This window comes from Panthera onca, chromosome D2, assembly GCF_046562875.1.
Source record: "Panthera onca isolate mPanOnc1 chromosome D2, mPanOnc1 haplotype 2, whole genome shotgun sequence".
In the NCBI taxonomy this organism is placed as follows: domain Eukaryota; kingdom Metazoa; phylum Chordata; class Mammalia; order Carnivora; family Felidae; genus Panthera; species Panthera onca.
Window position 1 is genome coordinate 64,818,830 of NC_138349.1, and position 243,793 is coordinate 65,062,622.

At 39.4% G+C, this 243,793-nt stretch overlaps 1 protein-coding gene, 1 long non-coding RNA gene and 1 pseudogene across 12 annotated transcripts; 2 read left to right on the forward strand and 1 right to left on the reverse strand.

Moving 5' to 3' along the window:
• Positions 1-40,832: 40,832 nt before the first annotated feature.
• Positions 40,833-42,023, forward strand: LOC132684605 (dnaJ homolog subfamily A member 1 pseudogene; annotated as a pseudogene).
• A 49,038-nt stretch (positions 42,024-91,061) lies between these two features.
• LOC132685408 (uncharacterized) lies at positions 91,062-120,172 on the reverse strand. Of its 2 annotated transcripts, XR_013550464.1 has the most exons (4): positions 119,827-120,172; positions 116,387-116,577; positions 97,036-97,111; positions 91,062-93,199 (listed from the first exon to the last, which is right to left on the reverse strand). It is a non-coding gene; the product is annotated as an uncharacterized LOC132685408 (long non-coding RNA). The 2 variants fall into 2 exon arrangements; XR_009613084.2 differs by lacking the exon at positions 97,036-97,111.
• On the forward strand, positions 119,081-241,718 carry RHOBTB1 (Rho related BTB domain containing 1). Of its 10 annotated transcripts, XM_060642680.3 has the most exons (13): positions 119,498-119,640; positions 120,182-120,311; positions 134,336-134,435; positions 177,777-177,827; positions 202,738-202,939; positions 203,319-203,422; positions 220,995-221,180; positions 224,401-225,380; positions 227,187-227,305; positions 233,126-233,276; positions 236,087-236,175; positions 238,909-239,014; positions 239,536-241,718. In XM_060642680.3, exons 5-13 carry the CDS (start codon positions 202,748-202,750, stop codon positions 239,703-239,705), a joined length of 2,097 nt encoding a protein of 698 aa, XP_060498663.1. In that variant the 5' UTR covers positions 119,498-119,640; positions 120,182-120,311; positions 134,336-134,435; positions 177,777-177,827; positions 202,738-202,747; the 3' UTR covers positions 239,706-241,718. The 10 variants fall into 10 exon arrangements, with proteins under 10 accessions (XP_060498664.1, XP_060498663.1, XP_060498661.1 ...); XM_060642681.3 differs by lacking the exons at positions 119,498-119,640; positions 120,182-120,311 and adding an exon at positions 119,081-119,233; XM_060642678.3 differs by lacking the exon at positions 120,182-120,311.
• The last annotated feature ends 2,075 nt before the right edge of the window (positions 241,719-243,793 follow it).

Consider the following 243,793-nt stretch of genomic DNA (forward strand, 5'->3'; position numbering starts at 1 on the left):
ATTCAACAATAATAGAGTTAATAAAGTAGTAAAATATGCTCTAATATTTTGTAATAAAATAAAAGGGGGGGCACCTGGGTGGCTTGGTAGGTTAAGTGTCTGTCTTCGGCTTAGGTCATGATCTCACGGTTCATGAGTTTGAGCCCCATGTCGGGCTCTGTGCTCACAGCTCAGAGCCTAGAACCTGCTTCGGATTCTGTGACTCCCTCTCTCTGCCCTGCTCATGCTCTGTCTCTCTCTGTCTCTCAAAATTTAAATAAACATTTACAAAATTTAAAATATATATATAAACAGGTAAGCATAGTATTATTCCATTTCTCTAGAAGATTTTTGTAGGATACACATCACCTTTTGTAGTACAGCACAAATTTTTAAAATACTGTATTGGACTCAATTTATATGCCTCTCCAGATTTACTCAACACCACTGACCTCCCAGGCTGGACTGAAGACTCTTAGCTGCACAGCAATATAACCAACCTAAGTGAGTTCAGTGGTGAAGGTTTTGGGTGAAACAAGCAGAGGACATATTGAGAACAAGAAGGCTCTTTGATGACTCTCAAATCAGATCCCATTTACATACTTGGGAAGCCTCAAAATGTGAAGGTTGGGTGTGGAGAGAGGAAAGAAGAGCCCAGTAGGTCCTTGTTTTACATTCTTACATTTCCTTCCCATCAGTGACTTTGGTGGGAAAAAAAATAGCACTCCAATTTGGGATGGTTAAGAGATCAGCCTGCAATTCAGTATCATTGCCAATTCATGCAAAGAATCCTTGAGAAGGGTTTCAAATCATTGTGTTTATGCCCTAAACAGATTGACTCTACAGCTACACACAGTTATTACCTGAGATGCTCTCATCAGTGTTCCTTGAAAGCAAATCCTTTTGATTCTTTCCCTTCTTAAATACAATCTTCCTCCACCTCACCCCAGGTCTTGGTGGTCTTCTATTCTTATGAGAGTAATAATAAATGAGACTCGGACAACAAAGGACAAGATTCAAGATTCCTTAATCAGATATCTCAGAACACAGACAAATTTAAACAAATTCTGTCCATGCAGGTGTTAATTTCAGTGTCCTTTCAGGAAAATTCAGTTAAAACTGTATCAACATTCTGGTGCAGATGATCAAAGACAAACACTATTATCTTTTATGGTAAGTTTCTGTTGCCATGACACAGGTTCCCTTTTTGTGATCTCAAAATGAAGATAAAAAAGAAAAAAAAACAAAAACCTCAAATATAGATTTTTACAAAGGGTGGCTGAAATTAGCAATACAATATTACTAAACTTGGAAACTTGTTTAGAATCTTAAAGTTGGTGAGACTCCTAAAATACATGAGGCACGTGTTTGTATACTGTCCAAGATTCAAGACTTTTCAATCATAAGAGAAATCATGTATGTTAAATAAAGGTAAATAAAAATCTGCCTTGCAGGATTCCAATAATATTAAAAATAAGCTTTTAAAAACCTATTAGTCTTATCTCCGCATTAGATAATGGATTAGACAATAGATACATCTGCTCATTAGTACATTTCCTCAACAGTCTAGAATTGCATCATAATGGTGATTGTTTTAATCAACAACCGTGCACTAAAATGTTCTTAGCTGCTAAATTTGCACCTAGGATTCCCTTCTAATAAATTCTCCCATGATGCATTTGAGTAATCCAGAACCTGCGTGCTAGTGACTTCACGCCCTCAAGGTGTAGGCACAGAACTCAAATAACCCAGTAAATCCCTTTCCTGGAATGTGAGGACTTGGAAGAAAACAGTTTATAGGTAGTGCCTGCCTTGGTGGCTGACAGTTTAGGATGGGAACCAAGGAGATGTTAGCAGCCATGGAAAAAAAGAAAAAAGCAGTGCCCAATAGGAGTATGTAGCAATATTCAGAGAAAAGCAGAAATAGGGCAGCAGGAAGAACGTATGGACACTGTAGGCCCCTGCCATTCTTACAATTACATCTCATCAATAACATCCCCCTTTGGTTCGAGCTACTTCAAGTTAAATTTTTATCACTTGCACCTGAAATACTTCTGACAAATTCACCATTTTTCCCTATAAATCCTCACATTCATTCCTTTTCTGGTCTTAATTATTGCCAATTCAAGTTGTGTCTCCCATGAGATAGTCAATTAACATTTTTTTAAAAAGCAAACAAAATACTGATCAGATGTCATAATTATGAACCTCAAGTTTATGTTCAGAGTAAACATTTTGTATTGTTGGGTATCTCTCAAAACAAAAGGCCTTCAGTTGAGATTTAAAGATGTCATACAGCATATAACACTACAATAGCAATCTTTTAAAACATGCTCTAAACTGAGTTAATTGCATTTCTTATAAAATTCACTACCTAATTTTCAATAAGTACATTTTTATTTTCTTTCCAATAACAAACACTAATATTTTTCTAGTACTTAAGATTTTACAATGCCTTTCACATATAATCATATTTGAGACTCTCAATAACCATGTGGAAGGTAGAGTGGATAGTTTGCATTTTTGTACTATTTATGGTAGGCTAATTGCTACAATTCACAACCCCAAAAGCTCAGTGACTCAAAACAATCAAAGTTTATTTTTTGTTAATGTTGAGTCTAATGCAGACGAAGCAGCCTTCAGAGATGCCCTTGTGACGTCATTATCACCAACACCAAGCCTGCAAGAGGGCAGAGCAAGGGAAAGTATGCCAGATACTCCACCTCTTCAGAAGTGACACCCATCAATCCACTCACATTCCATTGGCCAGAACTAGTCACATGACTTTGGCTAAAAAGCCAAGACAGAGGGAAAGGTAGTCCTTGGTTGGATAGCAGCTTCCCAGAGGCAAATCCATACTATGGAAGAAAGCATGGTTTGGGAGTATTCAGGTAGCCATCCCTGCTATAGTTTTAGAGGTAAAGCCACTGAAAATCACATAGAGCAGGAACTGAACAGAACAGTTACTCCAACCCAGGTGTTCTGACTTCTAAGTGGTGCTTTCTCCTCAGCACAAATGCGAAAGGTAGTCACAATGACATGCATTTAAAGTTATCCATACATTTCTCCTCCTTCTCAACCCACTCATTCAGATTTTTTTAGAGACTCTTAAAAAACTCAGTTATTTTAGTATTTGTTTTATTCTGACCTCCTTCCTTTCCCACTGTTGTCTTGCCCCACCACATTAACCATGCTCCCTCTATTTTTGCATTTATTACTATTCATGTATATTGGAATGTATTTTACCAAGGTCTATATCCACTGGCAGAACATGAGCATCTTGAAAACAATGTTACTCCTTTATTTAAGTGATTAATACATTTAATCACTTTGTGTCTGGTACACAAAATGATTAATATATGCTTGGTGACTGAGGAACGACTTTCTCCCTATCTGCGTTTATTCAACACCTTGACCTCTCTTACAGATTAAACCTCATTTTCCTCTATTAACAGGGAAGACCAAAAACAGAAGCCAGAGCACATGCTACAGAAACAAAAATGTGAGCCTGGTAATGTTCTATATTTAACACATTTTATTATGACTCCTCTTCAGTAGCGTCAGCAATCCCCCTTTTTATAATGTTTGTTTAATTCTACCGTTCAGCAGCCTCAAGAGTCAGGGCGCCTACATTAGCTCTGAGTTGATGCTTGGATGAGCCTTAAATCTTCATGTTTTTTGACACCGTGCTGAGACAAACTCTTTGATTCAGGAAAACTGCATACTCTATGGAATAAGGCTGAAGCAATTAATCAAATATTTAATTATATCATAACAGAACACACAGTTATCAAGCTTTTAACTAACAATGGTAAAGAGTCCCCAGTGACCCAGGCAACAGAAGACACTAAGACACAAAAGGCTGCTTAAACCTCCATTCTTCCTGCCTCAGTGGAAATGTGTGGAGTCTGGAATGGATCAGCACCAAAAGGCGAAGAATCTGGTAGCCAGGCCTTTAAAAGCAGTCCCTTCCCTCAGAGACTGCCTGTTCCAGACATTCCCAATCACTAGTCCAGACTGACCTGCCAACTTTCAGCACCTTGCATACTCTGAAACAGAACTCCTCAGTCCCTTACCCTTTGCCTCCTTTCTTACTCCTGGAGAACCACAGTCTAAAATCTAGATAGTACAATCCTGACATTTTGAAGCATGATTATCTTGAAGGGCGTGCAACACCAAAGAAATCATCCTACCCTTGGCTGACCATAAACAAATTCAGAATCCATAGAATGGTGCAAAACATTTATTTTCTAATTATGTCCATGTCACATGGATATCCAGAAGTCTCTTCTCCTTGGTCTCTTTCCCTTCTTTTCAACCTCTCAGCTTTAACCCCAAATTCCTGGTTCATTCTGTGGCTATCCTTATGCCCAAGGCCAGAGAGATATGTTCCTGTCCCACTCCTCCTGGTGAGACTGGGCATGTACATTCTTTAGATTGGGTAACATATCCCAATTCCTCTCTCACTGATATGGAGAGCATGTCATGGCATAAACTTGATGGATTGTTATGCTTAAACAACCCTTCATACCAGTGTGAGAATGGTAAGAAACCAAGGTAATAATGGGACAGAGAATCATCCTGCTACAAAAGTTTGCCTACCCACTGTATTCTCAGACAGGAGACCATTTACCTCTACAACATAGCCCTCTATGTCACATACAGCTTACACCCACTTTTTCAGACCAATAAGGTTATTGATGCTTCCCAATAAATGTGTCAAGAGTTGTCTACCAGTTACAGAGTTAAGATTTAAGGTTAAGGCTTAATTCTGAAAAGGTCTGAAAACTGCAAAGTATGACAAAGTAGATCGATTGTTCCAATTTTTCACTCTTTCCTTATAAAAAGATTACCTATCCATAGCCTTCACCATGGATTATGCAGTGCCACCAAGTAGAATATGCAAAATACACACAACTCTAGGGGCACCTGGGTGGTTCAGCCGGTTAAGCATATAACTCTTGGTTGGCTCGGTTCATGATCTCACAGTTCATGAAATCAAGCCCTGCATCAGGTTCTGCACTCTCAGCGCAGAGCCTGCTTAGGATTCTCTCTCCCTCTTCCTCTGCCCCTCCCCCTCCTCTTTCTCTCAAAAAAAAATTTTAAGTATACACAACTGTACTTTCAACTTGGTTATGTGACTTGCTTTGGCCAATGGAATGTGGGTAAAAGATACAGTGTGCCAGTTCTAACCAGAGAGTTTAAGAGGTATTGTTTGCACTTTTAACCTTAAGCCCCTACCATGAGAACAGCATATCCCATATAGTGGTTCTTCCTTTGGCTTGGGCCCAGGAATGAGAAACACATGGACGTGAGCCAAACTGAAACACCTCAAACTAAACCAAACCCAGCCGATCTCAGCCAAGCCCAGCAAAGCCACAAGCAAACTGTGGCTCTCATGTAACATGAGCAGTAAGTAAAATATCTCTTATAGTAAGCCATTGCAATTTGGGGCTTGTTTGTTGCTTGATACTCAATAGGTTCTGATTAAATTTTTGTAGACTGAAATTTTAAATAAATGAATGAATGAATGAATGAATAGTAAAATACACAATTCAACAGGATAAGAGCTATCATAAAGCAATTTTAAAATAATTATCAGATTAATAGACACACATTTTCAAAATTGTACCATGTAAAACATTAGTTTTGCTCAAGATATTAAAATGTATTTCTTGAGAAAACTGCTTTACAGTTAAATTAGTTTAGAAAATCTTGCATGAAAATACCTCCCTTTGGAGATTCATAATGCACATTAACAATTAAGGGCTCTGAGAAGTCATGTGATAAAGAACCCTATTTAACTTAATTTAGTACCTCCTAAAATTAATTGACCATCCATTCTTCCCCCTACTGGAATACCTATTAATATTCAATGTTTTTCAGAACATGGTTTGTGTCTTGGCTTGGGCTGCCATAACAAAATAGCATAGACCGGGTGGCTTAACCAACAGGAGTTTATTTTTCCTAGTTCTGGAAGCTAGAAGACTGATATCAGGGTGCCAGCCTGGTGAGTTTCCAGTAAGGACTCTCCTCCTGGCTTGCAGATGGCTGTCTTCTCACAGTGTCCTCACATAGCAGAAAGTGAGAGAGAGAGAGAGAGAGAGAGAGAGAGAAGGGGAGGGCCTCTTCATCTTGTTATGAGGCCACCAATCCTATCAGATTGGAGCACCACATCTATGACTTCATTTAACATTCATTACCTCTAAAAGCTCTATCTCAAAATGCAGCCATATTGGCATATGAATTTTGGGGAGGACACGATCCAGTGTATATAACAGTTTGGGAAGTACTGGTAAAATAAGGGGTGTAACAGGAGGGCAGCAAGGTGAATTCAGTCTGTTGGTATAAACAGGCAACACTTTACTTAGGAGGTAGGACTTAAATTAGTCTGGGACCCAGGGTGAATTTAGCAAGTTATTTGAGGGATCTATAAAATGGTCCATTTTAAGTTGACAATCCTGTTAAATTTCAGGAGTCTGAGCAATTTGTTGGTCCAGAAAAATATACTACTCTAGGTATTTTACTACCCACTCCTTCCCTCACCCCCGAGAGGAAGGAAGATTTTTCTCCTCCCCTGGCAACAGCCCAGTTAATGAGAATCTGTCACAACTCAACCAATGAAAAGCCACTATCCTTTGAACTCCAATGGACTTTCAATTTATAACATCCTTCCCAACCTCCCTCTTTCCTCCATAAAATAGCTCTCCTCTCCTTTGTTCTCTGGACTTGCCTGTGGTTTTGCTGTAGCTACTTGTCCCAAGTTGCAATTATCTGCTCTTCCCAAATAAGTCCATTTTTGCTGATAAACTAAGAGTTTCATTTTTCAGGTTAACTGTATGTTTATTTGTTTGTTTTAAGGTTCAGGAGAGTATCTAGTACAACTATTTGGTAAGTTAATATGGTATAAATATATAGAGGTTTGAAAATGCAAAAGCTCACAGGAATCAGCATGTCAAATGCAAATGGGTAAAACTAGCCAAGTGCAAATGATAGGGGTGCTGGGAATTGTCACAAACTGGAGAACACAGGCTCCGCTTTCTAGAATTCTAGCTAGTATTACCTTGTAGAGGTGGAAACTGTTCACACATTTCCTCCTTTTTCAAGCAAAACTGGAAATCTGAATTTTAATGTAAAATCTCCTAACTTTAAATGTTGGTGACTAACTGAACATTTTTAAACCCTCTCTCTATATATGGAGATAAATATGTTCCTCCATCTACACACACACACACACACACACACACACACACACACACTTGCAGGTCAAGTGCAGTCCAGGGGTCACCAGTTTTTAACCTGTGACATATACAATAAACACTTATTATTGAATGAAGACATCAAAACTATTTCTTTCCCTCCAGCTGAGTGACAGATACCATAGGAAGTCCTGATATTGGAGAGCAGCAGCTGGGATTGTCAGAATGGGATAGCATTAATTTTTATCTTTGCTCTATAAAGAGAAGCGCTCTTTAGACCACTAAGATTTATGGAAATGTCTGAGAGAAGTTGCCATCAAATATTTCTTCTCTGTTACACAAATACTTCTAAAGGACCCTAGTCCAGATGTCGTTATACATGGACTGGACTTCAGATGGTGTGGACTTTCACTGCCTCATTCAATGTCAAATTGAAAATATTACTATTCTTTTCATACTCTTTATGAATATTATTTTAAGATGATGACATTAAGTCATGCATAAGAAGTTATACACACAATATTGAGTCATTAAGACTTACCTGCAGGATGCATTACATATAAATCCATATGTCTTCCACCTAACCATGATTTCTGTTTGTTTGTTTTTGTTTTTTACCAGAATGGTTTAATCTTAGGAGAGGATGCCTTAAGTGGGGGGGAAGAAAGCTGCTCCCAAATTTTGGAGGACACATTAAATTTAGTTTTTCTCTGCAAAGCTCTGCTTCCTGTACTCCTTGTCCCACTGCTGTACGTCACACCTCTTCCACCCAGAGAGAAAGCAAGATGTGAGGCACTGACAATGTGCTTTCTGTTCATTTCTTGAAGAATTAACTTTTGGAAAGTCTTCCCAGGCCCTTTCCATGAGGAAGCTAGGACTTGCCTCTTGTCCAACTGGATGCCTGACCCTCTTCCACATCCTCCAACCCTTTATCCTTACACATCCCTGTGTGGCAGCAGGACTTGCCCCAAGCTAAACTGATCTGACTGTGTACCCCTGTAATTGGGAGTAGGATGTAAGAAACGGTCTGAGTTCTCTTGAATAGAGGAGACATAAGGGCACCTAAGGAGGGACTGTCAGATGGCACAGCCTGAGCACTAGAAGGGTGATACAGAGGGATAAAGCAAAGCCTGGAAGCAGAGAGAAAGTTCCAGGGACCACAGTGCTTGTTTCTAATTGCATCCTGAGGCCTGTCAGCTCTTCAGTCTTTGGGCTCCTTGAGACATATCTGTACCGTCATAATAAACACTCCTACACTTCCTTTTTAAAAAAATGTTTATTTATTTTAAGAGAGAGAGAAAGGGAACAAGTGGGGGAGGGTCAGAGAGAGAGAGAGAGAGAGAGAGAGAGAGAATCTCAAGAAAGCTCCACACTGTTAGCACAGAGCCCAATGTGGGGCTCGAACTCACTAACTGTGAGATCATGACCTGAGCAAAAATCAAAAGTCAGATACTTAACCGACTGAGCCACCCCAGTGCTCCCCCTCTGCTTCCTTTTATAAGCCCATTCTTACCTGTTTGTAGGACCTGATGAGGTCAACAGTAGTTCTATTTTGTAAACATTACCAAGTTCGATCCAGGATGTTATACCATTTAAAAAGTGGGGCAACTGGGTCACTCAGTTGGTCAAATGACCAACTTCAGCTCAGGTCATGATCTCATGGTTCATGAGTTCAAACCCCACACCAGAACCTCTGTCCCCCTCTCTCTCTGCCCCTTCCCCACTGGCTTGTGCACTCTCTCTCTCTCCCCCACTCTCTCTCAAAAATATATAAACATAAAAAAATTTTTTTAACTAAACAAATAACCCCTTTTCAGTTCAAAGGTGGCTGATTAGAAAATCAAATTCATGGTATATCTTAAGAAACCTCATCCTCGGGCACCTGGGTGGCTCAGTCGGTTGAGTGTCCAGTTTTGGCTCAGGTAATGATCTCATAGTTCCTGGTGGTTTCAAGCCCCATGCCAGACACTGTGCTGACAGCTCAGAGCCTGGAGTCTGCTTCAGATTCTGTGTCTCCCTTTCTCTCTTCCCTTCCCCTGCTCTGTCTCTGTCTCTTTCTCTTTCAAAAATAAATAAACATCAAAAAAAATTTTTAAGAGGCCTCATTCCAAATATAATCAAATTTTTATAGAGAAAGTAAGCAAAAATACAACATGCTGAATATTTATTTGAAACAGCAGCTTCCTTATTTCAAGCCCTTGTACTTAGAACACTGTACATACAGATGTGGAGCTGCTGTATCCCCTGGTTTTCCCAGAGACATAAGAGGCTACGGCAACAGGGCAGCTAGAAGGTGTGGCCCACCTTCAAGTAAGTCAGATGAGGTGTGAAACAAGGGCGTCAGCTAGGACCCATTCAATTTGAAGTCATCATTGCTACTGTATCAAAATGCCATACCAAACCTTGTTGTGATTTACTCCATAGAAAAGGGTCCCTGCCTTGGTTTCCTTTTGTTAGGCCTCAACCCCACCCCCTACCCCAACCATAGCTTTAGATTTTTACTTTTAATTTCACCCAACTTTACTCTTAGCTTTATAATGACTTTAACTGTTCAATATTTAATGAACCAATTAATTAAATAACATTTACTATGCTGCAGGACAGTGGTTCTCATATTTTAGTATGCATCAGAATTGCCAAGGGAGCTTGTTAAAAACTCCAGGCGCCCACCAACCCAGAGTTTCTGATTCAGGAAGTCTCAAGTGGGGGCAGGAGTTTCATTTTTAAAAGTTCTGCTGCATCTGGTCTTGGTGATCGGCGGACTACATTTGGGGACGAACCAGTCTAGGGAAACAGGATTACAACACAGTATGCTTTGCAGGTGGTAAAGAAAACAGGCAATAGAGTTCAAATCCCTGGTCCATTCCTTACTAGCTGTGTGATTTGGGACAAGTTATGAAATGTTCTGTGACTCAGTTTCCTCATCTGTAAAATGAGAACAGTAATAATACTGGAGCCACAGGGTTGTTGTGGACATTGAGTGAGGGGACACAAGTGAAGTCCAAATCTCCTGGTACCCTGCCTGGCACTTTTGCTGAGTCCAAATGCCTCCTCCTCCTTCCAGAGCAACTGAGCAAGAGGGCCAGACTCTGCCTAAAGAATCATGGAAAATTCTGGGAAAGCAAATATGCCCCCCCAGCCCCCATCCATCCGTTTCCGGGAGAAGAAAAGGGCAGTTGTCTGAGGTAAAACAGGTGTGATGTGAAATGCCCCCTCCACCTGAGTCAACTCAGGGGTGAAAGCCTGTATGATGTGAACAGAAACAAGAATGGTCACTACTACCGAAGTAACCAAAAAAAACCCAAAAACCCTTTGGGACAAATGGCACTTTCCCTCCTAAATGATCCCATATATAGGACCATTTACAACGTGTATACACAGATTTCACTGTCCTATTTATAGAAAAAAATGGGTCGCTGCTGGCCACTGACCTTCGCCAGCCCAGGGTGACCACCTTAAATCAAGAGCTTGCTGTAACACAGCTGAGCTTAGCAATTTTAATGAGAAATCTGGTCCTGCTGGATTACTGTTCCTGGACCACATCTTGTCAGCAATTCCTCAGGAAATTATTCAACCATCCCCAATTGCAAAGAAACAGATGGCGTACTGGAAAAAAAAATATTCTGAAGTGTATGAGCTGGTAAAAAGCAAATTTAAGGACACAAAGGCCAAAGATGACACAAATACTAAAAGTACTTTTTCCTCAGAAAAATGGACTTGTGGACATTTTTGTTTTTTCCTGTCCTTTTAAACCATGAACTACACCAGTCACCAGCGTGCATGCTCAGTGGAGAGATTTGCTTGACTTTTTAGAGCCGTTTAACAGAGACAGCTTGTTTTAATAATACAGAATAATACTGATCAAACGCTCTCATGGAAGATCAAGTTTTAAAATTTGTATTAATGCCCTGCTTTCATTTCCCTAATATCCTATAACCAAAACTCTAGGATCACACTCTATTATGCCAACTGCCCACAAAGAAATGTGGAATTATTATTAAAAATTATCATGGCACCTGAGAAAATAGCAGTGTAACCCTCATGAATATTAAATCTTTTCATAATGATCAGTGTTATTACCATGAATACTAAAATGTTACGAATTCATTGCAAATCATGCTCAGTGTGAAAAGTTGGCCTGTAACCAGAAAGTCTGAATTATACTTGGCAAATGCTTGAATCGATTTAAGTTATAAAAAGCAGGAAAAGGAAAATGGATAAAACGTTCGACCTTCAGCCTCAGAGGCCAAAGGGTGTTAGAAATCTTTCAAAAGAAAAGCAAGCTGCAATTTTCAAATATTTCATGGGAATGTTCGAATCTTTTTCAGAGTCCCCACACATGCCGAATTATAACCCAGCGACGAAGAACTAGAGAAATGTTAGGCAGGAGAGACTAGTACATTTAATTATTAGTCTGTGGTTGTACTTAGATGGCACTAACTTGTACAGGTTGGTCCTACAGCGTGTCATGGGAGTGATTCTGACCTTGGAAGAAATTTGTGAAAAATAATCATTTTATGACAGCGCCTGCAGTTTTAAACACAAAGCAGCTTGTAGTGGTCACATTTCCCACTGAAGTGAGCGCCAGTATGTTCTGCCTCAATAACGGAAAGCCACATCTATAGGAAAACAAATGTAAGGAGTGCTTTTCATGGTTAACTGATCACAAGCCTTCAGCCATGTGTTTTTATATTTGTATGACATTCAAGCAAATAAAACAGAATGATTGATTCTCAAGACATTCCAAAAGCAGAGTAACAGACGGAGTTTCAGGCAAAGAGATCCTAATGAAAATCTGATGGGAAAGTGGATCTCTCTCGGGGGGATTCCGACTGAAAAATCTGGGGGCAATTTATAATGAACTGAAGCCTACATTTCATGAGTATTCCCTTAATAGCGTCACTTACAACTCTATTTACTGAGTAGGTCTCCCCATTCTTGTTGCGTGATCAGAAATCATAGGAACCACGCTTTAGAGTTCACATCAAAGCAAAGAGGTTCAACTCAAAATTCTCTCCTTGGAAAACATGTTTGTAAATCCACAGATTATTTAGCATCGTTCAAAATTAGGAGCATGTTCAACATAGATTTTAAGTAGTGTAATTTTACCCCAAAACTAGTTTAAGGTCCATCTGAAATTTCAAGTATCCAAAAATATCCTTAAGATTTAGAGAAAGTTCTGATTGGTGGACAGATTTAAGCAGCTCACAAGTTCCTAAAACATTCTCTCACTGTCTTCGACAATAATTCTTTAAGGTGATGGAGAATACAGGACAGATGCTAATTTTGCTTCTGGGAATTTCTATGAAGTTATAGGATGGCACTGAAACTGCAAAACAGCAGGATTTAACTAAACAGAACATCAATCAGTAAAGAACAGTATGGCATGCCTGGAATCTATTCAGAATGTCCTCGGGGCAGATTCCAAGATATTTTTCCCCCTCTAAATTTTAAGTGTCATAAGCAATGTCTTACATTCTTCCAGTAATTTCTTAAATTATATAATCACAGCCAACCAAGTGGCTCCTGAGAGTTACTCGGCTAATGATCCACCAGTAAAAATGATTGGGCTCTTCAGAAGAATTACTTTGCATTCTTCTTGAATTCACCCAGATTCCTCCAGCACCCTCTGAACCTCGTTGGTTTCAACAACACTTTCTCAACAGGGTCTGACGTCTTCAGAGTCTGAGGGACCCAGGTTAGAAGTACAGATAAAAATTCTTCATATGTTCCCAGAGAATCATGAATAATATTCCTAAGTTCAAAAATAGCTCCTACTTACTTAACAAGGCAAGCAAATTGAGTAAAATTTTAAAGCAATACCATGAAGAAAGAAAATTTTCAATACTCCAGTTTAAATGAAGTCAGATGAAAGAGCATGGTAAAATGAAAGAAAAAAAAGAATGTGGTTTTGATTCCTGGATCTTTCATGTAAAGGGAGTGATTGCTTTTCTAGGTCTCTGTGTCTTCATCTGTAAATTGGGAATAACTATGTATCTTGCAGGGTTACTGTTAGGATTAAATGAAAGAGTAGCACTGTGACCGACACCAAAATATGGCTTAATAAACACTTATTTTCCCTAGGATTAGAATGTCTCTTCACAAATGTGATTCCTCTGTGTGTCTGCAGAGGCCTGGGGCAGAACTAGCCATTTTCAGGACATCTTCTGTTTATAAAGCCCATTCATTAAATGGTAGCATTTCTTCCTCATCGGAAATTGCAAAATACAAGCAACAGATGCTCACTCAAAACAGCTCACATAAAGGAGGACAATTGGAAGGATGTGGGGAAAGTTTCAAAGGTGTCAGTGACCACGGCAGCTACTTAGCTTCTCTCTCTCTCTCTCTCTCTGTCTCTCTCTCTCTCTCAAGCCTACTGGTGTCTTCCCTACTTCCCTCTGCTTGCTGCCTTCCCTCACCTGCTTCTCTTTGAAGACCAGTTCTCTCTGCCTGTTGAGGCACATGGCTGAAAATGCACCCCATGCCAGACCCGCTGCTACATGGTGTCTGCATTCAAGCATGCACCACCCTATGAAGACACACTGTCTTTGACAACAGACTCGCACAACAGAAAATCTGGTCTGTCTCTGGCAAATCAGGTTTATCTCTGGTACAAGAGGGTGGGGCAAGAGTGGGAAACAGCAGAGGCAGTTGCACCATGAGGACCATGGCCCATCCTTTCTGCAAACACTGTAACTGGGGACAGTTCTAAAAAAGGAAGAATGTACTAGGCATGCACCCAGAGCAGACCTACTCCACTTCTCAACAAGATGTTACCTGCTTCTTATTTATCAAGAGCCTGGAGGCATCAGTGAAACTGTGGCACTGTGCCGGGGGCCAGTGGGCATCCATGGCTGTCGTGGTTCTCAAAAACTAGGATCATGAGCAACATAGAAATTCAGGCCCTGAGCAATCATGGGAATTATCAACCACTTCCAGATTTAGAAAATGGTGCCAAGCTTATTGTCTTTCCTATTTCTTCTCCCACGCATTATACATACCTCTGGTCAACTCCCACACACAGGCCACACACAATCACCTCACTACACAGGTCTGCCAAAAACTCATTGTCCATAACCAGTCTGCCCTTACTGCCTTACCTGTCCTTCTCACAGGTATTCTCTTCTTTCTCTCTTCTTTTTTTCCCACCTACTTTCCCTTGTAATATCCTCTCTCCTTCTTTCATTTCCTGGCCTGTTAGCCCTCAATTCCAGAACTAAGTTTGAGTTTATAAATAAAGCATATACTGGGTATATGGGTATATTATATTATATCATATAAGGGGTGTCAATATGTTTGACACTGAAATGTCTCTTACTTTATTTGTTCTAAATTGAGTTCACTCTGGTACTAAGCCCCTCACTCAGAGTTTTCATAAACTGAATCTCAGACATATTTAGGGAGGCCCTCCCCCTCTCTAGAGGATTATTTAATAGTCCCAAAGAGTGTATACAGTCCTTAACATTGGAGAAAGAGGCCTCTTGTCTTCAGACCATCATGACTATCTTTGAGATGTTCATTATCACACACACACACACACACACACACACACACACACACAGGCCATCTAAAGGCAAGTGTTTCCCCACCTCTTGCCAAGCTCAGGCACAGCATCTTTTGCTATGGCTGGAACCTAGTGTATAGACTTTTCAGGCATTTATGCTGTCCTTCCCATCTGAGGCACAGCCATCTCAGGATGGCAGTGAGGAAATCCATCTCTCTCCCTCCAAGGTCAAAATACATATCCTTCCTCCAGTCCTTGGAGGCCACCTCCTTTTCAAATAATCCATTCACTTAGTGAGTCTAGATTTTCAAAGCACAAAGAATTGGCGACCTCCCCCTGAGGGCAATAAATGTCCAGTTTCTGGGACTCTAAGCTCACTTGCTGTCTGGAAGGTAGAAAAGAGAAAAACACCTCTCATTTATTCTTTGACTCTCCTGTAACTGTGAGAACAAGACAGATATTAATACCACTTGCTTTAGCAACTCCCTATAAGTGAAACTTTTTAAATGAGTGTGCTTGAGGCCTCTTCCCAAGCTGTTGATTCCAAGGTCATTCTCCGAGAAACTGCAGGTGAGCATTTTGACCATCTATATAAGGGGTCATGGAAAGGAGATACTTCAGACTCTGGTGTTCTCAAGCAGCTAGAATGTAGAGGTGACCACACAAACTTCCTAGTCTGGCCTTCCATTTCTTTATCCGTTAAGTAGTAATAATACTTGTTATTATTAGCTGTTGTGAGGGTTAAATGGGGTGACATTTGAAAGGGTCATGCTAGAGGTACTGAAAGGTGTTATATGGAAAGTTTCTTTTTCTGTACAATGAGGGAGCCACCTTCAGAGTGGACTCCAACCAATCAATAAGTCTTCCTTCAAAACAGAGTTTAAAACGCCCCCTCTTGAAGAGCAACAGCCTGCAAAGAATGCTAATCAGAGCGGAAAAAAAATAGCAAGCTGAAGACAAAAGACAAAGACCACTCAAGTAATCTCCACAGTTCAACAATAAAGCCCAGCAGCCAGCATTTGGGGAATTATATTACCCACCTGCCCCCTACCGTCTTCCCCACCTCTCATCAGAGCCAGCAAGGGCTCCAGAGGTGTGCTCCCAGGCCAGAATCTGGGAGCCAATGTCAAGCATGGAAGTATGTGAAGGGCTCTGATGTCATTCCTGGGGCAAAAGGAAACTCTTTTGTGTAAAGGTAGGTTTAGGAAGCAGGGAAAAATCCAGAAAGTAGAGTCCCTGGAGTTTCCAGAAAAGAACTGAAGGCAAAGAGATGTGTCTACAACATGAAATATGCACAGCCAGGCTAGGCCAAGAACGTGGAGCTAGGAAATACTCCTGTGCCAACCTGAGTAAGGCCAGGTACACTCACTAGGAGAGTCCAGAGGTAAGGATGGAGGAGACAGAACAGGGAGAGAAGTACTATGCAGGCTCCACAGATAAACACAAACCTTTGGGCAATAACAGCAATTCAGGAAGTACTGATAAAATATAGCTAACATTTTTGTGTGCTGGGCAATATTTAAAGCATTTATTTGGCACGCCTGGGTGGCTCAGTTGGTTAAGTGTCCGACTTCAGCTCAGGTCATGATCTTGCAGTCCGTGAGTTCGAGCCCTGCGATGGGCTCTGTGCTGACAGCTCAGAGACTGGCACCTGTTTCAGATTCTGTATCTCCCTCTCGATCTCTGACCCTCCCCCACTCATGCTCTGTCTCTCTCTGTCTCAAAAATAAATAAACGTTAAAGCATTTATTTAATCTCACAACACCCTGTGAAGCAGTTCTATTGTTGTCTCCATTTTATGGCTGCAGAAACTGAGGCATCAGAACCTGCCAAGAGTACATAGCTGAGAAGTGGCAGAGCTGGGAGTGTCTTCAGGGTCAAAGCACTCCCATGGTTCTTATGAGATGCCAGGCACTCCTTGAGGTATCTTACATACTTACCTTGAGGTAACTTAAGACTTACAGCACCCTGTCCCATAGGCACTATTATGAATCAAGTATAAGTCTATATATATTGGTGCAAAAATACACTGATCTGATATGATACTTATTAAAGGTTATCACCAAGAACTCTGTGAGGAGGAATCTGAGGCTCAAACCAGCCCCACTGCAGAGCACTTGTTCAATAGTTATTATATATAAGATAAATTCAGTAGATACATACAACATATACATATATATACACCCACATATCTAAGGTAAACAGTAAATCCTTACAAAATTCTGAGTTCTGAACATGTTTTTAAAAACTAACTACATAAAAAGTAAAAAAAAAAAAAAAAAAAAAAACTACCCTATGATCCAGCAATCACACTACTAGGCATTTACCCAAAGGATACAAAAATACTGATTCAAAGGGAAATATGCACTCCTATATTTATTCCAGCATTAATTACAATTGAAAAATTACGGAAATAGTCAAAGTGTCCATCAATTGATGAATGGACAAAGAAGATATGGTTTATACACATACACACACACACACACACACACACACACACGCTGGAATATTACTCAGCCATTAAAAAGAGTGAAATCTTGCCGTTTGCAACGACATGGATGCAGCTAGAGTGTATTATGCTAAGAGAAATAAGTCAGTCAGAGAAAGACAAATACCAAGTGATTCCACTCATATGCGCAACTTAAGAAATAAAACAAAGAAACAAAAGGAAAAAAGAGAAAAAGAGGCAAGCCAAGAACAGACTCTTAACTCTAGAGAACAAACGGATGATTAGTAGAGAAGAGATGGGTGGGGGGATGGGTGAAATAGGTGATGAGGATTAAGGATGCACCTGTGATGAGCATGGGGTAGTGTATGGAAGTGCTGAGTCACAAGACTGTACACCTGAAACTAATATTACACTGTATGTTAACTATACTGGAATTTAAATTAAAACCAAAACACCACCACCACCACAACAACGACAATAACAACACACACACACACACACACACACACAGCACAGTATCTGAATCTGGCAGGAAAAAAGCAAACTAATAACTCTGGGGGGCTTAATTCTGTGTCAAGAGCAACTTTAGACCTTTCCCCCCGATTTAAATTGTTCATTACACAAAAGCATTATTTATTTAATCCAAATCTAAGAAATTTTCTTTCAAGACGAAGAACTAACCTTCCAAGGGACAAAAATTTAATGAAAAGAGGAATACTAATGAAATTAAGGTATTTGAAGAAAAATAGTTCTATGTTAAGGTATAGCTTAAAAGCAGTGGAGGAGAGGGGCGCCTGGGTGGCGCAGTCGGTTAAGCGTCCGACTTCAGCCAGGTCACGGACTCACGATCTCGCGGTCCGTGAGTTCGAGCCCCGCGTCAGGCTCTGGGCTGATGGCTCGGAGCCTGGAGCCTGTTTCCGATTCTGTGTCTCCCTCTCTCTCTGCCCCTCCCCCGTCCCGTTCATGCTCTGTCTCTCTCTGTCCCAAAAATAAATAAAAATTAAAAAAAAAAAGCAGTGGAGGAGAGAGACCGATGTGCCTTCATGGGAGTCTGCATCTGGCATCCCAGCACAAGGAACATCTCGCAAGTCATACCATGGCCAGAAGGAACATCTCGCAAGTCATACCATGGCCAGAGAGACAGAGGACCACACAGGCAATGGTCCAGAGCAGGAGAGCCATTAGTAAATGTCAGTAGGGGAGCCGAGCATTGCTGACACAGATCTGGGGTACCCGCCTGGACTGGCATGCATAGACCTGACTGGCATGCATAGACCTTCACATGTCACATTGTCAAGCATGTGCAGAAGAAAAAAAAACAGATCAGAGATACAGAGTGATGTTCAGAAAAATGGAAATGGAAGGACATTTCTGCAGCGGAACAATCATGTGCCCTGAGAGCTCAAACTTTGCGTTTTCAGACTCAAATTTCAAAAAGGATATGGCCATCTTTTCAGCTGAGCTGATGGTGAGTAATTATATCCTGTCTACATTTCTTCTCAAATTAGATGAATTTTAAAATATTATGCTGACAGGCAAGTTTCATAGCCATCCTAATTCAATATTTTGATAAAGAATTTCTTTTGTACATCATTAGTGCTTCACTGGCTCCTCTTTCTTATGTGGTATGGACTCTGAGGGAAGGGAAGTTAATGTTGAAGCCCATCATTTGACCTCCCAAGTAGCCATGTAAAGAATACCTTTGCTAGGTCAACTGTAAAAATAATATATTTTTTCCTTGCCTTTCTGTTGTTAAATAAAGTGAGGGGCCTCGCAAGGAGGCAAATGGCTTCAGACAGCCTCTTGCGTGTAGAATCCAGGCAGGTTAGCAAAAAAAGCCAGTTGCACATCTGGGTTTGAAGCCATCATTGAACCAGCATTGATGTGGATCCTGGTCCCATCGCTGAACTAGAATTGATGTCCTTGGGGAACTGCCTGCCTTCTGTAAGTTTCTCTTTCCCCCGCTGCAAAACAAGTAAAGCTACATCTACCTTGTTGTGGCTTGGCAAGCTTCTAAACCTAAAGATAGGTAAGTGCAATTTTCACTGTTGCCAGAAGGTTTAGTTGGGGATCATATGACCAAACTTGTCAATAAACACACATTTCATGAAAACTGTGTCTATTAATTCTAATGCCAGCAACCAAAAGATGAAAAGGAGGGGTTGCTAGGGTTCCTCAGTGGCCCAGTCAGTTAAGTATTTGGCTCTTGATTTTGGCTCAGATCATGATCTCACAGTTCTGGGGCTCAAGCCCCATGTCGGGCCCTGTGCTGACAGTGCAGAGCCTGTTTGGGATTCTCTTTCTCTCCCTCCCCCTCTCTTGCCCTCCTGGCTCTCTTTCTGTCTCAAAAAAATAAACTTAAAAAAAAAATAGAAACAGGGGCACCCAGGTGGCTTAGTTGGTTAAGTGTCCAACTTTGGCTCAAGTCATGATCTCAGGGTTGGTGATTTTAGGTCCCGCATCAGGCCCTGTGCTGACAGCTCTGAGCTTGGAGCCTGCTTTGGATTCTGTGTCTCCCTCTCTCTCTGCCCCTCCCCCATTCATGCTCTGTCTTTCTCTCTCTCTCTAAAATAAAATTTAAAAATGTTTTAAAAAAGAAAAAAAGGAGGGGCTGCTTTAAGAATAATGTTTTTCTTGGCATTTATTTATTACTTAATCTGTAAAATCTAATATTCTAATTCTTACAACTGTAATGGTAAAATATTATCCCCTATTTTTAAAAATGATAAAGTACATAAAGGTCTGTGTAAAAATTCTGTGCACATCTGAGGACTCACAGGAATAGACATTTGACAAAATCTGCTTGTACCTAACAAACCTTCATTTCATGCAGACAACTAGATATGCTCTCTTAAGAGTTTGATTTTTGGATTTAGGTGGTGCATCTGAAAGAATGAGGCTGTTAATTGGATTTACAATGAATTCTATGAATAAATAAGTATACAGCATTAATATTTTATTAATAATTATTAAAATATGTTGGAAAGGCACATATTATACTAGATATTTAGTAATATATGTAAAGTATCTAGTACAGCATTGTCATAAAGCAAACACTCAGAAAATGATAGCTGGTCTTAGCAAATATCCTGTAGAAAATAAGAATATAGTTAGAATAAACTGGAGAAGTTCCGGTGTGTTCTTTTGGAACATACCTTGCCAAAACCAAGCCAACATTGTCTGCCTTTTACAAACTATAGCATCCTACATTCTAGAAGAAATCACTTTATTTCAATATGGGGATATTTAACTTTTAAATAGTTATTAGTTGACTTATGTCAACTGTGGTTATTTTTAAGTCCCTAATTTTCTATTCAGGCACCATGATTTTTTTAAATATTTCAATCAGTATATACTAGTGTATTTTCATTGGCTTCACCAATCTATTAAAAACATCTGAATCTATTATCCTGTTACTAAAAACATCACTCCACCTATGACAATCTATTTTTGTTATACAGCATACACCGCCTTATCCATTCTTGCTTTTCTGAATGCATCAACTGGATAGAATTCATGGCTGCAAATTTCTAAATCACAGTCCTCCACTTTTCACATTCAATAAATCTCTTGTTTCGCTTAATCAAAAATTATATCCTCCTCTTCTAGGGCAATACATGGAGGCTTAAAGCCATATGAAATCTATGTATCTGTTAAATCTTGTTTTGCATTCATCTTGCTCGAATATTTATGGCCTTCTGAACTTAGAGCTCAGAAGGATAGTGGTGGCTTACACTTCCATATGGAATCTGCATTTATTCCCTCTGCCTTTTGAGACCCATCATACTGATTCTGGAAAAACAAAAACAGATAAACCCAAAAGCACAAAGGGAATGGCAGTGTAATTCACCAGTAAGCAAGGGATCTCAAAATTTCTGTAAGACAAAAAAACAGATGGATGAGTCTGAAGACTAATGGAGAAAGATGGAGAAAACCATAACTAAGAATACTAATGAAGTAGACTGCACTCAATAAGAGAAAACAGGTCTGCCCTAGAACACTCAGAATCACCAGGTATGGCAGAGGACAGATTTAAAGAATAGGCTTGAAATGAGGATTCACTGAAAGTCTACAGATGGAACAGTCAACACTCTCCCTCTCACCTACTCCCATGCAGAACACTCTAAAGTGAGATATTTATCTTCCAGGGGAAAAAAAGGCATCCTCTGGATATGGTGAATAAATTATCTGTGAAGAAGTAGGGCAGTCAGTATAGCAACTAGCACCCCTGAGCAAATTGCTCATCATGCTGGCATTAAGGAATCTCAATGCATCATCTTTGCTTTTCTAACCCCTTAACATAACCGACTCCTTCCTCTTCACCAAGTTCCACCCACATGCACAAGGCTCGCAGTCCATTTTTTAATCCCACCAATGATGGCATTGAAGATAGCTGAAACCAGCAATATGAAGACATTAGGCAAAAATGACTGAAGATGAACCAGAATAATTCAGGGAGAGAGGAAAAGAGAGAGAAAGAGAAAGAACAAAACTACTTCTAGTTAGTGTTCCCACAGAGGACGACAGAGAAGATATGGCAACCATAAACCAAGAAGAGGAGGCTATGAAAACAGTACAAAGGCCAAAAAAAAAAACAACTCTTAGAAATCCCAAAATTGTCAAATTTAAAAAAATGACACATTATAATATTAAATCAAGCAAATTTCTCAGAGTGTAGGACAAAGAGATTGAGATAGAAGACATTGTTATCCCTTGACAAAATAATATACATTTTTATTTATTTTCAATTTTTAGAATCAACTTGCACACAAACTGGGGAATACTTTGCTATGACTACTGATCAGAATGTACGTATTCTCAACCCTGCCAGTTTAAGAGGAAAGCTGTAACTGACCAAGGATAGAATGAGATGAAAGGCAGTAGAGGAAAGCATGAGAACATTGATGTCATTATCCTCACAGTGGGTAGTGAGTAAATACTGTCCATTACGATGCAAGAGGAAGTGGTGGCTAATTACCACTGGGAGTTGAAAAACTGACCAGTGAAGAAACTAGGAGTGGATAGAAATGGGGAGAAAGACGTAGAGACCAGTATTACTAAGCTAACTCTTTGTACATCATAATAGAACACTGATAAGTCAAGAAAGATAAATTAAGAAACAGCAATGTGAGCAATTTTATATGAAGAAATGGAGAAAAATACATGAATAGACAAAAGCAAAGACAATGATAAGTAGTTGACTCTTACAAGTGAGACTGGAGTGAGGAAATTACCAGAAGCCAAGAATTATTGCTTTTCATTCTAAGTGTTTCTATACTATTTGACCCTTTAAACCATGAGCATTAAATAAAATTAACTTTAATGCATTGTTAGAAAAACAAAACAGCTTCTATCTACCTCAATCCCAAACCAGTTGAGAGGCTGTCTGTGCCTTTTGTATTTCTTTGGTGGATGCTCAACATTGATGCATTTCAGAATCAGGGGGTTCATTTTCCAGCTATTGCAAACTTCCTTAAAGCCCATATTTACCCGTTTGATACTGCAATCTATCTTCAAACTAAAGACAAAGAGGTAGAGAGAAATGAGCAGAAATAGTCTCATCTGACCTGCAGAGTCTGATACACTCAGGAAGGATTTCAGCATTTAGCCTTTGAAAATATGCTAAGTTCATCACAAATGAAGTAACCTCTTGATTACTTTGAATCCTTATCCAGAAATGCTGTGGGTCCCACTACCATTGTGACTCTCGCTTTGCCTCATTTTACCACACAAGGAGAGAAGAAACACACATGTACACAGCTCACTCTGTTTCTGATCTAGTGGAAAAATTTAGTTTCCAAGCATGCCCAGTATAGATTCACATCAATTCCCCTGGACTTACTGAAGTTCAGAAAGGTAACAGTGTAGAACTATGAGGTATTTTTTTTCTGCTTCTTTGTATCTTTTGATATTTTCTTGATTTTGCAAAAGGGAGACATATTACTTTCAGTAGATGAAAAGAGAATAAAAGCTCTCAGGGAGTAGGGGGAGATCAGGAATAAGAACTTGAAAGACCTCAATTATCAAATAAAGGGAGATACATTTCAATTCCACCTGATGCACTAATGGGGTGAGGAAGGTGCATACATTTTGATTTTTACTTGCATGGTGGGACAGCTTCCTAAAAGAAACTCTGGTCAAAGAGCCCTATGTCAACTTTCCTCTTCACTGACTGTAGAAACTGCTAAAATATCTCGTGCCATGATTTTCCTCCTTGTTTTCACACAGTTCTATGTGAGTAAATTCATTTTTTTTATTCACTGTGTATATTGGGTTTATTTGTTTACACATTATAAAGCTAATACATGCTCCATACAGAAATAGTAGAAAATACTGAAATGCACATTTAATTTTGCAATCTGCTTAGCAACTTATTGTGAACATTTTTACTTCAGTAAATATATTTCTCCCAAAATTGTTTATTGATCACAAAATATTCCATCTGGTGCCTGTTTTACACTTTTCTTAATCTTTTATCGTTGGGCATTTCAAGTGTTTCTAGTTTCTGACCATGATCAATAATGCATTGGTGAATATCTTTATACATACATCTTTGTACACATCTCTGAGAATTACTTCAGAGAAGATCGCTAAATATGAAGCTAGTAGATCAAAGGCAATATTTTTAAGTCTTCCATCAAATTTATTACTTAAAATCTATTTAACTCATTAAAATTAATTTTAATCCACATCTTTCATTTTAATCCACATCATCTCATCCTTTTAGGATCTGCTCTTATTAAATACAGCATTTTGAGATCTATAAAAAAAAGCCTTGAAATGAATATACCAAAATGTCTGTATTTGATTTGACTCTGGGTAATGAGATTATGGATAATTTTACTATTTGTCTTTTACAGAATTTCTCAAATTTTTTCTATGATCACATATTACTTCTTTTAATTTAAATTTGTTAACTTTTATTTTTTGTTATTTTTTTAAAAACTTTTTAAAAGTTTATTTATTTTGAGAGAGAGAGAAAAAGAGAGAGAGAGAGAGAAGGTACAAGTGAGAGACGGGCAGAGTGAGAGGAGAAAGCTAGAACACCAAGAAGGCTCTGGACTGTTGGCACGGAGCAAGACTCGAACTCACAAGCCATGATCATGACCTGAGCTTCAGCTTAAGTCAGATGCTTAACCAACTGAACCACCAAGGCAGCCAATTTGTCAACTTTTAAAATCTAAAATGCCAGGATTAATATGTATAGTTTATACACACCTGCTTCCATGCCAACTTCCCCTTTGGTCTTCATCTAAGGTGCCCATGGACCTTGGAGAAGATGACATTCAATCCTCTGAAGTTGAAGAAGTGAAAGCTCCTCATCCAATGGGAACAAATCCATAGGCCTGGCTCTGTCAGATTTTCTAACTCAGACATAGAGACTGTCACTACTAACTGGTAGGCTCTGGGGCTATAAAGTCATCTAGAGAAGGCATCATGCTAAGCGAAATAAGTCAAACAGAGAAAATCAAATACTGTATGATCTAACTTATATGTGGAGTGTATTGTTTTAAAAACCTCATATTTTGAGAACAGACTGGTAGTTGCCAGAAGCAGGGATGGGCAACCAAATGTGTGAAAAGGGTAAAAAAGTACAAGCTTCCACCTATAAATAAGTCCTATATCGCATATTTGAAAGTTGTTAAGGAAGAAAATCTTAAAAGTTATTATAATAATAAGAAAACAATTCTACAACTATGTATAGTGACAGATGTTGGCTGGACTTATTGTGGTGACCATTTCACAATATCTACAAATATCGAATCATTATGTTGCACACCTGAAACTAATGTTATGTCAATTATTGCTCAATTTAAAAAAAAAAAAAGTCATACAGCTCAAGAGCCAGAGTCCACTACTCAGCTGACTAAAGCCTTGCACATGCCTCAGATGTGGGACAGCGACACCCAGAAGTAACAGAGGGAGCCAACCTGCAGGGAGAAATGGAGGTACATGCCTGGAAAGGCAGAAACATGACTGTGTGTCCTCAGAAAGATACAGAGAAAGATACCATGGTTCCTGATTTCTAGATCTCACTCTTGTCTCTGTGAATCCTGGGTCAATTTCTTTTCCATCATGTATGATAGCCAGTTGTAGTCTTAACAACAAAAAGCATATATATATATATATATATATATATATATATACACACACACACATACCTACATTCATATATATCTACATGAGTTTGTGTTCTTTGGGATTACTGCCTACTTGAGCAACATATGACAACTAACTTCATATTGTTTGGTGTGAGAACATTGACATTCTAAACCTGAAAGTGCAAAAAGAGAGCCCATGCACATCATTCCAGCCTCAACGTAGACAAACGTTTATATATGGGGAGGTTTCACATAAAATCTGAATCTTTATCTTCTTTTGAAAATATTGCATAGATTGAGGATCACTGTGTCCCAGTTTTCTGGGAAGTCTAAACTGGCTGGAAATGAGCAGCTGCTGACCCTGTAGTCACCTGCAGCTCACATTCACCTGCTCAGGCACCTTTCCTGGCCGGCTATGTTTCTTTCCTGTACCGTTTAGCCCCCCCTATAGGAGTGAAAGTTCCCCACCCCCTATTCTAAAAGATCTACTCTGAATGTCTCCCTCTCCTTTGCCTGCTTCTGAAGGTCTGATTCCTGGGTTCTTTATAAGAGATTACATGCAATCCTCGCTCCATCTCCTGGATTCTCACCATAGCCTCACTTTTAACTAAAGTTAATGGCTTGTCATTAAAGGGTGGTGTTGGTGACTGAGGAATCAGGCATTTCATCTGCCTCAGCAGTACATCTGTGGCAAAGGATAAAAGCCAGAAAAATCAAAACTTCCTCATTTCTCCAGAAAACCTTCCCTTTTCTAAATTAGAAATATCCATTTTGGAAAAAATATATATATCTGCAGATTCTTTGACACCACATCATTATCCCAAACCCAAACACAAGCCATGAGGCTGAAGGATCTGATGAAGGATCTGATCTGAACATTAAAATTATTCAGCTCCAATTATGAGATTGCCTGGTTTACAGAAGTGATTAGACGGTGTTCATTTGGGGGTCCTGAAAAACTGTTGTGAAGAAGCAAACAAGGCATCATGGTATTTCACACTTTGGATGGGAACAATGCATGCCAGCTTTGAGCACGTGCTGACGCCCAATTCTTCTTCACCTTTTAGTGAGCCTTGGAATAACTCAAGGGCAATAAAGATAACTAAGTGGGGCCACAAAGGAGATCTTAATCTCCAAAGTCTTGAAAATCTGAGGTCCTGGGCATTTGCTAAACCTGACGGGAAATGTTTTTGATAAGAGTACGTGCTTTCGGAAAACTATTTGTAAAGAAGCAGAATGTTTTCTTTTACCCTTAATTTTTTTAAAGCTTTTGACATGAATCATTAACATTTTTCAAAATGAGCCCAATCCCAGGTGAACTAACATATATAAATAAAGTCTTTGCTCATGAGATCTGAATGATTTTTTTCTTTTTTTCTTTTTTTTAATGTTTTTTATTTATTTTTGAGACAGAAACAGAGCATGAGCAGGGGAGGGGCAGAGAGAGAGGGAAACCAGAATCTGAAGCAGGCTGCAGGCTCTGAGCTGTGAGCACAGAGCCCAACACGGGGCTCAAACTCACGCACCATGATATCATGACATGAGCTGAAGTCAGAGGCTTAACCAACTGAGCCACCCAGGCACCCCTGAATGAATTTTTTCAACTTACCACTTCAGGGCAGGAGATCAAACTAAGAATTGAACAAATTTCAGGCTAATGAAGAATGTCCCACCTTTTCTCTAGAAGACCAGACTTGTAGGAGACAGAAGGGAAAGGCATCAACTATAACACTGCTTTCCATTTGTCAAGATAACATATTTCTCTGCAGAAATATTCCAAATTGTGCATTTCAAACACTAAGTCAAATTAGGGGATCAGCCAAGCTCTGACCACAGTCAATATTAGCCAACCATTGACCAAGTTATTTTAATTTTTAATAATAAAAAAATAGAATAGAACAATAAGTAGAACCAAATATATAATTATAAAACAGAATAGATACATTTATCCAATTCACCATTCTTCAAGTTTCAAATGGACACAAGGAAACACTGATGAGCTGATTCAGCAATGAACTGTCATTCTCCAACAAGAATATTGAATGTTAACATACTTGACTTGAGACTGCAATTAAATGTACATCTAAAAGGCACTGCATGAGAATCTGGAGGGAATCCAACCCTTTCATTCTACTGTAATGTCAGACAGTCTACAGCCACCTTAACATTACACGCTGAATATGAAATGTCTGCTTGTATTCATCACTACAGAGATTTGCAGAGAGCTTTAAATTATAACCCCTTGTGAATAACCACAGGCTTGTTGCTATGTATTTGTTTCATTTTTAGCAAACTGAGAAATAAGGGACTCCAGCAGACAAGGAATAATAGTCAGGAGCCCCCTGGGATATGGCCCTGTGATCTCTGCCAGGTTCCGACTTTAGATTATCCAAGAAAATTTCAGGCTTCAGTTCAGGTCTCCATTGAGGTCTGAACCCCCGTACCCCCAGCCTCATTCCACAAAGAAAGATATTGCTATCCTCAGGAGGAAACACTTGTGACAAAATGTCAGGTATATTTTATTAATAGTAATGACCCTGGTCATGAGAAGGTGATTAAACCAGTTCCTGATTTGCTGGTTTGCTAGGAAATAATCTTAACTGACAAAACAAAGTGGTATTTTTTAGAAATATATATACCACTGTTTCTTCCCAAGCCATACTCCTCACATATGAAATATCAGATCTCAGAGGGAAATTAAATCATAAAATGCTGTAATGTCTCATTTAACAGATACAGTCAGAGAGCACTAAGTTACAGGTGAATGAATTTTCCAAATAACTTGAAATTTACCCCATTAAGCATCAACATCTTAAAAGCTTACCAGGTAGATAAATAAAGTATATGTGATACAAATGTATATAAGTTATAATTTTACAGTGTACCATATAAATTATAATGTTTTATATATTAAATATATGAGCCTTTTTTTTGCCTTTTAAAACAAACAGCATTGAACACGTATGCTTCTTAATAACACAGATCCTTAATCAAGAAAATGTGTGCATATGGTAATCTAAGATTATTAGTATTAACTAAGATTATTAGTATCCTAATATTGCTATATATTTTGATTTGGCTTTTTATAATTTTTCAGTCTCCTTTTCAATTTCAGCTGTTTGATATCATTTCAGGTTAATTCTATAGTCTTTCTCAGCTACCCAAAATCCCTCTTACTCTAATTCTTTATTTCTAATTTGCTCTGGACAAATGGACTAGATTTTTAGAAGTGTGTGTGTGTGTGTGTGTGTGTGTGAGAGAGAGAGAGAGAGAGAGAGCGATGACTGTAGCCAGCCTTTAAAGACTCCCACAAGAGTACAGTGCAGGATCTTAAGTTACTGGAAACTACAGTAGTTGATGTGGCTGGTTAGGTGACATCCTGATAAATGAGGTATTAATGAAGCATGATATTATATAAATTCTTTTCAACTGAAGGCTTAAGGAAACAATTCAAGTTTCAAGACTAACTTATTTCCACCCCCAAATTATGCAACCTTGGTGTGCAATGTAAATAAAATATTATTGAGTATAAAACATAATTTAATGCTTAAAGAGCAAAGTAGTAATTCGGGATCACAAATGTTTGGGGAGAGAAATAAAAGGCAGCAAATTAACGAACATTCTTCTGATGAATCTTCAAAGAATTATACCAGTCACGCACTTCAAAGTCCCAGGTTTAACTTGTTCACTTGTTCAAGCATGCCTGGGGCCCTGGCTGGAGATTCTTCTTCTGAAAGTCAAAAGAAGGGCAATACCTCGTTGTGTTTTGAAAGTCTCCTGGAGGGCTGAAAACCACAGGGACTAACCCCTCTGGATTATTACCGCCCCCCTCCCAGGTACTGCTTTCCTATTTTAATATAAATATTCACCCTCAACTCTCCTGTTCTCTTCTTCCTCTATTTCTCTTTTCTCTTTTGTCCTGCCCCGCCCAATAGACTTGGCAAAGGTTCCAGTGCTCTTTTCAAGAGTGTGAGATCTTCTGGTTTTTCTAAGGCACTAATACATGCTCTAAACTTACTTTGCTCAAAATGAACATCTGCCAACATTCTGTGCTTTCCCATCCATGTTGCTCTTTATTTATTTATTTCCTCCTGCCTCATATTATAGCTAACTGTTTTTTACTTGCCTATATTCCCACTAAATTCTAAGCTTCTTGAGGATGAAGATTATTCACTATTCACCTTGATATCTAATGCCTAGTCAACAGGGGGCAGTAGCTCTGTAGACATATACATATAATGTATATTTAATTAAATTGATGTTATTTATACCCAATAAGGAGAAGGAAGATATACTACATTTATATGTGTTGTTTTCAAAGCACTTCTACATTCATGGTCTTAATTTAAACATATAGCAAGCCAATGGTTTAAATGAATCCAAAATACTCATTTATTATTTTGCCTGCCCAGCATTCATTTACTTTTCTTATGATACTAGCACTCTGATTTTCCCTCATGAAGGATTCCTACACTTACTCTATTCCAAGTGATACAGGTGGCACTAACTCCAGTCCTGGCTCTACACATGGTCATGTGATAGATGCCGGGCCTATCAGGGCACAACATCCCCCAGACTCTGGTGATTGATTCAAGAATAAGCACTTGCCAAAAAAGAGAGAGAGACAGAGACAGAAGAAAGAAAGAAAGAAAGAAAGAAAGAAAGAAAGAAAGAAAGAAAGAAAGAAAAAGAAAGAAAGGGGGAGGGAAAGGAAGGAAGAGAGAGAGGAAGAAAGTAAGGATTAAAGAAAGGGAGAGAGGGGGGAAAGAGAGGGGAAGGAGGGAGGAACAGGAAGGAAAGTAGAAAGAAAGAAGGAAAGGGAGAGAGAAAGAAAGAGGGAGGAAGGAAGAAAGGAAGGAAGGGAAAAAACTGAATTCTGGGGCTTCTGTGAAATTGTTAGGAAACCAAAATAACTTATTTTTGAAGAAGTTTCTGTGACATTAGGACATAAATTAATTTGATATTACAAGGGAAGGACATTACGAAGACACCAGAACTGAGAAAAAGAGAAAAAATATTGACTCTTAATGACATCTTTTGAACCCCTGGATCCAGCCAACACCTAAAGCCTACATAGAAGAGTTTTGGTAAGTGAACCAATAAGAAAAGGTTATGTACAGCAAAACAATCAACAAAAGGTAATTACAGATTGAGAGAAAATATTTGCAAACTATATATCTGATAAGGGGTTAATAACCAAAATATACAAAGAATTCCTACAACACAACAGCAATCAATAAATGAAATAACCTAATTAAAAAATGAGCTAAATACCTGAATAGGCATTTTTCTAAAAAAGACATATGAATGGCTGACAGGTACATGGAAAGGTGCTCAATATCAATAATCAACAGGGAAATGCAAATCAAAATCACAATGAGATATCACTTCACACCTGTTAAAATGGCAATTGTCAAAAAGACAAAAGATGGCAAGTATTGGCAAGAGTGTGGATAAAAAGGAAATCCTTGTACAGTATCCGTGGGAATGTAAATTGGTACAATCATTATGGAAAATAGTATGGACGCTCCTCCACAAGTTAAAAATAGAACTGCGGGGGGCGCCTGGGTGGCTCGGTTGGTTAAGCTTCCGACTTCGGCTCAGGTCATGATCTCACGGTCCGTGGGTTCAAGCCCCGCGTCGGGCTCTGTGCTGACAGCTCAGAGCCTGGAGCCTGCTTCAGATCCTGTGTCTCCCTCTCTCTGTGACCCTCCCCCGTTCATGCTCTGTCCCTCTCTGTCTCAAAAATAAATAAACGTTAAAAAAAAAATTAAAAAAAAAAAAAATAGAACTGCCATATTACCAAACAGTCCCACTTCTGGGTATATATCCAAAGGAAATGAAAACAGGATATCAAAGAGATATCTGCACTCTCATGTTTACTGCATCATTATTCACAATAGCTAATATATGGGAGCAAAGTATCCATCTATGAATGAATGAATAAAAAGATGTGATATATGTACCATATACATATAAGAATATTTTTCAGCCATAAAAAAGGGAGATCCTGCCATTTGTGACAACATGGATGAACCTGGAATTCATTATGCTAAATTAAATAAGCCAGACACAGAAAGACAAATACTGTGTAATCTCACTTACAGGCAAAATCTAAAAAAGTTGAAATCATACAACTCATAGCAGAATGGTGGTTGACAGGGATGAGGGGGTGGGGGAAATTGGGAGAGATGTTGGTCAAAGGATACAAACTTTCAGTTAGAGTAAGTTCTGGGGAATCTAATGTACAACATGGTAACTATAGTTAACAATACTGTATTTGAAATTTACTAAGAGTAGATCTCAAATGGAGAGCACTTGTTATGATGAGCACTGGGTGTTATATGTAAGTGATGAATCATTAAATTCTACTCCTGAAACTAATGTTAACTAGAATTTAAATAAAATTTGAAAGAAAAAAAAAGTAGATCTTAAGTGTTCTCACCACACACACACACAAATGATAGCTATGTAAGGTAATGGATATGTTAATTAGCATGACTATGGTATGAATATGTATATTAAATCATCACATTTTACTGTTAACACATCACACAACCTAAATATATATAATTTTTATTTGTCAATAATACTTCAATAAAGCTGGAGGTGAAAAAAGCCATTTGAATACATTTTTTTTCCATTTTAAATAAGAAAAAGTCCTGACTAGCCCAAAGATTAATATCACTGAGGGTTAAGGTTGTTATATGACCTACCTCTGACTCATGGAAGTTAAGCTGAAGAAGGTTTTGGGGACCATGATAGTTCTCCCTCTGCTACCATGCTCCCCATACCATTATTCCTCCTCAATGCAGTGTCATAAAATACCAACATCCCAATGACAACACTTAGGGAGAGTCAGGAAACTACTTCAAAATAAATTAGTCAATGTTTTTTTTAAAAAGTACATTGTTGCTACAAATTTATTTTATACAGTTCAGATAAATTTACCAAATATTAACAGCTTTCACAATTTTACTCATCCACAGTATGAGTGAATATAATCACCAATATTCCCCACACTGTTTTCCCCCTCTTGGTACCAAATGGATTTGCTATTTCCTTCCAGATTCAGGCAAGTCCCTATGCCATGTGACAAGAATAGAAATTACTCAAGCAGAATACATTTTTTAAATGTCATGAACTAGGACAAAGAAATGAAACAGATCAAAACTTGTCTGACTAAATAATTCAACAGCAGATGGGTTCTGGAAATTCGGACAGCTCTCAGTAGTTAGAGTTTAAGATCTCAGCCCCAGGCAGAAGGAGGTTTGCTTCAGCTGTTTCAATAATGCCTACCCATTTTCAGCCCACGATATTGGTCACTGTGTGCTCACCTGGCTACTTCCATAAAACAGAACTTAACAAAACAAGGGGAAAGGAAAATAAACCTGGAGCTCATGTGAAGTATTGGCTGGTAACTGCTGCTGATAGGAAGGAATAGGATCTGTCCCTCTACTGGGTAAAATGTCAAGGTCAGGCTGGTCAATTCTCACACACATATGAAGATGGAAAGGTCATCAAGCTTTGGGGATTAATTTTGTTTTGTTTTCCATTTGTCCATATACACACACATTCAACCCTCATTATTTGCAGATTCTGTATTTGCAAATTTGCCTACCTGCAAAAAATTGTTATCCCAAAATCAATACCAATGATGTTTTGTGAACATGTGCAGACATGAACGGAGTCTACAAAAAATGTAAGCCACACATGTTCCCTGCACATGTTCCCACACATGTTCCCACACATCACAAGGTGATGCCCTGCCTTATTTCAGCTGCCTATTATAAAAAAAGTATCCTTTTCACAGTCTATGTAGGGCCATGTTTTCCACATTTTTGTGTTTTTTGCTGATGATTTCACTGGTTAAAAACGGCCCCCAAGCATAATGCTGAAGTGCCATACCCTGTTCCAAAGCACAAAACAGTGTGATGTGCCTTATGGAGAATGGACATGTGTTAGGCAAGCTTTGTTCAGGTAAGAGTTATCGTGTTATTGGCTATGAATTCAATGTCAATGGACCAAGAATATATATTAAATAAATTGTCACTTAAAACAAGGTTATGTATTGATCAGTTAATGATGATGTTGTGACCAGAACCTCATAGGAGTCTAACCCTATATTTTCCCCAGAAACAATGGTTCAGTGACTTTGCAAAACATAACTAGTGTGAATAATGAGACTTGACCATTAAAATGCCGTTAATTGACATTGTGTACAGACAGACCTTCATTTATACGGCCATTTTTTAGGGGAAGGGCTACATGACCCTTCCTGTATTCAAACTGAAGGTCCAGAGATAGAGTCGTGGTGAGAATATTCGGGGCCTGCTCCACCCAGTCCCAGCAGGCAGGAAGGTTATAAATCCCCTGTGTGGGACAACCTTACAGTGGACATGGAAGATGAAAGAGCTGACTTTGAGCCAATTAGTCACTGCTTCTCTCATGAATCCCAGTAATGATATTCATGGAAGAACCATGGAAACTGCTTACCTGAGAAACAGCAAAACAAGGTACAACTACTAACTAATGCTATGATCCCTTTCTCCAAACATGGACATAACTTTAGAATCTGCCTCACCACAAGTGGCAATTATGGTGGCAATCTTTGTGTTTGCTCCCTACATCCCAAGTTTAAGCAAGGCATTGATTTTTCTATCAAAGTCTAACAGGTTGTAGCCATAGTGACCAGTTCTAATGTCAGCATCATTGGCCACAAACACACATGGTATACCTGCCAGGTAAAACGTGATGCAAGACAGTTTGAGAAAAATACAAAAAAGTTCAAGGTAAGGTTGTTACCTTTGAAAATCTAATGATAAAAGGAAAAAAAAGCTTTAACATTCCAATTTAAAGCTTTTGAGGACCTTAATTAATTTGACATTTCTATGAACTAATTCAGAATTCCTTTCAAAATCATGCAATGAGCAGTGGTAGGTCCAATGTCATGGCTCAGGCTTAAAGTATTAGCATATGAGCCTTTTGGAATAGGACATACTATTTTACTTTTTGTTTGTTTGTTTACTCCTCTTTCAGTGACAATTTTATGCCATGCACATAATTGGAGCTCAATAAATATCTCCTGAATTAAATAGAAGGTACCTGGCTGGTTATTTGCTGACATCTTCCTAACCTAAAGCCCTGCCCTTAGACAAGGACAGTTATGGATCTTACTCTTTTTTAGAGTGTTTTCCATAATGGTTATTTCCAAATTGTTCAGGATGCTAAAGGAAAACAGATCTACCGAGCAAATGTCCCCTGAATGTGGCATGAATATGGCAGAAGGGATGTACGAGGAAGGAGAGAGAGATAGGGTGCTGGTAAGGAGAGAAAGGTTGAGAGACAAGCACCAAAGCTTTATTAGGTCCTAGAAACATGGCACCTAGTATAAGAGTGCAGGAACCAGGACTTCTAGTTAAATATCGTGCACTGAACGTACACATTTAGTTTCATTCCCTCTCAAAACCTATTAATACAATAACAAATTATAAACACACAAGCCCAGCAGTTCATGAATTTCACTCATGCTCACAAACTTTAAAACCAGATTTAGTTCCTTCGTCCTCACTAAGGAGAGGAAAACCAAGTTTACCAAAAATATAAAGAAATTCTCCACAATGAAAGAAAATGGAGAAACACATTAAAAATGTCAGAGATGAGGGGCGCCTAGGTGGCTCAGTCAGTTAAGCATTGGCCTGCAGTGCAGGTCATGATCTCATAGTTCGTGAGTTCAAGTTTTGCATCAGGCTCTGTGCTAAAAGCTGCTTTAGATCCTCTGTCCCTCTCTCTCTGCCCCTCCTCCACTCTCTCTTTCTCAAAAAAATAAACATTATAAGAAAACGACAAAAAGGAAAAGTTACAAAAATATTATCAGAAGATAACTTACAAAACTATTATGACAGCATCAGCAATAATACTGAATATTGCATACATCAAAATACAGGTGTCACAAAAAGAAGTAATATTTAGAGAAATAGAAGAACTCTTAGAAGTGAAAATTACAAGAGCAGGAATTGAAAGAATTCAACTAAAGGGTCAGGAGAGAAACTTAAGGAAATTTCCTTAGAAAATAGACACAAAGACAAAAATATGGAAAAAGAAGAGAAAGGATCAGAAAATTAGAGAAATAGTCTAGAAGCTCCCAAAAGAAACTGCACAAAAGATAGAATAGGAGAATCCAATTAGTAATGGATGCCACATTCATAAAACTGAAACATAAAAGTTTCCAAACTTAATGGGCTAACCTACACCTAACTACACCTGACAATGAATAAGACAAATCAAAGACCCATCACCAGTAAATCAGCAATAAAACCTAACGGAATGAAAAAAATTGTCATATGGAAGAAATCAGGAGTCAGATTGGCATCAGATGACGCAAAACCAACACCAGAAGCTAAAACTCAAAGAAATAACAATGTCTTCAAGATTCAATGAGAAGTGGGGCATCTGGGTGGCTCAGTTGGTTGAGCGCCCAACTTCAGCTCAAGTCATGATCTTGCAGTTTGTGAGTTTGAGCCCTGCATCCAGCTCTGTGCTGATGGCTCGGAGCCTGGACCCTGCTTCAGATTCTGTGTCTCTTTCTCTCTCTGCCCCTCCCCCACTTGTGCTCTGTCTTTGTCTATCAAAAATAAATAAAATATTTTTAAAATTTTTAAAAAAAGATTCAGCGGGAAGACTGATCTCCAAAATTCTACACTTATCCAAATTATCAAATAAATGTGATCATAAGGACTTTTTAGGTATACAAGTCCTCAAGAAATTTACCTGCTGTGGCCCCCTACTCTAGAAAGTACAGGATAAACAATGCTCTCCACCAAAATGAAGGTATAAACCAGGAAACAAAAAGACATGGAAATAAGGAAACTCGGGACCCAACGAAAAAACGAGGCAAAATGTGTCCTGGAATGGTAAAGAAGGGAAGTGTAGAGTGACTGTTGTGTCCAGGCCCAGAAAGCACTAATCCAGACTAGAGCAGAAGCAAAGAGAGTTCCCCAGAAGTTCCCTCTCTAAAAAACCTAATTAAAACTAAACATATTACTTAATGTGTTTCAATCTATTGAGTTATTTATGGGGGAACCTAGGCTGCTCAGTCAGTCAAGCATCTGAGTCTTGATCTCAGATCAGGTCTAATCGCAGGGTCTTAAGTTCAAGCCCCCACTGAGCTCCGCACTGGGCATGAAGACTACTTAAAAAAAAAAAAAAGAGTTATTTAGAATAGGTAATAATCCCATAGTACATACTTGGAAGTTGCTTAGAGAGTAAATCTTAAATGTTCTCACCACAAAAAAGAAATGATAATTATGTGACATGATGAAGGTTTTAGCTAATGCTATGATAGTAATCATTTTGCAATTTATAAGTGTATCAAATCAAAACGTGTATACTTTAAACTTATATAATATTATGTCAATTGTATTTCAATAAAGCTTGAAACTTAAAAAAATTAAAGTCAAGAAAAAAGAGATTTAGATATGACAGAGTTTGGGAATAATTTTTTCATCCATAAAATTGACTAGACTAGAAGATCTCCAAATCCTTTCCAGCTGAAACAACCTATGATCTCTAACCTATGATCCCAAATTCTTTAAAGATGAAAATCTATATTTTAGAGCCAAGGTCAAAGATGTATGATTCATGCACTTACCCGGGAAATGAGCTAAACAATAATATTTAGAAAAACATTTTATTTATATCAGGATTTTAAAACTTGGCTAGTTAGCCTAATAAGCTGTGCTTCCTCTAGTCAAACCACACACAACCCACCTCCTCACCCTCTTCCAGGCACGGACTTCTTACTGTGGTTCCCAGAGAAGGAGCTGTAAACAGGTGACAAGAAATGACTTTGCTAATATTGGTATCTGTCACAGACAGGCCACCAGTCTACAAAGAGAATCTAAGGATAAGGAAGCCACTTAAGCATAAAATTCACATTAGCAAACTTATCCTTGCATTTGCTGATGACCCAAACCAAAGCCTCAAATACATGTGAAGTGTTCTACACAACTGGGAATAAATGTGTATTTCATGTGAAATCTCTTTTTTTCTCTTCAACCTCCATGTAATCCCAGAGATCCTGCTGGTCATATATTTCTTGTTCAGTAGAAATGAATTTCCAACCTAAGCAATGAATATGAAAACAAGAGACCAAGAAACTTTTCATACTTTTCCCCCTGGTTTCTAGCTTCACTTCCCCTCTAGCCATTACCCTTAGTTGTATCTTGCCATGACCCCCCTGGCCTGATCCTATCTGCCATATTTTCTCCAACCTCCCTGTCATTGTCAGTGGGTCTCTGTCCTCAGATACCTTCTCCTAGCCAGATGAGTTACAACCCTACTGTTCCTTATGCTAAACTGCTGGGGAAGAACCATGAAGAAGTTTGAGGGCAAGGCCAAGGAAACCTGCTGAAACCCACTCAGCTGTTTCAGGAAATCAGGACAAAAGCTGAGAGTCAATTCTGGGCTTCCCTTGTACTTTATTCAATACTATTTCCATGACATCCCATGAAACCTGAGAAATTAGATAATCCAGGACTAGAGCAGTCAAAAGGTAAATAAATGACCACATGTGACTTGGCTTTGAGGAGACATTCATCTGAAGGTTTGCAAGATTTTCATTCACATTAAAGCTGCATATTTTGGGGGCAACTGGGTGGCTCAGTCTGTTAAGTGTCTGACTTCAACTCAGGTCATGATCTCACAGTTCATGAGTTCAAGACCTGTGTCAGGCTCTGTGCTGACATCTCAGAGCCTGAAGCCTCCTTTGGATTCTGTGTCTCCGTCTCTTTCTCTGTCTTTCCCCTGTTTGTGCTTGCTCATGCTCTCTCTCAAAAATAAATATATAAACATTAAAAATATATAAATATTAAAACTGTATATTTTTAAATCTGGCTAAACTGGGATCCTTAATGTTTGGGGGGAGGCACCTTCCACTCTGAGTGTTTATAGCAGATTAGGGGACAGCTCAACAGCCTCATGCAGACAGCAGGGGGTACAATTTATTACATTGGATGAACCTAATTCTTCTAGATCAATATATCTCTGTACACAAAGCTTACATGAAGAAATAGTTAAAGTCCCTGACAGGGATTGCAAACTCACCTGCCTGGAGGAGTCAGGAGGTAACATCAATGACTGGCCACAGGCAGCCACAGGCAAGAGGGAGACCACAGGGAATTGAAGAGAGCAAGCCCCATCTGAGGGGCGACAGCTACTTCGCTCCTGCCTGTTGCTATCATGCAACAGCATATGCCTGTTGTCTCCCTATGCTTCATTCTTGAACCATAAAATCTCCCAACTTTTCAAACACTAGAAAGAAAAAAGAAAAATCTGTAAATTTAAACCAACTGAATCTATCACATTATAGTCATGCAAATTTTTATCTTTGCCAGCCAAATGGCTCTTCAAGAAGACAGTAGTATCAGGAAGGTTTAGAGAACCCTCTGGGAGACTGTTCCAAATTTCAAATACCTCAAACGTGACCTCTGGCTCTTTGCATGCACCACTCTCATCAACATCAGCAGGAGTTAAGAATTTATCAGATCAATTATATCAAGATTTTCAAATGGACGCCTTCTTTTTATCTCTTCTGTATCAAACACTTATTTCATAATCCTTTGAAATATGGATGCTAGTCTAAACAAAGAGTACTGAATTTTCCTATTTAAGAAAATACTTGTACTAATAAGAGACCAAAAGAGACTTTATGTAAATTGACAAAAGGTCCATTTTCCGTGGCTTGCATTAAAACTTTCAACATCAAATTAGGTAAAAGTGTCAGGAGGTATTCTTAAAAGCTTGACTGCTCAGGAAGGATCCAGGGATATGAGTGCAGCTGAGCGTCAGGACGTTATGGGTGGTTTTTCCTCAGCAAGCATTTGGCAGACGCTGTTTCCACAGGATAGGATTGTTCATCTATCTCGCATTTTAAAATTAAACTAGTATTTTTATTGGGGCACGTGGATTAGAGGAGATCATGAAAAAAGAAATGGGTTGGCAAGAGAGAAAATTCAAATACCACCCAACGTCCTAAATTGAATTGCCTTGAAATAACCTAACAAGGTCATAAAAGTTTAAAACACTTCAAGGGTCAAAAGCTCAGAATCTCACAGCATTTCTAATTAGCAAAGTTCAGTTCATAGAAGGAAGCTAAGCGCTCAAGATTAAACCCAGCTGATGATCCTGACCACTTCCACTTAACCAGTCCACTTGACTAAGCCATGGGTTCCTTTTCTCTGTAAAATATCTGACTGATTTTACATTGGACAATTACCACTAGTAGGTTATTTTCTAGAATCCACACACATATGTTTAATGTTCACTTTGAGTTCTCTATGTTTCTCTCAAGTCAGTTTATGCCAGTTTTCTTGCTATTGCAATTACATAACTTAATTAAATGTACACAAACTGATGCAATAGCAGTGTGGGAGTTTGGGGATTCTGTGAAAACCTGGCCGAATACTTCAGAAAGAGTTGACAAAGGCAAGAAAATTATTGTGGTAAGATATTTGTGAAAGAGTGTGAGGTATATGTAACAATCCAGGCAGCTTCTGCTCTCAGGCTACCTCACAACCCCTTAACTTCTAGCTCTGCTTTTAGTAAATTAAAGCTAGGAGACACAGGAGACAGTGTCTTGTGGGTATGCAGGATGCAAGGAAGATGACCGAGCTCTCCTCAGAACACTGAAAAGAGGGGCCTTGACTCTTCATCAAATATTAGTGAACAACATGAATATTTAAAACATGTATATATTGGGGCACCTGGGTGGCTCAGTCGGTTAAGCATCTGACTCTTGATCTCGACCCAGGTCATGATCTCATGGTTCATGTGTTAGAGCCCCTCATCAGGCTCTGCACTGATGGCACAGAGGCTGCTTTGCATTCTGTCTCCCACTCTCTCTCTCTCTCTGCCCCTCACCTGCTTGCGCTCTTGCTCTCTCACTCTTTCTCAAAATAAATAAATCAACTTTAAAAATTAATTAATTAACTAATTTCAAAAAACAAAACATGTATATATTGTTTTCATGAGTCCTTTCTTTTATGTTTCTATGTGAGTATAGTTGACATACATTGTTACATTAGTTTCAGGTGTACAGCATAGTGATTGGACAATTCTATACATCATGCTATGCTCACCACAAGCGTAGCTACCATTTGTCACCATACAACATTGTTATAATGTCACTCATGACATTCTCTATGCTTTGCCTTTTATCCCCATGACTTATTCATTCCATAACTGGAAGCCTATATCTCCCTCCCTTTCACCCATCTTGTCCACCCTCTAGCAGCCATCAGTTTGTTCTCTGTATTCATTGATCTGATTCTGCTTTTTGTTTCTTTGTTCATTCGTTTTTTTTTTTAGATTTCACATATGACTGAAATCATATGGTATTTGTCTTTCTTAGTCTGACTTATTTCACTTAGCATTACACATTCTTTGTCCATCTATGTTGTCTCAAATGGTACAATCTTGAGCAGAACTTTCCAGAATGCTTGGTCAGAAGTGGAGGAGCCACGGCTGCCCAAACTACACCCAGGAATGAGCTCCTTCCCACTCCCTCACACCAACCTTGGCCTGCTCACCTGCTGTAGAAAATGGTGAAAGAAACTACTTACTGTGATGTTTGGGGGTCAAACCCAGTGCTACCCAGGAAGAATTGAAAAAGGTTTACAGGAAACTGGCTTTGAAGTACCACCCTTACAAGAATCCAAATGAAGGAGAGAAGTTTAAACAGATTTCTCAAGCTTATGAAGTGTGCTCTGATGCAAAGAAAAGGGAATTATATGACAAAGGAGGAGAACAGGCAATTAAAGAAGGTGGACCAGGCAGTGGTTTGGACTCTCCCATGGACACCTTTGATACGTTTTTTGGAGGAGGAGGAAGGATGCAGAGAGAAGGGAGAGGTGAAAATGTTGTACATCAGCTCTCTGTAACCTTAGGAGATTTATGTAACAGTGCAATAAGAAAACCAGTTCTGTAGAAGAATGTGATTTGCAACAAATGTGAAGGCCAAGGTGGTAAGAAAGGAGTGGTAGAATGTTGTCCCAATAGCTGAGGTACTAGAGTGCAAATAAGAATTCATCAGACAGGATCTGGAATGGTTCAGCAAATTCAATCTGTGTGCATTGAGTGCCAGGACCCTAGGGAATGGATCAGTCCTAAAGATAGATGTAAAAGCTGCAATAGAAGGAAGAGAATTCGAGAAAGGAAGATTCTAGAAGTTCATATTGACAAGGGCATGAAAGATGGCCAGAAAATAACATTCCATGGTGAAGGAGACTAAGAACCAGGACTGGAAACACGAGCTATTATCATTATTTTAGATCAGAAGGGCCATGCTGTTTTTACTTGGTGAGGAGAGGATCTTCTCTTGTATATGGACATACAGCTGGTTGAAGCACTGTATGGCTTTCAAAAGTCAATATCTACTCGTGACAACAGAATCATTGTCATCACCTCTCATCCAGGTCAGACTGTCAAGCAGGGAGATATCAAGTGTGCTAAATGAAGGCATGCCAATTTATTGTAGGGTGAATATGAAAAGGGTCACCTAATCATCGAAATTAAGGTAAACTTTCCTGAGAGCGGCTTTCTCTCTCCTGATAAACTCTTTGCTAGAAAAACTCCTATCTGAGAAGAAGGAAGTAGAAGAGACTGATGAAATGGACCAGGTAGAACTGGTGCACTTTGGTCCAAATCAGGAAAGATGGCACCATCACAATGGAGAAGCATATGAGAATGATGAACATCTTCCTGGGGATGGTGTTCAGTGTCAGACCTCTTAATGGGGCCTGTGAATAACCTGCTGGCATCTTGTATGCAGTAGTGAATGAGAGAAAGACTGTAATCATAGCTCATTGTTTCTGTTTTAATATTCAACTATTGTAATGTTTTAAAAGTTAAATGAAGAATAAACTGCTGGGGGTTCCGGAAGATGGCGGCGTAGGAGGACGCGGGGCTCACAGCGCGTCCTGCCGATCACTTAGATTCCACCTACACCTGCCTAAAGAACCCAGAAAACCGCCAGAGGATTAGCAGAAGGGAGTCTCCGGAGTCAAGCGCAGACGAGAGGCCCACGGAAGAGGGTAGGAAGGGCGGCGAGGCGGTGCGCGCTCCACGGACTGGCGGGAGGGAGCCGGGGCGGAGGGGCGGCTCGCCGGCCAAGCAGAGCCCCCGAGTCTGGCTGGCAAAAGCGGAGGGGCCGGACAGACTGTGTTCTGACAGCAAGAGCGACTTAGCGTCTGGGAGGTCATAAGTTAACAGCTCTGCTCGGAAAGCGGGAAGGCTGGAGGACAAAGGGAGGGAGAGCTGCTGAGCCCCCGGACGGCAGAGCTCAGCTTGACGGGGAACAAAGGCGCCAGCGCCATCTCCCCCGCCCATCCCCCAGCCAAAATCCCAAAGGGAACCAGTTCCTGCCAGGGAACTTGCTCGCTCCGCGCAAACACCCAACTCGGTGCTTCTGCGGAGCCAAACCTCCGGCAGCGGATCTGACTCCCTCCCGCTGCCACAGGGCTCCTCCTGAAGTGGATCACCTAAGGAGAAGCGAGCTAAGCCTGCCCCTCCAGCCCCCGTGCACCTTGCCTACCCACCCCAGCTAATACGCCAGATCCCCAGCAACACAAGCCTGGCAGTGTGCAAGTAGCCCAGACGGGACACGCCACCCCACAGTGAATCCCGCCCCTAGGAGAGGGGAAGAGAAGGCACACACCAGTCTGACTGTGGCCCCAGCAGTGGGCTGGGGGCAGACATCGGGTCGGACTGCGGCCCCGCCCACTAACTCCAGTTATACACCACAGCACAGGGGAAGTGCACTGCAGGTCCTCACCACGCCAGGGACTCTCCAAAATGACCAAACGGAAGAATTCCCCTCAGAAGAATCTCCAGGAAATAACAACAGCTAATGAACTGATCAAAAAGGATTTAAATAATATAACAGAAAGTGAATTTAGAATAATAGTCATAAAATTAATCGCTGGGCTTGAAAACAGTATACAGGACAGCAGAGAATCTCTTGCCACAAAGATCGAGGGACTAAGGAACAGTCACGAGGAGTTGAAAAACGCTTTAAACGAAATGCAAAACAAAATGGAATCCACGATGGCTCGGCTTGAAGAGGCAGAAGAGAGAATAGGTGAACTAGAAGATAAAGTTATGGAGAAAGAGGAAGCTGAAAGAAAGAGAGATAAAAAAATCCAGGAGTATGAGGGGAAAATTAGAGAACTAAGTGATACACTAAAAAGAAATAATATACGCATAATTGGTATCCCAGAGGAGGAAGAGAGAGGGAAAGGTGCTGAAGGGGTACTTGAACAAATTATAGCTGAGAACTTCCCTGAACTGGGGAAGGAAAAAGGCATTGAAATCCAAGAGGCACAGAGAACTCCCTTCAGACGTAACTTGAATCGATCTTCTGCACGACATATCATAGTGAAACTGGCAAAATACAAGGATAAAGAGAAAATTCTGAAAGCAGCAAGGGATAAACGTGCCCTCACATATAAAGGGAGACCTATAAGACTCGTGACTGATCTCTCCTTTGAAACTTGGCAGGCCAGAAAGGCTTGGCACGATATCTACAGTGTGCTAAACAGAAAAAATATGCAGCCGAGAATCCTTTATCCAGCAAGTCTGTCATTTAGAATAGAAGGAGAGATAAAGGTCTTCCCAAACAAACAAAAACTGAAGGAATTTGTCAACACGAAACCAGCCCTACAAGAGATCCTAAGGGGGATCCTGTGAGACAAAGTACCAGAGACATCACTACAAGCATAAAACATACAGACATCACAATGACTCTAAACCCATATCTTTCTATAATAACACTGAATGTAAATGGATTAAATGCGCCAACTAAAAGACATAGGGTATCAGAATGGATAAAAAAACAAGACCCATCTATTTGCTGTCTACAAGAGACTCATTTTAGATCTGAGGACACCTTTAGATTGAGAGTGAGGGGATGGAGAACTATTTATCATGCTCCTGGAAGCCAAAAGAAAGCTGGAGTAGCCATACTTATATCAGACAAACTAGACTTTAAATTAAAGGCTGTAACAAGAGATGAAGAAGGGCATTATATAATAATCACCCAAGAAGAGCTAACTATTATAAATGTCTATGCGCCAAATACCCGAGCCCCCAGATATATAAAACAATTACTCATAAACATAAGCAACCTTATTGATAAGAATGTGGTCATTGCAGGGGACTTTAACACCCCACTTACAGAAATGGATAGATCATCTAGACACACAGTCAATAAAGAAACAAGGGCCCTGAATGATACATTGGATCAGATGGACTTGACAGATATATTTAGAACTCTGCATCCCAAAGCAACAGAATATACTTTCTTCTCGAGTGCACATGGAACATTCTCCAAGATAGATCATATACTGGGTCACAAAACAGCCCTTCATAAGTTTACAAGAATTGAAATTATACCATGCATACTTTCAGACCACAATGCTATGAAGCTTGAAATCAACCACAGGAAAAAGTCTGGAAAACCTCCAAAAGCATGGAGGTTAAAGAACACCCTACTAACGAATGAGTGGGTCAACCAGGCAATTAGAGAAGAAATTAAAACATATATGGAAACAAACGAAAATGAAAATACAACAATCCAAACGCTCTGGGATGCAGCGAAGGCAGTCCTGAGAGGAAAATACATTGCAATCCAGGCCTATCTCAAGAAACAAGAAAAATCCCAAATACAAAATCTAACAGCACACCTAAAGGAAATAGAAGCAGAACAGCAAAGGCAGCCTAAACCCAGCAGAAGAAGAGAAATCATAAAGATCAGAGCAGAAATAAACAATATAGAATCTAAAAAAACTGTAGAGCAGATCAACGAAACCAAGAGTTGGTTTTTTGAAAAAATACACAAAATTGACAAACCTCTAGCCAGGCTTCTCAAAAAGAAAAGGGAGATGACCCAAATAGATAAAATCATGAATGAAAATGGAATGATTACAACCAATCCCTCAGAGATACAAACAATTATCAGGGAATACTATGAAAAATTACATGCCAGCAAATTGGACAACCTGGAAGAAATGGACAAATTTCTAAACACCCACACTCTTCCAAAACTCAATCAGGAGGAAATAGAAAGCTTGAACAGACCCATAACCAGCGAAGAAATTGAATCGGTTATCAAAAATCTCCCAACAAATAAGAGTCCAGGACCAGATGGCTTCCCAGGGGAGTTCTACCAGACATTTAAAGCAGAGATAATACCTATCCTTCTCAAGCTATTCCAAGAAATAGAAAGGGAAGGAAAACTTCCAGACTCATTCTATGAAGCCAGTATTACTTTGATTCCTAAACCAGACAGAGACCCAGTAAAAAAAGAGAACTACAGGCCAATATCCCTGATGAATATGGATGCAAAAATTCTTAATAAGATACTAGCAAATCGAATTCAACAGCATATAAAAAGAATTATTCACCATGATCAAGTGGGATTCATTCCTGGGATGCAGGGCTGGTTCAACATTCGCAAATCGATCAACGTGATACATCACATTAACAAAAAAAAAGAGAAGAACCATATGATCCTGTCAATCGATGCAGAAAAGGCCTTTGACAAAATCCAGCACCCTTTCTTAATAAAAACCCTTGAGAAAGTCGGGATAGAAGGAACATACTTAAAGATCATAAAGGCCATTTATGAAAAGCCCACAGCTAACATCATCCTCAACGGGGAAAAACTGAGAGCTTTTTACCTGAGATCAGGAACACGACAGGGATGCCCACTGTCACCGCTGTTGTTTAATATAGTGCTGGAAGTTCTAGCATCAGCAATCAGACAACAAAAGGAAATCAAAGGCATCAAAATTGGCAAAGATGAAGTCAAGCTTTCGCTTTTTGCAGATGACATGATATTATACATGGAAAATCCGATAGACTCCACCAAAAGTCTGCTAGAACTGATACATGAATTCAGCAAAGTTGCAGGATACAAAATCAATGTGCAGAAATCAGTTGCATTCTTATACACTAACAATGAAGCAACAGAAAGACAAATGAAGAAACTGATCCCATTCACAATTGCACCAAGAAGCATAAAATACCTAGGAATAAATCTAACCAAAGATGTAAAAGATCTGTATGCTGAAAACTATAGAAAGCTAATGCAGGTAATTGAAGAAGATATAAAGAAATGGAAAGACATTCCCTGCTCATGGATTGGAAGAATAAATATTGTCAAAATGTCAATACTACCCAAAGCTATCTACACATTCAATGCAATCCCAATCAAAATTGCACCAGCATTCTTCTCAAAACTAGAACAAGCAATCCTAAAATTCATATGGAACCACAAAAGGCCCCGAATAGCCAAAGTAATTTTGAAGAAGAAGACCAAAGCAGGAGGCATCACAATCCCAGACTTTAGCCTCTACTACAAAGCTGTCATCATCAAGACAGCATGGTATTGGCATAAAAACAGACACATAGACCAATGGAATAGAATAGAAACCCCAGAACTAGACCCACAAACGTATGGCCAACTCATCTTTGACAAAGCAGGAAAGAACATCCAATGGAAAAAAGACAGTCTCTTTAACAAATGGTGCTGGGAGAACTGGACAGCAACATGCAGAAGGTTGAAACTAGACCACTTTCTCACACCATTCACAAAAATAAACTCAAAATGGATAAAGGACCTGAATGTGAGACAGGAAACCATCAAAACCTTAGAGGAGAAAGCAGGAAAAGACCTCTCTGACCTCAGCCGTAGCAATCTCTTACTCGGCACATCCCCAAAGGCAAGGGAATTAAAAGCAAAAGTGAATTACTGGGACCTTATGAAGATAAAAAGCTTCTGCACAGCAAAGGAAACAACCAACAAAACTAAAAGGCAACCAACGGAATGGGAAAAGATATTTGCAAATGACACATCGGACAAAGGGCTAGTATCCAAAATCTATAAAGAGCTCATCAAACTCCACACCCGAAAAACAAATAACCCAGTGAAGAAATGGGCAGAAAACATGAATAGACACTTCTCTAAAGAAGACATCCGGATGACCAACAGGCACATGAAAAGATGTTCAACGTCGCTCCTTATCAGGGAAATACAAATCAAAACCACACTCAGATACCACCTCACGCCAGTCAGAGTGGCCAAAATGAAGAAATCAGGAGACTATAGATGCTGGAGAGGATGTGGAGAAACAGGAACCCTCTTGCACTGTTGGTGGGAATGCAAATTGGTGCAGCCGCTCTGGAAAGCAGTGTGGAGGTTCCTCAGAAAATTAAAAATAGACCTACCCTATGACCCAGCAATAGCACTGCTAGGAATTTATCCAAGGGATACAGGAGTACTGATGCATAGGGGCACCTGTACCCCAATGTTTATAGCGGCACTCTCAACAATAGCCAAATTATGGAAAGAGCCTAAATGTCCATCAACTGATGAATGGATAAAGAAATTGTGGTTTATATACACAATGGAATACTACGTGGCAATGAGAAAAAATGAAATATGGCCTTTTGTAGCAACATGGATGGAACTGGAGAGTGTGATGCTAAGTGAAATAAGCCATACAGAGAAAGACAGATACCATATGGTTTCACTCTTATGTGGATCCTGAGAAACATAACAGAAACCCATGGGGGAGGGGAAGGAAAAAAAAAAAAAAAAAAGAGGTTAGAGTGGGAGAGAGCCAAAGCATAAGAGACTGTTAAAAACTGAGAACAAACTGAGGGTTGATGGGGGGTGGGAGGGAGGGCAGGGTGGGAGGGAGGGCAGGGTGGGTGATGGGTATTGAGGAGGGCACCTTTTGGGATGAGCACTGGGTGTTGTATGGAAACCAATTTGACAGTAAATTTCATATATTAAAAAAAAAAAAAAAAGAATAAACTCAAATATTAAAACTCTGCCTTTGCCCCATATGTATGATGACTTCAGTGTGCAAGATGAGTTTAACACTCGTAAAAACTACTTTAAAAAAAAAATCTCCCCTAGCATTTGTTAGGCCATACCTTGTAACTGATTTCAGCTCTAGGTACCTGAAACAGTTTAGACTGAAATGCTAGGTGTATGTATTGATTTCAGTGTATGACCCTTAATTGGCAAACTATGAAGTTAAAAGTTGTGTTTAATTGGCAGTCAGAAGAAGAACTTAACTTGTAGGGAAGTGTTGGTCTGTAGTTCTATTCAATGGGATTGATTGTGATGCTTCTGTAATTATTCTATTGCCTCAACTGTTATTTGAAGATGGCATGCTGTGTGATTAATTGGGCCTGTGGTATCAGTGGTGGAAAGGTACCTTGCTAAAGAAGCATTTATCATAATCTGCCATTTGAGGGCTTGCTCTTATAGAACTGCATTCCCTTCTGCTGTGCCATCTTATATATATTATATAAAATTTTATATCTTATGTATATTTTTCATATTTATTTACATTTTATATACATATAAAATCAGTCCTGGTTACACTTTTTTTCCTTCTCTTTGTACCATGATAAGCTTCAGAGTAATGACTTTGGGAGCAGGGTAACTTAGAGTGAAGAGACATTTGCATGGAGAAGTGAATTTGCATGTATGAGCTAGGAAGGTGTTTCTTAGGTATGTTACAGGCTTACTTTAAACCATTTAACTTACACCCCATAATTTAAATGTTGGTAGTATAGTAAATTATGATGCATAGCTTTAATTGTATGTTTATAAGTTATGTTCACAAGCTTGAATCTGGATATCAGAATTAAACAATTCTTGAACTATATGAATGTCTCCTTAATATACTGATTACAAAGCAAAAAAGAAATGGTACAATCTCATCCTTTTTAATGCTTTGTAGTATTCCAGTATGTGTGTGTGTGTGTGTGTGTGTGTGTGTGTACCACATCCTCCGTATCCAATCATTTATCCATAAATACTTAAGATGCTTGTATATCTTGGCTACTGTAAATAATGGTGAAATAAACATAGTGATGCATATATCATTTTGAATTACTGTTTTTGTTTTCTTTGGGTAAATACCCAGTAGCAGAATTACAAGATCAAATAGTATTTCTATTTTTAATTTTTTGAGGAACTTCCATATTGTTTTTCACAGTGGCTGTACCAATTTCACAGTCACTGTCCCACCAACAGTGAATGAGGGTTCCTTTTTCTCCACATCCTCCCCAACACTTATGTCTCTTTTATTCTAATTATTCTGACAGGTGTAAGGTGATGTCTCACTGAGGTTTTGATTTGCATTTCCCTGGTAATTAGTAATGTTGACTAATCATTAATCATGAATCCCCTTTCAATTTACTGACAAATTTTTTGACCAGTGCTAATCACATTGGATAATAGGGCTTCTACTATGTATGGTCATTCCAAGTAAACCCTATTTTCAATATGAACAAGGTAGCACTTTTACCAAAATTTATATTTGTAGCCTTTAGGTACTAAACCATTGTCAAGATAAATATTATCTTCTCGGTCTAACATCCTAGCATAATGATCAGTTGCAAGGTTAACATTTCAGTGGACCAAAATCAAGGTAATACCTATGGAAACACTCCACTATGAAGTTGTCTTTTTCTTCTTGGTCTCATAAAAATGTTCATGTGAAATATTCCTAATTAGGTCAAAATTTTGAGAATCAATAATCATTAGTAATTTTATGTACCAGACCCTACTAATAAACATAGGCACACTATCTATATTTATACAGTTATTTTTCACAGCACTGAGAAAATTAAGTGCCGAGATAATAAGTTGCCCACAGTCACCGTAATGTGAAAGGCAATAGCCATGACTTGGCCTCTGGTCTCTTGGACTCCAAAGCTTGTACTCATTGATATAATGCTATCAAGAGCCCCCAGAATATGTCATTTTAATGCTACTCAACTAAAGGCTCCAAGTCTTTAGAATATCCAGATTTTATTTTTTTAAATGGTTTCATCGGGCGTTTGGTGTGACTCCATCAATTAAGCATCTGAATCATTTTTTAAATATAATTTATTGTCAAATTGGCTTCCATACAAAACCCAGTGCTCATCCCAACAGTGTCCTCCTCAATGCTTATCACCCACTTTCCCCACTGCCACATCCCCCATCAATCCTCAGTTTGTTCTCTGTATTTAAGAGTCTCTTATGGTTTGCCTCCCTCCCTCTCTGTAACTGTATTTTCCCCTTCCCTTCCCCCATGGTCTTCTGTTAAGTTTCTCAAGATCCACACATGAGTGAAAACATGATACCTGTCTTTCTCTGACTGACTTATTTCACTTAGCATGATACCCTCCAGTTCCATCCACGTTGCTGCAAATGGCCAGATTTCATTCTTTCTTATTGCCAAGTAGTAATCCATTGTATATATAAACCACATCTTCTTTATCCATTCATCCATCAATGGACATTTGTGCTCTTTCCATACTTTGGCTATTGTCGATAGTGCTGCTACAAACTTTAGGATGCATGTGTCCCTTTGAAACAGCACTCCTGCATCCCTTGGGTAAATTCCTAACAGTGCTATTGTTGGGTCATAGGGTAGTTCTATTTTTAATTTTGTGAGGAAGCTCCACACTGTTTTCCAGAGTGGCTGTACCAATTTGCATTCCCACCAACAGTACAAGAGGGTTCCCATTTCTCCACATCCTCACCAGCATCTATAGTTTCCTGATTTGTTCATTTTAGCCACTCTGACCAGTGTGAGATGGCATCTCAGTGTGGCTTTGATTTTTATTTCCCTGAAAGCATCTGAATCTTGAATCGGCTCAGGTCACAATCCCAGGGTTGTGGCATTGAGCCCCACATCAGGCTCTGCACTGAGCGTGGAACCTGCTTAAGTTTCTCTCTCTCTCTCTCTCTCTCTCTCTCTCTCTCTCTCTCTCTCCTTCCCTCCCTCCCCTGAGCTCTCTTTTTCTCTCTAAAATTAAAAAAACTATTAAAAATGGTTTCACATAATTTTTTAAGTCAGTGGTTATAACATGCAATTATATAATTTAAAAATACTAAATGCTCCTGCGCAAAATTTCTTTGGAACAGAAAGTATAAATACATATTACTAATAAGAAAGTACTTCAAAGGAAGGATATAAAAGGAGTAATCCTTGGACTTTTAACTCATTCATACAAATACTCTAGGCTTGTACTCAGCACTGAGAAACACCAAGATGTCTAAGATAATATTATTGTCCTCAAGGAGCCTGTGGTCTGTGTGAGATAATTAAGCAGCTGTAACATGATATCCTAGCAGTTCTTTTTTTTTTTTTAGATACAATTTATTGTCTAAAGGTTTGTGATAGTTTTGTCATTGAAAAAGTGTATCTATATAACTTATTGTCAAGTTGGCTAACATACGGTGTATACAGTGTGCTCTTGGTTTTGGGGGTAGATTCCTGTGATTCATCGCTTACATACAATACCCAGTGCTCATCCCAACAAGCGCCTTCTTCAATGCCCATCACCCATTTTCCCCTCTTCCCTGCCCTCCCACCAACAGTTCTAATAGAGATCTACCCTAAACACTGCAGAAGCAAGAGGTGATGAAAACTTAACAAACTGGTTATAGAAGGAACATATCTCAACACAATGAAAGCCATATATGACAAGCCAACAACTAACATCATACCAACAGTGAAACGTTGAGAGCCTTTCTTCTAAGACCAAGACCAAGAAAAGGGTGCCGACTCTCATCACTCCTATTCAACAGAGTACTGGAAGTCCGTACTAAAACGATCAAGCATGAAAAAGAAATAAAAGTCATCCAGCACAAAAACAGACACATAGATCAATAGAACAGAACAGAGAGCCCAGAAATAAACCCACAATTAATGACAAGAAATATGCAATGGGGAAAAGACAGTCTGGTCAAGAATGGTGTTGGGAAAACTGGAAAGAAACATGCAAAAGAATGAAACTGGACCACCTTTTTACCACAAACACAAAAATCAAAAGACTTTAAACACTTTAAATCAAAAGTCCCTAAAATGTGAGACCTAAAACCGTAAAACTTCTAGAAGAAAACATAGGCAGTAATTTCTTTGACATTCATTGGCTGTAGAAACATTTTTCTAGCTATGTCTCCTCAAGCAAAGGAAACAAAAGCAAAAATAAACTTGAGACTATACCAGAATAAAAAGCTTTTTGCACAATGAAGGAAGCCACCAACAAAATGACAAGGCAACCTACTGAATGGGAAAAGATATTTTCAAATGATACATCCAATAAGGGGTTAGCATCCAAAATATATAAAGAACTTATACAATTCAACACCTAATAATAATAATAATAATCTGATTAAAATGGGCAGTGGACCTGAATAGACGTTTTTCCAAGGAAGACACACAGATGGCCAACAAACACATGAAAAGATGCTCAACATCATTCATCATCAGGGAAATGCAAACCAAAACCACAATGAAATATCACATTATGCCTATCAGAATAACTAGAATCAAAAAGACAAGAAACAACAAGTATTGGTGAGGGTGTGGAAAAAAGACACTCTCATGCACTGTTGGTGGGAATGCAACCTGGGAGAATATGGATATTCTCCAAAATATTAAAAATAGAAATACCATATGATGCAATAATTCCACTACTAGTTTCCCAAAGAAAACAAAAAAGATATATGTACTCCTATGTTCATTTCAGCATAATTTATAATAGTCAAGATATGGAAGCAACACAAGTGTCCACTGACTGATGAATGGATAAAGAAGATGTGTGTGTGTGTGTGTGTGTGTGTGTGTAATAGAATATTACTCAGCCATAAAAAAGAATGAGATACTGCCATTTACAACATTATACCCTAGAGGGTATAATGTGAGGTGAAATAAGTCAGACAGAGAAAGACAATACTATATGATTTCATTCATATGTGGAATTTAAGAAACAAAACAAATGAACAAAAAAATGAGACAAACAAATAGAAACCAGAGTATTTTTTTTCTTTTCCTTTTTTCTTTTTGAGAGAGAGAGAGCATGTCAGTGGGGGGAGAGGAGCAGAGGGAAAAAGAGAATCTTAAGCAGGCTCCATACTAGGCACAGAGTCCAGTGCGGAACTTGACCCCACAACCAAGGGATCATGACTTGAGCTGAAATCAAGAGTCAGATGCTCAACCAACTGAGCCAACTGAGCCAACTAAGCACCCCAAAAACAGACTCTTAATATAGAGACCAAACTGGTGGTTGCCAGAAGAAAGGTAAGTAGGGGGATGGGTGAAATAGAAAAAGGAGTTTAAGCATGATGGACACTATGTATAGAATTGTTGAATTATTATATTGTACATCTGAAACTAATACACCACTGTATGTTAATTATACTTCAATTTAAAAAGAAATAAAATTGGGGCACCTGGGTGGCTCAGTTAAGCGTTTGACTTCAGCTCAGGTCATAATCTCACAGTTCATGGGCTCAAGCCCCACATTGGTCTCTGTGCTGACAGCTTGGAGCCTGGAGCCTGCTTCAGGTTCTGTGTCTCCCTCTGTCTCTGTTCCTCCACCACTCATACTCTGACCCTCTCTCTCAAAAATAAATTTAAAAAATGAAAAAAAAAATTTTAAGAAATAAAATGCATCCAGGGACACCTGAGTGGCTCAGTATATATGGAAAAGCCTAAAGACTCCACTCAAAAACTGTAAGAACTAATCAATGAATTTAGTAAAGTTGCAGGATATAAAATCAACATACTGAAATTGGTTGTGTTTCTATACACTAACAATGAAATATCTGAAAAAGAAAACAACCCCATTAACAATAGCATCAAAAATAATAAATAATTATAAATAAATTTAAAGAGGTGAAAGATCTGTATACTAAAAACTACACACTTTGACGAAAAACTGAATAAGATACAGACAAATAGAAATATATTCTGTGTTCATGGGTCAGAAGAGTGAATATTGTTAAAATGTCCATACTACCCAAAGCAATCTATAGATAGAATGCAATCCCTATCAAGATTCTAGTGACATTTTTCTCAGAAATAGAGGAAACAAACCTAAAATCCTAAAATTTGTATATAGCCAAAGCAATTCTAAATAAGAACAAAGGTGGAAGCACTATACCTCCTGATTTCAAACTATACTACAAATCTATAATGATCAAAATACTATTTGGAGGGCACCTGGCTGGCTTAAGCATCCGACTTCAGCAAAGGTCGTGATCTCACGGTCTGTGAGTTTGAACTTCACATCAGGCTCTGTTTTCCCAGCACACTAACCTTTTTCTATTGTGTATTCTTAGCGTCCTCGTAGAATATTCGTTCAACAAATTGTGCTGGGAAAACTGAATAACCACATGCAGAAGAATGAAATTGGATCCCTATTTTATACCACTCACAAAAATTAACTTAAAATGAATGGAAGACTTAAACATATGACCTGAAGTTATATGTCTCCTGAATAGGGGAAAGCTCCTTGACATTGGTCTTGGTGATGATTTTTTAGACATGACACCAAAAACACAAGCAACAAGGCAAAAACAAATAAGCAATTCTACACAAAACTAAAAAGCTTCTGCACAGCAAAAGAAATAACAGTATGAAAAAACAACCTATGGAATGGGAGAAAACATTTGCAGATCACAAATGTTTGTGATGCAGGTCTATTAAGAGGTTAATATCCAACATATATAAAGAACTCACATAATTCAGTAACCAAAAAAAAGCAACCCAATTTAAAAATGGGCAGAGGGACTAAACAGACAGTTTTCCAAAGTAGACATAAAAATAGCCAACAGGCACATAAAAAGATGCCCAACAATACTAACCCTCAGGGAGATGCAAATCAAAGATACAATGAGATATCATCTCACCCGTGTTAGAATGGCTATCATCAAAAAGACAAAAGCTAACAAATGATGGCAAGGAAATGGAGAAAAGAATTCTTGCACACTGTTGGTGGGGATGTAAATTGGTACAGCTACGGAAAAAGCATGAAGGTTCCTCAAAAAATTAAAAATAGAACTACCATAGGATCCAGTAGTCCCACTTCTGGGTATATATCTAGAGGAAGTGAAAACAGGATACAGAGAGATATCTTCACTCCATGTTCATTTTAGCATCATTCACAATAGCCGAGATACAGAAACAAACTAACTGTCCACCAAAGGTTAAAGGAAATGTGTTATATATACATATATACAATGAAATGTTATTTGTCCATTAGAATAAAATCCTACCATTTGCAACAAAATAGGTAGATCTTGAGGGCATTATGCTAAGTGAAATAAGTCAGAGAGAGAAAGACAATTACTGTATGAGATTACTTAAATATGAAATTGAAGAAGTGCAAGTCATAGGTACAGAGTAGAATGGTGGTTACCAGAGTCTTGAAGGGGGTTAGGTGGGCAGTTGGGAAGATGTGGGTCAAAGAGTACAAACTTCCAGTTATAGGATAAATGCATCCTGGGGATATAATGCACAGCATTATGATTATGAATAACAATAATGTACTAGATACTTGATGTTGCTGAGAGTAGATCTTAAATGTTCTCACCACAAAAAAAGAAATGGAAATTATGTAATGTGAAAGAGATGTTAGCTAACACTAAGGTTATAATCATATTGTAATATATATGTATCAAATCAACATGATATATACCTTAAACTCGCACGGTATTATAATGAGATACATAATGCTTATTGAATTATCAATCATATCTCAATAAAGCTGGAAAAAACAAAACAGGTGATAAATTTGCCAGGGAGTATGCTACAGAATGGAGTCTTGTCACTAACACTACAATTGCTGGCACATGGAACTAATAAAAGCAGACAACTTTTAGTCAGTTTTGTTTTGTGTTAAACAGTCTACAACCAATGCACTGGCTTCTGACCACACCCAGGTGAACTGTCCCCACCATCACCACCACCACCCCTGGCATGCCACTGTGAATTTGATCTAGATCTGGCTAAACAGAGAAGACATGGAAGGTCCTTTCAGAGAGAGACAGCCCCATATTTGAACAAGCATGGTGGTATGAAGAAAAAAGTAGGGGAAGAAGTTTGGTGTAGCTAAGCACAGGGTACAAAGAACCAAGCTGATATAAAGACAATCTAAAGTCAAGCCAGAATCTGAGCTGACTGCCTCAGGAAACCTGAGTAATCTGACACTCTCTAGTTCAAATTCTGGCTCAACCATTTAGCTTCTACATGATCTCAAAGCATAAACCTATCAAATTAACGTAATCACAAAATGCCTACTCTGTACAGTTGTTGTGTGGATTGAAGGTGATGATGGATGTTTAATGCCCTGTATGGTATGAGTAGACAGTACAAAAGAGCCCACTGAAGGAGTTTAAACAGAAGAATGACATGTTTAGATGTGTGGTTTAGAATGATTTCTCTGACAACAGTGTGGAGTCAGGGAGATGAATAAGGAATTTGTGTGAAAGTACAGGTAAAGGAAGGAGAAGATATATATTCCAGCTAGCAGTTGTAGTATTTGAAGCAGGAAATAGGTTCTAGAGATATTTAGAGGAGGGGAGTGAACTAAATGTTAGCAGGAGTATGTGGATGCATCCAGCATTTTATTAGCCCACCAACAACCAAAGTGATGATTCACATTACTCTGAACACTTATTTATATCTACCTCTTAATAAAAAATAATAAATTTTGATTAAAAGATGTCAGGGTAAGGAGTCAAGTACACCAAGTTCAGTTCTGACTCAGCCCTAGCTGGCTCTGTGACCTATGTCTCAATTTCCTCATTCATAAATATGAAGAAAATATTCATTCCACCTAGTCATAGGATTTTGAAAAGAATGAAGAATATTATTATCAACAAAATTTCAAGGTTTATCATAGGCATTGAATTAATAAGAATGGAATTCTCCATGGTTATATACAATGTTATTGTGGGAAAAACTATGCTATTTTTGTAGCTTTCCTGTAAGTCTGAAATGATTCCAAAATAAAAGTTAAAACAGTTTTAAGGATGTGAATGCGCTTGCAACCCACGTGTGAGTCTAAAAAGCTGTTCTCAGAGATGCGGTCCGCAGAGAAGTGGGGACTATTCAAGCTGAGTTTCAGTGATGTTGCTCCGGCAGATTGAATGACTTCCCAGTGACACACTGACTCTTGGAAGCTCCCTTGTGGCAAAATTCTGAAATCTCTTCTTGCCAAACCTTTCTTTTCATGTAAGAATCACAGTAAACAGCCAAATCAAACAGGAAATCTTTGGCTTGTTTTAAAGAAGACTTTGGAAAACCAGGTCGAGTAGCCATTTGTCATTGCCACCCAAGTCCTGGAGCTTCAGGGAGAGGAAACACCAGCCCATCTCCAAGAACTTTTCTCACATGGTCTTTCATACAAGATCAGAAAGTCCCTGTGGACCTCTTCTTGGAACCCAAATCTCTAGTACAAGAAAAATAGATGAACATTTTTTTAACCAAAAATCATATGCCAGACACTATTAGCAGCTTCCATATCCTTTTGAATGGAAGAGTTTTTTAAAAGGTTTTCATCAGTAGGAAAAATTAATGGGAAAATAAGATTGTGTGTGTGTGTGTGTGTGTCCAACATACTAAGGCCATTGGTATGAGAACAGAAGACATAAAAATAGCCACTGCATTGCCTAATTTCCTTCTAACCAAAAAAGCGCTTTACTGATGAAGAAGCAGAAGTTTAGGGAAGTGACGTGTCTTGCCTAAGAGTCTTTCCTCTTAAACTTAGAAGAGTTTTTCTAACTTCAGAACACTCATTCCTATCTGACACAATATATAGCAAATAGTCGTGGGTAGATCCCGGGAGAACTACAAACAAGAAATAAATTATGCACGAACGGCCATCATTGAAACAGGCTTTCACTGCCATGAAACTACTCTGCAGAGCCTGACCTAAAATCACCCACCCCCATTCAACCATAGGAAAAAGAAAGCCCCAACACAAGCACAGCCCCCTCCAAGCACACATAATCACTGGATTACAATTCTCTTCACATGCGTACATGTAAAGAAAGGTCTTTCGAATGGAGCAAATAATCCATTAAATACTCAATTAAAGCCATTTCCAGAATGTACAAGAATGTGATTTAGGTCACATACGTGATGTCAGAACTACAGGTTGAATCTCATCGATCAATGAAGCAGAAGAAAATAAGATTGAAACCAGTTGTTTGGCTTCATGTAGCTAAAATAACTGCACGATTAACTAAATTTTTCTCTTTCTAACTGGTTGTCATGGTATTGTGCAGATAGAATCTTAGACTGAGACTGCAGACAACAACAAATTTGTGACATTCTGCCTTGACCCTTATATTGCAATTATATTAGGGCTGTCATTCTCAGATGACACAAAATCACAATACACTCTCGTAAAAATCTCAGAAATTTGGGGATGGGAAAGCCAAGGAGTCAAGGGAAAGCCATGTTTTTAATCATTTTAAAAGATGGTTTTATTATTTTCAAATACTATATACATTCAAAACTCAAATATATATGAGTATGAAAAATAAATTCAATTAAGACAATGAAAAAATGGTAAAGACCTGCATTGCATAGGAATATATCAAAAATACACATTTCTTACAGTTTACAAATATCAGTTGCTTTACACTGGGATAAAGCCACTTTGACTCAGTGAGAACTGCAATCATGATGATAGTCATTAACGTTTATTGGACATTCAGAACATACCAGAAGTTTTACATGTATTTTCTCATTAAACCAAAACCATTTTAAGATGGTGTCTAAGATGATCTCAATTTTACAAATGAAGAAACTGAGTTCAAGGAGCTAAGTACTTTGCCCACGATCACAGAGCTGGCAAGGGGTTGGACTCCTATCCATAAGACTCCACAGCCTGAAGCCTCAACTCCATCCTGACTAGCCTCTGAATACACACACTCCAAACTGCCAGATATCCAAAGCTTATTCCTTCAGTTACATTTCTTATCCATCCCCTATTTCCAATCTCACTGAGACCAGAGGGCACCTTTCAAATGAAGAATCAATGTTCATTGCAGCATTATTTACAATAACCAAGATGTGAAAGCAACCCAACTGTCCATGAATAGATTAATGGGTAAAGAGGTGGAATACATATGCAATGCAATATTACCCAGCTATAAAAAAAGAATGAAATCTTTCCACTTGTGATCTAAAGAGTATTATGCTAAGTGAAATAAGTCAGAGAAAGAAAAATACCATATGACTTCACTTACATTTGGAATCTAAAACAAAACAAAACAAATGAACAAACAAAACAAAAAAGAAACAGATGCATATATACAGAAAATAAGCTGTTGGTTAGTACAGAGGGGAGGAGTTGGGAGCAGGGGAAATCAGTGAAAGGCATTAAGAGGTACAAGTTTCCAGTTATAAAATAAATAAGTCATGGAGAAGCAATGTACAGCATAGGGAATAGACGCAATAATATTGTGATAACTTTGTATGTTACAGATGCTAACTAGGCTTATCATGGGATCACTTCACAATGTATAAAAATATCAAATCACTATGATATACACCTGAAACTAATAGAATAATGTACATCAATCATACATCAATAAAAAAAGAATCAATGAATGATGAGTAGTTATCAATTTTGAAAGGTAAAAACAAACCTTGGAATCTAAAACAACTAACTGAAACACCCAACTCAAAATAAAGACATTTTTATTTCAGCAATAACATTCAGGATTTTAATCCACTTCCACCATTCTTTTTAATTTTTTTAATTTTTATTTTTTTACTTGAGAGAGAGAGCATGTGCGCAAGTCGGGGAGAGGGGTAGAAGGAGACAGAGAGAGAATCACAAGCAGGCTCCACACCCAGCATGGAGCCCAACAGGGAACTCAATCCCTGGGATCGTGACCTGAGCCAAAATCAAGAGTTGGATGCTCAACTGACTGAGCCACCCAGGTGTCCTCACTTCCACCATTTTTAAGAGATATATTTCTTCCTGGTTTGCTGGAGGTATTAAAATGAAGACTTTAAAACAAAGAAAAATAATTCTTCTCTAAGCCAAAGAAATTAGTGCTCCTAGAATCCACATTCAATCTGAACTTTCTATAACATATTCTGGTTAGTGCCTGGAGATGTGCACAGCGGTTATGGAAGTCTCTCTTCAGTCTCATTTCCCAGACACTGCACAGGGAAGATGTCAGGGAAGCCATGTTTGCTAGTGTTCTAGAGATGCAAATAGATACTAAAAGAGAATTAAATCAGCAAGAATATCGCAGCACGGGGACTCTGTATTATTTGCCCCTAGAGGTTCAAAAGTGGAAGATAGACAAAATAGACACTGTATCTCAGTGGGCAGAAGAAACAATTCATTATCTTAGAACACAATCCCTAATGTACGTGACTTAAAAATAAAAGGAAACGGCAATAAATTTTCATCTATAGTGGGTTTGATAGATCACAACTCTGATTTCCCCTCCCCACAGAATTATTAAGGAGAAAGTCAATATGAATATGCAACAGAGTTGTGTCCTGCTTTCTCTTTTTGGCAAACTGGTCTTGGCTCCTAATTCCCAGCAGCATCAATTAACAATGCGTAATTTTAATAGAATGCTTGAAAATACAGAACTGCTGCTGTAAAAATTAATTGTCTTGAGCTGATTTCCTATAGACACCGTTAATCAATATTTTGCCATCCCACAAGCAGCTGCTAGCCTTCTTCCCGTCATTTGAGAGAGAAAGGAATATGAATAAGGTGACCACGTACTCTACAGGTGTGTGGGAGACATTTGAATTTTTAACATCTTGGAATGTAAAATCCGGGAAAGAAAATGAATAGTTTTGTATCTTAAGATAAAGCTGAAGTTCTTGAGAAGATTTCAGAGTGATTTAGATTAAATGATTTAATTAAATAAGGTCTGAATGAAGATTTCCTGTTACAGTGGTACCTAAAATGTGATCAATTGTTTGATGCCAAACTCTGGAAATTATACCCATTTACGTCAAAGAGTATTGCTTATGATCATTTGGTGTGTTCAGAAATAAAATGATGCAGTTTATATCACAGAAAATGTTTTCAAATCTCTAGATCAGCATGAATATTTGAAAAGAGCACTCACTTGAGAAGAACAGGAGTCCGGGCCCAGCTCTGCCACCTCTTATAACCTTGAGTAGGACAATGCAGAAAACTAACATTTCCCCTCTTGTAGTCAAAGTTTTCTCATCTCTAATGGGAGGAAGGAATCTCTAAAGGTCTAGTTCTAAAGTTCCTTGATTTAAAAGCAAAAGGCTTGGAGCATTCACACAAAGATGGAAAACCACACATATTCTTTAACAAATGTTGGATATCTAGGCGTGTTAGTTCTCCAGGCCAGTGGGTACTGTCCAATTCTGCAGCCGTGAGGCCCACATTACTATCAAACACTTGAGATGTGCTGTGCTAAATACACATCAGATTACAAAGACTTAATATGCAAAAAAAACCCAATGATTTTATATTGATTATATATGGATATGATATTTTGGATATGCTGGGTTAAATAAGTAAAATACATTATCAAGATTAATTTTACTCCTCTCTTGTTCCTGTTTTCAATGTGGCTACAATAATGTGTTAGGTTGCTTACATGGCTTGCATTCTGTTAGTGGACCGCACTGGTCTAGGTCTTGGCAGCTTAGCAGTAAGTGAAACAGACAAGTCCCCACCCTTCAGGAACTTGCACTCTAATAGAGGCAAGAAATAATGAACAAGAATAATTAATTTTAAATAACAGTGCTATGAAGATAATAAAAGAGAAAGTTGTGCCTAAATATTTTTCTTTAGATACGGTGGTCAGGAAAGATCTTTTAGCCAAGGGGACATGTAATCTAAGAACTAAATGGTAAGACATGGGAACTTGACACAGATCTGTGAGAAGAATGGTCCAGGAAGAGGGCACAGCAAGCCCCAAAATCCTGAAGTGGAAGCAAACTTGGGATGTTTGTTTTTACTGCACACTGAAACACATTTATAATACAACATTTACCAGAAGTACTATTCAGGCTCCATAATGGATTTCCCTGGCACCAAGCAGTGCTTTAAGAGCTATCACATACATCACCCCATTTTGTCTTCTCAATGACTCTCTCTCTATGAATCTGCAGCACAGTGTCCATGGCACAGATGAAGAAACTAAAGCTCAGACAGTGTGAGGGGCCTGCCCAAGGACATCTGATGTGGAAGAGAGAGTGGGGACCAGAAGTTCCCCTCTTCACACCTCAAATCCAAGGCTCTTTGCAGTGTCCTCTGTCATCTTCACCCAAAGTACACAGCATATGCAAAAATGATTTCCTACCAGAAGTGTGATGTCTCTGCCACTCTTTTCTAGCTGTTCTTTATTGCTCAGTGGCTCACAGAAGGAGGAGTCAGTTTGGAGAAATGCAATGACCACCATCAAGTATTTTACAAACATCAAGTTTGCTCTCAGGCAGCACAGTTACTAAACAACATTGTTCATTTTTAGAAAGGAAGGAAGAAATGCTTAATCCCTTTCCTCTTCCCCTCTCTTCCTCTTAATTACTAAACATTCATCTTACTCATTACATTTGTTAATGGCTTAACAAGTATTTTTGTTTGTGGTTCAGATGACCTCAGAGAGACAGCTGTGTAGTGCGGATCCAGGAGCCTGAGAGACCTGGGTCAATCCACCTCACCACTGAAAGGCTGTATGGTCTTGAACTGTACAATCTTGACACGAAGTCTCAGTTTCTTCATATGAAAAAAAATGGCATAAAAGTACCCACTGAGAGGGTTATGAATGTTAAATTAGAGGATCTTGAGCAAGTACTCATCCCAGAAGCTAATGGCGGCCCCTCAATGAATGCTGTACAATTATAGGTGTGACCACACTTTAAAGGGGCTTCACTGCACTCTCCTGGCAAGCTAAGGCATGGGGAGTTTGGGCCTATTAAAATCCTTGAACATCCATGGGTTAAATTAAGATGACCATTTTTCCTTTATTCTGCAATATAACTGATATGTTTCTATAAATTAGAATCTCCTCACACTGGGTCCCAATCAAATCTATTCTCCATCAATTATCATTGGGGCAATGGCAAAATTAGAAACTATTCTTTAGTCACTGAACCCTTTTCTTGTGACTAAAGAATAATTTGGAGTTCCTAAATATTTTTAGGAACTAAAACTTCCCCAAGTATAATCATGAACTAAAGCAGCTTCTGAAAGATTTCTTTGAGATTCCAAAGGGAATGCCCCAATACCTTCAAATAGCAGTAGCTTCAGCTTTTGGACTGCAGTTCTTTCTCCAAAAACAGAGCACATAGCTTTAAGGTCTCCAGTGATGTCCCCTTCAAGCTATGACACAAACGGCTAAGCCTGGCCCCTGGGAAAGTGCTCCCTGCTTCACAAAGATCTCAACCTGAGCAATTAGAGGAGAGGTCTGTGAACCATGAAGTTATTGGGAGTGGGGGTGGGCAGGAAAGGGCATGGAGATATAACCTCAAACATTTTTATACCTGTATACTGATGAAACACAAACAGTATTCCCTGTTTGATACTGACTGTGTTTCTGGGAACTTGTACTGGTTATAGAAATAACCAACAAAATCCAATGGTTTCATGGTGAGAGGATGTTTTCTCTCTTGTCTAATTGTGTGAGTTGTCCCAATGAGCAGATGTTTCTCTGTGAGGGAAGTGTATGAACTTGTTCAGTCCTAAAGACACCCACTCCATCTAAAATGCCTGACACAATCATCTGTCCATCTACCAAACCACTTTTGTTATTTCTTTTCGATTCTAAATCACAGTGTGTCAATTACTCACATATGGCTTCCCATAACCATTCCAAACTTTTCTATAAGCACTGAGCTGGGGATAGGGTTTCAGAGGGATTAAAAGGTATTTTATTTATTTGCAGTGAAATGGTGTGGGGAAGTCCTTTAACATCAAGAGCAATCATAGGAGATGCTGTGGAAAGGGACATTAGCTTCTCACCACTCATGACTTTGTCTCATCGTCACTGGGGTTGAACTGTGTAAACTGTATATGAGCTTCAAGAAAACCTTTGTGTCTCCTTCCCTTATTACTGCTCTGCCCCCTTTTGTAGATGCCCCAGAATGGAAGTAAGAGGACAGCTGGCCCAATTCCTTCTTTCTGGAGCTCTGCAAACTCACATGTGGAAAATCCTTAAGCATTATCTTAGGTCCTATGCACAGATCTAGAAGTCCATACTTAGAAAGCACACCAGGGGTGCCTGGATGGTCAGTCGGTTAAGTGCCCAACTCTTGATTTCTGCTCAGTTCATGATCTAATGGGTTTGTGATATTGACCCTCACATCAATCTCATGCTCCACACTGTCAGCAAAGAGCCTACTTAGGATTCACTCCTCTCTCCCTGCCCCTCCCCCAACTCGTTTTCTCCCTCCCTCTCCCTCTCTCTCTCTAAAAACAAACATAAGAAAGAAAGAAAGAAAGAAAGAAAGAAAGAAAGAAAGAAAGAATACACCAAAGACCTAGGACCAATATGGACCAATATGTCCTTAGTATAAACTTTTCTCAGAATGACAGGGATTTCTGGGAGTGTGTTGGAAGACTCATTTGCTTCTCCACAGAGATCTGTTTCATGCTAAGGAAACATACAAATCCAGTTCACTCATATTTTTACCTTATATTCTATGTAGAATATCTAAACTAAACTTGAAGTTTTCAACTTGCGATACCAAAGAACACAGACTTCCCATTTCTTTCAGAACATAGCTGTTCTTCTAGTTTTAGTGTCTGTCTTCTCCATTTCCCATTCCTTCTTATACCTCAATATGATTGGTCCCCAAGTTGAGAGGTATGACTGCGAGGTCATTTACCTAAAATGTTCTACCAGAGTTATCCCCAGAAAGGTATGGATCTGGGACACATAGGAAGTGCTCAATAGACTTAATGGTGTAGACCATTAACACTCACAGTCTGGCAGCCAGCCAGCTATGCGTTTCCCACCACCTTCCAACTTTATATCCAGGTAAAATATCTTCAAATGATTTTCAAGAGATCCAAAAAGGGACAGGATGCAAGATACAATTTAGAACCAGAAAGAATCATCTAGTCCAACCTCATCATCATTTTGCTGGGAAGAATATGAGGCACAGATTGATGATGACTTGTCCAATGACACTGTGTTTATAAGGCCAGAGCTTAGGAACATACACCATCTCATGACTTCCAGGCTAATGTTCTTTTCCACTATCCAATTTACCAACCCTAGGAATAGCTCTGCCTCTTATCCTAAGACTATCCTCCAGCTGTCCATAACAAAAATTTGGAAAGACTCAGCACTGTGAACTGAAAGGACCTTTGATGTGAGATCTGGGGTCAAGTTCATCTATGTGTAAGTTCCCAGGAAATTAACAGCAACTTCTCTGAGCCCTTATTTTCTTATTGGTCAAGTGGGGATAATATCTGCCTTTGGTGCCTGCATTCTGCATTGTTGTAAAAAAATCGAAGGATACAGGGAATGTGAAATTTCTATGAAAAGTGTTAGGTGTAATAATCCTCCAATTCAACTGAACTAATAGGCAGAGCACTGGATGCCTGAGAGGAACAGATACAACACCTTCTAAAAGTCCCCACGTCATAACATATCTGGAACTAAAGCAAAACCTCTTCCCAGCAGCTCTGGAATGGGAGGAAAACCAGGAGGGGAAAGAAAGAGGAAACAAAATCCTATAACATCATGGTGTTATAGATGACCAACTCTCCTGGTTGTCGCAATTTTAGCATTAAAAGTCGCATGTCCTAGAAACCCCTCAGTCTCGGGCACACTGGGATAGTTGGTCACCCTAAAATACAATACTTTTTAAAAACCTAAAATGCGAATCACATTATATTCACTTACAGGAAACTGAAAATGTTTCAGTTAAAATTTGTTCAGTAGCCAACTGTGAACTTTACAGTTCTTCAGTGAGGTCAGAAATGTGAGGCAAACCTAAGGCTTTAAAACATATTTTTTTGCCTCTGATGGCCAATGGTTTATTCCCCTCCTTATAAAACACTATACACAGCAGAAAAACAACAGCAAGATAAAATGGGTGAGTAAAGAGACAGGATAGGAGATTAGAAAACATCAAAAAATACAATTTTATAACTCTTCTGCTCTATCCAGCCAATGAGTGCCTTGCATCCTCCCTGTCTGTGTGCAAAAGTGAAGAAGCTTCTCAAAAAGATGGTTCAAGATGGCAGCATAGGAAGATCCTGAACTCACCTCTTCCCAGGGACACAAAACATTCTACAGCTACATATTAAACAAGTCCTTATGAAAAAGACCTAGCAACTAGCTGAACAGTTCCTCCACAACAAAGGACAGAAGGGTCAGATAGAAAGGTTGGAGAGGCAGAGATGCAATCTCACCAAAAACCTTACCCCTAGCACAGCAACCCACAATCAGAAGAAATCTCACAAATACAGAACTCCCTGAGGAGTGAGGGGTTTGTGCCCCACAACAGGCACCCCAATCCTTGAGACCTGCAACAGAGAGACAAGCCCCCAAAACACCAGGCTTTGAAAACCAAAGGGGCTTACATCCAGGAGATGCCATAGGGCTGTAGCAAAGAGAGATTCCTCTTTTAGAGGGCCCACACACAGATTCACTCACCCCAGGACCGTCACAAAATCAGCAGTTTGAAAAGCACCTAGACCATATGTAAAGGCAATTCATTTGCTAATCTTAAAGCATGTGTCATAGGGGCAAGAATCTGTTGGGACTCTCTCTTCAGACAGAGGTACTGGCAGGCACCCCTTTGAAATTCTGTCTCTACCTTGTTAGTGCTAGTACTGGCAGCTACCATTTTTGCACTCTCCCTCCAACCTGTTAGTGCTGGGGCACACACCTCACCCTGTGCCACGGGCCCACCAAAGCCACCCTGCAAGTGCCCCACCCTTGCACTGCAGTCACAGAACTGCCAAAAACGGTGGGCATTAGCAGCCTACAAGGGACACCCTTGAGTTCCTTGGTGTGATGGCCAGTGGGAACTTCATTTCTGGGTCTCACAGGTCTGAAACTATTTGAAAGACAGTTCGTAGCAGAGTATCACCCCCATGGGCACCACCTAGACAAAAGACTAAAATAGGTCCTTAGTCTTCTGTGAAAAAGACCTATTTATTTGTCCTACAGAGTCAGCCTGGTGGCAGACTTCAGTTTAATATGCAACTATGGGGCGCCTGTGTGGCTCAGTCGGTCAAGTGTCAAACTTCGGCTCAGGTCATGATCTCGCGGTTTGTGGGTTCAAACCCAGGTGGGGCTGTGTCTGTGCTGACAGCTCAGAGCCTGGAGCCTCCTTCAGATTCTGTGTCTCCCTCTCTCTCTGCCCCTCCCCTGTGTTAGCACTCTCTCTCTCTCTCAAAAGTAAATAATAAACATTGAAAAAATTTAATAATAATATACATCTAGAGGTTATGGAAATGCTCTCAGGGTACAGAAGCTTTGTGTTCTACCTCGGTGTCACTAGATTTCACTGGCACTTCCCAGAAAGAAGCTCATACACTCATCAGGAACCATGACTTTTATAATTGTCACCAGGGGGACACCTCTAGATCATGTGGTCTGAAGATCCAGCAGGGTTTACAATTGTGGTCCCACAGGACTGTATGTATTTGTATACTTTATAAGCTGCTGCCTGAGGGATTAGCTTTCAATCAGCTTGAAACTAGGTGCTGACTGAGATTCCTTCATCTGGAATGTTGACAGGTCTTGAAACACCCTCCACAACTCGGACCTATCAAGAATAAATTAGGCTCCTTAGACAATCACAAAGTTTCAAGGGACAACCAAGAGCTATGGCATGGTTCAATGATGAGGTTCATCTCCTACACAAGGCCACTCCTTCAAGACTGGGAGAGATAGCTGTTTTACCTAATACATAGAAACAAATGCAGAGAAATGAAGAAATAGAAGATTATGTTCCAAATAAAAGAACTGGAGAAAATCTCAGGGGAAAAACAAAACAAAACAAAACCTTAAATGAAATGGAGATAAGTAATCTACCTGATAAACAATTCAAAGATTTGTTTAATGGTCATAAAGATGTTCACTGAACTTGGGAGAAAAATGGACGGACACAGTGAGAATAAAGAGAGAAATATAAGAAAGTACCAAATGTCAATCACAGAGCTGAAGAACACAACTGAACTGAAAAATACACTAAAGGGGTTCAATAGCAGACTAGCTGAGGTAGAAGAAAGAATCAATGATCTGGGAGACAGGGAAGAGGAAATTACCCAAACACAATAGCAAAAAAGAAAAAAGAATTTTTTTGCAAAAAAGTAAAGATAGCTTACAGGACCTCTAAGACAGCATCAAGTAGAATAACATTTGCATGAAGGAGAAAGGAGTGAGAATGAGGCACAAAGTTATTTGAGGAAATAATGGCTGAAAATTTTGCTAACCTGGGGAAGGAAATAGACAACCAAATCCAAGAAGCCTAGAAAGTTCCAAACAAGATGAACCCAAAGAGACCCACAAAAATGTCAAAAGTTAAAGAGACACTCTTAAAAGCAGCAATAGAAAAAAACAAACTTGTGACATACAAGGGAATGCGCCCCCCAAAACTATCACCAGATTTCTTTTTTTTTTTTTAATGTTCATTTACTTTTGAGAGAGACAGAGCATGAATGGGGAGGGAGAGAAAGAGAGGTAGACACAGAATCTGAAGCAGGCTCCAGGCCCTGAACTGTCAGCCCCGATAGGGGCTCGAACTCAATGAACCATGGTATCATGACCTGAGCTGAAGTTTAGATGCTTAACTGACTTAGCCACCCAGGCGCCCCTCAACAGATTTCTCATCAGAACTTTGCAGAGTAGAAGGGAGTGGTATAATATATTCAAAGTACTGAAATTTAAAAAAAAAAAAAAAACAAAAAAAACTTCTAAGAATTCTCTGAGACAAGATTAACTTTCAGGATTAAAGAAGAGATAAAGAATTTTCCAAATAAGCAAAAGCTGAAGGAGTTAATCACCATGAAACCAACCCTACAAGAAATTGTTAAAGGGACTTTTTTAAACTGAAAAAAATGGTGTATCAATTACTAACAAGAAAAACATAGGAAAGTAAAAATCTTACTGGAAAAAGGTAAATATATACTAAAGGTAGTAAATTAAATCATTTAAAAAGCTACTATGAAGATTTTTTTAAAAAACAATAAAAGTAACTACTGATATAATAATGAGTTACAGGATACACAAAATAGAAAGATGTAAAATATGACACCAAAAACATAAAATGAAAAAAACAAAATGAAACAAAAGAAGAAAGAAAGAAAGAAAGAAAGAAAGAAAGAAAGAAAGAAAGAAAGAAATGAAAGAAATGGAGCAGGCAGAAAAATGTAGAATGTATCCAGGGTACCTGGGTGGCTCAGTCAGTTAAGCGTCTGATTTTGATTCAGGTCATGATCTCACGGTTTGTGAGTTCAAGCCCTGTGTTGGGCTCTGTGCTGATAGCTCAGAGCCTGGAGCCTGCTTCGGATTCTGTGTCTCCCTCTTTCTCTGTCCCTCCCCTGCTTGCACTCTCTCTCTCTCTCAAAAATAAATAAACATTTAAAAAATATATTTTTAAAGAATGTGTCCAAACGTAAATTGCTATCTACTTAAAATAGATTATTACGTATAAGGATGATAAATGTGAACACAAAGCAAAACTTATAGTAAATACACAAAAAAAAAACAAGAAAGAAATCTAAGCCAAATATTAAAAATGTCTTTAAACCACAAAGGAAAAATATAAGAGAAAAAGAGAGGAACTACAAAACGTCATTAAAATATTAACAAAATGGCAATAAGTACACACCTATCAATAATCATTTTAAATGTAAATGGACTAAATTCTCCAAACAAATGGATTTAAAAAGTGAATGGATAAAAAAAGAGACCTATGTATATGCTGCATACAAGAGACTCACTTTAGATATAAGGACACATGGACTGAAATTGAAGGGGTGGAAAAAGATGTTCCATGTAAATCAAAGCCTGAAGATGCTGGGGTAGCTATACTTATAGCAGACAAAATTGGCTTTAAAACAAAGACTATAATAAGAGACAAAGAGGACATTATATTAAGATAAAGCAGTCAATCCAAAAGAAGGCATAACATTTATAAATATTAATGTACACAATATAGGACCACCTAAACATATAAAGCAAATATTAAAAGACCTAAAGGGAGGAATTGACAGCAATACAATAATAGAGGGCTTTAACACCTCACTTATATCAATGGAACATCCAGACAGAAAATCAATAAGAAAACATCAGCCTTAAACAACACATTAGGCCAGATGTACTTAATAGCTATATATAGAACATTCTATCCAAAAACATGAGAACACATTGTTCTCAAGTGAACAGGAAACATTCTCTAGGATAGATCATATGTTAAGCAACAAAACAAGTTTCAAAATAAATTTTAAAAGATTGAAATCATATCATACATCTTTCCCAACCACAATAGTATGAAACAAGAAATGAACTACAAAAAGAAAATTGGAAAAAGCACAAATACATAAAGATTAAACAATATACTAGAAAACAACCAATGGGTCAGCAAAGAAATCAAAGGAGAAATCAAAAAATACCTTCAGACAAATTAAAATGGAAATGCACCATGCCAAAATCTTTGGGATACAACAAAAGGAGTTCTCAGAGAGAGGCTTATAGCAACACAGGCCTACATGGAGAAACAAGAAAAATCTCAAATAAGAAATCTAACTTTATACCTAAAGAGGAAAAAATAAAGCACAAAGTTAGTAGAAGGAAGGAAATTATAAAAATTAAGGTGAAAATAAATGAGATAAATGCTAAAAAGGCAATAGAAAAAATAGCAAAACCAAAATCTGGTTATTTGAAAAGATAACAAAATTCACAAACTTTTAGTGAAATTCACTAATTAAAAAAGAGAGAGGACTCAAATAAACAAAATCAGATATGAAAGAAAATCTGCAACAAATATCAAAGAAATACAAAGGATTAAAAGAGATCATTATGAACAATTACATACCAACAAATTGGACAATCTAGAAGAAATAGATAAATTCTAGAAACACAGTCTTCCAAAACCGATTCATGAAGAAACAGAAAAATCTAAATACACCAAATGCTAGAGAACACTTCCAAACTAATTGCATGAGGCCAGCATACCTTGATACCAAAATCATATAAGAACACCACATACACACAAAAAGATTATAGGCTAATATCCCTGATGAACATAGATGCAAAAATCCTCAACAAATATTAGCAAGCCAAATTCAACAATACATTAAAAAGATCATACATCATAATCAAGGGAGATTTATTTCAGGGATTCAAGGATGATTCAACATCTGCAAATCAATCAACATAATAACTCATATTAACAAAATGAAGAATAAAAATCATATAATCATCTCAAAAGATGAAGAAGAAGCATTGAACCAAATTCAACATCCATTGATGATAAAAAAAATATATCCACAAAGTGGGTATAAATGGAATATATCTCAATATAATAAGGGTCATATATGCCAGGTCCATAGCTAGTTACTTGTATATACAGCATATGCACTTTTGCTACTTTTATTCAAGATAGTATTGGGAGTCCTAGCCAGAACAATTAGGCAGGAAAAAGAAAGAGATGGCATCCAATTTGAAAATGAAGAAGTAAAACTGTCCCTATTTGGAGGTGACATGATTTTAAATATAGAAAACTCAAAAATCTTGACCCAAAAAACTGTTAGAACTAACAAATAAATTCAGTAAAATTGCAGGGTACAAGATCATTGTACAAAATTCTGTCACATTTTTATATACTAAAAATGAACTATCGGAAAGAGATAGTAATAAAACAAACTTATTTACAGTTGTATCAAAAGGAATAAAAACTGGGGCACCTGGGTGGCTCAGTCAGGTAAGCATCCGACTTCAGCTCAGGTCATGATCTTTCAGTTCATGAGTTTGAGCTCCGCATCGGGCTCTGTGCTCACAGCTCCGAGCCTGGAGCCTGCTTCAGATTCTGTGTCCCTCTGTCTCTCTGCCCCACCCCACCCCTCTCAAAAATTAAATAAATAAATAAATAAATAAACTCAGAAAAAATTTAACCAAGGAAGTGAAAGACCTATATGCTGAAAACTATAATACATTTTTGAAAGAAACTGGAGAAAACAGAAATAAATGGAAACATATGCCATGCTCATGGATTGGAAGAATTAATATTAAAATGCCCATATTACCCTAAGCAGTCTACAGATTCAGTGCAATGTTTATCAAAATTCCAGTGGCAATTTTTACAGAAAAAGAACAAATAATCCTAAAAGTGGTATGAAACTACAAAATATCTCAGCAAGCCAAAGCAATCTTGAGAAAAAAGAACAAAAGCTGAAGACATCATGTCCCCAATTTTAAAATACATTACAAACCTATAGTGACCAAACAGTATGGTATTGGCATAAAAACAGATATACAGATCAATGAAACAAAGCCAGAAATAAACCCACACTTATGCAGTCAATTAATTTATGACATACGAGGAAAGAATACACAAAGAAGTAAAGGACAGTCTCTTCAATTAACAGTGCTGGGAAAAAATGACAGCTACATGCAAAGGAATGAAACTGGACCACTATCTTACGCCATATATAAAAATTTACTCCAAATGGATTAAAGACTTGAATGTAAAACCTGAAACCATAGAACTGCTAGAAGAAAACTTAGGTGATAAGCTACTCTCGGTGATGATTTTTTGAACCTGATTCCAAAGGCAAGGGCAACAAAAGCAAAAACAAACAAATGGGACTACATAACATAAAAGCTTTTGTCCTGTGAAGAAAAGCATCGAAAAAAAACAAAAATGAAAAGACTACCTACTGAATGGGTAAAGAAATTTGCAAACCGTATATCCAAAATATATAAAGAACTCATACAACTCAGTAACAAAAGAACAAACAATCTGGCTAAATGTCAGCAGAAGATCTGAATAGACATTTTTCCAAAGAAGATATACAGGTGGCCAACAGGTACATGAAATGATACTCAACATCACTCATCATCAGGAAATGCAAATCAAAACCACAATGAAATATCACCTCACACCAGTTAGAGTGGCTATTATTAAAAAGACAAGAAATAAGTATTAGCAAGGATGTGAAGGAAAAATAACACACATGCACTGTTGGTAGGAATTAAATCTGATGCCACCACTATGGAAAACAGTGTAGAGGTTCCCCCCCACGCCCTCCAAAATTAAAAGTAGAATTACCATATTTTCCAGCAAATCCACTTTTAAAGGATTATCCAAAGACAACAAAGACACTAATTTAAAAAAGTATATGCAACCCTATGTTCATTGCAGCATTATTTACAATAGCCAAGATATAGAAATAACCTAAGTGTCCATCAATGAATAAATGAAAAAAAAAATGTGGTGTGTGTGTGTGTGTGTGTGTGTGTGTGTGTGTTAGAATACTACTCAGCCATAAAAAAGAATGAAATCTTGCCATTTGTGCATGAATGGGCCTTGAGGATATTATGCTAAGTGAAATAAATCATACAGGGAAAGACAAACACTGTATGATTTCACTTCTATGTGGAATCTGAAAATCAAAACAAAACAAGATAAAACTCATAGATGCAAAGAACAGATTGGTGGTTACCAAACAGGACAGAGTTCGAAAGATGGGTTAAATGGTTGAAGAAGACGAAATACAATCTTCCAGTTATAAAATAAGTAAGTCATGGGGATTTAGTGTACAGTATGTTGACTATAGTAAATAATATTGTATTGCATATTTGAAAGTTACTAAGAATAGATCTTGAAAGTTCTCCTCATAAGAAAAATGATTTATAACTCTTATGTGGTGATCATTTTGCAATGTAAACAAATACAGAATCACTATGTTGTACGCTCCAAACTAATATAATGTTATATATCAAGTATATTTTGATTTAAAAAAAGAAATTTTTAAAGTTTTAAAAAGAAGTTTATCAAAGCTTAGTATCCAATATGTTATTTTATCTTACATTTGCTCCCGTTTTTCTAAAAACTACAGAAAAATGCAGTAACTGGTTCATGACAGCATGGACTATCCCTAATATCTATATCTATTTTTTTTAAGTGCACTTTTAAAATGGAGGATTGTAAAAGGCATTGTTTCAACTCGATTTATTCCAGTTGGCTTTTCTGGTCAAGGCCCTTAGAGCGTGTATTCTCTTGGCCAAGACTAGAAAGAATGTCATCATCAATATTCTAAACTATTCATCCCAAGTTCTAAATTAGGATCAGGCAGTCTGCCTGAATATACACCAATTCTGAAACCTATTCCAAAGAAGCAATTTTGCAGTGGGCAGAATAACTTCTTTAGGACTGTGTGCAGAAAGCATACCAAGATAAATGAAAGGCTTTGGAAAACTTCTGGTGTGCAACCACATTCAGAGTTTTCACCAAATATTTATTCTGGTGCCTCTATCTCCTTTTATTTCTTTTTTTTTTTAATGTTTTATTTATTTTTGAAAGAGAGACAGAGCATGAGCGGGGGGAGGTGGGGTGGGCAGAGAGAGAAGAAGGCACAGAATCCGAAGCAGTTTCCAGGCTCCCAGCTATCAGCACAGAGTCCGATATGGGGCTCAACTTCATGAACCAGGAGATCATGACCTGAGCCAAAGTCGTATGCTTAGCTGACTGAGCCACCCAGGACCCCCTGGCTCTTCCATTTCTTTAGCACAGATTTTTGAACATATGGCTTCAGGACATTTTCTCTATCTTTCTGACTCCTTCACCATCTCATATTCCGGTTTTGCAAGTGAAGACATATATGAAAATGATGGGTGGGGCTTTTTGCCCTTCAAATATGAGGAAAATTAGAAAATAAAATATACTAACACAGCAAAACTCCTAAAGGACTTACATACAAATCTTGCAATGAACTCTATTGACATACAACGTACAGCAAGCCCCTGGGATTTTGTCCAGCATTATTCTTTCCACAATCCTTTTAGATCACATACAATTATGCCCACATAGAGCTAAAAATAGTTTTAAATTCCGATTAGTATAAAAGCAAGATAAAATGACAGGCATAGTACACTTAGTAAAATAATCAATAGTACCTCATACATCTGTACTTTCAAATCTCCTTGAGAAGAATGATCTATATATACCAGCGTGGATTATTGGCTGGGGAGAAGAAAAGAGGGCCCTCTTTACCCGTGATGAATTCAAAAAGATCATAAGAACATTTGTCTTTAAAAATAAATCCAGTAAACTATACACCACACATTCCATAATCAGGCATATATTTATGATGTGCCTTGACAAAAAGGTGTTTTGTTATGTTTTAATTTTTTAAATATCTTAGCTATGGTTTATTCTTCCATGTGAAATCCACATGGGCCTCTGGGCCTGTGTATACATGCAACCTCATGTTAACAGCACTTATGAGAGTACTTACTATGTATAAAGTCCTAAAATTTTTACAAATGTAAATTTAATCATATTAATTAATATTAAGAACAGTAGGTACAATTCTTATCCTTATTATAGAGATGAGAAAACTGAGCACAGAGAGGTTAAGAGACTTTCCCAAAGTCACAGAGTTAGTAAGTACTGGAATCAAGATTGAAACCCAGACAGTTTGGCCATGATCTTCACCACTGCCTCAACAGGCCATAACATTTGCTGCCCATACTAGAGACACCTGTTGTTTAGTCTTTCAAAGATTCTTGCCAGTCTCAGTGCCTTTGACATGTTCTCTTTGCCCACAGAATTCTTCCCTGCTGGCACCTTCTCACCATTTCCCTCCGAGCCTAAATGCCTTGTACTTAGGAGATCTTCCCTGTGCCCCCTCTAAAGTTAAGTATCTCTTTTCCATCCTTCTGTCTTTCTGTTCCTTGTTTATATCTCTCTACCATTCATCGCAATTTATAATTAGTTTCTTTCTTGTTTCTGTCAGACTTCACCACTAGAACATTCTCCCCATGAAAGGACTGCCTATCTTCATCACTGTAGTTTCCCCAAGTACTAAGCACTGTAACTGCCTCATAGTCAAAATCAATAAATATTTGCTGAATAAATGAATATTTAAAAACTCTTTACATAGTCTGAACTAATCGCCTAATTGGGACAACTTTGGGGCTAACTTGAAGCTATGTCCAGGTGCAGATTTAAGAAAAGAGGTTCTGGGTCAGGATTATTTAGAAAGTTTCTAGCATAGTCCATGAATATGGGTCCAATCTCAACACTTTTTAGACATCCTACTTTCTGCAAATGGTGAGGGTCCTGTAACAGCACAGCACCCTGCATCAATGTCCAAATGCTGCCTTGACTCACACCAAACAACTGGTAAATTCAAATATAGAAGTAAGATGCTTGGCTGGAGGGGATCCAATCTTGTAGCCCCTGGCCTCTTGTGCTGCCTACAGATGTATGTTTTTGCCGTAGAGTCTAACTTTTATATAAAGCCTACCTAAAAGTGTGGTGCTATAAAGGCAATTAGGTCCCCAATTATTTCTGTCAACCTCGGAATGATGGTAAAACTAGAAAGTCTCACTTTTCCAAAGTATTGTTACATAATTATCTTATCTGAACTTCCAAACTGAATAGCTGCTAGTCTGGAGTTCCACTGGGTGGAAATTACTGCTAGCAATTACCAGTGTTACAGGTCTTGCCTGAGATCAGAGGTCCCTTTCCCTGGTCTTCAAACCAACACTCTGAAGTAGAGACATTTTTAACTGCAGGGTCTGTTTGTGCTCACAGCGCCCTGCAAAGCCATGCCATCCCTCTGCCTGGGCAAAAGTCAGGCCAGCCCCAAAACAGCACCGATTAACAAGTGACCACCTCAGTTACAGTCATGGCTGGAAACAGATGAGACATTCAAACTGTGTAATTTAAAGAGAATTGAGTAAAGGAATTGTTTACAAAATTAAGGTCAAGGTCTAAGCAATCAAAAAAAAAAAAAAATGAAAGAAAGAAAGATGTAGTGCAGTCCTCTAGGACTAGCAACAGCAGGTGCCATTAGCACTCCTAGACATAAAAGGGCAAGAGCAGCCAGTGGTTCCCAGAACCAGATTCCAGAACAATTAGCTGTGGAGGCAGGTATCTGGAGGATGCCATCTGACAGGGAGTTGTGGCCTTCAGAGGGATGCAGACAGCCTGCAGCAGCCATGGCAAGAAAGAAGCAGGGAAATGAATAATCCAACCTTCTCTTAACTCACACCAACCACTGATCCAACCCAAATGGGACCCAAAGTTCTGAGAAATCATGTGATTAAATAATGTGACCACAAAAATATCCCCCCCACACACCCAGTTATATCTTACAGCATCGCACAGAAGTGGTTCTTCACAGTACAGACTTTGAAAAAAACTGGAAAAGATGACTTCTGTCATCTCTTCCAGCTCTAGCATTCTATGACTCTGGCCAGTAATGAATGGGAAGGCATAGGACATGCGCATCTAAAAGCCAAGTAATGGCACTGTCACCTTGTGTTAACCAATATTACTTGCAGAATTATAGCCAGTCCCAGGATTCCATTCAGTATGGAGTCCTTGGCCACTGGATTAACAACGTGTGGGGAGGGGGTGTCTTTTTGGATAAAATAGCTGAAATTCATCCAAATTTCTTTTTTAAATGAGGCTGGAGGTTACTGAGAATTCACAAGAACCTATTAATTGCCTTCCCAGAATCATGATTGTGACAAGGAGTTCATACCAGATGCTCCTAAATATAATGAGACTAATTTGTAAATGTTCCCATAATGCACTGACTCTGAAGGAGCTCGCTGTCAGGGGAAAGTTTCTTCTGACCTCAGTTAATGACCTCCTTACATCATGAAGCATGAAGATTGATAGATCTTGTAATTTTATCCCTGTTAATTTAACTGCAGATGCTATTCTTGGGCAACTTGGTGATCACAAGATTTGAAATATTGATAAGAGTCTATAGGACGGCAGTAAAGAAATAGCGGTTTTTAACAGACTGTGAAGGAACTTACAGCTTGTTAAAGAAAACTGGCTGCAGCTCAAAAATGCATGGGAAACTGACAGAGTGGGAAGCATTTAAGATAGAGTCAAGGAAGTAAACCATAAAATTTATATTTATGAAGCCAGCAATACCAAATGAGCAACAGGAACCAATGTGGCTGAGTGTGGAAGAGAAGACATATACACCAGCAGAGAAGCAAGGAATATTAGAAAACTAAAAATGCATGTGTATACTATAATATTTAACCACCAAACATTTGCAACTAAGAACTGTGGAGAATACCTGTGACTTGGTTGCTTTGCCTGGGATGGAGATGGACTGCCCAGCACCTGGGAAGGGTTTTTACTGGTTATCCCTATTTGTCTCCTGCACCCTGCTTCCCTCATTCCGCCCCCATGCTGGCTTCTGGGACATCTGTATATCAGAACTCCCAGTTACCGTGTTAGGAAATTCAATTGCACAATCCACAGGGCTGTGAAAGATAACAGCCTTAGTGAGAAGAAGTCCTGAGTAGAAGGATATACTTTTTGTGCAGAACAAATTTCTTTCAGGCATTGCCATGTGATGTTGTTTTTTTGTCCAAGCTGTAACCCACCCCTAATGTACAGGGGAATTACAATACCCAGGCAAGGGGAAAAAATTGTTCATAATTATCAGATAAATTCCTTGCCATTCTATTGAGATATAAAGTATTATCTCCATCTCAGAAATGAAGAAACCAAAACAAAGAGATTTCAGCACATTTCAGCAATGTGACCAGCCCGCTGGGTTGTGGGGAGTCACCATTGCAGCCCAGAGGGAGAGAACCTGTACATTGTCAGCACTTCTGACGGCTTTACCCCCAAGGACTTGAGAAGGGAAACAAAGCAATTGGAAACAGTACCTTGAGTTCTTCTCTCGTCTCACCATTACCCATTTCTCTTGACTACCCCAACAGTAAGTGGAATTATAAAATAAGTATGGAGGAAAAGGGGAAGAGAGCACTGGCATACAAGTAAAATGGCCACTGGTAGTTACAGAGCCCCAGATCTGTGCTAGGGAGAATCTGGTGGCTGGGGCTTTTTGGGGAAGTGATTTAGATCTGCACAGAAGGGAAGAAATAGAATGACCTCTCCTGAAGTTAGGCATTGTAACACAAAAGCAACAATGTTGGACTAAAAGTCCAGTGGGTCTGGAGTCTAACCCCAGCTCTGCTCAAGGTTTGTGTGACCTTGTATTCTCAAGGTTTGTGTGACCATAAGCAAGTTGCTAATGTGCCTCCTGCATCTCAGGTTGTTTGCCAAAGAATGGAAGTTCCTTCCCAGTTCTGTCTCCGACCCCTCAAACTCCACTCATAACTGGTTTAAATATATTTAAACCAAATGGCTGAGCAGAATTGAGCTTTTAGAAAGAGTCTCCCTTCACACAGCTGACAAACCAGCTTCCTGTGGTTTCTGTTAGCGGGAAGCTATCCTCAGCAGTATAAGCGCCCTGGATCTCAACCAGTATTTCTCGTTTTTCTAAGTTCTCTGAGATAACTGAGTTCCTGTCTGTCATGATTTGGGGGGGTGACACGTTGCCTGAAAGGGGCCCAGGGTGAAAGTTCTCACACTTCCTAAAAAATCCAAGACAGGATGCTGTAACATTGAAGAATTCTCAGAAATCCAAAATCCCCCACTGCTATAATGGAGTCCAAGTATCTACTCCATGTACGAGAGCTCACAATAAATACAGTTAATAGACTATTTTTGTCAATCTGTTTTCTTAAAGTTCTGAATGTCTTGGATTCGATATTAAAGGTTTCCTTTGTTCCCTTGTAAAAGACATTGCCTGACAAGCCCAGAGAAAAGTATAGTGACATGTTTTTATAGAACATATCACCAAAGCTTTATTATGAAGCTTGAAGCATTAGGTTTTTGAATATATATTTTAAATAAATAGAAAAGTAATGATGGGCTCCCAACAATTGTAAAATTAGAGGTTCCAACATTATTCTAACAGATGGCATCTTGCTTTGTGTTATCGTGTTTGAGTTAGCAACAGTCTTCATTATACAGAGATATTCTTCATTGTGTGATCTTCATAATAGGGATTAAGGAAAGGATATAAATGCAGTAATTTAGCAGATCTTATTGTTGGAAAGTGCTCATTTACTTCTAACTTGCAGCATGACTCTGTTGCTTAAAAAATGTTTTCCTGCTGTTTTTCAGCAGCAGGGAGAACACAACACATTGTTGTTAAGGTTGTTGATTCTAACTAGCTTTCATTAGGTATAAAAACCCATAAAGAATCAATAAATACTTTGTGTTTTTCTAAAGAGCATTCAAGGGTGGGTACTGTTAATGTGCTCATTGTGTCCAAACAGTATTAGCCCAAGAGAAATAATGAGGAAAAACATGAATAGAAAATGGAAAATACTGTTAGTAATGCTTTCCATGCAATAAAGCATTTCAAGTCAATAACTTGCTTACTACTTACAGGCCAGCACAATATTAAAAAAAATTCCCTTACATAACTGGCCATCTATGTTTAATGGGATTTTCTGTACAAATATTACATGGTCCCTGAAGGAGCTATTAGCTGTTCATGGCAACTGTCCATCTTGATCCTATTCCTCTAAGCTAGCCTTACCCATCCCCACACCACAAAGATAGTGGCCAATTAAAAAAAATGCTATGGCTTCTTCAGCTCTATCTCGGCATTGCCTACTGACCCTGCAAGGCTGATTACAACACAATTGATATGTTATGTGCTCAATAAATGCTTCATGTATAGGAATGAATCGTCTCTAATAACTGTCTCAAAATTGCTTGCTTGTAGTAAAGTTGGGATTGATAAGAATACTATTTGTAGACAGTGGACTGAGACAATAAACTCATTGTTCATTATTCTAATCATTGTTAATATCATCATCCTTTTGAGAAAATGATAAAAATAATGAACTCTCTCCCCAGAAAAATTCACACACACACACACACACACACACACACACACTTGCTTTTACATACAATTTTATGTGGTTCCAGAAATCTTTTAAAGCATAGCAGATTCGAGGTTAAGGGTCCCTGACCTTCCAAAGTAATAAAATGGGCCATGAAAATATTCATGAGCAATATTGAGCAAACAATGACAAAATTATTTGCAATGTTATATAATTCACCTTTTTATTAAAAAAATTTTAATGTTTATTTTTGAAGGAGAGAGAGACAGTGTGAGCAAGGGAGGGGCAGAAGAGAGGGAGACACAGAATCCAAAGCAGGCTCCAGGCTCTGAGCTGTCAGCACAGAGCCCGATGCAGAGCTCGAAACCACAAGCTGTGAGATCATGACCTGAGCTGAAGTCAGATGCTTAACTGACTGAGCCACCCAGGTACCCCTATATAATTCACTTTTCGAGGATATCCATTGTATGGATCTTACAGGGCATTTGGATTTGGAGTCTGATTATTTGCTTCTCAAAAGTATTTTCCAATCTACCGAAGACAGTAAGTGTCTTGAAGTCAGGAGGTCCATATCTTTGAATCCACAGTCTCTGCCTCATAGCTGACCTCTGGTATATGCTTGGTGTGTGTGCTGGATGAATATATGGTTCTCTTGCCACTTCTGTAAATAGCTATGCTTCACTTAAGTGTTTGCATTTAGGTCATTAAATGCTTGCATAGAAGTGCAAAAAGCCTCTGTCAATTGAAGATTACTCAGAAAAGAAGATAAAGCGCATCTCAAATTGTAATGTGAGTCAATGGGAAAAGTGATTTACTTTACAAAAATGAAATTTATACAAAACTAGTGCATAAATCAAGATCTCCTCTCTCATGAATAATTTGAGTCACCTAGTATAATTTATAGCCTTTGTCATGAAGCCAATTTAAAACCCTATTCCAATTTTAGTATGTCTTCTGTTGAAGCTAGCACAAATACTGATGCAGGAAACTTGTCTGAATTGCATAAATATTTTTCTGGAGTAAGTGATGTGAGCTCTTCAAACACTGGGCATTTTGTTTTGTTTTGTTTTGCTTTTTAGCTCTTTGTTGAGACAAATTTTGAAATCTGCAACATCATTGTCACAAAGAATTCTTGTTATGTGAAGGTTATACATAGCTAGTGGCTCCAACTAAAGATGCAAATAAGATACTGAGGGGAGTAACTTCACTCTTCTGGAAATGCTAGAAAATTCCAACGTCCTGATTTGTGGGGAAATATTCATGAGAAAGGATTTTTCCTACTCCTAGCAGGAAAACCTCATTATGGTACAATCCCCTTTACCAATAAGCCTCTCTGCTTTGAGGTGCCAAACTGATTATCCAGGAATTTAGTTTCCTCTATGTATTAATTAGTTTGCTAGGACTGCTATAACAAAATACTGCAGACTGTGTGGCTTAAACAACAGAAACTTATTTTCTCCCAGTTGTGGAGGCTCTAAGCCCAAGACCAAGATGTCAGCAGATTTGGTTTCTCCTGAGGCTTGCAAATGGCCATCCTCTTGCAGTCTCTTCACATGGCTGTCCCTCTGCCACACACCCTAGTGTCTCTTCCATTTCTTATGAGGACATCAATCCTATTGGATTGGGGGCCCACCCTAAACAGTGTCATTTTACTTAATCATTTCTTTTAAAGAGTGTAACTCCACCTACCATTACATTCTGAGGAACTGGGAGATTAGACTTCAATATATAATTTTAGGGGAGAGGCACAACTCAGTCCATAACACTCTGAACTCCAGGAATCTGGCAGCTTGACTTCTCATGCTCCTGTCTTCACAGATCACCTCTGGCTAAGCCTACTGTCCCAAAATCAGGTTTAGCATGACTTCTTTCTGATTCCAGGGTCCATGGTGTCTCTGAAGCTATTAGTTACTTCCACTTACTTTTCTACCACTGCCAAAGTAACCAGGGGTGAAAAAAGAGTTCTATGTAGAATTCTGAGTCACTTGCTTATTCTACTGAACGCTGTGTGTGTGTGTGTGTGTGTGTGTGTGTGTGTTCTTCTTGACATAGAAAACAAACCTCCAGTTCCTTGTTTAAACGTAAGCATCAATAAATCTGTCACAGTTTCTCTGACATTGGCCATAGAAACTTTTTTTTAGATATGTCTCCCCGAGCAAGGGAAAGAAAAGCAAAAATAAACTATTGGTATTACATCAACATAAAAAGTTTCTGCAGAGCAAAGGAAATAATCAACAACAAAAAAAGACAACCTACTGGGGGCGCCTGAGTGGCTCAGTCGGTTAAGCGTTCAACTTCCACTTGGGTTGTGATCTCACGGTTGGTAAGTTCGAGCCCCACATCGGGCTGTGGGCTGACAGCTCAGAGCCTGGAGACTGCTTCAGATTCTGTGTCTCCCTCTGTCTGTCCCTCCGCTGCTTGCACTCTGTCTCTCACATTGTCTCAAAAATAAATAAACATTAAAAAAAAAAAAAAGACAACCTGCTGAATGGGAGAAGATCTTTGCAAAGGATATATCTAATAAGAGATGAATATCCAAAAAATATAAAGAACTTATACAACTCAACACACACACACACAACAACAACAACAAAACAAATAACCCAATTTAAAATGGTCAGAAGACATTAATAGGTGTTTCTCCAAAGATGGCATCCAGATGGCGAACAGACACATGAAAAGATGCTCAATATCACTCATCATCAGGGAAATGCAAACCAAAATCACAATAGATATCACCTTGCACCTGTCAGAATGGCTAAAATCAAAAACAGAAGAAACAACAAATGTTGGTGAGGACATGGAGAAAAAGGAACACTCGTGCAATGTTGGTGAGAATGCAAACTAGTGCAGCCACTGTGGAAAACTGTATGGAGGTTAAAGTTAAAAATAAAACTACCTACGATCCAGTAATCACACCACTGGGTAAATACCCAATGAGTACAAAAACACTAACTTGAAAGGATATATGCACCCCTATGTTTACTGCAACATTATTCACAATAACAATTATGGAAGCAGGCCAAGTATCCACTGATAGATGAATGGACAAAGAAGGTGTGGTATATATAAACAATGGGATATTACTCAACCATAAAGAAGAATGACATCTTGCCATTTCCAACAACATGGACAAACCTAGAAGGCACAATGTTAAGTACAATAAATCAGTCAGAAAAAGACAAATACCATATGATTTTACTCGTATGTGGAATTTAAGAAACAAAACAAATGAACAAACCAAGAAAAAATGAGACAAACCAAAAATACTCTTAACTATGAAGAACAAACTGATGGTTACCAGAAGTTGGTGGGTGGGGTATGGGTGAAATAGGTGACAGGGATCAGGGGTACACTTACCATGATGAGCACTGAGTAATGTATAGAATTGTGAGAGAGAGAGCAAGCATGTGAATGTGAGTGGGGAGGAGGAGGGGCAGAGTGAGAGAGAGAGAGAGAGTGAGAGAGAGAATCCTAAGCAGGGTCCATGCTCAGTTTGGAGCCAGATTCAGGCCTCCATCCCACAACCCTGGGATCATGACCTAAGCTGAAATCAAGAGTCAGACGCTCAACCAACTGAGCCACCTAGGTGGCCCATGGAATTGTTGAATCAGTATATTGTACACCTGAACTAATATAACACTATATATATATAACTAATATATAACACTATATTTAACACTATATGCTAATTATACTAGAATTTTAAAAAAAAATAATAATAAATAAGTAATTCACAACAATTCCATTTACATTTGTGTATAACTCAACCTTAAGAACAGAACTGTGGAAGAAATTCCAACAAAAGCAACCAAAAAGGAAGAGCCAAACAGAAGGGAAGAGAACAGTGAGAGAACAACGTCAAAGGAAGAAGGAAAAAGGAGATTCACATGCTGCACAGGCACCTTGAAGGATGTTCACCAATGAAAGGACACAGAGTTTGGAAATTAAGAAATCGCTGATCATCTTAAGAGCAGTTTCAGTGGAGCAGAGTGGAATTTGGCAAGCCAAAAACAGTTGGTTGAGAATTTAGTAAGTAGTAATTAACCAGAATAGTGAGTATCAAACAATATTTTCAAGACACAGAGAGAAGTAAGACAGTAAGCAGCTTGAAGCATGGCCGGTAGGACATGAAGCACCAAGAAATGAGTTTGTAAAAAAGGGTGAACATGGTTGTAGGTTCGGGATGGGGAGGAACTGTAAAGAAATTGAGGATTAGATGAAGAGAGAATATAACAAATGGAGAAAAAGACTGTCCCAGGGATGAAGCACAGACTAGGACATACTAGGAAAGTGTGTGGAAGACTCGATAAAGAAAAAATTTCACATCAGGGGAGAACAGTTGTCAGCATGGTAACAGGAAAGACATCTGAGCTTTTCCTGGGCCTGGTAACACCGGGTAATTTTAGCAGCTCCCATTCAATGACCATTTGATACGAGACACGACATGCTTCAGATGGCAGCTGGGGGAAGGAGGCCTTTTGGGAACTGGACTCATCTTCAAAACATCATTCTGCTGAAAAATTAATTAAGCAAAGAGTCAATTCACCAACTTTATCAGTTTATTTGTAATTTTTTTCTCTTAACTGTAAGTTTACAGCCATTAGTACTAGATGAGATTTTACAGATATTTGAAGATGTGGGAAAAGTTTTGGTTGACTGATTTTCATTTTGTTCTTTATACCACCATTTTAAGGAATATTTAATCTGTCAAAAGCAAAGCATCATGGAGTGCTTTAATCTATTTATGAATATATGTGATATTCAGAAAAGTATATTTAAATACCATAATCAAATCTCAGTGTTTCCTATGGAGTTTTAGGTTATGTACCTAAAACTAATATACCTTATTCCCTTTGCTTTGCCTACTGTTTGCCCCATTTGAGACCCTTTTGCCAAAATACTAAGTAGAAGAACCCACTCACATTGTTATTATAGCAATTAGGAGCCAAAATTTTGTATGTAATGCAGTTGCTCTTATTACTTCACAATTACTTTCCCTCCTAAAACAAGGACAGTATCCCCACGATGCAAAGGATCAATGAACCTGTCAGCTATTGAATAAAACTCATCACAAATAATTGTCCTTTGTATTTGTGCATCCAATGCCATCACTAAAATTTCTGCTGTGGTCTTCAAAACCTAGAATTTTTTAAAAATATGTCCATGTCCATCATTTAGTGCATAGCTGTGTTACTTGGGCTCTTTATGACTGCTGCAAGAGGCAAGTTCAGGATTTGCTGCAAGGGTACTGGGGACCTAGGGTAGCATTAGCTACAACGTCACGAGGTGGGAGTGGTGGGGGGGACCTGTAATTCCAAGACCAAGATGCATAATCAGCTCCACAGAAAGATCATTGGAGCCCAGGAGAGACCTGAGCAGCACTTATAACTAACGTATTATCTGATCTCTCTATCACAATTTTGTATTTTGTATTTAGATTTAGATTTAATGTAGCTCAAATCTGAAGTCCTAATCACACAGTCCTTTAAAATAATCTTATCTCAGCAGTTCCACTTTCTTTCTCATCTTTGGATGGTTTCAACCTTTCCTTTTCCTGCAACTGTCAACAAGTCTATGCTTTTGGATGTTTTACAGGGGAGCATAAACATTCATTTCCTAAACGAGCACCAAGACATATTTTATTTAGGCTTAAAAACTACTTCTCGCTACTGAGAGAATAACAAATTGGATTATATACGCAAATTTATAGAGTCCTTTGGGGATGGAAGAGGGTATCTCTTGACCCATCCATTTCGATCATGGGCCTCATAAGGAGGCTGGTTCATGGCCCAGAACCGGAATGCTGGACCACCACACCCATAATGTCAGCCACAAAGTATGTAAATAACACAGTTCACCATAGTGGTGAAAAACTGATATAAGGTCTCCCAAGTTTAAGTTCTGGTCGCTAAGATGTTCATATAACTTAATACTAATATCTGACATGTTATTTAATCTCTTTCTGCCTTTGTTTTATCTTTCATGAAATCAGGTGAGAATTGGATGAGTGTGTGTGTGCATTACATATATATATATATATATATATATATATATATATATATACACACATACATGCATATACACACATACACACATTTATATACACAGTTGGCACATAATATACACTCATGTTAGTGGTTTTGTACACACTAGAAAAGTCTCTAGATCACAGCTTAAGATCATACAACTTAAGTTCTTCCCTTCTTGCTTTTCAGAAGGCAAATCTCAACAGTTGAACTCAAATTAAATGCTATTATTTCTGTGATACATAATTTATTCAATGATTCAAGGAATATTTATTGAGTCATGCTCAATAAATGTCATGCTTTGTACTGAATGGTAATAAAATGTAGTGAAAAATAAAATGGTGCAGTCTCCACCCTCGAGGAGTTTACAGTCTAGAAAGGAGGATTTCAAACTATAAATAAAGCACAATTAGAATTCATGTGATGGATAAAAGATTGGACACAGTTGGGCCAGACTCAAAGGAAACACAGATTTGCACTAGCAGATCTGCTGACCAACTATCCTCATATCCTGGGACACCCCTCAGTCCCAGGTTTGCCTAGGACTGAGAGGTGTCCCAGGATAGGAGACTTTCAATGCTAAAACTGGGACATTCCCAAGCTAACCAGGACAGCTGGCTCTCCTCCTAACAGGGAAGTCCCACAAAGGCAGGTATCTGCTTTATACTCTGGAGCATCTCCAGTGTGAGCCCCTAGGAATGGAGTACAATGGTTAAATATGGGGGTACTCTGGGGTCAAACAACACGTGCTCAAAGCCAGATTCCACTCACAAGCTGTGTAACCTCAGACACTTTATTCTTTCTCTCTGAGTCTCAATTTCCCCAAAATAGTGACATAGTTGATAAGTCGATGATAAGGATTAAATTAAAAATTAATATAGAGAATTATAAGGATTAAATTTTTAAAAATGGATACAAAGCTTTCTACACACTGCCTGGCACACTGTCCCATTAATTTTGCTACTAATGGCCACTAATTTTGCTACTTTGTAGACCCTCAACAAATATTTGTTGCATGAGCATATAATTGCATATACTTTGACAATTCTATCATGTTTCTGACAGTTACAAGTGTGTTTTTCCTTTGGAAGTTGGGTATGGAGTAATGAATATGACACCCCCTCACACACAGCCCACCACATGCATCTCAGACCACTCCTCATCACAGCTCTCCTTACACCTTTCTACATTCTTCTGGATCTGGTCATATTCCTTAGGAGTCTCTACATCCCACCAAGGCATGTCTTAAGCAGAACACTTCATTGTCCTGGTAATAGACAGAGTTACATTCTCTCCATCCCTCCCTAACCCTCAGCCCACCTCCTCAGGATGTCTGGTCTACCTTGTAGTCATTACTACTGTTAACATGGGAAATATTTGGTTGACTCAGCCAGGATCCAAGGAGTGAGCAGAAAGTTCCCTTCAGGAAACTCTCTCTCCCTCTCAGGAGAGGACCACTTGTACTCTTTCAAGGGTGTGCGGAAATGTACAGCCAGGAGCCAGGTCACATCTAATCTCTTAGGAGAGAGAGGTTGAGTTTCATCGGGAAGCAGGTTGACCTTGAACCAAACCAAAAATATCAATATGGCAAGGGGTTCACTGTCTAAATGAAGCAGCCAATGTGTATTATATAAAGAGTAATTCTAACAGGAAGCATTTTAGCTTCCAAAATAAAAGATTTCTAGACTCCTAGGAAAATGTAGGAAGTATAGAAGGAAAGACTTAGAAAAGTACAGAAAATACATTCATAATGCCCATGATTTTTCAGAGTTCTTCTAGGAGCATGTTAAAACTATCCCAAAATTCTGGAACCACACCAAAACTCTGATACCACCCTTTGGAATCTCATCCTCCTACACAAACGTATACACACACCCTATGAAAGTCACTGGTGTTGCAATCCATGCAATATGTGTCTCATTTATGAAGAGTGATTCCAATCGGAAAGCAAAACAGGGATTCAATGACTGATAGAATGCTGGACTAGGAGACTAGAGATGTTAGTGTCAGCCCAATCCATTTGTGACTATGGCAAATCCTTTACTTCTTTGTTCTTCTGTTGCTCTAGCTCTAAAAGGATCATGGCCATCTCTGTCCATTTCTCCTGCATAGGGAATTCATAAAGAGAAATAAGATCAAATGCATGGAGGTATTCTTCAGAATAGAACATATGCATACCTTATATTATTAATAATAAAAATTGGATTCAATAAGCCTGCTTTAAACAAAAGGCCAGGCAAGGGCAATTCCTCTGTAATAATGCCAGTCTTTTGTATCATGTAGACTTTGGAAATGTGAAGATATTTTGAAGCAATAGGAGGTGACTGTATAATCATTCTCTGTTAAATATTTTCAAGAGCCTTGCTCAAGTTAGTTTTAACTTTATTTAAATAATCAGTCAGAGCTTTAACACAGATATTAATTTTAAAACTCCCTTTCTATAGTAGATATTATATAAGCTTATTCTTCCTTTATAAAGCATTCAGTGCACATTGAGAGAAACAAGTAGTTTCTGATTATAAAGCATATTGAAAAATACAACTATCATCAGATAGTGTATGTTGGATAAATAACACTCAATCATGTGAGTCAGCCAACTACTGTGGATACGAACACATTTTTTGAGTCATGCTGGCTATTAATCAGTGGTAACACCAATGAACAGAATGAAAAATTTCACCCCAAACTGACTGTTGAAGTGTTGCACATAATATTGCCCATTCATTCTCCATGTAATTAGTCACACTGCCAGCTTTGATAAGGGGGTTGGGTTTCCTATATCTTTTCTGGTTTCTTGTGTACTGAACAGAAATTGCATTTGCTTTCACTTCTGCTTGTGATTGGAAACTTTGCTGACATGAATGTCACACCTGGAATAACAGGTGGAGCTGTGCTCTCAGTCTTTGATGAGCATATCAGTCCAGTAACAAGCAAACACTGTCATCAATAAGAAGTACACACTTCCGACTCACTGTGCCTGATAGCATTCTTTAGAAAAATGTCAGCAGTAAGGGGTCAATATCTTAATCTTACAGAAGAAAAACCCAACTTACCACCTGGCTGTGCTACTTAGATCTGCTACCTATTCATGTCCAGGTTCCTACTAGTTTGCTCTCTTGAGTGTTAGAGATCGGACAGAATTAGCAATTGATCAGTAATTATTGACAGGGTGTCCTTGAGCTGAGCTGATTTTGTCTATGTGGATTTTGATTTGACTCCCCTGTGACATAAGATACTTTTCATACTCTCAAAGAGATTATGATCTAGTGGAGAAGTCAAAACAAATATTTGGAAAATTAAAAGACCATGCAAATTGTAATAATACGGCTGAAGTGTAAGAATTGTCTAAAGACAGTAACTGAATAAATACCAAATGAATGATATTAAGGTCAGTGGTTTAGAAACAGTGCTCCAGGTAATCCCAAGTATTCAGGTGGGGGGAGCTCCCAAGGCAGCAGCAGAAGAGAAGAGAAGCTCCAAATGAGTAGGACTTCAGCCAAGCCCCCTTCCACCCCATCCACAACCTAGATTCTACCTCCGCCAGAGTAACTCTTGTGTTTGTTTTTTGTTTTCTGGGGTTTTTTTTAACTTTTTATAGTGGAAATTCACATACAATTTCATATCAAGAAAGGGATTCAGATTTGTTTTTTTCAAAGCCATTGATATATTTTTAAATGCTATGAATTTCAAAATTGCATAGTGTAATCACTAGTGTGTTTTCAGTAGGTTTTCTTGGTGGAAGAGAACAGAAGACTTGCCAGATGAAGAAGATTTGGATAGTCAGATGGCTTCCAGTTTAGTGGTTTATATAAAAACATTAAGATACTTAAACAGGTGGAAGTCCAAAGAGCTGGACTAAAGTTAGAGGACAATGCCACTTGTCCATAGGCTGTAGTGCAAGACAGTGAGAGAGAGGAGCCATATCACGATCAACACAGTCATTGAATAATCCATGTACACACATACAGGGTAGATATAAGAAAGCTCAGAGAAGAGAAGAAGGTTTCCCAGTAAAGAGGCAGAGACCTGAGCGGCTCTATAGGGAGTTAGTGTGGGTGGGACTCCTGGCCCATCTAAGGCAAACATAAGAGCTAGATCGGTTTCAGAAGTTAAAAGCAAGAGTCCTGGCTTGCCAAGAAACACTAGAAAAGTGAAATACAAGGACTAGGTCCTCTTCTCCCCCAAATCCTTTAGCCTTGAATAAAGTAAGCAGCAGAGAAAGCTCTAGAAAATGTCTTGATTCCACTTCTGCCTTCAGCTGACCTTTGAACCTAGCAACCAGGAGATATCAATTCTGCTTTTTTGTCTAAAGAGACGGAGTTGTAGGAAGTCAGAAACATTCCTCAGCACTTACAGCTAACAACAGAAAAATTGGTGTGCATTGTCTGAACACAAGTGATATATTTTTCGAAATTACACAAATAGAACTAAAGAATATTCAAGCACATCATAAGCATTCTTGGGCTACAAGCACAAAACATGGATAATTCAAGCATAAAAAATTACTAGAAGAATACCAGAGTGTCTTGCAGAATTAAAGATGAGGAACAAGGATTGGGAAGGGCAGAACAGGGCCGAGATGTGGGGACTCTCAACAGCAGAAGTCTAAGGAGCCCCCTCTGTAGGGGCTGCCTTTTGGGGTTTCCACCTGCTTCCATATCTGCATGATATGGAAGATTTACTTTTGCAGATTCTCCAAAAAGAACAGCTAGCTGTTACCAAGGAGTTTTAATCTGTGGTGCAGTCACCTATAGCAAAGAGAAAGGGTAAGTGGAGCTGGAGCAACTCTGTGAGCGGTGACGCCTCCACAGTGTGCAACTATTGCATACACCATTATTCCCTGGTCTAGGAGTCATGGGAGAAGCCATCTATGGGGTACTGGAATCCAATGAACTTAGTCAACCAAATATAGTAGTCATGATGGCCGCCATTTTGAAAAACAGAAATAAAGCAAGTTGTTCTGCTTTGAACTAGTTAGTAGAGCCTAATATTAAAACGAGTGCTCCTCCAATGGGTTCTTATGACAGTGTTTACCCCACTATTGTACATACTATTATAATTACCTGTTTACCTTTGCCCCCACCCCACAGACTAGAAGCATCTCAAATATAGGGGCTGTTTCCTGCTCACATTTGCATTTCATCTGTTAGGTGATCAATAAACATTTCTTACATGTAGGGAAACCATGCCTGTCAGACTCAGCATGGGCATAACTATTGGTCAGGAAAGGTATGTGTTCTTCAGGCAGAGGTTGTGAGTAAAATAACAGTAGATTACTGGAAGATGAGACCCTTGATCCAAGATTCATGCTGTGACTGTGGTTGGAAGGCTAATTAGAAATCAGGCAATACAGTCAGCTTGTGGGAGGCAGACCTCCACAGCACAGGCTGAAGCAAATGAGCCCTTGGAGGTAGTCCTGGTCCCTCCCCATCCTGGCTCCTAAGGTAAAGCCTGGCTGATCTTATTAAACGTTTGGGCTATTGTCTCCCAACTGGTTCTGCAACATCATATGCTGGGTCCTCTTCTTCTTCTTCTTCTAAATATTTGTCCTAAAATGGGAGAAGTAAATGTGGAGGTGCTATGTGATTCCCTTGCATCCTCTACCCAAAGAGAGATAATTTAATATTTTATTTTCTGTATAAACCATCCATAAACTGTTCATGTAAAGCCTGATTTCCAGGCAATCTGATTATGTCTTCTACTTCCCAAGGGGGTTTCTTCCACTCTACTGGTGAGAAGCTTTCCTCTTGTTAATCAAGGATCATGTTAATCATACCCCACCCCCATAGATGGAATTGAATAGTAGCAAAACCATCTCTAGTCTGGCTACCACTGAGGCCCACTAGAGACCACGGCTTCTTTGAAGAACGTTGCCAATATAGCTGACACTTCCCCAAATACTAACAAATCTCCAGGTCATCAGTGATCAATCTCAGAGTTAACAGATCATGTATCCTTGTGGATCACACATCTACTCAGAATTTTTCTGAGATAAAAGAACATGGATTATAACACTGCGAGCTCTTTATGCAACTTCTTAACAACTCTGTTCATGCTAATTAATTGCCAGCTCTTTGGAATATGATCAAAACCAAAGTCCCCTAGTGGCCAGGATGAAGGTCCACAGCTGATGCAGAAAACAGAGAGCCCAGAAGAAATTTCATCTGTCCTGGCAAGGAAACACAAAGAGAGAATCTGGGTCAAAAAGCAGACAGCTTCTACAGTGACATTTGCATCAAAGAAAAGGCTGAGAAAATTATTAACTATAGAATAAATACATAAAATGTAACAATATTTGAAACCAAATAGCAACTCTGTCCTTTAAAAAAAGCATTATATTGCTTTCTTGGGAAGCATATATCTAAAATTACAATAATTCAGATTGCTTTCACTCAGAAACATTTTGTTAAAAGATTGCCTTACATCATATTTGAAAAACATAAGCAGACTTTTACCAAATATAGAAACAAAGATCATAAACTGAAAATAGAAGCCAGAAGACAGACTCAGTGGAAACTACAGAAATATTAACATTGTATTAGATTTGGCAGTGAAGAAATAGAAATATATCGTGATTTACTACCTTTACAAAAGAATAAAAAATTAGGTGAAAAAAATATTCAAACTATCAGAAATAGCAAGACACTTTTTGGCAATACGTAAGGAAGAAGATTTATTTAACTTTGGAGAGGGTTGGCAGAAAGGGACTAAAATGAGAAACAATAATACCACATATTAACTTTGTTCTTAAACATCTACATTTAATGTATCAACTTTGGCTGTTGTTATATGCCTTGGCAATTCAATAAAGTTACTGGAATGGAAAATTGAAAATTTTTATTGTGATATTTCCAATTTCTCCACTAGTGGAATAGTTTAATAATAAGCCATTGCATATGCTTTCAGCATTCTCATTAAAATGAGTGAGCTACCATTTTTCTTTCTATTCCTAGTTATCAGCAACTTTATTTACCAGTGCATATTAGGTAGGACACAAAGCTCAGCTAACCATTTGTGGTTATAGTTTCTGAACAAGCAAGTATTACCTATTGCAAAGGCATAAGGTTTTAAAGCTGGAAGGAATCCTAAGTGGTTTCATATTCCGTATTTCTTAGTATCAATGAAGAAACTGAGGCTCAGAATGATTAAGTAACTTGTCCCAAGTCAACAGCTAGTCAATAGCTGAGTAGATGTCATCCTTCTAAAATGTTGTATTACAGTAGACTACCCTAGAATCCAAATTATCTCAGGAGTAGCCATTGAACATAGGCCTACAAATTCTTGTCTGGCAAAAAAAGAGAAAAAAAGAAACAGCCAAGGAGGATACTTAATTTATTAAAAGTCTACTTCAGCCTCTACCTTTACTTGGAATGGTTATTTTTCTTTTAGCTTTTATGAATCTGCCCCCAGTTTTTACATGGTTTAATGTTTTATAAAATGTCTCTGCTTTCACACATCAGAGTCATGCAGAATACTGATGACTCCCTAATTTGTAAGGTGATCTCTTCATAAAGCTGTATTAATTCCTTTGTTGGTCTTTGCAGAGTAAATCTACTTATAATCTGGTACCTGCAATTAAGTTGCTCATATAACAATTTATTTCCCTTTTAAGCAACAATCTGGGCACGTTTCTTTGGCTCAAGCACTACATAAACATTTATATTAACTATTAACCCTCCTGAGGCAATGGACTTGATGGAAACAGGAGCAGAGTGGAGCTGAAAGAACCAGGGGTGGATCCAGTTCTCAGTCTGGTTGCCAATAAGCCATGTGGCCTTGAACAAATCATTTATCTTCCCTGAACCTTTCACCGTGTGTAAAATGTATGAGGTCATTTTTATGACCCCTAAGATCTAAAACCCTGCATTTCCAAACTGATCATTTTTAAGCCACCCTTAACAATAATTATTATGTTTACACCCTAAGCTTCCATCCCGTTTACTTCCATGCACCTGATACATATTTCAGTCCTACCATTGAGAAAAGTAAATAAACTGCAACAAAATGTGACGTCTCCCCTACTATGCTGTGAACTCCATAAAAGGTTAATTCATTTTTATAGGCTTAGTGCCTGGCAGACTTGAAATTCTATGAATGTTTGATATATGGATGGATGGATGGATGGATGGATGGATGGATGGATGATTGCCACAGCATAGCAGTAAGGAGAACTTAAGTATAAGTTTACATTGCCTCTGTAAATAGCCTAAAGATCATTGTCCTGAACCTCATCAGACACTTACATGTAAGTTTACTTTTTTACAGCATAATGCTCATAGTACATCTCTTATACATGATCTCTTCTTGCCTAATCTTAGCCTGTTAACTTCCCTTCTTGATGATAAGCTTGTTGAGAGCAAGAGATGTGTCTAATTCGTCCCATTCAGTACCTATTCATTGCACTTACGCATAAGACTTTCATCAATTTAGCTAGTTAAATGAATTTTAAAATTAGTTTCAGTAGAATAGTAGCCAAATAAAATAAATGATACATTTTGTATCAAAGTATAAATCTTTTTGGGGGTGGGGGCAGAGGTTTGGAGTGAATTATCTGGGATGATAAAATTGTGACTTTTTTGTCCTTTTACCTTTTATTAATCTCAAAATTTCACCCCCCTATAAAAATCATTCATTCTTAGTGACTTTATTTTGCTTCATATATGGTCAGCTCGTAATTAACATAATATAATTAGGTCTAATGTAATCTAGGAAGATCTCACAGGAGAGGAAGCATGAAGAACCCTTTATTCAGCTGCAATTCAAAAAAAAAAGTCATGGTAGAGAGGTATTTGCATGGTTTCAGTTTATATGAAATCCAGTGGCATTGCAAAAGTATTCCCCTGACCTTGCATGCAAATCATCTCCACGTTGCTTCAATAGATTCTTTGTCAAATGTTAAGAGTCCACACTCCAGAATGATACAGAATAGCAACAGCATATTGACTCCTGGTGGGATGTCCTACCCTCTTTTGACTTATTATCATGTGGATTATAGGATGTTTACTTTAGTAAGATGTCGTTCTGTTCTCAGATGGATGCCCATTTCTCTGGTCAAAGGAGGATTTCCATGCAAGCAGTTCTCCTTTTCAGGCAACATAAGTTCCCTGATTGCTATCTCATCACTTTCAGATTCACAATGTCATTCTGGCATAAACAATGTATATGAACACATACATAAAGTTAATATTTTCTAACTCAGTTTTTTAATAGTCATCACAATCCTAATTATGCTATTAATCCATTATAATTATACTCATTATTACAAATATGATTTGTTCATGGGGATCTTCATTATTGTAAGCAGTACATTACTGTTATAAATGTTATCAGTAAACCATAACTGTTAGAAACACTCTTAATGTATTTATTCTTTGTTTTATCAGGTCCCACATAATCCACATGGGCATATTTATGTCTATATAAACTTCAAAGGAACCAGATAATCTCTTACTCCCAAAAAATTACTGTCATGTTAATAAAAATAATAGCTGAGGCTTATGGAGCACCTGCCATGTGCCGACACTAAGTGTGTTAACACAGATAATTTCATTAATGTTCCAGGATCCTATGAGGTAGAAGCTTATATTAGCCCCATTTTACAGATAAGAAAACTAAGGCTTATACAGGTTAAATAACCACTCAAATGTTTAGAGCTAATAAGTGATGGAGATAGAACTGGAACCCAATTTCACTTCAGATTACTGTTTGGGATAGCAGATGAACCTGCTCATCTATTTGTGTAATTATTTCTTTAACTTTAAGTTTGCATGTCACTTTTAAATTCTGTCTTAAAACCAGAAGTATATACAGAGTTCAAGTTGAAATGTTTGCAATAGGAATTACAGGCTATCAAAAATATAATGAATATTATTACTGCAAAATTAGCAAATACAATAAATCAAAGTAGGAGAACAATGCAAGTATTATATAATTATCAGCATAGTTTTCTGTGAATGTGCTGTTGACTGATTAATTTTACAATTAGTAAACTTATTAACTGTGTACCTTAGCAGTTTTTTTTCTTTTCAGTGTGTAAGGTTTAAAGTTCAATTTCTTTCCACAAAGATTAAAGATTTTCCAGCTGCCAAAAGATAATAAGGCAAAAATGATTAAAAGTAAATTTAACCACAAAGGTTTTGATAGTACCACATTCCATCCCATCCATTTATGAATTGATTTTTGTAAAAAAGCAAATATGTAAAATCTGATATTCATCGTTCCCTTTATTATTTTCCATTTGCTGTAGTCCAATTAGTATCACATTCATAAGGATCATGTGCATAAAATAGATATGAAACCACATTCCCTCTGAAAGTTTAAAAGCATTTTAGAAAATATGCCTAACACATTATCTTAATGAAGACAGCATACAAATCAGAAATGTTTCCTGGCTTTGTAACCTAAAGCCAAAACAATATGAAACTTAAGAGCTTTCAAAACTATGAAATCTAAAAAGTTTAAATATTTACACTGGGAAGCCAATAAGTACTTTGAGAATATGAGAATTCACCCAGATAGCCTTTAGAACAAAACAACACATTGTGATCCATTTTAAAACTGCTGCTGTATTTACAAATCAAAAGCTTACTGAGGGTTGTCATATTCAAGACCTTATAAAGCATACTCCATGGAAAGCGCCCTCAAAGAGCTATCTTTTGAACTCTCAGGTTTATTTTGTCTGTTTTTAATTATGAAAATAAAACAGACACCTGTTTCACAATATTTAAAGAAAGAATTAGTATTTCTTAGCCTATTTTTTTATTACACAAAAATCCAGGTGGACATATCAGAACCAAGAACTCAATTTTTCATCTAGAATTCCTTATACTCAGATCTTCTGAGGCCTATGGGAATACTACATTTTTATCTGCAAAACCATCTACTAAACTTTCCTTTCAATTAAAATAGAAATGATACATAGCAAAAAGGGTGATTACATGAGTACACTTTTAAGAGGCATATTGCTTTTAAAAAGAAACTGAAAATGGGGAGCAAGGATGACACAGTGACTGCTATGAGCTTAGGGTCCGTTAGAGCCAGACTCCAATCCTGGTTTTGCCACTGACCAGATACACCGCCTTGACTAAGTCATTCGACTTGATTAAACCTCAGTTTTCCTCATCCAGAAACTAGGCATAATTATGCTAATTCCCTAATAACACTGCTGTGAAGGTCAGGTAATATAAGCAAGCATTTAGCAGACTCTTAGAAACAAAGCACATATTCAATAAATGGCAGTTAGCCTCACAGTTAGAAAAGAGGTAAACAACAGGTAAAAGTGAGATGTCATTTGTCATGGATGCTGCAACAACGCAAAAAAAAAAAAAAAAAAAAAAAAAAAACATAACAGAAAGCAATTAGACAGCCGTTTCTATTTCCCTGGTGTGTTAGCGTAAAACAACGAAGCTTGGGCTGGACTAAAGAAGGAAATGCAAGTATCTTTCTTCACCACAAGCCATGCAGTTAGGAGATGGGCAATGAGAACTTGACCTAACAAAGAACCACATGCTCTGAGGAAACTGTGGATAATTAACTTGTTAAATAATTCACTGAAATCAACCACTTGTCATGCTGTCAACCGCTTGGTCACGGCTGAAGAGGCTGTGTAAAACAATGATGCTTACAATTCAAAACTCGTACAAAATTCCTTACTTGAAATGACCTCAAAGATCTTATTACAAGATTGAAATTAGGGTTACACCATGGCACACAGGTTTAAAAAGGGGGAAATGACAGTATCTTAGTCATTGCTTTATACCTAAGATTAACTATAAGAATGAAACACATAAAACTCCTCTTGTAAATTAAAAAAAAAAAAGTTAAATATCAGTAATCTCATATGGCTCAAACTAATTTTCTGGGGTTTTTCATGACACATCATTCTAAGTTCAGGGTAGCTTTGCCAGTCTACCATAGCAGGATGTGGACTAGCTTCAACCTTTTCAGAGTCCCTGTAAAAGTGGGAAGGTTAGACAAAATCGCAAACACAAAACCAATTTTCTACAGGAAGTTAAAGAATATAAGTAAGGTGACATTATGAAAGTAGAGTCGGCTATGTCACATCTGCATTAAAAATATTTTTTTTCCATGCAATCCTTGAGTACTCCACCAATTCTCCAGGGGCCAGTAATCCAATTTTTACAATATAAATTGACACAAGTTCCAAGGCCTTCTTTTGAATAATATTGAGCTCTGAGCTAAATCCCTGTTTTAAAAAAAAATTCAATTTCAGGGACTAATACACACAGCTAGTCCACACTAAGATCAGATGCCTCACTCACACAGGTGCACTCACTTCCAGGCATACTTGCAGGTCGGTATGACCATGTGGGTAGTTCTGGCCAATGAAGTGTGAAAGAGACAATGAGTATCTTCTCAGTGCTAGAAGAAAGCAAAAGGCCTATATGGTTTTCCTTACTACACCGCAATAATCAAGGAGGTCTTGAATTGAGATTACAGAGGCGCAAGATCAAAAGAGCTTGGATTGCCAAGGCAACTCAGATGGGATAACTGCCACAAAGAGTCAGACAAACCCAGTGGGTCCTTGTTTGAGCAAGAAATAAACTTTTATTGTGTTAAGACATTGAGAGTTTGGGGTCGTTTGTTACCACAGAACAGCCTAATGTAACCTAACTGGCAGAAACAATTTTGGAACTATCTGTAACCTGCCAGAGCAAGTGGGCTCACCCCTGCAGAGCCATCACACATCACAGCTGGATCTGGTAACAGACCAGACCTCCCCTGCACCCAATCACAGTTATACATCTCAGCTACGCCCTGCCAAGCCCCACAATGCAGCCCCAGGCGACAGTCCCACCTAGCCCTCCTGCTGCTCCACAGCAGACCATTGGGCACAGTGGACACAGAAGACAACATCTGAGTGCCCAGCTCTGATGATCAGAAGGGATTGCACTCCTGGGCTCCATGCAGTATCTCCTACACAAGGCTACTCCTCTAAGACTCACAGAAGTGGCGTGCACGTGGGTGGCTCAGTCGGTTAACCGTCCGACTTCGGCTCAGGTCATGATCTCACGATCCGTGAGTTCGAGTCCTGCATCAGGCTCTGTGCTGACCACTCAGAGCCTGGAGCCTGCTTCAGATTCTGTGTCTCCCTCTCTCTGCCCCTCCCCTGTTCACACTCTATATCTCTCTCGCAAATAAATAAACATTAAAATTTAAGAAAAAAAAGACTCACAGAAGTGGCTCATTTCTAATACATAGGAACAAACACAGAATCAGGCAAAATGAGGAAACAGAGGAACATGTTCCAGACACAAGAACAAGACATAAAAAAAAGACATTAATGAAATGGAGATAAACAATCATAATTCAAATAATGGTCATAAAGATGTTCGTCAAACTCAGACAAATGGATGTACACAGTGAGAGCCTCAACAAAGACAGAAAATATTAAAAAGTTCCAAACTGAAGTTATAAGCTGAAGAGTACAATAACTGAACTGAAAAACATACTAGAGGTTTTCACAGCAGACTGGATGAAACTGAAAAGCATATTAGTGATCTGGAAGACAGCACAACAGAACTCACCCAGACAGAACAGCAAAAAGAAAAAAAAAATTAAAGGGGCTCCCTTAAGAGACCTTTGGAAAAACATCAAGCAGAATAACGTTTGCATTTAGGGGCCCTCGATAGAGAAGATAGGGAGAAAGGGCCAGAAAATTTATTTGAAGACACAATGGCTAAAATCTTCACTAATCTGTAGAAGAAACACACCTAGGTCTAAGAAACCCAGAGAGTTACAAAAAAGATGAGCCCACAGAGATCTACATCAAGACACATTATAATTAAAATGGTAACAATTATAGATAAAGAGAGAATCTTAAAAGCAGCAAGAGAAAAACAATTTATTACATGCAAGAAAAACTGATAAAATGATCAGCAGACTTTTCAGCAGAGCCTTTGCAGGCTAGAAGAGAGTGGCCTGACATATTCAAAGTGCTGAAGGGAAGAAAAGTCCAACCAAGAATTCCCTATGTGACTGCAGAAATGAACCTGGACCACTTTCTTACACCATACACAAAAATAAATTCAAAATGGATGAAAGACCCAGGAGGGAAGATGGCGGCGTAGGAGGACGCTGGGCTCACCGCGCGTCCTGCTGATCACTTAGATTCCACCTACACCTGCCTAAATAACCCAGAAAACCGCCAGAGGATTAGCAGAACGGAGTCTCCAGAGCCAAGCGCAGACGAGAGGCCCACGGAAGAGGGTAGGAAGGGCGGCGAGGCGGTGCGCGCTCCACAGACTGGCGGGAGGGAGCCAGGGCGGAGGGGCGGCTCGCCGGCCAAGCAGAGCCCCCGAGTCTGGCTGGCAAAAGCGGAGGGGCTGGACGGACTGTGTTCCGACAGCAAGCGCGACTTAGCGTCTGGGAGGTCATAAGTTAACAGCTCTGCTCAGAAAGCGGGAAGGCTGGAGGACAAAGGGAGGGAGAGCTGCTGAGCCCCCGGACACAGAGCTCAGCTTGGCGGGGAACAAAGGCGCTTGCCAGCGCCATCTCCCCCGCCCATCCCCCAGCCAAAATCCCAAAGAGAACCAGTTCCTGCCAGGGAACTTGCTCGCTCTGCGCAAACACCCAACTCTGTACTTCTGCGGAGCCAAACCTCCGGCAGTGGATCTGACTCCCTCCCACTGCCACAGGGCCCCTCCTGAAGTGGATCACCTAAGGAGAAGCGAGCTAAGCCTGCCCCTCCTGCCCCCGTGCACCTTGCCTACCCACCCCAGCTAATACGCCAGATCCCCAGCACCACAAGCCTGGCAGTGTGCAAGTATCCCAGACGGGCCACGCCACCCCACAGTGAATCCCCGCCCCTAGGAGAGGGGAAGAGAAGGCACACACCAGTCTGACTGTGGCCCCAGCGGTGGGCTGGGGGCAGACATCAGGTCAGACTGCGGCCCCGCCCACCAACTCCAGTTATACACCACAGCACAGGGGAAGTGCTCTGCAGGTCCTCACCACTCCAGGGACTCTCCAAAATGACCAAACGGAAGAATTCCCCTCAGAAGAATCTCCAGGAAATAACAACAGCTAATGAACTGATCAAAAAAGATTTAAATAATATAACAGAAAGTGAATTTAGAATAATAGTCATAAAATTAATCGCTGGGCTTGAAAACAGTATAGAGGACAGCAGAGAATCTCTTGCCACAGAGATCAAGGGACTAAGGAACAGTCATGAGGAGCTGAAAAGCGCTTTAAACGAAATGCAAAACAAAATGGAAATGACGACGGCTCGGATTGAAGAGGCAGAGGAGAGAATAGGTGAACTAGAAGATAAAGTTATGGAAAAAGAGGAAGCTGAGAGAAAGAGAGATAAAAAAATCCAGGAGTATGAGGGAAAAATTAGAGAACTAAGTGATACACTAAAAAGAAATAATATACGCATAATTGGTATCCCAGAGGAGGAAGAGAGAGGGAAAGGTGCTGAAGGGGTACTTGAACAAATTATAGCTGAGAACTTCCCTGAACTGGGGAAGGAAAAAGGCATTGAAATCCAAGAGGCACAGAGAACTCCCTTCAGACGTAACTTGAATCGATCTTCTGCACGACATATCATAGTGAAACTGGCAAAATACAAGGATAAAGAGAAAATTCTGAAAGCAGCAAGGGATAAACGTGCCCTCACATATAAAGGGAGACCTATAAGACTCGTGACTGATCTCTCTTTTGAAACTTGGCAGGCCAGAAAGGATTGGCACGATATCTTCAGTGTGCTAAACAGAAAAAATATGCAGCCGAGAATCCTTTATCCAGCAAGTCTGTCATTTAGAATAGAAGGAGAGATAAAGGTCTTCCCAAACAAACAAAAACTGAAGGAATTTGTCACCACTAAACCAGCCCTACAAGAGATCCTAAGGGGGATCCTGTGAGACAAAGTACCAGAGACATCACTACAAGCATAAAACATACAGACATCAAAATGACTCTAAACCCGTATCTTTCTATAATAACACTGGATGTAAATGGATTAAATGCGCCAACCAAAAGACATAGGGTATCAGAATGGATAAAAAAAACAAGGCCCATCTATTTGCTGTCTACAAGAGACTCATTTTAGATCTGAGGACACCTTTAGATTGAGAGTGAGGGGATGGAGAACTATTTATCATGCTCCTGGAAGCCAAAAGAAAGCTGGAGTAGCCATACTTATATCAGACAAACTAGACTTTAAATTAAAGGCTGTAACAAGAGATGAAGAAGGGCATTATATAATAATTACAGGGTCTATCCATCAGGAAGAGCTAACAATTATAAATGTCTATGCGCCAAATACCCGAGCCCCCAGATATATAAAACAATTACTCATAAACATAAGCAACCTTATTGATAAGAATGTGGTCATTGCAGGGGACTTTAACACCCCACTTACAGAAATGGATAGATCATCTAGACACATGGTCAATAAAGAAACAAGGGCCCTGAATGATACATTGGATCAGATGGACTTGACGGATATATTTAGAACTCTGCATCCCAAAGCAACAGAATATACTTTCTTCTCGAGTGCACATGGAACATTCTCCAAGATAGATCATATACTGGGTCACAAAACAGCCCTTCATAAGTTTACAAGAATTGAAATTATACCATGCATACTTTCAGACCACAATGCTATGAAGCTTGAAATCAACCACAGGAAAAAGTCTGGAAAACCTCCAAAAGTGTGGAGGTTAAAGAACACCCTACTAAAGAATGAGTGGGTCAACCAGGCAATTAGAGAAGAAATTAAAAAATATATGGAAACAAACGAAAATGAAAATACAACAATCCAAACGCTTTGGGACGCAGCGAAGGCAGTCCTGAGAGGAAAATACATTGCAATCCAGGCCTATCTCAAGAAACAAGAAAAATCCCAAATACAAAATCTAACAGCACACCTAAAGGAAATAGAAGCAGAACAGCAAAGGCAGCCTAAACCCAGCAGAAGAAGAGAAATAATAAAGATCAAAGCAGAAATAAACAATATAGAATCTAAAATAACTGTAGAGCAGATCAACGAAACCAAGAGTTGGTTTTTTGAAAAAATAAACAAAATTGACAAACCTCTAGCCAGGCTTCTCAAAAAGAAAAGGGAGATGACCCAAATAGATAAAATCATGAATGAAAATGGAATGATTACAACCAATCCCTCAGAGATACAAACAATTATCAGGGAATACTATGAAAAATTATATGCCAGCAAATTGGACAACCTGGAAGAAATGGACAAATTCCTAAACACCCACACTCTTCCAAAACTCAATCAGGAGGCAATAGAAAGCTTGAACAGACCCATAACCAGTGAAGAAATTGAATCGGTTATCAAAAATCTCCCAACAAATAAGAGTCCAGGACCAGATGGCTTCCCAGGGGAGTTCTACCAGACTTTGAAAGCAGAGATAATACCTATCCTTCTCAAGCTATTCCAAGAAATAGAAAGGGAAGGAAAACTTCCAGACTCATTCTATGAAGCCAGTATTACTTTGATTCCTAAACCAGACAGAGACCCAGTAAAAAAAGAGAACTACAGGCCAATATCCCTGATGAATATGGATGCAAAAATTCTCAATAAGATACTAGCAAATTGAATTCAACAGCATATAAAAAGAATTATTCACCATGATCAAGTGGGATTCATTCCTGGGATGCAGGGCTGGTTCAACATTCGCAAATCGATCAACGTGATACATCACATTAACAAAAAAAAAAAAAGAGAAGAACCATATGATCCTGTCAATCGATGCAGAAAAGGCCTTTGACAAAATCCAGCACCCTTTCTTAATAAAAACCCTTGAGAAAGTCGGGATAGAAGGAACATACTTAAAGATCATAAAAGCCATTTATGAAAAGCCCACAGCTAACATCATCCTCAACGGGGAAAAACTGAGAGCTTTTTCCCTGAGATCAGGAACACGACAGGGATGCACACTCTCACCGCTGTTGTTTAACATAGTGCTGGAAGTTCTAGCATCAGCAATCAGACAACAAAAGGAAATCAAAGGCATCAAAATTGGCAAAGATGAAGTCAAGCTTTCGCTTTTTGCAGATGACATGATATTATACATAGGAAACCCGATAGACTCCACCAAAAGTCTGCTAGAACTGATACATGAATTCAGCAAAGTTGCAGGATACAAAATCAATGTACAGAAATCAGTTGCATTCTTATACACTAACAATGAAGCAACAGAATGACAAATCAAAATGGATGAAAGACCTAAACAGACAGGAAGCCATCAAAATCCTACAGGAAAAAACAGGCAACAACCTCTTTGACCTCAGCTGCAGCAACTTCTTACTTGACATGTCTCTGGAGGCAAGGGAAACAAAAGCAAAAATGAACTCTTGGTACCTCATCAAAATAGAAAGCTTCTGCACAGTGAAGGAAACAATCAGCAAAACTAAAAGGCAACCAATGGAATGGGAGAAGATATTTGCAAATGACATATTAGATAAAGGGTTGATATCCAAAATCTATAAAGAACTTAACAAACTCAACACCCAAAAAACAAATAATTCATGAGGAAATGGGCAGAAGACATGAATAGACACTTCTCCAAAGAAGACATCCAGATGGCCAACTGACACATGAAAAATGCTCAACATCACTCATCATCAAGGAAATACAAATTAAAACCACAATGAGATACTACCTCACACCAGTCAGAATGGCTGAAATTAACAACTCAGCCAACAATAGATGTTGGTGAGGATGTGGAGAAAGAGGATCTCTTTTGCACTGCTGGTGGGAATGCAACTGGTACAGCCACTCTGGAAAACAGTATGGAGGTTTCTCAAAAAATTAAAAATAGAACTACCCTACAACCCAGCAATTACACTACTAGGTATTTATCCAAGGGATACAAGTGTGCTGTTTTGAAGGGACACATGCACCCCAATGTTTACAGCAATGGCTATCAACAATAGCCAAAGTATGGAAAGAGCCCAAATGTCCATCGATGGATGAATGGATAAAGAAGATGTGGTATATATATACAGTGGAGTATTACTCAGCAATAAAAAAAATGAAATCTTGCCATTTGCAACAACTTGGATGGAACTAGAGGGTATTATGCTAAGCGAAATTAGTCAGAGAAAGACAAATATAATATGACTTCACTCATATGAGGGCTTTTAAGGTAGAAAACAGATGAACAGAAGGGAAGGGAAGCAAAAATAATACAAAAACAAAGAGGGCGACAACACATAAGAGACTCTTAAATACAGAGAACAAACTGAGGGTTGCTGGAGGGATTGTGGGTGGGGATGGGCTAAATGGGTAAGGGGTATTAAGGAAGACACTTGGGATGAGCACTGGGTGTTATACATAGGGGATGAATCACTGGAATCTACTTCTGAAATCATCATTGCACTATATGCTAAATAACTTGGATGTAAATTTAAAAATAAATAGATAAATAAATAAAATTAAAAAAAAAAGAATTCTCTATGTGGCATTCAGAATTGAAGGAAAGATTAGAGTTTTCCAGATAAACAAAAGCTAAAGGAGTTTATCACCACTAAACTAGCTTTACAAGAAACATAAAGGACTTCCTTCAACTAAAAATGAATGGCACTAATTAATAACAGGAAAATATACAAAAGTAAAAATCTCACTGGAAAATGTAAACACAGAAAAGTAGTAGACCAATCACTTAAAAAGGTAGCATAAAGGTCAAAAGGCAAATATAGTAAAATTAACTAAATGTACAGTAATTGCCTAATGGATGCATAAAATAAAAAGATGTAAAATGTTACATCAAAAATATAAAAGATGAGGAATGTGTTCAAATTTAAATTGCTGTCAACTCAAAACAGACCATTATATACATAGGAAGTTATATGTGAACCTCACAGTAACCACAAAGCAAAAACTTATCATAAATACACAAAAGTAAATGACAAAGGAATCTAAACATAACACTAAAGAAAGTCACCAAATTGCAAGGGAAGAGAGAAAAAGGAACAGAGAGGAACTACAAAAACAGCCAGAAAACAATTAAAAAAACAATAATAAGCCATTAAATATTTATTATTAACAATACTTATTAACAATAATTGATACTTATTAAATATCAATAATTACTTAAAATGTAAATAAATTAACCTCTCTAATCAAAAGACAAAAAGTGGCTGAATGGATAAAAACGAACAAACAAAACCCCCAAAACTCATCTATAACCTCCTACAAAAGATTAATTCCAGATGGAAAGAACACAGAGACTGAAAATGAAGGGATAGAGAAAGATATTCCATGCAAATGGAAATTAAAAGAAAGTTAGTGTAATTAGCAAAATGAAGGATAAAAAACATATGATGATCTCCATAGATGCAGAAAAGGTATTTGACAAAATTCAACATCCATTCATGATAAAAATTCCCAACAAAGTAGGTATAAAGGGAACATATAAACATAATAAAGGCCATAAATGACAAACCCACAGCTAACATCACACTAAACAGTGAAAAATCAAAACTTTTCTGCTAAGATTGGGAATAAGACAGGATTCCCAGTCTTGGCACTTTAATTTGACACAATATTAGAAGTCCTAACCACAGCAATTAGATAAAGGAAAAAAGAAAAGTAAACAAGAAAAGTCATCCAATTTGGAAAGGAAGGAGTAAAACCCACTATTTGCAGATGACACGATACTGCATATGGGAAACCCAAAAGACTCCACCAAAAATGTATTAAAATAAATAAGTAATAACTCTATTCAGCAAAGTAGCAGGATACAAAATCAATATACAGAAATTTGTGGTATTTCCATACTGAATTAGCAAATTATCAGAAAAGCAATTTTTAAAAAGATCCCATTTAAAATTGCATCAAAAAGAATAAAATACCTAAGAATAACTTTAACCAAAGAAGTGAAAAATCTATACAATGAAAGCTATAAAATTCTAGTGAAAGAAAGTGAAGAAAACACAAATAAATGGAAAAATATTCCATGCTCATGGACTGGAAGAATTAATGTTATCAAAATATCCGTACTACCCAAAGTAATCCACAGATTCAGTGCATTTCCTATCAAAATTCAAATGGCATTTTTTTTTTTACAGAATTAGAACAAATCATTCAAAAATTTGTATAGAACAGTCTTGAGAAAGATCAAAGCTGGTATCACGGTCCCGATTTTGAACTATACTACAAAGCTACAGTAATCAAAATAGTATGGCATTGGCATAAAAACAGATCCACAGATGAGTGAACAGAAATGAAAGCCCAGAATTAAACCCACACATATACGGAGAACTGATTTATGATAAAGGAGCTATGAACATACGTGGAGAAAGGCCAGTCTCTTCAATAAATGGTGCTGAGAAAACTGGATAGCCACATGCAAAAGAATGAAACTAGAACTATCTTACACCATACACAAAATTAAGACCTGAACCACATATTTCTAGAGGAAAACATAGGCAGTAAGTTCCTCAACATCGGTCTTACAATACTTTTGTGGATGTGACTCCAAAAGCGAAGGAAACAAAAGCAAAAGATTACATCAAACTAAAAAGCTTCTGCACAGCAAAAGAAACCATCATCAAAACAAAAAGGAAACCTACTGAATGGGAGAAGATACTTGAAAATCATATATCCAACAAGGGATTCACATCCAAAGTATATAAAGAATCCATATACTGAATAACAAAAATGCAAACAACCCAATTAAAAAAATAGGCAGAGGAACTGAACAGATATTTTTACACAGAAGACATACAGATGGCCAATAGGTACATTAAAAGATGTTGAACATCACTAATTATTAGGTAAATGCAAATCAGAACCACAATGAGATATCACCTCATACAAGTTAGAACAGCTATTATCAAAAACGCAAGATATAACAAATGTTGGCAATGTTGTGAAGAAAATAGAACCCTCATACACTGCTGATGGAAATGTCAATTGGTACAGCCACCATGGAAAACAGTATGGACATGCTTAAAATAAAGAACAGAATTACCATATGATCCAGCTATTCCACTTCTGAGTACTTCTTTAAATTTTATTTACTTATTTTGAGAGAGAGAGAGAGAGAGAGAGAAGGGCAAAGAGGAAGAGAGAGAAAATCCCAAGCAGGCTCTTTCCTCAACATGGGGCTCCATCTCACAACCGTGAGATCATGACCTGAGCTGAAATCAAGAGTCGGACACTTAACCAACTGAGCCACCCAAGCTTGCCACCACTTCTGAGTATTTATCTGAAGAATACAGAATATTGATTCAAAAAAATAAAATGTACTTTTATTATAACTGCAGCATTATTTACAATGGCCAAGAAATATAAACAACTGGGGTGCCTGGCTGGTCGAGTCGGTTAAGTAGCCAACTCTTGATTTCAGCTCAGGTCATGATAACATGGTTGTGAGATAGAGCCCTGCATTGGTCTCCACACTGAGCTGGGATTCTTTCTCTCCCTTTCCCTCTCTCTCTGCCTCTCCCCCACTTGCACTTGCTCTCTCTCAAAATAAGTAAATAATTTTTTTTAATGTAAACAACCTACCAAACTCTACACCCGAAAAACAAATAATCCAGTGAAGAAATAGGCAGAAAACATGAATAGACGGTTCTCTAAAGAAGACATCCAGATGGCCAACAGGCACATGAAAAGATGCTCAACATTGCTCCTCATCAGGGAAATACAAATCAGAACCACACTCAGATATCACCTCACGCCAGTCAGAGTGGCCAAAATGAACAAATCAGGAGATTATAGATGCTGGAGAGGATGTGGAGAAACGGAAACCCACTTGCATTGTTGGTGGGAATGCAAACTGGTGCAGCCACTCTGGAAAGCAGTGTGGAGATTCATCAAAAAATTAAAAATAGATCTACCCTATGACCCAGCAATAGCACTGCTAGGAATTTACCCAAGGGATACAGGAGTGCTGATGCATAGGGGCACTTGTACCCCAATGTTTATGGCAGCAGTGCTTTCAACAATAGCCAAATTATGGAAAGAGCCTAAATGTCCATCAACTGATGAATGGATAAAGAAATTGTGGTTTATATACACAATGGAATACTACTTGGCAATGAGAAAGAATGAAATATGGCCTTTTGTAACAACATGGATGGAACTGGAGAGTGTTATGCTAAGTGAAATAAGTCATACAGAGAAAGACAGAGACCATGTGTTTTCACTCTTATGTGGATCCTGAGAAACAACAGAAGACCATGGAGAAGGGAAAGGAAAAAAAGAAAAGTTAGAGAGGGAGGAAGCCAAACCATAAAAGACTCTTAAAAACTGAGAATAAACTGAGAGTTGATGGGGGGTAGGAGAGAGGGGAAAGTGGGTGATGGGCATTGAGGAGGGCACCTGTTGGGATGAGCACTGGGTGTTGTGTGGAAACCAATTTGACAATAAATTTCATATTAAAAAATAAATAAATAAAAAATAAAAAATGTAAACCACCTAAATGTCCATTGACAGATGAATGGACGAAGAAGATGTGGTGTATATACACAATAGAATACTACTCAGTCATAAGAGACAATGAAACCTTGCCATGTGTGACAACACAGATGAACTCTGAAGGTGTTATGCTAAGTGAAATAAGTCACATGGAGAAAGATAGATGCCACATGATGTCATGCATATGGTGGAATCTAAAAAAACAAAACAAAAGAAAACAAAAACAAACTTGTAGATACAGAGAACAGACTGGTGGCTACCTTTGTGGAATCAGATTGGGAGGTGGGTGAAATGGGTGAAGGGGGCCAATTGTATGGTGATAGATGATAAATAGGCTTTAATGGTGATAATTCTGGAGTACATAGAGATGCCAAAGTATAATGTTGTGCACCTGGAAAAAAATTTGTAACTCATAGCATCCTCCCAGCTACCACCACCACACACACTCCTTCCACAAAAGATTTGGGTTTGTGGTTGTGTGGTTTTGGTTTTGGTTTTCCTTGGTTGGTTCAGTTTTAGGGAAAACTTATTTGGGGTTTGAGGCTGAAAATTTGAAACTGGGATCTGAGATAGGTCTAAAACCCCCAATCTTATTTTCTAAAACATGTCTAGAGAGGATTGAATCAAAACCTTTAGAGGCCAGAACACTGGAGATACTGTGTTTAGCCCTGACCCCTCCATCCATATGTAATTAATTCAGTTTGTTGAAGCAAAATCACATATATGTGTAAGAAATTCTAACAAAGTTCTGACTTCTTTCTCATGATAATTATGCTGTTTTTTCTTTTTCTTTTTCATTTTTAAACATCAAAGATTGGGGCATCTGGGTGGCTTGGTTAAGCATCTGACTTCGGCTTAGGTCATGATCTCAGGGTTTGTGGGTTCGAGCCCTGCATCAGGCTCTGTACTGACAGGTCAGAGCCTGGAGCCTGCTTCAAATTCTGTCTCCCTGTATCTCTTCCCCTCTCCCACTTGTTCTTTCTCTCTCTCTCCTTCTCTCAAAAATAAACATTAAAAAACAAACAAAAAAATCAAAGATTAAATTGTTTTCAATAGGGCTTTGTTTGCCCATTATTTGCTAGCGCCTATATTAAGTTAGGACCAACTACCATCAAGTGATTAAGTTAGGTTTATCTGACCTTCAAGTTTCAGAATGAAATTAGAAAGATAATAAATATAAGAGGATAGTTTACAGAATAATCAAACTGGGCTTCTTTCAATTATTTCAGACAGGATACATAAAATATCCAAAATAGTTTCAAATTTTAACCAACAAAGTAATATAGGGTCCAGCTACTAAGATAATCTGTTTCTAGACTTGTTCCTAGGGTTTTAAGCCAAACAGGATTATCCATGTACAATCCTTCCAATAAAAATGGGTTCAGGACACTCTGATCCATCCCTTTGGTGGCAATTGTCTTAAGCCTTCTACCTTTGTTTCTTCCTTGCTTCTTGCTCCCACCTGCTCTACCCAAATTCTGAACTTTGGAGGTTTGTGCTTTTGATTTTAATCAAAGAATTTTCTTCCTGGCTTTTTACCCCTGGCATACCCTAGAACTCAGAGTGTACTTGGCATCTAGCCCACCCTGTTCCTTTCCCATTTGAAGGAAAAACTATTATAGCTACTATTTAGTGAGCAACTGTCATGTGTTAGGCATATGATAGGCACCTTGTATACATCACCTCAACTAATCCCCACAACAGTCTTCACTGGTCAGTATTTTTATCACCGTATTATGATTAAAGCAAACAACGAACTGGAGAAAGGTTATTCAGCAAGAGGCCAGAGTTTAATCACAGATTTCAATCCTACCCTTTTAGCCTAAACTATTGCTGCTTCCATATTTTCATTAAAAATAAATATTTACTGACAGGGCTCCTGGGTGGTTTAGTTGGTTGTGTCAGACTCTTGATTTCACCTCAGGTCATGATCCCAGGGTCGTAAGATAGAGCCCCACATTGGGCTCCACACTGAGCATGGAGCCTGCTTGAGATTCTCTCTCTCTCTCTCTCTCTCTCTCTCTCTCTGCCCCTCTCCCTTGTTAACACTCCCTCTCCCCTCTCCCCTGCTCACACACACTCTCTAAAGTGTGTGTGTGTGTGTGTGTGTGTGTATAACTGAGCACCTAGTACGTTCCAGGTTCTGCGCATTCTAATTGAGATCATATCATAAAGTTGCAAGCAAATAGATAATATCATTTCTGGAAGCGATAAGTGCTATGAAGAAAAAAAATAAAGTAATGAAGAAGGACTAGAAGGGTGGGTGGCAACATTAGATGAGAGGAGGAGAGGAATATTGAAAAGGAGCCAATCATTTGAAAATCTGGGCTAGAAACATTCCAGACTGAGGAACATCCCATTCATAGGTACAGGGTCAGGAATGAGTGTGCTGTCTTCAAGAAACAGAAGGGTGTCTGGTGTTACCGAGGTTAGTGACCCAGGGGAAGATATGTAGAAGAGACGAAAAAGGTAGGCATGGCCAGGTCCTACAGGGCCTCGCTGCCAAGGCTAAGAGAGCTGAATTCCACATGCAATAGGAGCCACATTTGAAGGAGGAAATGCCACGATGACCACATAATTTTTTAAAGCACAGATAATGCATCAGTTTTAACAATGAATATGGAGACACTAGAAAGACATGCATGCATAAGGTACTCTAAAAGGCCAAAGCACAAAAACTCTAAAAGCAAATGGATTTTCTGCATCCTCTGCAATCAGTTCTATCCCAGGAAATATGGAGTTCGTGGGAAATTCAAGATCAGATTTTAATTTACTAATATTTAGTTATACTTAGGAGTGTCTTCAGGTTGGAGATGTCCTCCCAAGGTGAAATATCCTCTCTTGTATTGGCATTGTAAAGTAATGGTTTCAAAATTCAGGAGAGCCCCTGCAATAAATTCCAGGCTCTACTGTTTCTCCCCACAAAGCATGTTATAGGTGGAAAATGGATAACACTACCACCATCAAATAATTTTATTAAACACAGCATATTTAGAAAGAAACATACAGAATCCTCCAATCACGGACTTGTCTTCTTTTATGGAAGGAGAAAATATGGTGCCACCTGTACAAAATCCATCTGGACAGACATTACACAGATATATTTTTCCATCCAATGTTATCTTTTGTAATAAAGCCCAAAGGCATAGTACTGTAAAAATATAAACTTTAAAAATTCTGAGACTTTGTTAATAAGAAAATTAAATAAAATTTGTTCACAATCCATGGAATTTGGTTATAGAATTTACAAGTCACAATTGTAGGACTACAGATAAATTTCCAACTTCCTTTCAGAAATATTCCACCCTACTGCAACTTTCAAAGTTTGGGAGGGGGGAAATATCCAAGTTAGATAAGATTATGAAATTATAGCATTTTCTTACTTTAATCCATGCCGTAAAATCTAATATTAACTAGCTTATCAGGAATATCATGAGAAATACAACTAACAAGTTTAAAATCTGTAGTCTAGAGCCAGAAATTCAAATGTTGGGGGAAAACACAAGAACTAAGGTGTGTTCCAGAATAAATATGTGCCCTAGAAGTAACAAAGAAAAAATATTCAGCGTATTTTAACAACTAAACTGCAGGGTAACTTCTTGCCCCTGGGAAAAAGAAAATCTTTATTTTCTCATAAAAGAATAAAAAACACACACATTTCAAGAGCCATAAAAGCTGTAACTAAGGAAAGCCCATCTGGGCAACTAGATTATCTTTACAATACACTCTTCACTATTTTATTTGGTCCTATTTTACGTACCTCAGGAAATTAGGTTTCCATCACAAAAATTTTCTACCAAACTATTAGATATTATTGCTAAGTAGTAACCAATAATCCCCACCAACTAGTTTAAAGTATTCTGCCCTCCTGTGTCTTACTGATATTTTTATTACTATTTTTCATTAAGACTATATTACCAAAATAATATTATTTTGTGAAGGTTAAAGTTCTAATTAGGAAAACAGGAGCTGGCAGTGGTTTAGTGCTGAGTTAAATTCTGAGACCCCAAGGAGAAAAAGAAAATAAATAATATAAAAATAAAATAATCTCTAAGGCCTCCTCTCACCCTTTATTAATCGCAAAATAAATCTCTAGGAAAGAATGATCTCTTCGCCTTCGTGGGCACCCTTTGCGGTAGGGGTTTTTGGAGGAACTAAAACACCCCGGGCTGCCAGACACATGTGTGTATGGATACAGTGAGGAATCGTCCAACGTGTCCTACTTTCTCTAACTCATACTTGGAAAGAAAAACAACATTCTCACCCGGCTCATTCTGCGGTAGCATATCACAACGAAAAGTACTCAGAATGAGAAGTCAGAAGGTTCAGAGCTTTGACCACAGGCAGGCCCTGTGGTATTCCAAGCCTCAGCTGCTTTTTTCACACAATGAACTGTAGTCCAGCCTCCCCTGACTCTCCAAACGTTACGGTGTAATGATACCCATCTAAGAAAACAGAACTAAACAGAAAGTCCTTCTAGTAACAATATGCTGATACCAATTGTTACACAATGTTGTGGCTCAATAACTGAAAATTTATAAATTTATCCTGTAGATAAACACAGTAAGTCTTAGAGTAGGGAGAAGAGAAGTTTTCAAGAGCTTGCAAAAAACAGGGAAAACCTTTCTTATGGGTGAACAGTCAGAAGAGTTTGACTGGGTTTTCATATTAGTTCAAATCCCAGGCTCTGTGGGTACATTCCATTCTAAGAGAAAAGTCAACTAATTTAAAGAAGACAGGTGAATATAAAGTCATACCATTATAAGCTATTGTAATTCAAAACTAGAATAACAAGGTAAGCCAACACTCCAAAGTAGACCCCAAGTTACTTTTATTTGGCAAGTTTAATTTCTGCTGCCAAATACCATAGTAAATTAACAGGGCTGCTTCTCCTCTTATTTCCCTTGAAACTGTGGAACGATCAAAAGAGAAAACAGAAGAAAGATATAAAAAAAAGGTACTGGATATGCCCTGAATAGGTATTCTGATTAATTAGTTGGTTTTATTCACTTTTTTCTTTCAGGAGCAGGGTTTTGGGTTCTAATGAATTATTTAACCCCTGGTTATGTAAATCAGTATTCGCAAACGCTTTTGATAGACAGTCCATCGGTTAAAATGTTCAGTATATATCCCCAATACTTATTCATTTATTAATTTATTAACCAGATCACTTATTGCATATGCCAATATACATTATGAAATATATACATAAATAAAAGTGTTAAAAATCACTTAATGATGAACTAGATATTTGTTATTTTATGCTAGTCACGGTGCTTCATTTTATCATTAGCCTATGACTCAAAGTATAATATATACTTAAGGCAAGGCTCATTGTTAACAGAATTAGATTTAAATCCATATTTCATAGGCCTTCTTGATCATTTCAATGAAAGAGAGAAGCTGATTTCTTGGAAGACTGAATTAAGCAAATCATCAACTTTGTTAACCTCCCATTATGTCAAAGAATTCTTACTGCAGTCAGAGAAGCTTCAATTCTACCAATTTCCTGTTTGCTTATGCTTGTATTATTAGTATTATCTTCTTTAAAAAATCCTTTTAAGCCACTTTTCTATTTTGTAACTGCTGGTTTAGTTAATACTGAATAATAGAATCCTTAATTCCTTAAATGAACAAACATAAAATCAGTAAGACGCAACACAATGGAATTGAAAGAAGAGTAGGAATCACATGTTAGCTGCTCCACACTATGGATTTCCCAGTATTTCTTCAAGATTCCTCTGTGAGGGAGGACAGGAGACCAAGGAACCTATGGGCAACTGGGAGGCCAGTATCAATCTGCATATTGTACACTTGCAAGAGCTTAGGTTTTATGAAATTAAAAAAAAAAACATAAACAGAAGTTCAAAGTTTACTCCCCAAAGCCTATTTTGGAGATAAAGTGTATAAGCAGTTGTAGTACATAAGGAGAGCTGTTACCTGAATTATCTGCTACTTTACTTGAATATCAATGGGCCATGATTATGTTCTAGGCACACCACAGCTTGAGTCCTTCAGCTTGACCAGTAGGAAACTTTTATGGAGTTTAGAGGCTGTACTCTCTTGAAACAGCACTTTTCACGATAGTGACTAGACCATTCTTATTCCTTTGAGCTTCAGTCATTCATGCCCTCAGAAGCAAACAACAACAAAGTTATAAAAGGCATTTGTTTGTGTTAAATACTTAACTCTATTCTTGTGTCCAGGTAAGATTAATCTTCAAACCTCAATGATCCTGGGAGGTGCTCCAAAGTTTGTTCAGTGGCTAAAAGTTACACCATCACACCATTTTGTGCATTAGTAATCTTGAAATGATTAGCTATAATATATAATATAACGTATGAGTGTAGATGGTATCTAAGCTCTTTCTTTAACATTTTTCATAATTTGTCTTAGTCTGCTGACGCTGCCATAACAAAATACCATAGATGGGATGACTTAAACAACAGAAATATGTTTCTCACAGTTCTAGAAGTTGGGGAGTCCAAGATCAAGGTGCCTGTGGGCTTAGTTCCTGGTGAGAATTCTCTTCCTGGTTTGCAGACCATTGCCATCTCACTGTGTGCTCATATGGCCTTTCCTAAGTACTAGAGCGAGCTCTCCAGTGTCTCTTCTTATGAAGACACTAATCCTATCAGATCAGGGCCCTTCAATTATAACCTCATTAACCTTAATTACTTCCATAAAGACCTTCTTTCCAAATATGGTCACACTGGAGGTTAGAGCTTCAACATAGGAATTTTGGGGAGACATTCAGTCCATTACATAATTTATATGCTTTCTTTCAACAAATATTTATGTTGTGTCTTCTATGTGCATGACACTATAACCATTGTTGTTCTCATTTTAGAGGAGACACAGCAAACAATAAATGTATGCATGTATATGTGTGTGTGTGCATGCACATGCATGTGTGCACATGTATATTATATTAGAACAGGTGGTCAGGGATTACCTCTCTGACATGAGGACAAGGGAGAAAATATCTGATGTTACTGAGGAGCAAGCCTCTAAATATTTAGAGAAAGTGTCTCAGGCTCAACGACCAAGATGCAGGAACCTAAGGGATGAAAGAACAGCAGAAAGGCCAGTGAGGGTGGCAGGGCTGGGGAGGGGACAGTGATGGAGAAAGAGGTAAAGAGAGGTGGGGTGGCAGACATGTAAGGCCTTGGTGGCTAAGGTCAAGTTTGAACTGTCACCATGGAAAGTGACTGAAAGTGATGGGAAGCCATGGGGTGGTTTTTGAGCAGAGGATTGGCATGAGCTAATACACACACTTTTAAAGGGTCACCCAAAACTCTACATGGATAATAGACCATAGGGGCAAGATTAAGAGCAGTAAGACAAATTCAGAGCCTTTTTCAGAAATCCAAATGGGCACTGCTGGTTTGGAAGAGGGGTAGTTGGGGTTAGACTTGGAAAACATTTTGAAGCTGGAGCTATCAGGATTTCCTGATGAACTGAATATGAGATATGAAAGAAAGGATAGCAAAAAAAAAAAAATCTTTGCAGCATTGAAATAATTCTAGGGTTCAAAACAAAATAGCAATCTAAAAGACTATTTGGAGGGTGTCCTCTCCTAGCACTCCATACTTCCACATACAACTTTTCATAGGTGCATTAATTATGTCTGCACTTGTCTATTTAGTAGCTATCTCTCCCCCATTAGAATGTGAGCTCCTGGAAGGTAGGACTTACATCTCTCTATCTAGTTCACCCTTACATCACCTGCACCAATGTCAATGCCAGGCAGTTTTTGAGACCTCATTAAATACTTATGAACGAATATCCATAAGCTTTGAGCAATCTTGAAATTATATCTTATAAGTAGCAATTGAAAGAAATAGGGATGCTAAGAAGGCTATATTCTCATTAGATGGCAGGTAGGACTATAAAGATTCTGTAATGTTTTCTAAGTTACCTTTTTCTAGTATTTAAATTCTAAGACACAACCAATTGTACTACACCAAAAGGATGTGTCTCCTATCAGGTGGTTAACACATTCTTCTGTAAATGGAGTTTTACCCTGATCTGATATCATAACCATATTATACATTTAATCTGTTTAATAATTCTTAGAAAAGTATTTCTGCTAAAAATAATACATACCACCAACTTCCTGTAATTCAAACTCAAGCAAAACGGCAAAACTGAAGAGTGAGGTCTACAGATAATTTTCAAATCTTATTTTCAATGATTGCAGGCTGTGTCTGCCATAAACTTTTATACCAGCTGTTAAAAGCTCTTCAAATTGTTTTTGTTGCATTTCATTTTCACCACTCCTCCATATAGCGAGGTAAGTAGACTAAAGACTAAAGATAGAAAAAGTTGTGGAGATTTGGGGGTGTAAAGTAGTGACTGGCCTATATAATCCCCGTCACTAAAAGGTTGGAATTATTCAGACGTGACCATACTTGGAACTTGGGGCAGAGCTAGTATGTAATGTACTGGTTTCCAGCAGTAACTTTTTATTTAAAAATTAAGTTCCTTTAACCGTTCTGCTGAAATGTCACTCGGTTGGGGTTTTGAAAGGGGAACGTGCAGACGGCTGCAGTAATGATAGAGACTCTTTGTGTAAACTACCCAACACGACACCGAGTGATGTGTGGTTTGTGATGTCAGCAGAAACCGCAGATAGAATCGCCTGGGTTTCTATCTCTTTGCTAGAGAACGTCCCTACAAGAAAAGGCTGACCCTTGACACCGCCAGAAACTTTCCCCAGACTTGGCCTCCATTGGTAGAAGGAGTCGCCCCCCTGCTGGCGGGCGCCCCACGAGAGTCCCAGAGGTGGGTCGTGGGGACGCCGACACTGGGGCGAGGTCCCTCCGGCCCTGCACAGACAAGGGCGGGGCCACACGCACTTGGGCTGGCAAGGGCTGGGGGGGAGGGGGCTCTGGGGGGGGAGGGGGCGGCGCAGCAGGGGGCCAGCCGGAGGGGGGGGGGGGAGCGGGTGGGCGGGGGCGGCCCAGGGCCACGCCCGAAAGTCTCAGCAGGCCGCGAGAGTGGGGAGGGCCCCGCAGCCCCCGCCCCGCGGAGAGGCGGTGGCGGGCCGCAGCGAGGTGGCCTAGCCGGGCGGTGGCTGGAGGGCGGGGGGCGCCCGAGGTGGGAGAGGGTGGGGTCAGGCGGCCTTACATAGCCAGAGCGGCCGTCGGCAGCACAGCCAGCAGTCGCCGCCGCGCCTCCAGCGCCCGCAGGTAGAGTCGGCAAGGGCGGGGCGGGGCCGCGTCCGGGGTGGGGGTGGGGGAAGAGGGACGCTCCTGGGTGGGAGGTGTTACTCAGAAGGTCCCCCTGTGTGCGCACCCATATTATCCGCAGACGCGAGGGCTTAGAGCATCCTTTTGCACCTCTGAAAGGGGCAGAGGTGGGGGTGACCCGGTTACCTTACGCTGACCTCCCGACAGCTGCCCAGCTGCACTGAGAAAGCACAGGGCCCCAGAGGGTGCTAGCTTCCGAGATACTTCGGGTGTTTTCTGCACCCTCCAACCTAACTGTCCAACACACACACACACACTCGCTCGCGCTCTCTCTCTCTCTTCCCACCCCCCTCCGCCCCCCGCAGGCAGGCGGAATTGGGGGCCTGAGGGATTAGAGGGATAGAGTCACTGTCAGTCAGAAGAGATTAGAATCTGGACAGGACATGTCCAAGCTGGAGTCTTCAGAAAGTAGGTGCAGCATCTGTGGCTCCTCGTGTCCAGCCCTCAGGTGATGTGTGATTGATTTTTCTTGGTTTGTTAGCTCTGAAAGCCCCAGGCTGTAAAAGGTTTGGGTCAACAATGAGACTGATCCACGGAGGCTTTCGTGCCCTGCTCTCCAACATCTCTGGTATCTGGAGGAGGGGCAGATTGGAGGATCCGAAAAATCTGAAGTGAGTGTTCAAAGGAGCTTAGCGTTTTTAACTTGTGACTTTTTGAAAAAAGGAAATACACTCTTTTAGTTTGAGTTAGGTTTTATTCTTTTAATATACATGCATTCATCTTAAGAGAACTGATGATGGCATTACATAGTGAGTCCAGTAGGTATGGCATCATTAGAACTAAAAACCAAGTTTACTGTGTAGTTCTAGAAAAATTGCTTCCTTACGTGTTTTTCTATGTCTCTATTACTGGGATGCAGCTTTGTTGGGAACGCTGTCAATAATCACCTTGATGTCTGTGAGGTTTACCCTGGTGCTGGCCACCTGACCCCAGACAGAGCCCAGTATGTACCCTTTTTGTAATACTGTGTTTCTGGTGGGCAGCAACCTGCTTCCAGGCCTCTAGCCTTGGTCTCTGGTGAGAGGAAAAAAGTATCAAAAATGTGCTCTTGGCAAGTTTGGGAGCAAGGAAGAATGATGTAGATTTTTTTCCCCATTAAAGTTTTCACGAATTGGCAATTTAAAACCCAAAGCATTGTTTACCACCTGTCAGACTCACTCGTAAGTGTAAGGATTAACTAATAAAAGATTTGTAAAATGCTTCCTGAATATAAAATTCCATAAATATGCAAAATAGTAATAATCCACCCATTGTTAAATTTATGTAGCTGCTTCTGCCATGCATACAAAGATGATTTAGAATGCATGTTTCCCGTCAATTAAACAATGAGTTTGGAGTAAAATAATGAGTTCAATTCACATCCTATGAAACTTTGAAATAAAATTTCTCCCATAAGGCACCATCGGCAGAGAATCATAAAGTAAGCAGCATTTCAAAAAGTTATATATGGAATGGCACTTACCTTATGGCTGGGGGGAAAGGGACCCAGTGAACTTCTGAAACTAAGAAATATTCAGCCCTGGTTCGAGTGTGCCTGAACCATAAATATTCCCTTATGTTTTGGGGAATTCTAAGGAGAGAGCAAACAGATTTTGTGGCCTTATAGATAGTCCACTTTAATCCACGAAATATGCCTCTCCGTATTTTAAGGCTGAAGTTCAATCTGTGGTTTTGTCCATAATGAAGAAAATCTTTATAGTTACTTGGATAAATTATTCATTCTTCCAATACCATGGGCTTGGTTTTTAAGCACCCTTAATATGAGCAATTATTTTAATATCCTGCAGATAATTAGATTAATTTGTTCCCAGTGGATTGAGTGACATGGTAACATCATATTTTTCTCTTTACATGTATTTAATAATAAAGTATGTCGTTTTTCTGCTTACTGGTTTCCTAAAGTAAAACCTGCTTCTTACATGCTAATTTTAAGTATAAATATTACTATGGATGGTCTTTGCTGTCTTATGAAGACAACTCTAGATTCACCACTAACAGATTAAGCTCTGAGCAAAACCATGAAGTTGGGAATGTCTTTCCTTGACATCTTCCCACCTTCAGTGGCCTTTTCTTCTCATTTTCTCCACTCAGCTCTCAGATGGACAGCCGCTAAACAGGCCCCAGCCCAGTATTCCAGAACTTCTCCTCTGCCAGCACTCTTCCTTTATCCAAGTAACTTAACCTCTGCCCTACTTATTTTCCAACAGCTTGGTATGGGTGAAAGTGCACTAGGTGAAAAATCAAAAGAGTTTGCATTTATCAGGCAGCTATGATACACCAGGCACTGTGCCACCTTATCTCATTAAATCCCTGATGCAGCAAATGTCATCCATGTTTCACACAAAAGACAACTGAGTCTCAAAGAAGTTCTGGTCCCCAAGGACAAGCAAAGAGCCAGGATTTGAAGCAAAGCATTGTGGTACTTACTGCTGCATTGTGAGCCTGATCCCTAAGAAGGGCTTATGTTCTAGACTAAGGCATGGAAGAGTTCTCCCACTATCTGGCCATTTGACCTTAAACCCTCTGGGCCTTTGATTTCCTTTCTCTAGTTTTGGATTAAATGATCTCTCAGAGATGGAAAGGATATTTAGATGCCAACCACATAAACCGTTCCTCCCACGGGCTTCCAGAATGTTCTTCCCTGCCCTGACCTTTCCTCCAACCCCCTCCTTGGTCTTTTTTCCTTCCTGTGGGTCCAAGTATATATCACCTCCTCCAAGAGACTTTTCCTAAATACTCTTCTGTTGTTTTCTAGCTCAGGCCTAGTGATCCCTTCTAACACTGATGACCAACTGCACTTACTTTATTTACACATCAGCATATATGTGGTTGGTGTTTTTATCTTCTCCTCCATCATTCCCACCACCAGACTGTAAGCCATGTGAGACCAGAGCTCCTCTTGTCTGACTTTTTCCGTTATTGTATTCCCAAGGTCTATCACAGTGACACAGAGCACATAGTTGGTGATCAATTAGTGTATGTTGAATAATTATGAATTATATGATTATAATTCTATAATGAATAATTATTTCCTACAAAGGACATGTGCTAATGGCCAATATATCGTCCCATCCCTGGGAAAACCTAAATGAAGTATCACCGATCTTACACTGTTACAGTGAGCCTGAATTATGAATGGGGATCCAAGTATAGCAACAGAGACAGCAGGACAACCCTGGGACACACAGGACAAGCAGACACACTGAACATGGTCCAACCCCCATACTTTACAACAGAGAAATCTGAACCTCAGAATGATAATAAAAACTTGGGTTTAGAAGGGCATTGGAGACCATCCAATGGTCCAACCCATTGTTTTATTCATGAGGACACACAGAACATAAAATATGTAACAGATACATCCTGACTTCCAGAACAGCACACCTTTCACCAAGGAGTCAAAAATCTCGGGGACCACCCAGTGAACAGGGGAAGGGAGCTTTAGGCAATGATGCTTTTTCCCCCCGGAAATTCCAAAGAGGCTTAGGTTTCCCAGACCAATCCTGGATAGCAACATTAGTACACAGCAGAACATTCTACTTCAGATAATCTAAGTTTTAAATTTTGTATGGCCTGTATAAATTTCAGTAACTCATTTACTATTTTAATGATCCACCAGGAAGACTTTTAATACCTATCATTAGTTTACCAGTTCTGTTTAAATGCTGGAGAGCTCCAAATGGCAAAACGACAGTGCTGAGCACTTACCACTACCATGATAGATTCAAGATACATTTAAAAGATGATTGATATTTTGAACTCCAAATGATGATGGCTTGTTTTTAAGGACTAAAATAACTTTTCTTCTCTAACTTAAAGAGCAATCCTTGCTAGAGTATTACATCCCATAAAAAAGCAGTCCTTAAACTTTAGAGGGCATAAAAATCATCTGGAAGGCTTTTTAAAAACCCAGATTGCTTAGAGCCTTTCTGCACATTTCTGAATTAATAGGTCTGAGATTGGACCCAGACAACTGCATTTTTAACACCTTTTGAGATTTTCTCAATCAAATAGTCTGAAGACCTCACTTTGAGATCCAGTAATAATTTTAGTATGTTTTGATTTTCCCAGATTCCTTATAAAACGTTTTTTTTAAACAAAGATAATTGGGGAAGATGTGTAATGTCTTTCAATCTAGCAAACAGCATACTGGGTATGATGGGAATCTGTTTCCTTGTAGCCAAAGCCATGTATGTAAAACCATGATATAGTTACTACGTTTGATACTGGCCCCAAATCAGGAACATTCCAAAATATTTCTATTGGACTGCAAAAGTAAATCAGTAATTAGCAATAAAGGTTAAGTGTTAAGTTCTGTGGAGCAATAATGAAGCCCCTGCCCTCTAGTTGACTATATTCAGTATAGTAGAGAGATAAGATTAATATCCACAAAACATTCAAGGACAGGGTTGCAGATCAAGCACAGGATGCCCAGTTAAATTTGAATTTCAAATGCACAAATCATGTTTTAGTATAGGCATGTCCCATATATTTTTACTTGCTAAATCTGGGAACCTTGTTCAGTGAACATTAGCATTTAATGTTATTAGTTTCCAGGACTTGGGTTGGGGTGGTGGGGGGCAGGGAAGGGGGGGCTAGTAATGCTGAGTGGTTGTTAAGTTTTGAGAAACTGATAAAAGCTCTGAATGTGCTCCTGAGAGCACTTTCCGACAGAATGCTCATACTATTCCATGGACCCCCCACCCCCACCCCAGGCTGCCAAAGCCCTTGTGGACATCAGAGTCATCTGCAGTGTAGACAGCAGAGGCCAGCTCTTCAGACTACTTAGGTTGGTGAGTCTGGAAGGTAGCTTGGAAAAGTGGAATGTGAACTGGGCCATTAAGAGCAGAAGAGTTTAGCTGTATTGTGGGTTTAAGAGACTTCTTAAAGCTTTCACAGAAGGCAGGTTCCTTTAGGCTTTGAGGGTATTTAGTAAGGAATATGGAAAAATTAGCTTGGGCTGGTTTTTGAAAGCCCAGATTGTGGACAGCCTTAAATTCTAAAGGGTTTAGACTGCCTATCCTGGGAAAAAGTGTGTCCTTACTGATGTGTCAGTTAGGGATGAGGATCAGACAAAGGGAGATCACAGAGAGAAATTGCAGGCAGCCTCAGCTCTAGGGTCAGTAGGCCTGGTGTAAGCTCCTCCATTAACAAGCTGGGAAGCCTTCTGTGTGTGTGTGCAGTTTCCCTGGGCCCCCATCTCCTAAGCTGGGAATTGGGAATAATAAAAGGAGCTGCTAATAGGGTTGTAGTGAGGGTAAAATGAAGTTGTACGGTGCTTGGCACAGTGGGTGACACAGCATAAATATGTGATAATATAACATAATATAATCAGGGTTCCCCGGGGCTATGATCCACTGCTCCTGCTGCTACTGCCCTTGTTATTATTGAAGGGGGCGTGGTCGCCCAGCAGCCTGCAAGAGCGGTTTCAGGGGGAGTAAAACAAGAGAAAAATGATTGTTTGATCTGGATTTGGAGAAAGCTTTAAAATGTCCCTTTTCCAAGTTAAAATTTCATTATCAAAAATTGTGAAGGCAGAAACTGGTTAGTAAAATAATGTTTGTACTTCTGAGGATTTTAAAATAAATACATTCAACTCTTCATTATTTTTCCTAGAAGAGGGAATATTAAGGACAATCTAAATCATATACTCTGATCCCAAGTCAAGGAAACGTTTTTTAATTGCATGTGTTACTCTTAATAGATTTGCCATCTTACCTATATCATTTTGGCTAATATTTAAATTAATTTGCACATGATAAGCTCAGACTAATCATTCAAAATGTTGCTCCCCAAAGCCATTTAAACTGCAAAGCAGATGAGTTTATCAGAAATAATTCACGAAGCAACTTGCCTCCACAGAGCTGACTGAGAACACCGAAGACGGGACCATAAGGGCTCTGGGGTCAGACTGTTGAGGTTCCCATCCCTGCTGCCTCCTGTGACTAGCTTTGTGACCACATTGCTTTGCTTCTCCAAACCTCAGTTTCTCCTGATGTAAAATAGAACTAATAATCTCCCTTACCTCCAAGGGCATGGGCATAGAGTTCTCACGTGGTTTCCGGTACCCAGTTAAGCGTCACATAGAATTCTGTGACCTCAGTGTCGTCTTCATCTTATCAGTATATTAGTTAATATATGCATAAAGAATTTATTTCAGGAAAACATCTAAAAATGTGAGAGATATTTATGATCTTTAGTCACATCTTAATTTATTTATTTATACAGCGAGGGCTATTTAGAGCATTTTCCAAACCACAGAGTACAGTGTTCTTATTTCAAAGAATTTCTAATCCCAATTTTCATTATGTGTTGCTTTCTCCAGCTCATCCATCTTCAACTTTTACAGGGTGATTGGTGCCTTTCTAGAGAGCTTTGGGTTTCAAACTATATATTAAAGCGTCTGGGCCCTAGAATTTACTTGGCTCATAAACCTACAGTACAGAACAATAAGGATTGGTTTAAGGTACATTATAGTTACATGTATGGCAGTTATATTTTATTTGGTCTGTGCTGAGCACCTTGAGGGCATGTCCCATTGTGCCTTCAAGATGGTAGACTCAAATATTTATTGAATGAATTTAGTGTATAGTAAAATACATCGCGTTCTTTTTCTGAGGATACTTTTCCCTCACGTTAGGAAATTTAACTCCTAAAAGAATGAAAACAAGGAAAAGACTTCTAACTTCCATGCATAAGATCATTAGTCTGATATTTCTAGACTGAAGTACTGAAAGTGAATTCGGAGATCTACCATTCATATTTCTATTTCCTAGAACAACATTTCCCTTAAGGTCTTCACATTAGCTGCTCCCTCCATCTCAAATGTTCTCCCCTCAGATATTGCTTATGTTCATTTTTTTGTTGTCTATTCTCATCCCCACTGGACTAGAAGTGCCCTGTGGTCAGAGGTCAAGCCTACCTGTTTACTGCTGTCTACTGCTCTAAATGCTACTGAGTATCTATTACAGTGCCAGGCACTTAGTAGGCAGTCAGTAAATATTCTGTCAATTAGTTGAATGTCAGAAGACCAATATTTGGTCTTCTACTGTCATCCCACTGCAGAGCAGTAATTTTTTTATATCTTTTGGGTCAAAATCACCTTTCAGAATTGGATTAAAATCATGAAGTGCCTCATTAATAAAATTTTACATCCTCAAAATTTTGCACATAATTTGAGTCCATGGACCACAGGTTAGGAATCCCAGTTCTAAAAAATATTTATATATATATATATATATATATATATATATATATATATTTAATATTTCAGTTAGATTTTCTTCATATATATGTATATATATATACATATATATATACATATATACATATATACATATGTATGTATATATATACATATATGTATATATATATGTATATATATAAAGAAAATCTAACTGAAATATTAAACTAAATATCACAAAAATTTAATTACTACGAATCCCAATGTGTTAATATTCATGCACCTATAGTAATACTATCGTAATAAATTATATGTTGCCTTGGGAAAATTTTGCAACCCTCCAAAGGGAAAAAAAGGGTATCTATAAATGTTGAATGTTTTATTTATATGCTGGAAAGGATTTAAGGCTTACAGAGAAAGGCTAATAAAAATACATACTGTACAGCAATATAAAATATATTTCAAATAGGTATGAAAAAATAAGTCAAAGCAAAAAAATAAGGCTAAGAATGTAAGATGGGGCCAGTAGAGAGATTCATACTCAAAATTTATGCCATGAAATTCAACACTCTTGCTAGAAGATAGTAACAAATTTTGTTCTCAGTTTTTTAGCAGCCAATGTGAAGGAGAAAATATAATCAGTTATGTCTTGCAGAGGGCCATATTTTATATATACTTAAATATGAATACCTGTATGTGTATTTAACAGCAAACTGGTTCTTAAAAGAAGGAAGTTTTATTATCATAATAAGGAATGGTGATTATATTTCCACTTCCAATGGCAAGTGTCTTCGTACCTGAACTTGAAATAACCTATAAGAAATGTTCACAAATAACTGGCACTTTGGACATTTATGATTAAGATGTAATAACCTTCTGTTCTTTTTGTTAGCAGGCCTTACAGAAGGAAGCCTCCTTAGGGCAGTAAGACAGCATAGAACTAAGAAGGGGAGGGGTGGGGACAGATGAGGAAAACTGTTTTCTCCATTGTCTTATACCCCATCACTTCCTGCAGCACCCCACCCTTTCCTCTGCTGCACACTATTTAAATAAGGTGCCTGAAGCTCTCTTTCTCCCCTTTAAGGCATATGCACCTAGGATGTTGACTAATGTAAGTTATTCCCCCTAACCTTAGTTTCCTTGGATAACAGTCTGTCAGGGACTTCTACGCCTTCTCTGAGAGAGCAAATACAATAACTAGCTTCTCAGAACATTATGTGGATTTGTGGCATTCTCTGAGGGGCTATAAATGGATCACATTGACAGCTTTATTTGTCATTCTTAAATGGAATGTGTTTTTCCCCCTTTGAGTTAAATCAAAATCAGATGGCATTTCTTATTTCATTGTGGAATGTTTTTAGTCTCATAATTGCAAAATTACATTCATAACTGATACTATGCTAATTTACAAAATTTGTGTTTTATTATTGGGGAGTTCCTATTTGGAAAGTAAGTGAGGGAAAACAACTTATGCAACATTTTCAGTTTGCCTATTTATTGAGATCCTGATATAGTTGCTAGAATTCTGTCGCCATATGGAAGTAGAGACAATTATATTGCATGAAATGACATGGATTTTAGAAGGAAGGATATAAAAAGGCATAACCAGCAGAATATCCACAATCCAGAGACTAAAACATTCTTGAAACCTCTTCTCTCTTTTGCCTCCCCAGCATGTCCCTGGTCTCAGTCATCCCTTCCTCTCCTTGCAATGGCTCTTGTTCAACATATGCAGGGGCAAAAATCTCAAGAATAGGGTTGGCAAGTACTACTTTCATACCATGGCATACTTCTTACATGCTAAAGCAGTTGCTTGGGCCCAAGTGAAGTTTTTCATTCAAAAAATCCCTATCAACCTTAGCTTGACAATAGCTAGGCCTCCAGGATCCTGTGAGTCTTCTTTAACATATGAATATCCTTTTGGACACTTCCTCTAGTCTTTACCTCCCCTAACTCCCAAGTATACAATCAATTGCTCTTCAGAATCCCAGGGCAGCTCTTTCTGCCCATGGGTCCTCTCCCCATGCTTTAATAAAACCACCTTTTGTACCCAATTAAACAAACAAACAAACAAACAAAAAAATCCCCGTCACTTCCATCTACCCACTACTAAATCTGTATGAGAAAGGAAGCCCTCCTACTTTAATTTCTTAAATCCTCTAAAAGTTCCCAATGCTCTTTTACTGATCTCAATACTGTGTGCTTATCTTTAGAATTTTCAAACGCTATGCAATGGGTAGGCTTTTCTCGCTGAATTTATATGTGTTTATTTTCATACTCATTTTATACACATGCCTTTGATAAAGTCAACTTTACTGAGTACCCACTATGTCTGGACTCTCAGCATACAATGAACTGCATCAGGTATCCCCTGCCCTCATTGGGCCTACAGGCTTGTGGGGAAGACAGACAATAAAAGGATGACACAAATAGGTATGAAACTGACACTCTTCTAAATATGCCACAAAGAAGAGACACAAGGTTCTGGAAAATGAGATCTAAACGATAGGAGTCAACTAGACAAGGAGTACAGGCAGAAGGCATGACATGGAAGGGGTGGAAAGCCATGATGTATGGAAAGCAGAAAGAAGAAGCAATGTGAGAAACTGGAGGAAAATCAAGTGGTTGGAGTACAGAGGGCAGGGGTGAACAGCTGGAGTCTAGAGATGTGATCAGGGGCCATCACCATGAAAGGCTTTTTAGCCATAGTGAATAATATGTATTTATCCTAGGGACCAATGTGAAGGTTGGGGGAGGGGAAGGGAGATTGTAATTAGTTACATCATCTATTCGGTATTTCAAAAAAATATTTCTGGCTAGAATGCAGAGTATGGGTTGGCAAGGGGAATAGTGATGCAAACCAGTTAAACATTTTCAGCATAGAGATACTGATAGCATGGCCAAGGGGAGGAAGGATGAGATGTTCATGATTTCTAAAAAGTGAATGGATTCAAGAGACATAGAGGAGGTAAACTGACAGGCCATCTTCTGCAATATTTATGTGGAGCCCATGAGAAGTGTCAGGTAACGCTAGAGGAGAAACAAGTTTGCAAAGACAGATGCTAAGTTCAGTTGGACATGTGGAGTTTGAGTTCTTCAGGAAACATTACAGGACAGAGCAAAAAAGACATTGGATTATGGGTGTGGAGCTTGTCAGAAAGCTCTACAGTTTGGATATAAACTCGTGACACATCTTTAATTCATAGTTGTGGATATGATGGATATGATCCATAGATGGATATGACTGCCTAGAGAAAGATTATAAAGTGAGTGGTAGAAGAGAATGCTAGGACCAAAGTCTTAAGAAATTCAAGTCCATGCATCCAGGTAGTGAAGGATGAGCCTGTAGAGGATGAAATAAGGGATAGTGAGAGAAATAGAAGGAAACCCTGGAAACTGCTGGATCATGGCTGGGGGGTGGGGAGGGGAAGGGAGCAAGGATTTCATTTCAGGAGGGTGGGAGTGGTCAATTGGCTTGAATGTGGAAGATTGAGAACTGTTTATTTTATTTAGCAAGAGTGGAGAGCACTGATCAGGAGAGAATTGTTTTGAATTAAAATAAAAAGAAATCTGGGGCGCCTGGGTGGCTCAGTCGGTTAAGCGTCCGACTTCAGCTCAGGTCACGATCTCGCGGTCCGCGAGTTGGAGCCCCGCATCGGGCTCTGGGCTGATGGCTCAGAGCCTGGAGCCTGCTTCCGATTCTGTGTCTCCCTCTCTCTCTGCCCCTCCCCCGTTCATGCTCTGTCTCTCTCTGTCTCAAAAATAAATAAACGTTAAAAAAAATTTTTTTAAATAAAATAAAAAGAAATCACTAAGTGATATGTATGGGAAATAGAGTTATAACTAGTTCTATTTGTGGTCATGCCTGTTTGAGAATATTTCACATTTCATATTTTACATCTCTCTTAACATGATACTTGGGGAGCCAGCATGATAGACAGGAAAGTCATTTTGACATGCTGTTGACCATTATAGAGAAGAACTGGGGTGGATTTTGACAATAGAAGAGTCGAGGTCCTGGGGTCTGAACTGGAGAGAAAATAGGAACCTGACAGCAAGGAATTTTATGAGCACAACACTGCCTGTTCCTCCACCCAGTGGTGCTAGTGTGACCAGGGTAAATAAACCAAATGTTCACAAAGCAGTGTTGACTCGCCTCACCCACTTGCTGGCACCCCTGTGTCGTAGAAGGAGGCTGTGGGCTGACACATTGTATGGCACATTCTCGGCAACTTCTTTGAGGTGAACTTCAACTTCTCTCCCTGCACCTGCTACAACACAAAAGTCTGAGCATGCCCACTGGCAGGGGTGGGAGGTGGGGAGCAGCAGGGAGACCTCAGAGTAGAAGTTAATACCTCAGCCAGTGAACGCTGTGAGGAGACAAAGGTCAGATTGCAGAGGTGTGAGCTGCCAATGAGAGGTAAGAAAAGAAAGATGACTATTGGTAATTACTTGCAGTAGTCTGGCTAGAAAGAGGAAGTGAGAGATTGGAGGGGAGCTGGAGAGAGGTAACTGGATGAGCAACCACTTAATCAACAAATATTAAAATATCTTACATGTGTCTAGTGCTAAGAAAGGCACCAGGAAGAAATTTTCCAGCCTTAATGGAAGATCTGCCATAAGATCTATTTCTCGAATGCATAATGACTAAATATTTTGTGATCTGATTCGTTGAAACAAATGCAACATCTTCCCTCAGATATAAACCTTACTTGATCTTTATGAAACGATCAAAGAAGTTTGTGTTAAGATAAAAAAGAGAAAAAGAACAGGTCTGCCTGTGCTTTTTTTTCCCTCATCCTCTCTCCTTTCATTCCTTCTGTGTCCCAAATTTGGACAGTTCTGTTACTATCACTTATTCAGGAAATATCTTCTAGAATGGTGTTCTTAACCCTATGTTCAGAGCGTCTCATAGTACTATTTGATGTTTAGAAATAATCTAATGTATAATTCATAGAGCACTCATATATTGGAGTATTGAATATTACTACCCCATGGAAGTTAGAAATGTGAATAAAGCGGTATTCCCCTGGCCAGATTATAAGCTTTATGAGGGTTCTTGGCCCTGCTCTATTTAGAACTATCGAAAATAAAGTCAGAGTACTATAAATGGGATTTTTGCAGTTAGGTTGCAATTAAGGATCCTTGGGTAGGCAGAGAAAGGTACAAAAAATTCTTACACAAGAATTCAGGAAGATCCCTGAAAGAGATAATATTGGAACCGGGTGTTAAAAGATGAGACTTTCAGATAGCAGAAAGCTAGTAAGCAAAATCGCAGTGGCAGAAAACTACTTTGTGGAGGAGCCAGAAGAGCGAGGAGAAATGGTTTGGTATGGTTAGAGAGGCTGTGTGGAAAGCAGTAAATGCACAGATCTGGGATCCTGGAAAGCTCTGCTGAGGAGTCCTAGACTTGATCCTACAGTGACTGGAAGTGTTAGAAGTTTTCAGGCAAGTGGGGAAGCATGAGGTTTAGGAAGAAAACTGGGACCATCAGGAAAATTACGAATCAACGGGGACTGGAAGCAGGGAGTACATGAGATGGGAGGCTCCTGTCTGGATGGGAGATAGATGGTGGATGGTGGGTGAATTTCTGCCATGATGACGGCCTTGAACACGGAAAGGGGAAGTCGAGCTTCTTGTGCACGAAGTGCTTATAATCAGTTGGAGGTGTGTGTTTGGGAGGTGTGGTGATGGGGTAGAATGAAGAGGACGCCAGGTGTTCAAGCCAGGGAGAGGGACAATGCCACTGGTATTAGGTATGAAAGAAAAGTAAATTCAGGAGATGATGGGGATGAGGATCTAGCTAGAAAGCGTGAAAAAAGGTATTAATTAAGACATTTAAGTCATGGGTGTAAATGAAATTGCTTCTAAGTGGAGAACCTTGGTGAAGGCCCACATTTAAGGAAGGGAGAAGAGCCAGAAGGAAAATTTGAGGCATTTCCTACAAGATTAGAAGTGAGATTTCAAGGAAGCCAAGAAAAAGCTTCAAGGAAAAGGACTCATGTTGTGATAGGTTTCATTTATAGAGCTGACCCTTGAATAACATGGGTTTGAAATACAGGAGTCCACTAATATGCAGATTTTTTTTGATAAATACAGCACAGTACTATAAATGTATTTTCTCTGCCTTATGATTTTCTTTCTCTAGCTTATGTTATGAGAATACAGTATATAATACATGTAACATATGTTATCTGTGAGGCTTCCAGTCAACAGTAGGCTATTTGTATTTAAGTTTTGGGGAAGTCAAAAGTTATATGCAGATTTGTGACTGCACAGGGTCAGCACCCCCTAACCCCTCCATTGTTCAGGGTTCAAGTGTGTAATCATTTGGTTGTATCATTCTTTCTTCCCTTCTGGATTGGCCCCAGGAAATGGGCTGTGCAGCTGCCAGTGTTGTATCATGTCTAGGTTCACACTTCAGGCTTGCAGCTCTACCCACTATTTACTAATGAGCAGTGACTGGCCTAGAGTCATCAGCAGTCAGTGACTTCCTTGGGAAACTCCTCCCAACTACTGAGTGTGTGTGTGTGTGTGTGTGTGTGTGTGTGTGTGTGTGTTAGGAAGGCACAACAAGGGAGGAGAGCCGGGTTTATATTTAGGATTTCCATAATTCAAGCTTCATGTTTGTCTCTAGGAGTAATACGATTTTATAGCAATAACAACTACCTCCAAGCATAAGTATTGTTTTGCCCTTCATTTTTCATGGTAGGTAGTCATTCCCACTTTTGTTAAATAGTTGATTTTATTTCACTGTTCGTGTATCCTGTTTTCCATGAAATTTTTTTCCATGAATTTTGCGTCAGGAATATTTCTTTGAGGGAAGTAATGCATTTTTTCTCCTAACAATAGGTGTTATAGAAGAAATTATGTTCTCCTTTTACCTAAATTTCCAAGAAATTCAAATCCAAATGATAACTTCAATTATTTCAACTGTTGACCAATATATAGGTAGCATAATGAACTTCCTTTCTTTTTCACTCTCAACCTTGTTATTTTTATTCATATTTCATGATTTTTCTTTTTGGAAGTCACCCCAAATCCTTAAGATGAAGAGCCAGGGCATAAATAAGTACGTTCACTATTAACTAAATGTCTTTCCAGACATCATCTCACTTGATCGTCAGAACAAGCCATTGACTAGCTGGTCTTATTACTCCCACCAGAGCCATGAGGGAACAGAGTCTCAGTGAAGTTAAGGACATAAAGTTCACCCAGACAAATACTGAGTGGAATTCAACCCTGGGGCATCTTTCTCTAGTGGCAGAGTGGTCATTTCAGCCTATGTGGCTCAAACTTCTGTGGGCAGCTGGCCTATGTGTACATGGCATATGGCTGGCTGGGATAACTCTTGTTCCGATGAAAACTAATCACTGACATATGAAACTAGTCTTGTTTTGAGCAGTTTTCTTCTTGATGATGAAATAGTCTATGTTTGTATGTCCTCCCCAGATTTTATAATATTCAAGAAGCACATGAAAGAGGCCTCTCATCCAGTATTCTTGATTAAGTTATGAAAATGGAATTGAAGCTTATGTTCCCCCTTCGTACGGTAAGTAACTATGAATTTGGGTAACAGAATTGCCTTTCCCCTCCTCCTAATTTCCTCACAGTATTTACAAAAGAAATGGAAATGCTCCTGGTATGAAGGTGGCATGACTTGTGAATAATATCCAGATTTGTCTTCAGAATATTTCATTAAAAAGGAAAATTTCCATTTTTTCAGTTCAGTTGTGGTTTTTATAAATTCTAGTTTAACATGTTTTATCTGGTTTAGAATTGGAGTCATTTTGAACTACATACGAGTTTTGGTAATTAACATAACTCTTCTACCCACTTTATATACACTTGTAATTCTCTAGTGAAAACTGACATGTGGACTCTGAAAAGTCATGGCCACATACAAGGAAGGTTTAGAACTGCCAGGTTGCTGTGCAGGGGCATTTCTCTTCATCCCAGAAGCCCTAGCTTGGAGCATCCACCCCCATTTGGCCTGGGCACTAACTGTCTTTAACTGCAAAGACATATCACCTTGCAAGTGATTAGAACTGACTCATCCCACATGAACAAAATCAGGTTTTAAAGAAAGGGCAACATTATCAAGTTCTTCTAGGTATTGTGCCTGAAGGATTTAAAAATGATTTGAGACAGTTGATTCCTTTGTCCACCTACAAAATCATCTGTTATTTTCACTCTTCACTATATTTTATTTTTCTTTATATGTGCTAATGCATGTTTAAAGGAAAAATTCTATATGTATAGTTGTGAATATTCATTAATAAATTTTATTCATTGTAACAAATTAGGGAGGGAGGCATATGTGAATTTGTGGGGAGGCTGAATTATAGATAACTTTTAAATAAATGTGGCTTTTATTCTTTAAACTACATGTAGTAACTTCAACAAAACATTACAAAGTAGAAATCCTTAAGGAGACCTGTAATAATAAATCATATGAACATTCTGTTATTAGCATATAGATTGGATGTGTGTAGGAGCTTGTAAAGTGCCTGAGGTTCACTGAAAATAGTTTATTCTGTGTCTAAAAAGTGTATGCAAGATTGAAAATAAATGTTTAAAACACCATATATTACCTACCTATAAGTAAAGTGTTTGCAAAGCAAAGGTAAACATCAGCCCAGCTCATGAACAAATTATCAAAAGATTTTAAATTTATTGAAGCCATAAATTAATGAGATATTACCATGTGTGCATAAATAACTTAAAGAATAAAATTTGCTGATCCTTCTCTCATATGGATATTTGTGCTAATGAATCAGGATCCTATTTACTCTATTAGTCCCCAAAGTAATTGCTTATTTGAAGAAGTTCTGTCTTATGGGTTTTCAGTTAATTAAATCCATTTGCATTTTATGCACACATTTTAAATTCTCAAGTCCTATTTTTCATAAGCCAGATTCAAATATGTTCATGTAATAATACCTCTCATTAAGGCATTAGTCTTTCATTTTTAAAGGAACTTTCAGAATAGCCATATGCATAAAATGGTTATTAATGAAATTCAATCAATATTTTAGAAAAGTCAACCCATTAAATGTTTTTTTTTTAGTTTAAATTTTCCTATTTGTAATGGTGATTACTATGCTGAACATACTTCCAATTTCTAATTTTTTGGTTAGCTTAATTTATTCAATGATTTTTTTTTTTTTTTGCTTTGATTTTGCATGGCAGTTTTTAACTTCTAATACGCCTTTAGAATTACAAGCGACCTTTTCTCAAAGGGTGGTTTTTTTCAAGGTATGTGCATATTAACTGATTGATCTTGCCAACCCAGTTGGGAGATCACTAAAACATGAAGCAAAGCTTTTCTAAATCTAATACTAAAGAACAAGTATAATAATTCAACAAGTTAGGGATATTTTTTAAGGGTTTGTTTTCTCTTAGTTTTCAAATATTTGAGAAGTTGTGAATTAAAGTGCATAAGTGATAAAAATTGTAAATGCCTTTGTTGTATCCAAACTGTAGAAATTTTTCCGTGCTGCCCAAGTTTGGAAGCTTGAAAATGCTACTGAATTTAGGAGAGTAGAAAAAGTAGATGGAAGAGAGGCCAGGAAGCGCCTCACAGGATACACACAGTGGGCCCAGGATCTAAGACCCAAGTACTTGACAAGGCCAGATGCTGGGAAAGGCATCCGGGGGCACAATCTGGAAAGGTGATCTGGAAATCCAGTTCTGAAATCATACCTAATTGAACTATCTCTAGATGGTTATTACATGTCACCCCATTTATAGTTTATCTAGCTTATTAGTTCCTCTTTGCAAAAAAGACACAAAATGCAGAGTCTGGATACATTTGGGTACCAATTCCAGCCTAAGTTTATAGCAGAATCAAAAAAGGATAGAGTATCCAAATGGACAAAGAAAGAAAAGGAAGCAAGGGAGGGAGGGAAAGAGGATGGATATCCTAAAATCAGGATAAGTATGAATTATTTTGACCTTTTTGGCAATATTGGACAATAATGTACTTTTATTGACATCTAACATGAGATATACGTATAAAATGGAGAACAATTTTTGATACACTTTAAAATTCATACACTTTATAGTAAAAGAAGCAATTTTCATTCAATTAAGTTTTATTAATTCATTTAAGTCATGATCTATGTAAAGCATAATGCCAACAGTATCCTAAGAAGATAACATTTTCTTTGTAGTTGGAATCGCCCTAAGGAAGCATTTCTTCTCATTTAGACAAAGTAGAAATAAAGCACATGTATTACCACTCGTATAAATTTTTAATACTGAATAAAATATTAGTGTTTAGTGTGATATTGATTCTCAACATAATACTCCTCCATAATAGCATGCTAATTGGTTAGAATTAAATCAGACAGATTCAAAAACCCTGAGAATAGACCATATAACACTTGTAATTTTTTTTCATTAGTTTCCAGAACTCCAATTAAAATGGAATTAATCTGCCAAATAAAAGGCCATGGTGCAATAAAAGTTCCACATACTATGTCATGTGCATGCCTTCCTCCCTCCCAGGGCCACACCCCACAACAAGATACAGAAGTGAAGATCACTTGTGAGTTCGAACCACATAGTAACAGCCTTCAAAAGAGGCAGGCAATCTATGTGCATTCCAGCTCTATAATTTATTAACTGTGAGACCTTATGCATTTTACTTGAAACTCACAGAGCCACAGTTTCCTCATCAATAATATTACTAGTCTAATAGTACCAACCTCCTAAAGTTATTGAGGAAGTAAAACAGAGGTTCGTTTAAACTAGGGGTGATTTTTTTTCCCACCAGGAGACATTTGGTAATGCCTGGAGATGATTTGGCCTGTCCCAACTGGAGGCAGTGGGTGTGATATGGGCATTTGGGGAGTAGAAGCCAGGGACGATGCTATACAAGATGCACAGGACAGCCCCCCAAAATAGAGTCCACTGGTCCAAAGGTCAATAGTGCCAAGACTGAGAAACACTGGAGAACAGTGAAGTCATGTATGTAATGAGCATAATGTCTGAAATACAGTAGGCCCTCAAAAAATATTAGTATAATTACATTGTTATTGTTGTCATTATTTGTTTGGTAAGAAACTCCAAATCACCCTGGTGGTATCAGGACTGGGTACTACAAGCAATTCAGTAAGCCCATTCCAGTACAATAATGCCTATCTGCTAAGTCATCAGATGGACTGTCCAATTTTTAGGTGCCTTCAGGAATGGACTGACCCACTTAATGCCTGACTAGTCTACCAAACTCATAGATAGGATTGTACCAAAGTCCATGGGCTATCATTTAATTTGTACCTTCTTAGAAATTAGGAAAAAAACAGGAAAAGACAAATAAAAAGTAACTTATCGTACCAGGTGACTATTACTTTCTAACTCTTGCTAATAGTAATGGCTCATGAGTCTCCTGATGATCATTTTTTTTTATTTTTTTTAACGTTTATTTATTTTTGAGACAGAGAGAGACAGAGCATGAACAGGGGAGGGGCAGAGAGAGAGGGAGACACAGAATCCGAAACAGGCTCCAGGCTCTGAGCAGTCAGCACAGAGCCCGACGCGGGGCTCGAACTCACGGACCGTAAGATCATGACCTGAGCTGAAGTCGGACGCTTAACCGACTGAGCCACCCAGGCGCCCCTTGATGATCATTTACTTTACAAAATAAGTTGATGTCTGGACATCATTTGTCTGGCAAATGGAAATATGGTCTTCTGGTTAACATAAGATCTTGACTATATATGGTACACAAATGTTATCAATTTTAAAACAAATTGAATGCAACAAAATAGTTTTAGCTTTATGTTAAAACAGTTTAGAGAGGGAAAACTCTTGCTTAATGCAAAACCTTCAAGGTCAAAGAGACCTGAGTTTGAATTTCAGCTTTATGACCTTCAAGCTGTGTGACCTTGAATGGTTTGTCTTCTCTGAGCTCAGTTTCCTCATCTGTTTAATAGGTAGAAAACTATGTCACAGGGTTGTTGAGAGAATTAAATGATACATGCAGCATTTGACATTTATCAGTAGTGAATAATTATTACCATTTCTTCTGGAGACCTTGCATTGCCTTGAGGTTGTTATCATAGCCACCGGTTTTTATTGTAAGAATGGTAACTATGATGTGTAGATACTTTTTATTAACAGAGGAAGCTCAAAATAATCCATAGCCTCAATAAACAAAAAATCTTAGACTTACTTCAATAAAAGTGATTTAAGAAGAAAAAAGAAAAGGTACATATTATACATGGAATTTCCCAGTGAGAATTTTTTTTTAAGGAAAAGATGGATTTCCTAAATTAAAGAATGAATGATGTGCACATCTTTCCGGCATATTTTAATATAGTTGATAATCCACTTTTTAATTAGCCACCTAATTATAATTCAATAGAAATTTCCCTAGGTGAATGTAGTAACCTACTTCAGAGAGAGAAATGGAGCTCTGAGTGGGCGCTCCTACTGTAAATTTTGACACTTTTTCAGGTTCAATTTGTTCTAAGGCTAACTGGCCCAGGAGAGATGGGGAGAGCTGTGTTTCATAACCTAATAATTCCCACTGCCAGGAAGGTTGACAATAAGGCCAAGTTCACCTTTCATTGGTATTTTTATTTTTCTCTTTTCTTTGTTCCCTGGAGAAGACCCAACTCTTTTTTTTTTTTTTTTTTTTTTTTTTTTTTGTGCTCCCATCATTCAAATGTTTTAAATTTGAAAACAAAAACATTTACACATAATCCAAACTACACCCTCCTTCATTTTCTTGGGAATTTGGTGTCTTCTCAACTCAGGTTTCCCTTACTTCCAGCTCCTGAGAAGCAGGAGGCTGGAAGGCATGTGAGGAGACCATCTCAAGGTTTAATTCCACAACCCAGACTGTGCCAAGGAGGGAGATTACTTTTTAATCTATTCCTTAGCAATAGATGTTTGAATTTCTTAATCCTTAATATACTTTTTATCATTAGTTGCTCATCACCTTAGTCTAAAATGTTTTCAAACTCACCAACTTTTGCTTTATTAATTGATTAATAAATTGATTGCTTTATTAAATCTCTCTTCCAACCAGTTATAGCTTTGTGTAATTACAACTTCAATATATTTGAATGTAATTGTATACTATTGTCTCTCATTAATTTCTGGCTCATATCCATTAAACATATACAGACAAGAGAGGTGAACTTCTCACTTTAATTATTTCCTTGCTTTCACCCCTTGCCTCCTACAGTCTATTTTCAATAAAGTATGAGTCAGATAATTTTGTTCCTTTACTCAGAACTCTCCAGTAGATCCACTTCAACCTGAGTAAAAGCTAGAGCCTAATGATGGTCCTCAATGCCATATATGTGACCACCATGACCACCATCTCCTGCCCCAACTCATACATTCACTCCACTCTAATTATTCTGGTTTCCTTACAGTTCTGTCGGTATACCAGACATATCTCTGTCTCAGGGCCTTTGCACTTGCTATTTCTTGTCTGAGACAGTCTTCCCCCAGGACTACACATGATTTACTCTCTCATCTCCTTCAAGTCTTTGTTCAAATGTCAACTTCTCAATAAGACCTTCACTGACTACTCTTCTAAAAATGCAACCCCTTCCTTTAAAAAAAAAAGGGCGGGAGGCTGGGTAGCTCAGCCAGTTAAGCATCTGACTTCAGCTCTTGTCATAATCTCGCAGCTCCTGAGTTCAAGCCCCACATCGAGCTCTCTGCTGTCGAGGCAGAGACCACTTGGGATCCTCTGTCTTCTTTCTCTCTGCCTCTGCCCCTCCCCCACTTGCACACATGCTCCTGCACTCACGCACTGTCTCTCTCTCAAAAATAAGCATGTTTGTTTGTTTTTGAGAGAGAGAGAGAGAGATGGGGGTGGGGAGAGGCAGGGAGAAAGGGGGCACAGAGGATCCAAAGTAGGCTCTGCACTGTCAACAGAAGAGCCCAATGTGGGGCTCAAACTCATGAACCATGAGAACATAACCTGAGCTGCAGTCAGAGTCTTAACCGATTGAGTCACCCAGGCACGCCCCCAAAATTTTTTTAAATAAAAAATAAATGAAAAAAAATGTAACCCCTTCCCACACTATTTTCCTTCCTTGATTTATTTTTCTCCATAATACTGGTCATTCTCTAATAATTTCTGTGGTTTTCTTATTTATTTTCTGTCTCCCTCCACTAGAATGTAAGCTTCATGAGGGCAGCAATTTTTGTTATTTTTGACCAAGCACCTACTCCAATGCCTAGTATCTGGCAGACACTTGATAGATATTAGTTAAACTGAATTGAAGTAAAATTACACACTTATTGACCTTATTTCATTTCCCTCAAAGCTTTCATTTCCCTTCTGGTAGTCCTTATCTTCTCGTGTTCTGCCATTATAGCTCCTATAGGACATCTTTGATCCCCCAACCCCCAGGTGGATTTTGGAAATGGAAGAAACAGTTTCACTGTGCTTCCTTTTCACTGATCACTGACAAGCTTTACTGGGATAAATTTGCATTTTAGCCATATTCCTTTCCTATTAGATGAGGAGATTGTTATTACCAAAATGGTGAACTGACCGGGATAAATTAGATTCCTGATCAGAACACTCGGGTGAATCTTGATGGAAAAGAGAGGGAGAGAGGGACAGAGGGAGAGAGGGAGAGAGAGATGGAAATGCTAAGCTCTATAAATAGGTATCCTTTTCTTAGCACACATGTTCCTAGCATAAATATTAGATCCTTAAACCTGATTCAAGAAAATACATACTTCCTGATGACAAGAAAGCCATAAATATAGTTCATGACCAAAGATTAGTCACTGTTTATTATTGCTGGTGACACATGATACGTTGGGGAGATCTGGCAATATTTCAGACATCTCCAGTCAGCCATTTATCATTTCACAGTGGAAGATGAGGAGGTATTTCTATATTAACAGCCCCTGTAATAAGGGAGTGAGTGAAGAAACATCTGATGTGTTTTATCATTGAGAGTCAAAGGGACACTGACAATGTTAAAAATGTGCTGAGTAGATTACAGGTTTTGTACAAGTTGGTCTTCTAAACAAGAAGACTCCTTTTTTTAAAAAGTAGTAGAAGAAAAAAGGAACTATGTTCTACGTTGCTTACTTCTCCCTTGTGCCCCTGAATGATATTTCTAGACTTGAGAAACTGTTTCTGAGAAACAGAAGCTTGATTTGTCTCCAAAGCCTCTAACATTCTGAGCAGCATGATGGCCTTGAGACTCTGCTGCTTCAGGCCATGCTGCGGTCCCAGCACAGGATTACCCTGCAGTTATGCAACAGAGACCCAACGCACCTGCCCTCCACCCAGTGTAACAATGTTTCCCTATTTCAACCTAAAATTTAGAATAAATCAAGGCACATAGCATGTTAACAACTTCCACCTGATTAAAAAATTCAAGACTATGTTCCCTTCATAACTACTATGGCCATGCAAGTGAAAGACATAAAGCTCTCTGGGAGAGGATTTTAAAAAGGGGCTTGGGGATGTGAATGGCCAAGAACTGTATCTTAGAAATGGTGGGAGTGAGCCACTGAAAAGTTTTTAACATAACCAATAACTTCTGCAATGCTCTGCAGAATTCTGAAGACACCATTAAAAATTAAATAAAAAGCCTCAGCTTGGTTTTGTGTGTGCTTCAATAGGCAAAAAGATATATTTAATGCAGAGGGTGTTGAATCTGAATTAGTACAAATATTATTAATTTAATGTTCATACTGCATTTTATGGTTTGTAAACTGCTTAGCAATAATTTTATATATTTTTCCTCACAGCGCCACTGTAAAATATATCGGTATTTTATTTTTCCCATTTTATAGATGAGGCAACCTTTAATAAGTGATCTATTTCTTTCCTGTGCATATTGGTTAACTGGTAAATGATTAATTTATGTCTGCATGAACTTCATCATGCAGAGTATTTATTTTAGTGTGAGTTGGTATTTATTTTACCGACAAAGCATTATAGTATCCAATTATATATGCATGTTTTAAAGGCAGTAAAGCAGTCACCAGTAGTTAATGCAACATTAAGTCAGAGATTTTAAATGCACAGTAAATTCTGAGTGAGGGTATTTAAATCAAGCAGCACCCTTTCTCCCTGCTCTCATCCATGTGGGTAAGCAATGGCCCTTCTATAAAATGACCACGTGGCATCCGTCCTGTGACGTGGAAAAGATGTGCTGAGATTTTCAGAGCTTAAAATCTTAACTGAAGAGAAATACCAAAAGGTTTATAATTACATCTGGCAAAAGTTCAAGAGTAAACAAATCTTATCATTTATATCTGCCTATAGAATAACTTGCAATTGGGGGGCTTCTACCTTGCCTGTTTTTTCTTCCCTCTTTCTTATGTGCCTCCATTTTTTCCTTTCATTTTCTTTATCAGTTCTCCTTCACTAAGATGGTCGTTGTGGCTGCTGGTATGAACAAGTATAAGTAACCCCACACGAGTGATATATTAAGGCTGAATAAAAAGGGTAACGTGACTACAGTATTTGCATTCTCTCTCCATATTGCACTCTATGAGCTATCAGCAAAACTGCTTTTCAATGGGTGTGGCATATGAAGTCCACGGTTCTCAAAATGCTCCCTAAGCACTGACTCAGCAATACCCTCTAATATCATTTCATACTTTACCCCTATAGAGGACAAAGCACCAAGAAGTTCATTTATCCATAAGTCAAATTTTTTAGCTAATTAGAAATATAATTTCTTTTCACAATAACTTATAACATATAATTTTCCCTTATTTATTGATCTCAAGACTCTTAAATTTAGCCAATAAAGCTAAGGATTTTTAAAATTCATTGAAAGATTCCAGCCCTAATTTCACATGCAAAAGTCTAAATATTGGCATGTTAGCTGTCAAAGGCAGATGATTTAAAACACATTGTGTGTGCTGGTACTTAAATGCTTCCAGATTCAGAAACTGTCTCTTTCAAACTTAAAATGTACTTAAAGACCCAGGAAGTGATACCAATTTTGTGAAAATATTTATATTATTAAAAATTTGGGGGTCGCCTGGGTGGCTCAGTTAGTGAAGCATCTGACTCTTAACATCTCATAGTTCATGGGATCGAGCCCCACATAAGGCTCTGCACTGACAGTGTGGAGTCTGCTTGGGATTCTCTGTATCCCTCTCTTTCTTCCCCTCCCCTGCTCACACTTGCTCTCTCTCTCTCTCTCTATCTCTCTCAAAATAAATAAATATTATAAAAATTTTTTGTACACACTGAAATATAAACTCCATTACATCAGATCTACTAGTAAGATAACATATTATGAAGTAATATTTTTTAAATTTATGTGATTTGCTATGGGACCTACTGAGCAGTATCTATGTATTCAGGACACAGATGTTTTAAAAATAAATCTGTAAAACAAGGAGCATTACCAGAGAGGAATGTCACTGAAGTACCATCCTCAGGCTCCCTGCTTAGAGATCAGTAATAAAAGGAATCAGCACCCCAGTGTGATATTTTCTAACTCAGAATTAGATGGACTTGACCCTTAAATAAGCACAGTGGATTACTTTCATATAATGATTCCCGCTCTCTCTCTCCATATATATATATATATATATATATATATATATATATATATATACACATACATACATATGCATATATGCATATGCATATATACATATACATACATACATATATGTATATGCGTGTGTGTGTGTGTAAATGCACACACACATGGAGATTTTAGCCATCTTACTCTGTTATAAAAATAGAGAAAACGTGTAATCAAAAGAAACATTTCAAGTATTAAAGTATAAATTAAATGTATGAAATACAGAAATTTCTTCCTTTTAAAAATCGTTCCATCTAATAAAATGTCCAAATAGAGTGCTATCATAGTTTCCTTACATGCCACAGTTCCAATATCCAATACCCCAAGGCTTTTCCTAGTCCAAGACTTTCCCAAAGGCATTTATTATTCCCATTTACATTTATTTGACCCGTATTGCAGCTTCTAAATTGGACACATCATCTTCCCTGAGAACTCGGTGTCCTTACATAGCCTTACAGGAGAACTGTAAGTTATATCACTTTCTGATGCAACAATGAACTAAATGGGCAGAAAAGCGTAAGACTCCCTCACACTTCCTTGTTTTCCACCACCCCTCACATAACATGAAACACAAGTGAGTGTCCCATTATTGTAAATGTTGAACTGGGCTTGATTCCCAGTTCTCAGTCTCGTAATCCCAGAATCCATTATTATGGTGTTTCTGTTTTCATCAATTGTCATCTTTTTATATAATTCTGTAAGCTTTTGCCAAAAATAAACATTTCGAGGAGGGATTCTTATATGGAAAAACTGAAATATAATGTTCATGCTAAGGAAAAACATTTATTCTTTTTTAAAGAGAGAACTTTTCACCAAGCATCATGATTTTCCAGAACTGCATAGATGGAGAAGTTGCTGAAACTCAATCTTGCTTCCTGATAAAGTCAATATATCATTTGCACAGTTATTACCTAGAGCTTCCATGAAAACTAATAAAAAGTATTTCAGCTTAAAATTTCAGCTTCTAGTTTATACTTAACTAAAAATCTCTTACAAGTAAGCATTCTTGTCCATCAGAAGTTGGTACAGAAGAAGGAAGTTCAAAGGAGTAAATATGGGAAGTGCCTTTCCAGCCCTAATAGGGTAAGAAGATCCTGGCCCGAGAACATGGATCTCTAGACCATGGAGCAAATATATCCCTGAAGAGAGAAAAATCCATTAGGTTGTCATGGCTTTGAAACATCAGCCATTTACACTTGCCAGGTCCTGAACCCACATTCACTTGGTAATCAGTTCATTGATTAGAATTCTTCTTCTCATCTACTTATGTGTATATATCTATACCTACAGGGAGAAAATACAGCAGTCAATATAACTCATTAGGTTGATGGATATATTTCTTATTATAAGTTAATATATTGGGATTTTTCTGTAAAGACGCTTTTTAATTACTATAAATATTGTCAATGAGATCATTTTAAAATTCTAAAACTCTCAGCCACATGTACAGAGGTAAAAGTTCCATTTCTGGAACATGAGACTAAAAAGAGTAATTTCTCATCCATATTTGCTTTTAAAATACAGCCACTCCCATACATGCTATCACAATGCCTTCCCCACCCCACAGGAAAGGGAACTAATGCTTGTAAGAAATGATAGTCGATAGTCTTACACACTATCCTCAAAGAAAGTTATTTGTTCAGGTTCACCCAACCAGTAACTAACAGAGATTAAAACTCAGGTCTGATAGATGCCCTTTCAACTAAACTTATGTCTTTACTTAGAATCCACTAATAGCAACATAGGCTGTGACTAGGAGAAGCAGGTAAGTACTCCCTGGCTGCTAGAGAGAAACACTGATCCTACTGGCTGTTTCCTCTAAACAAGCCTAAACCCAAATCTCCCGTCCAAGAAGTTGGTGTTCTCTATCTGGCGCTTTTATCTTCATGGACATGTGCAGAAACCTTGTCTGATGATTTAGCTATATATATATTTTGGAGTCTGATTTTTAAAGTAATTCAACACAAAGACATTTGTTCACAGTAAACTTAAGAATGGATTGTATATTACCAGGGAACTGGAAAAGCAAAGAGAAATGATAATTATTTTACCAAGCAATTTCATAGCTGTCTTTCATTGTCTATTCATATCTCTTTATTTGGTCTGGCTAGTTATGAAACCAGCTCCCATTATTACATTTTGTTAATTGAAATATAGCTTTAATTGTTCCCAAGTATACTTTTATATTTTTTACCTAACACTAATCTGAAAAAGGTCTTAAACCTATTTAATTGGAGCTGGTAGGAATAGAGGTGAGGGCACTCCTAAATTAATTATAAGCTTGGTGAGACAGAGATGAAATATTTTGGATTTTTGACCATGCATGTTAGGTATTAGGAGAATTATATTTCATGTTATGGAGATGAACAGAAAATTCTGGAGATGATTTTTAAATCTTAAAGAATCAGGTATTGGGGCGCCTGGGTGGCTGAGTCGGTGGACCATCCGACTTAGGCTCAGGTCATGATTTCGTGGTTTGTGAGTTAGCACCCTGCGTCGGGCTCTGTGCTGACAGCTCATAGCCTGGAGCCTGCTTCCAATTCTGTGTCTCCCTCTCTCTCTGCCCCTCCCCTGTTCATGCTCTGTCTCTCTCTCTCTGACAAAAATAAACACTTAAAAAAAATTTGTAATAAAAAAAAGAATCATAGGTATCAAATATTTATTCAGTCAGTTTGACTTCATTTAATGAAGTCATCCTTCCATTTTCCAGGAAACTATTTTGCTTAAACTAGTTCCAACATTAAAATCTTTCTTTAAGAAAAGATTATCACTAAAGAATGACACTGTATAATACAAACAGGAACTCATTTCAGTGTTTAGCCTACCTCCTCAATTTGAGTAAATTCTTCCTAATATCTAAGTAAAGTCTCTCCCAAAATGGCCCGTATCTTCTCCTCTGCAAGTAATGTAGCACTAATTTATTCTCCATAGTCTTGGTTCTTCATCCTTGTAATGCTTGGTTTGAATCTATATTCTCTGCATCCTCCCAGGCCTCCTTTCTTAATGGGTGTCTCCGTGTTTCCAGATGTCAGGGTTGTTTCTTTGGGAGTATAAAACCCAAAGGGTGTTGCCTTCCTCACTGTAGCTCTGATGCTTCTATGATAAAACCCCCTAAATATTTTTTTTTCAAAATTCCTTCAGAAATTTACATATTAAAAACAAAGAGCAAACAAAAGAAGGCTATCTCAGATAAGGCTCAAATGGAGTTTATGCTGAAAATTTTCAAGAAGAGTATGAATACTTTTCTTTCTTGGATGCTATTTTGAACGGTGACAGGATGAACTAAGTGACCTCTTGATGATCTTCCAGCCCTGTGATTCTGTGATAATCTTAGCTTCCAGCATTTCATTTTCTCTAAACACTAAAATCTAATCTGCCCTAAGATATGAGAGTGTTTAACAGATGAAAACCTTTTAATGGAGGAAAGATTCTGCTTGTTTTCTTGGAAGTAATTTTCTTAACAATTGCTTACATTTATATTCAAGGCAGCCTATACTGAATCATTAAATCCAAAGAAAATCATAAAAGAAAAATTAGCAGACATATTATATAATGACATGCAATTTATTTCTTGACTTTTGCCTTTATTGTTCTGCATTAGAAACATTTACTCCTGTAGACGTGGTTAAAGGATTCATGAACTCCACTTTCTTAAATCTAAAACCATTCTTGCTTTCTATACCACAATTGTTTCTACTTAAAAAGGAGACGTATGTTAGTACCAGTAGACATTTTACTTCCAAGCGGCTACTTTCTGAGCGGGGCAGCCATAGAGCAAATTACATCTGACAAGTCTGTTTAGTAAAGATTAGCTGTAGTTAGATTAAACAGACCTTGAGCCTGCCATTTAATCCACCACTACTGGTTGTGTGTGCCCAGCCAGTGACGATACTTGCAGGCACAGAAATTAGATTATTAGTTTTCATTGCTTTTTAATCAGCTGTTTTTGAACCAGTGGAAAACTTTAGGCATAAAGTGAAAAACAGCCCTTCCACATATCAAATGGATGATCTACTTGATTCTAGATTCAGGTGCTAATATTATTAATTACATTATCAGTACTACTAATGATGATGATAAGAGTGTTACATAAAAACTAGCTACCCTGAGCTATAATCTCTGGCAGAGCTTTACACAGATTATTTATATTGAATCCTCACAACTGTTCTCTGGAGTTTTACCAAAATAAAAATGGTGAGTTATGCATATATTCTGGGACATTTTTTTTCTGATATTGACTCGGAGCATCCATAAGTATTTTTCAATGAGTTGTTCAGCATTCAGTTGATTATTTTTTGTTGTTGTTTGGTCCAACTGCAGTTTGGATGATATAGAATGAACATAGAAAACCATAGCATTAATCTTGGACTGTAAAAGCCCTATTTGTATTGTGACACAAATATAAATGTAAAGCAAGCAGAAAAAATGCTATGTAAGCTCTTTTCTGAGCTTAGTATTGTTAGAAAATATTTAACTCTTGTGTTGTTTGGTAGCTTTTCTATTGTGTGTACCGTAAGTGCAAAAAGAATTACACTAGAGTTAAAAATTAGTCTGAAATTTCATAGTGAACTATTTTTATCAAAAACTTATCAGTTCCTCCAGTAAATGGGCAGCACTGAACTTTATACAATTGCCAAGAACCAAGAAATATAGAATTAATATTAAACACAGATCTGAGTTATATTGATCAGCAAATACTTGATATAAGCTGCTAAAAAGAAAAGCCATGTATTATCATATTCCTTGTCTCTTGAATAAATACATGTCCTATGGGTCGAATAGTGGGTTTATATACCTACAGAGGGTAGCATTTGGTTGTGCCTAATGTAAGGTCTGCCTGCCACTCACATCACGTAAGTAAGCCCCACTCTATTCAAAACTGGGAAGTATTTTATTTTATTTTATTTTATTTTATTTTATTTTATTTTAACATTTATTTATTTTTTGAGAGAGAGAGACACAGAGTGTGAGTGGGGGAGGAGCAGAGAGAGAGAGAGGGAGACACAGAATACAAAGCAGGCTCCAGACTCTGAACTGACAGCACAGAGCCCGACACGGGGCTGGAACTCAGAGACCGTGAAATTATGACCTGAGCCGAAGTCGGACGCTTAACTGACTGAGCCACCCAGGTACCCCTGAATTGAATATGTCTTTAAGTTTAAAATTTAAATTCTAAACACACTAGTCACATTTCAGTGCCCAATAGCCAAATATGGCTGGTGGCTACTGTATTGGCCAGATAGATTACAAACTCTCCTTAAAGGAAGATTAAAACTGGGAAGTATTTTTAATGCAATGTGTATAATTGGAATAGAACTGTCAACAACCACAACCTATGTTTTTTTGAAAAGCTGACACTATTATAGGCAAACAATCACGGATCACCATGCCATTCTGCTAAATGACAGCAAGACTCACCCATAGCACTGAATGGTCGCTCTGCCAGAAACCACTGGAGACCACACTGGAAATGGAGTTTCTGGGTGATGGTTTTACCCCATTGGCCTTGTATGTATCAATTAAGCAGTTGCCCTGGTTGTCCAGTTCTTCCCCTGCTGACATCATAACTCAGACTGTTAAAAATGTCTGCAATCCCATCGTCTGCTCTCCAGGGCTTTCACCTTGAGATGGAGAAAGGGACTGTATGGTCTCGCTTACTCCATCTCCCCAACTTCTAAAAGTACAGCCTGACAGTGACCAAAAGAGCTAAGTCAATGCCACCGTACAATAAATGGTTGGCAAACAGCTCTGGAACTAAAAGACTCTTAAGGTTGAAGGGAACCTTAAAGGTCATAAATGATGATCCTACACTCTTCTGATGATTAAAGTGATATTCAAACACCACTGATGATAGGAATCAATCTCTTGTCCTCCCAACTTCAGATTGCTCTAATTGATACAAAGTCCTTACATTAACTATAATGTGGCTCTCTGCAAATTCCACTTACTGGTCTTTAATGTACTTTGGAACTAATGAAATGTTTATGTCCTCTTTGATACCCCAAGAAGTTCCTTTCCAATGCTTCCTCATTCTCTCTGGTTTCCTTCCTCAATGCCCTTGTCACTTTCCTCTCAACATGGTCCAATTTTTTTATATTCTTTATTTTTGAGGGGGGAAGGGGCAGAGAGAAAGACAGAATCCCAAGCAGACTCTGCACTGACAGTACAGGGCTCAAATTTACAAACTGTGAGACCATGACCTGAGCCAAAATCAAGAGTCAGTTGCAATGCTTAACTGACTGAGCCACCCAGATCCCCTGAACATGGTTCAATTTTTTAACATTTCGCAAATTCAGAGTATGATTGGGACTTGCGCAGGATAAAACACAATTCCAAGCACTGTCTTGCTATTAATACTGAATTTGCTGGGGGCGCCTGGGTGGCGCAGTCGGTTAAGCGTCCGACTTCAGCCAGGTCACGATCTCACGGTCTGTGAGTTCGAGCCCCGCGTCAGGCTCTGGGCTAATGGCTCGGAGCCTGGAGCCTGTTTCAGATTCTGTGTCTCCCTCTCTCTCTGCCCGTCCCCCGTTCATGCTCTGTCTGTCTCTCTCTGTCCCAAAAATAAATAAAAAATAAAAAAAAATTAAAAAAAAATAAAAAATACTGAATTTGCTGTTGTGGCAACTATATCAGAGTGACACTTGAAATTCCTACGTGCTTCTCAAATATCTAAACTAAGTCACATGTACCCCATCCGGTACCTGTGTAGCTGGGTTTTTGTCTCCTTGTTTTGGACCACCATAGTAGATTTCATTAATGTTACCTCATTAAATTTGTTCCATCCTACCAACTTTAATGTTTTTTCATGAGGAATGAAGAATGAATTCTAATCCTGTCATCTCACTTATCCACTATGTAAAATCCTAACTAGTATCATCTATAAATCTGACTAGCACATTCTCTATTTATATTAATACCTGATCTTTTTAAAGTGTATTTATCTATTTTGAGAGAGAGACAGCATGAGTGGGGGAGGGGCAGAGAGAGAGAGAGAGAGAGAGAGAGGGAGAGGGAATCCCAAGAAGGTTCCATGCTGCCAGGGCAGAGCCTGACATGGGGCTTGAACTCATGAACCATGAGATAAGATTATAAGCTGAAAGCAAGAGTCAGATGCTTAACCAAGTGAGCCACTGACATGCCCTAATACCTGATCTTTTTAAATGTTGACAATAACAGGACTGAGCCATCACTATCAAAAATACCCTTTCATGAGCATCCGTCTTTGGTTCAGGTCATGACCTCATGGTCCTTGAGTTCAAGCCCCACATCGGGCTCTGTACGGACAGCTCAGAGCCTAGAGCCTGCTTCAGATTCTGTGTCTCCCTCTCTCTCTGCCCCTCCCACATTCACACCCTACTCCCTCTCTCTCTGTCTGTCTCAAAAATAAATAAACATTAAAAAAAAAAAAAGCAGAAGAAGAAGAAGAAGAAGAAGAAGAAGAAGAAGAAGAAGAAGAAATGCCCTTCTAGGTAGCCATTAATCATTCATTGCTATTCTCTAGGGGTGGCTATTCAACAAAATTGCCAACACCCTGGATTTTTAGCTCATATTTCTTCACCTTAGCCAACAAGACACTACACAAATGCCTTGGCAGATATCCTGCAGAAATCCAGATATACTAGTTACCCCCATCGGCTAATCCATTAACCCTTTCAGAGAAGGAAATGATGTTCATCATCTACATGATCTATTTCATGGTGAATCTTTTGGAATCCAGCTGTGAGCCTTACCACAGTGATTTGAGGCTCACAGATATGTACATTTTAAGAAACTGCATCCCTACCCCTTTAGAAATCAGATTCACATTTGCCAATCTCCATTCATGCTTCCCACAGTCCCGACAGTCCCTCAGAAATGTCAGCAGGGGTGTCACAGGTTTCATATGCTGCAGGGGTCTCAGCTTATTCATTTGTCCCTAGCACCTAGCACAGTGTCTAGAATGGAAGAGGCATCCTACTATTTTTAAGGACTCAAAATACTCAAGTTAAAATACTCAGTCAAAAATATCAGCTCAGATCATTGATTCCAAGGTTGTGAGACTGAGCCACACATCGGGCTCCACACTGATGGCGTGGAGCCTGCTTGATATTCTCTCTCTCCCGCTCCCTGCCCCTCCCCCGCTCCCTCCCTTCCTCTCTCTCTCTCTAATAAATAAACTTTTAAACAAGGAAAAGCACAGTCCAAACTTGATATTTGGGTGTTTATATTCATGTTTTTAAAACTCTAAAATAAGAATCTTATAGGTCAGAAGACCATATTAATTTATACACCACATTAGAATTTTGAATTGAACCAAGAACACTCTCACAACCGATCACATGCCACACTTTCTTCCTGTGGTTGTAAATGACATCCCCCAGGTTTACAGAAAGATGGTCTGGATTTCACCTGGAGACATCTGGGCACTAGTGTTCCTGCTGAGGCTCAGAAGGAGCCATATTTGAATTGTTTGGGGGTGTGGAGACATTAAAGAATATAAGAAGGCAAAGCCGGACTTTGGAGGAGAAGGGAGGGAGGCTTCCAAGTCGTTCCATAAGGCCTCATCCCTCTGTGCCCCTAGCACTGCACCCTTTCTCTGTTCCTCTGTTCCCTTTTGTTCATCTCCAGGACCAAATTCTCTTAGGACCTGGCCCCTCCTCTGCTAGCATAATATAACCTACAGCTCTCCTTTTATCACACTCCTTAGGGAAATTTAAGCCAGAAGGAAAGGAGAATTTCAGGTGGAACACGCTAACAAAGAAGGTGATGATGACAAATCTCACATTTCAATAAAATCCTGGTAACTGAGATTTGAGATACTCAAAAGAATTACAGAAACACCAACACTGTCTCTTTGCCCCAAGGTTGCTGTCATTTCTGAGGGACTGAAAAAAAGTGATGTGCAGGGACACAGCTCCCACTACCAAGAGTCCTGGAAGGCATGGAGAACGTGGGCATCCTCTTACACCCTCTCTGTTCATCTTGTCTTCCCTCTCAGCAGAAGCAGTCTGTCATCCCCAGTCTCTCCTTGACACAAAGAAAACAGAAGTCCTACAATTCTGCTCTCTTTCTAATCCATCAGTGTTACTGTCACCTCTAAGCTACATGTCAATCTTTTATTGGAACAACAACGTGCTCCATGAGCTTAAAAAGCAAACAAACAAAAAATAAAACAAACACAAAAAAAAGCAAACATGTATCCGGATGTTCTTTTCAACAGGTCTCAGGTCATCTGCAGGTTTCCCTTTATATTTGCTGTCCTCCTGCCTGGACAACCCTTCACCTGACTTTTCCCAAGGCCAGTTCATAGTATTCAAGCCCCTGACGAAGAAGTGCCATCTTTTCAAAGACGGCCTCTCGACCACCCTGACTGAAGCAATCACACTGCGTTTCTCCCTTTCCCCTACTCAGCCCTGGTTTTCTTAAAAGCACACACTACTGCATGCAATTAAAGACACACCTTCTTTGTCCTTCTCCCCCCTAGAAAAAAGCCCTCTAAGAACAAGGACTTGGCCTTATTCACATCAGTGTCCCCAGTGCCAAGAACAGTGCTGCTACCCAGAAGTTTCTCAATAAACATATGCCCAATGCATGAAGTGACAAATACTCAGAAATGGGGAAAAAAGTGGTTTCTTCTTTGTCTTCTCTTTCACTTCAGAATTATGTACAACTAATTTCTAGAAATGGCTAATAATGGTAGAAATGGCTTGTTTTAAAGAAAATTTTTTTATTCTGTAGAATATAATATAACCAGCAATGCTTTGATAATCTGAAAATTTTAGACAAGGTAAAAAAATAAAGTGGTAAAACTTAAAATAAGTTACTTATGTGGCCCCTGGGTGGCTCAGTTCGTCCGGCAGCCATCTCCTGATTTGGGATCAGGTCACGATCTCACAGTTCGTGAGTTTGAGCCCCACATTGGGCTCCGCGCTCACAGCACAGAGCCTGCTTCAGATCCTCTGTCTCCCTCTGTCTCTGCCCTTTCCTGACTCACACCTGTGAACACACTCTCTCTCTCAAAAATAAATAAATGTTAAAAAAAATTTAATAAAAGAAATTACTCACAATCCTAATACTAGGAAAAACTGATCTTAAGAGTTTGGGAGTATGTTTAGAATTTCTGCTAACTTCTCAATCTTTTCAAGGCATCTTCCCTTTCAAATTCTTGTGCTGTAGAATTCTTCTAATCTGTTCCCTGAACTTTTAAAAATCTGTTCTCATAAATTTGCCATATTTGTCTGATATTTTTCAGACTTTCTATCCCCATCACAGTTTTTAAAACTACATTTTTATTGTTCTATAAAATTCCTGTTACTTCCACATGGCCAGCCAGTTTCCCCCTCATGAACTAGAATTTCATTTTTTTCTGAAATATCAGTTCCCTCAATTCAAATTTTTAGACAATAAAATTGCCAACAAGGCAGGTCAATAACATATCGGATGTCCTTAGTTTAACTGAAAATGAATTCCAGCATAGCTGGCTAGAGACTACCATTGATACGGTATCTCACGAAATACTTGTCTCATTCAGTCTTAAGACTATTCTCCCATTATGGCTATACCATAAGAATTAGGTAGTGGGAAAATACTCACAAAAGACTTCCAAGAAATCTTCATTCACTCATCCATCCAATGATTAATTATTGAAGACCCATTATGTGCCAAAATTGTTTGAAGCACTTGAAATACCAAAATAAAGGCAAAGAATACAGTTGACCCTTGCACAACATAGGAGTTAGGGGCACTAACCACCCCCCAACACACAGTCAAAATTCCATGAGTAACTTTGGACTCCCCAAAAGCTTAACAACTTATAGCCTGCTACTGACCAGAAGCCTTACCAATAACATAGTCAATTAACACATATTTTGTATATTATATGTATTATATACCGTCCTCTCACAATACAGTAAGCTACAGAGAATATTAATAAAATCATATAGAAAATACATTTACAGCATTGTCCTACATTTATCAAAAAAAATCCATGTTTAAGTACACCCACACAGGTCAAACCTGTGTTGTCAACTGCACACTACTAAGGAAAAGCACACAATTATTTTACAAATAGTTACTGAACACCTACTAGGTGCCAGGTGCTACACCAGGCACATAAGCAGGAAGGAATCATAATGTCAAGGATACAGACACACTTGGGTTTAATTTCCACTACGTGCTAGCTTAAGAATTACTGAATAGTTTATTTCATCTATAAACTGAGAATAACAACACAGGCTTAAAGCACTACTATGAAACTTAAGAAATTAAATCATCCAACATACTATAATCCAAAGAAGAGCAAAATTCCCTATTCTTGAGATACTTGAAATCTAGTAGATAATATACATAAAAGGTAAGCATTCAATAATACTTGTTGAATACAATTAAATACAGGGCACAATGTGATACTGTAATACTAATTATGCTCTCTTCTGAATGGTAAATTTCTTTGTACACTTAGAATCCTTAATATAGTATGTTATGAGTGATGGAATACTCAACAAATGTTAAATATATGAACAAATAGATGTTTTGTAAGTAATTCTGCAATATTGCCCTAAAATGATGAAATTCTCCCTTAAAGCCAAATATTTACTTCCAGACACTTCATTTTGTATTAATCATATAAATTATGCTTCAAGATTCTAGAAATGAAAGCAGATTAATTTCTGCCTGTAAAATAGGATTACAATAGACATTACCCCCAATTTTTCAAGTTTTATATAAATAAGTTTGATCAGAAGGTATTTCAAATTGGATCTGCCATGTGAAAATCACAAGTTCATATTTGCTCTTCACTTTGAATTAGTGAGGCTTCTTTGTCCAGAAATGAGTTACAATTACACAACGTTGGAAATGTTTGCACATTTTCCCTGTATGAACTAACTTTACAAAGAAAGACTGAAAGGGCTGGGGTTTCTGGTTTCTGCTGCAAGTACAAACAGTGACTAACACGTTAGTCATAGTAAACAGCTGTTCCTTAACAGGACAAGAAATAACATGTTTAAAATGCTGCAAGAAAATTAAGATAGACAAAAGAGAGAATTTTTTACGTGTTGAAAGTAACTCTAATTCAGGCAATCCTAAAAAAGCATGCAAATGTAAAAATATTTTTGGGATTATACAGCTAGCCTTGAAGTAATTTTAGTTTTTAATTATGTCCTCCTCAATAAAAGTTGGATAGATGAGATGATTCTCCAAGGTCTTCTCGGATTTCTGGCAGTTTAAGAGAATTTGCTTATTTTCCATATGTCCCCTAGAGGGCAGCGGTGGCCCAAAACACAGGAAAAGATTTTTTTTTTTTTTTTTTTTTTTTTGGTCAGTCCTGTATCCCCTCTGGCGCCAGCCTCTACTCCAGTCCCTTTGCCATTTCTCACACACCTGTCTTTTGTAAGCAAGTTGACAATGATATTTCTGAGTGTTTATTTCTGAGTACCTAACTAGCAAAACCATTAAATATTAGACAAGAATGTTGCATGAAGTATGTTTTTACAGAGATTGAAAGAAAAGAAAGTGTATATATCACTTAACACACATCCACATCCTAACTGTCCTATCATGCACCTTTCATGCATTTTGGAGTAGACAATGGCTTGAGATGGTTGGGAAAAAAATTATAAGATGTGTCAAAGCAAAGAAATCAATTTTTTCCTTTAGTTGGTTTGAAATAAACCATAGTATTACCGAATACCTATTCATTCATTTATTCACTCAAGAACTACCTAATGTGTAGGAACCATATATCAGGTGTTGCATTTAGTAATGTGTGGAACAGAGAAACTACTTCAGGAACCTTATAATTAAGAAAGTGACACTAAATTACGTGATACAGGGAAGGATGACACAGTAATGTACCCAAATAATTACGAACTATGGTAGCAATGTAACATCAAAAATTGTTGTGCCTTTTACAAACATTCTGGCTTTCTCTTGGAGGCCCACAGGTCTGAAGAAATCCTTGTCCTGTTCCAACAGAACACATAACTTTATATTTAAAAGGTGATGACGAACCACAGGAAGCTTCCTAAATAGGAAGGGAGAGCCTGAGCGAGCACTTTACTAATGCTGAGGTTTTCTTTTTTAGTTAATGTTGCTGTTTAAATATTTTATTCTGCTCAGAGACATTTTTATGCAAAGGGTGCAACTTTCAAAAGAGACTTTTGCAAGGTTGCCCTAAAAGCGTCTTATAATACCTGTAAATTTATCTTCTGGGATCTCTTTTATTGTATTCAGATTATTTGCTGATCAAACTTTTTATTCACTTTCATCTTGTGAAATTGGGAGCAACATGCACTTCAAGTATGTGAAGAAAAAGATTAATGATGTCAGAATTATAATTCAGTCAATATTTGCTAAGCCATTTGGGTTTTCTGTATAGAGCAGAGGATAATGAAAATTGTCTACTGATACAGCAGTGAGTGGCTCTGAGAACATTCTTGCCATAACTTTTAGTCAAACCAAATGTTGTGGTCTGTTTATGTGGCTGCTTGTTTATGCAGATCACTGTGGCTGGGAATTATACATATTTGCAATACTTCCTGGGAGAAATCTACCATTTCTGTACCTGTGGCCTTCAGTCTGCATTACAATCAAGGCTTTATTGAGATGCTAGAAAATGGACTTTCAGTCCTAACAATATGTCTGGTGATCATTTATGATGTTCTAACTCTAAGGAATGACGTATTTGTTTAAGTACATTGAAACTGGTGGATAATTTAAGTGAAGTTACTTTCAAGATTTAAAGTAGCAGGATCATAGTACTGTCAGTGGACAGGTTAGGCTGACAAAGCCAGGACTAACCCAGGGAACAAAATTGTTACCACTGGACCAGGAACCACAGCATATTTAAAACTATTTCTATTTGCCCAGAACTGACTAAGCCAACTGTTATTTCCAGAGGTATAGTAAATCATCTTAAGACCTTATCGAAGGACAGATAAGCTTCTAAGTACTTGTCAAGTGGAAAACTTCTTTAGAAAAAAACAGAAAATTATAAGGATCTAGACATTTACACTAGACATTTTATGAGGAGAAAAAAACACTACATTACTTGCTTCTTTCTGAGGGTGTGGAAATTTCCCCTAAAAGTAAAAAAAAAAAATTGTTTGTAGAAAGAGTATAAGAGCTAATTTGGACTCCTAACTTTATTTTGCATTTGCAATTTGAAATGAGTCTATAAAATGGCTACTATTAAACATTAATCATTCCTCTCTCCTCTGCTCTTTCTGTGTGCTCATGTTTAAAAAGAACATATAACCATTGGGTATATTCTGACATATTATCTGTTGCAGGAAAGTATCTCCTGTTTCTATTGGAAGCCAGGGAAAACCAGATGATTTTCATGTTAGTTCCAACAAGAATTAGACCACTAACTGCATATAATCAGCAGACATTTTCTACCATGTGGCTCATTTTGAAACTTTCTACTCACAGTAGTCCTACCACTGGATGTCGGGTGCAGAAAAATGGCCAGTTCCCTTAAAAACATTATAAATGATCACTACATTTAATGGCACTGCAATAACATATCCACAGAATAACCTATCTTGCTTAGAATTTACAGTTTGTAAAAGCACTTGCACACAGAGTAATGCACTTGAACTCATGCTGATCCTAGGTGGGTGTAGTTAAGTCCATTCCAGACATTTCTAAGAATTAGAAAGCTTGGGGGAGTTTCCCAAGGTCACATAGCTAGAAAATAGCTGAGCTCTTTCCAGGCAAGGTCTCTTCACTCAAGTCTAGATCTACGTGACATTCTAGTGAGGCTGTATTTACCACATGGTTGTGTTCATTTTCTTACACCAGGCAGCCTACTTAGATGTACATGTAACATATGCACAGCGGTGCTTTTATTATGTGTAGGCAACACACAGGTCTCCTTTTTAGGGAGAGGAAGCAGAGCCCCAACAAGGCTAAATAATGCATCCAGAATGACACAGCTAGAGAGCGGTGGAGTCGGGGTTCCAACCCGGGGGTGTCCGGCTCCAAAGCCACATGGCTGCCAGTAAAGCACTTTTCTTTCCAATGCCACCTATTCTAGACTGGGCTTTCCCTCTCCTGTGTTCTACTTTAACACTCTGTCAGGCAGTTCTATGCAGACTTCTTTCTGCCTCACTGTTGTGTGTTTTCATTGAATACAAGGTTTCCTACATGGCCCGGATGATGTTGGTGTGGGCTGTTTTGAGTATAACTTGCGTAGAATGGCACAGTGTCCCTTGAGCATCAACAGAGGACAACTGAAGTAATACAGGAAATCCCAGGGCCCTCTGAGAATGGCAGCCACCCCTCCTTGTTCTCTGGTTGATTGAAGGCTTATAAGGAAAAGAGGGTCTGAGTAAAGCTCACTTGACTCTCTGAGTACAGGACAGAGTCATGACTCCCCTACCCACAAACCCAACCCCAAGTCAGTAGAAAAATGAGGAAGGGCTACAGAAAGAAGTTTGAAAAAAACTTCACAATCCTGCTGTCGGCCCTGTTGACACCATGGTGACAGGGCGTCTTCCTGAAATGGCCAGTTCATGGGTATTAGAGGTGATAAAAAACGGAGTAGTAGCCAATGGCGCCTAAGGGTACAGGCCTGTGGGAGTAGCCAAGCTGCCAGTACAGCTGATGAGACCACAGAAGGTGCATTCCAACTGTAGTCACCACAAGCCCTTCACAACGTGGGCTATAACTGCCCACAAGTAAGAAAGACTCCAAAGTGCACAGTAGGGGCATGATCCAAAAGTAGTATCATTTACATTTTGCTTATGAGTATTTTCAGTTTGAATACATGGTCCAACCAAGTAGTTCAAACTCTCAGATGGATACTATGAAAATGACTCTCAGAAAAAGCAGTCTAATTTATTTGATTCAGTATGTGAAGTTGCAAATGCAGGTGATTAAATTTCTAGTTCTCAAAGGGAGTACTTTGTTCCTGTGAACAGCTTATTAACAACTGGCAAAAACCACATGTGTGTCTGTGGACAGCAAATTCTGTTGAATTACTTAAATACACATACTATTTGATTAAATTCACCACCATAATCAATAGGGGGGTCTGGTTGTCACATTAATTATATTCTATAGAAATTCTATGGACACATCATTTAATTAGATTTTTCACTTAGTACTTATCAAAATATAAGAAATACCATCATAGTTTTTTGCACATGGTAATGAAAGCATAGGTACATTACCAAGATTAAATCATGAAAGAATATCTACCCTCTGTTTTCCTTCCTGCTAAAATTATCTAGCTTCTTACAGTACCACCTGTGATGATAGGCAGGCTATGCAGAATTTCAAAGCTTTCCACAACACCTACCAATCTCCATGTCAGAACAAATTAGTATTTCCAGTCTACTGTTTATCATTGTGGCATTTTAAAGCCTAAAAGCTAATTCTTAAAAACATTAATAACATCTACTTTTATTGAGAGCTCATGTTCAGTGAATGTGTTAACAGCTCCACTTATATGAGCTTATTTAATCTATAGAGAAACACTTTGAGGTTTCTTTTCATTATACAGATGTAGAAACTGAGGCACAGGTCACATAGATGCTATAGAGCCAGGACTGAAACCTAGATCTGACTTATTTTATGGCCCACCTAGGCTAATCTGTTTACTTCACAGACACAGAAATGGACCCAGAGGAGTAACCTGTCTTTCTACAGGACACATAGCTGGAGAATGGAGACAAAACTGGGACTCAGGTTTCCACCAGTTACCTTTATTGCCTTGAGCCATCACTATAGGCCTGAGCTCTTCAGCTTTTTATTCTGTCTTATTTCTGTTTCAGTATACAGCAGCCAGGCTCAGAGACATGTAAACAATATCCATTAGCACTGCTGCCTGTGATGTGTAGTGCAATCACATTTTTAATGGACTCTGTCTGAGTCCTATGCTTGTCTGCATTGCTCTTAAAGAGGTCTGGAGTAAATCTATTGCTCACTTGGCAGTCAGCACTTGGCACAGTTTCTCAAGTGGTAAAGTTAGAGATCTGTGGATTTTGCTTTCTCCCATATCTCTGGAAGCTTCTCCTAGAGAATGTCATCCTTAGCTCCCTATTCCAAGGCCAAAATCTATGACTGCTTCAGAAAAGGTCTTCTACCCTAAGCAGCACTGATCTGGCCATGCCTTTCCCTTGCTTTAAATACTCAGATAATAGGTTTTTATCATGAATGGGTTTTGCATTTTATCAATTACTGTATCTGTATCTATTGAGATGATCATATAGTTTTCTATTCTACTAATATAGTGATTTACTTTATTGGTTTTTGAATGTTAAACCAACCTTGCATTCCTGTTCACTTGGTCTTGATGTGTTGTCCTTTGTTAAATTGCTAGATTTGCTAATATTTTTTTATTTGATAATATGTTCAGGATTTGTGGGTATATGCTCATGATGTCAAGTTTTGTCATGAGTATTAATGATGGCTTCATCTTGATCCAGGTGGTGGTCACATAGGTATTTACAGATAATGAACATAAGTTATAGACATTCCACTGTATGCAAACTACACCTCATTTAAGTACAATTTTAAAAGTCACTCATATAGTTTCACTGTGTCCTTAACCAAATTCATTAGAATGACATCCAAGGGTTCTGTTTGTTTGGATAGCTGGGTAATCTTTATACTTCACCTTGCAACATGGCCACACAGATTACTTTTAATTACTGAAAACTATCATACTGTTTCCTACTGTCAGAACTTTGCTAATGTTCTTCCTTCTGCACAGACTCTCCTCCACACCTCTCTCTTCCTATGAGAATGCCTGTCATCCTTCAAGGCCTAACATTAATGATGTTCCTTCTGGGACACTTCTTGGAAGATTCTGACACCCTCACCACCCACAGGCAGAATGTGCCATTGCACATTGTCCTCTCTGTTGAAAATATGGTCCTCTCTGTTGAAAATATGGTTGATAGTTGATATTTTGTGAGATTTTCTCAAATAAAAATATTTTAGAAATTCATATGTAAACAATATTTTAATTCCAAGTTTTTAAAGATCCAGTTATGCTTACTCATCAAAAGTAATGTAGCTCCTCTGACCTGTGTAATATCAAGGTCCCAAACCCTTTAAAACTAAAACCTGTTGAGTTTCTTCTGCAAGATGGCCAGCTCAGAAATTTTGGAATTTTTTGGAGGGGTTTTTTTTGGCTAAAGTTTATTAATTAATTTTTGAGAAAGAGAGCAAATAAGTGAGAGCAGCGGTGGAGGGGCAGACAGAGGATCCCAATCAGGCTCTGTGCTCTCAGGGCAGAACCCCATGCAGAGCTCCATGTCATGAACTGTGAGATCATGACCTGAGCCGAAATCAAGAGTCACATGCTTAACCAACTGAGCCACCCAAGTGCGACAGAAATTTTGGTTTTTAAAAGAAATGAGAGTTTAGCATTTTTCAGAAAACTTAGTATTGCATTAGCATTCTTTTAATACACTGTGCTTGAAACTAAATGTGTTCAAGCTTCGATTTTATACATATAAAAATGGAAGCAAGTCAAGTTCCCTGTGATTTCTTCCTTAGAGGTGCTTGACTTTTCCACCTCCTTTAATTTGGTATTAGCCTTTTTGTTCCCTGCACTGACTCTTTTAACCACATGTTTTGAGGATCCAATTACTGACTTTTTAATCCGATTAACAGTGAAATCTGTGTCTATTCTGGCAAAGCACAGAAAATACACTCACAAGTGGTATCTGCTCACAGTAAGTCCTTCCACTTTGCAGCAGTACTATATAACAGGTATGAATTTGGGATTGAATTTAGACTTAGGATGTTAATCCTTGAAGTCGTCTTTCTAGGGGTGTGACCTTGCACAAGTGACTGACCTCCCTATACCTCAGCTTTCCCACCTGAACAAGAGGATAAAAGTACCTCACAGGGTTGCCTTGAGGATTACATGAGATAAAACATGCAAACCACTAAACAGTGTGTAGCCATGGAGTAAGCAATCAATAAATATTGTTGTGTTATTATCATTGGACAAATTATTAAGAAAATCTTTCAGTTACTCAGAACTGGATTACTAAATTTGTGATTATCCAAAAACTTTGTGGTGTTTTGTCTTCCCTTCTATTACTTACTCACTTGGACCTGCATCATTCTCAGTACCATATAGCATTTGATTCAGGTTGGTTTGGAAGACAGGAGGAGGAGGGAATCTGAGCTGACTCCTAACACTTAGTGGTGGGTACAGCACAGCACCAAACTGTTTGGGAACAGCTGAAGTCATTCAGAAGAGCACTGTCAGCCTATAAACAAATGAGTCCCAACTAAAACTTTTGTAGAATCCCACATGAGAGTAATTTGATGTATCCGTCGAGAAAACTAATGTCTAAAAATTTTTATTAATTTAATAACATGTTTAAATGAAAGATACGTCATCAGCCACAATAGCATACCTTAATTGTTAAAACAGCAAAATTCTTTTCCAAACAACAAACAAACCTGGTGCACATGTGGGTTCCTATCTCTTATGCAATCAAAAACTGGACTCTCCTGAGTATCTATCACTGACTACAAGTTATAGACCACAAATGTAGACTAAGAAAATGCTTTCTAATACTGTGTCAGTGCTTCTATATTACCCTAAATAGTTATACTGCTTTATAATCAGCACTGCTGGTGTATACTGGACTGGCAATTTAAATGAATGTATTTGTGCTATGTAATGATAGCTGGCGATTATCTATGGTTTGGGGTAACCCAGGACAGCTATTCCTTGAATAATTGACCACAGTGACCCACATGTCTGCCCAATCAGAAGGAAGCCTCCACATCAAGTTCTTTGAAATGAATGCCCCACCAGTACACTGTTTTTCTATTATTTACTTTGATGTTCAGGAAGTGCATTATTCAGTGGAACACTGGATTGTTGATAGGTATTCTAATATCAAAAGAAGGGTTCCTCATCAAATAAATATGGGCTATTCAGCATAAGGCTATTTTCCTCTTATCATTGCATAATTTACTGTCACATATAAACATCCTGAGAAGTCTTGCAATAAGAAATATAACTTTAAGAAGAGGACAAAATGCAAAGTATTTCCCAAACTTACTTGACCATTTATAAACAAAGTCTATTCCCCTTTATTAATAGAGTTTCACTCAGGACTGCTCCAAGAGAATTGGGAAAAGCTACCTGATTAATGTATCTCCTATTTACTATTAAATTCACTATTTGATAATTCCAAAAATATTTTTGTCTGCTTTCCTTCCATCCAATTTTTCTCCCTGTTCCTTATCCTTTCCAACCCATTACATTGCCAGATATAGCAAATTAATTAATTAAAATAAGAACGGGATACCCAGTTACATTTGAATTTCAGACAATCAATAATTTTTTAATATAAGTATGTCCCAAATATTGCATGAGACACTGAAATGTAATTGGGTGTCCTGTATTTTAATCCCAACCCAAATGAGGACTATCAGTGAGTAATTAAAGGAACTCAGCTTAATTTAGTAATAAGTACATGCAAGGAACTCATTCAATGCTTGCTGAATGTTTCTTGAATCTTTCATAATAACAAAAGTATGACACACTTTTGAAACAACTATATTTGGCCTTTTTATAATAATTCCAACACAAGTAGTGAAGTCACTCTGGAACGCAAGACTGAAATAAATTCTTATGCTCCAGTGTGAGCGCTTGATTTTATAGATGAGGAAACTGAGCCCTGAGAGAAGTGACTTGACTTGCTCAAGGAAATTCTCCCACAAGGAGTTGATAACTGTCAATCTCAAGTTCTTGTTATCTAACTTGCAAGCCAACAAGGCTATCTTTATCATTGTGCACATATTTGGTAGGGCTTAAAAAAGGTGATGAACTAGTTAATCAAGTGTTCTAAATTATAGTTGCTAAGTTTACCAAAATATAGTTGCTAATTAAGTTAGCTACATTTTAGTAATGAAGCTTAATAAAATCACAATAAAACAGAAGACAATTAAAATAAATTTAAAGCTTTAATTATACTGTATATAAGCTAATGTTTCCTTCATCAGTCAGAAGGTGGTTCAGTATCTCCCAGTGTCTCAGTCCCCCATTATTGTATAGTATGCAAGAGTGCAAATTTAAAAAGAATACCAGTATGTCTTTTGTGTGCCTAGTGTTTCTATTTATAAACTATTGTGCAGGACGTATATGCTTATTTTCATCCATTAGTCACCTCAAGTGTGTTATTGAGAAAAAACATCAAGCCCAGCAATAATCTCACGGTACAAGCAGTAGTGCTTATAAGAGCACAGTTTTTGTTCTATAGAAATCAGAAGAACCACTTCCATTCACAGATGATACATCACCTTTACTATTAAAAAGAGGTATCGTTTGGATTGGACTATTGCAAACTGCTAAGAAGACACTCAGGTACTGCTTTGTTTCCTGTGGGTTTTGCATTTAGTACCCATCATACAAATACCACTGTCCCTTCAGGTGCTGTGTGACTCAGAGAAAGGAGTAAGGGATGCCACGTCTTCAACAGGGATTTCAGGTTGGCCAAGAATGAGGAAGAAAGAAGCATCGCTTTCAAACTAATGAGTTCTTACGTATACAGCTTATTCCCTCACTAGATAGATGTGGATATTTAAAAATCAAGAAATACCCTTCACTTGGTAATTGAGAATGATAAGCTCACTAGGAGCCTAAGTCCCTGCCTTATCTGTATTACCCATATATTTAAATCAGACTTCATAATCACATCATCTGTTAAAATGAGCTGGGTTTTTCCTGCATAACCTTCCCCTCTTATCTCATCAACTTGACATTGCTGGCACAAGGTGAAACCATTATAGTATGCCACTTGTTCCATTAGGAAGTAGAGCAATATTTTAATTTCAAGAAATATCAAGAAATGGACTGGGGATTGCATCGTATATTTTTCCATGAATTATGTGCTTTCTGTGACATGGTGGTGGTGAGGCCATATCACTCATCCACACCTGACCCACAGGTATTGGCCATCTTGTCAAGGACCCTGGGAATCCTGAAATTGTCGTCCCATAAAAATGAGCACCCTTCAACTCTACTTAACCTTTAACCTACCAGAGGTTTCTAAAATACAAAGTATTAAGGTAGTTTACCTGAGTTTGATATTAGAGTTTAAGAGACGCTGTGGCCCATTAGTGTCCAATGACACAATGCAATGCCATACACTGTCATATATACAGCATCACTTTGAATAAATAAGGAATCATAAATATGAAGTGCTAATTATATGGAAGTAGAATCTTTATCAGGAGTTCCTATTTTAAAATGAATAATACTTAGGGCACCTAGGTGATTCCGTTGGTTAAATGGCTTACTCTTGATTTCAGCTTATCTCATGATCTCATGGTTCTTGAGATCAAACCTCATGTTGGGCCCCGTGCTGACAGCAAGTTGCCTGCTTGGGATTCTCTGTCTCCCTCTCTCTCTGCCCCTCCCCCTCTCAGGCTCACGCACGCTCGCGCTCTCTCTCTCTCTCTCTCTCTCTCTCTCTCTCTCTCAAAATAAAATAAATGAACTTTAGAATGAATAATACTTAAATAGGTATTTTACCTCTGGCAAGTGATTTGACCTTTCTGGTCCTGTTTCTTCATCTATAAAATGGGGATGATAGTGGTACCTCTCTCATAAAGTCACTGTAAGGATTTAATGTCAATGTGAAAGCATTTAGCACCATGCCCAACACATAGCAGGTGCTTACTGAATACTAATATAATTATGGATTAAAACGTCTGGTGGTGATCTTGGTGTTTACTACTATTATTTGTGCATACTAGTACCTTATTTTTTTATTTTTACACTTCAATCTTTGCAAAACACTTTCAGAACCTCATAGTGCCTTTTCACGAATGACCAATGTAATGTTGGCCGTGATTACAGTGGAACAAATGAAACCATGAAGGGTAGTTTTCCCTTAAAATTGCAGCTTTTTCACAAGTAACACAGGTGGCCTGTATATATGAGTAGTTAGAAGGTAGAAGAACTAAGGTACAAGCTTTCTCATGTAACATTATTGAAAACCATTCAATGTGGGCCTTCTTGCCCACCCTGCTGTTCAAGGCTCTGTAGGAATGGAAACACAAGGACACTGCCATGCCCTTCAGCAAAACCTCAGTGTTTTCTAAGACTGACAGGAGGATGGGAAGTGAGAACCTGTGCCTGAGCCCAGGACTCATCAGCTTATGTTTACAGGCTAAGGGATTGTGCTCCTTCAGTATCGATCTTGACGTCTAACTGCTTATCTCACTCACATGTGATGCAGGTAACTACTTGTCTATAAAGGGGAGTTGACCAAGTGGTACATTAGAGGTCATGTGAAATATTACAGCAAACATAAATATTTACAGCACTAAGGAGAGACTCAGTTGTGTGCACAAAGACAGCTGCTCTTGTCTCCAGGGCCAGGAGTCAGCTCCTCTGTGTTTTCAGATAAGGAATCATTATGAAAAGAGGGCAAATGCCAATGAAGGAAAAGCCTCCACAACTCAGCTTTCTTCCTAGGGGCTGACTGGTGGATCTGCTTCCAGGCCACTTGTGTTTCTTACAACCCTGTATCCATATGTAAGTTGTGTAGTGGTGTCTGCACACAAGTTAGTCTACTGTGCACTAGATTACCTCAGAATAGTTACTTCCACATGGCCAGACGATCAGGTTAGAATTCTGGTCCCCCTGTACTAACGGAGAGCAAGTCACTGTCTAGGAAACTTCATTCCCATCTCTCATATTTGAGATAATTCTCAAGCTTGTCATGAAGATTAAGTGACATGTATATTAGAGATGCTGGGTAAGCAGAAAAATGTGATACGAACATAGGTGGAATTATTCTTCTGAATTGGGCTGTGTGTGTCTGTGTGGTCCATTTATTTTTCTAGTTTCTGAATGTAGTTTAGCTCACTTCTATGGATGGGAGAAAATGCAGCAATTGCAAATCACTGGCAGAGCAAAAAGTCAAATCTCAAATATTAAACTTTCTACCTTATGGAGAGAGTTTGGTGGAAGCTATTATGTCTAATACTTACAGTCAGCACTCAGAGATGAGTTGTGGGAATGAGATAGTTCCTATAGGATTGATCTTCGGCATTCCCAAATCAAGTGATACTCTGTGCTGCACAGTGCTTTTAAGTGGCCTCATGATGAGTCCATTTTTACATTTACCAGTGTGTACAGAGCTTCATATTTACACTTTCCACAAACATTTGTTCATATAGTCCTCTTAACAACTTCTATAAAGTTATGTTTCTTTTCCTCATTTTATATATGGAACTTTGAGATACAATGGACTAAGGGATGAGCACAGAATTATGTGGCTCATTGATGGGATAGCCAAAATACAATTATATTTTCCTACTGTTTCCAGTACACTATGTGTGTTTGGGTTTTCTGGAGTTTTGGTGGTGATGGGTTTTTGTGGTTGTTGTTGTTGTTGTTGTTGTTGTTTTCACTCGTTTCGTGAAGAGAAACAGTTTGGTATTTTTTGTATGAAACAGTTGGTCAGGCAAGATAGCCTTAAATATGTTATGATACATAAATATTGTCATATACTTTTCACTAGGTAAATCTTAAGTCTAGCATTAACACATTTTTAATATTAGAAATATAGCTTATTCCTGAAAGAAATACCCCTTTCATGTGCAGATTTTTTTTCACATGCAGATTTTTTTATCATATTTACTTTTAAAAAAATCAAAGATACACATTGTGCATTAGACTGTTGTGTTTTTCTGCTTACTAGAGGTATGATACATGTTTTCATAGTTTTATGAAAGAATCATACCTTTACTTTAAAAATCATACTTAAAAAAAATCAAATACACACATTGTGCATTAGATTGTTGTGTTTTCCTTCTCTCTAAAGGTATAACATATATTTTCCAATTAATAATGCCATACTAAAGAAAGACCTGCAGATAACCACAAAAGCTATTTTTTACCTCCTCTTACACATGCTGAGCTAGACCAGCAGAACACCATCTTGGTATGAGAGATTTGGGCAGGAAGAAATGTAGTTAGATTTGCGGAGCTTGCAAAAATCACATTTTTGCCAGACTCACCCCAAGCCAACAGAAAACCTAATGAACGGATCCATAAAGGATTTTTTATTATTATTATTTTAAAGAGAGAGAGGGAGAGAAGTGCAAGCAGGGGAGAGGGGCAGAGGAAGAGAGAGAGAATCTCAAGCAGGCTCCATGTTCAATGCTGAGCCAAACAGAGGCCTTGATCCCACAACTCTGGGATCATAACTTGAGCTGAAATCAAGAGTCAGCCACTCAACAGACTGAGCCACCCAGGCACCCCATACAGAAAGGATTTTTATGCAAACCTGCACAAATATATTTAACATGCTATAAAAAAAAGAATACCTTTGTGTCAATTTCCAGCACATAGCCTATATCCATTAGTGCCCAGTAAAACAGGAACTCCAATATGAAAAACATGTTTGCCTTCATAGAACTAAAAAGTACCTAATATTTAATGTTTCTATCTTTAAAAGGGTATCATGAAAATTCCAAGATTGGATCCACTAGATTATTTTAAGTATTCATGTATTCATCTGTCTGTCCATCTACCTATACTTTCTATATCTATCTATACTTAAATGGCTCTTTAAAAAAAAAAGTTTCTCAGGGGCACCTGGGTGGCTCAGTCGGTTAACTTACCACTTCGGCTTAGGTTATGATCTTGTAGTTTGTGGGTTCAAGCCCCGTGATGGGCTCTGTGCTGACAGCTCAGAGCCTGGAGCCTGCTTCATATTCTGTGTCTTCATGTCTGTCTGTCTCTCTTTCTCCCCCCTTCCCCTGCTTGTGCTCTGTCTCTCTCTCTCTCTCTCTCAAAAATAAACATTAAAAAAAATTTTTTTAAGTTTCTCATACAGACTAAATCAGGATGAACAGTGATAACTGGACCACAAACCCAAGACTAGGAGTTCATTTCCACTTGTAGTTTTTAGGTAAAGGACATCTCTTTCTGTTGATTCCCACAGACAAGATTTCCCCAAAACAGTGAACAGAAAGTAGAACCTTCAGAGATCTCAAGAACTGGTTTGAGTAACACCTGAGATAAATTTCCAAGTAGTCAAACACACACACACACACACACACACACACACACACACACACACACAGCTTAGCTACTTGGACTTAAGGGTTTTTACTTTTATCCAAGTGAAAAAGCTATGAACATACAGATTCATGCAAAACCTGCCTGTAGTATATGGGACAGAAAGGATTCACTGACCTCAGGTGTCTCCATCTCACTGATGTATCAACTACATGAAAGCTAGGGACGGGCCCCTACCCTCCCTACAGAATGCTGGACAACATCTGGCCTAGGAGTAGTCTGACACCTTGGAGAAGTATCTACTCTGGCAGAAGAAGTACTAGAATTCCTGAATACAGAAAATCCTTCAGGAGAAACAGAGATGCCAGAAGCCTCAGGTCATTTCCTTTCTGAGCCTTCAATGTTTGGCATTAGTGAAGAGACCCACACCAGGGTCCATCTTACCTGCCTGTCATCATTAGCCAGAGCCGCACCCAGCCTTTCGGACCCCACTGACCAGACCGACCCCACTGCCAGGCAGCGGGGGCTAGAGTCATGGTTCTTCTAGCATGCAAGATGTACAAGCAAGTCGCCATTAAACCACCGTTTGAGGCCAGGGCCCAGAGACCCTATTCTGTTCGGGAGTCCAGAAACGTTTCTTTAAAAGCCAGAAAACCCAAAAATGTGGGTCAGTAGATCAACTATGCCACTAGCATTTTCACAGTGCAGTGGAGTTGTTGGCCGTTACGTGAGCTGCCGTGTAACTCCAGGAATCTGCTCCAACAGCTGTTTTTTTTAGCATCTTTCTACCAAACGCACCTGTTCTTAAAAACATGGGTGAGTTCATTCCCTTCCACATGCTCAACACTTGGTAGTACTTGCCCATGAAATTTCTCTGGAACACCTGGAACTCGCCACCCAGGATACTATTCTCCAAATAGCAACGACACCCTCCCCACGTCCAAGGGGGATGACGCCTACCGCGCAAGGCGGTCCTCCTCAGGGCGCCCACGGCTGGGGCAGCTGCCTCGCTGGGCCTGGGCGCTGGAGGAGCGTTTGCGCCTGCGCGGAGGCGGGGCCTCGGCCTCTTGGGATGCAGCCACGTGCGCTGGCGCTGGCCATTCTGAGGCTGTTACCCACCGCTGAAATGCTGGTTTATAAAACCCTGAAAGGGCTCTCACTAGAGAAGTTTCATGTAAGTGCTTTAGAATACTTCATGTAACTGTCTGAGAATGTTCTCTATAAAACTGATGGCAACAGAAATGTTGAACAATAGTGATGGTATTGAAATTAGAATTGTCTTGCGGTAGTATTTAATTTGCACTTTGAAAATTCTATTATCCTAGAATATATTTTTGAAAAAACTCTCAAAACTCAGTAATTAAAAATAGTAATACTCCGATTATAAAATCAGCGAAAGACATGAACAGGTATTTCAGCAAAAAGGGATATGGATGGCAAAAAAAGAACAAGAAAAGGTGTTCAAAATCATTAGACATTTGGGAAATGAAAATTAAAACAATGTGTTGTCCCAACAAAATTACTGAACAAGTGAGTTTTTAAAAAATAGTGAGCCTGGGTGGTTCAGTTGGTTAAGTTTCCAACTTCGACTCAGGTCATGATCTCATGGTTAACGTTCCAGCCCTCAATAGGGCTCCACAGTATGGAGCCTGCTTGGGATTCTCTCTCTGCCTCTGTCTCTCTCTCTCTCTCTCTCTCTCTCTGTCTCTCTCTCTCTGCCCTTTGCTTATGCATGTGTGCATATGCTCTCCCTCTCAAATAAATAAACTTAAAAAAAGAAATTAAAAAAATTGTGATAATACCAAAGGCTGGTGAGAATGTGGAGAAACTAGATCTCTCAAACATTAGTGGTGGAAATGTAAAATGGTACTCTGGAACGCTGTTTGACAGTTTCCTAGCATATGACCCAACAATTGTATCCTTTGGCATTCATCCCAAAGAAATAAAAACGCATGTTCATACAAATGTCTATATACAAATGTTTACAGAAGTGTTATTGGTAACAGCAAAATACTGAGAATTACTCAAACATCCTTCAGTGGGTAAATGGATGGACAAACTCTGATGCATCCATGCAATAGAAATTTATTTAGTAATAAAAAGGAATGAGCTAGTGATACATGCAACACCCTGGATGAACTTCAAGGGCATTATGCTTCATTAAAAAAAAAAAAGTCAACTGTATGCTACCGGTTAATTTAACAGTCTCACAGTGGCAAAACTCTGGTGTTGAAGGACAGATTAATGTTGGGGGGGATGCAAATACAAAGAGGTAGGAGGAGGAAGTTCATTTGTGATAATGAACAGTTCTGTTTCTTGCTTGTGGGAATTTTTTTTAATCCTATGACTTTGGTAAATATTTAACCATAAAAGCTAGTCAAAAGTTTTTACACCGCTTTCAAGCAATTCCAAAAGTGTTTAAATACACAGTGTTGGTTTAATTAAGCTTAAGTACCAATTTTGAATGTTTATTAAAAGCTAATAGTATTGATTTTATTACCATGCAACAATTTTAGTATTTAAATGTGAATTATTTTGTGGTAATAAGAACGAGGATACACTCATAGCAGTGACTCAAGGGATTCTTTGTGTTCCTTTTCGCTCTTGTTGGCATAATATAGTCTGTATTTTTTGCTCATTTTCTCCCACTTTTACAGAATCGGGTTTTCTGTGTAACATTTGGGGGCTACAAAGCACCATTATGGCAATCTCTTCCTCAGATCACTGCTTTTGTTTGAAAGGACTTCCTGGAACAGTGACTTTTCCTCTGCCTTATCTGATTTACCATTTACACCAGTTTATTTTCCTGAAAGTTCTTCCTGTCAGTTTCCCTCAAATTTAGACATCAAACTGGGTAGTTCCATGATGACTATTTGTTATTTAGCTCCTATTATAAGAAGCATCTTCTGGAAGACCAAGTGAGCCTCTGTGTCCCCTGAGGGTGGATGGCAAATGGTAGGTAGCCTGTCAAGTGGGTATGGGTATCTTTGTATAGGTATCTTTCTGGTCCTAGTACTTGCTTCTGCTTAAGCATGCTGCTTAATTCTTTTTTAATTTATAATTTAGGAAATGAAAGAAAGGATGTCAAAAAGCAAGTTAATGATAAAAGAAGGTCTTGGCCAGGCTAACGCTGGTGCAAATGCAGCTGTCAAAATCTAAAAAACAAAAACAAACAAAAACAAACACCTACTTCTGCATGCCTCAGTTTCTCATATATAAAATTGTTATGATGATAATAGCACCCACCTCATCATTTGTATTAATTGAGAAAATTGCTTTAAACCTCCTAGACTATCACCCACCACATATGAGTGCTGCAATACATGTTGGTTCCTGTTTCTTTTGAATTTCTACCCTATTTCTTAGTCCCCAGGGCAGTTTGAAGAGAAATAGCTTGCAATAAAAAGGACTGATTGCCAGCAATGAACAGGGTTAATTAACTTTTCCCAAGAAATGTGTTCCTGAAAAGAATCTGTATTGATTAAACCTTTCAAAATAGGGTCATTTTTAAATAGACTAAGGGAGGTCTGTTTTGGGCCAAGTAAATGATCACCTCCTCAGGTCTCTGTCTTGAAGTTCTTAGAGTAGATCCCCATGTTTGACTCTTCACTACCCTCTCTCTCTTCTGGATATCAAAGATTATGGACCCATGACTCCATTTCCAAAGACAGTTCAATGGGGATGGCTTGAACAAAGCAGTTGCCCTTAAAAGGCTCCCTTTTCCCTAGCCTTTCAACACCTTAGGAACACAGTACCTGAAAACTCCTTGGGGACTAAGGGCACATTGTTGCCATCTTTGTATCCCCCTTGGTACACAGCCATCTAGATTTATTAAATGAATAAATTCCTAAGGCAGCTGAACACATCAATACCTTTATCCCCCAGTTCTTTATAGGCCAGGACTAAGGAGGTTTAAGGCACCCTAATTTTAGCAGACTGACTGAAAGCTCCTTGAGGGCCAGGACAAAGCTGGCTGTGTTCCTTGTCACTCTCTTAGAGCTTCGCAGGGCACCTGACACTGGGTGAGCACTCAATAAGTTTTTGTTATGTGAATGCATGAAAACTACCCCTGGTCCTGTCCTCAGGGGTCACGGCCAGCCTAGAAGAGGGGGGAAAGTTCATGAGGAGGAATGCACTGTCCTGGCCTTCCAAGAATACTGACAACCCATGAGCGCCCGACGCCAATTTCACTTCCTCACTCAGCCATTTGTAGGAGGTCGTAAATCCCCCTCCTTCCTCGGTTCAGGGGACAGCCAAGTCGTGCTTACGCCCCCTGCGGGGACCCCAAGTCACAGAGGAAGGTAACCCAGAGGGGGGAGCCCGGCAGCACGTGCAACCTCCCAGGAGAGGAGGAGGCTGGGCTAACACAGTCCTTAGTCAGCAGCTGGGCTCGCTTTTGAAACAAAAGCCAATGTCCTCCCTCGGAGTCCGCGGCCGGTCAGCTCCTAGGGGGAAGAAAGCCATGCTGCCCAGCCGGTTAGTGGCCCAACTTACTTTTCCAGAGCCTGGGACAAAGGGCCAGCAGTTGTAGGGGTGTGGGTGGGGCGCTGGGGAATAGAGAGGGGGCACAGGTCGCCCTGACCCGACCCTCCCTGCAGCGTGGGAGAAGGGTCGGGGTCTCCCCGCTCTGCGCCTGTTTGTCCCGGGCAGCCCGCTTCCCAGCCCGGGCCCCCCCGGATCTGCGTAAAGCTGAGGCACCTTTGCCACCGGCGCCCCAGCGCACAGACACACCAGGCCCTGGTTTCATGAATGAAATCCAATCGTGTGGATATAAATAGCCGCGAAGGCTGCTAACGTCACAGTGCGAGCGGCGGCCGCCACGGCGGCGGAGCTCGGGGCCGGCCGCTGGGTTCCGCCAGGCTGGCCCGCCCGGGAGCGGGGTGGGGGCACAAGCAGGCGGGGAGGGCTGGGGTGGCAATAGGGCGAGCCCCTCTCCCCCGGACCGGGAAGAGCGGCCGCGGCGCCGGGCGAGCCCGAACCGGGAGGCAGTGCCATGCTGCCTTTGTGCAAAGTTGGGCGGCGGGCTGCACGCGGCGCGCAGGGGTCCCGCACACCCGCGACCGCGCGCAGTCGTGGCTGCTGCTGAGTGGCGGGGACCCCCCCCCTACTCCCCCCACCCCTTGAAGGCGGAGAGAGCTCGCGTCTCGCTCGGCTTCTGGGTAGGTTCTGTGTCGTGAGTGCGCGATGGTATGAAACTTATTCTTGGAGCAGCCGCCGCGGGGCCCCCCTCCCCACCGCCCGGGCCCCAGCGGGGGGCAGGTGGGGGCCTCGGGGCCGCGCCAAGCGGCCCGCAGCGTCCCGAGAGAGAGTTGTGGGACCGAGCTGCTGTGGGAGCCGCCCTCGCCTCTCTGCGAGGCCGGGAACCCTCACGGCAGAGGCAAGCCGAAGAGATTTCTAGGAGCGCCCGCACAGCCGCACCCCTTCTTGGAGCTGAGAAAATGTACAACAGGCACCCTTAGCAGGCTGGCGGCGCTAGGGAGGGGGTGGTGCCGCGTCGACGACAGGGCTCTTTTCCTTCGAAGAACAGTGGTGGGGAGCCGGAGGACCTGAAAAGGTGGATCGCTAGTCCCTTTAGCGCTTGCACCCCCTGGAGAGTTGACGGGTCAGCCCACAGTTTGGCGCTCCCCACCCCCAATCCCGTGTCTATGGAATCTGTTGTGAGTTGCTGTGACAACAGGAGGAGCTGCCATGAGGGGCTTGCAAAACACCTTACCTTGTTTCTGTGTGCTCAGCTTTCGGGGAGAACAATGGCGTGAAGGGTGGGGAAGGGGAGATGTGCAGACAAGGGAATCCAACACCCTTTCTAAAGAAAGAAAAGAAAGAAAGAGAGGAAGGAAGGAAGGAAGGAAGGAAGGAAGGAAGGAGACGTGGAAAGAAGGCACAACTATGTAAAAATATATCATTAGATCCTACTTTTAGCTGAGCCTTTTCTATCCTCAGCAGTATCAAACATCTCAACTGAGGAGCAATGTCAATATTTAGACTTGGACAAGCCAGAAAGTTAGAAGGGAGCGCCAAGCGCAGGGTTTTGACTTGGCTTTGCACGTCAGCACACAAGCTGTGCCTTTCGAGCTGACTGTACACATTTGCTGGGGGAAAAATTGCATGAAGGTTGATATATATACAAAGACATCCAGGCCTAGGAAGATCCAGGAAGTTAAGACCAGAAGAGTCGCCTTGACTTTGAACTCCCCCGAACCTGTTCTGTTCATGCAGTTCTGCTGGACTCCAGCCAGATGCTCAACTTGAGGTTTCTCTAGTTTGGGGCTCCCTCATCCTCAACCAGGGCTATGCTGTATAGTTTACACTGGCCTGTGTATCCTCTCTAAACTGAGGAAAATATTGTTATTGGTAGTTTTCATCTTTGTATAAAGTCCTCTCACTATCAGCAGATATAAATAGCCAATAGGCTGTGTTTGTGTGACCTCCTACAAGCTCCAGGCTTTTCTAAACATACATTGATAAGTTTGTTTACAAACACTCTTTAAAATTTGGAATTCTATTTCCTTTCCAATAACTTTGTGGATGCAGAAGAGTCACTGGTTGGTAGAAAATAAACACGAGTTATTTTCGGTATAAATAATGTCTGCCTACAGCTCTGCAGGTGGAGTAAGCGGTCAATTATTATATGAGGTTGCCTCTGAGATTCCTGGATCATATGTAGATATAGTGGGAAAGGGGTTTAACCAGTTCCTCTCAGTATGGAAGACTTTGAAATGATTATTGGGAAACAATAAAATCATGGTCAGTATTCTTCTGACCTTGCCCATTGATTGTTTTTATCCCAAATTTTGAAGGTAGTGCAAATATAAGTACGTAGTGCTGTGTGTGATCACAGAGGTAAAAATAGAAACACAAATAATTTGATGTTATTCACCCAAAGACGAGTTTTGTAAGTTATAAACTTATAAACTATACAAATGTAACTTGAAAGGAAAAACCTAGAAGCATATGGTCTTTTATTTATGATAATATAGCCAAAAAATGTTATTTAGGAAGAGTAGTGTGTCCACGTGTATGACTTCTGTATGGTAAAATGCCTGTAAGGTTTTCCTTGTTCCCATCCGTGGGTTTGGGCCAAGAGCTTTTTTTGTATCATCCCCAAATGCTCAGAAATACATTTTTCACAAATGCTACAAAATGTTAACCTAGCTATTTCAGGATGTATTTGACCCAAAGAAATGCCACTTTAACACTGGCGCTTGGCAAAAGTAAAGCGGATTCTGCCCTTTTGGGGGGTGGGGGGACAGAAAATTATGTGTTGAAAATGTTAGTGGTTGTCCGTGTGCTTCTGGCCAGAAGTAAGTCTTATAAAGTGTTTCTCTTTTCTATGTAGGTGAGCCCAGCTGTGAGCAGGGTGTTCTGTTCTTCACTTCCAGCAAGCCAGGTCAGTGTCTTTGTGCAAACCCATGGCCATAGCTTGTGTCTAATTCTGAGCATGTATTTCAGAACAGGTTTCTTAGTCATTTGTCTTAAAACAATTGACTTTAACATTTTTTTCAGGGACTCAGTTATGAACATCACAAGTTCAATGATTAATAAAATTATTCTATTTACTCTGTGAGTAAAATGGCACTAAAATGGACCTTGAATAAGTTTGTACTTTGACTTTTTTTTTTTTATGTTGGGATCAGAGTGATGCCAGAATCATTGAGGATACTGGGGATCTGGGTGTTTGATTATTAAAGTTTTACTCCTACCCTAATCTTAACACTCTAGAGCTGGAAGAAACTTGATATAATAATAGCTCTCCTTTTATTTTCAGTTAATGTGCTGCATTCTTTACATTTATGTTCTCATCTGCACCTAAAAACAAAAACCAACAAAAAATCCTGTGGAGTAAAACCACTCTCTTGATCCCCATAAGACAGGTGAAGAATTGGAAGTGTAGAGAGGTTAGATAATATATTCAATTCCTACTTTTAGTAAATGGAAGAAATAGGATTTTTTTAAAATCCCATCTTACTCTAAAACCTAAACTTTCTAGTTGAAAAATTCTTCTCCAGTAGGGAAGTTGGGGCAAAGAAAGGTTAAGTGACTTGCCTAAGATAACATGGTGATTACAGTTCATGTAATAACATGAAATGGCCCAACTGCTGCAAAAGAATAAATACCATTCTCTTAAATAAAACAGTGAAATAATAAGTATTCATGTGTACTTTCTGGCATGGCACTCTCTAAGATTTAAGAAAGTTTTTATCAGGGGGTCTGTGGTCTTAAGGATCTTACGCACAGATTTAAAAGGCAAGATGTTAAACATCCACGTATGAAAGTTAAAGAATACATCAAGATCATGCATGCCAAAAGGCTAAATTGGGAGGTCAGTGGTACATTTACGAGAAGTTCAGCATTTTCCATTCTGTGGGATTACTTTCCAGTTCCATGTATGCATGGAAGAAAGTCCAAGCACATATTTTGTCTGGATAGATGATAAATGAGTGCAAGTTTAGGAAAAGACAGAAGGCAGAATTTCAACCCAACAGGGAGAGATTATGCAGTCATCTAGAACTGCTAAATTACAGTATCTCATACTCAAAGGTGTTATTGCTTCAAAAGCATTGTAACAAAATTGTGAGCTGTTTGAATCTGCACAGCATCTTTGAGAAAGCTTTACAATTTAGCATGATACTTTAAAACACTCAATTCCTTTTGGAACCTCAATTTGTCTAAAATGTGCCACGTAGATAGATTTGGATGCATAATAGATAAATCCCAAGCAAAGTCCTGAAAATGGCCAGTAAAGATTAAGCAGGACATTTTCCATTTTTACCAGGGTTGACAGCCTTCTCTTCCCCTCTTGCCTATTTTTGCAAAATAATTTGTAACAGTTGTTACAATACAATATAATAATCTTTCTTAGGGAATATTATATAAAAATAATTAAAAATGAAATGGAGAACAATTGATAAAACCTTCATATATCATCTTTTTTAAAATGTACTAATATCCCCAACTCAAGCTAATAGCCCTAAAACCTTAATTAGCTAAGAGATACTTTTAAGCATTTAAGGGGTTGTTATAAGCTGTCCTATATAACAGCTTTGTCCTGTATAAGCTGTTATATACTGTATTATTACAGAATAGATCATAAGAACACTGAGAAGATCCAATTACAGGTTAAGACCTCATCATCAACTGATATTTGGTTAACTGTAAGACTGATATGTCATAAAAATATCAATATAGCAACTATAAACCTGTAATTATTTAAAAAGTAAAAATAAGAGAGCCTGTCTGGCTTAGTCAGTAGAGCATGTGAGTCTTGATCTTTGGGTCCTGAGTTCACACCCCATGCTGGGCATAGAGTTTACTTTAAAAAATCTAAATCTATGGGGCACCTGGGTGGCTCAGTCGGTGGGCGTCCGATTTCGGCTCAGGTCATGATCTCATGGTTTGTGAGTTTGAGCCCCACATCAGGCTCTGTGCTGACAGCTCAGAGCCTGGAGCCTGCTTCAGATTCTGTGTCTCCTTCGCTCTGTGCCCCTCCCCCACTTGTGCTCTGTCTCTATCAAAAATAAATAAACATAAAAAAAATTTTTTTAATCTAAAAGTAAAAAAGTAAAATTATACTCTGAATCATAAGAGACCAAAAGAGACCTTATAATTAGCATGTTATCCCAGGTAATAATTTAATTGGCAGTCATTCATTTGCTTTATTGAACTTCAGAAGGCTTTGGTTAATATGCTTGACCTATCTCAAAACATGAATGGAAACACTTGAAATTTTATTATGTTTTTCACTTGGGAAATTTACCTGTAGTAAATAGGAATTTTAAAAAATCTTTTTGGGGTGCCTGGGTGGCTCAGTCGGTTAAGTGACTGACTTCAGCTCAGATCATGATCTCACGGTTTGTGAGTTTGAGCCCTGTGTCAGGCTCTGTGCTGACAGCTCAGAGCCTGGAGCCTGCTTCTGATTCTGGGTCTCCCTCGCTCTCTCTGCCCCTCCCCCCCCTCAAAAATAAATAAATACTAAACAAAAAAAAATTTTTTTAATCTTTTCTATTGGTCTTCGTTTTGGAAAACAGGCAGTTCAGTCTCATTATTTGAAGGTCTCACTCTGGTTTCATATAAATAGGGTTCAAAGAGTACAGGTGATCTGAATTTGGTTTTTGTGTTCATCTTCTTTTCTCTACTCAGGCTTCTCACCAACCTCACAACACCAAAACAAAACTTGGGGAAGGAAGGAAACATAAAGTCACAAAAGAGTGACTTATGTTGTATAGAAAGAGGCTGGAGGTGAGACGGGGGGTAGGGCCGAAGGGGGGAAAGCTTTGGTGTGGAGGCCAAGAGGCAGTCACTCAAACAGATGGGATGTGTATGGACTGGTTATTTACATGTCAGCATCAGAATTTTTTTTGTTAGTTTATAAACAAAGTCTCCACCTCCTCTTCCTGAAACCCTATATTCCTTGTGCACAAAGGGCAGAAATCGGGAAATGGGCAAATAAAGAACCTGATATGAACTGTGGGTGTGACAGCCACTCTTTCCAGGTGCCACAGGACACTTCTGTCTTCAAATACTCCCTCCAGCTGTCCCATCAAGTATGTTAGCATGTCTCTGGTAAGGTTTTATCCACTAAGGGGTGAATTAGGAAGTTTTACACAGAAAGAAAGGGATGCCAGTAGGTCCAAAAGAAGCAATTACATTTCTCCATTCTGCACCTTTGTTAATTTAGTGCCTAGACACACGTTAATGCCAAGTTCCCAGTGCTAATGAGGTTACCATCTCAGGCTCCATCCCTCTGTGAAGAAAGTTCCTTTGAACTGTTACTCAACCATAGTCCAAACCCCTAATGAGCACTGGAATAACAATAACCAGCAATTAATATGCTCCTACTAGATGCCAGACATTTTACTGCATTTCAATTAATATTCATTATCAAGTCCAATTTTGTGGAAGCAAAAAATGGAACTCCAGATATGCTAAGTTCAAAGAGCAACAGGAAGTAGAGCTTGGATTTGCACCCAGGTCTGCTTAAGAACTTGAACATACATTTGTTTTAGATGAATTGCTAAGGGGGGAAAATCACTTTAAACCATTTTATCCCAGGTTAGCTTTGCAGATGGTGGAGTACAGGGGTTAAATAATTGTTGTTATGGGTTTTTTTTGTTTTGTTTGCTTTGTTTTTTTTTTTAATTTTTTTTTTTAACGTTTATTTATTTTTGAGACAGAGAGAGACAGAGCACGAACAGGGGAGGAGCAGAGAGAGAGGGAGACAGAATCTGAAACAGGCTCCAGGCTCTGAGCTGTCAGCACAGAGCCCGACGCGGGGCTCGAACTCACGGACCATGAGATCGTGACCTGAGCCGAAGTCAGACGCTTAACCGACCAAGCCACCCAGGCTCCCCCTGTTTGCTTTGTTTTTAATCTGACTTGAACTACATAGCTGGCTTGTTCAGACAAATTTGTTAACCTTCCAGGTCATTTCTAACATGTTTTGATGAAAGTCAAATCTTAAAACAGTTGAGTTGTGAAGGGTAGAATCATGGATCCAGAAAGGTCCTCAAAGATACTTAAGACAACTTCCTGTAAGTGGAAAAACCTACCACCCAAAGAGGTGATAGAGCTTACCCCCTCTCATAGTTAATATCTAACGCATCTGGAAGCAAACCTGGGTCCCCAAGTCTGAGCCCAGGACTCAGTTCTAGAACATAACACTGCCTGAACTGTGCCAAGTCTTCCAAAGCCTCCAGCATAGCCAAAATTACAACTATCAAGTATGAAATCCATCTGAAACCTAAGATACATCCCAAAATGGGTGATAAGAGGATCTCGGGGCACTAAGAGAACCCTGATTTCTGTTCATTGATGGTGGTGTAGAACAGTCTTCCTGCTTACTTAAAGCATAGCAGCCCCACACTCCCATCCCTACCACTCTGTCTTCATGGAACGATCAGTTTTAATCAAGTATGGAGCTTTTCAATTTTGTCTGTGGAGCTCTGGCTCTTTACAGACTATGTCTGTAAATCTTCTTTGGACCTCATTTTTCTCATCTATGAAATGCATACAGTATCACCTCTCTTAGAGAATTATGAGGATGTTATGAAATGACACATGTAAAGCACATAGTAGTTGCTCAGTAAGGGATAGTTCTCTTCTAAGCCTTTCTAGAGTATTTCAAGGGGAAATGTTAATAACACACTAGGGCAGTCCTATCATTTTTCCCCTAAATGAACTAGAGTTGTTTGAATTTTGATATTGCAGGGGGTTGTTACAGTAACCTTTTTCCTTGGGTAAAAACACATGCTGGGGTCTCTTGGGGTACCAGTGGCCCAGTCACAACTACATTTGTTCTCTTTGTACTCTAGGGTTGCTATGGTTTACTTGAATTATTTTATTGCTTCAGTATCTGCCACAAACTAATACCAAGCTCCTCTTGGAGATTTGTGGCTCCCATTTCCTTCCGGAACTGTTTAAGTATCTAACACGTTTTCCACACAGACCTTTGCATCTCAAAGCAACTACTATATTTTCAGCCAAGTAACGAAGAAATACTTTCAGAGAATATTACCGCCAGTAGAACATTTTTGCTTTCAATTTCAAAATACACGAGACTTTCCTACCGTCATTTCAATTAACTGTAGCATTAAGTATTCTCTGTGCTCTGGCCCTAGCTTTTCCTTTTGTCCTATGTTGCTGACTGATCTATGGATAGGAAAAACATAAGCACTACAATTTCCCCCTTTTACCCTCCGTACTTGATAACTACCCTAGACTAAATTACATCTCTGGAAAGTATTTCCTCACACTCCTCTCCCCAGCTGCCGCACTCTGTCATGTGGCAGTCGCTGCCCTGCTTTGGATTTTTGGAACCAAGTCTTTGGCAACGTGTCTTATTCATCACATACATGGAGGGAAGCTAGTGTTGTGATTTTTTCCTTCTTGTACTTTCCCCCCCTTTTTAAGTTACTAATCCAAGTGGCCCAGAATAGCCTTTATTTTCCTGGTGGCACAGTCTCCCTTTCAGTGTTTGACAAAGCTATATTGTAAGAGGCATGTCCTTTTCTTCAGGTTTATGTATAGCAATTATGTGTTTTTTTCCTTTGCTATGAAGGGGCTGAACTGGTGCTAGACTGACCCTAATCTTATTACTAATCCCAAATTGATTATATAAATTTCAGTTCATACCAAGGAGTTTATTTTTAAAGCAGTGCTTCTCAAACTTTTTTAAATTTGTTTTTAATATTTTTATTTATTTTTGAGACAGAGAGAGACAGAGCATGAGCAGGGGAGGGGCAGAGGGAGAGGGAGACACAGAAGCAGGCTCCAGGCTCTGAGCTGTCAGCACAGAGCCCGACACGGGGCTCGAACTCACAGACTGTGAGATCATGACTTGAGTTGAAGTCAGACGCTTAACCGACTGAGCCACCCAGGCGCCCCTCTCAAACTTTAATTGTGCATGCAAATCCCCTGGGCATCCTGATAAAATGCAGATTCTGATTGAGGAATTCTGGCATGGGATTATGAATTTCTCACATGCTCCCCATAGATGCCAAAGACCACATCTTGAATAGTGAAGGTCTAAAGTATAGGTTTTGCTATATCTTATGCTGAAACTCATGCCTTACAGGCTGCTTATTATGTTTGCTTGTTTCTTTTTTTTTTTTTTTTTTGCTTGTTTCTTAAATCATAATAGACACTCATGGAATCTTAAACACGGAGGAGATGTACACAGCAGTGGGCTAGTAAATCAACCAGGTCTCTGGGAAAAAAAAGAATGTATTTATGTGCATACATAAGTCTATTATAAATTTTACTGACATAAAGAATGTATGTAGCACACAATTTACAAATAATAAAAAAATATACAACACTCTTTATTGTAAATTCCATAAAGCCAGTTGGGTTTTATAGAATGCTCACTGGTTTTGGTCCAACTCTTTTATCCATAAGCTACCTGCAGTACAATTGATGAAAGGGTGTAACTCCCTTATAAATATTGGCTGATATTTTCCATTATGTTAATAAGCAGGATAAAAGTGCAACAACAAAGGCATGTCAGAATTGTACTCATTTATCAAAGATACGAATACCTTCTTTGCTGAACCGGATAATAGTTTTTAAATACTATAACGATATTTCCGAAAGTGTGCTATTCACATGTAACACGCTTCTAAATTTAATCTGCATCATTAACATTTTTTAATCATTTTCTTAAGTCAAGCAACAAAACAACAAAGCAAGTCCTGAATTGGTAGTGGTTGCCAATTTCTGTGGTATACAGACTCCCACCTCAGTCAGTTTCAAGCTACCGTTGCCACTGAGTGTGGAGTTGGGGAGAGATGGCCCAATAAACACTGTGGTGAAGTATTTCCATCATACAGACAAAATTGGCATAAATAACCTCAAAATGTAGGTAACTGTAAAATGTAATACAATAATTAGAAAATGATGAGCTTTGAGCATTTAGTACCTTTGTTTTTAGTATTTCTTTGTTTGAAACTTGATCTAATTTAATTTTTAATACTGAACCTATTTTGTTTATTTTTTTAACTGAAGTATAGTGACACACATTACATTAATTTCATGTGTACAACATCACAGCTTGACAACTCTGTACATTAGGCTTTAACAGGTTTGCAAAAATCCTGGAATTTAACAGCCAGCTCTCACGAGCTGGTAGAGGCTGGCTGTAGCACACCACTAGATAGAGATGGTCTGGTCCAGTGAGTCTCAACCTTTGCTTCACATTGGACTACCCCAAGAGAACCATAACCTAAAGTCAGTAGATTTTAGTCAGGGCCGAGGAACTGGAATTTAAAACATTCCTATTGATGTGTATCTTATTAAAAGAAAAATACGTAAATCATAAGTATATAATCTAAAGGATTTTTCACAAACTGAACACACCCACATAACCAGCACCTACATATAGAAACAGAAAGTCACCAGCGCCCAGAAGCTCTTTTTAAATCCCTACCCAGTCACTTCCCAAACAAGGAAACCGCTATCTTCACTTGTAACCATAGACTCATTTTCCTGCTTTTGAGCGTTTACATAAACAAAATCTCTTTAGTGTCTGGCTTCATCCCCTCAATATTATGTTTGTGAGATTTATTCCTAATGTATGTAGCAAGAGTTCATCCATTGTGTAGTATCCCAATATATGACTATAGTTCAATTTCTTCTTTATTCTTCTTTATTCTACTGCTGGTGGATTGTTTCCACCTGTTGGCTATTATGAATAGTGCTGTCAAGAATAATCGTGAGGTGCCTGGCGTGAAGAGCGTGTGACTCTTGATGTTGAGGTTGTGGGTTCGAGCCTCATGTTGGGTGTAGAGATTGCTATAAATAAATAAATAAATAAATAAATAAATAAATAAATAAATAACTTACTTTAAAAAATAATATTATCATACAGGCAGAAGTACTTAAAACAAAACTAAATAAATTACCTGGAATAATTCTAATCAGCTGATATCTTGACTGCCTTCTCTACAACTCCCCCTCCTTTCTTATTTCTCATATAATATGATCAAGGCTATTGATTCTTTTGTGTGAATGTAATTTTAGTACCATAAACCATGAAGCTGTATGTTTCCATTCATTACAGTATGTTCTCCCGGCTCTTTTCAATTTACGTTCACCAACCTCCCCTTTCATCAAGACGCTGGCTCTTGTGCACTCTAAATAGGGATGAGATTGAGCCTCACATCAATAGCATGGAGGAATAATAGATACAGTGGAGATGCAGCCAAGGCTAAATTTGGCCGCTGATCATTAGGGATCCTAGAAAGAGGCTTCAAAGAAGGGGAATTGTTTCCCTTTGTGTTTATCAAACAAAAATCAACAGTGAACCCTTAGAATATTTCGGATGCTAATATTTTTAAAAATCCACTTATGTGAAGTAGACCAAGGACTCTTCTGAAAGAGAACTGAAATCTCTCAAAGTCTGATGACTTGATCTGGAAAGATTAGAGAAGGAGGTTTTCCCTGGTGTTCAGCAGGTGTATCCTTTGCCGCATTGTTCTAGGCTGAGTGGCTGTGTGGTTTTGTGTGTGTTTGGGCAGACTGAGATGTTAGTTCCTTTGATTTAAGTCAAGGGAGCTGAATGACCAGGAGCTCCAGGATAACACTGGTGATGTGGGATGGCTGCTCAGAATTTAAAGAAAGGTTTCTGGGGCAGCAGGCACTGAAAGGCACTTCACGTAAAGCTTTCAAGGTATGCAGGGCAAAGGTAGAGAGTAGACATTAGTTCCACCTAATGAAGGAAGAATGCATTCTCACATGCATAAATATTCTAGTCCCTGGTTTTCCTACTTCCCCATCTCACTTTTCTATAAAATTTCTTTGTTATAAAATAACACACGTTTATTCTAGAAAAGATGGAATATATAGATAAGAAAAATTTTTAAATCAATTATAATCCCAGTTGGCATTAATATTTTAATGTTTCTTGATGCCAAATGTTGCTGTGTATATTTAGGTACTTAATTTTTAAGGAATGGTGTTATTCTGTAAATTTTTTTGCAATCTTATTTTCATTTAAATATGTTTATCATAAACATAAATATCAATGTACTCCTATAACACATTTTTGATGGCTATATACTCTCCTACTATGTGGACATTTATTGTTGTGGGTTTCTTTGTTTTTTAATCAACCCCCTGTCGTTGGATTTCCAAAATTGTTTCCAATATTTTGTTTCCACAAATAATGATATGATAACATTCCTTTAATGGAATCTTTTTGTATACCCTAATTATTTATCCAGGAATAAAGTCTTATAATTAGATGAAAAGTATGGACATTTTAAAGTCTTCTGAGTACCAGTTGCACTCCAAAATAATGGTATTATTTTCCACTCCCACAAACAGTGCCTCATCCTGTTTTCAAAAAACGTACAATCTTCTATGTGATAAGTTGTAGCTAGAGTTGGAGGGTATAGGGACGTGTCCTGAAATTATTAGCTGGAATCTGTGCATTGGTGTTAGCCAAAAACCTCTAATAAAATATGAGATTTTAAGGAGTCTGCTTTTTGTCCACAACACTTTTGTATTTATGGTCTAATTTGCTAAAAAAAAATCCTGGGGGAGAAAAACAAAACAGTTTTCTTCATTTGTCTGAATCAGAGCGTAACCTAATCCTAACTGGCATATTATAGTCTCCTAAATGATTAAATGCAGTTGCTTTACTGTCATCGTATCTGAACGTTTCACAGCAAGTGGTCTCTCTGGTCCTGCAGAAGCTGACCCAGTGACATCTTCAGAGAATGCTTTCAGTGAACAGAGACTTTCTTCATTAAGTTGGATTTTTAAGCATATCTGGTCTACAGACTTGATATTAGCTTTCTCAAATGAGCACTTACAACTTTGACATCTCTCTGTAGACTAAACCAATGTGTTAATTATTAATTCTTGACATATCTTCCTGATGCAGCCCTTAGCTAAGGTTCATACACAGGCCCTCCAAAATCAATGTGTAGTGTCTTTTGTTGCTTTAATTTTTTTAACTTAAAAAAAATATTTAAGGATAATGTCTATAGAGAAATGTGTTTAGATCACAAGTATGCAGTTCGATGAATTTTTGAAAACCGAACATATGTAACGAGCACCTAGATCAAGAACTCGATATCACCAGCACCCCACTTTTGGACATCACCCCAGTGCACCCTCTGTGTGTTTGAAATGCTCCAGATTTTATGTCCTGGGTAAGTCATTCATTTATAGAATTTGATTTTTCACTGAACCCTCACTTTAATGTGAGCTAGCTGCAGTCAGCTTTGATTGAGCTATCTCCCTTGTAACTGAAAACACGTACAATCTGCCTTTCCAAGTAAAGATTATAACATTAAATTTGTACACTGAGTGTACATCAGTATTTATATGTTTGTGATTTGCAGGTACACAAATACATACACAGCATGCATACAAACAGATTTGGAATTTCTTTCTTCTTAATGAATGTAAGGCTGAATTATACTATATTGATCCAAGCTTCAAATATCTTAACTACAATTGATTATCACAGAATATTTCATGTGATATGTTTCTAAACAATTTTTTTTAATTTCTCATTTCAGTTACTCTAAGTATTCCCTCTGAACACTCAAAATTTAAAGGCCAAGAATTTTTCATCTTGTGTTTGAAATATATGTGTCCTGGGTGTCCACAGCTGTCTCTCTCTGTGGTTCAATTACTTTGTCTGGTATTCAGCTAGATTATCATTTAGATTCCCATGGGGGTTTTTTAGTTGAAAGCCTGAGTGAGAAAAAAAAAAGTTTAACAGTCTCATGAAGCTTTATAAATACATGATTTTGAAAAATAATTTATACATCAGCAAAAATCATTCATTATTATTGAACTGTATATATATATATATATATATATATATATATATATATATATATATGTACTCTTATTAGAATTAACAGTCAAAGGTTAGACTTATGTACCCATTAGCTTTTTAAAAAACTAAGATATTTCTCCCATTGTAGAATACATTTAAGAATATTATTCATCCATAAAAAGTAATGAAGCATGAATATATGATACAACATGGATGAACTTGAAAGCATTTTGTTCAATAGAAGCAGACAGACACAAAAGGCTGCTTATTGTATGATTTCATTTGTAAGAAATATACAGAACAAGCAAATTCATAGAGACAGGAAGTAAATTAATGGTTTCCAGAGTTGGGGGGCAGTGGAGAACAGAATGACTGCTAATGGGCACAATGTTTCTTTTTGGGATGATGAAAATGTTCCAGAATTAGATAGTGGGCATGGTTGTAGGGCTTTGTGAATGTAATAAAAAACCTCAAATTGTATGCTTTAAAAGGATGAGTTTTATAACATGTGACCTTTATCCCAATTTTGTTAAAAAGGTAATATATTTTTGTCATAGAAAATTTGTAAACTAAAGGAAAGTAGGAGAATGTTTTAGCCCCGTTATCCAACAGCAATCCCTGTTATCTGTTCAGTGCACTTCCTTCGAATTTTCCTTCTGTATATTGCTCTTGCAAGAGGAACAGCTTCCCTTTCAATGATGGAGACACAATTATTAAATTTTAAGTATTCACATATTAATACACACCTATTCCTCCCCTGCCCCTGGGGGGCGGGGGGGTGGGAATGATAGATCAAGGAAGATCCATTTAGATGGTGGAGGGGAATAATGATGGAGATATACGTAAAATAAGAAGATAGCCATGGCTATCATGGAGAGGTAATAGAGAAGCATCTCAGGAGAAAATATCTGCAGTCCCAAGAGGCAGAAAGACAGACAGACCTGAGCGGTTACCACAAGGGGTGGAACTCTTCAGGGACACATCCCAAAGAAACTTTTTAGGAGTTTAGCTGCAAGATGCCCAATATATATCATGTCAGCCACTCCCCTCAATCCTTAAATACCCATGTTGTTTCCCAGCTTTCTAAAAGTCACATTTGCGTTTCTTTTAGATGTGTCACCGTGCTAAGATGGTATTTAAAATGAAAGAACAAGGAGGCCCAAATTTATTTGAGTTACACGTATTTGTTTATTTTATCTGGTTTTCATCAGCTATTTTTTAGATTGCTCTCCTGCTCTTGCCCGTAGATAGGGTAACATTAGCATTTTTCTATATTAATGCAAACTCAACATAAACATGATTGTAAATAGTGACAGTCTTAATAGAAAAGACTTCTTGGGTATTTTCTTGATGACAAGTATAGTGATTAAAATATTTTACAAGCATTAATCTAATTTAATCTTTACAACAACCCATCAGGGGAGGCAACTGTCCCCAGTTTACAGATAAGGATATAGAAGTTTAGAGAGATTAAGTAATTGGCCCAAGATCAGATAAGCCAGTGCCTTAATTATTCCCTCCCTTGTCATAGATTTGGGTGGTTTTCCTTTTTTTTCTTATTCTTGATAAAGATGTGATAAATATATTTGCTTTTAAAACATTTTCTTTTTACAAAGTCATTTCCTTAGATGGATATACCAGAACATATTTTTTTTAATTTCCAAATGGCTGAGCTTTTTGTTGTTGTTGCTGTCAATAAAACCATTCCTTTTAACTTTTTCATTTATTTATTTATTTGTGTGTGTGGCTAGGGAATTTGATTGATACAACTTATGCTTTGGGAGGGGGGTTTTCTCCTTCTGGTGGGTTAGTCAACTTCTGCAAATGTGCCAAGAACACCTGAAAAGACAGTGCACTCTCTTATCATGGAGTTTATTGAATATGAGATATCTATTCATTTATCACTTTTTTTAACGTTTATTTATTTTTGAGAGAGAGAAAGAGCATGCACACGAGCAGGGGAGGGACAGAAAGAGAGAGGAAGACAGAGGATCAAAAGCAAGCTCCATGCTAACAGCAAACAGCCTGATGTGGGGCTCAAACTCACCAACTGTGAAATCCTGACCTGAGCCAAAGTTGGAAGTTGAACGTACTGAGCCATCCAGGCACCCCCATTTATCACTACTCTTTATGCTATTCAAGCCCTCCCTGTGTTGTTTTTCAGTTTTGCTTTCTTAATCTGATGTTGATTCTGATTCTTCATCTCCTACATGTAGATAATTTTCATTGATTTCTCCTTATAGAATTTGTCTTCATTTTTAGTGTATGCTTTTTGGTCTGTGAAGGTTCATTATTACTGTTATGCTTTTACCACAAATTGCCTTTTTTTTTTTACCTCCTAAATTATCTTTTACAGATACTTTTTCTATCTAATTTTGAAATCACAATCAAAATAACTATGCAGGTTAGTTTTATATTTTCAGTTGGTTTTGGTTTCCACAGTCCTTTTACACAGAAATAGACGTTTTTTGGTTTGTTTGTTTGTTTGTTTTAGTTTTTAATCTTGAATTATCTCTGAGTGTTTTGTCAAGTATCCTTGAGCAGTTTAATTCAAAGAAATCTGAGTTTTTGCTCCCTGAGTCTTTTATACCTAAAAATAGTCTTATGGTTCCCTTTACATAAATAACAATTTGACCAGATTCAGAAACTTGTTATTATGTCCTTTTTCTTTCGAGGCTCTGTGTTTTTCTACTGTCTTAAAGTAGTGTATTGGTGAAGTGTGTGGTCGTCCATATTATTATTTCCTTCTAGAAAGAAATGCCTTTGGCTGTTAATTTTAGAAGATGTTTTGCTAAAATATTTGTAAGTTTATTATACAGTTTTTTCTGCCACTGGTATTTAAACCTTTTACTGAAAATAGATCTAGAGTCTTCTTTTTTCCTTCTTCTCCTTTTTGTATTGGGAAAATTTTGTTTTATTAAATCAAGGTTTGCTCCTTTAGTTCCTCAAGAAGCCATACTATCCGGGGATTGCCTATCAATGGTCAGCCTCTTTATTATCTTCGGTTACATCATTTGTAGGTGGCCTTCCTTCTATACATAGTTTCTCATGTCTGGTCTGTACCTCATGAATCCATTTTACTACATTTTCAAAGCTCTTTATTGTTGCCATTATGCTTTTTAATTTGGCTCTCTTATATTTCACTTATACATGGTCTTTACTTGTCTTTTGCCTCTTTATAGGCTCATGTGCTATTAGTTTGTATACCTGCATTATCTTCTTTTGTGTGACCAATTACATGGTTCAGATTTTTTAAAGAAATATTTTATTCTGCTCTTTCTTTTTTTTAAGTTTATTTATTTATTTTGAGAGAGAGAGAGAGAAAATGAGGGGGAAGAAGGGCAAGGGGAGAGAATCCCAAGCAGGCTCCCCACTATCAGCACAGAGCCTAATGCAGGGCTCAATCTCACAAACTGTGGGATCATGATCTGAGCCAAAATCAAAAGCTAGACACTAACTGTCTGAGCTACCCAGGCACCCCTTCTTTTGCTGTTTCTTACAGTATATCTACTTCAGTAGAAGACCTTTCCTTCATGTCAGGGTTTTTAATAGACCATATGTTAGCTGGTCTCTGTTTACTCCATCCACATAGAAAAGGATTCCTCTGGCCAAGGATTAAAGTATATTCCAAATGCTTAGATAACCTAGACTGTGTTGGAGAGCAAAGTAGAGCTCTATAGTGACTCAGGAGCCCACTCAGTTCCAGAGTGGACAAGCAAAGCTATTCAGTCTTATGCATGTAGAGACATCTGTGGAGGGTAAGATAAGATCACTAATGAGGGGGCGCCTGGGTGGCTCAGTCAGCTGAGCATCCGACTTCGGCTCAGGTCATAATCTTGTGATTCGTGAGTTCGGGCCCCACACCAGGCTCTGTGCTGACAGCTCAGAGCCTGGAGCCTGCTTCAGATTCTGTGTCTCCCTCTCGCTCTGCCCCTCCCCCACTTGTACTCTGTCTCCCTCTGTCTCAAAAATAAGTAAACGTTAAAAAAAAAAAGTTTTCAATAAAAAATTTTTTAAAAAGACCACTAGTGAGGAGTGTCACCACTGAAGATATACCAATGGTCAGCCTTAGAGGTTGCACCCCTACCCCTACCCCTGTCACATTAACAAGATCAGTCACTTCTGTGGCAGTATCAAAACTGAAACAGCTTGGCTAAGCAGGCTGGGGGAGGAAAAACAAAAATGAGTCTTTTCCATGCTCAGTGCTGTCTACCTGGTACACCCTCAGCAAGGGGTGCTTACTGGAATTAATCCTCCCCTAGGACAGCATACCAGGTTCCTCATGACTTTCCAGTGGCTCCACAGCTGATTTCTTCCACCTCGGTCCCATGTCAGGTCAGCTCTCATTACTCCAGACTATGAGCATCTGTGCCCAAGAGCATCCTACTTACCTCCCAGCCCAGCTCTTTTCCCTGTGGAAATGGGCAGTCTGCTTGGTCTTCAGTGATGTTCTCACTTGGCTCCATGGAAGTGAATTTGGCAGAAATCCTTCCAATTTCTGGTATATGGTTACTCCTTAGCTTTATTCTGATACTGTTGTGGAGTCTGCTCTTTGTGCAGAATAAGGTTAATTTCAGTGAGACTGTGTAGCAGGAGATCCAAGGCATGTATTCCAATGCTGTCTTGCCTTCAGGTCCAACCTATTGCCTCTTGTGATGTCTTTTAGGCATAGATTGAATTTCCTCATTCAAGATTCATTTATAAATCACTCTCCATAGGTAGTGGGTGCATGTACCTCCATTTTCCACTTCTTTCCCAGCCAATTAGTGACTCACCAAAAAGGTTAGAAATCCCTTGAATGGGGATGTTGAAGTCCACAAGTTGATGGGAGTTTTATGAGACACTTACATGTGAATATTATTGAGATTCATAAATTGGCTGTCCCCACTAGAGCATGACAAATGATGACATTACTTTTTTTCCCCAATCAAATTCAGCCCTAAGCTCCACTGTGCCTATATATGGGCTCCCTCCTGCCCCCTGCCTTATCATTTGGTGAAGGGGCCTGGTTCTTGGTCCCTGGTGGTTCCCATGGTTACTGATGCTCTTCCTGATGGGGAGCCACGGCTGGTGTGATGCCATCTGTCAAATACCACTCTCATGATGGGCCACACAGATGTCCCTCAAGGTGTTCCTCTCACTGACTGTGGGCTTAGCCACATGCTGCTGCTCTCGAGGCCACGGGCTTAGTGATCAGTCACCAGAGATAGCTGAGTGCAAGTCTGCAAACGGATCCAGGTGGAGGGTTTCCTGAGGAAGGTGGAATCGCTGTACTTTGATATCCCACTGAACAAATATTTATTGAAAGCCACAAATGGCCAAGGCATTGAAAAGACTTGAGGATTTAAAGGTGAATAACAGTCTCTGCTGTCAAAAATGTATAATCTTGGTGAGGTGAAAGCAACTACATACACCTATAAGCATAACTGCCAATGTGACAAATTGGAACTTGTTGAATACCCTAGGAATTCCTGGTATAAAGGAAGAATGTTTTCAGTGCACCTTCTTCTAAAGTGTAACTTATTATCTGTCTACTTTGCTCCATCTCGACCAGTTCCTGGTCCAAGCCCCCATCCTTCTCCCCGGAGAACCTGGGGGCATCCTAACCAGTCCTTCCACTCCCCACGCTATGTTCTCCACACAGCAGTCTCAGTGTTTGCTTTAAAAAAAAACATTTTTTAAATGTTTATTTTTTGAGAGAGAGAGAGCACACCATGTGCACAAGTGGGAGAGTGGCAAAAAGAGAGGGAGGGAATCCCAAGCAGGCTCCGCACTATCAGCATGGAGCCCGAAGAGGGGCTTGAACTCACAAACCATGAGATCATGACCTGGACTGTTAACTGACTGAGCCACCCAGGTGCCGCATCAGTGATGCTTTTAAAAAGCAAATCAGAACCTGTTATTCTTCTGCCTACATTTCAGTGTCTTCTCACTGTACTTAGAACAAAATTCAGGTTCCCCTTTGTAGCCTAAAAGGCTGTGTGTAATGTGACACCTGCCTCCTGTCCGACCTTCCTCTCTCCTGTTCCCCTGCCCCCAGCTCCAGTGGGCCTGCTTCCTTTCCCTCCTCATGCCTGGGCCCTGCTCATTCTTCAAGTAGCCAGAAAATGGGCCCTCCTCACAGAGGCCTCCCTTGTCTTTCCTGCAGGCCTCCCACCCATTATTTTCTCATAACACCCTTTCGTTCTTCAAGGAACTGAAATCAAGTCTATGATTACAACTACCTGTTCCTCCCCGCCTGATTACGAAGTCCATGAGAGCAAGAATAGCGCCTGGCCTGTTTCCCACTGCATACCTAATACTGTAGGCCTGCCACTCATAAAGCACTCAGCCTATTATTTCTTTAATTACGACTGCCTGAGCCCTAAAGGTGCAGAACAATTTCAGTGGTGGGTCAGGGGCATGAGAAAGGATGTCTGAGTAGAGTAGCAAGAGCAAAGTCACCAAAGGAGAGGTTACCTGGCCTATTTGTAGACAAAATCAACCAGAATGTCTAGAACGTAGCATACAGTTTACTTATGGTGGTTCTGAAAACTAGCCTGGATTTTTTATGTATGCATCTTTTAAGCTAAGTTTTTTATTCCTTATTTTTCAACTGGGACAGCATTTACTAAGGGCAGTGGATAGATAGCAACTTTATTTCCAATCCTGGCTCACCTTCCCCACTGACAAGTTTAAAAAAAATGGGGAGCATGATCTTGTGGACATCTCCATTATCACAGGGCTCTCGTGAGGATAATGAGTGGATGTTTTAAAAGGTGTCTCTGTATTATCTGTATTCCTGAACTTATATGCACTGTCCTTTCTGTTACTTAAACTCTTTTCCTTTCTGTTTTAATCAAAACTTTCAGTTGAAAAAAATATTGTTGATTTGAAAGGCGATTTTATGCTAGAGATATATTTCTTTAAACTTTTGATTTAGGGAAGCGCAGCCCAGCCCTGACTGCCTCTTTCCCAGATCTGGACCCGTTCTCCATTCCAGCTGAGATGTTTATATTATGCACAGAGCAGCTCCTGCCTGCCTAGGACTGGTGATTAAGAGCTCAGGATAATGAAATCTGCACAGTTGAAACTTGGCTGTTGGCTACAGTTATTATGCAACTCTTAACATTTCTCTTTTGTTTCTGTCAATAATATACAATTCCCAGTTTTTCTTTCTGAGCTAACTCTTCCAACACACAAAAATTTGTTCCACTAGTATTTTTTTTAATGACCAACTTAAATTATTTCTCAAAGTTCAGACTATATGCTTTTCTAAAGGACAAGAAAATTTAGTGGTTGTGCAATAGCATTGTTCAAACTGTCTATGAACAGCTGAATGGAACTGGAAGTACAGAGGCCTTCTCTGGCCTTAGAGTTTTGTCTTTGAGTGGACTGCTCACCACACTGATTCAAAGAGCAGGCAGAACAAGAAACACAACACAGGTGATGGGAAGAGTTGGCATATTCCGATGGTGGGTGATTTGGAGCAATTAGACAATGCTTTAGTAAGATATCATAGACAAATGATAAACTTTCCCTGCCCACCCTCCCTAATATCTGAATTTCTCATGGTAGAAGAGACTCACACATTCACCTGGACGTAAAGAGTGGCTCTGTACTGGGGCGTCTGGGTGGCTCAGTCGGTTAAGCGTCCAATTTCAGCTCAGGTCATGATCTCACGGTTCATGGGTTTGAGCCCTATGTTGGGCTCTGTGCTGACAGCCCAGAGCCTGAAGCCTGCTTCAGATTCTGTGTTTCCCTCTCTCTCTGCCCCTCTCCCATTTGTGCTCTGTCTCTCTCTGTCTCTCTCTCTTTGTCTCTCTCTCTCTCTCTTTTTCTCAAAAATAAGTAAATGTTAAAAAAAAAAAAAAAGAGTGGCTCTGTACTAAAATGCACCTATCCAGAGCAAGCAAGAATATCTTGAGTTTCATCACCCACAGTGCCTCTGAATTATTGAATTACGGAGACAGGACTCTGATGGTCATTGAGCCATAGTGAATGTGTCTGACACTTCCTAAGAGCCTGTGTCTTAAGAGAGGAACAGGACACCAGGAAGGCCATCATCTCAAGGACTGAAAGTAGGAAAAAGTACCACCATTGGGAAGAGAAATGATTTATAAAGGAGATGAGGTCAGCTAAGTTCAGATTTGGCTATGTCACTATTCAAGTCATGGTTGTTCCTAGAAGAGGGTCACAAATTATGGGGGACCTATGGACCAGAATGAATAGTCAAAGAAAGCTTTACTAAAGTGGGGCATGGTATAGTCTTATATTCCAAGCCCTTTGGCATACCGTAGTACCCCAGAAACAGTTGATGATTCATTAAGGGCATTAGATGTGCACTTTGAAGATATAGCCACAGGAAAAATAAAAAGTTCACAAACGACCATTCTATGGTTTGCTAATATAGGAAAAATGGGGGTATATGTGTATTTGTGCTTGTGATTCATTCTCCCGGAACCATTTATGATACAGAGGAGAAAGTAAATCAGTCTGTGTGGAGGCAGGGCAATTAGGAAAGCTTTTTAGAGGAGGTAATATCTGAATAAGGTTTTAAGGAACGAATGAAGTTTTCCAGGCAGACAAGGAGTGGTAGAGGCTTGGCTGCAGGAATGGTATATGTTAAAGGGACTGAAGCAGCCAACGACATTTAGAATTTAGGAAACCATTCTGTGGGGCAAAAGCATGCCATCATGCCATCACTGCCGTAAAAAGTTACCAAAAATGTCATGGCTTAAAACAAAACAAATGTATTATCTTATAGCTCTGGAGGTTAAAAATCTGAAATGGGTTTCATTGGGCTAAAATTAAGATGTTGGTAGGCTGCGTTCCTTCTGGAGCTCTAGGAGAAAAATCTGTCTCCTTCCTTTTTCAGCTTCTAGAGGTCACGTGCACTCCTTGTTTATGGCCCTTGGCTCCATCTTCAAAGCCAGCAATGTAACATCTTCACATATCTCTCTGACTCTGATCTCCTACCTCCTTTTTCTATATGAAAGAACCCGAGAGACTACATTGGGCCTTCCCAGACAATCCGGAATGAGCTCCTTAGAGTAAAGTCAGCCGATTAGCAACCTTAATTTCATCTGCTACCCTATTTGCCCCATGCCATGTAGCCGAATGTATTCGCAGATCCCAGAGATTAGGACATTAACATCCTTGAGGGACCATTATTCTGCCTCCCACACATGCAATACAAGATGCTGAGGATGATGGTGAAGAGAAAGTTGGCGTGATCCATCAACCCTAGGTGGAAAAGATCATCCAGGGGCACCCGGGTGTCTCAGTCAGTTAAGCATCCAACTTCGGCTCAGGTCATGATCTCACGGTTCATGGGTTCGAGCCCTGCATCGGGCTCTGTGCTGACAGCTCAGAGCCTGGAGCCTGCTTCGGATTCTGTGTGCATCTCTCTCTGCCCCTCCCCTGCTCGTGATAACAAATCACCCCAAAACATGGTGGTTTAAAACAATAATCTGTACTTTCTCCTGATTCTGTAGGTTGGCTAGGTGATTCCTTAGCTGGGCTCACTCATAAAGCTTCATTCAGCTGGACAATTGGCTGGGCTAGAGGATTCAGGTAGCCTCACACTATATGGCATCTGGTGACGCCATCGGCAGGGCTGCTTCGGTTATTCTCACTGGGAATTCTCGTCCTCTGTGGGGCTAGGCCAGCTTCCTCAGAGGACAACCTCAAAACAGCATTCCAACAGCGTGAGGGTGGAGCTGCAGGCCTTCTGGAGACCCTGGCTCTGGAACTCACAGAGCATCACCACCACATTCTTTTGGAATGGGCCACGCAGTCACAAGGCTAGCTCAGATTCTAGAGGAAGGGAAACAGATTCTGTCTCCTGATGGGAGTTGCTGCCGCGCCCACGTTTCACCAAGCAGAGGCTATAAAGATAGGAGTTTTACTTCGAGAGTAGGATTTTGAAACTCGACATTTCAGGGGTAAAATGTTTCTGGATGACAACAATATCCAGCACGTGGCCAAGAGCATGAACAGCCCAAGTAGAGTGTCGGGAAGGTTAGGTGGAGCAGCCGAGAGGCTAGATGTAGGATGTGTTGCCCTGTGGACGTGACAAGAAGGCTGAGCTGGTGGTGAATGTGGACCTTCAGGAGAGACCTGAAGTCCGGAAGGTGACAGTAATCACAGTGTGAGCACATGGGGCCATCGTGGCCACAGTGTCTAAGTTGATGGTAGGCACCAACACCCAGGGGGCAGCCACCCTGGGCCACCTCACCAAGTCCTCATTCCCCACCCACCACGTTGTCCTGTTCACTGGTCAGTTCTAAACTTAACTGCTTCTGACATCCACCGTGTGCGGGTATGTCCTTCAACACTTAATGGTCAGCATCCATGTCCCGAGGATTCAGAAAAAGTATGAAATGAAGGTCAGGTCAGTTTTGAGTAAGATTACAAAGCTGCCGTGGTAATAGGCTACCAGTGTCAGTCCTTTCTAGCTCTTTCTTTTATACTTTCTTTGTTTCCTCAGATTCGTATCTAAAGGCAAAAGAGTACCTGCACTGATAGGCAGGGTTCGTGGTGGTGAAATTTATTAACAGTGTTAAAGGAATAATATTTATTGCTCTCATTCTAGGTAAATGAAAGTCAGAAACCAGATAGTCATTAACCAGATGGTCCTAAGAGCTCATTCAACTGTAAGAGTGCTAAATATGAATAAATTAGAGCCCATAACAAGTAAAGAAGGATAATATTGCATATTTTTATAATTATAACTTTATTTATAAAGGATGAACAATCAGTTTACAATACATGTGTAGCATGACTTTGCATGCTTGGCTGTGACTTCTTACACTTAAAATAATTTTTAGATTACCACAAAATCAAATTTATACCCCAAAGAAAAGATTTGCAGTATTTGGAATCCAGAAAACCCTTCCTGGAAATTCCACGTCTGCAGTGAGTGAGCTGGGCTACGAGTGTTTAATTCTGCCCTGCCTTTCACTTCCCTTCCATGTTGTCCCCTTTGTACAGGGTTTAGCACCTTTGGCAGTCACTTGGGTTTTGAGCAGATTGCTAGAGATTAGAGGACCCATGGATGTTATTCTCACCCTTGACACAGAAATTCTTTTCAGAACTGTGCATGAGGTGTGTCTATAAATAAGTAACGATAGTTTTGTAATCATAGCCTTAATATAAAAGCAGGAGAGCTTTCATCCCCTTCAAAGTAGTCTTGTGTAAAAGCTACACAGCTCTTCCACCAATGCTGTCATGATTCAAATTATTTGGGGGGTTCCTTTCAGGGGGCTGCTCTCAAAGCTAGTTTGCAATCTGACAAGAAAACCAACTCTGTATTTTGTGTGTGTCTATTTCAGTTTTGACTAAATCCAAACGTTCCCCCGAATTTTAAGGATTGGCTCTCCATGGCTTTTATCCATCTAAAAAAATAAAATTCACTTTCAAAAGAGTAAGATTTTCCACCACTTAGGATGATCAAAATAATGTACCTTAGTTTCCAGAGTTATGAAGCTCCAAACAGATCCTGTTTTTCTGACACAGGGTATATACCCTACAGTAATATCACCAGAAACATATCAAATTTCTTATCCACAACAAGTGTTACCATTTTTTATCCTAGAAGCTAGCAATGCCCCAGGAAAATATTTCTAACCTACCTTTCCAATTCTATTATCGCTTAGCTAACTGTGTCCAACTCCCACCCAGAAGTTTCCCTGCCTTCTTGACTCAAAGTCAGCTCTGCTCCATCTTGCATTTATGCTTGTTTTTCACTGAATTACTCTGTGATTGCTCTATTGAAATTCGTCCTTCGTATAGATCTTCGTGGTTATTAAGTTTATGATTTCACGGCTAATCCTGGGCTTCCCCTGACTGTTTTGTTGTCCCCTCAAGGCACTCAACTCACCTTCAGCACCACGATTAGAATCCTGGGAGTCATGGGTGTGTCAGGTACATCAGTCAGTTCACCAAATCCTCACTACTTTAGGAGCCTGGTACTATAGTTCCCACTTAACAGATGCGGAAGCTATGGCTGAAAGTGCAAATGTCTTGTCCAGTGACAAAATGGCTGGAAAATGGGGAGAGTAGGATTCAAAGTCACATCTCCTCTAAGGCTGAGATTTCTCAACCTCAGCACTATGACCGTTGGGCCCCAATTACTCCGTGTCGTGGGACCTGTACCTTGTATTATAGTATGTTTCAAAACATCTCTGGCCTCTCCCCCAACCCCATTGTGACAGCAAAAGATGTCTGCAGACTTTGCTAAATGTTCTCTGGCAGGTATTGCAGGACCACTGATCTGATGCCAAAGTCAGGCTTTTGCCACGTTAGACTATGAAATAGGTAACTAATAAAACCATAGACTAGAATTTAAAAAGATCAATTTGAGGAGTCACCACCTGTGGGTGATCATCAGAATTGGAGTTTTTCTTAAGCCTCTCTTTCTCCACCCAAGACCTTCAGAATCTACATTTGCTGGTGGGCACAGATATCTATTTTAAGCCTCTCTATGGTGTATAAACCACAGACAGGATCCTGAGACCAGATCCTGACCTCACCACACATCTGTTGTTTGAATCACTCCACTCAAGTCTTGCCAAATAGTCTCTAGTCTCGGGTTCAACATCACCTCCTGTGATGGTGTTACAGGAGACAGTCTCATGTTCAGATGGTCCTAACTGGGAAAAAGTATTCATTCTATTTCATATTCTTTCTTCTGTCTCTCCTTCTGTACTCTTAATCTCATATTATCCAAATTATCATTTTTCTCAAATCAGTTGAATTAAACAAACACTTACTGAGCCCCAGTTATGTATCAGGCCCTACTCTGAGCAGTTTCTTTACCAATATGACCACTAAAACCATTATTGGCTCATTAAAAGTGACCATCTAACCAGTTTTCTCCTTTTAACAGTTACTTCCTCAGAGTGCCTGGGTGGCTCAGTTGCTTAAGCATGCTACCCGTAGATCTCAGCTCAGGTCTTGATCTTGGGGTCTTGAGTTCAAGCCCTGTGTTGGGCTCTGCACTGGGTGTGAAGCCTACTTTAAAAACAAAATTAAAAAACAGTAGACTTTCTCAAAAGGGCAATTATAATTCATTAAAACCTTAGAATCTTCCATGGTTGGCCAGCCATCCAGCTGCTGCCAAGAAGCAGTCTGCTCTGCGTTTTATGGAGGTTCCTGACCCCCCCACCCGGGGAAGCAGAGCTCATGACAGCTTTTTCTCTTCCTCTTGACCCCTCACTCAGCAACTCTCTTAAACCTTTCTTGATGCTTTCAGGGAGATTCCAAACTAGCTCCTCATCCTGGTAAAATCATTCTTCACCATATGCTCCAGATTTCTTAATGAAAACACAGAGAGAAAGAGAATTTAAAAAAAAAAATACATTGCTTTATGGTGCCCCTTTTAAGAATATCGTTTTTATGAATTTGATTCATAAAATTCAAATTCATAAAATTTATGAATTTGATTCATAAAATTCAAAATTCAAAAAATAAAAATTCAGTTGGACTGTTGACTCATCGTTAAAGCAGGCTGATCCTCTCTTTGCACTTTTGAGCCTCCCCTAAGTCACCACGATGGTGCAGAGCCTGCAGGAAACTGCTTTTCGGATAGAGAGATTGGCTCGTTGGGAGATTGAGATGGCATGGTCACTAATATTGCCAAGGTGGCTCGTGCCCCAGTGTCTAAGGTTAAACCTGCAGGTAACCAGTGTCTTTGGTGGATCAACATGAGTAGCTAGTGAGCTATAAATGTGTGCCAGCACTCTCATTTGCCTGGATGGATTTTCAGTAGGCAGGTTGTGTTTAGAGAAAACCAAGGAGAAAATAACATGTTAACCGGCATAAACCGTTTGGGGTCAAAATAACAAGCCGGCGGTGTTTTTGCACTTGTGTGAGACATAAATAGAAAACTTGAGTTTCACTTAGGTTTAGTATGAAGTTCCAAACCTCTCGCTTATGCCTGGGCACTTCGACGAAGAGCCCAGACAAGGGGGAAACGGCCTGAACCCCTTTCCCCTGTGATTGCTCTGTAACTCTCTTCTTCCAGAGTTTTATAAATGGACACTGACATGGACTACGAAAGACCCAACGTTGAAACCATCAAGTGTGTGGTCGTGGGAGACAACGCCGTGGGGAAGACGCGCTTGATCTGTGCCAGAGCGTGTAACACAACGCTAACGCAGTATCAGCTGCTGGCCACCCACGTGCCTACCGTGTGGGCGATCGACCAGTACCGAGTGTGCCAGGAGGTAAGACGTACAGAGTTTCTTTAGACTCCTAAGGGCACATCACTGCTATTGCCAGTCGGATTTGATGGCACATCCCCTGCTATTGCCAGGGAGTACGGGTAACTTGTGCATGCGAAAGAAAGCTTATGTGTTTAGTGCCACAAGAGAAAACAAAAGTAAAACGCAAACTCGGGCGTATGGCTGCGGTTTCTTGAATGAGGAGGGTTTGGGTCACGTGATTCCAGAAAGAGAATTAGGACTTAGCTCAGGTCCTGTTAGATGCAATGGCAAAACTAAAGGCAGGTGGGTCAAGTGAGGCTTGAGGTGTGCTGACCTGGACATCCTTCTCCTGAGGAGCCTCTGAGTGACACTGAGCAGGACTGCACTCTCTCTCCTGCAGGTCCTGGAGCGTTCCCGGGATGTTGTTGATGAAGTGAGCGTTTCTCTCAGGCTTTGGGATACTTTTGGCGATCATCACAAAGACAGGCGTTTTGCATATGGCAGGTAAACCAAGACCAGTGTAGTGTGTTTGAACCTGAATACAATTTCCTTTTCCAAACCTGCAGCTGCTTCATAAAGCAACAAAAGCCACATCACATGGCCTTGAAATGTGTTGGATTCTGCGCTGTGTTTAAGAAAAAAGAAAAAAAATGTGGAATTTTTTCTGATGTCAAGAAAAGCAGTCTGCCTTGACGCTAGGTTCCTCCCAGGAAGTCCCTCATTTGAAACAACCAGTGTTAGTCAAACTGGGACGTTAGCTAGAGGTTTCTGGTGTGCCCTCTGGCCCTGGCTGCTTTGATGGCAGGTTTCCTGAATGGTACTTTATTTACCTTTTGCTAAAATGTTTTAAGTTATTTCAGCACTCGGCCACCCCACTTCAGAAGGTCTCTTTGGTCTTTTCCTGACCGCATTAGCAGAGTCTGATGTTTTTCGCTTTGGGCTTTGTTATCTGAAAGTCTATTATTTTTATTTGAAGGTCATTTTTGAAAAGAAAGAAAAATATCTCTGAAATCCTTCACAAGGCACGTTTCCAAAATGAACTGAAGCACTAATGTGTATTTTACATTAAAAATCAAGCAAAATTCCAGAAGAAGGAAAAATCAAGTGAAATCCCTGTAGTAAATCTAGAAGGACATTAATAACACTAGGAACATGGTCAAATTGCCTTAGAATATTCAGCAACTTCTTGCCACCATAACTTAAGGTCTTTCTCTCGATGAATGTGTTATAAGCTATCAAAACCCAGATAAAGAGATTTTCTTACCTCTTAATTGTAAATTAACACATTTTATCGTAAGTTTAGAATTTAGGTGTCATGAATCAGTTGTCCCTCGTTAACCTCAAATGTCCTGTTACCTCGCAGGATTGGATTAGGCAGATACTCCAACCACATGAGTTACTCCTTGGCATTGAGATAATCATTTCTGAAAGCACCTCTATTCCTTTTTTTTTTTAATGTTTATTCAGTTTTGAAAGAGAGACAGAGCACAAGAGGGGGTGGACAGAGAGAGAGAGAGAGACAGCATCCAAAGCAGGCTCCAGGCTCCAAGCTATCAGCACAGAGCCTGATGTGGGGTTCGAACCCACGAACCGTGAGATCATGACCTGAGCCGAAGTCAGACACCCAACGTACTCAGCCACCTGGGAGCCCCACACATTTCTCCAAGCCGGTGGCTCTCTAAGGCTCTGAGCAGACTTTTATTGGCATTTATCCAAGTGGTCTGAACCACTCAATAAACTGCTGAAAGGGTTTGCCCTATTCCTAAGAAGTTGTTCACACCCTGAGAGAATCTGCCACTTAGACCAAGGATGTTCGTGGGGACTCAGAAAAGGGCATCTGGGAAGTAAAACATCGATGTTAATGTCCCCTTGGTAATGAGGACTTTTGAGATTACTTTCCAGAGTTGTAGATACTTTTCCTCTCCTTGAAAATCCTGTTTTATCATTTCTTTTCTTTCCATGGTGTTCTTGATTATTATATTAGTTGCCACTTTGTGGTTTTTCTTTTGTCCAGTTATTCCACACATACAAACAATAATAGTAAAGTGCCACTTAAGGACCATGCAGTTGGATTTGTAATATCTAAAGCATCATAAAATGATGACTTTAAGCAAAGTAAGGATGGATGTGATAGATTTCTGTGGACATTTTGCACCCTCACTTCCAAACAGCTGTCCGAAGATGATGGGCTTATTGATGAGCTTACTGAAGGTTTTGGGTTTAGCTGCTCTGGACCGTTTCATGTTGCCACTGGAATGTTACACAGTTGAAAAGAACGAGTTTTAACTTGGCCCCGAGTTTTACTTGGTTTAATGTAACGCTTATCTTTGGGTAATACAAGGGCTGCTTCACTGTCATGTGAGATTCCTGCTTAGGATTGATTTAATGGCATGATGGCCTTCATAGATCTCACACTGACAGGCATCCACACTGGGCCTTGTCCAGCTCCTGATGTATCTGGAGTCACTTCACCACGTGTCATGCCTGTGTTTGTTTATACCCAACAAAAATAGGCTGCTCTTTCATGTGACTGCATCAGTTCAGACTGCATTGTTCTGCTCCCTTGTCTGTAAAGCTCGGTTCTATCAGCTGTAACCTGTTCCTCCTTTGATGGAAACAGGATGTGTTTTCCAAGCCAAGTTTGATTCTCCGAATGACACAGAAGGGCTTCAGGAAACACTCCCATGTTTCTGGCCCAGCTCTCCGTGGGCCTCACTTTATATGCATGTTTGTACCTTGTATTTCCTCTGTCCTCTCCAGTTCTCCACAGCCTCACAGGTGTCCTGCCACAGACCGCACTACTGGTAAAGAACAAAAAGCAGAGCTGTTCTGCCTCAGCCTCCAGCATCTTTCTGTAAATGCTAAATATTATGCAATTCCACATTGATGTAACACCAAAAAATTGCATTTTGTGGAAAAGTCTGATGGTAATAGGAGTGCCTTTTACTTGATATAGGGTTCTGGCCACTGTATTTCATTGCTTTGCAAGAGCTGATCAATTTCTTGATGACTTCCATTTTTAGCTTTGTGTCATTCGTGAAGGAAAAAAATCCTAATTACAATTTATGACAGTCCATTTGGTTTGCAAACCTGCTTTTTGACAGATGTTTTTTACTGTACTTGGTGTGAATGACAAATCAGTGGGATGTGATATATTCTTTATACCTGGATGTATTTGGAACCTTTTTAAAATAATTCCTGTGATTCTTTTGGTGACAGTGAGAGAAACGAGAGCCCTACCAAGATGCCTTAGGCCTCATCTTTGGTGTCTTCTGCCCCTAAGGACCACAGTGGTTAATAAGTTGTCCCCTCAAACATTGTCTGGTGTGGACAGGCTCCACTTGCAGTGTGGATCCTGTAGGCCACGGTGGTGTCGGTCTGCCTACTGGAATTTGTATAACTATAAGCAGAAGGGCGTTAATCTTTCACCCCATTTTTCAACCAACTGGAATAATAGCTCCAATTTATCAAAGGCTTATATGTGCCAGTCAAAATATTAGGTGCCTTGCCAACATTATTTCAGTTAATCCTTTCAGGAACCCTAGAAGGCAGAGATTATCTCCATGCTACAGGGGAGGACAGAGCTGAGTTCTTTTACTCCCGTAACTTGCCCAAGAGTGAGTTTCAGAGGCAGATTCCAACCCACCTCTGCCTGAATCCCAGCCCCCACTCTTTCTTCTGTACCAAGCTACCTCAGCCTCATTTTAAACAGATGCGGCTGCAACCCACCCCCACATTGACGAGCTGGGTGTCTCTTTGCTCTTCAGTATTTGTGCGAAGGCTTAGAACTGGAACAGGCCTCACAAGGTCATCTAGGTGACCCCTTTTCTTCAGGAAGGGAAATCATCCATCCAAGAAAAAATGTTGAGTACGGGAGTCCTTCTGTGGATGGAGAAGGAAGGTGGCACAGCAGCCTCAGCACCACTTAACACATTTAGAATCCGTCAAACCCTGTCTTGTCTGGAGTGAAGGACTCCAACTCTTGCAGCCTTTCTTCCCACCACCTACTTTCTATCCACTTTGGATGAACTTTTTCTGGCTCTTTTAAAATATCAAGAACAAAACTATACCTAGTAACCAGGACTGTGATCAGCTGCCCTTTTTTGGCAAGAAAACAGCCTCTTTTTAAAGTGGCGGCGGGGGTGGGGAGGTGCGGGGTTGGAGCTGGGTGGCTCAGTTTGTTGAGCATCTGAGTCTTGACTTTGGCTCAGGTCATGATCCCAGGGTCATGGGATGGAGCCCCGCATCAGGCTCCACGCTGAGCATAGGGCCTGCTTAAGATTCTCCCTCTCTCTCCCTCTCCCCTCCTCACACACACACTCTCTCTCTCCCTCTCTAAAATAATAAAGGGGTATCACTCTCGGTTTTTCTCTCAAACTATTATAAGAATGAAATGTTCACAATTAGGCACTAAAAAGGGAGACAAGGAGGGTGGGCTCTGCCTTTCAACAGGATATCTGGGCCCCTGTCCCTCTCGTATAGTCACCCCACACGTAAATAATTACAAATTTTATGTTTCCTTTCCTTGAAAACCTCCAGCATTGATCTGTCTCAGGATCGGATAACCTTCAAACACATCATAAAGCTTGTGGCACTGAAGGTGGTGATAACAACAGCTACAATTTAATCAAGGCCGGGCCTGTGCCTGATGTCCACCACTTCATTCTTGTGGTGACCCTGCAAAGTAGGCTCATTTCACAGTTGAGCAAACAGGCACAGAAAGGGGCCAAGGTCAGTCAGCTAGGAAAGAGTAGAACTGAACTTTTCCTGCTAGTTCTGTCGGACTCCAGAACCCATACCTTCCCTTTCCACCGTGCTGTCATGGCTGGTGATGATGGCTGATGACAAGCTTACCTTAAATTTATCCCTAGTCCAGTCTAATTTGTATGCTGTTCTATGTGGACACTGAAGACCAGTATTCTCCATCTGTCACCAGCTCTAGTATGCCATTGTGCCTCGTAAATTCTTTAATACATAACAAATAGCTTAATTCTTTGTATAGCTAAACATGAGTGCTTTCATTTTCATTAAAAATAATACATCCAAGTGAACTTTCTGAGAGTGAGTAGGAGCCTTGGGTCCTTTATATGGCATGCTTTCCCCTAAAAAAGTGAACTTAAACATGCAGAACCTTGCCCTTACACCCCACAGTTTCTGGGCATATTTTCTGTTCGGTTGGAACTCATTTATTAATACAGATTATTTTCACACGCGGATTTTTCTCAAATGTTAGCTCCTATGAGAAGTGCAGTATGTGTTTTAAATGATAATATTAATCAGAGCCATGGTTTCTGTGTGTCTATTTAGATAGGTCTAGTTTCATGCTGAAGGCACATGTAATCAGATACACCATGAATACATCCCATTTTGAATGCTTGGTTGAGGCTCTTTTAAAAATTCAGGACTGGGGCGCCTGGGTGGCGCAGTCGGTTGAGCGTCCGACTTCAGCCAGGTCACGATCTCGCGGTCCGTGAGTTCGAGCCCCGCGTCAGGCTCTGGGCTGATGGCTCGGAGCCTGGAGCCTGTTTCCGATTCTGTGTCTCCCTCTCTCTCTGCCCCTCCCCCGTTCATGCTCTGTCTCTCTCTGTCCCAAAAATAAATAAAAAACGTTGAAAAAAAAAAAAATTTAAAAAAAAAAAATTCAGGACTATGGGTGACCAGTGTTTATGTGTTTGTCTGGGATTGGCTGTACTTGTGGTTAATGGCAAGGGGAAAAGTAGGAAATGTCTAATGTGTCCAGATAGGGTGCTTTGAATGAGCTCTTCTTGTCCCTGGCGCATTATAAATGCTGGGCCAGAAGTAACATTCTAATGACAATTTCAGGACAGCAAAAAGCCTGTTGGACAGTGAAATATATCAGGTGGAGGTGAGCCTGGGCCAGGACTAGGCTGAGGCAATAAGGCACTCACATTGGGCATAAAATATAAATAGTAATAACTTTTAAAAGATAGGATCACTAATTTTTTCTTTCTGCTTCAAACTCAGTATGGCTCAGTATGGCAAGGTTACTGGTCCTGACTTTATTTAATATTTTGATATTTTGTTCACCAGGGATTTATTTTGCCTTAATTTTGTTTTTTATTTGTTTGTTGTTTTTTTAATATTGGGCACCTGGATTATGTAGTTTTTTGGCACCTCATTGAATTTTGCACCTGTGATAAAGGAGTCCTACTCACTCACAGGACTGTCTTCGCTAGAGTCCTGACCCCCATGGTAGACTTGAAAAGGAGGAAAGTTCACAATGCATGTACTATATGGAAAAGTAACTCAAACCACGCTTCTAAATGTGGGCACAATGGGATCTAGGAAAATTATTGCAACCTTTGTCTTAAAGTCCTGTGTCCTGCTGTGGCCTAAAGGTTTGCCCAGGTTATAGAAAACTGTAGAAAAACCAGGGCACCTGGGTGGCTTAGTCGGTTAAGCATCCGACTCTGGCTCAGATCATGATCTCGTGGTCCATAGTTTTGAGCCCCGTGTCGGGCTCTGTGCTGACAGCTCAGAGACTGGAGCCTGCTTCAGAGTCTGTGTCTCCCTCGCTCTCTGCCCCTCCCCCACTCACGCTCTGTTTCTCTCTGTCTCTCGAAAATGAATAAATGTTAAAAAAAAATTTAGAGAAAAAAACAAAACAATAGAAAGACTTAGAGGAATAAGTAGCTAGACCCAGAAACAGGAACCGTCGTTCCCTAAAAGGTTGAACTAAATTGCAGGTTTAAGTATGCCCGCATATGCTGGCTATTCTGATGTCAGAGTTCTAGGGAGAGGTAAATCAGCACATTTTAGCCAGTCCCTGGATGATTATAAAGCAGGTGGTCCTCAAGGCATGCTTTGGTAAGCACTACTGCGGAATCATCATGATTATCATGCTCTTTACTGAACCTCAGTCAAAAGGGAAGAATCTCTTAAAGATTAGAGACAAAGCTTTTAAGTGAAGAAAACCAGAGGAAAGGAACACATACTGTGTGATATCATGTCTATAAAATTCCGGAAAATGCAATCCATGGTGATAGAAAGTGGATCACTGGTTGCCTGGGAAAGAGGACGAAGAGGGAGGGATGGATTGCAAAGGGACACAGGAAACTTTGGAGGTGATGGAAATGTTCATGATTTTGATAGGGATGATAGTATTGGGGTGCGTACATAAGTCAAAACTAATCAGACTGAACACTTTAAGTGTGCAAAGTTTATTGTATTTATTTTTTTTTAATTTTTTTTCAACGTTTTTTATTTATTTTTGGGACAGAGAGAGACAGAGCATGAACGGGGGAGGGTCAGAGAGAGAGGGAGACACAGAATCGGAAACAGGCTCCAGGCTCCGAGCCATCAGCCCAGAGCCTGACTCGGGGCTCGAACTCACGGACCGCGAGATCGTGACCTGGCTGAAGTCGGACGCTTAACCGACTGCGCCACCCAGGCGCCCCAAGTTTATTGTATTTAAATTGTATCTCAATATTTTTTAAGTACAAGTATTTTTATGAACAAAAAAATCTATTATGTCTGAGGAAATGTATGTGGTAGACAACATATGTTTTAATTTATAGAATTTAGAGTTAATTCTCACTGAAATACAAATTATTTGTGTGCACTTAGGGCAGGAAATGGGACAAGATCCTTAATAGAAGAGTATGGGAAACAGGATGGTCTTGAATCTCAAGACTCAATAATGAAACACTATCAAATTGTCCCCAAATCATGCTGATTCCCCTTTTCCCAGAGATAAGCCCTCAGCTGTGTGGATCAGAGTCTGACCAAGTGGCCTGTGTTTTCGGCTGTGGTTATGTTTGTATCTTTTTCTAAGAAGATACATTGGACCAGGTACCCTGTGATAGCTGACCCCACAGTTCCCTGAAAGTTTTCTATTTCTCTGTTTCCCCATCAAATAGTAACCATGTGGTCTTTTGTAGTTGGTTCATTCTGGAACTGGAGGGTGCAATGAGAACCTGTGGGAATGTACAGATGACCTTGTCTGTTTTGTGCTCATTCACCTTGGCTGAGAATCAGGTGCAGAGCTGGACGAGAAGTGTCCTTTCCCTGGGTGAGGTAGCTGCACATCGGATATGAGGCTCCACTCCGGTTTGTTTCTCTGGACTGAGTCCCAGCCTGCCTGTCCAACCTCCTGTCTTGCTCCAGACATAACCCGATATTTTAATTGTGTATGGTCTGTAGCCTCTAGGCCCACAAATGTGCATTACACATGCATAGAAATTATACTCCCACCTGCCTATTCTTTACCTACTTAATTACCACAACTATTCTAAGACTTTAGAATAAGAGGCACAAATTCCCAGAAGTCCCCTTCATACTCTCCCCCCAACTCCCTGTTACCTTCAGGATCCAGGTGAAATGTCCCTCCTTATGTTCCTCAGGACTCCTTGGCAAATCCCTCTCATCACTATGATCACACCACTTGAAAGTTGGCTCCTTCATCATCTTCTTCAGTTGTCCTTATGCTATGACTCCTACTATCTGTAGAACAGGAATTTTGTCTGTCTGCCCTATGCGTGGGCGTGGCACATAGTAAGAGTTTAATGAATGTTAGTTGAATGAGTGCATGAATCTGTCCATCAGTCTTGTACATGGCAGGCTCTTCTAAGGCATTTACAAGGAAATGCCATTGTAACAAACTCCAAACTATTTCACTAGGTTGAATTTTATGTTTGCATTTTTATAGTAAGAATCACAAATCATGTACCTATGTGAAAGTGACAAAGACAGAAAACACTGGTGCCTAACCTCCCTTAATGAATGAGCAAATGAAAAGATGAGCTAGGAGATGAGCTAGACCAGGAGAAAAAGAATGGAGGTACACTGACCCACACCCTGAAACCCACCTTTTCTCCACAAATATTTTTAGATTTGTGAATTATTTTTGTAAAGCCTTGTTTGAAGGAGTATTCCTTTTTTCTTTTTTGATATGAAATTTATTGTCTAATGGGTTTCTATACAACACCCAGTGCTCATCCCAACAAGTGCCCTCTTAAATAGAAAATTACTTATGTCAATACTAACGATTTTCCAGTTGTAAGGTTGTTTGTCCTCTTAGTGTCATTTCCAAGATCCTTATAAGAATCATATTTTAGGGGCACCTGGGTGGTTCAGTCAGTTAAGCGTCTGACTTTGGTTCAGGTCATGATCTCATAGTTCAGTTTGTGGGATCGAGCCCCACATTGGGCTCTGTACTAAGAGTTCAGAGCCTGGAGTCTGTTTTGGATTCTGTGTCTCCCTCTCTCTCTGTGCCTACCCTACTCGTGCTCTCTCTCTCTCTCTCTCTCTCTCTCTCTCTCAAAGATAAATACTGAAAAAGCTTTTTAAATAATCATATTTTTAAATTTATTTATTTATTTATTTATTTATTTATTTATTTATTTTAAATTCATTTGCCCAAAGATGAGGGCAGTAAGTAAAAAAATTGAAGGTGGATTATTACTGCTTTGTGCTTAACCAAAACAAATAAACAAAAATGCATCAGACTAAATGCATAGAAAGGATTCAAAAACTTAAATGTGGTGGAGATTTGTAGATTGTGCACTAAAACACCCAAACAAGATTTCCGTGATGCCAGATCATCCGGCAGACAGAAAACATGCCGTGCTCTGTACCACCCTCAGCCTACTGTCCCGCACTGTCCTTCCTGCTCTGAACTGCTACATCTCATATTGTGACCAGAAGACAAAACATCAGAAAGCTGGAATTTCTTTGTCCAACTGAGCCCTGGCCCCAGGATGAATCTGTCCTTGAGAAACAACAGTGCCAAATGAGATAGCAACAGGACTTGATTGATGAGTGGGGTCACTCGTGTTCCAGGACCTAGACAGATGCTGGCTGCTGCCCAAACGCTGGTCACGTGACTAGGAAAAACTGTCCATTGTGGCAGCCCAGAAAAGCATTGATGGCCTCAAAAGGTGCCATAGAGACATGAATAATGAGGCCACTGGAATAGGTAAGGAGAATAGGACATACACATTGTTCAGTATATTAACGTCTTGTGTTCTGCCTTCTTACTACCTTTTTTTCTATTACTACTTAATAACTGCAAGCTTGACCAGTTGGGTCAAATAATAGCTAAGTGTGTTAACTTCTCATCAGTTTGTGATGTTTCTATACCATAACATTCTGATGAGGAAATATATTTCAGCACTACAGTTTTCCCTTTTACATTAGGTGGTAAGAAAAAAGAGACTGTTGAGTAATTCTGCAGTGTCTTCCGAGGATGATTCTGTTACTAGCTTTCAGCAGTTATATTTCAGTTAACGACATGAGCTGGTACACCAAAAGGAAAACATCTCTTGATGAGAATGTTCCACAATTCTTATTGGCTACAACATATAAAATATATCCTGTGGTGACTTTTGAACCCGTGATCATATTTGTTGGACAATAATTGGTAGTGTAAAGTTTACAGAACACTTTCACAGATATGTTTCTTAGTGAACCTTATCAACAGTTCTATCAGTAACTTTTAATATTGGCCATTCATTAGGTTTCCAAAATCGTTCCACCACTTTATTCTTCCCCTGGAACCCCTGTGTCCCCAGCCTAGATATCATCTGAAGGACAGTGCTGAATTACAGAAAGATAAAGCAAATTAGCAGATTGTCTTTTCAACTTATCACCTTGGCTATCTTTCTATCTTACTGATTTTTGTTTTTAGTGTTTGCTATGTTTTTTTAAAAAAAAACAAGATGGTCTGTGAAATAGAGGGTGTTCCCTTCAGCCTTGATTCTGTGTAACACAGAAATTAGTGGGTTGAAAGTAACCTATTTCTTTACATTTCCTTTGCTTCTGGAGATTATCTAACTCCATGAAGTGATCGTTAATACATTATTATCCCAGTGTTATAAAACTATCCAATTAGATGGGGTAAATGGACTTTTTAGATAAATTCCAATAATTAAGAAATATATATTAACTGGTTAATCTCTGCTGTATACCAGAGATATTATATGGCTGCCTTTCAGCAGTAATTGTCTGAAGAAATATAATAGCTCACATAGTGTTTTCATTCTTTATTAAAACGTATTCCATAACTGACTTACTATACGCCTGAACTCCTTTCTTTTAGACTTCAGGACTGCAGACGTATTTGCATCTACGTCCTTTATCCTTCAATATCTAGAAGGCCTTTTTACTTGGTAAACAGTCATTGGGAGCCTCTTTTGTCACAAACGCTGTGTTATATATACACCATGCAAGAGGAACTAATAGGAATGGAACAAAGTCCCTGAAGAAGAAACTCAGGGTACAGCAGGGAGACAGCAACATAATAATTACAGTTCAGTGTTAGAGATGCTAAAGTACAGATGTCAGCACCAGGAACAGGGAATACAGAATCACTCAGCACAAGCTCTCTAGCATCATCCTTGACACCTCTTGGGCATATCCCACACGCGGTCCGTCAGCAAACCCTGCTGACTCTCCGCTGCACGAATATAGGGAATGCGGCCACTTCTCACCACCTGCACTGCTCCCAGGCCAAAGTCCGATCGCCTCTCTCTCGGGATTGTCACCTTTTCACTGGTTCCATCCTTCTGCCTTTTCCCCCTGACATGCCCCCTCCACCACCACCATCACTACCACCAACACCACCACCACCATTTGGTCAGCTCTCCTGTTCAAACATAAATTATGTTATTCCGCTTAAAAAATCCCAACGGTCCACCAGTTCATTCAAAGTAAGAGCCAGACCCCATGAGGCCCTCCCTACCTCGGTCCAGCATTGCCTTCCTGAGCTCAGCTCCTGCTATTTCCCCCCTCACCCAAGGGAGACAACCTGCCTTAGAGCCTTTGCATGAGCTGTTTCCTTTTCCACAGGGCTCTCCCCCGTAGATAGCAGCATGTTAGCTCCCTCACCTCCTCAGGTCTTTACTGAAATGTCAGCTGCTCAGTGAGGCCCTCCCTGGTCACCTCATTCCAAAAGTATCTTCTGTTCCCTAATATTTCTGTCCTTCTTCCTTGCTTTATTTTCTGTTTGGCACTTGTCACTACCTAACACAGCACCTAGTGTACATATTTTTCTTGCTTATTGTCTTTGTTCTCCACTAGAAAGGAGCATGAAGATAAGCATGAGTGATTTGCATCTTTAATTGCTGTATCCTCAGTGTCTAGAAGAGTACCTGATACATAGTGCATTATCAGTTAATATTGCTGAGAGGAATGACTGTGTATTACTATTGGATAAGTGGCATGGGACAAGTCCTTTTACCTTTATGAATTCAGAGAGGATTGCTGAGAAGTCTGGGTAAAGTCTCTTTACCCTTTCACTTCACACTTTCTTGTGTGGTGGAATGATCTTGCTGGTTTTACATAGTTTCCTTTCAAAAGAGTTAAGGAGCTTAATCCCAGAGACCTCCCATCTGGCATTCAGGCTGATATGGAGGCTTTCCTGTATCTACAGCTAGTCTTGCTCTCAGGAGAAAACATGAACAGTACAGGAAGGAAGTACCTCCATCATTTCTCTTCAGGGAAAGCCAAAAAGGAATGAAAATGAGAGATGGTGTTGGGAAGGAATTTATTACCACAATTTCACCTTCTCCTGTTAAACAAGCCTTCTTTATGTCAATGCTTTCTGTTCTCATTGACCAGGAGTTAAATAAGATTTCTTCTAATAAATTACTTGTGCTTCACTCAATTTCCCATGCATTCAACTTATTCTGATGATTGTATGAGATTTAAGAATATACTAAAGGGAGCTTAGATTGCTCAGTATGGAAAATGGTATATTGAGTGAAAAATAGCCAGTTTCTATTGGATGATAACCCACAACCTTCTGTGGTAGAGGCCAATGCCCCCTGTGATATTTGTATCGTGATAGAAGAAGCAACCGTTCTTAAGACTCAAGTTTTATCTATCTCAGGCTTTGGTGGCATTGGTGGGATGTTGATATGGCTTTCATGCACTTAAGAGCGTGCATTGCTTTGGCTACTCAGTTTTGGAGGGTGGGGGAAAGACCGGTTTAAAGTATTGCTTCCTACTAAACGTGCAGTTATGGGCTTAGAAGAAATAGTTGCGCATGCTAATCACTCCCAAATCTGGATATATTGCAGGGTGTTTTGACAGTTTTCCCCACATAACATCTGTACTTAAGAAGCCTCACTGCTATTGGTAAAGTATTGACTTGATTTCTCTGCTCACATCCAGGGCACTGCATGGTCCTGCCCTGCTCTCCCCAGATCCCCTGCCAGGCGCTCCCCTACAGACCTCTCCATCTTCCATGAGTATGAGCTTACAGAGCCATTCATCTCCTGGTGGTTATGTTCACCGATCACTGACAACTCCCCCTGCATCTCATACACACCGGGCTGCTTCCCTACTAAAATTCTCCAAAGCCACGTGTTACACATTCCTTTTCTCTGCCATGCTCCCAGCTGTTCTGTGCTGTTTTGATCTGTTTGCATAGCGCTGTCAGACTACATGCATGAAAGGTGTGTTGTTGACTTGAATGGTTTCAAAAATGTTTCTGTAAAGAACCTACCTAAGTTGTAGGGGGAGAAGGAAGCTTGAAGCCCCAAAGGTGGAGGTCAGGGACTCCTGCGTGAACCTTTGCCAGAAGGAGACCTGTGCTCATTGGCAAAGGAAAGAAGGCCATTAAAATGTGATTGTGATCTCTACCAATATAAAGGATACAGGAGTTTCTACTCGAAAAGGAAATAATAAGCAGTACTGACATATAAAGAGGTGGGGTCCTACCACAGAATGAAAGACTTTAAGGGGCATATTAACAACGACATACTTATTGGTCACCAAGTGTTCATCAGCAAGAGACTCAACCAGGAATTGGCCTTTTGGAGAAGGGCATTTGGCCATCCTGCTCACAGCTATGTGGAGGACCAGATGGAACCCACAAACGTTCACAATGGCCTGTCAGACTGGCCTGATGTTGGGCTCTTAGATAAAGGATAATTTAGGTATTTTTCCTTCACTTAACCAGATAAGAAAATGCAAAGGCAGCCCCCTAGCCGACAGTGGTGGCGGACTGGATGGGACTAGGAAAGGAAAGATAAACCAAGGAGATAAGAGCACTTGTGTGATAGGAAAGAACTTGGAAAATCCATTCTTAACAACACATTTTTTTATAGTGACTATCTACCCTTTTTCAACCACTTCTTCAAAGGATGAATTTGGTATTTCAGATTGGAAAAGCAGCATTGCTTCTGGTCCTCTCTGACCTTTTCCCACCATGTTTGCTATATTTGACTATAGATATTACAAAGACAGGCCTTGGGAACTTGTACGGCCTTTGCTGTTTCAAGTCTAGCTTGGGCCAGGATATGTGGGCAAGATGCACTGTGTTCAGATTTTTTTTTCTTTCATCCTTCAATAAAGATTGGTCCCAACTTTGCACACACTTCTTATGTTATCCAAATACCTTTGCCAATTTTTTACATGCTATCTTTGGCCGGTGTTCTCCTTGAAAGATAACTGAAAAAAAATATGCTGTCTTGTTTGTTTAATATCTGAAGAAAAACTGGTACAACTCAGGTTGGCTTTATCAGCACAAGCATTTTTGGAGGACTTGGGCCTTCTGTGACCCACCCACCCCCCCCCCCCCCGCACCGCTGCCCTCTACCCCTGTATGAAGCAAGATCCGCAATTATTTCCACACACAGATTTACTTTGGATTATTTTTTACTTAACTAATCAAAACATCATTGCATGGGCATTATTTGATGTGTTAGTACCCTAGAGAAACTTTTACAGTAACATTTTCCCCTTAGGGAAAAGAAATTACATTTTTCTCCCCAAAATAAACATTCCGTAGGCAAGCAACTGAGACCCTGCACGCTTTAGTCCTTTGTAACCCTGGCTTGCTTTAATAAAGCCACTTAGCTGGGTCCACAACAACAACAAAAAATTCCAAACCTCTTCCTACCCCTTCTCAGTATTCAAGTTCTGGAGTTTAGAGTTTTGTCTACTCTGTGCTTTGCTTCTGCAAAGAATTCTCAAATTCTTGTGCTTTCTACTCCAAATAACTGTAGGACGCCATTTAAATCCTATCAGATTCTTTTTACAGCTGAAATAGGAACCTGAGGTCATTTCTAGGCTAACCCTGCTGCATAATATGTGAGAATGCCCTCATCACACATTCCCCTCCCAATTATTTTTAAACTCAACTCTTCAAAGTAAAAAAATGTAACAGAGCCATGGAAGTGGAAATGCTAGAACCTGCCTTTTTCTTTTTATCTTTCACAGGAATGGCATTTTTAAACACGAGCTTGTGTCAGACACTGAACAGTCTCCACACAGGAATGAATGTTTTGATTAAAAGTTATTTAATAGCTCTAGTTCCTTGGAATTCTGCCTAAAGGGGGAGATATTCTTAGCTGCAGGTCCTGTGCCTTCCTTAACTAGATAGAAAAGAGGCTAAAAATCTAGAGGGAATATGTGGTGTTCTCAAAATAGTTACTTGATTGTATATGTGTTTATATCGCAGAGAATACTGCTATGTGAAGAATTAGGAATTAGAAAAGAATAAGGAGCAATGTGTCAAAACAGCATCTTTCTGTAGCTCTATCACTACATCTGCTGATTCCCCAGCCTTTTGGTTAAAATCAGGGTTAGGGTACTACGTTATTAGGGCAGACCAGAAAAACTGGCCTCTATAATTTCTATAGAATGTTTTCTTAACTTGCATTCATATTTAGATCAACAACAGTTAAACCAAAGACGTTGAAGCAAGTTGGTAGGTAAAATATGATCTTATTTCGTAAGTGCTTTGAGTGTAAAGTAATGGAGATATATTCTCATAGCCCCTAACTATGCATTAAAAAAAAAAAGGAAAAAAATTTCTTTATTCCAAGGATACAAGTAGAATTTTGACTCAATAAGTTATTTTAGCTTCAAAGGTAGTGTTGCGCTCAATACAACCTCTTCTCTTTATCATCCTTTTGAGACAAAATATTTACATAACATGGAATTATTTTTCTAGCCATCCAACAGCATTTCATGCATTGAGATATTGCTGCGACACAGTTAGAAGTCGGGCCCTCCGGACCTGTATTGGGTGACGGCATTATGCTATTATCATCAAGAGATTCCATTGTTTCCAACCCCCAAGGTCCTGTCTGTACTTGTTTACAGGTCAACCGAATAGTAACTCGTGTGTGCTCAGTGGCTTGAGTGTTATCACCGTAACCTTGGCAACCGAGCCAGCTCTGATTTCAAAACCTCACATGCTGTATCATAAAATTAGATAACAGAATTGACATTTAGCTTCATGTCTGTCATATAAATTAAGCTCTGAGAATATTTCTTTTATAGCCATGTGCTTCAATATGGAAATAGGCGCCAATTAGAACAATTTTATGCATATACATACTAGTCCACATTTAGGTGCTGGGTACATTCCTCAATTCTTCCTCTACAATATTGAACCTCACATATTGCCATGTTAATCTCACTGTGCCAAAATTCACGGTGGCTTTGTTTCATGATCAAGATGAAGCTTATAGCAGAGCTGTATCAGATATCCTATATAAATAGGATTATGAATAATAGAAAACTCAGCTCCTAAAAAATGTAAAATTCAAAGCATTGCTGGGTACTGTTATTTATGCTGATTAGAAGTAAGGCTGTGCACAGAATATTCCACTAACTAAATCAGAATCCCGACGACAAGACAGGCTTCCCTTTCATTTATATATTTATGCATATTTTTACACATATTATATTTTCCAGTGTCTATGAATCTCTGATAATATCTTTATTTCAAGGACATTCTAAACCTGCAGATTAATACATTCATCTACTTTGAGTCCCAGGTCCTCTTTTATAATTTGTAAATATTTTAATCTCAGGATTTTCCCCTCTACTTGCTATGGTCTGATGCAGTTTTTCTGGAGTATAAATTTAAAGACTCAACTTGTGAATTACATTTAATGTAAGCACCCTGCAGTTTTCTGCATTGCAAATGATTATTTTTAGAAATTTTATGGTTGCCTGGATATATTTGTTTGTCTTCATTGATATGTAGGGGGGAAAAGCTCATTAATGATTTAAAAAGAAGGTGTTTTGATTCATCAACTTGATTCTTCTCATTACATAAACAATAAAGGCAATAAATTAACATCTAATAAAATTGTAAGAGTTTATTTCTGAATTTAGCTGCAAGATAGTCTTGAATCCTTGGGCATAATTTTTCCTGTTCTTTATATTCTTTTGCCTCAATGTCTTCAAAGTCACCATTCAGCATATTTTAACCTAGATGATTGGTTTATAATTCTTATTAAAGATACCTTTTAGCAGCTGTCAAACACCATAATTGAACAACCGTTTTATGAAACGGTTCTTTGGCCTCTAAAATGGTAAGTTGTTATGTAAAAGTAGAAGATCTTTATGTCAAAATTGACTGTAAAATACTTTTTCTTTTCCCCATTTACCTGCTGTGTCATACATACCATTTGAGAAATCTGCTTCCAACATTCTCTTACTGCCCATCCATCTAACTATTGCTAGTTTTCTGTTAAATACTACCTTCTTGCCATATATCTAGTAAAGAGTCAAAATTCCTGCAAAATCAGGACATTTTCTTTTCAGAAACAGATAAGTGGTTGTGCTCTCTACATGTGTGCTTAAGTGGGAAGAAGGGCAGAAATCCTTCTGTGTATTTGCTGACCCTGTACAGCAAATACCTGTTATGTTTTCAGTAATGTTTAAACTGTTTGCTTTATCTCATTGGGTTGAGTCATCATCACCTTTCTGTTTAAACTGGTAAAAGGTAGTTCTTATTATTTTATTTTATCTTGAAACTATTTCTTGTGATTAACAGAAATAGTTCAGCATGTTGTGGCTCCAGGACTGGATCAAGTTTGGGTAGTCATTTGTATTGTAAAAGAACATCTTTGGAAACTTTAATACATAGGCGTTCTGCAGTGCAATATGAAAATGAACTCGGGCTGTGTTTGGTGCTGGGATGTGGGGGCTTATCCGGCTGTTTGCATGACTCCGAGATGTATTATACTATCCTTTTTTTTTTTAATTGTGACATGATATGGCATTAGATGGATGGGGGAGGGGAGGAGCTGTAATGATAAAAGAAAAAAAATTATATGGAAATACAGCTTCTTTTGTGATTTCCTTTTAGGTCTGATGTTGTGGTCCTCTGTTTTTCGATTGCTAATCCCAATTCCCTAAATCATGTGAAAACCATGTGGTATCAAGAAATCAAGCACTTTTGCCCTCGCACACCTGTTGTTCTAGTTGGCTGCCAGCTAGATCTCCGCTATGCTGATCTTGAAGCTGTTAATCGAGCCAGACGCCCTTTAGCAAGGTAAGCCAAGGGACTCAGTATTTTGCTGTGCTGGCCAAATTAAAGTTTAGAGGTAACAGATGTCCCTGTAGCCTAGGGTTATGCTCTTCGGTGGTTCTGGGGCCCCATCAATCAGCCATATGCTTTAAGTTAGTTTGTTAATACTGACCCTTCTCGTGCTCACTGTCCCCTCTTAGGTGAGGAACCCATTTTTGTAAACTGGTTGGCCAGTTCTGGAAATGAATTTTATAATTGCAACCTGGTGTGAATAAAAGTGTCTTGGGGGCACCTGGGTGTCTCAGTCAGTTAACCGACCTACTCTTGGTTTTGGCTAAGGTCATGATCTCATGGTTCATGAGTTCAAGCCCTGAGTTGCACTGTCCGTGCAGAGCCTGATTGGGATTCTCTCTTTCCCTCTCTGCACCCCCCACGTGTGCTTTCTCAAAATAAATAAATAATGTTTTTTAAGTGCCTTGAGGCACCTGGGTGGCTCAGTCAGTTAAGCGTCTGACTTCGGCTACACAAGTTTGAGCCCCACGTTCCAGCCCTGCATTGGGCTCTGTGCTGACTGCTCAGACCCTGGAGCCTAGTTCGGATTCTGTGTCTCCATGTGTCTCTGTCCCTCCCCCACTCACACTCTGTCTCTGTCTCTCTCTCTCAAAAATAAATAAACATTTAAAAAAAAAAATTTTAAGTGCCTTGAAATTTGCAAAATACTAAACAAAATAGTAGCTACTCATAGTAATGTCATTCTTGAAACTATGATTAGTTTAATAAAGTTAATGAACATTCAGATTGACTAGTCCCAGTTCTTGGCCCCCCAGAACATCAGGTTCATGCAAATACACATATCCAAGTGTTTTTAACCTTCTCGTTTCCCCCAATCCAACCTCTGAGAATATTTCATTCCCCAAATGGTGGTGTCTAGTTTTAAAACATCATATGGACCTATAGTTGCAAAACAGGAACACTGGTATTTAAATGTTACTAGTAATTGTTTTTAATTTTTTTTTAATGTTTATTTATTTTTTGAGAGAGAGACAGAGACAGAGCATGAGTGAGGGAGGGGCAGAGAGAGAGGGAGACACAGAATCAGAAGCTCAGAGCTGTCAGCGCAGTGCCCAATGCGGGGCTCAAACCCACGAACCGTGAGATCATGACCTGCACAGATGTTGGACACTTAACCGACTGAGCCACCCTAGTGGTGCTCCATCTAGTAGATGTCTTTTAAAATGTCACAACTTTAAAAATCAAACTGAGGGGGGATTTGTTTTACTTGTATAAAATGTGAATACCAATATTAGGGGGAAGTAAGAGTTTTTTAAAGCCCATGCCCCTTCCATATTCCTGTCATAAAAAAAATAACTTTATATATATTTTATGTTTAACTACATTTTTTTGCCGGAGAGCATAACTTTCCCAAAAGTGTTGATATTAATACCTTCCTTCAATGTTTGCCTGATAGGCTTGTTGCAAAAATTTTGTACAGACACAGCTTTTTACACTCTCACAGCAAAAGCAAATAGTATTTTCTTTAGACAATTTCTGATGTTCTTGTTGCGTTTTGGATAAATTTTCTGAAAATGTTTCGTGTTGTTTTCACAGTCCCTCTATTAAATGCATGGACTAGGAATTGAATGTTAGAAGCCACATAGAGGGAAAGGGGACTCACGGTGAAAGAGAGACTGCCCCTGGCATCCAGAACTTTCTGTGTAAAAGAATAGGCTGAGATAATCAGGCCTCACAACCATAGACGTGTGGAGGACAGGAGGAGAGTTACAGAGCACTAGAGGACAGCAGAGGGGACAGTCCCGATTCCATGAAGGAGCTGGTATTTGAGCGCAGCCTTGAAGAGTTTTGCCAGTTAGTGATTTCCAAGTCAGCCCCAGGAAGAAGGAGCACAAAAAGCCCAGAGAAGCAAACTTTGAAGTTAAGTCTTCTTCCCTGCACTTCCCTCTGCCTTTGCAACACCCTGCCTTTTTTCCTTGTGCTCTGTCCAGGGCTTCAGATCCAAACTGTAACCAGTATTACCGTATTTCTCCTAAGACCAGTGTGCCTTTCACACACATTACCTTCAATTTTGGAAGCCAAATATTTATTTAGGAAGATCAATTCCTAAGAGTATGTCTCAGCATCAAGTGTGTGTTTGTGAAGAATGGAACAACAAAGTTAATTATGTTCTGGAACCTGTCTTTTACTATGCTATGCCATAGTCACAGCACTATTCTGCCTGTACTGCTTCCAAAGGTTTGGCCTCCCTGGGTTTGATTAGAATGTAAAGGGGCCTTGTGTGCCAGCCTGAAGGGCTGTGTGGAACCAGAGGAAATTTTTAAAAAGAATTACAGCTGAAAGTCATGCTTGTGTGATGTAAGGATGTTTCATGCAGCAGTGGAAACTGTGGGCTGAAATGTGCAGAGTCTGAAGAAAGACAGTGCAGAGGCTAATGCCGTAGTCCAAGTGAAAGAGGCTGAGGGCGTGACTGCAGAGGCAGAAGAGAAAAGAAGCAGTTAGGCATGAAAGGAGAAGCACAGATCTGATGCAAGAGACTTAATTGGCTGTTGGATGGGGACCGTTTAGTCTAGGACTAGGGGCTTCTAGACTCTAACTGCTGGGCAGGGGTCTCTCTTCAACTTGCGAATGTGACCTGAAGCAAACCCTTTAGACTCTCTGCCTCGGTTTCTTCACTAGGTGGCATGCGAATAACACCCCTAGGGTTTTTGTGAGGCTCAAGTGAGAAAAGGTATATGGATTCACTGTAAAGTTATCAAGCAAAATGTAAGCATAACGTGGTGATGAAGATGCAGACGTCACAGTTGTGATCGTTGTAACAGCTAATATTTGTCAGGCACTCCCTGTGGACCAGGCACCGTGCTAAGCATATTATCTCATTTCAACTTCTCACTAGTCCTTTAAGATGTAGGTGTTCATTATTCTTATTCCTATTTTACAGTTGGGAGAACCAAGGCTTAAGAAGGTTAAGTAACTTGCCCAGGATCAAATAGCAAGCAAATGGCCGAACTTCAGTTATTATAGTTACTCCTGAAAGCATTTTTTCCCCTGCAGGCCTGAGTCCTTTATATTTGGAAAGCTTGAGGTAGATCGATTTTTCAAGAGCCTTATTAAAAGTCTGAATAAGGACTTTAAAGGCACAATTCTATTAGGTGCTTTCATAGGCCCTTGTTACCATTTTTTTTTCCCTAAAATAAGGCTGATTATAATTTTTTTAAATACTCCATTTTAGGCCCATAAAGAGAGGGGATATTCTGCCCCCAGAAAAAGGCCGAGAGGTTGCAAAGGAGCTGGGCATACCGTACTATGAGACAAGCGTGTTTGACCAGTTCGGAATCAAGGACGTGTTTGACAATGCGATCCGAGCAGCGCTGATTTCCCGCCGACACCTGCAGTTCTGGAAATCTCACCTAAAGAAAGTCCAGAAGCCTTTACTTCAGGCACCATTCCTACCTCCAAAAGCCCCTCCGCCGGTCATCAAGGTTCCAGAATGTCCCTCCATGGGGACAAGCGAAGCTGCCTGTTTACTGGACAATCCTCTGTGTGCCGACGTCCTGTTCATCCTTCAGGACCAAGAGCACATCTTTGCACATCGAATTTACCTCGCTACCTCCTCTTCCAAATTTTATGATCTTTTTTTAATGGAATGTGAAGAAACCCCAAATTGGAGCGAAGGAGCTGGTGAGAAAGAGAAGCAGAGCAGGGATTGCCAGGGGCGGGCATTGAGCCTTGACCCAGACGAGGAGCGGGAGGAAGGAACGCCAAGGACACCTCAGGCCAATCAGTGGAAGGCCTCGAGCCAGAACCTGTCCCAGCAGGAGAGTCTGGCTCTGGAAGGCGAGAGCTCGACTCCGGAGACACAGACCTTATCAGGCTGGAGCAAGGGGTTCCTTGGCATGCACAAGGAAATGCAAGCCAATCCCGTTTCAAAGCGCGTGGGCCCTGTCACTGTGGTCAGGATGGACTCCTCCGTCCAGCCAGGCCCTTTCCGGACCCTGCTCCAGTTTCTTTATACGGGACAACTGGATGAAAAGGAAAAGGACTTGGTGGGCCTGGCTCAGATCGCAGAGGTTCTGGAGATGTTTGATTTGAGGATGATGGTGGAAAACATCATGAACAAGGAAGCCTTCATGAACCAGGAGATTACAAAAGCATTTCATGTCAGGAAGGCCAATCGGATAAAAGAGTGCCTCAGCAAAGGGTCGTTCTCAGGTGAGGGGTCCAATGGTAAAGTCATCGATCCCTTTGGTTGTGATTTATCAAACATTAGCTGTTCCCAAATAGGCAAGAGAGTAACCGGCACTAACATGTGTCCATGCTTATTTTTTTTATGTAACCTTCTAGTTTGCATGTATCCATCTATTTAATTCTTATCAGACTAATGGGCCAAATACTATTCCATTTTGAAGATGGGGAAATTGACAGGGAGGTTAGGCATATTGCCTCCAGGTTGTACAGTAGTAAATGGTAGAGCCAGGATTTGCACACAAGCTGCCCTCTAAAGTACCCTCATGGCGCTTCTCAGTTAGGTCACATTCCTCCTGAGCCTGCACCAGAGCCAGAGCAAGTCAGCTCGATGTTCAGCTCCTTCAGGCTCCCTTCCCTGACCACATCTGCTCTCCACTGACCTTTTGGCCTTGAAATCCTTGAGGTGATTTTGGCAACCCTCTGCCTTCGTATCAAGGGTGCCTCATCTGTCCATTTCCCCCTCCCTATCCTTTCTCGCACTCTACCACCCTACACTTCTCTATTTCTCTTGCCTCTTCTTTATCCTTGATAACTATGCTGTTTGCTGACCACAGAGTCCTCACATAATTGCTTGTTTGTTTCTACTAAATTCTGAAATAGCCCTCTGTGTGTGAGTGTGTGTGTGTGTGTGTATTTCATTGTTAAAATTTGACTTCCTGACTTTTATTTACATGGATACTTCCATTTTGTCTTTATCTTTCATAATGCCTTGGTAGTACATATTTAGTACTATACATTCAGTAATTGATTACTGAGTCTGTTCATTAATTTTAAAACTTATGAATAATATTTACTTGAAACATTGACCATCATGAAATAGAAACAATCATGAAAAGAAATGTTACAAACCTGCAGTAAACAATGGACCTTAAGTGAAATGGATTCAATCGCCCTCCCCTTAATGCAAAGGCATAATGACCAAATACAACATGGAACTTCAACTGGATTGTCTTTAGAAAAAAAAAAAAAAACTATAAATACAATTTAGAGATAATTGGAAAATTTTGAGTATGAACTAGACGATGATATTACTAATTTTCTTAGGAGTAATAATGATACGATTATCTAGAAGTATATTCTTATTTTTAGAAAACTCTTGATAAAGTAGTTAGAAGTGTCATGCTGTTAAAAATGTCTACACACATAGGGGCACCTGGGTGGCTCAGTTGGTTAAGTGTCCGACTTCCGCTCAGGTCATGATCTCACAGTTGATGAGTTCAAGTGCTGCATTGGGCTCTGTGCTGACAGCTCAGAGCCTGGAGCCTGCTTCAGATTCTGTGTCTCTCTCTCTCTTTGCCCCTCCCACACTCAGGCTCTGTCTCTGTCTCAAAAATAAATATAAACATTTAAAAAAAATGTTTACACACGTATATATACACATACATATTCACTACGTATACACATACACATACTCATTCACCCATAGTTAAAGCAAACATGGCAAAATGTTAACAGTGTGATAAATGAGTTATCATTGTACTGTTTCTTCCGCTGTTCCGTATGTTTGAAATTTTTCATAGTAAGGAAGAAAAACTATTCCTCTCCTTTATGTTACCATGTGGTTCAGAGAATTTGTGTCGTGATCTCATGTGTAATCTTATATACTTACTCCTCAATCCTTGGATGACATAGGGGGATCTGGGTGTAGTGGTTGATACCAAATCACTAAGTAGAGACACGGAAAAGAGAGTAAGAGACGCAGGTTGGTGACTGTGGGTAGAACTCTCAGCAAAGCTGGCTCATGGTTATGTTTCCTCGATCTTTGGGCAGATGTGACGTTCAGGTTGGATGATGGAGCCATCAGTGCCCACAAACCATTGCTGATCTGTAGCTGCAAGTGGATGGCTGCCATGTTTGGGGGCTCGTTTGTGGAAAGCGCCAACAGTGAGGTATGTGCCTTCCGAGAAGCCTAAGTAGAATCTTTATGACTGTGTGTGTGTTTGGTTAACCAGACGACTTCAGCTCTTCAACTGCTTCCATGGAGGTCACCCTCTTCTTAATTTTGCTGTTATGGGGAGCCATGGTCCACTGTTCACTTGTGGTGTGTGAGCACCTGAGTGGTACCTGCGCATCACCCTTTTATGGTCACTGCTGTCATTTGTAAAACATGATCAGCTATACTTTTTTCAAATGTCACCAAGCAAGACACTATCAAACTCACATGCAATTGGGGCAGTCTGTCTTCCAGAAGTTCAGGGTGGTGAAAAGTTTCTTCGCTTACCCGCATCCTGGGCTCAGCTGAGCCCCCAACCAGACGACGGTCCTTGAGAAGCCACATCCTTGTGCCCCTGTCTTCTCATCTGCACCATGAGGGGTGCACTGGATGGCCCTCGACATTTCCTTGAGCTACAGCATCCCCCGAGGCACTGCCCCGACTCGTCTTCTCCAAGCCTTTGTTAACTGGAGGGAGACAGTAATGGAGCAAATGGTCATTCCTCTGAACACGCCGCTGTCAATGCTTAGGTCTAGTGGAAGCCACTGAGTCACTTCTCAGACGCTGGCCCTATCTCCGAATAAAAGATATTCTTAGAGCAGAGTAAGCAGTATCTTGAAACCATTCTGTGTTCATCTTTTTACAAACCCTGTTGGAAAAGAAAGAAAAATTCCATTCAAGCACTTCTAACTTTAGTCTAGAAGAGCAAGCATTTTTGTTGAGTTCTGAAAGTATTTTTTAACCATCTTTTTTTTAAAGGGGGACACCCCATCAAGTTTATTGTCCTAAGAGGCTCGCTTTGCTGATCTCAGCATCTCTCCACACTTTTAAAAGAAATAGAGAAAACAAGAGCTAACTTCTCGAAAGGGGCACTCACACCAGAAATCTGAGCACTCCCACTGTGACCCGGGAGCCTGCATTTGCATCCCCAAGTAGGGAAGCAGAGTCACGGCCTCACAAGCAGGGATGGCTGGGGCAGAGGAGGTCACTAGGCCACCTCCCGCTTTCAGAACAAACTGCAGCTGCTCCTAAACCAACTCCCAGCAAAAGGCTGTCTGCTGTGGGGGGAGGAGAAATGTTAGGATTGTTCTGATGACCTCGCTAGCTGTCTGCCGGCCTTTATAAGCCCGGAGGTCTGCAGCTGTGAGTAGTGAAGTCTTTCCTGTGCCACCAAAGATGTTTCCGAGCCGTGTCACTGAAACTACGCCAGCGTGGTAGAGGCTGCCCAGTGAAGGGCGCAGGGCTTGAATCTCAGCTCCTCCACGTATAAGCTGTGTGGCCCTGGGCATCCTCCCTCTCTGGAAAGCAGGATAATAGCCACAGTGTGGTGAAGTGCAAAAGTCAACACTCGCAGATCCTCATAAGCATTAAGTAAATGGTCGCTGCCATTAGTGTTATTTTGATGTCGGTCGTGTTCATATTCTTTCACTCTCACTTCCAAGAAAATTTGGGGAAGCCACCGATTAATAAGCCTTCATCCGAATGGCACTTCACCGGCTCCAGTAATCTCCAGAGATGAAGAGCCCGGAGGCTTGCTTCCCTTATGTGTCCAGCTCACTGAAATGTGTGCTGATTGTGCGGCAGAGCACCTGCTACTGACCCAGCAGAGAACTTGATCAAGGTCAGGAACCCAGGCACAAAGAGACACTGTCAGAGCTGACCTCACAAATGCTAATCCCCTTTATCCCTTCCCAGAATGGACTGTAATCGTCTCCAGATTAAAATGGGCAGGAGAGGTGACCAAAACAAAAACTTGGCAGTGAACATGAATGCACTCGTCTATGGTTAACAGCCTCTCTTGGAGGGGGCCACCTGTTTAGCACTACCTCTTAGAAAGACTAGGTCATTTGCCACTTAGAACGATAGCTGAGGCTAATAGGCATGGATGGCTTCTACCCAGCTTAGAAGACAGAGACCATGGACCCAAGCAACAGGAGGTCTGTGCCAAATTCCTTTAGCCAGTGAATCAGGAATGCCATGAGCTGTTGACATGTGTGCCCTCATCTGCCCCTTCTCTTGATTTCCAGAGTAGACTATAATGGTTATATAGTTTGAACTCTAGTCTCAGTTTGACCTTGGGAAAGCGACCGGCCCTCTCCAAACCTGTGTCCTCATCTTTAATATGGGGATAACAAGAGAACCTTCTTCAGAGGGCAGGTAAGTCATGAGAGTACATGTGTAAAACATGGAATTTGGTGCTTGGAACATATGAAAGCTCAAGAAATGTCGGTGACCATTGTCCTGGAGGATCCTTGTTAAATTCTTTCCATGAGTAATTGAAAGTCTTTGTCCCCTGAAAGCCCTAAGTTAAAAAAAAACCCAGTTCCACACTTCCTAAACCAGCCAAGTGGGGTCATGGGGTGGGAGGAACATCAGTTAAATGCTCAGTAAATATTCCATAACTTGGGATCTGTCCTTTGTAGGCCACCTTTTAACTCTTTATTGTCCTGTGAAAACCTGACTTCCCGAACCTCAAAATTCAGTCTTTCTTTCTTTTTGGCATTAACAGAATTCTCATACATATCCAGAAAGGAATAAAATATACCCGTTGACGTTACTTTAACATTTTTTGTCATTTAATATTTAAGAAGACATTGTATTTTACTTCTATTTTTCTCATTACTTTTAATGTAGCAGTAAGCATAATTCTCTCCCCAGAGGTGCTCAGCAAGTGGTTCATTAAAAATGCATGCCTGAATTGTAGTAAGCAATGCTCTGAATCTGGAAAACTTTCTCATCCTCTATGAGACTGTCTCTAATTATAAGCCTAATAGTCTGAGCTGATCTTTGCAATTAAAATTTTAAACCAACGAAACTGGAATAAGAGACGTAGTTTAGGATAGCATTATAGTCTCTTTGCTGACTCTTATTTCTTCTAAGCTACCTAAGCAGGTAGGATGCAAAATTCTTAATTCCATTTCTTATATAGCTTTATTTATATTGTTTTTAAAGTTCTATAAAGTAGTCTCTCCATTGTTATGCAGTTAAACATAAATGTTGAAATGACAGAAACGGGCTTTAAAAAAAAGGAACACGAGAATGGTGTGTGTTCTAAACGTGTTTTTAGTTTGTTTTCATTTGCTCTAACGGTCCTTAACATTATTTGCCCCAAAAAAGCCATCACTTCAAAAATTTGTTTGCCTTATGTTACACAAGAAGGAAAAAGCAAGCCACAGATGATTATAAATGTCAGAACACTCCAGGGGCAGCTGGGGGGCTCAGTTGGTTGAGCTTCCAACTTCGGCTCAGGTCATGATCTTGAGGCTTGTAAGTTCAAGCCCTGCATCGGGCTCTGTGCTGACAGCTTGGAGCCTGGAGCCTGCTGTGGATTCTTTGTGTCAGTCTCACTCTGCCCCTCCCCCACTTACAATCTGTCTCTCTCTCTCTCTCTCTCTCTCTCTCGGTCTCAAAAATAAATAAACGTTAAAAAAAACTTTTTTAATCAAATGTCAGAACACTCCAAAGACATTGAAAGTATTGGGGCAGGGCTGCTTACAGGAATCTGTCATCTCTTGTTGCTAGAAATAATTTCTTTTCACTTAGGATGTTCATTTTGTCATGACTTAGAACACAGTCTTAAAAAAAAATGCTAAGGTAATATGAATATCTTCCAAATCCAGAGTCTCCGTGAAGAAGAAAAAGCTGAAGGTTATCACCTCTTCCAAATCTCTCCCATGTAACAGATGAGGAAACCGAGGGTCAGAGAGGGAGAATGATTAGTCAAAGGTCACACTCATTTTAGTGACAAACCCCCAGGCCTTTCCCAGCCTCTTGCCCTGGCATCTAAGCCGTTGTTTTCAAAACAGCAGACCTCCCCGTAGCTGAGAGAGCAGGTTTTCACAGAAAGCTCTGTGACTTTTTATATTTATGATCACTAACACTTTATCACACTTAGGACTTTGTAAAATGTACATACCTTCACTACCAAAATGGTCCAAATTTTAAAGTTTCACAACTTAACCTTCAATTATGTATAAAATTGTACTAATCCAAACACGATCTGCATAAGATAAATGCATGTGTACACAAACGTATATGTATGTAAGCATATGCACAGATACAACTGATATTAGAGTCACTGGAATAGGAATTAATTACAATACAACAGCTTCTTTATTTTAAAATCACATCAGTAACAGTGTCTACTTGCCAGGTTCTATCTACTGTAGAGGTTGCCTAGAAACTTGAAATGAAGACCTTTGTTAAATCCTTGATGGTAGTAACCCATACAGCTTATTTACCAAATCATAATTGTTTTCATTGACTATATCTGAAAGGGGGTGTGTGTGGAATTTTCTTACTATTTCTGGGAAGTTCTTTGGGCTTTCCCTCTGATACATAAAGAGAAAGCTCTGTCTGAAAGGACAGTCCCTGTCTGAGGTGGCTGGTGGCCATGCAGGAGAATGACATAGAAGGCTGAGATAGCTTAAATGATTCTGGAACCACAACACTAGAATGCATTGACCATGAGACCCATGTAGATTGTGGAGAGAGAGAGAAGGAGGGAGAGATTAGATGTATAATAGAGATGTAATCATCTTTCTGTGGTATATAGAGGTTTGCTAAGCACCAGAAATCAGAAGTTTATAACTGTTTATCCTTCTCAACTTAGAAATCTGATTCTTAAAAACTGTTAGTGAAATACAGTACTTTATTATACTGTGAGCCAAACAAACCTTTGATTCCTTGCCATGAAGGGTTTCTTGTACTGCACAGTGGCTCTGACCACAGACCTTAGAATTATGCTCCCCAAGTTCAAATCCCAGACACTGACTAGCTCTGTGACCTTGGATTTGGGACTTAACCTCCCTGAACCTCAATTTCCATACCTGTAAAATGGCAAAAATAATAGTCTCTTCTTCCTGGGGAGGATATAAGGATCAGAGTAGATCACAGTACCTTATGTATAAGAAGCCTTCAATTTTTATCATTATCATTCCAGTAGTTAAGACCAATGGTACTGTTCTGTACTGTGCCAGGGTCCGTCTTGTAGAGTTACTTAGAGTCTCTATGCTGCCCAGCAGTGTGCATCCTCATTGATCCATGCCTTGGTTCTCTAGTGAACTCCAGCATGTATTAATATCAGCAACAACTACAGGTACTCAGGAGACAGATTAGGTAAATCCTACAAAGAAGATGCCCAACCAACTATTCCCCAGATGTCCCAGGTAAGGATTTCTCTGGGTTCTCTGAATCTACTGATACCTGATAATGTTCCGATAATTTTGAATCTATGCGGTCGTGTCATAGGAAAAACAATGAAGTGTGTATATTGTGTTAGCCGCTATCGATAGAACGTTGGAATCGAGCCAGTCACTGTGGCAGCTAGGGTGGTTCCTCATCCTCTGTTTTGACATCTTAGAGAGCTGGGCTCTATCGTGTGTCAGCAACAGTGTGGTTTGCAGCTCCCCCCAACACCTGTCATGTCGCTAGGAGATTTCTTTCCCCACAGTAGAGTATTATAAGGTACTTGGCAAAGAGAGCCCATAATGTCATCATACATTTACAGCCCATTTGTCTGATTTATAAGTCCAAATAGCCATTTAAAAATTCCAAATCAGGCTTTGTCAGGCAGCCCCACTCTTTTGTCATCTACAAATCACACTGTTATGTGTAAAGCAGTAAATAGTGAATGACTTCTATACACAGCCTCAAAGCAAGTGTCCCAGACTTGCCAATATCAAATCATGCAGTTGGGATATTTATAAGCAGTGTAGCCTGAAAATGTACCCACTGCTTTCTTCAGCAGAACTTAGCTTTTTAAATAACGTTTCAGGTGTATCTCCCGAACATAAACAAGATGTCAATGCAAGCGGTATTGGATTATCTTTATACCAAGCAGTTGTCACCTAACTTGGACCTGGACCCACTGGAATTAATTGCCTTGGCAAACAGATTTTGCCTGCCACACTTGGTTGCACTTGCAGGTAAGGCCGATGACTGGGGGCCATGCAGCGTCTGACTGTCAGGCTTGTCAAAATTACACTTAAACAAAAATAACGTTTCCAGGGAGTAAAAATTAATTTTGTATCACCCAACATAGGGCTGTCTTGTTCAGGGTGGTGGGAACTGATCAGATGTATCAGCCCAATTCAATTCCACAAATATTTTCTTAAGCACCTACTTTGTGCTAAGCCCTGTTGGGTGATGCAGTTATCAAGATGAGCAATGCATGATCCCTGCTCTTGAGACCGATGCTCTATGCACTCTGCCTCATTTGTGGACCATGGAATTTGAAATAAAACTATTGTGTCCATATTATCCATAATGTGTGCTCAGACACAGTCTCTAAGAAAGAGGCAGTAGGAGGCAGTGGCTAAGAACATAGGCTACAGAGCCAGATTTCTCGGGCTCAGATCCTAACTCCACCATTTCCTGGCTAGATGACTTCACACTTAACCACTGTGTCTCCGCTTTCTCTCTCTTTGGAATGGGGACCATGTTATTCTACTGTAGAGTTGTTACGAAGATTAAGGAGTTAAGATATATATATAAAGTTCTCAGAACAGTGTCTGGCACCTAGTAAGCATTATGTAAGTGTTTTTTTTTTTTTAAGCTATTTTAGAAAATGTTCTGACATTGTCAAGAGCATTTTGGGAGAAAGAAAAAAGGGGGACTTGGCTTCACTTCTCAAAATCTATGTGTCATTTCTGGATTTGTTCGGCTGGTAAGCTGAAACAGGTCTAAATAGGATATATATATTCACATACCTTTTTTTTTAAATGTAAACCTTCAGCTTCATTCACTGCAGGTGTCAGTTAGCAATCTGGGTGTTTGTCACTACGTTAGCTGATGCCTGTTAATCGTGAAGGCAGAAATAGTGCCAGTTTCATACATTGGCCTGCCTGTCCCCCTCATGCGGAAAAGTGCCTGAGCATATTAGCTTCCCAGTAAATACCTGTTGAATCATTAAGTGAATGAAAATGAATGTCGGAACAAACTAACTGGTCTTATCTGCACTTGACTTTCTGGCAGTGTCTTTAGAAAAGAAAATGTATTTCTCTGGACTCCAGGTTTCTACCAGGAGATCAAAGTCCTCCTTGCCTTGCTTCTTCCCCCACTGGAAAGAAAGAAAGAGATTGTTGAAGCATTGCTATTTGACTTTTTAAAAACTATTTTTAACCAGTACACCCAGAGTGTACTTATTTTTTAAATGCTAACTGTAGTAGGCTGCAGGAAGCAGTACCTTTTTTCACAGGTAGAGATTCTGAACCATTTGACTATCCAGTTTTTACAAGTATTTATCCTTTGAGGATGAACTGATTTTTTTTAAATAGTCAAAACCAATTTGGAGCCAGATCTGCTGAAGAAGGTTTGTGATTAATCTTAAAATAATGCCATTTCTGCTTAAATATTAAGTATGGTGATGAAAACATGGGACTGACTTCTCCATGAAAGGAACTGAATCAAAGAGAGCTTCTCGGGTAAACGACAGACTTCTGTGCATCTTTCCTTTTGTTATTAAATGCTATCATTACTATTATGATTAATATAAAGCTTCCTAAGAAAATTTCCTTAATCATTTACAGTGTTTGGTTAGTACAGAGTGTTTAGAACATGTTTGTTTTTTTTTTTTTTAAATCAGTTTGTGGCGTGAAAATGCTTTGCAAACCTACATGTTAAAGGAATGTCAAGAAATGTTGCTATTAACTTGAAATTAAAAAGTCCAATGACTTCTTTGGAAAATTTAGTCCCAAATAGTTCTTTGTCAGTCCAGCCAAGGAAGATTGTGCCAAAGAAACCATTCAAACCTAGATCTCATATTGACCAGATAGAGGCACGTTGACTAAGATGTACGTAGAGCCAGAACAGAAGGTAAGCATGATTAAGACAGTTTATTGGACTAGAAGAATAGATGCAGTGGCTAGAGATGAAAAAAGCACCTTGACATCAAGGAGCTAGAAATGGGAGCCTAGATTGTACCCACACAGGTCAATCCCAAATGCAGGTGATGGCCCCAAACAGAGGCAAAGACAGTTCAGTCTCAGAGCCACTATCCCAATTCAGCTTCCAAGCCTTGGACGCAGCTCCCAGGCTTAAGTGGCTCTCCCAACCATATTTTTGTTACCTCTGGGTGAAGGTCTCCCCAGTCTTTAGAATCTAAGAAGCTGAGCAATAAAGATGTCACCCATCTTCAGCTGTTGAGACAGACATAGGCATTCACATTTTTAATTCCCCATATAGATCCATTCCTCTGATACTCAGTCCCTCCACTGTCAGAGACTGTTGAGAATTGGAGTGATAGGAGTGGAGAAACTGTCAAACAGGAAGATAGCAGAGAGTCTAGAGGATTCTATGAAGGTGCTGGATTCTCCAGAGCAGAACTATCCGATAGAACTTTCTGCAGGGATGGAAATGTTCTGCATCTGTGTTGCCCAATATACATGTGGCTATTGAGCACTTCAGTGTGACTGAGGGTGTGAATTTTTAATTTTAGTTAATTTTAATTTAAGTTGAACTTGTCTCATGTGGCTGGTAGTTACCATACTGGACAGCGAAGGTCTGGAGGACTCTGGCTATTTCAGAAGTGCAAATGAGTGTCCCACAGTTGTTGGTACAGTGGCTGGAGACCAGAACTCCCCATGCTGACAGGCCACCCTGAGCTGAGTTCAGATGGCTACCAGAGCTGTGTCCCATGCTTCCTCTCCAGTTAGGTGGTCCCAGACCAGACCCTCTAGGCGAGATGTCTGGCTTACAAGGTATGGTTCAACTTTCTCCCGTTCTGTCTCTTCCCCAGAGCAGTATGCTGTTCAGGAGCTGACGAAGGCCGCAATGAGCGGCGTGGGCATCGACGGGGAAGTGCTCTCTTATTTGGAACTGGCCCAGGTCTGTAACAGTTTGCCTTTCACCTTTTCAGTGTGTTCAACCAGTTCATTTATTGCTGATAAAACATTCCGCTGTTGCATCTGTCTAAATAAAGATGTCACCACTGAGTCACAGAGGGCCCTGTGTACACTGAGAAGATCTGAGAGTTTCACGTTTCATGCACCATTCACCCTGCTGGGCTTCATTTGAGAAAACAACAAGGACCCTACCCCACGCCAGCCCATTGTCCCCCGAGGCACCAGCTTCACATGTGGGAGAACAACGTGGGGCATGATAGGGGAAGGTTTTGTCTCTCCTTGTTTGAATTCTTGGACACATATTGGCCAAGATCTGACAGTTTCTAGAACTCCACGAAGCCCTGTAATGCCCTACATCTTACTGCAGCTCTCCTGGGGTTTTCCAAAATCAGTATTTGTTAATATCAATATTGTGATTCCATAATCCCAGTACACACTTGCACTCTTCCAGCGAGGACCCAAGATCCAGCTCCAGCTTTGTCATGCATAACTTACTCAACGCACAAAGCTAAACTCTGCCTCAGTTTCCTTATCATCCTGTCAACCTTACAGATTATTTTGAGAATCAAGTGGGAAAGAATGTCCAAGAAAGAGCAGTGAAGAGTAGAAGCCCTCTCACAATACAAGGCACCCATGCAGGATGCTTAGTCCCTGGCATAGACTTCACTGACAATGAGTTTACGGAGGAACTAAGAAAAAACTCTTCAGTCCTTTGTTCAGCCCACTGGCTTTGGTTTTCGCTCCCTTTCTGTGTTAGGGCAGTGGTTTACTAAGTCTTAGATCCTTCTCAGTTAAGGGAGAGGAAGTGGTTTCAGGGAGAATGGGGAAGGAAGTAGCAGGCCGAGATGGCTGGGATTCCCAAGGGGAAAAGGCAGAAGAGGACTTTACAGCAACCTGCTCATTGTAACTTACCATGCAACAAGTATTTTTATTTTCTCCCCACATATCATACACCACCCTAGACAAAAGGACATGTGGCTACAAATGGTATGGGGCAATCATAGGCAGTGAGAGAAATAGAAGCATGAATTACTAAAATCCAATGGGAAACACAGCCTAGTAGAGGTTACAATTAAAACCAAGAACAGACATCTGTTGCAGTAGGATTAGCAAGCTCCCATCAAAACCACAGGCGCCTGGGTGGCTCAGTAGGCCAGGGGTCAACCTTGACTCAGGTCATAACCTCACGGTTTGTGGGTTGGAGCCCCACATCAAGGTCTGTGCTGACAGCTCAGAGCCTGGATCCTGCTTCGGATTCTGTGTCTTACCCTCTCTCTGCCTCTCCCCTGCTCACGCTCTCTCTCTGTCTCTCAAAAATAAAATGTTAAAAAAAATTTTTTTTAACTGGTTGTCCATACTTGGAATCTGAGGTCTTTTGAAACAGGTCTGGAGCATAGTTTACAACTTGTGCTCTCCCCAGTAAATACTCCTCCTGGAGAAAAATGAAATGACCCAGAATTCCATATAGGGCGAGGCCATTGAGGTAATGATTTGCAGTTGTGTTGATTTGCTCTGTGTCCCTGCCCTGAGACGCGTTGGCAGGAAGAGTTGAGGATGGCGTCTTCCATATCTTAGCTCATTCATTAGACCCTAGCCTAGTGGCATGCTGGGCTTGTTTCACAATGAGCCTGGGGACAGGTGAGACCCTGATCTGTTGTTGCATTTTCCAGTTTCCATGGTGTAAATCCCCCCACCTTAACAACGTGAAATTGCTGAACTCAGAGTAGGGAAGAAATAGGCACAACTGACTCCCTTGGGCGGGTGCAGGCCAACTCCAGGACACCAGTGCCCTAATATTACTTTCCAAAAGAAACCTGATATCAGGAGAAGTTGGAAGCATCAGCCAAAATTGTCTATAGTGTTGGGGTTGCAATTCTCAGAATTTTTTGAGTTATTTTCTGAGGACTTCGCCTTTCTTCTGGGCCTTTGTTCACGGTAGAGACGTGGGTAGAGAGGAAGCACCCTGTCACTTTCGGGGCTTCACCCAATCAAAGAAACCTCAGGACCAACAAACTGAATGGATGTCTGAGAAAGACGTTGACAGAGTGTGGGGTGTGGAGTAGACCTGCCAAATTTGGGGAGAAATGGGGAGGTGACTGTCGATCTTTGAGCACGAAGTCTGTTCTGATCACAGCTCCCTCAGCTGCTACCTCCCCAGGCACCTGCTCAGAAAGGAGATGCTGTGAGTGTCAACTCCCTGCCACCCTGCCCACACCACCCCCTCTTCTCAGGTAACCAAAGGACAGGTATAGGACAGTTACACATTCTGCAGTCTCCTCTTTCAGATCTTCGGCCCCAGCAAGTTGAGCTCTGACATGCGACATAGAGTGCTCCATGGCCGAGGCTTCCCTAAACAGAGTTGGTGTCCCTGCTCCACTGCTGGCTGGCACCTTCCTGAGGCCACGGTCATTTGTCGAGAGTGGGCCATCGATGGGGGAGGCTGGGAGATAAGGCGCGCTCTCAGCTTCTGATCTGGCATGGTGATTATTTTCGGTGCGCCTATCACGGGCAAGGAAGGGGTGTGCCAAACACTGTATTTGGCTGGCGTTGGAACCATGGCCAAAGTCAAAACATTGTAGTCAAAACAAGAGGTTTACTGAATTAGTCACACGGGCCCTTTATCTCTTTCACCCCTCTCATGGCTTCCTATTCTTTGTGCCCCCCCCTTTAGAAAGCAGAGTCTGACACCCCCCCCTTTTTGGTCACTTCCCTGTAGTTCCACAACGCCCACCAGTTGGCCGCCTGGTGTTTGCACCACATCTGCACCAACTACAACAGCGTTTGTTCCAAGTTCCGCAAGGAAATCAAATCGAAATCTGCAGGTGAGACTGTGGGTCCCTATGTGTCCGGCTCTCATCGCCTCCAACCGAAGCATTTACCTCTGTGCCCTTGGGAAGGTCCATGAGCAGCAGGCAGCTCATGGAGAATTCCTTGTGACTGGTTGGCAGTCACATGCATGTGACATGACACAAGGACTTGTGGGTTGGGAATTCTCTTTGAAGAACTTCATCCTTGAGGGATTTGGGTGGAGTGGGGATTGGGGTTCCCTGCTGCACAGCCTGCCGAGGTTGTTGCTCATCCTTGTCTAGGGGGGCATGCCTAGGGCCAAGCCTACACTCTGAAGTCAGGCGGTCCTGGGTTCAGGTTCTCTGTGCCCGGCTACTTCAGGCAAGTGATGGTAATTCTCAAAACTTGCCTGTCACTATCTGCAAATGGTCCTACACACCAGGCTGTTGAGAGAATATATAAGAGAACATATATGAGAAGCATTAGGCACAGAACCTAGAATATAGAAGCATTCGATGAACCAAGAGTATTATCATCTTCATCTTTCCTTCATCAGACAACCAGGAATACTTTGAGCGGCACCGCTGGCCCCCTGTGTGGTACCTGAAGGAAGAAGACCACTACCAGCGCGTGAAAAGGGAACGAGAGAAGGAAGACATTGCACTAAATAAACATCACTCGAGACGGAAGTGGTGCTTCTGGAATTCATCTCCAGCAGTCGCCTGAGGAGGAAGAGAAACAAAAATCAGTAATCTGACACACACTTTTAAAAGCACTACTGTAAAATTAGTCCTATTATTAGAGATAAGTCATAGTTCAGGTTTCAGGCACTGATCTTCCTCCACTTTTGTGCATTTATCTTTGTTGGGATCAAAGCACAAGCCTCCCCATCAATGAGCCTGGACAAAAAGGGAAGTTGACGCTCACTGCATTCCTTAAACCTATATGTATATTTTTTGTTAGAAGGCTTAATAAACTTTAGTCCGTTATTCCGTTTGTTTTTATACAAAGGAAAAAAAAATCCAACTTTCATGTTTCAAATTCCAAATTGGAAAATATTTTTATATGGTCTCTTGTATTTTGTTGAAATGAAAATACTATGTATTACTTTATTTTACAGGCCACAAATTAACCATGAAGTCACCCTGTGATTCTCTGCCCACATGAGCACCAAGCATTATTACATAATTAGAGGGTTATCCTTTCGTTGTAAAGTAAAGGGTTGGAATGAAATTCTCCCAAGCGCAAGTTAGAGAGTGTTGAATCTTTGTTCTGCTGAATAACATTGGTATAATTACCAAGTCAACTCCAAGAATGTGTATTTACAATATTTGCCGTGTAAGTGCTAGTAATTATATGGTTATATGTGCCATGTAAAATACAGTGATATCAAATATTCTGTTGTTTAAAATGTCCAGATTCAAGAGGATAATCTTTATAATCATTAGAAGGGCTTATTAAATCCCAGCATTATCCAGGGCAAACCCACCAGTGGACCTGAATACAAAAGATACCGTAAGAGTGTTGGTGTTTGGATTGCTGTGTTCGGGTTTGTGTCACGCAGTATTCCTTGATCTTGCCATGCTTCTGCATGCAGATTCTCTAGTGACTTGAATCGAGATGGGCGAGGGAAAGATCTCCAGACTTTGTCCCATCGTCTTACCAACCGAAACAGGCTTCCTCAGGTCTCTCACCTGCAGCCAACTTCACTTTGTAAGACACGCATTTTTAACTCTTCCCAGGGAAAATTCATGCCACTGTAGAAGTAGGCTGAGGCAGACGACCCACCCCTACTGAGATTCAGCAGGGCCTATGAAAGCGCAAAGCTGGAGGCTGGGTCGTCTGAGGTCCCTGCATTCTCCAACGCAGACAGGAATCTTATTCCAAGAGTCTAGGAAATGGTGCTATTGTGAGTTAGTCCTGACCCTTTGTCATTCTGAGTTTTCAGTGTTAAAATAGAAAGCATTGAGCAGGGGAGCTTTATAGAAGCAGTCAATCATTGCTTCTCTGTACATTAAAACGTTACAGCACTCATACAGAGCATTTTAAGGCGACAGCTCCATACTTGCCATGGGATGTTGTATGGCGGGGGCTAGGGCTTATTTTGTTGAGAGGTCAACTTACTGATGCTAAAGGCTGTTGATTTTTTTTCTAGTTGTCGGAAGTTAGAAGAGAGTTGAGTCTAAACCCAGTGTTGACAACCATATGCATTTGAAAATCTATCCAGATTACGGATGGACATTTATTTACTGGCAGTGGATACACACCAGATACAAGAGTTTGGAGAGGCCCAGAAATGCATCACCCTCTCATGACAAAGGAGAGGGCACTAGAGTAGAGATGGGATGGTTGTAAATGCTTTTACTTTAACTTTTGGTCAGTGGGGCTGTAAAGCATTAACAGAAGGAGAAAGGAGACAGAATGAGAGGATAAATGTCAAGACTCAGGACGATTTGACATATATCCCACCATAAAATGGCAACAGTTGAGTTTTTAGTGAATGGTCAGAGTTGAATTTATACAACCAAAGCTCCCATGTGATTGTAATCTTGCCAAAATATAATGGACATGTAAATGAACCTGGGGAATAAGCAATAATATCCACTAGTGTTTGTCATCAGCTACTGTAACCAAGTGGCTGGTTCATTTGGTTGATGCTGATTATGGCCTTTAACCATGGTGGTTTGTTTTCGTGTTTTTTATTTCACAAAAAGCCAATAAAACTGTTTAGCTATAAAATGCCTCCTTTTTGTTTTTAAGGACTACCAAAATATCATGTGTATAATTTTAATAGCTTTAAAAAAAAAGTCAAAATTATAAAGGTGCTGGGTCATGGGGGCTGTGTGTGCTTCCATAAGAAGGCATGTTAATGACCGTCATCTTTTTGGTATTGCCAGCAGACAATCAAATGCCAAATGAGGGATCTAGCTCTTTGTCCTTGGATAATACAGTTATGTCACTAGACATGACAGAGCATTGGAAAAAGCAGAAATGGTGTGGGGGCCCCTGGGTGGCTCAGTCAGTTAAGCGTCCAACTCCTGATTTCAGCTCAGATCATGATCTCATGTTTTGTGAGATCAAGCCCCACATTGGGCTCTGTACTGACAGCCAGAGCCTGCTTGGGATTCTCTCTCTCTGTCCCTCTCTCTGCCCCTCCCCAGCTGGTGCTCTCTCTGTCTCTCTCAAAATAAATAAACATAAAGAAAAAAAGAAATGGTGTCTCTACCCTAATGGATTTATTATAGTCTGGGTTTGGACAATCCTTCCAGCAATTAAGTGAAAGGTTGCATTTTGGTCTTATGAAGATCAATCTTTTCTTTAGAAGCAAACCTAAGAAAAACTATGGGAAAATCTGTAAACAACTCTAGACTTCTAGTTAGTATAATGTCTACCCAAACTCAGAGGAAAGAAGGCTCTCCAGTGAGATCTCATAGCAGCACTCTTCTGAGTGGCATATCTCCTATAAATCCATGGAAAGGAGTTGACAACTATACAAAATAACTGCAGAGAAAAGACAGTGAGATTTCCAACACCTTCCCACACCTTTCAAAGGTGGGTAGTCCATATCATGACACCATTTACATAACATATACCAATGAAGTCCTACCTATAGGAAGCACTGATCTAAGTTTCTCCCAGAGGAATGCCTGGCAAATCATCAAAGATTTCAACATTGGCATTATAATACCCACAAATCCTACTGGTTCAGAGGTAACTCAAGTATTTTCTTTATGGGCATTCAAAGGCAAGAATTCAGTGTTGCTAAGAATTTTTTTTTCACATTTGTTTCCATTTTATGGTATATAAGTTATCAAAATTCAGTTTTCATCACTGTGACATTGACTTCTACTAGTCAGAGGAAAAAATAAAATGAATCCTGAGTTTCAAAACTATTTTATGAGTATAGCATTTCTGAAATGAATGCCTTTCTGCAAGCTAAAGATTTACCAGGTTATTTCTTTTCTTTTTATTATTTAAATCAAAGTTAGTTAACATATAGTGTAATAATGATTTCAGGAGTAGAATTTAGTGATTCATCACTTACACAGAACACCTAGTGCTCATCCCAACAAGTGTCCTTAATTCCCATCAACCCATTTAACCCTTCCCCCCCCCCCACCCATCTCCCTTCTAGCAACCCTCAGTTTGTTCTCTGTATTTAAGAGTCTTTTATGGTTTGCCTCCCTCTCTGTTTTCATCTTATTTTTCCTTCCCTTCCCCTATGTTCATCTGTTGTGTTTCTTAAATTCCACATACGAGTGAAATTATATGATATTTGTCTTTCTCTGACTTATTTGGCTTTTTTTAGAGCATAATAGACTCTAGTTCCATCCACGTTGTTGCAAATGGCAAGATTTAATTCTTTTTGATCGCTGAGTAATATTCCATTGTATATATAAACCACATCTTCTTTATCCATTTATCAGTCAGTAGACATTTGGGCTCTTTCCATACTTTGGCTATTGTCAATAGCACTGCTATAAACACTGGGGGGCGTGTGCCCCTTCAAATCAGCATTTTTGTATCCTTTGGATAAAAACCTACTAATGCAATTGCTGGGTCATAGGGTGACTCTATTTTTAACTTTTTGAGGAACCTCCATATTGTTCTCCACAGTGGCTGCACCAGTTTGCATTCCCACCAAGAGTGCAAAAGTGTTCCCTTTCTCCACCTCTTCACCAACATCTGTTGTTTCCTGAGTTAATTTTGGCCATCAGGCTTCTTCTTGAATTGGGCATTTCTTTAATCCAATACTCTAATTGGATGCTAGTGGACAAGTAGCAATAACTCCTCTTATCTAGAAGAATGTGACT

Excerpts from the sequence above, each read along its gene's own strand:
- RHOBTB1 (XM_060642681.3), top strand. The coding sequence starts at position 202,748 with ATGGACACTGACATGGACTACGAAAGACCCAACGTTGAAACCATCAAG. Across the intron at positions 236,176-238,908 it reads CTTATTTGGAACTGGCCCAG|TTCCACAACGCCCACCAGTT; the intron begins GTCTGTAACAGT and ends ACTTCCCTGTAG. Across the intron at positions 239,015-239,535 it reads AATCAAATCGAAATCTGCAG|ACAACCAGGAATACTTTGAG; the intron begins GTGAGACTGTGG and ends TTCCTTCATCAG.